This window comes from Balaenoptera ricei, chromosome 9 (genome assembly GCF_028023285.1).
Source record: "Balaenoptera ricei isolate mBalRic1 chromosome 9, mBalRic1.hap2, whole genome shotgun sequence".
NCBI lineage: Eukaryota > Metazoa > Chordata > Mammalia > Artiodactyla > Balaenopteridae > Balaenoptera > Balaenoptera ricei.
Window position 1 is genome coordinate 18,822,383 of NC_082647.1, and position 264,367 is coordinate 19,086,749.

The 264,367-nt window shown below is 42.1% G+C and overlaps 2 protein-coding genes and 1 long non-coding RNA gene across 7 annotated transcripts; all 3 read left to right on the plus strand.

The window, feature by feature from the left end:
- Positions 1-1,238: 1,238 nt before the first annotated feature.
- LOC132371786 (uncharacterized) lies at positions 1,239-30,049 on the plus strand. Its single transcript, XR_009504969.1, has 2 exons — positions 1,239-1,418; positions 29,757-30,049. It is a non-coding gene; the product is annotated as an uncharacterized LOC132371786 (long non-coding RNA).
- A 5,194-nt stretch (positions 30,050-35,243) lies between these two features.
- LOC132371785 (aldo-keto reductase family 1 member B1) lies at positions 35,244-52,229 on the plus strand. The gene is made up of 10 exons (XM_059933345.1): positions 35,244-35,393; positions 43,287-43,454; positions 44,187-44,303; positions 45,306-45,383; positions 45,687-45,809; positions 46,325-46,431; positions 46,752-46,833; positions 47,395-47,478; positions 49,152-49,234; positions 51,825-52,229. Exons 1-10 carry the CDS (start codon positions 35,328-35,330, stop codon positions 51,865-51,867), a joined length of 951 nt encoding a protein of 316 aa, XP_059789328.1. The 5' UTR covers positions 35,244-35,327; the 3' UTR covers positions 51,868-52,229.
- A 44,312-nt stretch (positions 52,230-96,541) lies between these two features.
- On the plus strand, positions 96,542-226,522 carry SLC35B4 (solute carrier family 35 member B4). Of its 5 annotated transcripts, XM_059933350.1 has the most exons (12): positions 96,542-96,634; positions 98,816-98,897; positions 107,817-107,986; positions 207,235-207,348; positions 210,280-210,382; positions 211,556-211,605; positions 213,991-214,072; positions 214,292-214,352; positions 215,843-215,952; positions 217,294-217,369; positions 220,311-220,386; positions 221,234-226,522. In XM_059933350.1, exons 5-12 carry the CDS (start codon positions 210,293-210,295, stop codon positions 221,478-221,480), a joined length of 792 nt encoding a protein of 263 aa, XP_059789333.1. In that variant the 5' UTR covers positions 96,542-96,634; positions 98,816-98,897; positions 107,817-107,986; positions 207,235-207,348; positions 210,280-210,292; the 3' UTR covers positions 221,481-226,522. The 5 variants fall into 5 exon arrangements, with proteins under 5 accessions (XP_059789333.1, XP_059789331.1, XP_059789332.1 ...); XM_059933348.1 differs by lacking the exon at positions 107,817-107,986; XM_059933349.1 differs by lacking the exons at positions 96,542-96,634; positions 107,817-107,986 and adding an exon at positions 96,870-97,071.
- The last annotated feature ends 37,845 nt before the right edge of the window (positions 226,523-264,367 follow it).

Genomic DNA, 264,367 nt, shown 5'->3' on the forward strand with positions numbered 1-264,367 from the left:
TCCACTGTCAACATGCCCTATCACTTAGCCTCTGTGAGCCCTTGGTTTCTTCATATGAAAAATAACAATGCTGTGGTGATTCTCAGCAGAGAGAAGGGGCTGCCTGCCAGAACAACTTGGAAGGGTATTCTTGTCTCTTGGGAAAAAAAACTTCAAAGTCATTCTGACATACCCACCATCCAGTACTAAATGGCCATGAAGGGTCCCTAACAGATCTAACATGTAGTCTGGAGAACCAGCTCTGCAACAGTAACCTGTGTTAAAGCTTGAAAATGTGGCTATCTAAAGGCTTGATACAGAGTGAACCTACGCGTTTGAAGGAATGAATCTAATGACCTTGGACATGGACCCAAAATTGCCCCATCCAGCTGAATGTGCATGCCAGACTTTGACCAGCAGAGGGCAGCACATACCTACATACCTGGCTTTCCAGACAAATCTAACACAAAACTGGCCCTCAGGTATTGTTTCTGGGGAGAGACAAACTAGCTTTAACGAAGCCTACTTGGGTGTATCAATTAAAAGCCATTTAGAACACAATCTGGAACTCAAGCCCAGGTCCAGAGCTAGACCAAGGCCATTTTCAGAACCGGGAAAATCTTGTCTTTGAATCCTCACCACCTCCTGTTTTGTCCCTCTTTTGCTTCTCAAAGTATGGTTGGGGGCCTGGCAGCATCAGCCTGAACTAGGAGTTTGTCAGAAATGCAGAATTTCAGGCCCCACCCCAGATCCACCGAGTCAGGTTCTGCATTTTCACAAGATTCCCAGGTGATTTGCGTTCACATGGAAGTTTGAAAAACACTAGGGTAAACACCCCTTCTCTGCATACACCCCCCCACCCAGAAAGCCACCCTGTTCCCAGACCCCAGCCTCCCTCCCCACCCTCACCCACACACCCTACGACACCACAGAGGCTTTCCTGCTGGTTTCAGGCTGGAAGAGGGCCGGTGGTGTGGCCTGGAGTGAACAGCTGTGAGATTCCCTCTTCAGGACCTCAGAGTGTTTCCACCCATCCAGCTACGTTTGTCTTTAGGTAACTGCTGAGCAGGGGAACGCTGGGGCCAGATCCCCAAAGACACTGAAAGCCTGTCCACAGCCCACAGTCCAGAGCTGGTTTGCATAAATACAGAAATAAATGGCTTATGAGTCCAAAATGATTCCTTTGTGTATTACCATTTGGAACTTTATTCCTTAAAATAGTGGAAAGAAACAAGCCAGCCCCCTTTTCTTCCTTATGTCACCACAGGGAGCATGTCTCACACCTTGTGCTTTTCCTCCCCAGTTGCTCAGTGCATCTTTGAGGAAGGAGCTCTGTCCGGAAAGTTCCTCTCCCTGTCCAAAGCCTACGTTCTGGCAGAGAAGTTGCCATTAGCTTGCTGTGGAGGAGAAAGCAAACGGAAGCAAATTCCTTTTGGGGGGTGAGTACTTGTCAGGAGCTTCTTCGGGGGAGATTTGTCTTTCTGCAGAATAAGGGGTTTTAAGTTGTAGCCTCATAGTTATTTTGGTGAGAGAGTGTTTCCCCAGGACTGTCAGATGGGTCCTTGGAGATGGGTGCCCGGCCCCGGGAATGTGGGAGAGGCCCTTTGGGAAGAACGGCTGTCACCGTGGGAGCTGCTGCTGATACTGTGTGAATGCAGGGCGCTGGCCTGGGAAGAGCTCGGCCTCTCCGAGGGCAGTGTGGGATGGAGGATGCCCCCACAGGTGCGAGACCTCTGTGCTCAGATAACAGAGGCAGGGCCTGCTGACACCTCCCCAGGCATCTTCCCCTCATTCCTCTTAGCCCTGCCTTTAGTCTGTGCCTTCCTTTCCTCTCCCTTTAGGGGGGATATGGGGGGGGCAGAGGGGGTAGAAAAAGAATACAAGACAGGAAGAAAGCCACCGTATGAATTCCCGAATTCCCTTCCTTCAGGAAGCACGAGCAGGAGAAGGGGAGGAACTGATAACAGGCCTGCTCCAGGCCCAGACTTGGAGGTATCTGTGAAATAGGAGCACTTTCTTCCTTCCTCCCTCCCTTCCTCCCTTCCCTCCTTCCTTCCCTCCCTTCTGTGTCCCTGTTCCCTCACGCTGGGCACTTTCTTCCCTGTTTCCTCTACACTAAGAAGCAATTATAACATGAACTCATCCTGTCAACAGGGCATGCCTTCGTGTGTCGTTTTCCCCAATCCCTCCTCCCTACAACTCACTGAGTGTTCCAGGTCTCTCAAGCCCAGACCCACGGGTGCTCTGCTCTTTTCTTCGTAATCAAACCCATTGGAAATGTTTTCACCTTGAGCCATAAATGATCCATGGATCCTCGAGCTATATCTTTCCAGCTATTTGCATTTAAAAGCCTGGAGCTGATGGGACTTCCCTGGTGGTCCAGTGATTGGGACTCCGGGCTTCCACTGCAGGGGGCGGTGGGGAGGAGGGGAGGTTTGATCCCTGGTCGGGGAACTAAGATCCCACCTGCCAAGCAGCACAGCCAAAAATTAAAAAAAAAAAAAAAAAAAAAAGCCTGGAGCTGAGTTGAAATCTTGAGAGTGAATTGGTAGAGAAGGTCTGAGAGGTGAGGCAGGTCTGTTATTCCATCTGCAGAGAAGGCTGGATTCCAAGGGAGAGTATATGGGGAGGGGGCGCTGAGTACGTCACTCATCTCAAGGGTATTTGCCTCTTCCTATGGCCCCTGCTTTTGAATTTTCCCACCTGGAAAAGGGCTGGACCTAAGGTAGGCATTTAACCAATATTTCAAATGAAAAATAAAATGGAATATATAGTGGCAACAAAACTATAGTCACGGTGGTGATGATGAGTTCTTGGGTAAATAATGTCTATTGAAAAAACTGACGTCGTGAACACTGAATTACTGATATGACATCAGAGATGGTTGATGTGCCTTGCCATCAACATAGCAACCCTGGCCATTGAACCTCTGAGTCTAACAAGATTTGTCAGGGTAAACACATTACTTGTAAACAATCAGAGAAAAGTTGAGAAAGCTAGTTTTAGAGTTTGTGATATTCAGTACTGTGTTCCATGACATGTGGAAGGCCCTGCACCCCCGTGACAAACCCATGGCCTTTGCTTCTGTGACTCACACTGACGCCTTTGCATGGTCTTGCACAGCCCCTAACATGACTGCAGCTCTTCTGTGCAGGCCCAGGGCCTTGTGTTCTTTGCTCCCCCGCAGAGGGCCTGGGACAGGGCCTCACATAGAGTAAGTGCAGTCCTTGGGGAATGAATGGGCCCAGAGTCTTCTGCTTCCTGGGTGAGGATAGAAAACAGCCTGTGAGGGCTTCCCTGGTGGCGCAGTGGTTGAGAATCTGCCTGCCAGTGCAGGGGACACGGGTTCCAGCCGCGGTCTGGGAAGATCCCACATGCCGCGGAGCAACTAAGCCCGTGCACCACAACTACTGAGCCTGTGCTCTAGAGCCCATGAGCCACAACTACTGAGCCCACATGCCACAACTACTGAGCCCATGTGCCACAACTACTGAAGCCCGTGTGCCACAACTACTGAGCCCACGTGCCTAGAGCCCGCGCACCGCAATAAAGAGCAGCCCCCGCTCTCAGCAACTAGAGAAAACCCGCGTGCAGGAGGGAAGACCCAATGCAGCCAAAAATTAGATAAATGAATAAAATAAAATTTTTAAAAAATTTTTAAAGAAAAAGAAAACGGCCTGTGTAGGGTGGAAAAATGCCTATGAGCAGGGGAGGAGGAGGCATCACTGGGCGGCCCCAGGGTGTTCAAGCCACCTGTCGGCTTTGAGGTCAGAGACTGCCTGGGCCACGGTGGTGACAGTCCTATACCATTGGTGAGATCCCCAGTGACACCTGTCTTCGCCTTCCCTACCTGGCAAGGGTCTCTCGTCCGCTAGGTATAGACACCATGTCTCCTCCCCTGTGAGGCCCTTCCTGACCGCTCCGGGCAGCACCCAGGAGTCAATCACTAAATCCTTTGTGCTTCCTCAGCATTTTGCTCAGATCACCTGAACTTTGCTAAGTGTGTCAGCTTTAGCCTCTTCCACTAGTCTGAAGCGTCCTAAGAGCAGGAGCCACGCAGTTACGTTCTCTCAGCTCAGCGCTCATTCCGATGAAGACAGTCAACGTTATCTGATGGGTAAATGAACGAATTAAGAACTGAATAGATACAGTTTCCATGGTGGGCACAGTGGGAAAGAGACCGGGGACACCTTTCCAGATGATCTTTAAAGGCTTTACAGAAGGAAACTGGGGAGATGCTGGCAAGGCACATAACGGATCATTCTTCAACCGCAGAAGCGCTTGAGGTAGATACAACCTGTGCTTTTTAGTAAAATCTGTGCCCCTTTATGGACACAGGCTGGGTCTGAATTTCTGTTCTACATCTCCATGGCTCTCCTACTCGCTCTGACTTTCATCACATTCATCTCCGGGGTCAGACCTAGTACACCACGTTCAAAGTCATGTTCATAGGTAGGCACAGCACATCATGTATAAGAGCAGCTCTGCTTCCCTTACCAGCGCCTACCTCCAAGTAGATGCACCCAGACCAGTTATCAGTTCTTCAGAGAGAGACAGAGTGACCTGTGGCTAGGAGCTGACTTAGGACCAGACCTTTCCTGGATGACTCTGCCTTGTTACCGGTGTTACCCAGTGTTGGCTGGGTGTGAGAGCCCTCTTGGGAGGCGCATTTACCTGCAACCAGGCTAGAGGCTGAAGCTCTCATTGCCAGAATGCAAGATGCTGAGCAGGCCTTTCTGATAGGAACTTCAGGACACCCCTAGAAGTGCCTGATGGCCAGCTCCCAGGGAAAGACAAGTTGGACTAGGGAGACACTGTCCCCAAAGAGATTGATGTGTTTTATTCATGGGGGATTGTTTGAGGTGTAGAATAAAGGTTCAAAGCTTGAGCCGAAGCCGGCTCTGAGTGATAAGGGCACAGGGAAGAGGAAGTGTCCTCCCCAGCAGCCCTCTGCAGCCCACCGAGTCTGCTCCTCGGGTCAGGGTAGGCCCAATCTGAGAGGCCTGAACATAGTTTCTTATTATCCAAAAACTGATATAGGTTAACAGAAAAGAGTTGAGAAATGAAAACAGTCCTGTGTCTACTGTAGAATAAAGAAGCAGCTAAACCCTGCTCCCTCAGAAGAGTAAGCAAATAATCAATGCAGGGTGTTTCTGTAATTCTAGCATCTCTCTTCAGCATATAATCACATAAATTATATGAGCAAAACTAGATGAGGGCTTGGAGTAGAAATCGCTTTATCCTTATAGTAACACCATGAAAATTGTTATCAGTGCAACTAAGCTGGGTCTTGGGAATTATTATAGATATTATTATTAGAGATCATTAAATGCAGTGGGATCCTGAGAAAGCATGATCTGCACCTGTGGGGACCCAGGTAAATGCTGAGGGGGCCTCAAGAGCCTCTGCATGGTGTTATGATCCATTTGCTGGATAAAGCCATGAGGGGACATTTTGGAACCAATAGTCAGGTGTGAAAAGAGAAGGAAAGACCAGGCCTCACTTTTGAGGGGCAGTGTATGGGGAGGGCAGGGAACTTTCCTGGGGTAGAAGCAAGTTGAGGTGTCAAGGCTTAGGGACGCTGACTCGATTATGTATTCAAAGCATGACTGGGGTGGGAGAAATGTACTCTCGGGTTGTCCTCCATCTGGACCAGCAAAACTAACTCCAACTATTAGAAGAGATGTGCTTGTCTGACACTGAGGGATGAACTAAAGAAAAATCATTTTAATAAACTAAAAGGGGGACTTCCCTGGCAGTCCAGCAGTTAAGACTCTGAGCTCCCAGTGTAGGGGGCACGGGTTCGATCCCTGGTTGGGGAACTAAGATCCCACATGCCAATCCAGCATGCCACGCGGCATGGCCAAAAAAAAAGACACTAGAAGGGAAAGCCCAATAAGAATTTTAGCGATGGCAGGAAGAAGACCCTTGGTGAGCATGGCCATAGAGTGACCTGGTCAACACAATGATGACGACTTTGGAAGGAAGGACACTGGAAGGGAAAGTAGGCCCACAACTGCTGAAGTCCCAAGCAGTGGAACCACAGCAACACTGTGTGGAAAAGAACACCCCACACAGAAGGTGAGCACATGTCCAGCATAAGAAAGTCAGCAGAGCCAGGGACTGACCTAGAACTCCCAGCCAAACAGAGAACACCAAGAATCCTGGGGACGTTGGGAGAGACGCCAGGGTACTTGTCATAGGTGGGATCTGAATCTGAGAAAGTTTTTGTTTAATCTTAAAGGACAAGTTGTCCCCACCAAGCAGGAAGACTTGAGGACATAGAAGTATTAGCCACTATGACTATTATAGATACTATGGTTGTAAGGCATAACTGCCACAGGATTTCAGAGGTGTAAATTTAGCTGCTCACTTCTCTCTAGGCTTAGTTTGATCATCTGTAGCTCAATGAGTTTGACCGGACAATATCTGTTTCCTTCCAACTCTAATGGATTATGATGCTTAGAGTTTGGAAAGGAAGGAAACTCAGTAAAATTGGATCCAATGAAAAAAACATGGCAAGAGGCAGCAAAGGAAAGGTGAGCTTAAACTTCTTAAATAAATATGATAAGGTCACTTGTCAGGAATAATTCTTATTAAGGTGTCCAAACTATCTCTGCCTGGGACCATGGAGAGTTCCTGATCACAGGACATTCAGGGTTTTTTGTTTTTTTTTTTTAATTTTATTTATTTATTTATTTTTGGCTGCATTGGATCTTTGTTGCTGCGCGCAGGCTTTCTCTAGTTGCGGTGAGCTGGGGCTGCTCTTCGTTGCGGTGCACGGGCTTCTCATTGCGGTGGCTTCTCTTGTTGCGGAGCATAGGCTCTAGGCATGTGGGCTTCAGTAGTTGTGGCAGGCGGGCTGAGTAGTTGTGGCTCAAGGGCTCAGTAGTTGCGGCTCGAAGGCTCTAGAGCGCAGGCTCAGTAGTTGTGGTGCACAGGCTTAGTTGCTCCACGGCATGTGGGATCTTCCCGGACCAGGGATCGAACCTGTGTCCCCTGCATTGGCAGGCAGATTCTTAACCACTGCACCACCAGGGAAGTCCCAGGACTTTCAGTTTTAAAATCGGGAAAGTCCCAGGTAAACCAAGATGAATTAGCCACCCTACTTAGGACCACAGATGCCCCCAAAATAATATTGCGTGGAGTAAACATAGGAATGAGAACTAGGTACTTTAATACAAATAAATTGGAATTTGATAATGAAGGATGTGTGTTCTTGTAAGAAAGCACACTTAATAGAAAGATAACACTGCACTAAAGAAGGAAAAAGCACACCTGAACAACAAATCTATGACCCTCAGAGAATATTTGGGTGTGAAAATAAAAGGAGAAAGAAATAGATATTGTATTATTCAGGGAGCATGCTTCCAAAAGCCCAGCCAGGCATATAATATGTATGATAGTTTACCAAGGCAAATCAAGAGCTTAAACAAACCCTAAGATTATTAGGCAAATTTAAACAATTATAAGAGTAAATGACTTTCTGTTTTGAGTTGAAGGAAGAGGAGAGTAGGGTTTACTTATTTTGTCTGGGGATCAGGAAAGTTGTTTTTCATGGGCTATTGCTGAGAGAGTATTACATTCCAAGTTCAGAATGGCACTGCTGGGACCTTCAACTTTTAGATTGCACATCTGAGGCATAAAGTTGTTTGTTGTGTACTATGTTTGGTATAAGTTTGTCTCACTGTTTCTCTACTAAGAACTCTTTTTAAATGCAGTTTGTTACTGTAGCACTTTTTACAACGAAACTCTACTTGAACAGTTCCAAACTGTACATACTGTATGAAGCTTCTCCTCTCAATGGGTTTCTTATTTCTATGAGGAATTTCATATCTTGCAGTGTCATGTAAATAAATGTTCTTGGATTGGAAGAATCAATATTGTGAAAATGACTATACTACCCAAAGCAATCTACAGATTCAATGCAATCCCTATCAAAGTGCCAATGGCATTTTTTACAGAACTAGAACAAAAAGTCTTAAAATTTGTATGGAGACACAAAAGACCCCAAATAGCCAAAGCAGCCTTGAAGGAAAAAAACGGAGCTGGAGGAATCAGACTCCCTGACTTCAGACTATAGTACAAAGCTACAGTAATCAAGACAATGTGGTACTGGCACAAAAACAGAAATATAGATCAATGGAAAAGGATAGAAAGCCCAGAGATAAATTCACACACCTATGGTCAACTAATCTATGACAAAGGAGGCAAGGATATACAATGGAGAAAAGACAGTCTCTTCAAGCACTTCAAGGTGCTGGGAAAACTGGACAGCTACATGTAAAAGAATGAAATTAGAACACTCCCTAACACCATACACAAAAATAAACTCAAAATGGATTAGAGACCTAAATGTAAGACCAGACACTATAAAACTCTTAGAGGAAAACATAGGAAGAACACTCTTTGACATAAATCACAGCAAGAGATTTTTCGATCCACCTCCTAGAGTAATGGAAATAAAAACAAAAATAAACAAATGGGACCTAATGAAACTTCAAAGCTTTTGCACAGCAAAGGAAACCATAAACAAGACGAAAAGACAACCTTCAGAATGGGAGAAAATATTTGCAAATGAATCAACGGACAAAGGATTAATCTCCAAAATATATAAACAGCTCATGCAGCTCAATATTAAGAAAACAAACAACCCAATCCAAAAATGGGCAGAAGACCTAAATAGACATTTCTCCAAAGAAGACATACAGATGGCCAAGAAGCACATGAAAAGCTGTTCAACATCACTAATTATTAGAGAAATGCAAATCAAAACTACAGTGAGGTATCACCTCACACCAGTTAGAATGAGCATCATCAGAAAATCTACAAACAACAAATGCTGGAGAGGGTGTGGAGAAAAGGGAGCCCTCTTGCACTGTTGGTGGGAATGTAAATTGATACAGCCACTATGGAGAACAGTATGGAGGTTCCTTAAAGAACTAAAAATAGAATTACCACATGACCCAGCAATCCCACTACTGGGCATATATCCAGAGAAAACCATAATTCAAAAAGAAACATGCACCCCAATGTTCATTGCAGCACTATTTACAATAGCCAGGTCATGGAAGCAACCTAAATGCCCATCAACAGACGAATGGATAAAGAAGATGTGGTACATATATACAATGGAATATTACTCAGCCATAAAAAGGAACGAAATTGGGTCATTTGTTGAGCCGTGGATGGATCTATAGACTGTCATACAGAGTGAAGTAAGTCAGAAAGAGAAAAACAAATATCGTATATTAACGCATATATATGGAACCTAGAAAAATGGTACAGATGAACCAGTTTGCAGAGCAGAAATTGAGACACAGATGTAGAGAACAAACGTATGGACACCAAGCAGGGAAAACGGCGGGGGGAGTGGGGATGGTGGTGTGCTGAATTGGGCGATTGGGATTGACATGTATACAGTGATGTGTATAAAATTGATTACTAATAAGAACCTGCTGTATAAAAAAAATTTAAAAATAAGATTAAATTCCATCCTTTTCTTTACTTAAAAAAAAAAAAAAAGGGGAGTAAGGCATTGCCCCATGTCCTCACCACCCCAGCTCCTTCCCTACTGCCTCCTGTCATGTGGGGTTGGTTTGAGCTCCTTTGGAGGAAGAGGTTAGATGTAAACATTGAAGAAGTTGCTTTGGTGAGAAACTTTGTAAGACTTAGGGCTCAAACAGTGGTGCTTCAGCACCCAAGTGGCAAAGTACAAGACAAAGTGGGCAGAGAACTTCCTCCCCACTTCAGTGTGGAACCCAGTTTCACGCTGGCTCCCTGAGAACTGGCAGCTTTGGGACCCTTAGGAGATGGCAAACTCCCCAAGGACATTGATACATCAGCAGTGAGCAGTGAGATGCCCTCAGGGGACTCTATGAAAAGTGTCATTAAGAATATACATAGGAGGGGCTTCCCTGGTGGTGCAGTGGTTGAGAGTCTGCCTGCCGATGCAGGCGACACGGGTTCGAGCCCTGGTCTGGGACGATCCCACATGCCACAGAACAGCTAGGCCCATGAGCCACAACTGCTGAGCCTGCGCGTCTGGAGCCTGTGCTCCGCAACAAGAGAGGCCATGATAGTGAGAGGCCCGCGCACCGCGATGAAGAGTGGCCCCCGCTTGCCGCAATTGGAGAGAGCCCTCGCACAGAGGCGAAGACCCAACACAGCCAAAAATAAATAAATAAATAAATAAATAATAAAATTTAAAAAAAAAAGAATATACATAGGAAAATGATTCAGTTATACATACATATGTGTGATGGCCATTACGACTGGTGTGTACCACACTATCTTAATTACTGTGTAATAAGTCTTAAAACCAGTTAATGTTAATCCTCCAACTTTATTCTTTTTCAAAGCTGTTTGGCCATTCTATGTCCTTCCATGTGAATGTGAGACTCAGTTTGTAAATTTCTATCAGTTTGTCAAAAAACCTGATGGGATTTTGATTGACATTGTATTAAACCCAGACATCAATTTGAGGAGAAATGATATCTTCAGAATATGAGTCTTCTAACCAATGGATACAGTTTATGAGTCTTCTAACCAATGGATATAGTTTATCTCTCCATTTATTTAGAACTTCTTTAATTTCTCTGAGCAATGTTCTGTCATTTTCAATTTGTATCTTGTACATCTTTTGTCAGTTTGGTCCCTAAGTCATTCATATTTTTGTTAGTTTGCTGATAGTTTTATTCAGGAATGGATGTTGGATTTTTTCAAATGTGTTTCCTAAGACTATTGATACGATTGTGTATTTATTTCTTTTTTAGTTTATTGATGTGGTAAGTTAACTGATTTTCAAATGCTAAAGCAACTTTGCAGTCCTGGTATAACCCAATTTGGTCATGGGGTTTTATCCTTTTTATGTATTGTTGAATTTTATTTGTTACAATTTTGTTCAGAATTTTTGTATCCATTATCTTGAGCAATATTGGTCTGTAGTTTTTTTTTTTTTTTTTCCTGTAATATCTTTGACTAGTTTTGGTATCAAAATAAAGCTGGCTTCATAAAATGAGTTGGGAAGTATTCTCTTCTTCAGTTTTCTGAATGAATTTGTGTAAAGTGGATATTATTTTTTCCTTAAATGTTTGGTGAAATTCATCAATGGACCTGGAGGGTTTTTTGGCAGAGAGAGGTAGATTCAATTTCCTTAATAAATATGGGGCTATTCAGGTAACTATATCTTCTTGTGTGAGATTTGAGAGTTTGCTCCTTTTTCAGAATTTGTTCATTTTATCTAAATCATCGTATTTATTGTCAAAATATTGTTCATAATACACTATTACCTTTTAATATCTGTAGAATGTGTGGTGGTATCACATCTCTCCTTCCTGATATTGGTAATCTGTGTCTTCTCTCTCTCTCTCTTTTTTTAAACCTGATTAATCTGGCTAGAGATTAAGCAATCTTATTGATCTACGTTAAAAAAAAACATATTTTGGATTCATTGATTTTCTCTATTATTTTTCTGTAATCCATTTAATTTATTTCTGCTCTGACCTTTATTATTTACTTTCTTCTCACCTCAAGTTTCAGGGTTTGTTTTTTCCCCTAGTTTTACATGGTAGAAATTAAGTTTATTAGTTTGAAACCTTTATTCTGTTTAATATAGGTATTAGCCTTTTAAATTTCCTTCCTAAGTACTGCTTTAACAGGATCCTATAAATTTTAGTATGGTATGTTTTCATTTTCATTCAGTTCTAAATACCTTCTAATTTACCTTTGATTTCTTCTTTAACCCATGAGTTATTTAGAAATGCATTATTTAGTTTCCAAATATTTATTTGAGGTTTCTCCAGAGATATTTCTGTTTTCTTTCTTCCTTTCTTTCTTCCTTCCTCCCTCCCTCCCTCCGTTCTTTCCTTCCTTCCTTTCTTCTTTCTTTCTTTCTTTTTCTCCCCCTCTCTCTCTTTCCTTCCTTCCTTCCTTTCTTTCTGCACGCTCATGGGATGTATTTTGCCAGTTAAATAATACATCACCTTTGTGTCTGTATCAGATGGAATATAAGTATATTTTAACTGACAAATAATACAATATTATGGCATCTACTATAGGTTTGCGGGACTGGTTATGTTGTGAGGGTTTTTTTTAATTTAAAAATTTTTTTTAATTGAATGAAAGATTCTTTAAATTCTATAGTGCTTCACAATTTTCAAAAGTTTCACATACATGATTCCATAAAATCCCATAATAACCCTTTTTCCCCCTACACCTATGTTGTCCCTCCCCCTCCCCTTGCCCCACTGGTAACCACTAGTTTGTTCTCTATATCTGTGAGTGCACTTTTTTGTTTTATTCACTAGTTTTTTGTATTTTTAAGATTCCACATATAAGTGATACCATCTGATATTTGTCTTTCTCTGTCTGACTTATTTCACTTAGCATAATACCCTCCAGGTTCATCCATGTTGCTGCAAATGACAAATTTTCATTCCTTTTTATGGCTGAGTAATATTCCATTGTATATATATGCCATATCTTCTTTATCCATTCATGTGTTGAAGGACATTTATGTTGCTTCCATACCATGGCAATTGTAAATACTGCTGCTATGAACATTGGGGTACATGTATTTTTTCGAATTGGTGTTTTTGTTTCTTTTGGATATATGCTCAGGAGTAGAATTGCTGGGGCATATGGTAGTTACTATTTTTAGTTTTGTTGAGAAACCTCCATACTTTTTTCCACAGTAGCTGCATTCCCACCAACAATGTAGGAGAGCTCCCTTTTCTCCACATCCTCACCAACATTTATTATTTGCATCCTTTTTGATGATAGCCATTCTGACAGGTGTGAGGTGATATCTCATTGTGGTTTTTGTTTGCATTTCCCTGATGAGCAGCAATGTTGAGCATCTTTTCATGAGCCTGCTTAATTCTGGTTTGGTCATAGAACATACTTTGTATGACTTGAATACTTCTAAATTTATTGAGACCTGTTTTATGGACAAGATTACTGTTTATCTTGGTAAATATTCCATATGCATTTTAAAAGAATATATATTCTCCTGTTGTTGGGTGGGGTATTCTATAAATTTTTATTTGATCAAGTTGATCGTGTTGTTCAAGTTTTATATATCCTTACTGATTTTCTGACTACTTGTTCTATCAGTTATTACAAAAGGAATATTGAAATCTCTAATAGTTGCAGATTTGTTTACTTTTCTTTTCAGTTCTATCAGTTTTTGCTGCACATATTTTAAAGGTCTATTATTGGGTACATAAAAGTTCAGTGTTGTTATACCTTCCTGATTAATTGACCTCTTTATCATTATGAAATAACCTTCTTTATCCATGAAATATCATCTGCTCTGAAGGTAAGTTTGTTTGATGTTAATATAGTCCCTCAAGCTTTCTTTTGATTAGTGTTAGCATGGAATATAATTCTCACCCTTTTTCTTTTCACCTAATTGCTTCCTTATAATTAAAATGCTTCTTATAAACAGCATATAGCTGTATTGTGCTTTTTATCCAATCTGATGATCTTTGCCTTTTAATAGGGGTGTTTAGACCATTTTCATTTAATGTGATTATTGAGGTAGTTAGGTTTAAATCTGTTACATTGCTATTTATTGTCTCTTTGTTTCAGCTGTTCTTTGTTCTCTTTTTTCTTTTTCTGCATCTTTTAGATGAACTGAGTATCTTTTATGATTTCAGTCTATCTCTTTTGTGAGACTATTAGTTAAAACTCTGTTTTATTTTTTAGTGGTAGCTTTAGGATTTAAAGTATACATTTTTAACCTACACAGTCTCAATGCAAGTTTTTCCGTTTTTTTTTTTTGGCTGCATTGGGTCTTAGCTGCGGCAGGCGGGATCTTCGTTGCAGCCACAGGCTTCTCTCTAGTTGCGGCACACAGGCTTAGTTGCCCTGGGGCATGTGGGATCTTAGTTCCCCCACCAGAGATTGAACCCGTGTCCCTGCATTGGAAGGTGGATTCTTAACCACTGGACCACCAGGGAAGGCCCTCAATGCAACTTTTAAAAAAGGTTTCATGGTCACTGAAATTTACCAACATTAGTTTTAATTTGAGATTATTCTTCAGAGCAATTTATCCAAATGTGAAGAGTATAGCACACTAGCTAGCCTTTGTTAAAAGTTATATTGAATGTTACTATTGTGAACAAAAAAAAAAAAAACCAAAGAGTGTTGTTTTAACCTACCAGTTAAAACATGCCAGCTTTAACCCACCAGTTCTACAAGGGTTAAATTGTAACCCACTGCAATTTCCAGACAGTGCACCCTGAGAGGAAGAAACACTGGATGAGGGTCCCTGTGCTTTGGATAAACAGGCCCTTATTTGGATGTATCTCAGGAAGAATTTCAATGACCCCAGATTCTTGCATCTTCCTATACATAGAAAAGCACTAAAATCCTTAACTTGAGATATCTGTTCTTTGTGATTAGCAGTCATCTTTTACCAAGATGTATACTTGACTGCATGTATTTCCTAGCCAAAAAAATTTATATATAAACTGACTTCTCCCCTGCCTCTTTGAAGCAGTTCCCTCAGAGCTACTAGAAGCTGTCTCCTGGGCTATAGTCCTCAGTAAGTCCCTGAATAAAACTTAAACTCACAACTCTCATGTTGTGCATTTTTCTTTAAGTTGATACTATAGATATTGATTTTGGATTTTCAACTTAAAAGCTTGAGTTATTAAGTTGAGTTATTAAAGTCATCTGAATGGAACAGACAGGGTTATGCTCTCCTACCTGGCCCTTGCGAGACACTCTGAAGGGTTTGTACACTTTGCCTTTGACAGGTGAGTGCCAAATAACTTCCACTTGCCCCACAACAAAGCCAATGAGATTCAAAGGTTAATTTAATAATTCCTGTTAGACAAATTCATCTGGGGGTCAAGATAACTATAAATACACAGTACATTCAGTGCTTAAAATTAGATCTAGGAAGGAGGGTGAAGTAAGATGATTTGTTTAACATTCTCTTTGGAGATAAAAGCCAGTAACAGACTTTTTCCTGGTACAGTCATTTCAGGCAATTTGCCTAAAAGATAAGATTATTTCGGGAAATCCTAAAAAGATGTGAAACCGCTCCCCACTCCAGTTTTTACCCTTTCCACGGACACTGAATAGGTAGGTCATAATTATCAGTATTATTTAACTATTCTATTTCTAATACAACATCAGTTTTTTGCTAGTTTACTTGCTTTAAAATGTCATATTCCAATTCCTTATTCCAAGAATGGAAGAAGATTAATAATGGAATAAAGTTTTGCCATTTTTCATCTAAGGGAAGGTAAAAAATGTGCTATGCTAAAATTTGGGACCAAACCCAACACAATGATGTTTGAATCAGGGTTAGGGTTTAAAGACTCTATTGTGCAAACACAGAATAGGAGAGATGGAGGGACCTAATTCTTGGAGAATTTCATAATAAAAAGAGATAAGGATTGGCTACCAGCAATTCAGTAAGAAAAATAATAGTATAAAAAAATAGAATGACCAATCAAGAAAGCTATTGCCTCATTACACTTGGCTCTGGTAAGATCCCGTTCCAGAGAAATTCTCTTTTCTTCCTATGTGTGCTGAGACCATGAAAAACTGAAGTGTGCTGATGAGAAGGTTAGAAATCATGTCAGACAGAGAATACACAAAAGAAATAGGAATAATATGCTTGGAGAATAAACTGCACAAGAGATGATACTGTCTTCAGAAATTGAAGAACTATCGTACAATATGAAACTTTTATGACTGCAAGCACTAAGACCAAAAAGAAGATGTTTCCAGGAGTTCAATGGGGCACAAAATAGAGACATTATGACGTTATGATTGTCCGACAAACTGGCAAGCTACCTCCCAAACTTCTGAACTCATCATCTTTTCTTGGGTTGGGTGGCCAACTGTGTGGGATGCCGGAAATGATTCCTCATTGAATGGGGAACAGTAGTAGAACTTTGTGGCTGTAGTTCTCAAACTTTTTGGTTTCAGGACCCCTTTATACGCTTAAAAATTATTGAGGACCCTGAAGGGCTTTAGTTTAATGTGTGCTATATTAACTAATATTTGCTATGTTAGAAATTAAAACTGAGAAAATTAAGAAATCTTGATGTATTAGTTCATTAAAAAATAACAATAATAAAACCATTACATATTATACAAATAACATATTTTTAGGCAAAAATGACTATTTTCAAATACAAAAATTGAGTGAGAAGACTGGCATTATTTTGTATTTTTACGAACTCTTTAATGTGTGGTTTAAGAGAAGACAGCCAAATTCTCATATCTTCTGCATTTAACTCTGTTGCAATATTGCATGCCATGTAGCCTCTGGAAACTCCACTGTATGCTTGTAAGAGAATGACAGTCAAAAAGGAAAATGCTGTCTTAGAAGTACTATGAAATAGTTTTGGCCTCATGAACCCCCTAAAAACACCTTACACATACCAGCCACATTTTAACCCTTTTATTGTCTAATAACATCAACCCACTTTATCGAACAAATAATAATACATGAATAAGCCAGGCTCTCCTCTTTCAGTGCAGGACTGAGAGGATTCTATCAATACTTTGGAAGAAAGCATCCACATGTGAATTCATCAAAATATAAAAGGATTGTTTATTGATTGATTGATTGATTTTGCCACAATCGAGATGTATCAACCTTCAACCAGGAGAAGTTCAATCCTCTTGACAGCATCATATCATTGGCTATTATAAATTCAAATGATTCACCTGTAGAGAAACTATCTTGAAAAAAATGTTACAACTGGGTCATGTCAAAGTTGACACATTTATGAGGAAATTTAAATTTGAAGTTGTCCAAAAAGTAATTTCTTGATTCACAAATCTAAAAGCAAAGTGGATTTTCAATTCACAAGTAATTTTCCCTGTTTCCTCAGTTCCACATAAACTTTATTACAATTATTCTGTGAACATGTTGGGATAAATACAAAGTTAAATTACAACTGAAGAACACTCCATCTTGTACTAAAATTTTTAAACTAAATTTAAACTTAACATGTTTCCACAACACTAAAAATTTTCAGATCATATTTATGAGAATGCACTTGTTTATGCATGACAAAATTTATATTTTTATAAATTTGCAAAAACATGTACTTACACATTATGTGTTAAACCTCTGGCAGATTGGGATGAAAATGTTGTGCTAATTTACAAACAATAAAAGCTTATTTCCACTGAAAGTATTAAACTGACCAGTCTAAATATTTACTTTTGTGGTACCATATTACAAAAGCCCAATAACAAGACAAATTCCATTTCTCTACTTTTTAATACTGCTATAATATTTAGATTATTCTCAAAACAATCCAAGTTTATGGCCTAGTCCACAGTTTATTCTTAATAATTAGATGATAGTCACAATATTTGTTTAGTAAAAGATGAAGTTGTCTAATCATTTCCCAAAAGGATCTAACTTCCTACACTCATTTTGCTTCTTCTCATTTGTTGCTAACAATTTCCATGCATCTCTCAAATTCTTTTTTTTACCTAGTCATCTGATTCTTCCTACTATTGCGATCTGATTTCTAGGCAAGGCTGCACATCAATCAGTTCAATCGCTTAAAACCTTTTCCCACATACACTTTTCCAGCTCAAACCTTCATATTTCTACTAATTTAAGAGAAAGGCTTCTTTGGAATGCTAGGTCCCCAAAATAAGACCAAAACACCCTGCTGATAAGAGGATGCCGACCTGACCGAGGTAAGGGAGAATGCCGCCTCTATGGAGTCTCATTAGCATCTCAGGGGGGGCAGGCACAGTTGGAATATTTATTGAGACTTTTTAAAAAATATATTTATTTGTTTATTTTTTGGCTGCGTCGGGTCTTAATTGCGGCATGTGGGATCTTTCGTTTTGGCTCTAGTTGTCATGCTGGCTCCAGAGCACGTGGGCTCTGTAGTTGTGGCACATGGGCTCTCTAGTTGTGGTGCGCAGGCTTAGTTGCCCCATGGCATGTGGGATCTTAGTTCGAACCGGCATCCCCTGCATTGCAAGACTGATTCTTAACCACTGGACCACCAGGGAAGTCCCTTATTGAGACTTTTGAAGTCTGGTCTTTTGAAGGAGGAGGGGGCAGAGGTGGAGCTTGATTAGAACTGGGGAAGAATCAGGATGTAACAGACTAGAATTGGTGGATCCAGGAAGGTAAAGATTTTGAGGATAGGATTTAAAGATTTTCAGGGTATAAACTGTCATTTAATGTTGTGTATTAATTAAGAGTTGATGGGTCTTTTATTGTCCTGACATGAGCAATAATGTTATCTTCAATTTTAATTTTCCTGGGCAAGAATCTCCTGGAAGAGTAGGCTGATGAATAAAGTAAATTCATGTTAATGTAGACATAGACAGTAGCTGTGTGTTATAGATGGTTTCAGTTCTCAGTGTGATTCTCATTAAAAGAAAACAGAGGACCACAAAATTTTTGTGGAGAAGAGGATGCCTAGTATATAAATATTTTAAATAAATTTTGTATTTTGAATATGTATTATATGTATAAATAATACACGTTATAAAAAGAAATATATTTATAAATATTATTTAGTGAATGAATGAATGAATGAAAACTCTAGGTAGGGAGGAGACACTGACCAAGCAGCCTGATTCAGTCCCCAAAGTTTCTCCTTCCTCCATGAGTTCTAATATTTAATGTCTTTGTCACCACCATGTCCAGATTTCCCTGAGTACAGTTTACAATTCCAGCCAATAAAGAACAAAAATATACTTTCTTTTGAATTCCCTTGGCATAGCTAAGTTAGGCAAGAATTTTATAAATTGTTAGCTACTAAGAAAACATTGAGAGACGTTAACAAAGAAATAACCCTAACATTCAAACAAAAGAATGACACTTATAATAACCAATGGTATGTCCACTCACACCAATCAGTGCTGAGTAAACAGAACCATCCAATTCCTTGGTGAAAATTCCATGGTTGTTTCCTCAAGGCAGCATTGCTGATAGCAGTTTAATCACTGCTTAGCAATGTACACACTCTGATTTTCTGAGACAATTCCCATAATAGTGCACACCCACAAGACGAAGTTAAAGCTCCTTTGCTTGGCACTCAAGACCTATGCAGTCTGGACCAGTCTACCTTTCTGGCCACATTCTCTGTCCCTTCTCTTTCCCCAATGCCTTCCTGACCACTGATGCCAAGATACTTGCCATTTCCTGGACTCAGCATCTTCTTTCATGTCAAGGTAACCACTTCTTAGAATGCCCTTTCCAAACCCTCTGTATCATGTTGCCCAACTTACCTAGTACAAATAGGACCCCCTCTGTGAAAACTTTCCCATCCCCCCTCCTGTGCATCCCTACTGCCCTTGCCCCGCCATCTCACAGTTAGTTCTGTACATTTGCTTTAAGCAGGTGGTTGGTGCACCGTTCAACACACATTGGTTGAACTGCATTAACTTGACTTGGTTTGGTTTAATTTAGCTTGACGTAAGCCTGCCACTTTGCACACTTCTATTGTTTTGCTGTATTTTTAACCCCTGTGGTGGTTTCCTTATTGCATTACAGAGTGAGCAGATGCATGAGAGAAATGGAAAAAGAATAAGAACATCCAAGAAGTTCAAGTCTAAGTTCCATGAGAACGACTCCCTGTCAAAGCTGTGTTTCTCTTGCTTCTGGTTTCCAGGCAGGAGACAAATAGAATCTTATTTAAAAATAGATATTATTAATGATTACTCTGTTTTTTCACCTAAAGAATAACTATCTCCCACCTATAGACAGTTGATCCTGGATGTTAGGAATTGATCCAGGATGGAAAGCAGATTCCATTTTATGTGGTTTGAGACCCATGAATGGCTCTCTGCCCTTTCCCTCCAGAGAGTTGCCTGGGGTTAGGAAGGCATGTCAGGCAAAAGCGGCCTTCACAGGCTGATCATGGTGTTTCTTACTGTGAAAAAAAAAATGTTTTTCCATGTCTCTCATTTCCCCCACCATCTTTGGGAACGCTTGCCTGCCTTCCTGGGTCCTATCTCTAGTACTTATGACACACAACCCCTAGACCCCCTTGCCAATATGTGTATCAAGTATCATCTGCTTAGTGCAGCTGCCACGTTGGGCAGCCCTGGAAGAGGGTCTAGGGGTACAAAGGGAGGAGTACATATATTTTTTTATGGTGCTTTGTCTCAGCTGTGGCAGACAAGGGATTGGGAAGTGTTAGTGCCAAGCCCAAGTGGAAGGCCACATAGACTGGCCTAGGCAGAGGCAGGCCTTCATTGGGATCATGTAAGCCTTGCATTCCAGGAAGGATACTGTCCCCCATTGAGGCTGAGGATCTATGTTACACCCATTGCTTTGCAAAATTCCTTCTTCAAGAGAGTGAGAGGGGGAAGCTTTGTCCTTAGCCCCATTTCCTACATAGACAAGAAAGCATGCAATCTGAGTAAAACGCAGAGCTAAATAACAATCTAGAAAGGAATCCATTATTTCTCTGTGTTGTTTATAACAATTTATATCCTGTAGTCATTGATAAAGAGACACTTCTTTTCACTGAGAAATACTATAACTTAATGACTCTTGAGTACAGAAGGCATCCCACGTTTATATTAATCGTTTTACTTTCACGAGTAATACCCTATGCTTATTGCATGTAGCTAGACTTTACTCTTTATTTTTATTCTTTAGTTGTCTGCCTGACTTTTCTTTAATCTTTATTCCATTACTTATGAATTCTGTCAATTTTTATGGTTTTACTCCTTTGTTAATACTGGTGGAAAAAAGAAAACCCCGAGTTTCTTCTTGCATAGGATAAATAGAAGAGATGATGCCTGAGACCTAGAATGCTTACGTGACTCACATTATAAATGAGAAGTGAAGCCTAGAAGAGTGTTGGCTCTGGAAACAGGGAGACCTGGTTAGAATCTCAGTTCAGTCACACAATAGCTTTGTGGCCTTGCTCAAACCTCTGAAGCTTTCTCTTCATCAGTAAAATGCAGGTGATGAGAAACCTATTTCACAATAGCTTTGTGAGAGCTACATGAGATAATAAGTATCACCCCCTTACTCTATCATTACTACATTAAACCACATGAACTTGACATTTTCTGTATTTTAAAAAGCTGAATATTTATACATTTATATAGTTCAATCTTATGTTAGTTAGTAAGATGCAAAGCTGGAATCCAAACTCAAGCCTTCTGCGTCCCAGCCCCTTGCACTTCCATACTTTGCTAACTTCTGTTGTCAGTGCAACTTATTTTCAGTTGGACATGTAAAGAAAAAAAATGTTGCCTGCAATTCCAGTTCTACAAGGTTCAAGCCATTAGCCACTGTAGTTGCCCTGAGAGGAATTCAGGATGAAGAAAAACAGGAAGCATTTTGTGCTTTGGATATACCGACCCTTAGATAGTTAAGATGCATATCTAAGGAAAATTTTCAAATTTCAAAAATTTCAAAACTTTCAAATTTCAAATTTCAAATGATAGTTAAGATGCCCATCTAAGGAAAAATTTCAGATTCTTACGTCTTCCCATACATAAAAAAGCACTAAAATCCTTAACTTGAGATGTCTGTTCTTTGCGATGAGCAGTAGCATTTTTGATGTTTGGCTACATGTTTTTTCCAGCAAAAAAAAAAAAAATTCATATTTATCTTGGCTCCTCCCTTATCTCTTCCAAGCTGTTCCTCAGGGCTATCTGAGAGGCTGTCTCTGGGCTATACTCCTCAGTAAGGACCCCAAATAAAACTTAACTCACAGTTTTTATGTTGTGCATTTTTCTTTCAGTTGACAGACAAGTGTTGCCAAGTGGAATTATGGAGCAGCTTAATATAGGAGATGTGTGAAGAGAACAAACAGTAAGAGTGGGAGAGAAAGAGAAGTTATGGGCTTGGTGCAAACATCTAGACTTTACGAATATAATGTTTGCCCAGTTATCTTGCCTCTCATAGGAGAGCAATGAGGTGTATGTGGTGGAAGATCTCGGTTATCTTTCTTAATGCCAACGTCATTGGTTAGGTAGTGTGATGGTTAATTTTATGTGTTCACTGGACTTGGCCACGGGGTGCCCAGACATGTGGTCAACATTAGTTTGGGTGTGTCTGTGAGGGTGTCTCTGGATGAGATTCCATTTGAATAGGTAGACTGAGGAAAGCAGATTGCCCTCCACAATGTGGGTGAGCCTGGTCCAATCAGTTAAAGACCTGAATAGAAAATAGGGCAGAGTAAGAGGGAATTCTGCCTACCTTACTGCTGGCACTGAGCTGCCAGTCTTGTACTCTGACTGGAACCTACACCCCCAGCTCTCCTGAGTCTCCATCTTGCTGACTGCAGATCTTGGGAGTTCCATGCAGCCTCCATAATCACATAATCACATTTATCCTTATAATAAATCTACCCCCCATCTATCTAGAGAGATACATGTAGATATATAGACACATTGATATCCTTGTGAGGGTTAAAGGAGATCTCTCTCTATATAAATTCTCTCTATTGATCTTGCTAAAGGATCCTGATAAAGATCAAAAAGAGAGAGAGACATAGCCTAATTTTGCAGGTTCTTGTGAGGATTAAAGGAGATAATACATAATATATAGTAATATATTTATTATATATTTATGTATAGAGAGAGAAACAGAGAGTGTGTGTATATATATAGAGAGAGAGAGAGACAAAGAATGTATATCTATCTGTCTATCTATCTATCTATGGAGAGAAATATATACATCCTATTGGTTCTGTTCTTAGGAGAACACTGACTTATACAGGGATGGATGCCAAAGGTTTCCTTTAACAATGCACTCTGGAGCTGCCATCCATAATTATACCTAAGGGTTTTTGTTTGTTTGTTTTAAAGATAATGGTGTTAGCCATCACTTTTAGATTTAGGTTTTCAAAGTCTGAGCACACAAACCCCCTAGTCTGTCTTTAGGCAGCGAGCTTTGTTTTGTCTGTGAGGCCATTATGCAAATAGAAAGGCTTCCTGTGGGTGAAGAGGAATGTGTCTCAGATTTCAGTGGCAGTGTCCTGGGCAGAGTTTGAGATGGTGTGCCATTTGAATTCTGCATTTGAATTCCAACTCTGCTATTTATTGGCTATAAGAAGTAACTTTTTTCAGCTTTGGCTTTTTCATCTGCAAAGTGAGCACAGCAAAAAGTAGCTCAGAGGGGTCTGGGGAACACTTAAGAGGACAATGTATGCGAACTGCTCATTGTAACTCAATAGTGTTTTAAGAATATTAGTTGTTGGAATGTATTCTTGTATGTTGAAAGGAGTTTGGGTTTTGGACTTGTGTACTTAGGTTAGTTAATCTTTTTGAGTGTAAGGATCTTCATGTACTAAAGCTCAAAAAGAGAGAGAGAAAGAGAGAGATTACAGCCTACTTTTGCTGGTTCTTGGCGAGGATTAAATAGAATAACGTATGAACCATCTCTAGCAAAAATCCTGGCAATGCATGTGCTTCCTTCTTCCTATAAAAGTATAACTCTTTATTAAATTAATAAACCATTAGTTACTTTAATGTTACTCTAAGTGTATATTTTTAAATAAAGAAAACTCAGAGAACTGCTCACACCCAAGTTCTGGCAAGTGGCGTCTGCATGCATCTTCCACTGTCACCCGTCACTATCACCTCTTCCAGCTCCACAGAGCTTCTCACCCTGAACCCTTCTTGGACCATCAAGAACCTGTAACTGTGAAACACAAGGCCCCCAAGCTTTTACCACAAGAAACAATTGTTGAGATGTAGGCTGACAGATATGTATTATCTCTGCTACCTGGTACTCAAGACTATCGCATAGTTATGAGATTTCACAGGAAGGAGAAAGAGATTTTAGCTTTGAACACTTAGATGAGCCAGAAAAAGGAAAAAATTCTAAACTCATCACATATTCATAGCCCCCTCGCCATGATCCTTGTTTATTTATAGATCTTATAACCACTCTTATTGAGAGATCTTAAGGTACAGATCAGCTAATGTTATACTCAACCTGGTTCAAGCTCTTGGAAGATCATTTTCTCCTTGGCAGTGAGATTAGAGGCAAAGAGAAGGGCATTTCTAAAATATTCAATCCTGGCCTCATCCTCTTTTTAGCTCTGTATAGTCTGGGGCAGGTCACTTAACCCCTCTGAGCCTTAAAGACCTCACCTGTAAGGTAGCACTAATGCCTACCTACAGGCTGAATTAATAAAACCTGAATGTAAATAGGCTGCACAGAGGAGGCGATTTCACACACTCCCCCCTTCATTTTAGAACCCACTTTAAGGGTGGAGAGAATGATGCATACTTGTGATTGAACAATGACTCGCACGTGACACTCCTTTGATGAGATGGGTCCCCTGATCCAAGATGGCCCTTGGTGACTGCTCGTCACACACTGGAATTGCCCGTGCAGTGTGGGGCTTCTGTATGGGGCCTCTGGAGTCAGACTACCTGTCACCTCGTCATATAAAACTCTTGGCGCATTGCCTTTCACTCGAGTCATCTTAGCAGGACCTCTTGGTTGTATGTCTCTAGATTCCACGTTGCCCCCATAAAGTAGGACAGTCTGCTCTCCGGCAACTCTTTAGAGGACAACATTCATTCCCTTTCACCTGCCCCTTCACTTACTCTTCCCTAAGGGTGGTGGAGTGACATTCGGTGAATCTAGGACTTTTCCTGAATTTGAATTGTGCATACTTGGGACAGCCTTTTCCAGATCTTCCCTCCCACTCTCTCTCTCTCACTCTCTCTCTCTCTGTGTCAGAGAAAGAAAGCCCGTCTTTGGGTTGCATGCATTTTCCACCAGGTAAATGACTAACCTCTGAAAGGGAGACACAGTGGTCCAGCTTTGCATGGCCCTGGTGGACACATTGAATCCAGGTGCATGGGGCACATGATGGATCCTGGCTGCAAAGTTCAAACCCTATTCTCCAACTCAGGCTTGTCAGAAACAAAGCTGATATTTGATTTCTGTATTCTTGTGTCTATGGCTCAATTTATTCTCAGCTCAGGAAATGAAGAGCAGTCGCCCTCAAACTCCAATAGACTGTGACTAATACATGTTGACAATTACTTTGACTTTTGGTTGCCCAGGGATTTCCAGGCTAGGAACATACAATATGCTATTTTTCTGAACATCAGATAAGTGTTCGCTTCTCAAACAAGTTCTGATACTCTTAAAATAGACAAATACAACTTTCGTATATGGGGGCATTAAATCAGATTATGATTTGGGTAAATATCTTTCTAAGCTTTGCTGCAAGGATAGCTCTCTTTGAGATTTTTTATTTTTTATTTTTTTATAAATTTATTTATTTATTTATTTATTTGGCTGCGTTGGGCCTCTGTTGCTGCACGCAGGCTTTTCTCTAGTTGCGGTGAGTGGGGGCTACTCTTTGTTGAGGTGCGCAGGCTTCTCATTGGGTTGCTTCTCTTGTTGCAGAGCACGGGTTCTAGGCACGCAGGCTTCAGTAGTTGTGGCACTCGGGCTCAGTAGTTGTGGCTCGTGGGCTCTAGAGCGCAGGCTCAGTAGTTGTGGCGCACAGGCTTAGTTGCTCCGTGGCATGTGGGATCTTCCCAGACCAGGGCTCGAACCCGTGTCCCCTGCATTGGCAGGCGGATTCTTAACCACTGCGCCACCAGGGAAGCCCTCTTTGAGATTTTTTAAATGACTACTGAAGAGAATTTTTTGCAAATATTGGCTTTTGTTTCTGCCTTTTTAAAATTAATGTCTATATATAGTTTGGGCATTGGCAATGCTACAATGCTGATCCCTCTTCAATGCCAGAGTTAAATCAAGGCCAACTCTGGGCACATGGTCCTAAATCAGGTTTACCCAGATGACTGATGCCTATTCACTGGACAAAAGCAGCCCTCTGAGAAAGGCTGTATCGCAGAGTGTTAGCAATGAATCCCAGAGTCAGATACCTGCCTTAGACCCTGGCTCCATCTTACTCGCTATGATCTGTGGTACCTTTTAACTTTCCCGTGCCTCAATTTCTTCTTTCACAAATTGGGGGAATAATAGTAACCGTCTTGTAAGTTTCCTGTAGGGACTACTTAAATTAACAGGCTTGGAATAATGCGTGGCACGGAGTAACAACGCTGGTTCTGAAGCCAGACTGCCTAACTCAACCTGCCACCTACTCAGCCTCTGTAGGTCTTGGCTTCCTCACCTATAAAACTGGTATAACAATACTTACCTCTTGGGGTGATTACAATGCATAAGTGGGAACATCTGTGCAGAGTTTGTGGCAAGCAGTAGCATAAATAAGATGGAAGTTTATATTTTTCTATCATGAAAAAGAAGATTGAAGGAAGGCACTCCAGGTCTGATATGGCAGCGGCATCATTAAAAGAATCTAGGCTCCTTCTATCCTGCGGCTTTTTCCATGCTGTCTCATGATTCCAGCTGGCTGCCTGAGCTCCAGCATTACATCCACAATCCAGGCAGCAGAAGGGAAGAAGGGGCAAAGAAGGGATGGTATACACATAACCCTTTACTTAGTTGTTAGGTTTACCGAGAAATGTTCTCTTAGAAAACTCAATTCCCTTTGCTTGGTTAGCATGGAATTAGAGCCTTTTCTCAACTATACTTTTACTTCCTATAAAACTTGCTGGGGATTTTTCTGCATTCATCATCAGAACGAATCACAAGTTTCAGAAAACATTTTCCCCCAAGAAGTTTCATATATACATATATGAAACAAGTTGCATGTGTGTGTAGACATGCTGCAGTCGATGGGTTTATAGTGTATATATTTGTCATTTATATTTTATGGAGGCTGCCCTCTGATAATCTTAACTTTTGGGGGGGTCAGAAACCCATTTGAGAATCTAAAAGAAAGATTGGAAGTCCTCCCTGGAAGAATGCACATAAAAATATACACTCCTAAAAAAAAAAAAAATATATATATATATATACACTCCTAATGGTGCATGTAGTGGGTTTTTATTGCATTGAAAATGTATTTCTTTCTCAGAAATAATATTAAAAAATGTACAATGATTTATGACTCATTCACTCTCATAAATGTTCAAGCTTGGCGAATTGTTTTGACAATGGGCTTTCCTTTTCTCTTAACAAAAGTCCGTGAGTTTCTCGGGAGCGTGCTCCCATTTCTCGACAAAGTCTTGTGATTCTACTGGTGATTCAAAGCCCTGATTCTGAGCAAACTGATGATGCCTGCAGCAGCAGACAAGGCTTCTTTCAGGATTTTCGCAGAGTACTCGAAATTTATAATGAAATGTGGGGCCTCCTCACATCCAAGGAGTCCCTCCCCCGCCCCGAGGCACTCCCCACCCCGTTATTCTTTCAATGTTGTTATCCCTATATGAAATCATCACATTCGTTTGTTTAATAAATTTATTTCTTTAAAAAATATCGTCTTAAAATCTTATTCATCGTGATTACTGAGTTTTTTGGCTCTGCATTAAATTGTGAGCGAGTGCCTCCCTTGACTCACCCTGATCTTGGCCCTGGAGGTTGGGCAGTTTGAAATAGACTGCACTGAGGGGTGTGGGGAGGATTTACTCCACAGAAACTGGCAATCACTGCAAATCAGACCTTCCCCGCTCCCCGCTCCCCAGAGGCCTGGTTATTAAACACTATCAACAGACCACTGCCAACAAGCCTCATTGCCAGAATCCCTTGTACTTTTATCCTCCATCTCTTCTCTGAATGTTGGGTTCATGAACTTGCTGTAAGTGAAAACCAGTGCCCCCTGGAGGATGATGCTTCCCCTGCAGCTCTCTTAAGAGGGGGGCTGTTTTTCCTCTGCCAGTCTTCATTCCACTGAGCCTAAAAGTGAGATGAATATCCTCCTAAGATATTGCAGCTTTTCGTTTATTTACTCTCTCAACATCTCAGATACTTTCAAGTACATGGCATCAAACTGTAAGCCCCACTATCCCTTCTACTGACCCCAGGGTCACTCTTCCACTTTTCACCACCCCTTCTGTAACCATTCTCCAAGACTTCCAACATCCATATAATTCTTGGTGCCTCTGATATCTCATTTAGTTGACCCCCTTCAATTGTTATGAACTTTTCCTCTCTTTACTGTTACTACCAATAAATCTCCTACCATTAAATCTCAAATTTCAGCATTGCATCCTGACCAATACCTCTTTCCCTTGCCTCTAACACTCATACTTCATTAATTCTTTGGCTCCATTAAGACCTCTGATCCACTAATCTTACCTCACTTCACTGTCCATCACCTCCACCTTCCCTAGACAGTCAGCATCCCCTCGTCCTTGATTCCCTCTTTATCCAGCTTAGATTCCATGGTCTATTGCAATAATTGTTCTTCGCATTTATGTTTAGCTGGCAAATGGATTTTTTCTGTTCCCACCAATAAGGAGGATCAAAGACATTTTGTATTCAGACAGAACACACAACAGTATGCATTTACAGATTTTCCCCAGGGCTCAGTTAACTGTCTTTCTTTCTGTTGTAGTTCAAAGATATCTGGACCTCTGGACATCCCACCTTGATCCACTATACCAATGAAAGCATGCTAATGGGACTGTCTGAGCAAGAAATAGCTAGCACATTGGAGAACTTGGAAAGAAACATGTACTCCAGAGGGTGGGAAATAAACCCCATCAAGACTCAGGATGCATGCCACACCAGTAAAGTTTTTAGGGGTCCAGTGGTTGGGGCATTCTGGGACATTCCATCCAAGGAAAGGAAAGCACAAATTATTTCATCTTGAAACTATCATAATGAAGATACTTTTTTGGGGAAGCAGCAAGAGTGCCATTAAATGATAAGCTCTGATTGTTGCTTAGGCATTTGCGGCGTCTTGTGCCAGAGGACAAGCAAGCAAGAAGAGCCACCATCTTTCCTTGCTTCTCCACCCCTCCCCCTCCCCCCACCCCATGTACACACAAAACAACTCAACCACCCTCAAGGTCCACGGAGGCCTCTTCTCACCTGCTGGAATGTGTCTCTCTAGGTATGCACATGCCTCACCTCCCTCTCCATCCTCCTTGCCAACGCTGCCAACCCTGCCCTCATCTCTATCCTGATCACCTCCTTTGTTTTCATCATATGGCTTAACATTATCTGGCCAGATATTACATTAGCTTGTTTTCAGGTATGTTTACTATTTATCTCTCTCCTCTAGAAAGGAAGCTGCATGTGATCAGAGACTGTCCTGTTTGTCTCTGTAATCCCAGGACCTAAAACAGTAACTGTTGGCATTAAACATTCAGTAAATATTTATTGGATAAGTGAATGAATTTGTTGACTGAATACACTTCTTCCATAAAGGTACCAAAATTGCTAATACTACATGTGCTTTACCTATGCACAGAGATCTTTTCTTCTAATAGATTTTCTCAGGACAGGTATGGTGCTGGCCACTGAGGATGAAGCAGGGGCTGGCAGCCAGGAAGTTATCGATCATGTCATCCAAGTCCATGCTCATGGGGAGTGACAAGCTGCCTACAAATACCAGAACCTGTGTTAGCAATTCTGTAGGTTCACTGACCTGCACCCACCTCACTCCACCCCTCCAAAACCAGGACCCCAGTTAAATGAGGAGACCCCTCAATCTCACCAGTAACCTATTCCTAAATTGGAGTGCAGGAGACTTATTTATCTGCACTACTGTTGCAGCAAAAATAGAAATGAGACTTTTCTGATAAACAAGGAAAATAAGGAAACAATGAACAGGCTGGGGAAACAACATAAACAGGCCTGAAAGAGTTAAGCAATCTTGGTTATTCTTCAGCTGTTACTACTAACAAACACTTGTAGCTAGACTTGTCCTTCACAAAGCTGACTACTCTCTGACCCCATATGAATTACCCTTTGCACCTGACATTTCTTCTCCCCGTACACTCCCTTGCAGCACTCTTCATTTCAGAAAGAAGGTCACGGGCCGATAACTTCAGGGACACCAGACCTGGTTGCAGAGCTACCTGATGTCAGCTTTGGCCATGAATTTGCAGAAGAAAAGAAATGCAAGATCTTCACTACTTTGATCCTTATCACATACCCCCGGACTGCAGACTGCGAGCCCCACGTATAAAATCTTCTCCGATTCCCCAAGGAGGGAGGCACAGTTCTTGAGGCGTTAGCCTACTGTGTCTTCCCTTGGCCTGGCAAAGAAAATAAAAAGCCTCTCTATTTCTTATCTTCCAATTCTCTGTCTTCGTATTGCTATTCGGCATTGGTGCACAGGGAGCCAGATTTGGCAACGCCACGTGGCCCATTCCCCTCGCAGTGACGGATGGGTAAGTCTCTCCTCTTGCCACTAGTGTACTAAGTTCCCTCGCTCAGAAAGCAGGAGCCGCAGGCCGCAGAGGTTCTCAGCCACAGGGCCACCCCACCTCAGGATAAAGAATTCATCAATGCCTTAGGCATTTCATACAATGCCTCCCTCAGTCATCTGCTTTCTCTTAGGCTTTTCTGACTGGAAGAAAAAGGGTGGAGTCACTGCTGCAGGGGCAGGAAACTGTGCCGAAGCCCACAGATGCTCACACGTGCTCTCACGCATGCGCTGTAAGAGTGTGGCCGGCACCAGCGCTCATGGTGTGGATAATGAATGCTCTGTGCGAATAACTCCACCCCTGGGGGTTGGTTCCTTTTTATTTTGATGCTCTTAGGCATTGTGAGGTGAGGGAGGCCTTTGCCTCTATGCGGAATTTAAGGGGAGGAGGGCGCCAAAAATCTCAGGAATCGAGATGGATTATATTTTAATGCAATATTTAAAAAATTGAAATTAATGCCAAAAAATCCATGATGAACAAAATATCAAAATTTTAAAAGAAGGCCACTTACTAACTTGTTGGTATTGGGCCAATTAATATTACCAAACCTCAGTTTCTTCAATGCCCCAAATGGAAAAGGAATATAGTCAGTTGTTTTGACCAGGAGGTTGTAAGGGTCAAATCAGACAATGAATTTGAAGCGCCTGATACATGGAAGGCACCCATGGATATTATTATTCACAAGAATTTATTGAACGGTTGTGCTAAAGGTGACACAATGTTTGTTTCTCTCTCTCTTTTTTTTGCTATTCTGCAGTATCTATGAGTCTATGAGGAAGGTTAATATTGACAGTTCTCCCAATGATGTTTGCCATCTAAACCTCATCTTGCAAACAAACATAAATAAATATTGACACAGCTCCCCGACAGACCAATTCCCTGAGCTTCTTATGTCCAACCCACTCCACGACAGGAGCTGAAGCCTCTGTCCTTTTCCTGTGACCTCCACGCTCTTTCTCTTTTGTCTCTCCCGGCTTCCCACTTCCAGAGGACCAATCTCAGGCGTTCTCATTCCAAACTGATGATTGCTCAGCCAAGGGTACCGAAGGATGGAGTGGGCAGAGGTGGGGAGAAAGACGCCTTTGTTGGCATGACAGGAATGCTCACCCTGTGGATTTCTCCTGGCGCTGCTGTTGTCAGGTGCCTGGTGTGTCGTTATCAGTTTTCCTGCTACCTGAAATGAGGAGTAGTGGTGAGGCCACGGTATGGATGGAGGGCAGAGTTCCAAACTGGAGACCATGACTCAGTAGTGGACCACGAAATCATTTATCGTGGAATCAGGAGTGAATCATGGTTGCAATCAATACTAGAAAAATAAAACAAAACAGAATATGCAATATCAGAGTATGCCCCACATAATAAGGATGAAAATTGTTTTGTGGGTCTTTTGTGTCTGTGATATATACATATATGTGCACTGTGTCACATATGTGAACGAAGAATGTCACCTGCCATATTGGTAAAAAAAGAATGTTGTGGCCATCAAGCCATCAGCCACTGGCAGCCACCCCCAACGGTGCACCCTGAGGGGATTCAGGATGGAAAAAAGCAGGATACTGTCCGTAGATAGCTAAGGTGCATATCAAAGGAATAACTTCAATGAGCCCAGACTCTTGCATCTTCCCATACATAGAAAATCGCTAAATTCCTTAACTTGAGCTATCTGGTTTTCTTTAATTAACCATAATCTTTTGATGTTCCGACTACCAGGTCTTTGTTGCAAAAACTCCTACATATCCTGGCTCCTCCCTCACCTCTTTGGAGCAGCCCTCAGAGCTCTCGGAGAGGCTGTCTCCCTCAGCAAGTCTGCTGCGTAAAACATAATTCTCAACTTTTAGGTTGTGCATTTTTTTTTCAGTTGACGCACATAACGTATTTCCTACTGTGAGTCATGGTAAAATAACTTGAAAGCCACCGGTGTAGTGGTTAAGAGTTCAGGTGCTATATAGTCAAACTTCTTGGGTTTAAATCTTGACCATGCCACTTACTTGCTATGAGACCTTAGCAATTTATTTCCCTTCTCTGTGCCTCAGTTTCCTCATGTGTAAAATGGATGAATAATAGTACCCACTGCAAAGAGTGGTTATGAAGATTAAATGATTTAATGCACACAATGCTTGTAGAATAGTGCCAGGCACATAGTAAGCTCAATAGAAATTAGTTATTATATTATTACTATCAGCAACAGCACCTTCATGTAATGTATGTAAAGTGCCTAAAGCAGTACCTGAAACATAATACGGGCTCAGTTTGTCCTTGTGGAAGAGACTTCGTTGCTTACTGTATTCTACTGTATTCTCTTCTCCTCTGCTTTCTGGCACACAGGAAGATGCCACTTGCCCATCTCACTGAAGATAGGCAGGACCTTGCAAGTAGGTCTGGCAATAGATTGTAGATGGAAGTGATGTGTGCCACTTGCAAGCCTGAGCAATTCATTACTCATTTGTGACTTCCTGGTGCTCTTTGGCTCTCCTGAGGCAAACCCTGAGGACTTGGGTTGGGGCAGCAGTGAAACAATGTGGTGGAACCTCTAGCCTGGGTCCTTGAGAGACTGTGAATAGAGCCTACTACCTCTTTTCACCTCCAGCAGCCTGTGTGGACAGGTCGCATGTAACCTTTGTATGTTTGTTGATAACAGCTTTATGCAGATATAATTCACATGCCATCACAGGCACCCTATTAAAGTGTACAATTTGGTAGTTTCTCATATATTTACAGAATTATACTAGATTTCACAGGACCTGGAATGCCAAGCGAAAGAGTTTAAGTTTTATCCTGTAGTTAATAGGAAATTGTCTTTTAATTGCAAAAAATGTTTATTAATGAAATAATCTGACAAACAGTATCCTCCCTTGCATTTGGCTTATTCCTAACTTTATCCATATGTTACATGTTGTTTTTTTCATGTTTGTAATCATGTCCTATTTATGATTTTGTTTTCTACTTTCACCTTAGTGTTATTTCATATACACTTTTCTCTATATCTAAATTGTCTTCATTTTTAATGAAGACACTTCATCTCTTGCTATTATTGGACATTTACAGTTTTACATTATGTGTATAGAACTGTTTTTCATCCATACGTGTGTGTGTGTGTGTGTGTGTGTGTGTGTGTGTGTGGCTAGACTAGGGTGAGGCAAGTGAAGTGCCAAGGGTAGAAAGTTTAAGGAGGTGTACCACATTCAGGCCTGCAATTTTTCACCTAAGTACCTCACTTGCCTCACCCCAGTACCAGCCCTATACCTATAGTACGGTGTGTGTGTGTGTGTGTGTGTGTGTGTGTGTGTGTGCACGCATGCATGTATGTGTGTTTTCCTTTCAAATTATTTCCTCAGGATGAGATTACTGGTTCTCATGATGGGATTATTGGTTTCGAGTACATTAAGATTCATATTGCTCTTAATAGGAATTACTAGAATGTTTTTCAGAAGAATTCCATTGATGGTTTTTAAAGAATAATTTTGATATGCATACAATGTCATTTTACAAAGATTACAGAGGCAACAGGGCCTATCAAAACAGTATGTCCCAAATACAGTACTATTGTTGCTATAGAAGATCCACAGGTCTGACTTTTTACATTTGATAGCCCAGTCAGAATACTCCATTTTTAGCCAGTTATGCTTTCATGCAGTCAACTTGTAAACTCAATCATCAAAGAAAGAACAACAAAGCCATTCATATTGAATCTATGTCCCGAACAGATAACCCCTCTGTGTATAGCAACCTGGTCACTCAGGGTGACTTTGGACAGCAACCTCTATGCCAACAAAGATCTTATGAATGAAGCGTGGTAGGCTACTGCTGTTTTACCACAAACCAAATTCCCAGTGGTAGGCTCAAATTAAAATTCTATTATTGGGGGGACAAATAGTATCAGAATTTGCCTACTAACAACAGTTTTTATAAAAGTCAAAAGGAAAAAATCTCTGGGCTAGTCTGTTTTGTATAAATTTTTCCTAGGGGGGCACTTTTTAGAAGTCAATAAACGGAAAATCACCAGAATGGAGTTTAGAGAGGTCTGGTTCCTGAGTCATTACCGGGCAGAGGTAGTTCCCAATCTTGCACAATTAGGGGAAATATTAGAGGGAGATGGAGTAGAAAGATCAAATTTGAGGTAGAGTGCAGCATCATGGAGAAGCGTTGTTGGAAAGAATCCAAAATGGTCTACAAAGCTCTTCCAGCAACTTTCCTCTGGTTATCGTGGAAACTAATGTGTTTTCCTACCTGCCAATTAAGGCCGATTAATTTATTATCTAGCACCTCCTAATTCGGAATATTTTGAAGCTACAATATTAAAGTTAACTTTTCTTTTGTGGGTTTCTGCCTTATTCATCTAGAGAGTTTCGCTAAGTTACCATGTATGAAATGTGCTGCTTTGATAGAGTCATACTTACCAAAGACTGAATGTCCTCTCTGTGTTCTGGATTAAGCTCATCAGGGATTTCTAACCTCAAGAGATTCTGGCTTTTGGAGGAAGGCTTGCTGAACCACACTCAGTGTGTACAGACACAGTTCACATCTAGGGTGGAGTGTGAAGTTAGCCCTAGGAGGCTACATACAGGCTGGACAAACCCTAATCTCCAGATGATGTTTTGCAGCAAGATTGCAAGCCACTTCTCTGGCGTGCACCTTTCTAAGAGCAAAGTGTGCTAAACTACAGCAGCAGTCTGTGTGTTCCTACACATTAAAGACCCGGCTTTGGTCAAATTTCCAAAGAGCACGATACTGGTCTTGAACAATAGACAAATGTATCCATATGCGCTCTTTTAAAATATGAAACAAAAACCCCTTCCCAGGCTACCTATTTACGGGAAGTCTGTTACTTTTGCTAAAACATTCGCGTTTCCACGCTCCATAGCAGTTGGCTGAGCCAGCTGCGCCGCGTGGGGCGTGGGCGAACCACCGGCTAGAAAAGAATCCGGTCCCGCTAGGACCTAGCAGGAGGAGCTTCCCCGCGGAGCCACCCCACCCCGGGCTAACCGAGGCGCTGCATCCTGATTGGCCGGCGGGCCAATCAGAAGCCGTCTTTGCGTAGCCGGGCGCCTATCGTACCCGCCACTTCTGCGGGCCTCACCGGCTATATAAAGGACCGCGCTAGAGCTTGCGCTGCATGGTCCTCTGGTCAGAGTCAGCGGAGCTCAGCAGTCATGGCCAACCACCTCGTGCTCTACACCGGCGCAAAGATGCCCATCCTGGGGCTGGGCACCTGGAAGGTAGGTGCTCTGAGGAGCGCAGTCCGGGGCTCGCTTCAGGCTCGGCGCGGCCTGGGCCGGGGAGAGACCTACAGTGACCCTGAGCGACCCCGCCGCGGACGCCCCGCCTGGGAGGAGCCACGCTCGGGCTGGCCGGGCCCCCGGCGGGATCGGGCCTGCAGCGCGGGACCCTGGACGCCGAGGCGGGCAGGGCGCTGGCCTGCGGTTTCGGCCCAGGGGCCTTGCGTGGGAGGCTTGAGAACGCCTCACGGGCGGCCGACCCCGTAACCCCTGGTGCTTGGGACCCGCGGGCCGCACTTTGAATCCGACCCCAACTGGAAAGTCACTAACGGGGCGCCGAACGAAGGGGGCTTCCCGTGTCCCCGCCGCTGTGGCCCCGAGGATGGAGGTCGGGGGCGGCGCCTGAGAGATGGAGGGGAAAGAGCCTTGGGCTCCGGCGTCCCTCGCTCAACCGCACCTCTTAACGCCCGCTCCTTTGTCTTTCTTCGAAATAGTTTGTCCTTAATCGTTTTCGGTTTTGCTCCCTCAGGAATAAGCGTCCCAAGGTAAGCTCGGAGACTGCAGGTGATTCAGTTAGGCGGCACGAGTTTGGCCAGGACCCGTCTATTTACATGTCCCCAGACGCGAGCGACTGAGTCCCCCGGAGCCGGGCGTGCCCCTAGGGGTGTAGTGTGCTGGGCGGAGAATCTGGGCCGGGAGGTTCCCGGCCGTGCAGAACTGCGAGCTGCCATCAGTAGTTAAACTGTCTTCGGAAACCTCGGTACCACTGAACTCTCTTCACAGAGTCCCCAAGAAGCGGTTAGGAGTCAAAAGGGTAGTCTGAGTATCTGAAAATTAGGGAGCGCAGAGGGGTGGTATTATGGGCGCCGAGGGAAAACCCAATAATTGTAAGCCGCTTACAAGTTAGCTTCGGGTATTGTATATTACATTGCACAGCTGTGACCTGGGTTTTCCTTGGAACTTTGAATATAGGATTGGGTATTGGTTATTTACACACAGACAAGGAAAAGAAAAGACTGCATGGATTGAGGGCGCTGTGAAATGGTTTGAAATAGAGCAGCGGATGGTGTTTAACTCAACCCGAAAACCTGCAGTTGAAAATTTGTAAATATAAGGGAGAATACAGGGTCGTAGAGTTGTCTCACCCAGAAAGTGTTTCTTAGCCAAAGTGATCAGAGTATATGTGACTTGCGTTTTCTTCCAAAAGCCCAGTGGTGGCTCTAAGGGTGTAATTGAATTATGACCACTGTACCAAGTTAAATTGCATCTGTCGCAGGTTATTCTCTTGGAATGGATGTGAACAGACACTTTCTTGGCAATGGCAAATAACAGTTTTTACGATGGTGAACCACCCAGACATACACATGTAACTGGAACAAAAGTTCCACAAACCAATACTTAAACCTTACTGGGTGGGATGCATTCCAATATTTTTATTCTAAGCTCGCGGTTTCAGAAATTATGGTCCTGACCTTAAGTTCGTCATTTCAGAATCACTAGGCTGGGGTAAATAAGGAGTAAAAGTTGATAAAAGCGGGTTTTAAATCATTTGCTTGAGCATTTAACACTCCCTCCACCAACCCCAAAGCTGTATAGTTAGTTAATAGCTCTATAAAATCTGTACATTTAGATCATTCATTCCAGCAGACTAAGTTCGTTGAGGGCAAGGGTAGCGTCTACCTTGGTCACAACTATTTACAGCACTGCTCAAGGTGCCTGGTAAATTGTAGGTACCCTAAAGATATGTGTTCAATTAATACGAAGAAGTAAGATAACTAGATTTTGGGGGCGGTGAGGAGATGTTGTACGGAATTGTGTAGAGGTGTGGTAGGGGAGGTGACAGTGAAATGGTATAAGTATGGGCTTGGAGTAGATTTCCCTTTTTTTTCAAGTAAAAAAGGTACATGAATAGTGTTTTAATACCTTTCCCCTGTGTGTGTGTATATATTCCTTCACAGATGCTGGACAAAAATGGGGTTACCTAAATACCGTTTGCTTATCTTTGTGAGAACTGGGGGAGGCTCTGGGAGTGGGTGCAGCACCTCGTTCCTGTGGATCTTCCATGTGACGGTGGCTGTGTCTGTATATCCTTCAGACTCCTGGCGGGGCTCTGGGAGTCTCCAATCACTGTTCCTGTGAAGGTCCTCACACTCTCCGTTCTCTCTTTGGAGGTGAAGGTTTCAGGCCAATGGGAGAGCATCTCTGCCGCAGAGCCCATGTGGCTTAGTGGCAGTTTCCCTTGGCAAGCTTGACTTCCCCAATGGACAGTAAATAAGCCACGAGCATTGTATTGCCAGGAAGCAACTAAAACAGAGGTTACTTCTGATGCTGACCAGTGTCCTATTGCTGATAAATGTTTGGCCCTAGCTGAAAAATTGATAGTAAATGGCCGTTGTAACTCACCCACATACTCGAAACTTAGAAATGGAGGTAGAGTTTCTCCATCTCTTTTCCATTATCTCTGTATCTGCCCACACCCAGGAGCCTTTGAGACATTTTTCCCTAATTTCTAGCGCCCCCCCCCCCCACCAGTAAAGTTCAGCATCACGGATAGACTGTACATCTGTCTGTGTCCAGTGGCTCTTTGGCGGGCCACAAACCATTTTATAAGCTAAGATTTTTTTTTTGCCACCGATAAACCAATTTTTGCCTCTTTGAGGGTGATATCACTTCCTTTAAGAATAGGAGAAAATGCTGAGAAAGAATTCAAGGCAAGTTCATGATGGCCTGAGATCCCAGCCTGGGGGAGAGGGGAGAAGGCAGAGGTGCTGGCACTGGAGCTAAAACAGTAGCTTGTTTTTCTGTTCACCAGCCTCATCTCCCTGCAGGCCTACACCTGGAGCTCTTCAAGGTCAAAGAGACTTAAATAAGTCCTGCCTGCCCAGGGCCATTCCTGGTCCATCCCTATCTCAACCAAGTGGAGACAGTGATGTCTTGGAATTCAGGACAGATTGATTCACTTTGAGTGGGAGGAAGTTAATCTTGGTTTCATTAGTTGGTCTGTGTTTGTTGCCAAACCGAGTTGTGAGCTTTGGTGTAAAAACCCTAGCCAGAATTGACTGTTTTCCTGTGATAAGGCAATGAAAAAGATTCTTCAGCAGAATGCTCTTTATCATTGGAAATTGTGGTTTACATTATTAAACTGTAAAATAAATTCGGACATAGCTGAACATGATAAGCCAAGTGAGGTTGGCTTCCCTGCACCAAACAATGAAAAGCGTCTCTGTTGACGTGAAAAATTGCACATTGTTGCCATTCTCCGGGTTCTGCCAGATGCTTATGTTGTTGGAGTCCTATGAGTGTGGCAGATTTTAAGCCTTGTTGATACAAAACTGCCAGATCCAGGTCTCCCAGTTGTGCAGAGTGGGAGCGTTGTGTGTAAGCACAGGGCAGGCGAGCAGGCCCAGCTCACTCAGGTTTACCCCAAGTTGATTGGGACTGTATCGTCAACTGGTTAAATTACAGCAGGGGCTAAAACCCTTTTAGTCCCCAGAATATCTGCGTTCAATATCAGAATACCTTTTTATTATTGAGGGGATGAGTTGGAAGCCAGAATGTTATTTGTGAATAGGAGTTAGGACAAATCAAGGCTGGGACTGTTGCCTAATCCCCATTTCTTTGTATGCTCTTCCAGCAGCTCAGGGGTTGGTAAACCGCAGGCCACAGCCTGTTTTTGTGAATAAAGTTTTATTAGAACACATCTCATTCCTCTACATATTGTTCATGAGTACTTTTGTGCTGCTCCAGCAGCAGAGTTGAGCGGTTATGACAGACCATTTGGCCCACAAGGCCTAAAATATTTTCTGTCTGGCCACTTTCAGAAAAAGTTTGGCAACTCCTCTTCCAGAAGATTCTAAGTAAATTAATTGGAACCTGGAATACATTTTGAGAAATTAGGTCACAGATGTCTGTTTAACATGCATCTAGTTAAAATGCTTTATATTTACAATGAAAAACAAAATTATATTGTGACATCACTAGTATTTAAACAAAACCGATAATAAATAAGCTTGGTTTCTCTTAAATGCAGGTTGAGTTTCTCTGAAGAAAAGCTAGTTTAATCAGAAGAGGTTAAACAGTGTTTTTCAGTGACAGCTTTTCCGGAATATGTTAGTTTTCAAGGCCTTAGAGGTTGATGCCCTATTTCTTTATTAATCTAAGTTCACATCAAAAGTTATGGTTACCTGTTTCTTGCTCCAGGGTTACCATTGGCACACTGTTCTCATACTTCTTACCCAGGATGGTTTTTCTTCCCCAAAGTGAAGTTTCCTTTGTTCCCTACCCACCTCCTTCATTACAAAAGCGATACCTGCTAACTAGAGAAAATTTCAAAAAAAAAAAAAACCGCCAGAAAAGACACAGTCCTCTCCTCCCAGAAATCCCCGTGTTAAAACTGCAGAGGATTCAATCTCAGACACTTTGTTTTTACCAGTGACATTGTTTTATAACCTTTCTCCTTTGGACCTGCGGTGTTTTTGTTGTTGTGTTTTGTTTTTGACTTGCAGAGGGACTAGAGGGAGGGATATTATCTTAAAGTAACTAGCATGGGCTACAAGCAAAGTGGAAGATGATTAGGTTTTTAAAGGGTGCGAGAGAGAGAGAGAGAGAGAGAGAGAGAGAGAGAGAGACTGACAGTAGTTTTCTGAGTTGGGACTATGAAAAGGAAATAGGCCCAGTTTGTGAAGCTGATGGGGGCCTCAGGGGCAGAGACTTGTCACCACTGTCACTTGGTGCCATCAGCCCAGAACATCAACAAGTTGCTGCCCAAGCTTGAGCTTTGGAGCTGTAAGGTCTGAGGGGGATGGGAATAGGTGCATGTGGCCAAGTCACAGGGCAGATTAGTGGCAGAAATGAATTTCAAACATGATTTTGTCTGTAGGATTTGTATTACTGTATTTGTATTATTATTATTTTTAAATAAATTTAAAGGATTTATATAATTTGGTTATTTATAACTTGGCTGTTTCCTCTACTGGTTTTCTGCAGATTTCCTATTAGATGTATGGAAACAGATCTTTACGATTTATTTTCTTTTCTAAGTCTCAGTCTGGACCCCTGCCTTCCGTGGGCAGTTTTCAATGTGGACATGGGATGGGGAGATGGTGTAATTGTATGTTAACATTCCCAAGTTTATTGAGTCATTTTTTACCGTATCTTAAAGTGATGAGGGAAGTTAGTTTAGTCTCTTTGTGGGAAGGGCTCTTGATTGAGATAGTATTGAACATAGTTTGTGGATTCTGGTATATTTTCATCTCAGAGGATGATTTTCCAAGCCCAGGAGACTTGTCCTCTCCCTGACCAGTGTCTCACAGCCTCTTGGGGTCCACCCCAGAGTACACAGACCTCTCAGCGGAGACTGGCTCTCAGGCCCTCGCGCCAGGGTTTGAATCCTGACATCTTACTGCACCATCATGGCCAGTTTCGTAACCTCTCTGCACCTTAGTTCCCTTATCCGCAGAGGTAACCATATCTACCAGGGTCGTGGTGAAGGTTCAATTCAATGATACGTTTAAAACTAGTGAAAATTGATCCATAACAAATGGCAGCTGTTGTTATTTTCCGTTTGAGCCATTGTGGGCTAAACACTGCACGGGGCAGGTTCCATTTTGTGACATATCTGCCCTGGCACAAGCCTCCTAGCAACCGGCTTGCCTGTCCCAGAGCCGGGCCTGGCCCGCCCAGCCCAGGTGAGAGCCATTGGTTCCCAGTTGCCGGTGGCCGCAGGCAGCCTTAATCCCCACTGCTGCAAAGGCGTCTCTGAAAAGGGGAGGCCAGCATGTAGCACCCGTTCGCAAGTCTTTTTATGAATTGCCACAGCTTGTACAAATTTAATTTGTAAAATACGTGACAGTCCTCGCTTCTGCTTTGCTTTCCCCTTTGAAAGCAGTTTGGGCTTAGCTTCTCAGCACGTGCTTCTCTAGCTAATCAGCCCTCTGTCCAGGGAAGGGTCAGGGAGCTGTAGCTTCTTCGTGACCTCTTGAAGGTCATTTCTGTCCTTGGCTTCTCTATAAAAACATCACAAGAATGTGTTTTAAAGTTTTTTTGTCAATTGTTCAGCAGCCTTGATTATCCTACTTTGCACTCTTCTGGTTCCAAGGAACTGAATAACCAATTTAATCTTAACCAGGAAAAAAAATGTGTCCGGGTGGGGATTCATTGACTTACAAAATGATGTCAGGTGTACCAGATTCAAGGCTATAAAAGATGTGCCCAGGAGCCGTCTCTCACCAACCCTCATCTGTCCCTCACCCCCACTTTCCTCTAGCAGCTCCTGGCTCACATGCTTCCAGCACTGGGACCCCAGCAGAAGGAAATCTTGTCTTGGTAGCATCAGCTGAAGTCCAAAGATTGATTCTCATGGGCCTGGCTGGGGTCATGTCTCTGGCCCTGCGCCAGTCGCTGTGGCAGATGCAACATGTGGCTGGGCTGGGCCTGGGAAAGGTTCCTGCCCCTCTGCCCAGGGTTGGGGGCTGTGAGGTGCTGGGCTGGCACAGTACAGGCCCGCAGGGAAATCCAGTCAGGGCGCCGTCAAGCCTGAAGAGAGTTGACGCGCGCCGCCAGCCAGTTCCCCAGCTGGGTCTCCTTAGCTGTTCTCTTTCCTGGGAAGGGGTGTGCTCTGCTCTCATCAGCAGCTGTGCCCAGGATGCCACAAGGAGGCCGTGGTACTTACTCCCTTCTGGTTATGCCGAGGTTTCCCTGCTCTGTTCCTTTAACCAAGAAGGGTAGGGGGAAGGCTGCAGGTGCAGCTTCTTGGGTCCTCCAGGGAACTAGGAGGTTGCCAGATTGTCTGAAGATGTTTTCTGATCTCATACCTGAGGTCAGCATCGCCTCTCCACGCCCCCTACTCCCTCCGTGGTGGCCAGCGAGCTGGGCGAGGGTCCCCCGCTCCTCTGCCCTCGCCTGTTCACAACAGCTGATGTCAAAACAGCAGATGTCTGCAGCTGCTCATGGCCCTGGGGAGTTTTCCTGGTCATTCTTTTCTACCCCAGCTCTCCAGAGGAATGCGCTCTATGCATGCAGCAGTCTGATGCGCATGCGTTTGCTTTCCACCTCTCTGGTCGGAGCAGGAGCTTCGCGGAGATGAGCGTCTGTGCGTCTGTGCGGCCAGTCTGGGTGCTGGGGGCGCTCCCCACGCCTGTCCTGCTCACTCACACGCGCAGATGGTCCGGGCAGGGCCGCCGTTCAGTCTTTTTGCCGCTCTGACCACAAACCATACGGTGGTCTTCCATGGCTCCCATTTCCCCCTCCTGTCAACTCATTTCTGCCCACTAATACCTCTGAGGGCCCACCTCCCACCTCCGCCTCTTAAAGCAGATTCTTACACAGTGAGATTGGAGCACAGGCCTTTGAATCTGCACCAGTAATGTTCCTGACTTTGATACACTCAAAACTGCTTGAAAACAAGTGATGGCCAATACTAGAATCCATGTGTGGAAGGAGAAAATAAATCATAGGCATTCACTCACGGAACTCGGGAACCAAACGGGAATTGGAGTGAATATTTACAGCGCTTTTGAAATATTTTGAGCTGTTTGAAGGAAACGGTATCCCTTATTGTCTTGGGAACCTAATAGATTCAGAGAGTGGGGGATTTTTTATACTGTCAACGGGTTCTGAAGAAACAAGGAAGCGACAGGCTTTGGCCCATCTAGTTAAGGTGATCTGTGCTGCTAGTAAGTGGTTGTCAGATTTTCCTAAAATGAAGCAACATTGCATCTCACCTCGGGATGTTCAGACACTGGCCGTGGCCTGCCTTTGCTGGCCTTACAAGAAACGGGAGCCCCTGAGGAGCCGTGGGTTCCTGCCGCCCTTGCTTCTGGGTTGTGTGCAAACTGTGTGTTTTGTTTCATTTTTGGTTTTATCCCCGTGCCTTCCATTTCCTGTTTCTTTCAGTCCCCTCCGGGCAAAGTGACGGAGGCTGTGAAGGTAGCGATTGACCTTGGGTACCGTCACATTGACTGTGCCCACGTGTACCAGAACGAGAACGAGGTGGGGTTGGCCATCCAGGAGAAGCTCCAGGAGCAGGTGGTGAAACGTGAGGACCTCTTCATCGTCAGCAAGGTACCCCGCTCTGCAGGGGAGACTGAGGGAGGGCTCTTGTCCGCATTCATCCAGGGGCAGCATTAGCTTCGGGGCCCCGACCACGCTCTGGGGCCTCCTGATACAGCTACGGTTATCACCCGGCAGGCGGTTCTTCCAGGGGAAGTGTGTTGACTCAAGGCCACGAGGGCTCTAGGGCTCGTCTGTCTGTGGTCGCCTGTCTGTTGGATGGTCATTTTGCCCGGACCCATTGGTTGGAGCCCCTTGCTGGTGGGGCCAAAGCTGTGGGTTGGCGCCCCCTTTCCAGGGAGTTATCTTTGAGGACGGTACTTGGTTCCCATCTGCAAACTGATCTCCGCCGCTGGCCACTGTCTTTTACCCAGAGGCTGGTGGTGCCCAAAGGGCACCGGGTGGGAGGGTGAGGCTGGCTCCACGAAGACCAGCCTGTGGGAGAGTAGGCCAGAGGGCTCACGTTTAGAGCCTGGGGCTGGCTTGCTGACCTGTCCATTCTACTTGGTGCCTTCAGTTTGGTCCTTGTGAAAGGTTTCCTTATCTGATCATCCTCCCTTCCTTTGGAAAAGTTAGGATCCACGTGTGAAATGGAATCTCCCTCCCCACTGTTTATAGCGTCACAGTGAAGTGGGTGGGTTGTGGGGAGAGGAAAGCAAGTCCTCTGTCCCCGAGCTGTCTGGCTCCCGGCCAGGAAAGCGCTTCCGGCACGCAGGGTAAGACATGTTCTCTCGCTGGCTTCAGCTGTGGTGCACGTTCCATGAGAAGGACCTGGTGAAAGGCGCCTGCCAGAAGACGCTCAGCGACCTGAAGCTGGACTACCTGGACCTCTACCTTATTCACTGGCCCACTGGCTTCAAGGTAGGTACCCGGGGCTCAGGTGTAGCCTTTGGCATCACCCTCTCCTGTTAGCAGGTCGTGAGCAGGTGGACAGTCTGTGTGTGTCCTTGCTGCTCTGCTCAAGGTATGGTCCCTGGACCAGCCGCAATGGCGTCACCTGGGAGCTTGTTAGAACCCGGTCTCAGGCCCCGTCCAGGCGCTCTGAATCTGGACCTCAGGGGACTCACCTGCACGTTTCAGAGTTTGAAGAGTGCTGCTCTGTTATGTGGTGATCGTATAACTTGAAACTTTGTGACAGTGAACATGGCTCAGGTGACACTCCTGCCCATGGCCATAAGATGTCATCGGTGACCGCCCTTCCCCCCTGCCTCAGGCACCTACACACATACCCATTCATACCCTGTACATGTTTGTGTGTGTCTCTACATTCCACACACGCCCCATCCTGCGGAAGCTTGATAAACCTCGGCAGCCTGCCTCTTCACAGAAACCTCTAGAGTTATTATGTCCTTTGCCTCCTCTCTAGCCACGGGGCTCAGTTTTCTGCTTTGTCAGCCAGCTGGAAAGCATGCAGGTTTTACCCTATAACTCTATTTTATTGCCCTGTGGTATATCGGGGCCTTACTTTCATCCTTTGTTTTTCACAGTAAGCTGGCAGGGCTCGGTGAGGTGGTGGTTTTGTAGGCTTGGATCCAGCCGGGACACGGGCCCTGTGAATCCTGGTCCTGAGCCCTCCCTGCCCATCCACACACTGCCATCCACGGCAGGGTTCATCTCACTGACCGAGAATTGTCCATCTCTGGTCAGCACCAGCCCATTCGATAGAAAAAGGGTCTGGGGGCTTCAGGAGTTGTCTGCCGTTTCTCTTTCACACTGACACAGATTTGCTCTCGATTATCCTCTAAAAACGTAGCCAGCCGTTGTAGCTTCGAATAATTGTTTTAGAACTTTGCTTTCAAAGATGCAGCCCCCCCAGCAGTTCTATGCAGGTCTGTTATTGATTGTTTTTGATTGTTACCACAGCCTGGGAAGGACTTCTTCCCATTGGATGGGGATGGCAACGTGGTTCCCAGTGACAACGATTTTGTGGACACCTGGACGGTAAGGCAGACCCTGGCTTGGCCTCCCCTTCCTTGCCGCCTCCCCAGTCTTCTTGCAAGGGGCCAGGTGTGAATCCTCTGCCATTTCTTTTGCTGTAATTGTTCTTCTCTTACTGTTTTTTGCTCTTCCTGTGTCATTAAAGCCGACCTGGCTTTTGTCTTGGTGCCTCCTGTCTCCCCAAAGATCTGATTTGCTATCACCGAATAGGGCAGGGCCTGTTAAGGTGGCGGGTGCGAGAGGTGCTTCTGCCCCTTGTCCTTTGGGGCACATGTCAGCAGCAAGCAGACCCTCTTTGGTCTCTAGGCCATGGAAGAGCTGGTGGATGAAGGGCTGGTGAAAGCTATTGGAGTCTCCAACTTCAACCGTCTCCAGGTGGAGAAGATCTTAAACAAACCTGGCTTAAAATATAAGCCGGCGGTTAACCAGGTAACATCCGGCAGGGGAGCTGGTGTGCGTGGGAGGCTGTTTTGTTACTGTGTGATCCTAGCAGTTAACTTTCTGTCCGTGTCACCTGGGGAGCAGCCGGGAGGCAGGTCCCTGGACGCTGGCAGAGTCCTGATTTATGGCTCAGAAAGAGAGTGACACATCTGGGAGTGAAACTTGCAGGAGAGAGAGGGTTTGAGCCTGCCTTGTGAAGACTCAGGGTCTTGAGATGAGCTGTGTGCAGACACTGAGATCCTCAGACCTGTCCAAGTTGATAAATGGCCAAAGCCAGAAAAACCCTCCGGGCCCATGGCAACAGTAACAAGATTATTATCGTTAATGTCAAGGACAGTTGCTGGGAAACAGACAGTTGTTACAGCTTATCTAGGAGTTGGGACATTGGTTACATATAACTTTATGTCTGGGGAGGGGGGAGGGCTTAGCATGGGGAGACTTCCCGTGTGTCCCATGGCCCGTGCCCACAGTGGCACCATCAACCCCCCTGTTTGCATCTGCAGGTCGAGTGCCACCCGTACCTCACTCAGGAGAAGTTAATCCAGTACTGCCAGTCCAAAGGCATTGTAGTGACTGCCTACAGTCCCCTTGGCTCTCCCGACAGGCCCTGGTGAGTTTCCATGGGGCTGTGTTCTCTTGTCAGCTAGTGACGGTTAGAAACGGCTACAGAGAAGAATCCGGCATCAAGGAAGACGCTTCTGGAGCTGATGGGCAGACCTCCCCAGGAGCCTCCTGTTGGGTTCCTGGTTGGTGTTTCCAGTAGGAAGACGCCTACTCCTTTTCCAGCGGGTTGGGAGTTCGTAACTGAGCTCTGAATCAGAAGACAGGCGGGCTGCCCTCCAAGGTCGATGAGGGTTAGCGTTAGGGTTGCCAGCTGCCTGGAGTGGTGGCGATGATGGTTGCTCACGCAGACCGTGTTTCTGTCTCCAGGGCCAAGCCCGAGGACCCTTCCCTACTGGAGGATCCCAGGATCAAAGCGATTGCAGACAAGCACAATAAAACCACAGCCCAGGTACAGCCATTTCCAGGCGCTCATGACTGTTCCCAGAACTTCCTGCATTCGTGGTGGTGGTTCCCATTAGCCAGGGGGGAGAGTGACTGAGCCCTGTCAGGCGCTCCCTGGACGTGTGGCTCGGGTCCTGGAGTGTGTGGTGGAAAGGGACTTAGAAGGCTGCGTGTGGTCTGGGGATAATCGGACCTGCCCTTCTACCTCTGAGGGCTGGCACGAGGGTCAGCACTCACCACTGTTTGGGAACACCCATCTCTGTACTCATGGAAGGCCACTCGTGATCAGCTGAGCACTCCCAAATGGTAGAGTGAGTTCCCAGACAGGGAGTAAGGTACCCGGGAGATGCGGAAGCACGTGGCGGGGAGGCTGAGGGCGGGGCTCGGGGGTCAGATCCTGAGCGCCTCCCCTCCCCCTTGCTGGGCATGACCCCATCACCTCTGAGCCTCGGCTTCCTCGCTGTGAAGTTCTGGGGTTTCTTTCTCCAGGTGACGGGTGTGTGAGATTAGGTGAGATGAGAGTGTAGAGCTGCTGGTATACGGACGCACTCGGCCCATCTGTTCACAGGTTCTGATCCGGTTCCCCATGCAGAGGAACTTGATCGTGATCCCCAAGTCTGTGACGCCTGAACGCATTGCTGAGAACTTCCAGGTAAGGTCCTGGCTGGTGGGCCCAGGGTCTCCTCGGTGGAGGAGGGGCCAGCTCTTCACAGGGCCTCTGGACTGTCATGTGTGGGGCCCCCCCTCCCCTCGTCTCCTCTTGGAGTGGCAGGGAGCCCGCCGTGGACCAGGGACAGTGGTTCCTCTGGGAGGCGGTGCTGCGCCCGGCAGGCCCTGGGCCTCGGGCCCCGCTCTGCACGCACACACCTGTGCTGAGGCTCCTCGGGAAACTCGTCATTGCCGAGAAATGTTGCTCTTGAGTGATGCTGCCTGGGTTTGCATCAGGGCTCCGTTCGTTACTGTGCCTCAGTTTCCCCATCTGTAAAATAGTACCTATTTCAAGAGTTGTCATGAAGATTAAAAAAGATGCACCGAAGGGCTTCACGCAATGCTTGGTACCTTCATAAGCACTCAGCAAACACTGCTGTGCTGATAAGTCCGTGGCCTGCAGAGACCTTACAGGGCACCAGTGAGGTGTTCTCTCCGAGCACCTGCCAGAGCAGAGCAGACCTCCTGGCACCTCCTGCCTGCCTGCCTCTCATACCAGTGTTGGGGGCTGGGCTGGGAGAAGAGCTCTCCCCGGAGGGTCCCTGCGCCCGTGAGCCTCTGCTGTCACTGAGCAGAGCAGCTCCGCCAGGACCCCCTCTGTCTTCACCTGAGCCCTGGTTCCCAGCAGCTCTTGTTTCCATAGCAAGCAGCTGATTTTTGCCTGTTCCACTGGCCAGGCTGTGGCTGTAACACGTGCTGCTGGTCCCTGGGGCCTGGGGAGGGTGGAGGAGATAAATAAAGTGGTAAAATAGTGACCACGAGAAACACATATCCTGCTAGAGATGGATGTTTTGTTTCCTATTTTATTTTTTCAAGGTGTTAGAAAAGAAACATTATAAAATGACTAATCTCTAGTGCTAACATAATTATTTTGCACCCTACTGTGTAGTCGTTGCACATTTTTGCACAGTTGTGATCACAGAGTATGCAGCAGGCTTTCTTTCTGCACATTCCGCGATTATCCAAGCTGAGGGCCCTCCTCTGGTCCTGGGGTAGGCAGAGTTCTCCGCCTGATATGCCTTTCTCGTCTTCTCTGTCTGTCAAGACCTTATCTGGCTTCTTAGGCCCATCTCAAATAGCGTCTCCTTTGACCACATCCTTCAGCTTCCCAGCTGGAATTCCTTCCTGATTCCTCTGGATTCCCTACGTGCTTTGTGGAGCATCTTTCCTGCAGTGTGCAGCTAATTATTCCCTGTAGCCTAGCTGTTGAATTACCTCGTCCTTTGCTTCATTGTAAACTGAGGCAAAGACACTTCTTACCCATCACTGTGTTCCGCCTGGTGCTTATCACAGTGGAAGTGCTCGGCAGAGGTTTTGAAATGAATGGAAGAAATAAATGGAAGAAAAAGTATCATTTTGTTTGGAGGTTCTGGAAGGGAAGGTCTGTTTTCATTGTTCACATAGTACCCAGACAAAACATGTGCGTCCTCTGAATAGTCATGTAAGAAACTTTCTCTGAGTTTAGTCTACCTTCCTGCCCTTCTGCACTCCAGGCAGCATCTCATCCGCGGTCCTCCCTGGCGCTGCTTGTATGCTTTCCTGTTCTGTGTTTGATAGCTATTTCCAGAGCTTATTGGAGGGTTGGTTTTTTGTTTTTTGTTTTCTTTTTCTTTTTAGGTCTTTGACTTTGAACTGAGCAGTGCGGATATGACCACCTTACTCAGCTACAACAGGAACTGGAGGGTCTGTGCCTTGGTGAGGTGAGTCCCGGGAGAGCCCCAGGAGGGTATCAGGTGCTGCAGAGGAAAGAATAACTCCTGGAGGCCTTACTGTCCAAGTCCTGCTATTGCAGCGGCTCTGACTTGTGCACGTTACCTTGCCTGTTAACTTGCCTTCTCCGTGTACAGCAGGAAACATTTACACTGTGTCAGCTGAGCCGCACTCAGCCCCCGGGAAATGCAGGGAGCTCTGCCCTAGATGTCTTCTCCTCCCGCTCCCGTGCACTGTTGGCCCAACCTGCAGTAACCACATGTATTGACTTTTAATTTTCAAATTTTAGTGGCACATCTTAAACCAGATGATCCCAGGTGGCTCGTGCCCCACCTTCCTGGAAAAATTTGCGTGTGACTCTTTATCTCTAATGACTAATGAAAGGGTTTTAGTCGGAAGACCATGGTGCTTGGGGCTCGTGTTCATCCCAGCTCTGACAGCGATTAAACCATGTGACTGAGAGAATCACTCGGCCCCTCCAGCTATATATGTGCTGGTTCCTTGTATTCCCTCTGACTTGTAGTTTGGAATCTGAGGGAGATGACAAGGAAGGTTGTTTTTTCTCTTTTCGTTTTTGCACCACTGCATTAACTCCGTAAAGTTTAAAACTCATTTTCTGCTTTCAGGAAGAATCTCCCCACTTCACAGTGGAGACTGAGAACCACCTCTGTCGTGATTTTTATCGTCCGACTTCTCTGTTTCTTCTCTTCTTCTCAAGTAGTTACTCTTCTAAGCAAAATTCGAGCATTCCCTAAGGCCGACTCGGGTGCTAGCTCTCTCCTTCCAGCCTCTGCTCTCCCTCCAGTTCTGGGTTGGCACCGCTGGTGGCTTCCCACTGCCCCGGCAGGTGTCCGCCAGGTTTGCATCTTGGCCGATAACTCTCTCCTGAGCGTCGGTCGAGCACATGCCTGTGAGTGTGTTGCTGCCACGCCGCGGCCTCAGATTCGGAATAGGCCACGAGCAGAGTTTACCGCTGGCCCTTTCTGCTGTCCCTGTTTGTGTTAATGGTGCTTACCCTTAGACATTAAAATCATTTTTGATCTAGTGGGCAAGGGGGAGAGAAGAGAGAAGTGAATCAGTCACCAAGTTATATCCGTTCTGCTTTGAGAATCACTGATCGTTCATTCAGTTTCCTTTTCCCTTCCCGCTGCTGACGCAGCGTATTGAAGGGCAGACAAACCACAGGGGTTTTCTCTTCGGCCCCTTTATGTGTAGACTCCTTCTACTCTCTAGTGCTATTCTAGAAACAGCTGTCAGATTATCCTGCGGCCACTGATGTTTAATGGGTTCGGATTGGAGCAGGGAGGGAGCGGCTGGCTGCAACATCCCCAGGTCACCTAGGAAGCTTTTTCTAACCATGTGTACACATACATCCGTACATACACATTGCCACAGTTTGGCATCTGTTGCTATACTGAGCCCCTGTGGCTAATGGCAGTGTTATATTTCTCAGGTTTGATAGGATGCCAAAAAAAAAAAAAAAAAAGCCATGGGGAACTTTTGAATTGCCTAAATATTTGAGTAAGAGTTGTATGCCCCAAGCAGGGTTCACCCTGGGCCTTTCGCACTCTGCCCAGCCAGACTTTCCAACACTCTTGCCATTACATTCCCGACACAGGCCATTGGCCCTGCAGATGGGACCGTGAACCTTGGCCAACACGTACGCCTGCATCAGTCCACCCCCAGCTCGGCGTGCAGCCTGTCCCCTCTCCCTGTGCTTCCTGTAGCAAATCCTCACCTCCTCTCCTGGCCTCACTTCAGCTCCCACTGGTACCCAGGAGGTTTGGGAGGTGACAGTGGCTTCTTGTTCCATGTGTTCGGAGCACTTGCTGTGTCACGTGTCCAGACTGTTAAAATCTCTTATGTTATTATCACCCTCTTACTGTTTAAGGCAGTAGGTGCTCTCTCTGGTCCTGCAACTAGACTGACTTACCAGGCAGCAGGGTGTCTTGCCGCCCTGCACACCTTAGGCACAGTGCTGGGCACACGGGGAGCGTGGTGTCCATCACACAGGTGCTGATGGATGAGAGCCCCTGGCAGAGGACTGGAAGGTGGGCCACGACCCCAAGGGCAGACCCAGGATCTGCAGTCTCAGAAGAGGCTCGTGCCCTCTGAGGCCTCTTATTTCTGCCTAAATGAGACACCATTTCTGACTTTTTTTTTTTTTTTTTTTTTTTTTTCAGAGAAGTGTTTCTTTTTCCTTTTGCTTTTATTTATTTATTTTTTTATATTTATTTTTGGCTGTGTTGGGTCTTCGTTTCTGTGCGAGGGCTTTCTCTAGTTGCGGCGAGCGGGGGCCACTCTTCATCGCGGTGCGCGGGCCTCTCACTATCGCGGCCTCTCTTGTTGCGGAGCACAGGCTCCAGACGTGCAGGCTCAGTAGTTGTGGCTCACGGACCCAGTTGCTCCGTGGCATGTGGGATCTTCCCAGACCAGGGCTCGAACCCGTGTCCCCTGCATTGGCAGGCAGATTCTCAACCACTGCGCCACCAGGGAAGCCCCATTTCTGACTTTTTGAAGTTTGTTACGGTCAACATCTCTTCCTCGAAAAGCTAATGTGTTTCTGTTTTCTCCTGATAGCTGTGCCGCCCACAAGGATTATCCCTTTCACGAGGAGTTTTGAAGCTGTGGGCGCCTGCCCTTCCCCAGGTGACCTGCTTTTCCCCGCCTCACTTTTATTGTGTGTAGTATAGCTTGGCCTGTGTCCCTCAGCGGTGGGTCAGCGACTTACAGACGAACCAGCGAGGGCTCAGCCAGCTTGGTGTTGGGTCCGAAGAGCAGAATCAGTAGATTAGAAGTCTCATCAGTTTTCTTTGCCCTTCTTCTTATCCATCTGGGGAAAGCACAACCCAAATACCCTTTTCTAAATTGAATTTACAAAATCAAAATAGTGCCTCTAACAATTGCATTTTGATTGCTTGGAACTGTAATCCTTTCAGCTAGACTTTTCTTTGCCTCAAATAAAATGTGCTCTTATGAGTGTGATGCTGTTTATTTTGTTTTGGTTTGTTGAAACGATGTACCGCCTTCCCTGCCCCTCACCCTTCCTCCTGTTGATACCCATACAGCAGGCCACTCAGCTCTGCAACAGGAGGGAGGACTTGGTGTCTTTACTTTTGGGTGGGGACCCCTCACCTCGGTGCTTCACCCATTTAGCTTTAGGGCTCTGGGTCTCATCCTGGCTGCACATCAGAGACACCTGGGAGGTTTCGAATGCTGGCGTGTCTGGTCCTCATCCCTGGAAACTGATCTCATTTGTCCAGGTGTAGCCAGGACATCAAGAGTTTGCCGGATCCCTGGGTGACTCTAATGTGTAGCCAAGGCTGAGAGCCTCAGCTCTGTGGCTGAGCCAGAACACAAGTCCATTTGTTATTCCACAAGTTACTTGGTTGTTCCTCCTACCTGTGAAGGCCAAAGTCCTATGGTTACTAAGCGGCACCACTCACAAGAAACTGCTTTCATGAAGCTCATTGTCTGGACCAGAGGGAAGAAAAGCATCAATAATAGGTATTAGCTTGGGCCATTCTAACAAACTATGGGGTTGGCCAAAAAGTTCGTTTGGGTTTTACATAAGATTTTACGGAAAAACCGGAATGAACTTTCTGGCCAACCCAATACTAGAGACTGGGTGGTTTAAACAACAGAAATGTATTTCTCAAGGCTCTGGAGGCCTGTAGTCCAAGATCAGGGTGCCAGCATGGTCGGGTTCTGCTGAGGGCCCTCTTTCTGGCTGGTAGATGGCCACCTTCTCGCTGTATCCTCAAGTGACAGAGATGGATGAATACTTTAAATAGGGTTACAAAAGTAAAGGCCTTTTATTACTTTTACAAATGCTGTTGCTTTTTTAAAAATTAATAATGTTTCCTTATCCAGAATTAACAAAGGCCAGGAAAGGAGGTCGGCTAGATAAGTGTTGACTTCAAGTTTTACGAAGATAAGTTGCTTTGCTCCTGACTTTGTTTATTGGATGATTATAGCCCCTATGGTTAGGTGACAACTGCTTTGCAGGTTATCCATGTGTCGGATGGATAGCGTTTAGTTGGGCAACATTGGTTGCTGGGTCTCACCCAGGGATACAGGAGAGCAGCCCAGCCCCTGAGCAGCTGGGGCAGAGCCAGGTGGGGGCCCCAGAGCACCAGGCACTGACCGCTGCTCACTGCCTGGGCCCCTCGCTTCCTGGAACCTACTGGTCACTGTGGTCCAGTACCCCTTGCTGGATAGGCAGGTCCCACCTTATCCCAAGTCAAACTGCAAACCTCTTCAGTCACCCTCTAAATCACCAAGAGCAGACTATCATTTTATTAACAGCTGTGGCAAGTCCTCTGTGATCTAGTTCCCAAACGATTTCTCCAGGTAGTCAAGAGTTGGCTTAAGTGCACTTTGGGAAAACTTTGGGGTAATCACTAGTAAGAGATTTTAAATCAGATGCCTGCTTTCTAGATCCCTGCTTAAAATCTCTCAAAACAAGACCATTGAGAAGTCAGCCAGAAGCACAAACAAGATAAAGGGCCCTTTGCTAGCCCTCCTCCCTGCTTTCTAGAAGACCTCCGATTATATCTAAGAACTGTCCCTTGCCTGGGGTGAAGGAAGAGGAGGGGGATCAGAGCTGTCACAAAGGACTGGGGCTGCATTTTGAAGACAAGATAGAGGAGTATTTGCAGCATACGGCTGGAGCAGATAGACGCCAGAGGGTCTCCATGGGTAGAGATGCTGCATTCCAAGTGGAGAGCCCCTTTCCACCTTCCCTTTGGGGAACTAACCCCACCCCCATCCCCCCTCCACCATCCTGGGCAGGTTGCATCCCAGCCTCACGACTCAGGTAAACTCCTGGTCACAAATGTTCTGACCCTCCAGGGGCCAAGTCGGTGGGAGTTACAGAACACGGGTGTAGGTTCCTGCTTTGAGGAGCTCTGCTGGGGCCACGAAATACATTCATGGAACAGTTGGAATCTGACCAAAACAAAGTTCCAGCCAAAGAGTAGAATTGTTAAGATAATGAGACCGACTGAAAGATGGAACAAAATTTGATTGACTCTCATGGGCGATTAAGACCCGCACTTGAAAATCTGCTCTGAACAATAGTGGCACAGGTTGATTTCAGACAGCACAGGGTCTGATTTCACGTTTCTCAACGTGAAATTGTGTCCTGTGTGTTGACACAATTCCCAAACGAGCTGTCTCAGTGCAGTGTCTGTGGTGCTCGCTGACGGAGGGCCCCCTCGCTTACGGTGGAGCTGCCAGCAGAGCCCTGGGGGGACCACCACCAGGAAGAGCACCGGCTGTGTTGGGCTCAGCCCGGGAAGGCTTCCTAGGGGGACTGTCTTTGGAGGTTCAGGCTCTTGGGGTCCAACTCCAGGTCACACAGTCTTTCTGACCCTTGAAGGCATGTTCTAGCTGTACTGCCAGGAAGACATTGGGCTCAGGAACCTGAAGGGACGCTTCCCTTCCTTCCCTCCCCAGAGTTTGGCTTCTCAGGTCTTCCTCCAGCCCAACTCCCAGCTAAGCCCGAGGGAGCACCAGTGTCTGTTTTCCTTGCCCTTGTGTCCGCAGGGCCTAGAACCGTGCCTGGGCACACAGTGGGCGCTTGGTAATGGCAGTTGCATGTACGAGTGAGTTGATGAGTGAAGAGCTTAGCTTATAACGACTAACTATGAAAACCTCCTAGTGTGAAATCAGTGTACTTCAGACCCAAAGAGGGGCTGCTCAGTTCTGACTAGTGGCCTAAAATACGTGAGATGGTAACAAAAAATTGTATAAGTATAGACGGACTGAATCTTCCTTGCAGCTCTGCTCTTCCTAATCCATGACTCTGGCGAATCGTTTAACCTACCTCTGTTTCCCCAATCTACAAATGCTTCCCTCCTAGCGGTCATAAGGATTAAATGAGGTCATGAATGTGAAACCCATCTCCCAGGCTTTGCACACAGCCCTCGATACATGCTAGTCATCATTGCTGATGTTGTTAATAGCGTCATTATTATTATAACAAAATGTGGGCAACAGAAGCAAACCCACTGTCCCCCCCAGTTTGTAGATGGTGCCCCAGGGCGTGGAGCTGTGTCCAGTGTGGGGCTCTCTCCTCTGCAGGACCAGCTCTTTCTCCACTGCCTGGACTCTGTCCAGCCTCATGCACAGGAAGGGCAACTCCTGATTCATTTATCTGTGTGCAGCACAGTGTGAACTTTTGTTTCCAACCTGAGGGATTGTGCTTCCTGGCAAGACGAGTGAGCCCTGAAGAAAATGCTGCCCATGTGTTTGTAAGAAGTTTTTTTTTCATACTGATAGATGGAATCATAGGGTGTTAGAGGTCGTCTAATCCAGTGTGTCCCAGTCCAGTGTTTTCAAACATATTTTTGGCAGTAGACTCCTTTCTTTAAAATAAATCCTCTGTGAATTCTCAATATATACACTAGATGATGGCAGAGCTGCTGTGGTTTAAGTCGGGGAGGAGGCTGGGACCCAAATCAGTTATTACCCCCATACACAGCCCCCAGCCGTGAGGGCCCTGGAACACAACTTCAAAGCCTTGGGATCCAACCCTTTGTTTTTCTTCTGTTTGTGTGTGTGTGTGTGTGTGTGTGTGTGTGTGTGTTTTAACAATTATAACACTTATTTCACACAGTTACTGGAGTCCAGGAATTCCAGAGCAGCTTTCCTGGGTAGTTTTGGATGGGGGAGTCTCTCAGTAAATATGACGGTTGGGACTCATCATGCTAAGGCTCGACTAAGGCTGGAGGATATGATTCCAAGATGATGCACTCCGTCACTGGCAAGTCAGTACTGGGTATTGGCAGGAGGCCTCAGCTCCTCCCAACAAGTACCTTCCGTAAAGCTGCTGGAATGTTCATGACATGGTAGCTGACTCTCCCTGAGTGAGTGATCCTGACTCTCCCTGAGTGAGTGATCCAAGAGTGCACAAAGTGGAAGCCATGATGTCTTCATTATCTAACCTCAGAAGTCAGACACCGTCATGTCCACCAAAGATCAACCCCATTCACTGGGACACCATGGAGGCTGGCTACCACAAATTGCAAACCTAGAACTCCATATTGTTTAGAAAGCATTTCAGAAGTAACTACAAATGTGCAAATGATATTTCAAAAGAATATACGTTCAGATTGGCATGCCTAGCCAAGCAACAGTTCGGTTTTACAACAAAAAAAACCGCTGAGGATCAGAGAAGTGAAGCGACCAGCCAAAGCTCACAGAGCAATTTTTAAAATTTTATTGAAATGTAGTTGATTTACAATGTTTTTTTAGTTTCAGCTATACATCCTAAAAGAGATGAAATCACTATCTCAAAGAGATATCTGCACTCCCATGTCCATTGCAGCATTATTCATAATAGCCAAGACATGGAAACAACCTAAGGATCCACCAATGATTGAGTGGATGAATGGATAAAGAAAAGAAAAAAAAATGTGTGTGTGTATATATATATATATATATATATATATATATATATATATATATATATACACTAAAGGTCCTTGACTATGCTTGATGATTAAACTATTATTATTTGGTCTCCTTTGACTGTTTTCCTTTGTTTCTGCATTTTCTCACTTCTCTGATTAAACTTATTCTTTGGCTAAAGTTTTTTCACGGACAAAAGTCAGGCTGAGGACATGGGGCGGGCCAGGACCATAGGGTCCTGCTCCATTTCAGTTCCACCTTCTCTTTCTGTGATCTGTCCACTAAATCGCACTGAAACTAATTTTTGTGACTATTTCTGTTGCTATCGTAACTCTACACACAGAAAATCTAGCGTGCCGAACTGCAGTTATTGACCAAAAGAAGTCAGATTCTTTAAACAGAATTATCTTTTAAAAATCAATGTTCTCTCCTACCGTCTTTAATTTTCTATGCTGGGTAGATAACATAGCCATTCACTAGTGATAAGCAAACTATGCAAGAGTTGCAGGCCAGGAAGTGAGAGGTGGTCAGACAAGAAACAGCAGATTTTGGAAGAGAATTCTAGGGGTATATGTATTAAAGCTGGGACCCTGGAAGGGAGAGTTAGCCTGAGGCCCCAGGCTAACAGAAGCCAGACATGTTTTTGTGGAACTGGAGCACAGGGTCACCAGAGACCAGAGAAGGGGGCACTGACCACAGGGGACAGGTCCCCCTGACTCAGCATGGCGGGGAGGGCACGGAGGCCCAGCACGGGAGAAGGGGGAGGAAGAGCAGAGGGGCTATAAACGCACTCCTGCTGCACGGTTTCACGTGGGTCTGCAGCAGAGGCTCCGGGCCTGGACCTGGGCGCTAAGGAGAATTATGTGGCCTTCCCTCCCAGTCACCATGAGTCAGCAGTTTTGGACAAGAATGTTGGCTCTGATAGGGCTCTCAGAGGTCATGTGGTCACAGCCTTCATTGTACAGAAGGGACCAAGTGACTCAGTCAACACGAGCCAGCCAATTAGTAGGACAGCCAGGGTTAGAACTTCTATCTTTGGTTGTTTATCCAGTGTTCTTCTTCTATAGCTCACCTACACTGGTGTCCGTCCTCTTAGTCTGGACACACCATTTTGGAAACCCCAAACCCTCAATCGGTGGCATAATCTGGACTAGAGACCAGACAGGCTTGTCAGCCTGTGGGAAGCCAAGGGGTTCAAACTGTGTTTGAAGGAAGCCTGGATTTGTGCACCAGGGCTGAGGTCGGGAAGGGGTGCCTAGGTCTCCTCTCTCTCTCCTGCCTCAACTGGAGCAAATTCCTTTTCATCTGCTTTGTTTGTTGGAATTATAAGATTTCATTTGCAGAGAAGTGTTTTGATCCTTAGGAAAAAGGGTCAGAAAGATTACAATCATTCCATGGAGAACCAGATTGTATCTATTGGGGCTCTCTCTGCTCATTTCCCAAATTTTAGTCCCTTTCAATAAAAATTCTTGGAGACCTAGTCACACGTTCAGCTCTGTGGCATGTGCTAAGGGGCACAGAGAGGGAGATCACGCCATCCTCAAGGTACAGATCTATAAACGATTCCTGGGCTAGTCACTTGGAGAAGGGAAGCATTTTTTTAAAATTGTTATTTTTATTGAACTACAGTTGATTTACAATGTTTCAGGTGTACAGCAAAGTGATTCAGTTATATATATTCTTTTTCAGATTCTTTTCCATTAGAGGTTATTACAAGAGATTGAATATGGTTCCCTGCACTGTACAGTAGGTCTTTTTTGTTTGTCTATTTAATATAGAGTAGTGTGTATCTGTTAATCCCAAATTCCTAATTTATTCCCCCTTCCTTTTCCCTTTGGTAACCATAAGTTTGTTTTCTGTGTCTGGGGAAGCATTTTCGAATGATACTTCTGCTTGCCTATTTCTCCCACCACGTTCCTACCATCATCCTATTTAATTGCATCCCATTTCTTTGATGTCCTGGAGAAAGGTTGCAAAGGGATAAGGAGATAAGATCTTGGCATCTACACCTTGCTGACTTTTGTCACTATAATAGGGATGATTGCTTTCCATGTGTGCACAGGAGCTCTATTTCACAAGGTTTCCAGATGATTTTCTGTACAGGGTAACATAAGGCAATAACTTCATCGCGGTAGGATAAGGAAGGACAGAACAGGATGTCCTAGGTTGATGTTCCTAAATTGGGCACCCCTTGTGTAAGCCCTGTTGGCTCCTGGGAATACTTGGAGGACAGGTAAAAGTTTAGATAACAAGAAGAGTTGAAGGAGGGAGTATGTGAGAGTAAACTGATAAGCTCCCACTGTATCCAGAATTCTTCCCCGGACCTAGTACCCACGCCCCCCAATTATATGATTAAAATGCTGCTTGGATATTATGGGGTACACATAAACCGCCGGTCTCAGCCCAATCCCTGGCCTGCAGCCTCACCAGAACATTCCTGACAATGCTTCTTTGGTTTGGATGGGCTTGACCCAAGAACAGAGACTGGACACACTTCTAGGCACTGTGGGTCAAACGGAGGTGGGGTGGGCGGCAGAAGGGACCTAGTTCATCTAGTTCATTGCCTGTGAGCAGATGGGGGGCTCCATCCACACTCACCCCTGCATTTTCTTTTCCTCCTAAGCTTATACTGCCGTGTGATATTTGCTGCCCCCTGCTGGCTACACATGAGTGAAGACATATTTTAGTGACTGCGGGAGCCCTTGTTTACTATTGGAAGTTAGACCTTCATAGTAACCATCACCACAGTACTCTGGCCGAAACTATCAATGGGGAACTTATAAAAGCATATCAGACACTGTACAAAGCTTTTTACATACATTGTCTGATTTAATCTTCAAAGTGATTTTGTGAGGTAGGTATAAATATTCCCACTAAACAGAGGAGAAACTGAGTCACAGAACAATTAAATGGCTTGTGCAAAATCCATGCTGGTAAATGGCAGGGCTTGGATCCAAATCCAGTTGTGTCGGACTTCAAAGTCCACAAACTGAACCACTCTGCAAATTCACGTTCCCAGCAGGCTATATCCTGGATGGGCTCACCTCTCCCATATTCGGTCAACACAGACAAGCCACAGACCCATGTGCCTTCTTACTCCATCCATCCACATCCTGGCAAACTCCCACATAGTTTTCTCCTCCATCACCAAGCCCACGACCATCCCAGTCTCTTCTTTCCTTCCTGGTCTTTGTACAGTTTGCTTCCCTCCTGCTGACCAGAAACATCCACCCAAATCCAGGGAGCTCTGGATAGAATTCAAGAGGTCTCGGAACTTGGAGAGGGAAAAAAATTATGCTCTACTGTGAATATAGAAAACAAACAGAAATGGTACCTGTGATTTTGTTGCTAAAAGAAATCACAGGCATTTCTGTATCATGTCACCATTGTCACAGATACCTCAAAATATCATTTAAGCACATCACTTCTTTGAAATTACAATAGTTACTAAACCTGTCTTCTTTGAAATTACAATAGTTACTAAACCTGTCATTAGACCTGTTATTTAATTATTAACTAAAAAGCATGTGTATTACTATATCACAGATTTGGTTTTTTCAATATTTTGATTAGCATTCTTTCAAAATTATGGAATTTCTTTGTTATACTGTGCATTTAATGTTATGTACTAAAAAATTCTACTTAGATGGGTGTCCAAAGTCTTCTGCAGCCTGCCCAGGGGTCCTGGCATGATAAATGGTTAGGATCACTGCCCTTGATTCTATGCTAGGCTTTGGGCCTCCTGACCCAGATCACATAATATAGCAGTGACAAGAGATAGGAGCAGTTGGAGTTCTCCAAATAGGATGACCATGTGAATTATCTTCCAAACCAGGACCCTTTTGAGTTGAAAGGGGCACTATTAATAATTATGCTGGGACAAGTGTAAACTGAGACACTTGGTCACCCCACCCGAATAGCATGCATTCTGGAAACTGAGGAATTAGATCAGAAAATACCAGGTGATTAAATGTAACTTAGAAACATCAACATAAAAACTCACCCCATCTATATATATTGCTGCTGATAAAACTAGATGATCTCTTAAATTCCAACCAGAAAAAATATAACTAATATAAAGTATACTGACTTCAAAATAAGTAATTATAGTATGTAATAATAATATAACATAATAATGTACCCCTTACTGTAGACCAAGCACTGTCTGCCCTAATTGGTAGGTGCTATTATTATCCTCATCTTATAAAAGAGGAAAACTTGGCCAGCATCACACAGCTAGAAGGAAGCTGAGCAGAGTCACAAATCCACACACACTGGCTGCCGTGTCTGTGCTCCAAGCCATGGCCTCCACTGCCTCTTTGAGACCTTGTAACATTAGGAAATTTCACGATCTGAATGTAATCCAGCAAAATAACAGATGGAATACAAGAGGTTAGTCTTGTTTATCTCCAGCACTGTACAGGGTAGAAGCTGCTTTTATTCTAAATCACAAGATCCAGTTATTTGAAAGACATTCCCCAGAGAAGAAAGGGGAATCTGGAAGGTTCCCACAGAGCAATTCCTGTAAGACGTCTAAATTGTACGTAACTCTTCCCAGGCGTTCACCATTTTCCTTTGATTGCAACCGCTAGCTCCTGTTGGAGACGCAGTGATCAAGAGCATGGGCTTGAAGTTGAAATTCCGGACACGTATTACCAAGCTGAGCAGCCTTGGGTAAGTCGCGTAGCCTTCTGGCCGCACTTTTCTCATCTGCGGAATGGAAATAATGGTAAACCTCACCGGTGTTGGTGAGGAGTAAATGAGCCTGGTCAATATGTAATACACAGCAGCAATTATTATTATCATTATCATTTTATTCTAACCATTCTGTCCCCAAACGCATCTCTCTTTATTACTCTGTTTCCATGTGCTCTGGGGTCTTCAGCTTTACTTCCTCTTCAACTTTTTTTTCACCATTCTGTAGCTATCTTTGGGTGACTGTGAGAACATGTGCTTATACAGCATTTGCCCCAGAACTCATTTGGCTGATGCAACATAAACTCTGACAGCTGGAAGTGAGACCAGGGTGGACGTGCTCTCAGGTTTATCACATCTTCTCGATTTGCCCACTCCGCAATAGCATTTGTGCCTGAGCTCTTTATTTGCATTTTGCTGAGCCGACATGAATTTTTATAAGTTCAGGGGTGTCTGGAGAATTCTTCAGTATGAATTGAGTTGACAAAAAACGGGATGGATCATTTGTCACCTTCGTGGAAACAAGATGATTTTCTGTTTTCAACTGAAATAAGAAATTACGAAAGATTGCTGGGCCTGACCGTGTGAAAAATTAAAATGGTAAAAAAGGAAGAAAATTCAAAATAAAAAGGGAAGACATAGCTTTGGAAATGTTCACATCAATGTGAAAAAGGGTTAATAAATATGGTTTTACAAGACCACTTTTTTTTTTTTTGTATATGTACCCTTCTGTTGAGAGAGATTTTTTAAAATTATTATTTATTTATTTATTTATTTATTTAATTTTTGACTGTGTTGGGTCTTCGTTTCTGTGCGAGGGCTTTCTCTAGTTGCGGCAAGCGGGGGCCACTCTTCATCGCGGTGCGCGGGCCTCTCACTATCGTGGCCTCTCTTGTTGCGGAGCACAGGCTCCAGACGCGCAGGCTCAGTAGTTGTGGCTCACGGGCCCAGTTGCTCCGTGGCATGTGGGATCTTCCCAGACCAGGGCTCGAACCCGTGTCCCCCGCATTGGCAGGCAGATTCTCAACCACTGCACCACCAGGGAAGCCCACAAGACCACTTTTTAAAAACATTTTGGTTGCATCCTCCACGAAGAAAAATAATATTTTACATCATGACCCACTACATACATTGAAAAAAAAATTTTCACACACAAAAAACTCACTATGTGTGGAATGGTATTTTTATTTTTATACAATTTTCTTATATTTTATTTTATTCTATTCTAATTTTGTCACTAATGCTGGTCATGAGCCACTTAATCAATTTCATAATCTACTAATGGATTGTGACTTGCAGCTGAGAAACCAGTGATCTCAAGAGCTCTTATAAACACATTACTGGATAAAGAATATACGCAGATATTTTTATGTGTAAAGCAATTTTTTGCAATTTTTAAAATATGGAAAAACCATTTTTAAATAGAGAAAAATCTCAGCCTCAGTACTCACCCAAGACATACAAATTATAAGCAATGATAAAATACAATTTCACCGATTAAATTAATAGTTATAGTAAAGGTTTTTCTTTAATGCAATTATTTATTTATACCCCACTTCAATTCAAAACAAATTTGAGGTGGTTTTATGCACCCAAACTACCAAACACAATGGATGGTAGAATCTATCGATGCAATTTTGAGAAGCAATTTGGTGGTACATTTGTGGAGTCATAAAAATGTTCGTGCCCAAAAGTAATTTCACTTCTGGGAATTTGTCCCAGTGAAGCAGCTCAAAGACAAAGAAAAATCTCTATGCACAACTTTTTATATCATTACTTAAGTAGTAAAAAATGAGAAGCAGTCTAAATAGCCAAGAATAGCACCATATTTACATAAGCTATACTACATCAATTCAAAATATTTTGCAGCCAATAAGATGATAATTGTGACTATGAAGCAACATGAGTAAATGCTCATGCTAACAAATGCAAAAGTTATCAAACAAAACTCTCTGAGTGTTCCAGTTACTATGGCTGCATAAAAAATTACCCTAAAACTTAGTGGCATGAAACAACCATTTATTATGGATCAGAAATTCAGACAGGACACAGCTGGATGGCTTATCCGAGGCTCATTAGATGACATGACTGGCAATTGACACTGGCTGTCAGCTAAAGCCTCAGCTGGATCTCTTGGCCGGGATACCTCCATGTGGCTTGAGCTTTCTCAGAACGTGGTAGCTGGGTTCCAACGCTGACAGTCCCCAGAGAGGGAATCCGGCAGAAGTCAACTCACCTTACATGACCTAGTTTTGGAAATTATGCAGTGTCACCTCCATCTCCATTCATGGAGACAGTCACAAAGTCCCATCCAGTTTCAAAGGGGAAGGAAAAGAGACTCTACCTTGTCATGGGAGAGTGACCAGTTTCTAAACAAGCATGCAGGACTTGAAATGCTGCTGTGGCTGTTTTTCAGGAAATACAATCCGCTGAAATCTATGATCTGGTTAGAGCCACATAAAAGTCATAAAAGGATTAGGATTAAGACTGGGAAGAAACATGGAAAAATGAAATCTTGATTTAAGATAAATCCTGTTGGGACTTCCCTGGTGGTGCAGTGGTTAAGACTCTGAGCTCCCAATGCAGGGGGCCCAGGTTTGATTCCTGGTCAGGGAACTAGATCCCACGTGCGTGCCGCAACTAAGGAGCCTGCCTGCCTGCCACAACTGAGACCAGGTGCAACCAAATAAATAAACAAATATTTAAAATAAAAGAAATCCTATTATTGTTTTGGCAATGTTCTTTGGGTAATAAGTAAAAATTATTAATAAAATTATATGAACAAGGAATGAAGCTGACAAAGCTTCAGAAATTGTTCCCAGGAAAACCCCTGCTTCCCTTGACTCCTCCATTTCTAAAATTCCACTGTTCTCACTTGCAGTTGTCACAGCTTAACCCATTGCATCAGCAATGCCCCTCCTCTTATGAGAAGTGGGCCTGAAGCCGAGGCCCAAGCATCCAGTGGGCAGGTGCATCCCCCTTGCATCTTGCCCTCCCAGTCCTTCATCACCGGATGTGTCCCCAGTTGGGTAGCCTCATCTACGGGTGACCTCACTTTTTAGTTAGTAAAGGAAAATGGAAAGGGGGACATGTCTCATGTATTAATAAACCCTTGTCTCCACCTGAGAACACCTGTGTCCTCACTTGTCTTCCTTCCTGGAGATAGAGGTCCCTGCTTCCTTCACCGGGTCAGTCTCTCCACCTTGTTCTCCTGATCACCTTTCTCATCTTCTCCACACGATGTTCTGCTCAACCATCACACTCCAGTGTCCTCTCTCTTTTTTTTTTTTCTAGCATCTTTAATCTTTTCTCATTGACTGGATCCTTTCTCTCTACCTACAGTCACACCCAGGTCCTTTTACTCCCATTCATGCTACCCTCTCATATTGTCATCTGATGTATTCTTACTTGCCTACCCCATTAACAAACCTTCAAAGGAAACACTTACTCTGGCTGTTTGCATTTCATCACTCACTCACTCCTTAACACCAGTGATTTACCTGACGGGTTTCTTTCCCGTCACTGCCTCACCTGGCCTCTTAAATGTCATCTTGATGTCCTAATTGTCAAATCAAATGACCCTTTCTCCATCTTCATCCTCCCTTCCCTTTGCAACACTAAGTTGCCTTGTTCACCATCGTCTCCCTATAACCCAAACTTCCAGACTTCCCAGCCCCACTCTCTCTAATTTCTCCCCCACGTCTTTGACCAAATTTTCTGCTTCTTCAGCTCACTGGTCTCATTCCACTCACATTCCTTGGCTACATCCAATTATTCCAGAGCTTCTACTACCACCTAGTCACTCCTCCATGGATCTGGATATTTAACTCATACTACGTCTTGGATGTGCAGTATTAAAAATTCCGTTTTCAATGAGGCCTGTAACTGATGAAGTTTAATCAGGCAGGATAACTATAAAAGCCCTTTAGGTGTCTTCAGTCCTTCTTGGTCTAAAATGCTCAGTCGTTCAGCTAGCCTGGCCTATCTCTGCTGGGAGAAGAGGCCCCTGGCCTGGGGTGTGCTGGTCCAGCTCTCCAGTGGGGTCCTTTGCTCTCCAGGATGATGCTTTATTCTGGCCTCTTATGTGCTTTTATGGCCTCAGATCTTGAATAGCTGCTGTCTCGCCTGAGTTCTGCTCATTCAGGGCCTGGAGAGGTCTTTGGATGACAGGGTGCCATCTTATTTATTTATTTATTTATTTTATTTTATTTTTGGCTGCGTTGGGTCTTCATTGCTGCACGCGGGCTTTCTCTAGTTGCGGCGAGCGGGGGCTACTCTTCGTTGCGGTGCGTGGACTTCTCATTGTGGTGGCTTCTCTTGTTGCGGAGCACGGGCTCTAGGCGCACGGGTTTCAGTAGTTGTGGCTCGCGGGCTCTAGAGCTCAGGCCCAGTAGTTGTGGCACACGGGCTTAGTTGCTCCGCGGCATGTGGGATCTTCCTGGACCAGGGCTGGAACGCATGTCCCCTGCATTGGCAGGCGTATTCTTAACCACTGCGCCACCGGGGAAGCCCAGGGCCCCGTCTTAACTGTCACTGGCCGGGGACTCCTTAGCCTCTGCCCCATCCTGCTTCTCCCTTAAATCTCCTGATCCAGAAGAGGGCAGGGGGGCATGCTTTTTCTATACCTCCCTTATGTCGTATTTACCCTTCCCCAGATTTCCACCTGAGCCTTAAAAACAGGGCAGGAGACTCACTGTTGATGAACCAGTGGGGAAAGAGGGAAGTAAAGGAATTTGGTGAATCCTCCCTCAAGATACTATCCTGGCTTGAAGACTCCTGTCCTGCCACATAATCGCATATCGAAAGTTGGAAGTTGACTGTCAACTTCGCCTTTCTCTAGGCAATCCTTCTATAAAAAATTCTATCTCTAACCAGACATATGGCTGCCTTTGGCAGACTGTGTGTAAAAGTCATAGACTCATGAAGACAAAAGAGGAAATCATATACAATTTCAAATCATTCCAGGAGTTATATTCTTGAATCACTAGATCCATCCCAACCCCAGCGGCTTCTCCGACCTCTAGCTTTTACGATCTCACTGCCTATTGGACATCTGCAAACACCTCTAAAGCCAAACTCATCATTTTCCCTCTACAAACCCCCTGGGTTTGCTGGTAGATCCTCGGGCAAGTTACTTTGTCGCTCTGTACCCCAGTTTCGCCATCTATAAAATGAAGGCTATAATAATACCTTAGCACTGTTATGAGGATTAGGCAAGATAACATGTCCGAACAGCCCAGGGTGCTGCCTGGCATGTGCAAGTGCTATGAAAATGCTTTGCATGCCTCAGTCTGGATGGTCGGCAGCTGGAATGATGACTCCTGCACACACAGTCCATTGCATGGGCCCCAGGCCCTTCCCTGCCCACCTCGTGCCCTTCTGTGATAAGGCTAAGTTGTCAGGCACATCGTCCCTCCAGGGCAAGATTTCCAGCAGATGTCCATGGCAGAGATGTGCCTCACTGGGTGGACATGCCCCGTCTTGGTGATTGACTCATGGTCCCTCTGCCTGGAATAGCCGCCGCCCTGCACCCACCCTTCCAAGTCCTATCCACCTGCACTGGCCATGTTTCCTCACAGCCCAGCCACAGGATTCCCTTCCTCTGGGTCCAGGATGCTCGTGTCTGTATCACTCACTTGGCGACTGTATGTAAATAGATACCAAGATCCTGGGTACCAGCAGGTCTAAGGCCAAGATGACCCCAGAAGATGGCCTAGCAGGGATGGGATAATATCAAGACTCAGATGAGGCTTTGCACTCAGGTATCATGCCAGCCAAGCTCTGAGGCAAGCTTTGGAGTACCTCTGAGGGGAGCTAGATTGTTCTGTTTGAGAGTCAGAGCCTACCTGATGGGGACATTTGACCCAGAGGAAGTACATTTCTGCCAGGCCATTCTGATCTGTCCCACAGGCAGACCCCACTGTGTCCTATGGGGCCGGCAGGACTGAACTGCTAACCCCAGCTGCTCGTGGCCACGGAGAGCCATGCCCTCCAGAGGACAGGTCTCCCCTGGAGCCCTCAGTTTCTGGAGTGGCTTGTCAGGGACCGTCTCTTTGGGCTTCTGTCTTTTCCTTCCACTTCCTCCTCTGCTGGCCTGGTTCCACCAAGGCTGCCTCAGGCCTACAGTTAGAAAGTGCCCGGGAAGGATTCCATGGCCAGACACTACTGTGGCTTCACGGTCCTCTGGGGGGTTGGGTGCTGCCACAGACCCCTTCTGACCACTAATGTCCCTGCTTCAAGAGCCTAAGACCAATATTAAAGGGTTAATAATCAAAACATATATAGCAAAATGGCTAGTGGGCTATTTCCTTAAAGTACCAGGGCACCGGAGCAGGGTCAGTTGCTGCTGCAGAGAGAAGACACCTCACATCCCCAAAGTCTCCCCTGCCCCGCCCCTGGCTCTGAGAACATTCTGGGGAGCTGAGCCTGCAGGGCTGCTTCTGCCGGTTGGGGCAGGATTCAGCGCCTCCTGCAGCCTCCAGGCTGGGATTTGCACCCTGCTGCGTGTAGGGCCCTGTGAGCTCCTGTCCCACACACGGATCTGAATTCACAGACTGACTGGAAAGAATTCCCTGGACAAAAAAGGGATGCAAATTCTAACCTCCATTGTGTCTCAAGAATGAAAAAGCATGTCCTAAAATTCGGGTTACCTCAGACAAAGCCAAACTGAAAAGCCCTTGGAAGAGACCACAGGGCACATTCTGAGAGAGGAAGAGAGTGGCCTGTGACCCAAGCCAGACCTTGCAAAACCCAGGTGCCCACAGGCCCAGGGGCGGCTGGAGTCTCAGCCACACCACCCTGCACACCGGCCTTGAGAGAAATGACTGTGTGTGTATGTGTGTGTATGTGTGTGTATGTGTTTGTATATGTGTGTATGGATGTGTATGTGTGTATGGATGTGTATGTGTGTGTATACGTGTGTATGTGTTTGTGTGTATATATGTGTACGTGTGTATATGTGTATGTGTTTGTGTGTATATATGTGTACGTGTGTATATTGTGTATGGGTGTATACGTGTGTATGTGTGTGTGTTTGTGTGTGTACATGTGTACATGTGTGTGTGTGTACGTATGTGTGTGTTTATGTGTGTATGTGTGTGTATGTGTTTGTATATGTGTGTATGTATGTATACGTGTGTATATGTGTGTATGTGTGTATATGTGTGTGTATGTGTGCGTATGTGTGTGTGTGTGTGTGTGTGTGTAAAAGAGAGAGACACAGAAAGAGCCCTACCCTCAGAGCTGCAGCACCTGTGGCCTGGCCTGGCCCCCCCGGCTGAGGAATCCCCTGGGGGACGAGGACAAAGAGGCCACCAGCAGAGCCTCTCACCTCACGGGACTGTAGGCAGATCTGCCGAGGGCCGTTCCAAGGTCACAGGCACAGGCCATGGTGGGTTCAGGACCTCTGGGGGCCTCGGGCTGCCAGGGGCTTGAGAAGTGCTGGCAGCAAGGAGCCCCCAGGACTGAATCACAAACCTTTGTGAGCACTTTTAGCAAAACTCAGAGATACTCAGGGTGAGGCCGTCTGCAGGAAGATCGGGCTCCCCAGACTGAGGGGCTGGGCTCAGGGGTGTCGGTCGTCATGTGACTGTAAGCTGCTCGGTGATCCCAGGCTGAGGAAGACTGGGGCCTGGGGTGAGCCCCCTGCCCGTGTTTCCGACCCGCGGGGGTGACCCGCCCTCGGGCTCTGTGCTCCCCGTCCAGACGCTCCAGCCCCACTGACAGCAAAGCACCCTCCGCTCCCTGGAGAGCAGAGTTTCTGGCACGGGGCGACTCTCCTCTCCTCCCACCCGCCCCCAAACCACCTTGCAAGGAGCTTCTGCTCAGTGGGGACGACGGCCTCTCCCCTGGGCTCAGTGAGACCTCTCCGAAGCCACAGAAGGGCCTGGACTGGCCTGGCTTCCCAGGTGTCGGATGCCAGGTGGCCAGCTCTGTGGTCACGCATGGGCCTCCCAGCCTGACACCTGGGTCGTCAGGACAGGTTACTGCTCCTACTGGGAGGCTGAGATAGCCGGGTGGTGGGTACGGTTTCTACAGGCTCGAACCCTCGGTACTTCTGGGATGACTTGGACAGTAGCGCCCCAGGAGGCTGCTCAGGACTCCTCTGCCGGTGCCCGGCCTGCACGTGGCTTCACGGAAGGCCCAGGGCTGGACCCCTTCCGCACTCCGGCCGGGGCTTGGGGGGCCACAGAGGAGAGTGGGAAGCGAAGACACCAGAAGCCTGGGAGGCGGGTCCCACCAGTTCTTCCCCCACCTTCAGTCTGTGCTCCAACCGCAGTGGAAATCTACACTCTAGTGGAATGGGTTTTTTTTTTTTTTCCTAAAACCTTTGTGCTTTTTTTGGTTCCCTAAGTTGCTGAGGAAAAGTTCCTTTTGGAAAATTCCAGCTCAGTCTCAGCTAAACAAAAAGGAAAAGGGGTTTTTCCACAAGGGGTTCTGGGTTGATAGGGGAACACAGAGCCTCCAGCTGTCACTTGTCTGAAAGCTGTAAAGAACCAGAAGCTGGGATGGGTAGGAAGGAACTCCTGGCGGGGGCCAGACCTGAGGTCAGCCTGACGACACCTTGCTTCCCCTCTACTGCATCACCTCCCCCAGACGGGGGAAGTCTCACACTCCGACTTGCTCTCCTTCTAAGACCCAGCACTTGGGTTTCATCTGAACCCTAATTATCCAACATATTAAATCAGGTAATAAGATAAAAGTACCCAGTTTGAATTTCTATTCCAAAAGGAAAACCCTCTGACAGGGGTTGGTCCAGGGAATCCTGGAACATTCTTTCACTTTCTCTCTACCCACGAGAGCCACTCTGATTTCTTCTCTTCTCCTCCTCCTCTTCCCCCTCCTCCTCTCTTCCTCCTTTTCTTCTCCTCCTTCTTCAATAAGTATTCAAAGGCTTTAAAAAATTGAGATATAATTCACCATTTTAAAATGTACAACGGAGTGGCTTTTAGTATATTCAAGATTCCAGGTGGGTTTTTATCCCATTGACATCCCCCCAGGGAGAGAGAGGAAAGGAGCTGGGGCTGGAAGTTTCCCTGACGTGCACCAAGGCGGCCCTGGCAGCTGACATCCGAAAGGTTGCTCCAGCCTGGTGACACAGGCACACCCCTCTCTAGAATTTCTGGGGAACCTGTCTGTGGAGCTGGAGTCCTGCCATTAATGGGACAGGTGGGTTCTTAGCTAAAGTTTTCCAAGTATCGGAGCCTCTTACATCAGTGGTACCGGGATCAACCCATGAGGGGTTGGAGACCCCTGACCCCGTGATGAAGTCAAGCCCTGGGGGCAAGCTGACCAGGATAGGGCCCCAGATTGGGGGTCTTGGAGCCGATCGCTGTGGAAAGAGAGTCCTGGGATCCTGGCAGAGCATTCAGAGTCATGAGACTCAAGGCCCTCCTCCTACAGATGGGGAAACTGAGGCCCAGAAACCATAAGATTGCACAACCTGGTAATAGCAGACCCAAGACCCAGCTCTTCTGACTCTGGGCCAGTGTAATTCACTCAACAGTAAGTAGTCATTGAAGCCTTCCTATGGGCCAGGGACTTCATTGTGTGCTAAACAGGGACGGCTGGAAATCCGCATTCAGGAAGCCCACATCCTCCCAGCTCTAGGAAGGGGACCAGGGAGGGCTGAGGGAGGTGGCCACTCCACAGTCAGTGGAGGGTTAGCCCCGGGAAGAAAACCCCTCAGTACGGCTTTGCCACCTGCCCGACATCTGCCTCAGAAAGTCCTTTCCTGAGAGTTATCTCATCAGCTCCTGTCAGCAGCCCCCTCTCCTGGCCTCCATCTCCGGCCTTAAGTTAGTGGCAGAAGCTCCTTGGGGTAGAGTGATGGTGTGTTGGGAACTGGCTCATACCATCTCACGAGAGCTGATTTTCAGGAATTTTGCAAGAACACACTCATTTTAAAAATTAAACGATACAGACTTATAATTAAATAAATTATATTTGAAACAAAGGTAATACTCAAAACTCATCATTTCCTAATCATTTTATTATATTTTACTATTACCTATGCTCTTGGGGTGATTTATGACTAAATCTGTGTGGTGAAATACTATAAGATCGTACATTTCCTCTGTGTTCACTGATGTCACATTGTGGCTGGAAATAGGCCACGGTGGGAGTATTTACACCATGGAAATAGGCACAGGCTACAAATGAAGGTTTTGTTTTGTTTTCACATTTACCATCCACTAAAAATTCCTCAAACGAGCAAACAAAAATCCCCATCCACGTATTCAGCCAGTTGCACATATAGGACTCTGTGTGTGTGTGTGTGTGTGTGTGTGTGTAGCAATCTGCTCAGGCATACCTCATTTTATTGCAATTCACAGGTATTGCACTTTCTACAAATCGGTGGTTTGTGGCAACCCTGTGTTGTCAGCTGATGGTTACCATTTTTTTCATAAAGTATTTTAAAATTAAGGTAGGTACATTGTTTTTGTAGACATAATGCTATTGTACACTTAATAGACTACAGTATAGTGTAAACTTAACTTTTATATGCATTGGGAAACCAAAAAAAATCCTGTGACTCACTTTATTGTGATATCTGCTGTATTGCCATGGTCTGGAACCGAACCCGCAGCTCTCCAAGGTCTGCCTGTATTCAGGATTCCCTTTCCCTTCAAGTTTCTGTCTGTTTTAAAAAGTGGTCATTCCTTTGCTGCTCATTGTCTTCATTTTCTCTTTTTATAGAATGAGCTCAGTGAGGCTTCAGGACTCCTTATTCATGGCTCTGGTCCCTTTTTTGGTCCCAAATTTTAACTTTCCCCCAACTCACCCAGGGTACTTGTTAAACATGCAGACTCCCAGACTCCATCCCCAGAGGGTCTGACTCAGTGGGTCTGGGGCAGGAATCTGCACCTTTACCAGGTTTTCCAGGTGATTCTGAGGCATGTGGTATAAGAACAGCAAAATATTTCCTCGTGTCACTGACAAGCCGTAAACAATAGGGTGTTTATTGCTTTTCCCTCTATAGCGGATTCATTTCTGCTACTCCATTCCCACTCTCTTTGTCACCCTCACTAGCACAGTTGTTTGCCGTTCCTCTGTGTTAGCGTGGCCAGTCCCCGTGAGCCGGCTCCATCAACCACGCTCTGATGAGCCGGGCCTTGGATCAGGTACAGCCTGGTAGATAATGAAGTTAATGAAAAACCAGCAGTCAAAGCGGTCGTTTGCAGTTTCACCACTTGGTGGCGCCATTGCTCCATTTTCCACTCTGGTCAGTTTTTTTGATGGGCGTCCTGAAAATTCCTGCTTAATTTTGCCGGTGGCTTAGAGGGAATATTTATTGTCGTTCTGATGTGTTTTTCGTCCTCTGTTATAATCTTTGATTCAGATAGACAGTGACACAATGAGGAGCCTAGAAAGAGGATTGCGTTTTGAAACTCTCACCCTCACCACAGGTTTTGGGGATACATTTTTGATAGAGTTAAAGAAGATGGTCCCAAAGCATCAACAAAGACCAGGATTAGTGACAACCAAGTCGGGAGGGGCGGACACACACGTCAGCGTCGTGGAGAATCATTCTTCTGCCTTCCCTCTAGGCCCTAACACAGAGCTTATGTATCCGTGTAAGGAAGAGACCAAATATTACTTGATTATCTCCTGTGTGCCAAGCAATTTTCATCATCTCGTTTAATCCTCAGCATAATCCTGTATTTTATGTCTCTCAGGAGGGAAAATGGCAGGCCTGAGGAAGATGAGAATCAGAGAGATCGCTCCAAACCCCACACTCTTTCTGCACACAGCATTATCTCTGTTCATTCACTGATCAAACATTGATAACAAAGCAGATTTGCAAGCGATTCTATTTTGGACGAACCGATGAGGACTTGGGCCTCTGCCTACATTCAGGCAGGAAAATATTGAGCCCCCAGCTGCCAAGCAGTGGACACAGTGATTCACTTCTACTGTCAAGGGCGGAGCAGATTAAAAAATAAATGAGAGGAAGGGAAATGTGGGACTTTCTAACGAATGGGCAAACATAGTCCCATCAGCAGCTAAAATCAATGAAGCAAAATAGATGGCTTTTGAGTGAGCAAGAACGAAGCCCAGAGGCCCACCTTGCCTTCAGTTCCCTAAGGACACCTCCTGTCCCTCTCACACCTGCAGATCTCTGCCCCAAAAGGCACTGGAGGGGCGTCCAGCTGGAGCCACATGGGATAAACAAAACAGATGATGTCCAAGCTCTCTGTATCCATCCCTTATCTCTAATGTGGGTACAGGCAGGATGGGGTTCCAGGTACAGATAGAACTTTAAAAGGGCTATATTTGGGAAGTACATAGTGTCATTAGGGGGACAATTAAAAGCGGGTCTGATCTGGTAGGATGGAATCTTGTCTGAGCAAAACCATGAGAAGTAAGATGTAGAGACTGTTGAACTCAGGCCAATCCCGCAGAGGCTGGAGAAAGCACCCATGTGGTCCTGTTTAGGTGGGCAGCATATTTTATTTTCAATGCCTGCTGGGCTCTTTTGCCTCAGCCGTCTTCCATAAGCCTTCCACACATCCAGCTGGCCACCTGACCCCACTAGGGGCAGCCTCTGAGACCGTATCACGCCATTTCCTGAGATCAGCTTATGTTATTCACATCCCTTTCCTCTGCCTTGTGGCAGCCCTACTCTCAGGACTCCAAATCTGCCTAAACAAGGCAAAAAGGGGGAAACTCAGCTAACCAACGACCAGTTTGGGTGATGTGCAGCTGAGTAACTATCTGATCAATTCGCTTCATACTAAACTGTGTATGTCAAGGTCATTTAACTGCAGCTTGGAAGGGTTGCACTATTTGGCCCCTCCGTGGCCACTCATGAGCTGGGCTTTTGCTTCCATGTATTGGTCGATGGCCAAATCCAGATGCAGTATCATCCTGTGGATCCAGCCCACGTGTGCGGGGCACCCCTGACACACTCCGTCACTCACGTGCTCCCCTGGACAAGGGCTGTTGAGTGCCTGCTCTGCGCCTGGCAGCCTTCTAGGCACCGGAGGTCACCACGGTGGGCCCGACAAGGAGGCCTGTGCCTTCACAGAGCTTGTGTTCTAGTGAAGGGAGACAAAGAATAAGCAAACAAACACGAATCAGGCGGTGATGTGAGCCAGGATGGCAGCAGGGAAACGTGGAGTGCCTGTGACCACGGGCTTGGCTGAGAGAGGGTGGGGTCTCTCTCTCGAGGAGCCATGGAGACCTTCCCCAGTAGCGTCCTTGCCTGGAATCGACTCAGCGCTGGTTTCTGTAGGAGAGGAAAGCCAAGGGACAGGCACCAGGGGCAATGGACGATGTCATTGCTTCCTGGTGATGCTGTAAGACCCTGGGGTGAGGATGTCTGAAGGCACCACCGCTCTCTCGCCCTGTGGGGAGGAGGCTAGAGATCGGGGCTGATGCTCTGTTTCCCTGCCTCACACACTGCTCCAGGGCCAACCCTTCCCTTACAGGGGACAGAACTGAAGCTGGACAGGCAGAGGGCCTTCTCACATCACACAGCTGCCCATCACTTATCTGTCTTCCATTCCTCCCTGGGGCCCCCTTCTTTCCCGGAAAAGGAAGGGGGCATACGGAAAACTTGACAATAACTTCTTTGTTTTCCAGATTGCTGGCTCCCTTCCCCCCCCTCCCCCACCCCCATACACGGCAGTGCTTGATTCGGCTTGGAAGAGAAGATTTCTAATGCTAATTTTGATGCAGCCCATAATAGGAGGCAGGCCTGTTGCTCTGCATTGGGAAGTGGAATAGGACCGTAAGTGTCACGATAGCCACCACTTACTGAAGGGCTCCTGTGACAGAGAACCGGGCATGAGTTAGTTATCTCACACCTTTACATCCACGCTTCAAGTTGGGAGCTCACCTGTGAGGAGTCTGAGGTTAAGGGAGGTTAAGTAAGTCACCTGAAGCTCACACAGAAGTAGTAGAATTGAGATTTGAACTCAGACCTCTTTGACTCCAAAGCTTTGACTTTTCTCCTACAGCGTGCCCGGGAGAGCGCTGGGGAAAAGGCGAGTAAGGAATTAACCTGTAAACTTTACCCAAGATATCAAAGCTCTGCAACCACATTGTCACGGTTTTCTGCGAGTCGTGCACTCAGATGCTGGCACCCAGCGGCCCTGCAGCCATGGCCCCCGGCTCCGCTCCCATAGGACGGCCTGGACTCCCCGCTTGGGCTGCTAACATCCTGTGAAGTGGGAAAGCATCAGAGAATGTCACTTACTGGCCCAAGTTAGTGGTGAACAGTGGAGCCAAAACCCTGCCTCCAAGCTCTTTCCCTCCTATCCAGTCCATTCTCCATACACCAGCCAGAGTGACCCTTCGCAATGTCAGTCCCGTCACGGTCTCCATCAGGTTGAGAATGAACTCTGAGGTCCACATGAGGCCCCGGGCTGGCGTCTGCTGGCCTCCAGGACGGCATCCCTAGAACTCTCCCTCTCTCTCACTCTATTGCGGCCACACGGTCTTTCTGCTGTTCTTTGAACACAGGAGGTACACGCCTACCTCGGGCCCTCGCAGATTTGTTCCCACAGCCTGGGGACAGATTTTTACCCTAGAAATCCCTAGGGCTTGCCCCCTTGCTGTATTTAGGTCTCAGCTCAGATATTGCCTCAGAGGAAGAAGCCTTTTCTCACCATGTGATGGAAACCAGCCCTCCCCTCTTGCTCTCCCACTTCACTCTGCTCCAGTTTGCTTCCTAACACTTTTCATCACTAGCTATTTTTTAAAAAAATTATTTTATTTTATTTATTTATTTTTGTCTGAATTGGGTCTTTGTTGCTGCACGCGGGCTTTCTCTAGTTGCGGCGAGCGAGTTCTACTCTTCGTTGTGGTGCGCGGGCTTCTCATTGCAGTGGCTTCTCTTGTTGCGGAGCACAGGCTCTAGGCACGCAGGCTTCAGTAGTTGTGGCACATGGGCTCAGTAGTTGTGGCTCATGGGCTTTAGAGCGCAGGCTCAGTAGTTGTGGCGCACGGGCTTAGTTGCTCGGCGGCATGTGGGATCTTCCTGGATCAGGGCTAGAACCCGTGTCCCCTGCACTGGCAGGCGGATTCTTAACCACTGCGCCACCAGGGAAGCCCCACTAGCTATTATTTTATAACTTTTCAATTATGTCTTGAGTGCCTGTCTCTTCTGCTAGAGCATAAGCTCCCTGAAGGCAGGGATTTTATATATAATCTTTTTCCCACCATGGGATCCACGAAGATCCACAGCGCCTAGTATTCTGCAGACTCGACAACTGCTTGTTGAACAAATGAATGAGGAGCAGAAGCTCATTCTCCCATGAAACATGATGGGTTCTGAAGAAATTGAAGCCTTTTTGCAGGGAAACAGCCCCAGTCACTCTTTGGCTCCCCGGCTGCAGTGGGAGACCCGTGCTCATGGCCTCGTTCGTCTCCTCAGAACCTCTTTCCAAAGTCCACCTCTCAGCGCCACCTGGGAAGCCTGGTCCCTGGATGCCGGCCTGCGGTGGGATCTCACCTGTCTCTGAAGGCTTCCCACCCCCACCCAGCTCTCAACCTCCTCTTCTTCCCGCCCACCACCCTGGCAAGGGAGCTGCTTCCCCAGCTCCTGCTTTGGTTCAGGTCAACACCAGCTCCCAGAAACATGCGTCCATCCTAGACAGCTTTGTTCTAAATGTCCATCACTGATAACGAGGAGGAAGAGCCTCACATGGAAAGGCGGGAGAGGGAAGGACAGACCAGAAGGAAGCCATGTGGAGGTTGACTGCCCCTCTCAGACTCTTAGGATTTTTCCTTCTCTAACTAAGAAGGTGGGGTCACACTCTACTCCCTCCCTGGGGGAGGGCGTGGTTCCTGATGCGACCCCCTCACTCTTCAGGTTTCCTATTTTGGTCTCCAGGTCCCCCTTTTCAGAGGATGGTTCCTGATGAAGGCAAAGTCACCACAGACTCCATGTCCTTCTCCTTCAGGTGATGTCAAAGGTGACACTGAATGAATCTAGCAAAGGAGTATTTTATAAAGCTTTTGATTCTGAAATGGAATCATTCATAAAAGACTGAGCAAGATAGAGACCAGATAACCTAGTCTTCTCGGTTGATTAATGAGGAAACAGGGGCACAGAGATCCTAGTTGTCATGGAGCTGGTGAGGGGCGCAACTAAGACTTGAAATCTCCTGACCCGCTGTCCAGCCCAGCTCTGAGGGTCCACCAAGATGATGCAAAGACAGTTTCTACCCCGTAGGAAGTCTCGTTTCCAGAATGCACATGGGTTCATTCAACCTTGCAAATAACTCCCCCAAATGGTCAAGCCTGCAAACATACCCCATCAGCCTAAATTGCTGCTTAAGGATCTGCCACATTGACTCCAAATTTTCATCCTCTTCCCCTCCCCTTCATTTCCTTTCATACTCTTTTCAAATCCAGCCCCCCTACGCCCAAGCTTTCAAATTGCTATTTAGAGTTTAGCGTCAGGCCCTCACTTGTACCAATTCAAGACCTGTGCCCATGTGACACCAGTTTATGGTTGGAGGTTATTTCTTCTCCCAGGGTCAGTGCCCTTCTCTCCCCACAGCTTCCCCTAAAGTCAGTAACTCCTGGGAGCTCTGGCTCTTAATCTGTGAAATCCTCTCCCCCTGGCAGTGTGTGAAGTGGCCATTGAACAGATGGCCTCACATGGCTTCGCTTCTACAAAGCCAGTAATAAATTGCATTCATGGAAAATCTATATTTCAGTAGTCACATTATTTACATTTCTCATTTATTAATCCTATTAGGAATATTCCCTCCAGGAGAAGAATAAAGGTGAAACAAAAAAGCAAGACAAACGGACAACTCTGAAAAAAACACCCCGTTCAAAGGCCTGCTGTTTCCCTTGGGCACTAGCTTATATATCACCTGTGTGCAAAGAGGACGTCTGACTTGGTGCAGATATGAGAACATCTGCTGCTCAAAGTGGCTTCTGAATCCCCCCACCAAGACCCTGTGATGTCCCAGCCCAAGGAGTCTATTTTTCAAGGGAAGCTGCAGCAAACATTTCTTTAAAATTTTAGTAATAGCCCTATCCAACGTTACAGAAAGTGTTGAAAAGACAAAATATGGTTAAAAAAAATAAACCAATGGAAGAGCAAGCAAGCAGGGGCTGTTTAGTTGGCTGGCTGGTGATAATAAGTGTGCAGTTGGCTAAATATTGACCTGAATTCATCAGCAACACGTTGAATGCTACTGTCCTCATTTTAGCCCCGAGCCCGGCACTCAGTAAGCCTGGGATTATTGCTAGCCCACAAGCAATAATCATCTGTGGAGGAAACACAGCTCGTCCTTAGGGATCAGCTGCCTTTTCTGTTAAAGCATCCCGGCATCTGTGCCTGCTCTAAACTCCTGTTAAATGGGGCTCCACTTCTTTTCCCTAATGTTTGTTAGTTCTCTGCCTATTTTATATCCCTTATTGGATTGTTAGCTCCACAAGAACTGTGATTTTTATTCACCCTTTTTACCAGTCCCATGGCATTCAGTAGGGGCACAATAAATAAATGATGCAATCACGGAAGTTGGCAGCCGCCATATTTTTTTGTTTCTTTGTTGGTACATTAGTTTAACTTCTGCTTCCTAACTCTCGTATTGTAACTTTAGAGGTGGGAGAAAGATGCTATAAACCAGATATGCATAGGGAAGGGAAATTCTTTTTCTCACTTGCCTTCATACTTCAGCCTTCTTGGGTTTTGAGAGAATAGAAATGATCATGGTAAAAAAAAAAAAAAAAAAAAAAAAATCAAGAAGTACAACCCATTCTTGGAATATAAAGTGGAGGCATAAGTTTCCAAAGTTACAATATTTTCACCTCTAAGATGAATTCCTATTCTAACTACCTCACAGGGCTATCGTGAGGCTCAAATAAGATAATATGCATTTGAAAGCTCTTTGCCAGTAGGAAAGCATGATATGGGTGGAAGGTATTATTATCCCTTTAATCTTTCTATTCTCATAATGGAGAAAATTTTCCAAAGACAAATTGGGAGCTTATTTCAGGCTCTCAGCTGCCTCTTGCTACATGATGCCCATGACAATTAACGCTGCAGAAGAGTCTGGCTGAATTCAAATAAACAGCACGTGAAGCACATTTGTCAGTCCTCTAACACTGCTGAAATCGGGTGGGATTCTCCTGCAGGCCTCTAGGACTCATCGTGGGCTGAGAACACCACAGATGCCATTCCGGGTAAGACCTTAATTTCACGCATTCCTGTTTTCTGCCCTTACCAGGCCACCAAGGGCCGTTCTGCAGGAGACTGTGGCTGTTCCCTGGGATCGTAGAACACAAAGTCCCCAGAAGTGAATTCAGGGAGCTCTGCCCAGACCCTCCACCCCCTTTGGGACCAAGGGACCCGTTTCCCCAGCTGCTGGGAACCATGGCAGCTGATGGCTCTTCATTAAGTCCTGATCTGGGCACGGCCCTCGGCCTGAGAGCCCCTGTTCCAAGGCCACATTCCCTCTCATACCCAGCGTCTGGTCAGAGTGGGGAGGGGCAGGATAAAGGGCTGTCTCCCTTGTCTCAAAGTGGGACAACTCTGAAGGGCCATCCCTCTCCAGAGCCCCCGGGAGGATCCACTGAGGGCTCTGGGGCAATTTTATTGTCACCCAGCTTCTCCCTTTGCCCAGTCCTGTATCCCTCCCCCCTCACAGGTGTCGTTCTTGAAAACACTCGTTAATAAAGCTCCTGTGTGCTGATCTCCAAGCGACTCTACCTATGAAATGGCTTGAACAGTTTTATGGTGAATGGGTTACTGGTCTGCAGGGATTGGTCCTCTCAGCCCTTGGAGAAGCTAGGTGGGTCCCATGTCAACCCGTGTCCCCCAGCGAGTTGCCTTGGCCATGAGCCGCATTCTCCATTTACCCTACGTTGCCAAACAAGCCTTATTTTCTAGGTCCTATGATACTAAAAAGGCTGGGAAGCACTAAAGCAATGTGTAGCATGCTGAGAAAGTAATCTCTTTTAACACAGTATGGTTGCCTTTCCGACACCCATGCCCTCTCTTCTTTACTAACTCTACCCTCATTTTAATTCCAGGCTGTCATTTTCTCAACCTAAAAACAGAGCAAAACGAGCTCCCCACATTTCCCAGCCTCCTCTGCAGCCAGGGAGAACCACATCCGTAGTTCTTGCTCAGCGGAGAGAAGTGGGCATTTGTCACCCCTCTACCTTCCCCCATAAGGGCATCTCCCCACTTGCTTTTTGGTCCCTTCTGTGTCTTCCTGCCTGGAACAGGGACGGGAGGCTGGTGAGCAAGAGGAGACCCGTGTACTAGTGTATTCATCATCTATTGCTGCATTAAAACATTTACCCCCAAACTGGAAGCTTTAAACAAACATTTATTATCTCACAGTTTCTGTGGGTCGGAAACTATAGGGGAAGGGGTCATTTTTATATATTCTCAGGGCCCAACAGCCCAAAGGTGGTATAATGTGGGAGGGAACTACACAAGGCTGTAAATTCCAGGAGGCAGGGATCATGAAGGGCCCTCTTGGAGGCTGCCCAGCGCCATCACCAGCTGGTCCCCCGAGACACATCCATCCAGATGCAAAATATACTCACTGTCCCCCCGAATCTGCAGACGTCTCATCCCACTGCAGCATCAACATACAGTTCAGAACCTCGTCCTTTAAGTCAGGTCCAGGTGTGGATGAGGCCTGCAGCTCCTCCAGGATGATTCCACCCCGCATCCCACGTGTTCTCTACAACACAGCATTTCAGCCTCAAGCCTTACACATCAGTGTGTAAGGCAGAAGGGAAAAGAAAGATAATTTGTCTGTTATTTCAATCCTCTCTCTTCCTCCCCATCCATTGCATGCTAAGAATAGAGGGTGGCTGTATGAACCTGTACACACACACACACACACACACACACACACACACTTCCTGCAAAGCATATTGTGAGAAATGGTGCTCTAACCAAATAGGCAAGACAAAGAAGAGGGCGCTCGAGCAGGGATACCAAAACTGATATTTTTATGATGAGAACAAGACTGATCAGAAATGCTGCTCGCCAGTGGCTGATCCGGCAGAAGCCAACCAGGGGTCCAAACTCTTCTTCAACCCTCCCCGAAGCTCCCCATAGAAAGTGGTGATGCAGCAAGAGTGGGATGGCACGGGAGATGCTGGCAAGCTTAGGACTGAGGCGGTAAGAGTTGGGAGCAGGAAAGGAATGAATAGTAGAGAAGTTTCTAGGGCGGTGTGCCTGTCTTGCTTTAACCTTCTGAGGTGTTCTGCAAAGCCCTTTGCAGAACACAGAAACACCCCTCGGTGAGACTATCTTTAGTTGCTGAATTGTTTAACTGTGACCCGAGGTCCTTCTTTCCTATCTCGTTGATGGCACATCTCTGGCATTGCATTAATTTCTGATAACTCTCTCAGGCACGGCCAGCTAAGCACTTTCTCCATTGTGCTGTCTGTGTGAAAAGTCACACTTACAGGTTCTCAGAGGATGATTCCAGCTACAGATCTAAAAGCCAGTCCTGAATACCAATCTGCTGGCTTTGCTGTCTGTGCAGATGTTCCCAGAGATTCAATCACTCTCTCCGTGTTTTTAAAGTTCATTCTACAAAATTAACATTAATAACCAGGTGAAACTCACTTGTTTTTTTCAACTGAGGCCACCAAACCAGATTTGAGGTTCAACCTTTTTCATTCTGTACCCAAGTAGGAAAAATTTAAGAGCATATAGCCAGTAGCTAGTGTCAAATCACCTTGGCTATTAGTCTCTATCTGATCCTGGTCTCTCATTTCCAATAATTCCGCCTGCCTTGTTTCATCTGGCCACGGCTTTGCCATGAGCCTCAGCTCCAACTGAATCCTGGCCTTGGTTTCAAGGACTTCAGCACATCCAAGAATAGGATAACACCTTATCTTGCATCCTCCGAGGACTGAGGTCCCATTTTGGAACCCAAATTCTTGAAAAGAATTGTTGACTTACCTGGCAAAAGTCCCCCCTGGTGCCTACTTGTTCCAGACTTGGAATTTGGGTTTGTTGGAATCCTAACTGTTCCCAGGTCAAGGTTGGTGGTCTTTCAACCACCTCACAAGTGTCCCTCACTTGTCCGACCACCTATGAGAACCATGGCTTCCACAGCTGAAAGGGACTTTAAATGTCATCTATTTCAACCACTGCAACCTATCTTGCCTGACAATAATCTCAGGAAATTATTCAAACAACTCTTCAAATTCAGAGCTCTCCCCTTGTCATGCTGAATAAGAATGACTTAAAGTCAAACATTTCAAAAAATTTCTCTCTAATGCCAAGGGCCAGGGCTGCCTTGGAGGTCTAGGTATGCTACTGGGTTGGCCAAAAATTTCATTCAGGTTTATCCGTAAGATGCTACAGAAACACCCAAACGAACTTTTTGGCCAACCCAATATTTTTCAGATTGTTTTAATAACTGTCTAGCTAATGGGTAGAGGAAGCCTGACCATCATTGTCAGACACACGGAGCCAAGTTTCAGACAGCAAAGAGGGGATAGACGTGCGGGGGAGGCAACCCCACACACTTTGGACTTCTAGAGCCATGGCCAGCTTGTCCTCTCTGAGATGGGCAGGGACACCCCAGCTGCTCCTAATTCAGTCCTAGGATGAGGCCATCTCCTCAAATACTGTGGACAAGGCTCTTAACTAAAGAAGGAGGACAACCTTATGGGTTTCAGTTTTGCAGTTTGGGGATGATCTAGGAGAATGTGGACCTGCACTGCTCTAGATGGCCCTTTAAGATAAACAATAGCTTTCCTGACTCATGGTCAGCTCAGGAGCTATGGACAAGCTGTGCAAACAGGCCCCCACCTCCACCCTAAGCTTTAGAGCTTCTTTGCAACTCAACGACTCTCCCAGAATAGTCCTTGTAGGCTCCCCCTTGTTCACTCATAGAGCTCAACACCGGTCCTAGACCCAGTCCTGGTCCCTATTTGTCTGAAATTGCACCCTTCCAGACCAGCCAGGTCACAGGACCCCAGACAGGCTAGATGGCCAAACTCATTAGGGGAGGCTGGGGTGTGGGCATACTGCATTTTGTAGACGTGGAGAAAGCCCAGTCAACTAAATCTGGGAAACCCATGAAGTGTGGCAGATTTGGGGCAAAGTAGAATCAACAGGGACAAAAATAATTCAGAAGACACCCTGCTGGGAGCTCCAAAGCTTCTAAGAGGAGGCTGCCTGACTGCACCAAAATCAACTTGACTGTCCTGCAAGTCAAGGGCACACTAGCTCATGGTGATGGCAATGCCCGGGCAGAGGAAGAAAGGCTTAGACCACACCACTCTGAAGTTTTGGCTGGGCCACTTCTAGAATATTTATTGAAGCAGGCGGTTTGGAGGTGTCTAGCCAAATCATGCCAAATTACTTAGTCATTCAACTAGATGTAAATATATCCCTGGGAAGGGATGGGGTTAACCCAAGACTTTTATAGGGGTTGGGGGAGGGGCGGTGAAACTGTGCAGCTCTCAGCCAGTGTGTGGCCTGTCACACAGAGAGCCCTGATGTCTGGGGGCCAGGAAATTCCAGTGGAACCCCAAGCACGGGGGAGACTCCGCAGGGCCTTCTGAGACCCATGGGCGGAGCACGCTCCTTCCCACCGCTGGCACAGCAGGGCGTGGAATCGATGGGTCCCTCAGATCTGCAGAACGTAACAGGGAAAGGCGATTCCAGAAGGAGAGAGCAGCCCTGATTAATGCGCTGCAGCCTTTGAGAAGATTAATGTGTGGACAAGGGGAAACCAACGAATGTAATTTATTTAGACTTTCAAAAAGCCTCCACACTAAGGGCTATTTTTAAAAGTCACCGTGGAATCTCGGTTTTAAAGGACTAGCTTTTTGAGGTTAATGTGAACGAGACACCCACATTTTCCCTCTGCTCCTGCCACAAAATGTGGACGACTTGTGACTTTTACCCCATGGGGTATTTCTAAGCAGATTCCTACCTCCTCTGGCCCCTCCAGAAGTGATTTTCGATAGCTCCCTTACGAATTCCCATCTGGTTCCTCTCTTACTTAACGCTTTCCACCTAATGTGTAATTGTATGTGTATATCTCATCCCCCAATAGACTGGAACCCACCTGAAGACAGGGGCAGAGTCTTCCCATTTTTGCATCCTATCAGCCCTCTGACTGGGGTTCCCTCCCCCTGAATCAGAGAAGACACTGTGACCCCAGACCAGCAAGCTCAACCATTATGGTTTACGTCTGGGGCTACGTCCCAAGCGCCTCAAATTCAGCATGGCCAGCCCTGCAGCCCTCGTCCCCAGCCCGTCACACAAGCTGCTCTTCCTGTGCCCCCTTTTGGTTAGTGGCATTGTTCCCCGCCCACCTGGCGGTGCCCACTTCTCTTCATCCTCACTGCACCCACCTTAGCCGGGACCCTCACTGCTGCACCTGTATTACGACACCTTCCCACTGGTCAAATCCTTCAAAGGCCGGTGCACAGGGCTCTCCATGTCCCCTCCTGATTTCCCGATTTCCCCTCCAGCCTCCCCTTCTGTCCTGTGTGTGCAAAGCTGGAGCCGCTGCCAGGTGGGGGCCCCTGCAGGTCCTTCACACACCTTGATAACTCCTACTGTCCTCCTGTTACCTCCTGCTCCTCCTTGCCTTGCTTCTCCCAGCTTCTTCCTGTAGTGAAATCCTGCTTGTCCTTTATATACCAACTCAGGTGCTGTCTCCTCTGAGAAAATTTCTCCCAACACCCCAGTCTGGGTTTATTGTGTTGCCTATGTGCTCATTCGTTCAACTCAACAAACATTTCTCGAGCAGCTACTATGTAACAGGCATTATATTAGGCGAGGGTGATAAACCCACCCTCACAAAATGAAACACGGCTTACAGAGGTTCCTGCAAAGAAGTAACAGATTGAAGGTAATGCTAATAATGTAAGTACAAATGAATAAGAATTTTCTTCTGAACTGACGTTGCCTCATACAAGCTCTTTGTCAACCACATTATGAGATAAAAACAATGATTTAATCAGACCTGACAAGAAAACTGCCAAAAGAATACAAAATTATCACCGAGTCTTCTTGAAATATGGATTTGCATCCTCTGTCGTTAAGGGCAAACCTTGCCCTATTTATAATTCTCATCTTGATATCTTAGTTAATGGTGATAATGCATGTGTACAATTTATAAATAACTATACATACCTTGGAGTATATACATAGCTCGCTCTCTCTCTCTCTCTCTCTCTCTCTCTATATATATATATATAGGAGCCTAGAAGGTTTTGCTTATTTATTTGTTATTTTCTAGTTAAGGTGTACAATCAAGACTTTAGAAACCATTTCATCCAAGAACTGAAAGAAGACAATATGGTAGAACTGGGGAGTAGAGGAGAGAAATTAATCTAGCAAGGTAAGCAGGGCACATATCTCTATTTTAGTACTTATCAGACTATTTATAATTGTTTATTTTAGGGATTCTTAACCTGGTATGTAGGGTTAAATTATACCCAATAATTTATGTGTATGAGTATTTTGTGGAGACGATTCATAACCTTCATACAATTCTCTAAATGTCTATGTCTTAGTAAATGTTAACTATTGATTTAGTTAATGGTCTGCATCTCCCAACTAAACTGTGTTCCTTGTTGTCAAACACCTCACCTTTATGATCATCATAATAACAGGTATGAAACAGGAATTCAATAATTATTGGATGAATGAACGATTTACTTATTGCTTTCTCCTCCAGCATTGGAAGACAAACCAGAAAACCACATGCAGCCAAAAGCAGTTCTTTCTCATAGAAAGAGAGTTTTGTAGGTTTTATTCAAAACACGCTTACATAGCACTTACTGTTCAGAGACTAGTCTAAGTCTTTGAGCAATATTAACTCCTTAGTCCTTGTAATTAAACTGAGGGGGAAGGTACTATCATTGTCCTATTTCTTGAGTGGTGAAGCTGAGTCACAGAGAGGTTAAGTGGCCTGTTGAGGGAACACAGCTGGTAAGTGGCAGAGGTAGGGGTCAAACCCAAACAGTCTGGCTGCGGAGTCTGTGCTTGTGACCACCACACTGTGGCATAACCTGCATGTCAGTTCATGGGTAAAAGTGTCATGTCTTCAGAAGATACTCAGTGTAACCTGACAGCAAAGACACCTGCCGTAACCTCCCTTACTCTGTGGCAAAGAATGCCCTTCGAAAACAAAGTAGGAAAAAGCAGAGCTAGGTTCAAAGGGCTTGGGTTCCTACAGCTATAAATGATGGGGCTTGAGTGGATAGATGTACTTTGTAAGATAACAAACTGCTGACAAAGTTGTGAGATTATATTTAACATTTGATTGTGGAAATTCTCAAACATATCCAAGGGTGTAGAGAAAAATACAATGACCCTCCATGTACCCCTCACCCAGCCCAACAATTACCAACACGTGGCCAATCACATTTCATCCGTACTCTCACTTGCTCCCCCATTTTATTATTTTGAAGTAAACTCCTGATATTGTGTGATTTCATAGCGGGACTTTAAAATATTGTACTACTCACTTAGAAACTGTCTAGCATGGAAGTCAGGAGACTTGAGTTTGAGCCTTGCCTCTACAACTTTCCAGCTGTGTCCTTGGGCAATAACGTCTCTGAGCCTCAGTTGCACCATCTGTAAATTATGGATGATAATACCTGTCTCACCGCATAGTTTTGAGGTTCAGATAATTCAACACATGTGAGAGTAATTTTTAAACTGTAAGGTCTTAATTGAACCTCAGTGTAACTCTGTTTCCATCATGCCCCACCATGAGAACTGTGATGATTAATTTTATATGTCAACTTGGTGAGACTATGGTGACCAGTTATTTGGTCAAATACCTGTCTGAATGTTGCTGTAAAGGTATTTTTAAGATGGGATTAACATTTACAATCAGTTGATTTTAAGTAAAGCAGACCACCCTCCGTAATATGGGTGGGTCTCATCCAACAAGTTGAAGGTCTTCAGAGAAGACTGAGGTTTCCCCCAAAAGAAGAAATTCTCCCTCCAGATTGTAGCATAGAAATTCTCCCTGGTTTTTCAGCCTTTGGACTATAGGCTGCAATGTTAACTCTTACTCAAACTTGCAGCCTGCCACTCAACTATGGATTTCGGGCTTGCCAGCCACACCGTCATGTCTGACTTCAAATTGGGATTTGCCAATGGGAGTCAACAGCAGGCAATTGGAGGGAGAGAGAGGTTGGGGTATTTATTCCCTTGGCTCTCTCCTGGTAGGTTGTTCCAAGCTGCTCTTCCAAAGTGGTCTTCTCCACTGTCGAGGTTCAGTACTGCTTCCTCCCCTCCCCTCCAGGTGATGGGTGACAATGCTCTCCCCACATTGTCCCCAGCCCCAGGTACTATCCCTCGTGGTTTCCTCACACTGTGCCCACACTTTTGCAAATAGTCCCTTTATTAAACTCTTCTCAACTACCCATTTGAGTATGCCATCTGTTTCCTATAGGGACCCCGAGTGATACACATGGTAGAGAAAGCAGTTTAACAGACAATCACATACGAGGTATGTGGATTAAACAAATTCACTAAGAATTCCATTAGGAACACTTCAAGTGCTCGTCAGCATCACTTTTCCGGAGTCCCCAGACTGCCATGTTCCAAGCTCTCCAGCTCTCTGGGAAACTCAGCGAATGCCTCCTCCACCCCCTCCCTCTCCAAGGTGTTCTTTACTGGGAGCTGGCACTCAGATACCTCAAGTCTGCCCTTGATCCTTTACTGCATCTTAGCAGGGGGGGAAACCAACTCCTCCCCTTTCCCACAGTATCACTTCATCGCCTTCCTTCCACGCCACCTGCATCCTCTTTCCCCATCCTCTGAGCCTTGCTCCCTCTGGGTCCAGCTAGCCCGCAGCCTCTGAAACCAGCTCGGTCAAGGCCAGAATTCCCCATCGATGCTTAATGATCACCTCCCCAGTTCACCCTCCCTCACATACACATACAAATACAAAAACACTTTGGTTATTTAAGTTGCTACTGTCATTTTTCTTCTAGATGTGGTGACTCAACAGTTCGGCCATTTCTACAGGACTACACGGTTAATTTCCACGCAGAGCTAATTGGATATCTTTTCATTTCCCCACTAGTCCCCTAGCCTGGCTCCTGCCACCCCTCACTCCCATAAATATTTATAACTTCACTCCAAATATTAGCAGTATGTTTTGAAAGACACATCTAATTATACCAGGAATCTGATATTACATTCAAAGCTAGTCACAGTCTTTCCTTCCTTGGCAGCTTACTTTGAAAACTGGAAAACAAGCTTTCTTTTTTATAAAAATATTAATAAAAAAAAAACAAAAACAAAAACTTGCCCTCTATTCCACCAACAGTGTGTGGAAATTTTGCTTTAAATAATTAAAAATATTAATAAACTATAAGCAAGAGATATCCATTTTAAGGAGACATTGATACAATGTAGTGATTTTGATGTTCCCCTGATTTCATTAAAATGGGATTATGGGTGGGTGGGTGTGTGTAGCCATAAGAACAAACTCAAAGACCAAAAAGTACAAAAGCTCTTTGAAAGCTGGTTAAAATGGCCTTCAGGATTTGGGGAGCAGCAATAAAGTCAACACCATCTCCCTGCCAACCGCCCTCTCTGTCACAAACATGCAGTTTGGATTCAGCCAGCATTTCTGCTTTTGGAGTGTATTACTCAGCTGGTGAATGGCCCTTGGACATGAACATTACCCACCTCAGAGTCATCAGTCAGCAGGGCTCTCTTTGACATCTTTCTCCACCCAAACCTCCATTAGACCATGGCACCTGGAAATGAGGGACCTTCCCCGAGCAAATCCGCTCAGCCCGTGCGGCCAGGGAAGGCTCTTCTACTCAGTAGTGGGGAGAAGTAGCGTGGGACAAGGCTGAGAGTCTCTGGGAACCAGGCCTGCTGGGGACCACAGCAGGGACCCAACCCCCCACCCAGCCTGACCCCCTCACCTGGCCTCACTCCCCACCTAGAAGAGGTGGCAGAAACCAGAAGGTCCCCACAAGCTTCACAGCTTTTAAGAGGCAAGTAGCTTTTCTTTGTCCTTATAAGCCATTAGCCTCCACACCTTGGGAGGCACTTAGACACAGTAGGTGAGACGTAAAGAAATATGCCCAGACTTTCCCCTTCTGCACACACTTCACTATCCTACTCTCTAAACTCTTCTTCTCCAAACCCACCTCCTTCACTCACTCCACCATTTCTCTCAAACCCACTTTGAAAGAGGGTATCAAACAGCCAAAGGAAAGAAAGACGTTTTGCATGGAAATGTTTGTCTTCCACATTTTCTCTCTGGAATTAAACCCCAAGGCTGTGTGATGAGTGTATCTGTTGAGATGTTCAGTTCTTTCTACTAGTCTGTCTTTGCATATCTTAGGAGGGGCCTGGGCTTCAGGATCAGGTAGATCTGGGTGCTATTAATTACTAGATGACTTTGCAATAGTATTTAACCTTTCTGGGCCTGCAGTTCCTCATTTGTCAATAGGGCCTCATAAGGGGATAATTATGAAGATTAAGTTTAATTAATGAATACAAAGAAACTATGTGCAGAACTTAGAATATTTCGGGTCTTCAATCACATAAAAGATACCATGCTATATACCCAAACCATTACAGGGGCACAGAATTTGCATATTCTTTTCAGATGAATAGTTAAGGCCCATTCTGAATGTAGACAGTATGAGACTTACCAAGGGGGAAACCCCAGCCTGGAAACTCTGAGAAACAGGCAGAGCGGCTTCACCGCAATACTCCCATCTCCTAGGTTTCTAAATCTCTCCTGACAATTAAATTCTCCCCATGAGTTTGCATTCTCCCAGCTGCACTGGGCCCCAGTGTCTTCTGTTATTTAAATGGATCAGAAGTTCAAATGCGGACACGATCCTGTTTCTGTGTTTAGCTATGACACTTCTTCCCACCAAGTCTGCAGGACTTGCGTCAGGTCTCCCGGTTCCATTCTTGTCCCCACTACAGTCTGCACTCACAACAGTGGGAGGAAATTTCTTTTTTGTTGTTTTTTTTTAACATCTTTATTGGAGTACAATTGCTTTACAATGGTGTGTTAGTTTCTGCTTTATAACAAAGTGAATCAATTACACATATACATATATCCCCGTATCTCCTCCCTCTCACGTCTCCCTCCCACCCTCCCTATCCCACCCCCCTAGGTGGTCACAGAGCACGAGCTGATCTCCCTGTGCTATGTGGCTGCTTCCCACCAGCTATCTATTTTATGTTTGGTAGTGTATATATGTCCATGCCACTCTCTCACTTCGTCCCAGCTTATCCTTCCCACTCCCCACGTCCTCAAGTCCATTCTCTAGTAGGTCTGCGTCTTTATTCCTATCCTGCCCCTAGGTTCATCATGACCTTTTTTTTTTTTTTTTAGATTCCATGTATATGTGTTAGCATACGGTATTTGTTTTTCTCTTTCTGACTTACTTCACTCTGTATGACAGACTCTAGGTCCATCCACCTCACTACAAAGAGTTCAATTTCGTTTCTTTTTATGACTGAGTAATATTCCATTGTATATATATGCCACATCTTCTTTATCCATTCATCTGTCGATGGACACCTAGGTTGCTTCCATGTCCTGGTTATTGTAAATAGAGTTGCAACGAACATTGTGGTACATGACTCTTTTTGAATTATGGTTTTTCTCAGGGTATATGCCCAGTAGTGGGATTGCTGGGTCGTATGGTAGTTCCATTTTCAGGTTTTTAAGGAACCTCCATACTGTTCTCCATAGTGGCTGTATCAATTTACATTCCCACCAACAGTGCAAGAGGGTTGCCTTTTCTCCACACCCTCTCCAGCATTTATTGTTTGTAGATTTTTTGATGATAGCCATTCTGACTGGTGTGAGGTAATACCTCATTGTAGTTCTGATTTGCATTTCTCTAATGATTAATGATGTTGAGCATTCTTTCATGTGTTTGTTGGCAATCTGTATATCTTCTTTGGAGAAATGTCTATTTAAGTCTTCTGCCCATTTTTGGATTGGGTTGTTTGTTTTTTTTGATATTGAGCTGCATGTAAATTTTGGAGATTAATCCTTTGTCAGTTGCTTCGTTTGCAAATATTTTCTCCCATTCTGATGGTTGTCTTTTCATCTTGTTTATGGTTTCCTTTGCTGTGCAAAAGCTTTTAAGTTTCGTTAGGTCCCATTTGTTTATTTTTGTTTTTATTTCCATTTCTCTAGGAGGTGGGTCAAAAAAGATATTGCTGTGATTTATGTCATAGAGTGTTCTGCCTATGTTTTCCTGTAAGAGTTTGATAGCATCTGGCCTTACATTTAGGTCTTTAATCCATTTTGAGTTTATTTTTGTGTATGGTGTTAGGGAGTGTTCTAATTTCATTCTTTTACATGTAGCTGTCCAGTTTTCCCAGCACCACTTATTGAAGAGGCTATCTTTTCTCCATTGTTTATTCTTGCCTCCTTTATCAAAAATAAGGTGACCATATGTGCGTGGGCTTATCTCTGGACTTTCTCTCCTGTTCCATTGATCTATACTTCTGTTTTTGTGCCAGTACCATACTGTCTCGATTACTGTAGCTTCGTAGTATAGTCTGAAGTCAGGGAGCCTGATTCCTCCAGCTCCGTTTTTCATTCTCAAGATTGCTTTGGCTATTTGGGGTCTTTTGTGTTTCCATACAAGTTGTGAAATTTTTTGTTCTAATTCTGTGAAAAATGCCATTGGTAGTTTGATAGGGATTGGATTGAATCTGTAGATTGCTTTGGGTAGTATAGTCATTTTCACAATATTGATTCTTCCAATCTAAGAACATGGTATATCTCTCCATCTGTTTGTATCATCTTTAATTTCTTTCATCAGTGTCTTATAGTTTTCTGCATACAGGTCTTTTGTCTCCTTAGGTAGGTTTATTCCTAGGTATTTTATTCTTTTTGTTGCAATGGTAAATGGGAGTGCTTCCTTAATTTCACTTTCAGATTTTTCATCATTAGTGTATAGGAATGCAAGAGATTTCTGTGCATTAATTTTGTATCCTGCTACTTTACCAGATTCATTGATTAGCTCTAGAAGTGTTCTGGTAGCATCTTTAGGATTCTCTATGTATAGTATCATGTCATCTGCAAACAATGACAGCTTTACTTCTTCTTTCTGATTTGGATTCCTTTTATTTCGTTTTCTTCTCTGATTGCTGTGGCTAAAACTTCCAAAACAAAGTTGAATAATAGTGGTAAGACTGGGCAACCTTGTCTTGTTCCTGATCTTAGTGTAAATGGTTTCAGTTTTTCACCATTGAGAACAATGTTGGCTGTGGGTGTGTCATATATGGGCTTTATTATGTTGAGGTAAGTTCCCTCTATGCCCACTTTCTGAAGGGTTTTTATCATAAATGGGTGTTGAATATTGTCAAAAGCTTTTTCTGCATCTATTGAGATGACCATATGGTTTTTATTCTTCAATTTGTTAATATGGTGTATCACATTGATTGATTTGCATATATTGAAGAATCCTTGCATTCCTGGGATAAACCCCACCTGATCATTGTGTATGATCCTTTCAATGTGTTGTTGGATGCTGTTTGTTAGTATTTTGTTGAGGATTTTTTGCATCTATGTTCATCAGTGATATTGGCCTGTAGTTGTCTTTTTGTGTGACATCTTTGTCTGGTTTTCGTATCAGGGTGATGGTGGCCTTGTAGAATCAGTTTGGGAGTGTTCTTCCCTCTGCTATATTTTGGAAGAGTTTGAGAAGGATAGGTGTTAGCTCTTCTCTAAATGTTTGATAGAATTCGCCTGTGAAGCCATCTGGTCCTGGCCTTTTGTTTGTTGGAAGATTTTTAATCACAGCCTCAATTTCAGTGCTTGTGATTGGTCTGTTTATATTTTCTATTTCTTCCAGGTTCAGTCTCGGAAGGTTGTGCTTTTCTAAGAATTTGTCCATTTCTTCCAGGTTATCCATTTTATTGGCATATAGTTGCTTATAGTAATCTCTCATGATCCTTTGTATTTCTGCCGTGTCAGTTGTTACTTCTCCTTTTTCATTTCTAATTCTATTGATTTGAGTTTTCTCCCTTTTTTTCTTGATGAGTCTGGCTAATGGTTTATCAATTTTGTTTATGTTCCCAAAGAACCAGCTTTTAGTTTTATTGATCTTTGCTATTGTTTCCTTCATTTCTTTTTCATTTATTTCTGATCTGATCTTTATGATTTCTTTCCTTCTGCTTAGGGTTTTTTTTGTTCTTGTTTCTCTACTTGCTTTAGGTGTGAGGTTAGGTTGTTTATTTGAGATGTTTTTTGTTTCTTAAGGTAAGATTGTATTGCTATAAACTTCCCTCTTAGAACTGCTTTTGCTGCATCCCATAGGTTTTGGGTCGTCGTGTTTTCATTGTCATTTGTTTCTAGGTATTTTTTGATTTCCTCTTTGATTTCTTCAGTAATCTCTTGGTTATTAAGTAGTGTATTGTGTAGCCTCCATGTGTTTGTATTTTTTACAGATTTTTTCCTGTAATTGATATCTAGTCTCACAGCATTGTGGTCCGAAAAGCTACCTGATACGATTTCAGTTTTCTTAAATTTACCAAGGCTTGATTTGTGACCCAAGATATGATCTATCCTGGAGAATGTTGCATGAGCCCTTGAGAAGAAAGTGTATTCTGTTGTTTTTGGATGCAATGTCCTATAAATATCAATTAAGTCCATCTTGTTTAATGTATCATTTAAAGCTTGTGATTCCTTATTTATTTTCATTTTGGATGATCTGTCCATTGGTGAAAGTGGGGTGTTAAAGTCCCCTACTATGATTGTGTTACTGTCGATTTCCCCTTTTATGGCTGTTAGCATTTGCCTTATGTATTGAGGTGCTCCTATGTTGGGTGCATAAATATTTACAATTATTATATCTTCTTGTTGGATTGATCCCTTGATCATTATGTAGTGTCCTTCTTTGTCTCTTGTAATAGTCTTTGTTGTAAAGTCTATTTTGTCTGATATGAGAATTGCTACTCCAGCTTTCTTTTGAGATCCATTTGCATGGAATACCTTTTTCCATCCCCTCACTTTCAGTCTGTATGTGTCCCTAGGTCTGAAGTGGGTCTCTTGTAGACAGCATATATACAGGTCTTGTTTTTGTATCCATTCAGCCAGTCTATGTATTTTGGTTGGAGCATTTAATCCATTTACATTTAAGGTAGTTATTGATATGTATGTTCCAATTACCATTTTCTTAATTGTTTTGGGTTTGTTATTGTAGCTCTTTTCCTTCTCTTGTGTTTCCTGCCTAGAGAAGTTCCTTTACCATTTGTTGTAAAGCTGGTTTGGTGGTGCTGAATTGTCTTAGCTTTTGCTTGTCTGTAAAGGTTTTAATTTCTCCATTGAATCTGAATGAGATCCTTGCTGGGTAGAGTAATCTTGGTTGTAGGTTTTTCCCTTTCATCACTTTGAATATGTCCAGCCACTCCCTTCTGGCTTGCAGAGTTTCTGCTGAAAGGTTAGCTGTTAACCTTATGGGGATTCCCTTGTATATTATTTGTTGCTTTTCCCTTGCTGCTTTTAAAATATTTTTTTTTGTATTTAATTTTTGGTAGTTTGATTAATATGTGTCTTGGCATGTTTCTCCTTGGATATATCCTGTATCAGACTCTCTGCACTTCCTGGACTTGATTAAGTATTTCCTTTCCCATATTAGGGAAGTTTTCAACTATAATCTCTTCAAGTATTTTCTCAGACCCTTTCTTTTTCTCTTCTTCTTCTGGGACCCCTATAATTCAAATGTTGGTGCGTTTAATGTTGTCCCAGAGGTCTCTGAGAGTGTCCTTAATTCTTTTCATTCTTTTTTCTGTATTCTGCTCTACAGTAGTTATTTCTACTATTTTATCTTCCAGGTCACTTATCCGTTCTTCTGCCTCACTTATTCTGCTATTGATTCCTTCTAGAGAATTTTAAATTTCATTTATTGTGTTGTTCATCATTGTTTGTTTGCTCTTTAATTCTTCTAGGCCCTTGTTAAACGTTTCTTTTATTTTCTCCATTCTACTTCCAAGATTTTGGATCATCTTTACTATCATTATTTTCACTTATTTTTCAGGTAGACTGCCTATTTCCTCTTCATTTGTTTGGTCTGGTGGGTTTTTACCTTGTTCCTTCATCTGCTGTGTGTTTCTCTTTCTTCTCATTTTGCTTAACTTACTTTGTTTGGGGTCTCCTTTTCACAGGCTGCAGATTCGTAGTTCCTGTTGTTTTTGGTGTCTGCCCCGAGTGGCTAAGGTTGGTTCAGTGGGTTGTGTAGGCTTCCTAGTTGAGGGGACTGGTGCCTGTGTTCCTGTGGATGAGGCTGGATCTTGTCTTTTTGGTGGGCAGGTCCGCGTCCGGTGGTGTATTTTGGGGTGTCTGTGACCTTATTATGATTTTAGGCAGCCTCTCTGCTAATGGGTGGGGTGTGTTCCTGTCTTGCTAGTTGTTTGGCATAGGATGTCTAGCACTGTAGCTTGCTGGTCATTGAGAGGAGCTGGGTCTTCGTGTTGAGATGGATATCTCTGGGAGAGCTTTTGCCTTTTGATATTACGTGGATCTGGGAGGATCTGGTGGACCAATGTCCTGAGCTCGGTTCTCTCACCTCAGAGGCACAGACCTGACGTCTGGCCAGAGCACCAAGACCCTGTCATCCACATGTCTCAGAATAAAAGGGAGAAAAAAAGAAAGACAGAAAGAAAAAATAAAATAAAATGAAATAAAGTTATTAAAATAAAAATAAATATTAAAAATAAAAAAATTTTTAAGTAATAAAAAAATATAAAAAAAGAAAGAAAGAAAGAAGAGAGCAACCAAACCAAAAAACAAATCCACCAATGATAACAAGAGTTAAAAACTATACTGAAAAAAAAAAAAAAGGACGGACAGAACCCTAGGACAAATGGTAAAAGCAAAACTATACAGACAAAATCACACACAGAAGCATACACATACACACTCACAAAAAGAGAAAAAGAGGAAAATATATATATATCGTTGCTCCTGAAGTCCACCTCCTCAATTTGGGATGATTCGTTGTCTATTCAGGTATTCCACAGATGCAGCGTATATCAAGTTGATTGTGGAGATTTAATCCGCTGCTTCTGAGGCAGCTGGGAGAGATTTCCCTTTCTCCTCTTTGTTTGCACAGCTCCCGGGGTTCAGCTTTGGATTTGGACCCACCTCTGCGTGTAGGTTGCCTGAGGGCGTCTGTTCCCGCCCAGACAGGACGGGGTTAAAGGAGCAGCTGCTTCGGGGGCTCTGGCTCGCTCAGGCCGGGGGGAGGGAGCGGTACGGAGGAGGCGGGGCGAGCCTGCGGCGGCAGAGGCCGGCGTGACGTTGCAGCAGCCTGAGGCGCGTCGTGTGTTCTCCCCGGTAAGTTGTCCGTGGGTCACGGGACCCTGGCAGTGGCGGGCGGCATAGGCTCCCGGGAGGGGCGGTGTGGAGAGTGACCTGAGCTCACACACAGGCTTCTCAGTGGCGGCAGCAGCAGCCTTAGCGTCTCATGCCCGCCTCTGGGGTCCACGCTGATGGCCACGGCTCGCGCCCGTCTCTGGAGCTCGTTTAGGCGGCGCTCTGAATCCCCTCTCCTCGCGCACCAGGAAACAAAGAGGCAAGAAAAAGTCTCTTGCCTCTTCGGCAGCTGCAGACTTTTTCCCGGACTCCCTCCCGGCTAGCTGTGGCGCACTAACCCCTTCAGGCTGTGTTCACGCCGCCAACCCCAGTCCTCTCCCTGCGATCCGACCAAAGCCCGAGCCTCAGCTCCCAGCCCCGCCCGCCCCGGCGGGGGAGCAGACAAGCCTCTCGGGCTGGTGAGTGCTGCTCGGCGCCGAGCCTCTGTGCGGGAATCTCTCCGCTTTGCCCTCCGCACCCCTGTGGCTGCGCTCTCCTCCGCGGCTCCGAAGCTTCCCCCCTCTGCCACCCGCAGTCTCTGCCCGTGAAGGGGCTCCTAGTGCGTGGAAACTTTTCCTCCTTCAGAGCTCCCTCCCACCGGTGCGGGTCCCGTCCCTATTCTTTTGTCTCTGTTTTTTCTTTTTTTTTTGCCCTACCCAGGTACGTGGGGCGTTTCTTGCCTTTTGGGAGGTCTGAGGTCTTCTGCCAGCGTTCAGGAGGTGTTCTGTAGGAGTTGTTCCACATGTAGATGTATTTCTGATGTATTTGTGGGGAGGAAGGTGATCTCCACTTCTTACTCTTCCGTCAGCTTGAAGCTCCTCCTAGAGGAAATTTCTTAAAAATAAATCAGACCGTGTCTCTCCTCTGCTCATCATCCCCCAGGGGCTCCCATCTCCCTCGGGGTAAAATCCCAATTCTCCATAGTGACCTGCAAGGTGCTCCATGACATGGTCCTCCCCCACCCCACCCCTGCTATCTCTTCCAGCTCATCCACTCCAGCCACGTTGACACCAAACACACCAAGCACATGCCAGCCACAAGGCCTTTGCACTTGCTTCCCTTGATCTGTAAGGGGTTGTGTTTTTTTTACACCAGAAGTTTGTATGACTTGCACCATCACTTTTTTAAGACTTCTCAAGCATCACATCATCAGTGAGGTCATCCCTAACCATCTAAAATATAAAATAGTTTGCACACACACACACACCACACCACACCACACCATTACTTCTATACCTGTGTGTTGCTTTATTTTTCTTCATAGCACACAACATCATCCAACATACTATGCCTTTTCAAATGAATAGACTTTATGTTTAGAACAGTTTAAGGTTTACAGAAAAATTGAGTAGAAGGTACATAAAGTTCATAGTTTACATTAGGGTTCACTCTTTGTGTGGTACAGTTCTATGGGTTTTGACAAATGCATAGGTCATGTATCCACCGTTACATGTTATATATCCCCCATTGTGGTATCATACAAATAGTTTCACTGCCCTAAAAATCCTTGTGCTCCACGCATTCATCTCTCCTCCTTCCCCCAAATCCCTGGTAACCACTGATCTCTGTTCTGTCTCTGTAGTTTTGTCTTTTCCAGAATGTCATACAGTTGGAATCATACAATATGTAGTCTTTCAGATTGGCTTCTTTTACTTAGCAATATGCATTTAAGATTCCTCCATGTCATTTGGGTGGCTTAAGAGCTCATTTATTTTTTTTAAATCACTGAATAATATTTCATTGTATGAATGGGTCACAGTTTGTTTATCCATTCACCTATTGAAGGACATTGTGGTTGCTTGCAATTTTTGGCAATTATGAATACAGATGCTATAAACATTTGTGTGCAGGGTTTTATGTGGATATAATTTTCAACTCATTTGGGAAAATACCAAGGAGCATGATTGTTGGCTCATACAGTAAGAATATGGTTAACTTTGTAAGAAACTACCAAACTGTCTTCCAAAGTGTTAGTATCACTTTGCCCTCCCACCAGCAACGAGTGAGAATTCCTGTTGTTCCACATGCTCACCAGCATTTGGTATTGTCAGTGTTTTGGATTTTAGCATTCTAATAGATGTGTATGATACCTTGTTGTTGTTTTAATTTGCAATTCCCTAATGATATATGACATTGAAAAAGCCTCTGTATTTTTTTTCCTAGTTCATCAACCCTATGGTATCAAAGACTCCTCTGTTTCACTCATTGCTATTTCCCCCAGGCCTCAGAACAGCATCTAAATAAGGTAGGCTCTTTGTGTTTGTTAAATTAATTAATTAATTTTAAGAAGAGCAGATTTTATCATTTTTAATTCTCAGTTGCACCTCATGTCCAAGATGACCCCCCAACATCTTGTGGAGACTGGCCTTCCACCCATAGACCACTGTGGACCTGACATTGTGAGACCGAGCACAGCTCCAGAAGGGGCAGGGTGACAAAGGCAGTCTTTTATATTTTTTAATTTTATTAAAAGAAATTTGTTTTAGTCTTTTTTATACTGGGGGAATGTGGTGGGCTGAATAATGGCCCCCTAACGATGCCCACATATTAATCCCCAGAACCTGTGAATATGTTGCCTTAAGTGATAGAAGGGATTTTGCAGGTGTGATTAAATTGAGGATCATGAGATGAGGAGAGTAGCCTGAATTAGCCAGGTGGGTCTAATTAAGCAAAAGGGTCCATACATAAGGGAGGCAGGCGGGTCAGAGTCATAAAGGTCAGTGATGATGGAAGCAGAGGTCAGAGTGTTGCAGGGCCATGAGCCAAGGAATATGGCAGCATATAGAAGCTGGAAAAAGTGAAAAAAAAGGATTCTCTCCAAAGCCTCCAGAAGTAACACAGCCACACCGACCTCCAGACTGGTAAGAGAATAAATTTGTGTTGCTTTTAGCAATTACGTTAGTGGTAATCTGTTTCAGCAGCAATAGAAAACCAACACGGGAGGCACCTGCATATAAGAAATAATGAAAATGTGTGAGAAATGCTAGAATCAAAACTCATCTCTGTGATAGACTGAGCTTGAAGATGAGGAAATGATTAAAACCTCTGTAGACGAAAGCATTGTATTTTCAACAGTGTGCTCAAAAGGCAGGGAGGAATAAGGGGTCAGTCCCCTGGAGCTCAGCCCACCAATGGTGCAGAGAAATTGAGCATTGGTTTCCCATAGACTGTGTGTTGTTTACCTCTGTACGCCCAAAGCCTGCTGAAGCATTAGGCACGGAGTAGGTGCTCACTGAATGCGTGTGGAATGCGTGGAGAGGCAGGGAATGGAATAGAAGGGGAAACTGGGGCAGAGGTAGAGGTCTTACTGGAAATGGGAGAGATTTAGTTACTGGCAGCTGTCCAGGTGCCAAGACTCCTCTGAGCCTGTAGAGGCCCCTCCTGGAAGAGGGAAGGGGACAGAACAACAAAGAAGGTCAGAGGAAGTGCTTGTTGAGGTCTGTTTTGCTTCCATTTTCAGTAGTGCCTGAATCGTTCTGTAGTTCCTAAGCTGCACCTACCCTGACCTACAAACCTGTCTGAGCTCATCCTGGGCCCTGATGGGGCACATCCCCTTGGGCTCAGTTTGTATAATCAAGGACCAGGTAGGCTGCACAGGTTTGATTTCAGACAACGGACCTGGTATAGCTATGCAGATGGCAACTGGCCTGTCTCCCCTTCCTTTATCTGTTTCTGTGGCCTCTGTTTTGCCCAGACTCAGCATATGCACAAGGTCAGCCCCCATTCACTGGTTTCCATAAGAAATCCAAACAAACCAAGCATTTTATGGTTTTTAATAATATTAGTGAAGAAGAATCCCACTGTGTAACCCATGATCTCCCACCATCTTGGTATCTTATTCTTCCTCCTTTATACTCTCCTCTTTCCCATCTCCAAGACAAAATAAACACATAGATAAATAAGGTTTGCTTTCTTAAGCAGAGTAACTTTGGCTCTTTCCCTGAAACCTTGGCACCAGAGAACAGCTATGCTTCAAACGAATTGACTACACACGTGAGCTTATCAAGGCATTTTTCTCAAAAAGGCAAGTCTCTTCCTAAGATAAATTCTTGTACCAGCTACTAAGAGGATAGCATTTTTTTCATCTCATTGTGCCGGGGAACTGCAGCTGAGTGGAGTAAGTCATCTGTCACACAAACCATCCCCTCCTGGCTCGGACCCCAGGTGCTCATGGCTGAGCTCTGCAATAAAAGAGCAAGTCAAATCTCCCAGAGTTTTTCATCATTATCGCCACAGGGCTCTGAGAACACAAGACACCGCCATACTGGTCCCAGCAGCTCTGCAATGGTGGAAGATAGCGCCAGGGACTTCAGAAGTGCCACATGAAAACTCCTTTGCTCAGATAGTTAGGCCTTCAAATCAGACATCAGCTAGTGGCAGCCGCAGTGAAGACCTAGGTGGAGAACTCATGCCTAGATGTTGCTTTTGGAGTTGACCCAATCTGGCATCATCCAATGAACAGGAAAAGGAAAACTGTACTGTGTAACCAAGATAACTAATGCATAGAATTCACATGAGACACCCTCACTCCAGGGTGCCTGGAATATTCTGGGAGGAATTTGAGCTTTAAAAAGATTAACTGCCTTAGATTCTCAGCAGGGGATAACAAGGGGACCCATTGGGGTCTCTCTGCTAGATTTCTATCACGAATGGGAAATAATCCATCAAATAAAACATGTGCTTTGTCAGTTTGTCTTCCATGGCACATAGCAGTGTGGCTTGTCTTGCTCAAGTTTATTTAAGAATAACTGCAAAATGTGGAGGAAAGAGAGCTTGGCTATCTTGGCCCTCTCTTGCCTTCTCTAATGCTATCCTGTCTCTCTTTCTTCTTCCTCTCCGTGGGACACAGATAATGGAGACAAAGCTTCTTTTTTGCTGATCCAGGAAAGGGCAGAGTTAGTTCCATCTCTGATTAAAGATACTCCTGAATTTTTATAACAAATTCCTTATCCCTCCATCTTTCCCACACCTCCCAGTCAACTCTGTTGATACATGTGAGCTAAGATCTTGGTACCTTTGCATAATGGATGCTAAAAGCTACTTCCGTATGGTTAAAAGTCCTGTTTCTATAAACCTCAGATCAAGCCAGTGGCTTTATATCTTGCTCAATCATATAATCATTGTTACAAAGTGTGAGGTAGAGCCCTTTCTTCCATTTACTCCACACTCATTATGTTGTCATCAATATCCTTCTAATCTCTTTAAGTTGTAAATAGATGAGCCACAAATTGGGAAAGATAAGAAATCTACTGGAAGAGAGTTGAAAGTTCAGTGCTATTGTAAGCTTTACTTGGTGTCAATACCAATTTATTTCATCTAATGATCTGCATGAGAATAAGCATAAAGAGTGTAAGCATGTTTGTGCTCATGGTTATAAATCTTGTACTTGAGTTCACAGAGACCCTTTGGTCTGTGCCTGACTCTCTCCCATTGCTCAGGGCTGTTTGGGCCTTCCCACATGCATGGGAGCCACCAGACAGAGGTCACCCAGGCGCAGCAGGACCCTCTGACCTCATGCCATCTTCCCCTTCCTCCCCACAACTCTGTGTCCTCCCTAGCACACAGGAATGACGTCCTAACTGGCTTCTCAAAGGCTGGATGTTTTAGCGTCAGCATCCTTTCTTTCTCTCAAAGCTGACTTGCCGGTGCTTCTCTGGACCATCCACTCTACCTGCCTTTTCTTCTTTACACCAAACTTCTATGGATTTTCTCTTCTGTGGGTTTATTAGTATTTTTAAACCAGCATTAATATGTATAGTTTTCCCCCATAGTGTACGTCATATAATTTTTAATCTTTATTATTTTTATATTCTCTCTTCCTGCCCCATCACATGCATACAGTGAAAACATTATACCCCATACGTCCCCTGTTAGAATTCCTTTTGCCTACCACATTTATGTATTTTCAACTCATTTTCTACCACCCTGTGATGAGAAACTTGGACTTACAATGACCACAGTCTTTTATACCAAGTAATATTGGCTACCATTTGTCTAGATCTGTGTAATACCTGATATAGAGACCAGGAACTTGGGAGTCTGTGTTTAAGGGACTTGTTTAACATTAGACTGCTAGCAAGTGGAGGAACTGGGGCTAATTTCATGGTCTTTTTGACTCTAGAACACATTTTCTTAACCCATGGCCTGGTTACGGTACGGAGTATCTGAAATCAGCACTGATACTAACATTTGATTGTTGTACTACTCCCCCAGACTTTGAGACTCCCCATCTTTCCGTATAACACTTGTCATTTTAGGAAGGTTGGAGGGAACTTGTGCATTCTGTCCCACCTTTATTCTACTAGCCCCAGGCGTCCTGAGCCTAGTCAATCCCACTCAGCAGTTTCCCCAAGCCACACCCCCGATCATCAAAACTCCTATCCTTTCCTTCAGATGGTGGATGAAAGCAGCCTGCTTTATTTTTAGGCCTTAAGTATAAAACAAAACCTACTTGAGAATTATTCTAGCAGTCACTTTAGAAATTGTTTACAAATGGTAGTGTTTGTCCTTGAGCAATAAAGTTAAAATTTGAACATGACCTTCCCAATCTTCCAAGCCTGAAGATGAGAAAAACCTATGGACTGAAAATAACCAAAAGGATTTGAAATGGCTTGTGCATGCCAAATCCCTTTTGTGATTAAAATAGACTTTTTAAAATAAATAACAAAATTCAATAAACACATATGATTCCACTTGAATAAGATCCAGAGATATTTATGGTTTAGGGTTTCACTGTTTTTCTGGGCTCGTTGAGGGACATTGAGCAATTTATTTTCAACCTGTCTTTCTGTTATTTGATTTGGAGGTCTGTGCATCAAAGAGACAAAAATATCTAGAGCTGGGACTGAGTAGGTGTGAATTCCAGATTAATGACAATTAGTACTTTAATGAGGTATCAGGTTGAATAAGGTCCTTTTTATACTGATGTCACTCTGCTCTCAAAATAGCTTTTCTTCTGAATCTAGACTGTTCTGATGAATTTAATATTATTAGAATGTTTTCAAAACGTTCTTAGCTACTCTCACCTGTTCTCCAGATGAACCTTGTAATTAGATTGCCAATTTCCCCAAAATAGTCCCATCAGCATATTGATTGGGTTTTTAATAAATTGATAAACTAATCTGAGAAAAAGTAACATTTTTACAGTATTCAGCCCTGTTATATAGAACTATGCTTATGTCTCCATCTTTTTAAAACTTAAATTTATAAGTAGTGAATATATTTTGCTGTTTCACCTCCAAAACTATACTAATTTTATGCTATTTTTTAAAAAAGTGATTTCTGCTTTTATCTCTGCCATTTTATTTCTTGTGTTTTCCTAACATTGGTTTTAATCTTATTATTTATTTTTTTAATTGAAGTATCGTTAATTAATAAATATCATATTAGTTTTAGGTGTATAGCAGAACGATTCAGTATTTTTACAGATTATACTTCATTAAAAGTTATTACAAGATAATGGCTATGATTCCCTGTGCTGTACACTATATCCTTGTTGCTTATCTATTTTATACATAGTAGTTTGTACCTTTTAATCCCATCTTGCTTCTCCCCCTTTTCCTCTTCCACTGGTAACCACTAGTTTGTTTTCTATATCTGTGAGTCTGTTTCTGTTTTGCTTTATACATTAGTTTGTTTTACTTTTTAGATTCTACATATGAGTGATACAGTATTTGTCTCTCTCTGACCTATTTCACTAAGCATAATATTCTCTAGGTCCATCCATGTTGCTGCAAGTGGCAGAATTTCATTCTTTTTATGCCCAAGTAATATTCCATTGTGTGTGTGTGTATGTATACATACATTTTTTTTTCCCCACATCCTCTTTATCCATTTGTCTGTTGATGGACACTTGGGTCGTTTCCATATCTTGGCTATTGTAAATAGTGCTGCTATGAACATTGGGGTGCATGTATTTTTTTGAATTAGTGTTTTTGTTTTTTCCAGATATATACCCAGGAGTGGAATTGCTGGATCATATGGTTGTTCTAGTTTCAGTTTTTTGAGGAACCTCCATATTGTTTTCCATAGTGGCTGCACCAATTTACATTCCCACCAACGGTGTACAAGGGTTCTCTTTTCTCCCCATCTTCACCATCATTTGTAATTTGTAGACTTCTTTGATGATAGCTATTCTGACAGGTGTGTGGTGATACCTCATTGTGGCTTTGATTTGCATTTCTCTAAGAATTAGCAACATTAAGCATTTTTTCATGTGCCTGTTAGCCATCTGTATGTCTTCTTTGGAAAAAATGTCTATTCAGGTCTTCTGCCCATTTTTTGATTGGGTTGTTTTTTTGACATTGAGTTGTATGAACTATTCATATATGTTGGATATTAACCCTTTGCCAGTCATGTCATTTGCAAATATTTTCTCCCATCTGTAGGTTGTCTTTTCATTTTGTCGATGGTTTCCTTTGCTGTGCAAAAGCTTTTAAGTTGAATTAGATTCAATTTGTTTATTTTTGCTTTTCTTTTTTTTTGTCTTGGGAAACAGATCCAAGAAAATATTGCTATGATTTATGTCAAAGAGTGTTCTGCCTATGTTCTCTTCTAGGAATTTTATGGTATCATGTCATACATTTAGGTCTTTAATCCATTTTGAGTTTGTTTTTGTATATGGTGTGAGGAAATGTTCTAATCTCATTGCTTTACATATAGCTGTCCAGTAACTTACTGAAGAGACTGTTTTTCTCCACTGTATATTGTTACCTCTTTTGTGGTAGATTAATTGACCATAAATGTGTGTGGGTTTGTTTCTGGGCTCTCTCTTCTGTTCCATTGATCTATGTGTGTGTTTTTGTGCCAGTACCATGCTGTTTTGATTACTGTAGATTTGTAGTGTAGTCTGAAGTCTGGGAGGGTGATACCTCCAGCTATGTTCTTTTTTCTCAAGATTGCTTTGGCAATTCGGGGTCTTTTTTGTAGTTCCACATGAATTTTAGGATTATTTGTTCTAGTTCTCTGAAAAAATGCCATGGGCATTTTGATAGAGATTGTACTAAATCTGTAGATTGCTTTAGGTAGTATGGGCATTTTTAACAATATTTATTCTTCCAATCCAAGAGGACAAGATATCTTTCCATTTCTTTGTATCATTTCTTTGCATTCTTATTATTCTTTTTTTTTCTTTTACAAAATAAAAAAATTGTTTGAGTCTCAGTTTATGTATTGGTAGTGCTTTGGCTGCCTTCCATTAGACTTTGTATCTTCATAGCTGATCTATTTTATTATTTTTCTCTTTAAACTTTCATTTGGGGTAAAAGAGGATGTGACCAAAAAATAATAACAATAGTAAAATTACCAATAGCTACTACGTATTGAGTGCTTATTATGTGCCAACCACTATAATAAGCTCGGTAAAACTCATTTTCTCCTCACAATATGCATAGAAGGTAGGTATTATTAATCCTCATGTCTTACAGATTAAGGAACCAAGGTTCAGTTAGTAAGCCAGAATGTGATGCCGAAGTTTCTGCATTATGTTTTCAATCCACATAATTTCCACTCATCTGAATTTATTGAGTTTGTCATTATGGTCTCGTATTTAAGTTCAGCATTGGTAATGCAGCAGAGGTGCTTGATAGAATGCTGTTGAAACTTACAAGCTTTGAAGTAGATCTATTGTTGGACATTCTCTTTGTCCTTATTTATATTGCCTCCCTCATCAAAGACTAAGAGGTTTATTAAAGTTTCAGTGATCATGCTTCTCTCTGTCTCCTGAATGTGCCTGGAACAACTAAGCCTTTTAAATTTAGTAAAGGCCCCATCACTGAGCCTATTTCCCACAGTTTCAATTCTGTCCTTTATTGCCTCCAAAGTGAATTTTTAAAAATTCTTTAAAAATGAATGAATGAAAGAATAAATAAATAAACAAATAAATAAATAATTTTGCCTTTCATTTCCCTGCAAGCCTATCTCCACTGTCTCCGTTTTTATTTCACCCTGTTGCCTTTTCATCTCAGTTTCTCCCATTACTTTATTCTGTTTTGTAGAGCCCATATCTTCTTACATACTACTAACAATATCACATTACCCACTAAAATTTTCCTCTGATTTCAGAGAACTGTCCTCCCACTGAGCCATGGAAATTGCATCCTTCTTTCTCCCCATGTTTTCTCTTTCTCTCTGTTTATTCCAAACTTGGTGCCTGCTAAGAGACAGGGCATGGTAGTACTGTTGGCCTTACTCTCTGCCCCTTTCCTGCTCTGTATTTGGCTTGAGTGTCAATGTGCAGAATCCCTTCCCTGGTTCCTAGGTCCTTCAGGCTTTTTGTACTTAACTTTGCTGAACAGAGATGGGACCTCTGCTCTCCCACTTCTCAACTTTCTGATGCTCTGACTAGTGTGAACAGTAAAATACAGTCTATGCTTTCATGATGAATAGAGCTCTTCCTGTCTCCACCTTGGCTTCCAACAATTTTCCTCAAACATGGATCCAGAAATCCATGAGTTCTAGGAGAGTCTTAAAATCCTGTCCTTTTATTTTTATGATAATCTAAAAGCATTTATTATTATAAAGATTAATTTCTGTTTCAGTAATAATTTGCCAATGAAAGATATTTGCATAAAATTGGGTTTCTTTTTTTACATCACAGTTCTTAAAATTATCATGAGTCATTATTAGGATAATTAGCAAGATTGGATTAGATAATACTACTGTATCAATGTCAGATTTCCTGATTTTTGATAAATATTTTTTATAAAAAGAGAAAGTTCTTATCTCTAGGAAATAGACGTTGGAGTAATTATGAATGTGAATAAAGGCTGCAAACCCCTTTCAAATGACTCAGTGAATGTGTGTGTGTGTGTGTGTCTGTAGTAGGTTGGTAGATAGATTGATAGATGAGCAAATGGGGCAAAATGTCAACAATACGTTAACAATTGGTGAATCTGGGTAAAGGTTATATGGGAGTTCTTTGTATGTCTCACAATTAGTTTGTAAGTGTGAAATTATATAAAAATGAATTTTAAAAAAGCATCATGAATTTCATGGACCTTGGTCCACTAAGTGCTCTTGGAGTGTACAAGAAAAATTTTTTTCCCTTAAAAGTTATTCAAGTTGAGAAACATGAATAAATCCTCCACTCTCCCACTAGGTTGATCACTCATTTAAAAGTTATTGAAGTTGAGAAACGTGAATAAATCTTCCACTGTCCCACCAGGTTGATCGCTGCATAGACCAATTTTAGAAAGCCCAACTATTTTACTTTCCTGCTTGGAATGTTCTGCTGGCTCCTGAGCACCGTGTTCCTAGCCTGGCCTACAAGACTCTCGTGACATAGCCCTTGCCCAGTCCCAACCGAGGTTACTCATTGCATTTAATTTACAAACAGTAAGTACTGTGGCTTCCTGGGAGGACTCTGGTTTCACTCTTCTGTGCCTTTGGCCAGGTTACTCATGTTGTGCAAACTGCCACTCTCTAACTTGCTCCCCTTACACACCCTTCTCTCTTTAACGGGATAACTGTTAAGCATTTGTTAAAACCCAGTTCAGAGAGTTCCTCCTCCAAGAAGCCTTACTTGAATCCTCCCAGGCTAAGCGTGTCCACTCTGGGCTCCAAGAGCCCCCCGTGGGACCCTCTGTCACAGTCCTCTTACTAATCTCTTGTCTCCACTAGACTGTGAGCTCCAAGAAGGTAGAGAAGTCTGCTCTCTCAGTGCCCTCCACACCTAGCATAGTGACCAGGAACAGAGAGGACATCAGTTGACCTGAGGAGTAGAGAAGCTTAGCAGGTGGCTCCATTGGTGGGGTCCTGCCGTGTGTGCAGGAAGAGAACATAGCTGCTTTGTGATGGATGAGTTAAAAAGTTCCAGAAAAATCTGCCTCCTTCGAATGTCTTCTGTGGTCTTTTTCCCACAGTGTTCAAAATTTCCACGAATTTTCCACCAGTCCTTTGTTAGAAGTACTGGTTCTAGAAAGATGAAGTTTAGCTACACTTATGTTTTCTGGTATGGATAACTTATTAGTATGCATTATAACAGCATGGATTATCATCATTAATGAGTGTCCTGTAGGTTTGTAGAGCACTTTATGATTTATAAACGATGTAAGTTTCTTGAGGGTCTCAACTGTCTTTACATATATTTTTGTTCCTTCCAGCCAAGCAAAGTCCCTAAACATAGTAAGTGCTCAATAAAAGTGTGTTGAATAAATAAATGAATGAACAACTTTCACACGTTATCGTAATAGATGCTCACATAAAAATGCAAAGCCAGGAGAGATCGTGACTACAAACCTCCTGATATCATTTACCTAAAGGAATGGTCTCTTTGGAGTCAGACAGGGGGCTACCCTGATGTGCCACACTTGTCTCATGGGTGTGCATGTTCGCTCACAAACTGGGGCTGGAGAGAGTAAACTCTTTGAAGAGGAAGGACAATGATGCATTTACCTGAGCCCAAAAGAGGTGCTGAGATACCTCTTCTGAATCTCGCCGATTCAGCAAGGGGTTAATGGAAGCTTTGAAGCTGGCTAGGTAATTAACAGGATTAAATCTCTACCTGTCAATTAAGCCAATATATTTGAGTATAATGCTATTTAATTCGGTACCAGGAACAGTGCAATAAATCAAAGTTTACAGATGTCTTCAGCAAGCCCATGATGGATGAAACACTAACTCAGAGGTGCATAGAAAATCTCAAATAAGATAACCTCCCATGTGATTAATATAGCTGTCTGCATTGGCATTGGCTCCAGAAGGTTCTAATCCAAACATGTTTAACATCACCTACTTTATTGTGACAGATTTAGACACCTGAACTAACTAACCAGGCACATGGTGCTTAATTATACTGACTCATTACGGACCTCAGCAATAAAGCTGGGACATAGAATTAGGTGTTAATTCCCATCACACAGAGTCACATACAGCACAAGCAGCCCAGTGCCCAGAGAGCCTTACAGGGTCTGGTGCACATAGCACAGAGTAGGGGAGCAATCCGATTCCTCTAAGGGACACTTTCCTTCTCTCTGTTCAATGGTGCTTGTTTGCAGGCCTCGTCCAGACCACCAAATGCATATTACTGTTTGCAAGGGGAAAGAGCAAGTGGACATGAATGTGTCTATGAACACTTCCCCATTAAAAAACAAAAAGAATTGAGGTTCAAGTCATTTTTTATAAACAAAAGATGGTACGTACATATGCATGACTGGAACTCTGTTGTTGAAGAGGCTAAACCAAATGCTTGTCAACCTTCTGGATTTTTTCTGGAATGCAATTCCAAAAGCATGGCCTTCTCAACAGGTATACAGGTTTGAGTTATCAAAAGTGGGCTAGAAACATCCAGATACAAAACTCAACTCCCAGTCCTGTTTCTAAGCTTAACTTACTCAGAGGGGACCTCTCTCTGTCCCATATGAGTAGCAAAATGTGCACATATAATGTTAATTTTTCCAATAGGATCAGGTTGTTTGATTCCATCTGTGCTAATGTCACAGTGTAACCATGAGGAGTGGGTCTCAGTCATTGCTTGCTGATTGAAGGATCAATCAGGTGTGACAAATGTGCAAAGATGGCATGGGACAGAAACGAAGCAGAACAATAGTCCCTGCTCTCAGGACATGCTTCATTTATTTGGGGAGAGCAGCTCAACACATATTAAGAATCAGTTGTGGTGTTGGCTATACCTGAAGTAAGAATTCGGGGAAGAGAGGTCAGCGTGGGCTGGAGTTAACCAAGAAAACCTTCATGAAGAAGGTGAGTCTGAGATGATTAAAGAAAGCGAAGGGTTCGGACAGACAGAGACAGTGAAATAGGGTGTTCAAGATGGGAGATACAACACAGAAGTACGGAAGCAGGGAATGATGTGTTCGGTGAGGGAAGCCGTGTGGAGAGCCACTTGAAGAGCGTGGGTTGCCTTTTAGTGGTGGATGGGGTCCATGTGATAAAACCACCCAGACAGGTAGAAGCACCCAGAGAAGTCTGCGTCTAAAACCAATGGCAAGAGAGAGACATTTGATGTAATTAGATAAAGATGTGACAACATGAGAAGCAGGTTTTAAGAACCTTCATCCAACAGGAGATGTGTACAGTGGACTGGAGAAAAACAAGATGAGCCAGAGCAGGCAGATGGGAAGTTATTGCAAAATCTTGACCTTGGTAGTGATAGAAGAATTAAGATACAAGGGATCAACTCAGGAGAATCAAAAGAAAAAATGACCCAGAACATCTGTTTCTGTGACTGCAAAATGGAAATAGAGGTAATGTCTGTGATAGACTCCCCAATGTCCATTCCACCCAAATGCTCACCCTCTTAAACCTGGCCTAACTGTTCTCAACCAATCATGACAATTTTATCCTTCTCACCAGTGATAGCTTCAGGATTGGGCATATAACCACTTCTGGCCAATAAGAAGTAGCTTCTGGGAAGTGTTTCCTCTCTTAAGTGAGAAACACAAGATGAGACAATCTCTTTTCTTCCGGGCATCATCCTGTATGGATGTGGTGTCTGGATCTGCTGAACTACCTCGCTATCAGCTTTGGAAACTAATCTGAGTCCTTGATAACATGATTGAGCTGCTGGATGGGCTAGCCCGGAGCCCCACAAAGCCCGCAGGCCCTCAGTAATGTGAGATAATTCACATCCTGACTATTTCAGCTAGTTTGGGTTGCGGGGGGGGTTTTGCTACTTGCAGCCAAAAACATCCTGACTGATCCACAGTTCTATCTTCTTGAGCCGAGGATAGAAAACTTTTGTAATGCACTATGGAAGGAAAAAGGAGGGGAAAAAAGGAGGGGGAAGTAATGATTCAGAAGTTACAATACAATTTAAGACTTTTTTAAAAAAATTTATTTATTTATTTATTTTTGGCTGCATTGGGTCTTCGTTGCTGTGCGCGGCCTTTCTCTAGTTGTGGCGAGCGGGGGCTACTCTTCATTGTGGTGCTCAGGCTTCTCATTGCAGTGTCTTCTTTTGGTGCGGAGCATGGGCTATAGGCACGTGGGCTCAGTAGTTGTGGCTTGGGGGCTCTAGAGCGCAAGCTCAGTAGTTGTGGCGCATGGGCTTAGTTGCTCCGCGGCTCCCGGACTACGGCTGGAACCCGTGTCCCCTGTACTGGCAGGCGGATTCTTAACCACTGCACCACCAGGGAAGTCCAAGACTTGTTTTTAAGTCATTTCATGAGTCTATTGCTAAACAAAACATAAAATTTTAATTATGGCACAACAAACTTAGATTCTTTATTCCTCAGATTCACTAAAATTGGTATTTTCCTTCCATTCCCACCAACAGAGATGCCACTAACTCAGATGGAAATTAGTGCCTTCCTGCTTACCTTGCGGGAGTAATTATAAATGATGGCAACTGATATTTTGATTATTCTTTACGAATGCTGTGGGATGGTGGCTGAGATTTTAACTTCTAATATTCTGTGTGATTTCAGTTCATTTTGAGAGTTGACTCTAGCTATAGCAAGCTAAAAGCCCACACTGTGCCAGTTAGGATAAGCTAAGTGAAACTGCAATAACAACATGAATATCTCAGGAGCTTAACAATAAACATTTCCTTCTCACTCACACAAAGTCCACTTCGAATCTAGAAAACTCTCTGGGCAGCTGTCCTCCATGTGGTGGCTCAGTGGTATCAGATACTCTTATGACTCTCCTCACACAGGCTTCCAAGATCATCATGGTAGGAGAAAAGAGGGCTGAAGTTTCTCACCCCAGCAAATAAACTTTCAGCCCTGGTGAATGACACCTCAGTTACAGCCCACTGACCAGCACTAATCACATCGTCTGCCTAACCACCAGGAGAGCAAGAACGTGAAACCCACCCACATGCCCCCAAAGAGAGGAGAACTAGGTATGAGTGAACACCAGAGTCTCTGTCATGCATCCTAACACGTGATGCACCCTACACATGCTCTTTTAGTTGTAAAGTTCTTTTTGAAATTTTTTTATTTTGTAAAGATTTGTTTTATTGAAGTATAGTTGATTTATAATGTTGTGTTAATTTCTGCTGTACAGCAAAATGATTCAGATGTATATATACATTCGTTCTCGTGTTCTATTCCATTATGGTTTATCACAGGATGTTTAATATAGTTCCCTGTGCTACACAGTAGGACCTTGTTGTTTATCCATCCTATATATAATAGTTTGCATTTGCTAATCCCAAACTCCTAATCCATCCCTCCCTGAGCCCCCTTGTCCTTGTCCTTGGCAATCACAGGTCTGTTCTCTATGTCTGTGAGTCTGTTTCTGTTTTGTAGATAAGTTCATTTGCGTCATACTTTAGATTCCACATATAAGTGATATCATATGGTATTTGTCTTTCTCTTTCTGACTTATTTCACTTAGTATGATAATCTCTAGGTCCATCCATGTTGCTGCAAATGGCATTATTTCATTCTTTTTTATGGCTGAGTAGTATTGCATTTTGTATTGTATATATGTACCACATCTTCTTTATCCATTCCTCTGTCGATGGACACTTAGGTTGTTTCCATGTCTTGGCTATTGTGAATAGTGCTGCTGTGAACATAGGGGTGCATGTATCTTTTTGAATTATAGTTTTGTCTAGGTATTTGCCCAGGAGTGGGATTGCTGGATCATATGACAACTCTAATTTTAGTTCTTTGAGGAACCTCCATGCTGTTTTCCACAGTGACTGCACCAAGTTACATTCCCACCAACAGTGTAGGGGGGGGTCCCTTTTCTCTACACCCTCTCCAGCATTTATTATTTGTAGGCCTTTTAACGATGGTCATTCTGATCGGTGTGAGAGGGTACCTCATTGTAGTTTTGATTCGCATTTCTCTAATAATTAGCGATGTTGAGCATCTTTTCATGTGCCTGTTGGTCATCTATGTGTTCTTTGGAGAAATGTCTATTTAAGTCTTCTGCCCATTTTTTGGATTGGGTTGTTTGTTTTTCTGTTATTAGGTTGTATGAGCTGTTTGTGTATTTTGGAAATTAAGCCCTTATCAGTCACATCATTGCAAATATTTTCTCCCAGTCTGTAGGTTGTCTTTTCGTTTTGTTTATGGTTTCCTTTGCTGTGCAAAAGCTTATAAGTTTCATTAGGTCCCATTTGTTTATTTTTGCTTTTATTTCTGTTGCCTTGGGAGACTGACCTAAGAAAACATTGCTATGATTTATGTCAGAGAACGTTTGCCTATGTTCTCTTCTAGGAGTTTTATGGTGTCACGTCTTATATTTAAGTCTTTAAGCCATTTTGAGTTTATTTTTATGTAGGGTGTGAGGGTGTGTTCTAACTTCATTAATATATGCAGCTGTCCAAAAGTTGTAAAGTTCTGAAGGACATTGCCCCATCCTGCTAATTAGGGTCTGAAGAGAACTAAAAGGTCTTTAATAAAATGAACATGACTTGGGAATCTGAACCACTCCCATATAACTCTGGTCTTGATGGATTTTCAAAGTGCTGCCTTTCATTATTATTAGGTCTCCTCACTTGAACAGTTGTCTACCTCGACTATTGTCTTCCCTGTGACTCCTAATTCCCTGACTTCAGTACCTGTATGGAAAATAGAATCAGGGAAACAGTAAAGACAAGTTGGAACTGAATCTAGCTTGAGTGGGAGAGGTACTGGGTATAACATACCCAAGGAAGTCAGATATCTCAGACTTTTTTTTTTTTTTTTAATTTATTTATTTATGGCTGTGTTGGGTCTTCGTTTCTGTGCGAGGGCTTTCTCCAGTTGCGGCAAGCGGGGGCCACTCTTCATCGCGGTGCGCGGGCCTCTCACTGTCGCGGCCTCTCCTGTTGCGGAGCACAGGCTCCAGACGCGCAGGCTCAGTAGCTGTGGCCCACGGGCCCAGCTGCTCCGCGGCATGTGGGATCCTCCCAGACCAGGGCTCGAACCCGTGTCCCCTGCATTGGCAGGCAGACCTTCAACCACTGCGCCACCAGGGAAGCCCTCAGACTTTTAAAAGCTGTACCACGTGGGAAACGTCCTAGATTAGGCAGGCTCTGCTCCACATTCTCCTATTGACAAACTATGTAATGCTGTCAGTTGCTTTGTGAATGGACGTAATGCAGTGTGGTAGATTTCCCCCAGATTTCTCAGTATTTGGAGCAAAGAAGCTGTTCAGAAAAAGTCACCTTTCAGTCCTATGGGCTTCACGTAAGCAGGACAATTTCTTTAACCAAATTCTTGAGGCACAGCCTTCAAAGTGTCACTTCTACTTGATAGTTCATTGGCATCATATTTTACCAAAATCTTTGAGTTTCCCTGGCGATCTTTCTTTAAGATGGTTAATAAAAATATAAAATAGTTCTCTCTGAGATTTGGGAGATTTCACTATTTATATTTCTCTTAGAGTCCAATGGAAATGTTGCTCAGATGTGGGTGTGTGAATGAGCCAGATGGAGGTGGTAAGGGGGATCCCTCTGCCCTGCCCCCTCCTCACATTTTCACCTCTGACCTCTTTTGCTGCTCTTACTAGCTCCTCCTCCCCAAGGACTGACTGACCAGAGAATAGGACACTCACTGAGCTGCATATTGGGATATCTGCATCTTGAGCCAGTATTGTGGGCTCTACTATCTCTCCTCCTGATTCTTGGGGGCTTAACTAACCATCAATAAAGTGAAAAGCTGAGGGAAAAAGAGGCCCATCTTGATCCGTTCTCCCACTGCAAGCAGCTAGCCTAGCCACAGCCTCTACAGAGCAGGAAGTAGACAGAAAACTCCCAAAACAATCTCTAAAAAGCATCTAGTCTATGTTTAAAGAAGGTTAATCTGCTGGATGTGTCACAAGGATCTACTACAGTGTCTGCCACTTAATAGATGCTCGCTATAAACACTTTTTAAAAAACAAATAGCTGAGTGGGTAAATTGGATTTGCATCTGATAATTTTTTTCTCTCGTAATGTAAACAAGCCTGTTTTGAATCCCAGCAGCACTTTGTGGCTTTGGGGAAATTATTTAGCCTCTCCAAGATTAGTTTTCACTTCTGTAAAGTGGAAACGAGGATGGTGATGGTAAATACCTCACAGTGTTTTTGGGAGGACCAAATGAGGTAAAGTCTACAAAACTCCTGATAAGTAATCATAATAATGCTATGATAATAATGATAATAAACCTTAAGTGAGCTCTCCACCCTCTTTCCACAATCACTGGGTTTGGCTGGAGCACTTTTTGGTCATTCCTATCAGAGATCCTAATAATAGCAGAGCACTAGGTTTATTAGGTGATTGTGAGTTTGCCCCACGCCCTTTGTTATTAGAATTTCAGTTCTGTCATCAGTCATCTGGTAAACCAAGTCAGCTTCTATTTCCTAGCTACCTTTTCCAGTTTTTATTTGACAAAAGAAACCCAGGAGAGAGCTAGTCTTGGTTTTGTTTGTTTGTTTCCATTTTAAATTATTTTTAGGTAGATGATACATTGGGTCAAATATCAAAATGAATAAAAAGTCATACATTGAACAAGCTCAGTCTCACCCCTGTCCTTGCCCACTTCGTTCCTCAGCTTCTGGCCTTCTCTGGTAATCATTTTTATTATTTTCTTGTATATTTGGGTTTTTCCCTTCCATATACAAATAGTAGCATACTTTATAAAGTGCTCTGAACCTTGTTTTTATCACCTAACAATATATCCTAGGGTTCTTCCATATTAAAACATACAGAGTTTCTGGATTTATTATTATTATTATTATTGTAACAGCTGCATGGGATCCCACTCTGTGGAGGTACCATGGTTTATTTAACCCATACCCTACTGTAAACATTTATGCTGTTTCCAATCTTTTGCTCTTACAAAAAATACTGAAACAAATAATTTTGTACTTAAGTATTTCATGTGTGTGAAGATAATCAGGAGAATAAATTCTTAGAAGTGGTTTTGCTGGCTCAAAGGGTAAATGTCCTTATCATTTTTGTTTTGTTTTGTTTTGTTTTTTGTTTTTTGTTTTTATTTATTTATGGCTGTGTTGGGTCTTCGTTTCTGTGCGAGGGCTTTCTCTAGTTGCGGCAAGTGGGGGCCACTCTTCATCGTGGTGCGCGGGCCTCTCATTATCGCAGCCTCTCTTGTTGCGGAGCACAGGCTCCAGACGCGCAGTCTCAGTAATTGTGGCTCACGCGCCTAGTTGCTCCGCGGCATGTGGGATCTTCCCAGACCAGGACTCGAACCCGTGTCCCCTGCATTGGCAGGCAGATTCTCAACCACTGCGCCACCAGGGAAGCCCTGTCCTTATCATTTTGATAGACATTGCCAACTTGGTCTTTATATGAATTCTACCATTTTCTACTCCAGTGTCTACAAGTGTGATACAAGCAATACTTGAAACAATTTAACGAAGGATAAGTGAGGATAAATAACAAAAGTAAGCAAGACCATGGGTAAAGAGAATTGGCACATTGTAGACTAAAATTGCACTATCTATTAGAAATGGGGAAGTTGTGTGTTGATTGCATGGAAGTTGAGGAGATGAGATTTACAGCCCAAGCAGCACTTATACCACTTTCTGTAACAACAACAGCAGCTCATTTGTGTGGTCCATCACAGCCTGCAAAGCTCTCTGTATACATTAGCTCAGTCTGACCTTCACAACATCACTGTGGAATATTTGAGGCAGGCAGAATTACTATTCCTATTTACAGAAAGGTCAAGAACTTGTCCAAGTGAAACAGCTGGATCCCAGCAGCTCTGCGACTTAAGCCCCAGTCTTCTCATTCCAGATCCTGGACTCTTTCTTGAAAGAGAATCTAGGTAAAAGCCAAACACTCCTCCCACCACTAGTTCACACCCCCCACACACACACATTTGCCACCCCCTATGTGTCTTCTCATCCAACTGCTCACTGACTGTCCTGCCTGCTCTTCATGTCATTTTTTCTCTTGACCCCCAACCATCTTAACGGTGGTGAAGCAGACCCTTTGATGTCCAGGTGCCATCCACTCAGCCCACCTCTGATTTCAGCTGCCGCCTTGGAGGAGAGTTCCGGTGCACACCGTCTCCACCATTCCCACTTCCAACACTGCCACGGCTCTTTACTTTTTTGCCTTGGGGCATCTTCTGAAGCCACAGGATCTCACTCAACCTGGAAATGCAGGGGCAAAGCTCTTGTGAGAGATCCTCAACCAATGGGGGCAGGAGTTGGTGGATCAATACCCCAGCTGCCATCCTTTGGAGGGAAATCTGAAGTGCATTTCACATGGTTCTCTGGAGGACCCCCAGCAGGACTGAGCCCCAGTTGTTACATCTGTAATCAGCTTTTCTCCTTCTTCATCTCACTGTCTCTACACTCTTATTCCTGCTTCCTGGGATCCCTTCCCAAAAGACCGCCCACACCAGAGTCCTCGTCCAGGTTCTGATTTCAGGGCAATTTCAACCAAGGCAGGTCGGCTCGTGTTTCAACACACATCACAATGCATACTAATAAACTGGTGAGTTTTATGCATTAATAAACTGGTGAGTTTCTTGGGGTGGGAGGGTTGGATAGGGAGCTGTAGAAGCTTTGGACCATCCTGGGACAGGCAAAAGCATGACCAGGAGTCCAGTAAGTTGAACTATTCTTGGTTTGCCTCTAAATTGTTTTGTGATATTGCGCAAATCACTTCACTTCTCTGAGCCTCAGTTTCCTTGGATGTAGAACGGAGATAATAAATATTCCCTGCTGGAACTTCCCTGGTAGTGCAGTGATTAAGAATCTGCCTGCCAATGCAGGGGACATGGGTTTGAGCCCTGGTCCGGAAAGATCCCACGTGCTGTGGAGCAACTAAGCCCATGTGCCACAACTACTGAGCCTGCGCTCTAGAGCCCGTGAGCCACAACTACTGAGCCCTTGTGCTACAACTACTGAAGCCCGCACATCTAGAGCCCGTGCTCCGCAACAAGAGAAGACACCGCAATGAGAAGCCTGCACACTGCAACGAAGAGTAGCCCTGGCTCACCGCAACTAGAGAAAGCTCGCTTGCATCAACGAAGATGCAACACAGCTAAAATAAACAAACAAACAAACAAACTGAAAAAAAATTCCCTGCTGCCTCATAAGGCTGTTAGTGGTGTTCCTGTCCCATTTAACTTCTGTGGGAGTTCAATGTTTTCTTTTTGCAACACCGACTCCACTCTACCCTTTGGGGAGAATGGTTGATCAAGTCAAAACTCATTCCTGGACCCTGAGTTGGAGGGAGGAATTCTTAGGAGGAGGAGGGCAAAAATGTTAAAATTCTTCTTTTTTTAAAAATTTATTTTATTGAAGAATAGTTGATTTACAATGTTGTGCTTGTTTCTGGTGTACAGCAAAGTGATTCAGTTATACATATATATACATTGTTTTTCATATTATTTTCCATTATGGTTTATCACAGGATATTGAAAATAGTTCCCCGTGCTATACAGTAGGACCTTGTTGTTTATCCATCTTGTATATACTAGTTTGCATCTGCTAATCCCAAACTCCCAATCCATCACTCCCCCTTGACCACCACAAGTCTGTTCTCTATATCTACAAGTCTGTTTTTGTTTCGTAGATAAGTTTATTTGTGTTGTATTTTAGATTCCACATATAAGTGATATCACACGGTATTTGTCTTTCTCTTTCTGACTTCACTTACTATGATAATCTCTAGGTTCATCCATGTTGCTGCAAATGGCATTATTTTATTGCTTTTTATGGCTGAGTAGTGTTCCATTGTATATATGTACCACATCTTCTTTATCCATTCATCTATCGATGGACATTTAGGCTGTTTCCATGTCTTGGCTATTGTGAATAGGGCTGCTATGAACATAGGGGTACATGTATCTTTTTGAATTATAGTTTTGTCCCGATATATTAAAATTCTTTGTTTCTAAGTGGAGTGCCTTCTTTTGGGGATTGTCTTGCCGTCTTAGAACTGTTCTCACCTTGGATATTTTTTGGCTCTTCTTTTTCAAGATGGTCTTGTATTCTCTCCTCATGTCCCAGTGCAGTAAGACCAGGGGCTGTCCCTACTTGAAAGGGCCCTGCCTTTGGGAGCCTCAGAGGCCTAGGCCAGTGTCCCATGGAGGGGAGGCAGCAAGTGGCCGACCTGGCCAGATCTGCTCTGGTCCCTAGGAAGAAGGGGTCTGAGTAGTACAACTCAGATGGCTAAGACCAGGGTGTACGCCTTAGGGAAAGGGGGCAGGGACACCCTGCAGCTGAATCCAAACTAAGCCAAAAGCTCAGGGTACTAATGGAGTCATGAACAGTCCCTCCTGGCCTGGCCCAGCTCACCAGGGAGGAAAGAGGGGCTAGAGCCATCAAGGGTGCACATCACTTCCTTGTTACTTGTCTTTCCCTAAGAGACACACCTAACAGTGAGAATCAGATGAGATAAAGAGCAACGGGGCCAAAAGGGGTGCAAATCTTAATATGGAAAAAAATGAGGAATCAGCGGGAGCTGTGCTCCATGGCCCGCCGTGTTCTGCTGCCTGCCCCCGCCCCTTAACCCCTCTCCTTTTCCTGCTCGGGTCCCCACACCACTGAGACCTGCCTAGCGAAAGGGCTGGACCGTGTTTGTGTCTTGACAGATGGAAACTTGTGAATGATCTACAGTTTTTAATATCTGCATGTGGCCTTCAGGTGAGCCTGTGGTAACTCCACTGTCTTTCCATCCCTGTGACTTCTAGAGAGGGAGAGATGGATGGCGTTTCAGCCTGAGGACCTGGAAGCGTGTGGGAGCCCAGCCCAGCTTGCCCCAGCCTCAATCCAGGGAGAGCAGCCAGCTGATGGACCGTTAGAATTGTGGGCATCTGGGAGGCGCACGGAGCTTTATTTAACCATCACATTTCGAGGAATTTCTTCAAAATCTGATTCTGCCCTTGAGAGTGTCGAATATGCGAACGCCGTTCGTCGTGTGTGTTATTGGCGGCTGCGGGGCAGGAAAAGCTGAGAGCTACTGTCTTGGGGAAGGCTTTTTACACGACCTCTTTCCTATTTGGCTTGCTCAAGTGCCAGTGGCTGGACCACTGGGTTAGGGTACAGCGGAGACTGCGCCAAGATGAAAGCTAATGGGCGGCAGACTTCCACGTGAGGGAGTTCGTTCCTCTCTGAGCGCTAGGTCCTGGGGGGGGGCTGTCCTGATGGGAGGGGCCGCTCTGTTCCATGCACTTTCTCCCTTCTTGTTGCCCCCCAACAAGGCGTTGGGTCTGGATGGCCAAAGCTGGACCACCTCACCCACACGCCAGCTTGCAGAAATTTAGGGAAAGCAGTTTTATTTTAAACAACTGTTGCAAATGTAGGGGGACAAATTGCAGTCTGCCACACCCACGCCAGCCAGCTATTCCCTACTCCCTTCTCCTTGGTAATTCTGTGAAGGGCCAACTCTATTGGTTTAGAAACACCAGGAACCCAGAGTGCTAGGGGTAAATATATTATCATAAATGCAGAGTGTAGCATTCGCCGTGACCAGCTGTTCTCCATGTGCCAGTGAGAACAGAATATAAAACATAGACTTAAAATTCAGTGCAGAGACACACAATTGATATAAGAAGGGACTGTCCTATTGGAGGGTTAAAACGTGCAAGCTGGGATATTGAAAAAGACTCTCCAATCATCCTTCCTGCAGACTCTTTCAGAACGCCATTGTTAGTGATCATTTCCGCCTGGAAACCAGAAGCTGAGCAAGGTGACCGCTTGAACTCCCTCCAGATTTATGATTTTTATTATTCTGGTCCCTAACAGGCTTGTCACTCCCTCCATACCCCACAAAAAAATCAACTTAAAAAATAATCTGTGTAAAAAGAAATGCTACCAGAGGGGGGAAAAAATCAATTCCTAGATAATTCATGTTAAGAAATCTCCTTCGTTTTATTGTTCTGATTTAGACCATTTGCATGGAAACTGAATCACCATGCATCCGCTCGTGCTATTTCTCTATGTGTCTGTGTTCTTGTCTGCTCTGGGATGTGACAATTAGTCACCATGGAGATGCCTGCGTGTGGCAGGAATAGGGAATGTCATCATTTCAGGTGTAGGATGACTCGCTCCATCCTTGGCTGATAGCTTCTGTGATAGTTCTGGCTCTTCAGCTCCTCTTGTAAGAGAAAGAAAGATCCCCTGTTGAAAAGAATTCTTTTGATGAATATTTTGAAAACTTATTGAATTCTTTTCTTATTCTCGACTCGCAGACACAGTGCCGTCACTGTAAAGTCGCCGTCACTTTACAGTTGTGGCAATTCCAAATGTCGACTGAAGAATATCTCCTGGTTTGCGGTCTTGCAGAAAATAAGGTGATGATATACATCATATATGATGATATCATCATATCAACAACAGAATCCCCGGGGCTGGGAGTGAGCTGACATCTGGCAGAAGCCCATAAGGTAACTTATTTCAAGGCTCTGGGTAGATCTCTGTCTCTCCCCCAAAATATTTCTCAATCAGCTGACATTTCATAATTGAAAATTCCTTCTTTGTTCACCCGCTAAAAGGCAAAAGCTGCCTTTGAGCCCCCATCCCCACCCAATTACCTGGAAAGGAGACAGAGAATAAGGACTCTGGGGGGTGGGTTTGGAAGGGAAACACACGAAGCACAGGAAGAGGGGGAAAGGGGGCAGCTGGGAATACTGGACGAACGTCCCTTTCTTAGAGTTTCCCTTGAAGACAAGAAGAATACATGGCAGAAGCTGATGGTGGCCCACCCATCTCTCCTCTGCCCACCTGAAGTCACCTGCAACTCAGTAGGAAGTTTCCATACGGGGTGATGGCTGACTCCCTCAAGCACCTGTTACTCTTTTTTATGTTTATGTTTTGTTTTAAATTGAAGTACAGTTGTTTTACAATGTTAATTTCTGCTGTACAGCAAAGTGATTCAGTTATACATATATGGACATTTTTTTTCATATTCTTTTCCATTATGGATTATCACAGGATATTGAAAATAGCTCCCTGTGCTATACAGTAGGACCTTGTTGTTTATCCATTCTATACATAATAGAATAGGTAAACTGTTAACTCCAAACTCCCAATCCATCCTCCCCTACCCCCGCTCCCCCTTGGCAACCACAAATCTGTTCTCTGTGTCTGTGAATCTGCTTCTGTTTCCTAGATAAGTTCATTTGTGTCCTAGTTTAGATGCCACATATAAATGATAGCATACAATATTTGTCTTTCTCTGTCTGACTTACTTCACTTAGTATAATAATCTCTAGGTCCATCCACGTTGCTGCAAATGGCATTATTTCATTCTTTTTTATGGCTGAGTAGTATTCCATCATGTGTGTGTATATATACCACGTCTTCTTCATCTATTCATCTGTTGATGGACATTTAGGTTGTTTCCATGTCTTGGCTATTGTGAATAGTACTGCTACTCCTGAAGGCTTTCTCTGGCCTCATGCTGGGAGCACACTCAGCTTACTTGTGGGTAGGCCAGAGTGCAGGGAGTTAAAAGTCCAGGCACAAACTTCAAGCCAATAAGATGGAACTAAATAGATCAAACCCTCAGCTTTCTCATGCCTCAGTGGGGGACCGTCCTGAAATCTTATTCATGACTCTGTCACTGTTCATTGTCAAACTCCATTGGAATGCTTTAATTATGTTTGATAAATGCATGTTCATTCTCAGCCTTATTTCTAGAAGCTTAACCGCTAGGTCCACCTGGAGTTAGTCTTCATGGACCATTCTCATGCTTCATCTCAAGCTAAATGTAAAGGGCATTTGCAAAGTTTGGATGAAATTCTGTTTACCCATTTTCAGTTAAGTATGAAGAAAAGTGTTGGTATGTTTAAAAATTGAAATTGTTCATTTTGTGACTCATGATCAATTCCAAGAAGAAAAAAACACTTGAGTGTTCCTCAGGTTTCTGGGAGGACCCCAGCGGGATGAACCCCACTCGCCCACAGTGACAACCCTCTCGTTCACACACTTTGCTGGCTTTCCCTCCTGCCGTCTCACTTTCCCACTTGCTCGCCATGTTTCCTGGGATCACTTCCCAAATAAACTACTTGTACCCAATTCCCTACTCAAGGTCTGCTTTTGAGGGAACTCAAACCAAGACAGCATGTCTTCTCAAAACAGTAACTACTCATTTGTTTCCCATAATGCTACATAATGCTACCCTACATCAATTTCTCATAAGTGCCCACAGAGAAACATCTGCTTCAGTCACACCCTTTCCCTAGCTGTTCTCCCATGCCCACTCGGTCCTATCTCCACATCTTCCATCACAGTCTTGCCCTCCCTGGAAGGGTGTTCCAGACTTTCTCCCTGCCTAAGTCCTTCAAGACCAGGAGGCCAGTCCTTGACATTTCTGACAAACAAAATGATTTGCCAACATTGTAAACTTTTTGATGACTTCATGTCATCTACTTTTCCTCATGACCATCTCTCTGTTCATTGCTTCATTAGATATAAGTCTGTGCCAGTGATCCTATCAGAAGATAGAAAAAAGAAATCCACCCTTGAGTTAACCTGATGACCGATGGTCCCTCTGTATACCTCAAAGGACAAACGTTAGTAGCAAAACCAGCTGCACAGACATAGCCTGATTAAAACAAGGTGGATTGTGCAGGAGGTGTGCATGATTCTCTTGGCAGAAGCAGTAGTGGGTTCTTATTTTCCATCTTAGTGGAAAATGGTAAATTTTACACTCTTGGAGAACAAATAGAATTATGACTTAAGCTTCACAATTTATGTAACTGATTTCTTGGATTTTTGACAGTTCTATCATGCTTTCGACAAATATTTCTTTCCTCTCTAGGAAGTTAGTCATATGGTATTGGAAGGGGGTGGTTCAGGGGGCCCTGATTATTTTCCTTTCTTTTGATTGCAAGGCAGTTACTGCCTAAATCATTTATTTGGCACTTAGCAGAAGCCATCTTGCATTTTAATTCCTTTTCTACCCACAAAAGCCTAGCTTCCCCAGGCAGGCATCTTGCCTTGTACTTCTCCCAGGATCTGATAATTGCCAGTCATCTAAAATTAGAAAAATAATTTTTTCTTGTTATTGATGAAAATGTTGACACTTTTCTGAAATATATTATGAAATTCTCTGCCTTCCTCAAGAGAGGTGTCGGCAGAATTGGCTCTCAGCGATTGCACCGTGTGCTGTTAGTCTTCTACACTGAGTTTAGATTTCTGCCTTCTTCTCCCTTAACCAACTCTTCTGCTCCCATGGCACCCACCCACCTCAAATGCCTCCTCTTTCTACAAGTCCCTTCCCAGTGTCCAGATTATAGTCTGCTACAGGCTAGCAATCCAGTATCCCAGCTGGGACTTGGCTTGCAGGGAAGAAGGCATCAGATGTCTGTCCTCTGTTCAGCTCCATGATGGACATATCCAGTGGTCAGAAACCATCCCCTTCACATCTCCAGGCTGGGGCTGTCAGTTGCAGAATACCTCCCTCTCTATATACTCAGGGCCTTGGGTGAGTCTTGGCAGTGCATGGTCAACATTAAATGCTGCAGAGAAAGGAGTCATTGACATCCTAAAAGCCAGCATGAAACCCCCTGTGCACAGCTGTGACTCATGCAACGTCACTTGGTTTTCCATGATTCCAGAACTGGAAAAAATAAGGCAACTCATTAGATTGTTGCTTAGATTTCAGCAACACCGATTGATCAACAGCAGCTCTGCTCACCCAGAACAACCTTCAATGCTCCCCTCTATTAATTTGCTTTGGCCCATGGCTGGAAAACCTCATCCCTTGCAGGCAACCTTGGGCAGCCATCTTGGATCCACTACAGAAACTAACTTCAGCCTGTGTCCTACTCGAGGTGATATGGTAGCATTAAAGTTCCCATTCCAATGGGAAAAGACATGCAACATACATGGCATTTTTAAATGTTTGCTGTCTCTTTCTTTTCTACAAATGAATTACATTGGTTGTACAGGCAACCTGCCGTTGCACACAGAAAAAGAGCCTGTCTAACTGAACAACTGGTCTTGTTTGTAATTCAGGATCTTGGGTAATTTGAGCTGCATCATTAGTGGGCATTAGGCTTCTCGTGTTTTTTTTAATTTTTATTTTATATTGGAGTATAGTTGATTAACAATGTTGTGTTAGTTTCAGGTGTACAGCAAAGTGATTCAATTATACATATACATGTATCTATTCTTTTTCAAATTCTTTTCCCATTCAGGTTATTACACAATACTGAGCAGAGTTCCCCGTGCTATACAGTAGGTCCTTGTTGGTTACCTACTTTAAATATAGCAGTGTGTACATGTCAATCCCAAACTCCCGATCTATCCCTCCCCCAATCCTTCCCCCTTGGTTCATTCTCTAAGTCTGTGAGTCTGTTTCTGTTTTGTAAATAAGTTCATTTGTATCATTTTTTATAAGATTCTGCATATAAGCAATATATGATATTTGTCTTTCTCTCTCTGACTTACTTCACTTGGTATAATAATCTCCAGGTCCATCCATGTGGCTGCAAATGGCATTATTTCATTCTTTTTTATAGCTTAGTACTCCATTGTATATATGTACCAAAGCTTCTTTATCCATTCATTCATCTGCTGATGGACATTTAGGTTGCTTCCATGTCTTGGCTATTGTAAATAGCGCTGCAATGAACATTGGGGTGCATGTATCCTTTAGAACCATGTTTTTCTCCTGATATATGCCCAGGAGTGGGATTGCTGGATCATATGGTAGTTCTATTTTTAGTTTTTTAAGGAACCTCCGTACTGTTCTCCATAGTGGCTGCACCAATTTACATCCCGCCAACAGTGTAGGAGGGTTCCCTTTTCTCCACACCCTCTCCAGCATTTATTGTTTCTAGACTTTTGGACGATGGCCATTCTGACTGGTATGACGTGATACCTCATTGTAGTTTTGATTTGTATTTCTCTAATAATTAGCGATATTGAGCATCTTTTCATGTGTTTGCTGGCAATCTGTATGTCTTCTTTAGAGAAATGTCTATTTAGGTCTTCTGCCCATTTTTTGATTGGGTGGGCTTCTCAGTTTTAATGGACTTAGTTATCACGATACTTTATACACACGTACCCTCCTGCAGTGTCAAAACCCTGCCAGAAAAGCTTGCTCTGGCAGAAAGATAACCGAGAGAACTTTGGTTCTCCTTTGATAGAAAATCCTGGGAAAGTGCCATTTTCATGGATATTTTAGGTGTTGCACATGCCCAATAAGAAACAACCCCTTTGTGCTGCCAGCGTGCTGGTAGTGAGTGTTGGTGGAAAGTTTCTGCAGTTGAGTGAAGTTAGCTAAAATATGTCCCATGTCAACCATGGTCCAACCCAGGAGAATCATGGAAAATGGTAGTGAAACCAGCAATTCCTGGAGAAAATTCACCACCTTTTTGGTAGTCTAAAAACGTATGCATGCATAACAGATAATTTTGCGAATTCAATGTTAGGCCAAGGTGTTCTTGGAGATCCTGTGACTACGACACTAGCTGATGAGCAATATGGCGCCTCAGGTATACTTTGTATGGACAAAGATGAGGCCAACGAGCTCTTGTTACAGCCGGTGGCTTTACCCACATTCATTTAGTCTCACAACATGCTGCATAGGTTCTGGGGTAAGTATTTTTTATTCCCATTTTATAAATGAGTCTCAGAAGATTAAAACAGTCAGACTAAGGTGACCCAGCTAGTAAGAATCGGGGTCAGCGTTAGAACCTGTGACTTTTCCACTGAAATTACATACACATTCTGAGGAAGATGCCTATTTGGAAACAAAGTTGCTGGTGACACAAATTCTTCTCCGGGTGACAATCAAAATATGTAGCCACCCAAATGCCAGGGCACCAACCAATTGGAAGCTGGCCAGCAGTGAATTATGTGTATAACCATATGGGGGCATATCTGCTGGATGTCCACCCTCGAAGTCCATGAATGAGATTCGGAACTCTCTGGGTGATGAGAGAAGAGAGCATGGGTGGTCATTGTCATCAAAATATTTTTTGTTTCAAATAATATCTTCAGTGATGAAGAAATGTAGACTAATTGCAAAAAATTACAAAACATTTGAAAGCACAAAAGAGAAAATAAAAATTGCATGTAATTCACCCACCCATACACTCCCACCATAGGTAAGATCTTGCCTTTTTTTTTTATTACATATGTTCCCATGTCACTTAAAAAATCTCTGATGACACTATGTCTATAGCTGCTTAATATTTCATTTTAAGGATGTAACATAAGTGGTTTAATCTTCCTCTTCTTATTTGAACATTCAAGTTTTGAATATTTCCAAGTTTTCATTTGTATAAACAATATTTTGATAAATATTTTTATGCCTGAGCTCTGTTTGCATTTAAGTTTATATCCTTCAGAAAATTCTTAGAACAGTTGCTGGTAATCACCAGTATTACAAACCTGAACTCTACACTGATTATTATTTCCTCAATTCACCTCCTCAATGAGGGAGATTTTCCTTCCACTCAATACAGTTACCACCCATGCTAATAATTATCATCATCACTATTATGGTTATTCCCTTTGTGTGATCTCTCACCTGGGACCTGATCACATTGCATCTCATACCTGCCAGCAGCCCTCAGTGGTGCCCCCACTGCCATCAGGATAAGGTTCGATCCCCTGCATGAGGTTTCTGAGGCCATGCATGGAGCTCACTTTGTCTTATCCTTCCTGTCTCATCTCTTGCTCTTCCACCCTTGAACTTCACGCTCTAGTAACATTACCTGACTTACCATTTCCTGAATGTACAGGGAGGGCTCCAGGACTTTGTATATGCAGTTTCCCCTGCCTGGGCCACTTTCTTCACCACCTCCTTAACTCCTACTAATCTCTCCAGTTTATGGTTTGACATTCTTTATTCTAGGAAATGTCTGGGAACACCACAGTGTGCCCCTTCCCAAGACTGGGCCACCTGCCCCTCCTAAGGCCCCCAATGCATTGTGCTGTGTCCACCCCATCATCCATCACATTGTAGTGTAATTGACTGTCTTCCCCACTAGATACTAAGCTCCTTGAGAATACGCTGCCTATTGTATCCTCAGTGCCTTTTGCAGGCCTGGCATACGGTAAGCAGGAAATAAATATTTGTTGAATAAATAGAACACCATCTATATTTAAAGTATTGGTTTGCTGCTCTGATTGAATGAATCAGAGAAAGTATTGTACTTAAGAGCTGGGCAGTTGTGGATCTTGAGGAGTTACCACTTTCTTGAAGGATTTTTCCTGATTAGAAAATGATACACTTCAGCAGAAATGGCAAGAAAGTCAAAGCCAAATGTGTAAGGCTCTGGTTAGTGGGAAAACATGGAGAGGAGGGAAGAGTGCATCCACCCCTCATCACACAATAAATATAGATAGTAGATCTAAATGCTGACTTCAAGTTGGAAATTCCCCTTCTCACAGATTAACAGTGCAGGAATGGATGAATGATTTCTACTTTTAAAAGCCCAGCCACAATCTGGAGATGATAATCCCATCATGACCTGGAGAGCAAAAAGAACCAGGTTTAGGGAGGGAGCATCCTCAGACCTGCCATACCTGCTTTCCAGATACCAAAGGGAAATATCTTCCCATGTTTATCCAACAGTTGTGAATCAGCCCCCTAACTTGTCCCATCACTTAGAATCTGGTTGAGCTTCTAGATTCCAGCACTTTCTAGAATCTTCAGAAGAGATGGACTTGTGGTGACTCATTTCTCCATGATCTGCCCATGCTGTTTTCACCCTTGAGCTGATGTGTCAGTGCAAAGACCTTGAGGTTGGTCAGCTTCCAAGCTACCAGAAGGCTTTATAGTGCAATGGAAGAATACAAAATTGGACATCAAATAACCTACATTCTGATCTAAGTTTATAATTAACTTGGTTGTATATTTCTTTATGCGTCTGTTTCCTTGCCTCGAAATTGAAGTGTTTGGGACCAGGTCACTTCTGAGATCCCTTCCAACTCTAGATTTTTCTAATTCAACTCCTGCATAACCCTGTGCTTGGCATTGTTGGGAACTGGTTAAATATAAAAAATGACTTCAGTCTTTTGGCAAACTTGGGGAGAAAAGACTACCTGGAGTCTTACTGGAGACTACCTTCACTTATTTTCCCATTTGTGTGAATGCCAAATAAAGGGTTCCTGCCACACTGTCAGAGACAAAGGAATGGCTTCAGGAATGGGTGAGACTTGAGCTGGTCTTTGAAGTGAACCATTCAGCAAAGGCATCTGGCAAGAAACAACCTCTGTGGTGAGCTAGAGGCAGAGCATGTTATAGCATTTACCCTCCATCAGGGTCCTAGAGGCTCTCTAAGAGGGGTGTGTGCTCAGGAAAGCTTGTGGGATGGGATGGGACAGGTATATTCATGTCCAATCTGTGCTTTACCACCATACTTGGCTATAATTCCTCATTCAGAGACTAAGTCTCTTAGTGCTTTTCTCTGTGGAACCACTACTAATAATACTTTAAAAAATAGCTTTAGCTCAGCATAGGTATGGCATGCTTATATTTGCAAAAAGTGTTGCCATCAGTCCATGGAAATGGAGTCTCCATCTCTGACCCTTCGCCTGGGAGGAAAGAGGGAGAGCGAACTGAAGCTAGTCAGGCGCTGAGTCTGGATTAGACTGCACAGCCCTCCTGTGACCTGGCCCTCTACCTACCTTTCTCCCCATCTTGGCCTCCTGTTACCCCAGTGAGTCATCTGCTGCTTCCCTCGTCTGGTAGGTTGGCTGCCTGATGAACCATGGGATTTTAATGGCTGAGAAATTTTCCTACTGTTCACCGTGTCCAGCTTTCACATAAGATCATGCCTCCCTTCCTGTGTCTAAATTTGGATTTCCAACGGGAAAAAAGAGCACAGAGAAATGGAGGAAAGGAAAAGAGAGGGAAAAAAGGGCAGAAAGGACGTTCTGGAATTGTTTATCTGGCTTGGATAGGGGACTGAAGTGAAACCAGTGGAAGATTATCTCTGTGCCACTCCCACCGACCCCCAAGTCCAATCTCAGGCTTCAAGCCTCCCTTCTGTACGTGGTTGCCGGGAGCTGCAGCACTGTAATCTGTAAATCACGTCGAGCGGATTCTCTTTCTCAATTGCATTTTTCATAGGCTATTAAAACAAATTTGGACTTGACCTTATTAAACAACAGGGAACGATCACAGGTTCTTAGTCAAGGGGAATACTTGAATATAGCAACTTACGTTTTGTATCTGCCAGAATCGTGGCAGGAAACAAATGGCATGTTCCAAGTGGGTGCTTGAAGAATGTTCATTAAAGAGACTAAGTACAATGGTGTGGGCAGAGAATGGGGAAGCCAGCAAGAGAGAGTGCAGGAGACCAGAAACGGTTACTGCAACAGGTGACTGCCTGCTGAAAGCTGTGGCCTCTGGTGGAGGAGCCCCTGGGGGAGGAGCCGAGTGTAGCTGGAATGGAGGGAGCAGGAAAGAACCTGGCTCTCACCCTCCAGTCTCCTGCGAAAGCCTCCCATTGGCTAAACCCAATGTGAGACCCAGTGAGAGGGCAAGGAAGCCCACAGACACCACCCATTCAGGTCAGCTTCCCAGGGTTGGAGCAGGGTGGGGACACGAGGTGCTGGGTCTGCAGGGGCAAACAGAGAAGATCTAGTCTACATTTGTGTGGTGTATTATGACATCCAGAGATAGAGCTACCTAGATCTGGAGACAGAGATGATAGAGATCTATTGAAAATGGTTTTAAAAATATTTTACAGAATTTATTTTTTTAATTATTTATTTATTTATTTATGGCTGTGTTGGGTCTTCGTTGCCGCACAGGCTTTCTCTAGCTGCGGCGAGCGGGGGCTACTCTTTGTTGCGGTGCACGGGCTTCTCGCTGTGGTGGCTTCTCTCATTGCAGAGCACCGGCTCTAGAGCACAGGCTCAGTAGTTGTGGCACACGGGCTTAGTTGTTCTGCGGCATGTGGGATCTTCCCAGACCAGGGCTCGAACCTGTGTTCCCTGCTTTGGCAAGCAGATTCTTAACCACTACAACACCAGGGAAGTCCCCAGAATTTATTTTAAAAACTTTTTTACTTTATAGTGGAGTATGGTTGATTTACAATGTTGTGTTAGTTTCAGGTGCACATCAAAGTTATTTAGTTATACATATACATATATCTCTTCTTTTTCAGATTCTACTTGCCATATAAGTTATTACAGAGTATTGAGTAGAGTTCCCTGTGCTATACAGTAGGTCCTCGTTGATTACCTATTTTATATATAGTAGTGTGTATATGTTAATCCCAATCTCCTAATTTATCCCCCACCCTCACCTTTCCCCTTTGGTAACCATAAGTTTGTTTTCTAAGTCAGTGAGTCTGTTTCTGTTTCATAAATAAATTCATTTGTATCTACTTTTTAATCTCGTTTGATCCTCTCAACAACCTGTAGGATATTCATGATTTTCCAATAAGGTAACGGGCTCTCAGAGATCAAATCATCAACCGGACAAGAGAAAGTATCAAAGTGAGGACATAAGTCCAGGATTTTGACCCTTACAGATGTCACTCCCTGCCTGTCTCTTTTCATACTCCCCTTCTCCTCACCTACTCAGAGTTGACCTGTACTTCAAGTCTAGTTCAAACTCATATGAATGAAGTAAGTCCATTGATCCACCCCTTCTGACTGCTGAGAGCCCTTGGTGGTGATCAACTACACACAACTTAGCAACTATTTGTTTATTGACTTTGTATTGTCCTGGGGTATTTGTCCCTGAGCTACAGAGTCTCTTTTGTTAAGATCAGTAGAAGATTCCTTTGGATGTCAACTTCTGACAGCAGGTGGCACATTCTACCCCTAAGCAGATGACGGATAAATACTTCCCCAATAGAAATCAGTGGTGTGGGAAGGCAGCCAGAAATACATGTGTGTATGTGAGTGAGCATACGTGAGTCAGGCAGGAAACAGAACCACTCCTGCTGAAAGGGACGGAACGTAGGGAATCAGGCACTCCCGAAATCATCGGGCAGGCAGAATAAGGGGCCACCTTTAGACTATTGGTTTCAAGATCAAATTACTCCAGCTGTGATTCCCAGGTCAGGAAGCTGGTATCGCTGATGACACCACACGATTACCTCACAGCTCTGTCTGCTTCTCCACTCTTCATGGAAGTTCAGCTCACTGGCACAACAGGGAACGAACACAGGTTCTTAGTCAAGGGGAATACTTGAATATAGCAGCTTACGTTTTGTATCTGCCAGAATCGTGGCAGGAAACAAATTGCATCTAGAACCCTAGCTCTAAGAAAGAATGAGAAGGCAGCCTCCATGTGCTGCCGTCATTCGGAAATCAAGAGAGTCATGGCTGGGTATCTAGGAATCAGGAGGCTGGGCAAGGTGTATTCTTTTGAGGTATTTTAGATTGAGCACTTTTCTTCCAGTTGGTGAAATTTGATGGGGGTCTTCAAGATCAGCCTTGGAGGGACGTGATGTCAAAAAAGACAATCTGTAGCACGAAGGGGTGTGTGGAGAAAAAAGGCAAGCATCCTTCCCTTAGAGCCACCAGGGGTGCAGTGAGGTGCAGCCAGCAAACCAGAGGCTTTTAGGTATGTGAACCAACTGCTCATTAAAATCCCTCTCTCGGAGCCTTCTACCACCACCCCACCACGCCCTCCACCCCACGCACTCTGGCTGCCATCTTGATCCTTTCTTGATCAACAGGGCCCCCTAGTGGCATGGCTAAAAACACTGACATTTTCTGTAGCCTAGCAACAAATTAGCTTGGTTTCAACTCAACTTTTACATGGAGGAAAAACACAAATCTAAACTGAGACAGTGAGCAAGTTGGAACTGGACCTCAAAAGGCTTAGCTCCCGGAAACTGGGGCAGGCCCTACCTCTCCTGATGTGTCAGGCTGACTCCAGCCAGTCCTGACTTAGCACAGTGGTTCTCAGCTGGGGGCTGTTCTGCCCCCCAAGACACATTTGGCAATGTCTGGAGACATTTCTGATTGTCACAATTCTGAAGAGGGGCTACTGATATTTAGTGGGTAGAGCGGATTCTGCCTAAACATCCTGCAGTGCACAGGACAAGAAAAAAGTATCTGGTCAAAAATGTCAGTAGTGCCTCAGCTGAGAAATTCTGCCTTTAGAAGAAGACAGTTGTCCCCTCAGGATACTCCTCAGGGTGTCACCAGGCTCAAACCCTCTGCACTACTCACAGTTCTCTTCAAACCTGAGACACGACAACAAGGACCTACTGTATAGCACAGGGAACTATACTTAATATTTTGTAATAACCTTTAAGGGAAAAGAATCTGAAATATATATATATATATATGTATAACTGAATCACTTTGTTGTACACCTGAAACTAACAGAACGTTGTAAATCAACTATACTCCAATAAAAATATTGAATCAAAAAAAAAAATAAAGTACCTCTAGAAAGAGGAGTTTATTAAAAAAACCTGAGACACGAGAGAGATGCAAAAAATAATGGATAAAACCCCACAAACCTCACACCCATTAAGATGGCCATTATTTAAGGAAAAAAAAATCAGGAAAATAACAAACATTGGTAAGGACGTGGTGAAACTGAAGCCCTCATACAATGCTGGTGGGAATGTAAAATGGCACAGCCATTGTGAAAAACAGTATGGCAGTTCCTCAAAAAGTTAAACATAGAATTACCATATGATCCAGGAATCCAGTATGTACCCCCAAAGAGCTGAAGACAGAGACTCAGATACTTGTGCACCCATGTTCATAGCAGCATTATGCACAGTAGCCAAAAGGTGGAAACAACCCAAATGTGCACCAACAGAAGAATGGACAAAGAAAGTGTGTTATATGCATACAATGGAATATTATTCAGCCTTAGGATGTAATGAAATTCTGATAGATACTACAACATAAATGAACCTTGAAAACATTATGTTAAGTGAAATAAGCCAGACACAGAGGACACATATTGTGTGATTCCACTTATGTGAGGTACCTAGAAGAGGCAAATTCATAAACACAGAAAGTCGAATGGTGGTTGCCAGGGACTGGGAGATAGGGGGCTGGGAAGTTATTGTTTAATGGGTAGAGTTTCTGTTTGGGAAGATGAAATAGTTCTGGAAATGGATGGTGGTGATGCTCACACAACCCTGTGAATGTACTTAATGCCACAGAGTTGTATGCTTGAAAATGGTTAAAATGGTAACTTTTATATTATGTATATTTTATCACAGTAAGAAAACCTCACAAACTTGGGGCTCTCAGCTCTTTTAGACCGAACAGCAGCCATAGTCAGCAGGGCCCCCAGCTGGCCAAGACCCTCTGACAGTGACCCACAAAGGCCCAAAGTGTGTTTGCCAGGACTTATGCCAGGTCATGACATATTAGCTGAGGACTGGCTGCACATGGCTTTGATTACCCCGGGCTCAGCCTGGATTTCATGGGAGCGGGGACAGCTGGCAGCCGCGTGACCGCTGCTTAAGCTCACCAAGATGGCATTACTTAAAAGTCTGAAATGCGGCTCCTCAGAAGCCCTTTTGGCTTCAGTTGCAGAGTCAGCAGGACTGTCTTTCTGTGGGAAAGAAGATAAAAGAAAGGGGCTAGAACTCGTAGGAGGAATGAGGATGTTGCCAAATCCTTCTGGCTGTTCTTGATTCTCTGCTGTGCCTGGGAGGTGCCAGCTCGGCTCAAGACAGGGCTACATTACTTACCTTAGTCCATTTCTCTGTGGCATCTCACTGTCTGTCTGTAGGTGTGCGTGCAGGTGTGTGGGTACAGCCATCAGCGGTTTATTTAACATTTTCCTCTAAGCTAGTGATCTCAGCCTTTAGAATACATGGATGATGGGTCCAAGGTTGTTAGGTTCAATTCCAATTATAAACCAGCTAGCATTACACAGTGAAAATTGTTTTAGGTCACAGAGTACCCTTGCCTCAGCTGGCCAGCTGGCACAGAAATAGGTAAAGGAATAGGATGACTCTGGGCAAGCCATCCACACCCAGCCATGCCCAAGCCCTCCAGGAAACAGAAACCCTTGTAAAGCAGTGAGTGGTGCTGAAGGACACCAGTCACTGGCATATAGCACATGCTGTCATTCACCCAGAGGATGCTGCAGAACCCAGAAATACCCCATAGCTGATATCAGTCACTACCACTAACTGAATAAGCCTCAAGCAGCATGATTTCACAGTTGTCTTTTTGTTTTGTTTTTTTCAGGTAGATACTTTTTTTTTTTATACAGCAGGTTCTTATTAGTTATCTATTTTATACATATTAGTGTATATATGTCAATTCCAATCTCCCAGTTCATCACACCACCACCCGCCCCCCGCCACTTTCCCCCCTTGGTGTCCATACATTTGTTCTCTACATCTGTGTCTCTATTTCTGCCTTGCAAACCGGTTCATCTGCACCATTTTTCTAGATTCCACATATATGCGTTAATATACTGTATTTTTCTCTTTCTGACTTACTTCACACTGCATGAGAGTCTCTAGGTCCATCCACGTCTCTACAAATGACCCAATTTTGTTCCTTTTCATGGCTGGGTAATATTCCATGTATATACGTACCACATCTTCCTTATCCATTCGTCTGTCGATGGGCATTTAGGTTGCTTCCATGAACTGGCTATTGTAAATAGTGCTGCAATGAACATTGGGGTGCATGTTTCTTTTTAAATTATGGTTTTCTCTGGGTATATGCCCAGTAGCGGGATTGCTGGGTCATATGGTAATTCTATTTTTAGTTTTTTAAGGAAACTCCATACTGTTCTCCATAGTGGCTGTATCAATTTACATTCCCACCAACAGTGCAAGAGGCGTCCCTTTTCTCCATACCCTCTCCAGAATTTGTTGTTTGTAGATTTTCTGATGATGCCCATTCTAACTGGTGTGAGGTGATACCTCACTGTAGTTTTGATTTGCATTTCTCTAATAATTAGGGATGTTGAGCAGCTTTTCATATGCCTCTTGGCCATCTGCATGGGGTATTTGTGGGGCCATCTTCTTTAGAGAAATGTCTATTTAGGTCTTCTGCCCATTTTTGGATAGGGTTTTTTTTTTTTTTTTGATATTGAGGTGCATGTGCTGTTTATATATTTTGAAGATTAATCCTTTGTCCGTTAATTGGTTTGCAAATACTTTCTCCCATTCTGAGGGTTGTCTTTTTGTCTTGTTTATAGTTTCCTTTGCTGTGCAAAAGCTTTTAAGTTTCATTAGGTCCCATTTGTTTAATTTTGTTTTTATTTCCATTACCCTAGGAGGTGGGTCAAAAAAAATCTTGCTGTGATTTATATCAAAGAGTGTTCTTCCTATGTTTTCCTCTAAGAGCTTTATAGTGTCTGGTCTTACATTTACATCTTTAATCCATTTTGAGTTTATTTTTGTGTATGGTGTTAGGGAGTGTTCTAATTTCATTCTTTTACATGTAGCTCTCTGGTTTTCCCAGCACCACATATTGAAGAGACTGTCTTTTCTCCACTGTATATCCTTGCCTCCTTTGTCATAGATTAGTTGACCATAGGTGTGTGAGTTTATCTCTGGGCTTTCTATCCTTTTCCATTGATCTATATTTCTGTTTTTGTGCCAGTACCATACTTTCTTGATTACTGTAGCTTTGTAGTATAGTCTGAAGTCAGGGAGTCTGATTCCTCCAGCTCCTTTTTTTCCCCTCAAGATTGCTTTGGCTACTTGGGGTCTTTTGTGTCTCCATACAAATTTTAAGATTTTTTTATTCTAGTTCTGTAAAAAATGTCATTGGCAATTTGTTAGGGATTGCACTGAATCTGTAGATTGCTTTGGGTAGTATAGTCATTTTCACAATACTGATTCTTCCAATCTAAGAACATGGTATATCTCTCCATCTGTTTGTGTCATCTTTGATTTCTTTCATCAGTGTCTTTTAGTTTTCTGAGTACAGGTCTTTTACCTCCTTAGGTAGGTTTATTCCTAGGTATTTTATTCTTTTTGTTGCAATGGTAAATGGGAGTGTTTCCTTAATTTCTCTTTCTGATCTTTTGTTGTTAGTGTATAGGAATGCAAGAGATTTCTGTGTATTAATTTTCTATCCTGCAACTTTACCAAATTCATTGATTACCTCAAGTAGTTTTCTGGTGGCATCTTTAGGATTATCTATGTATAGTATCATGCCATCTGTAAACAGTGACAGTTTTACTTCTTCTTTTCCAATTTGTATTCCTTTTATTTCTTTTACTTCTCTGATGCCATGGCTAGGACTTCCAGAACTATGTTGAATAATAGTGACGAGAGTGGTCATCCTTGTCTTGTTCTTGATCTTAGAGGAAATGCTTTCAGTTTTTCACCATTGAGAATGATGTTTGCTGTGGGTTTGTTGTATATGGCCTTTATTATGTTGAGGTAGGTTCCCTCTGTGCCCACTTTCTGGAGAGTTTTTATCATAAATGGGTGTTGAATTTTGTCAAAAGCTTTTTCTGCATCTATTGAGATGGTTTTTATTCTTCAATTTGTTAATATGGTGTATCACATTGATTGATTTGCATATATTGAAGAATCCTTGCATCCCTGGGATAAATCCCAGTTGATCATGGTGTATGATCCTTTTAGTGTGTTGTTGGATTCTGATTGCTAGTATTTTATTGAGGATTTTTGCATCTATATTAATCAGTGATATTGGTCTGTAATTTTCTTTTTTTGTAGTATCTTTGTCTTGTTTTGCTATCAGGGTGATGGTGGCCTCATAGAATGAGTTTGGGAGTGTTCCTTCCTCTGCAATTTTTGGGAAGAGTTTGAGAAGGATGAGCGTTAGCTCTTCTCTAAATATTTGATAGAATTCACCTGTGAAGCCATCTGGTCCTGGACTTTTGTTTGTTGGAAGATTTTTAATCACAGTTTCAATTTCATTACTTGTGATTGGTCTGTTCATATTTTCTATTTCTTCCTGGTTCATCTTGGAAGGTTCTACCTTTCTAAGAATTTGTCCATTTCTTCCAGGTTGTCCATTTGTTTGGCATAGAGTTCATTATAGTAATCTCTTAGGATGCTTTATATTTCTGTGGTGTCTGGTGTAACTTCTCCTTTTTCATTTCTAAATTTCTTGATTTGAATCCTCTCCCTCTTTTTCTTGATGAATCTGGCTAAAGGTTTATCAATTTTGTGTATCTTCTCAAAGAACAAGCTTTTAGGTTTATTGATCTTTGCCATTGTTTTCTTTGTTTCTATTTCATTTATTTCTCCTTGGATCTTTATGATTTCTTTTCTTCTACTAACTTTGGGTTTTGTTTGTTCTTCTTGCTCTAGTTCCTTTAGGTGTAAGGTTAAGTTGTTTATTTGAGAATTTTCTTGTTTCTTGAGGTAGGATTGTATTGTTATAAATTCCCCTCTTAGAACTGATTTTGCTGCATCCCATAGGTTTTGGATTGTCATATTTTCATTGTCATTTGTCTCTAGATATTTTTTGATCTCCTCTTTGATTTCTTCAGTGATCTCTTGGTTATGTAGTAACATATTGTTTAGCTTCCATGTGTTTGTGTTTTTTATGTTTTTTCCCCTGTAATTCATTTCTAATCTCATAGTGCTGTGGTCAGAAAAGATGCTTGATATGATTTCAATTTTCTTAAATTTCCCGAGGCTTCATTTGTGACCCAAGATGTGATCTATCCTGGAGAATGTTCCGTGCCCACTTGAGAAGAAAGTGTAATCTGCTGTTTTTGGTTGCAATGTCCTATAAATATCGATTAAATCTATCTGGTCTATTGTGTCATTTAAAGCTTCTGTTTCCTTATTAATTTTCTGTCTGGATGGTCTGTCCATTGGTGTAAGTGAGGTGTTAAAGTCTCCCATTATTATTGTGTTACTGTCAATTTCCTCTTTTATAGCTGTTAGCATTTGCCTTATGTATTGAGGTGCTCCTATGTTGGGTGCATATATATTTATAATTGTTATATCTTCTTCTTGGATTGATCCCTTGATCATTATGTAGTGTCCTTCCTTGTCTCTTGTAACATTCTTTATTTTAAAGTCCATTTTATCTGATATGAGTAAAGCTACTCCAGCTTTCTTTTGATTTCCATTTGCATGGAATATCTTTTTCCATCCCCTCACTTTCAGTCTGTATGTGTCCCTAGGTCTGAAGTGGGTCTCTTGTAGACAGCATATAATGGGTCTTGTTTTTGTATCCATTCAGCAAGCCTGTGTCTTTTGGTTGAAGCATTTAATCCATTCATGTTTAAAGTAATTATCGATATGTATGCTTCTATTACCATTTTCTTAATTGTTTTGGGTTTCTTTGTGTAGGTCCTTTTCTTCTCTTGTGGTTCCCACTTAGAGAAGTTCCTTTAGCATTTGTTGTAGAGCTGGTTTGGTGGTGCTGAATTCTTTTAGCTTTTGCTTGTCTGTAAAGGTTTTAATTTCTCTGTCGAATCTGAATGAGGTCCTTGCTGGGTAGAGTAATCTTGGTTGTAGGTCTTTCCCTTTCATCACTTTAAGTATATCATGCCACTCCCTTCTGGCTTGTAGGGTTTCTGCTGATAAATCTGCTGTTAACCTTATGGGAGTTCCCTTGTATGTTATTTGTCATTTTTACCTTGTTGCTTTAGAAAATTTTTCTTTGTCTTTAATTTTTGTCAATTTGATTACTATCTGTCTTGGCATGTTTCTCCTCGGGTTTATCCTGCCTGTGACTCTCTGCACTTCCTGGACTTGGGTGGCTATTTCCTTTCCCATATTAGGGAATTTTCGAGTATAATCTCTTCAATATTTTCTCAGGTCCTTTCTCTCTCTCTTCTCCTTCTGGGACCCCTATAATGTGAATGTTGGTGTGTTTAATGTTGTCTCAGAGGTCTCTTAGGCCATCTTCATTTCTTTTTTTTTTTTTTTTTTTTTTTTTTTTTTTTTTTTATTTCTGAGATATACATTTTAAAGTAATAAATAGGATTATTACTTATAACATTATACCAGAGCATATAAGATTTTTAGAAATTTCATGTAATGTCTGAAACATTTATATTAACATATTTCCATACATATTTCCATACAAGTACAAATATAAGATTTTTAGAAATTTCATGTAATGTCTGAAACATTTATATTAACATATTTCCATACATATTTCCATACAAATACAAATATGATTTTTAGAAATTTCATGTAATGTCTGAAACATTTATATTAACATATTTCCATACATATTTCCATACAAATACAAATATAAGATTTTTAGAAATTTCATGTAATGTCTGAAACATTTATATTAACATGTTTCCATACAAATAACCCAATGAAAGTTTAGTATTAGTTGTTTTGTTTGTTTTTTTATACTGCAGGTTCTTATTAGGCATCAGTTTTATACACATCAGTGTATACATGTCAATCCCAATCGCCCAATTCAGCACACCACCATCCCCACCCCACCGCAGTTTTCCCCCCTTGGTGTCCATATGTCCATTCTCTACATCTGTGTCTCAACTTCTGCCCTGCAAACTGGCTCATCTGTACCATTTTTCTAGGTTCCGCATACATGCATTAATATACGATATTTGTTTTTCTCTTTCTGACTTACTTCACTCTGTATGACAGTCTCTAGATCCATCCACGTCTCAACAAATGACTCAATTTCGTTCCTTTTTATGGCTGAGTAATATTCCATTGTATATATGTACCACATCTTCTTTATCCATTCGTCTGTTGATGGGCATTTAGGTTGCTTCCATGACCTGGCTATTGTAAATAGTGCTGCAATGAACATTCGGGTGCATGTGTCTTTTTGAATTACGGTTTTCTCTGGGTATATGCCCAGTAGTGGGATTGCTGGGTCATATGGTAATTCTATTTTTAGTTTTTTAAGGAACCTCCATATTGTTCTCCATAGTGGCTGTATCAATTTACATTCCCACCAACAGTGCAAGAGGGTTCCCTTTTCACCACACCCTCTCCAGCATTTGTTGTTTGTAGATTTTCTGATGATGCCCATTCTAACAGGAGTGAGGTGATACCTCATTGTAGTTTTGATTTGCATTTCTCTAATAATTAGTGATGTTGAGCATCTTTTCATGTGCTTCGTGGCCATCTGTATGTCTTCTTTGGAGAAATGTCTATTTAGGTCTTCTGCCCATTTTTGGATTGGGGTGTTTGTTTCTTTGATATTGAGCTGAATGAGCTGTTTATATATTTTGGAGATTAATCCTTTGTCCGTTGATTCGCCATCTTCATTTCTTTTCATTCTTTTTTCTTTATTTTTTTCTATAGCAGTGAATTCTACCATTCTGTCTTCCAGGTCACTTATCTGTTCTTCTGCCTCAGTTATTCTGCTATTGATTCCTTCTAGTGTATTTTTCATTTCAGTTATTGTATTGTTCATCTCTGTTTGTTCTTTAATTCTTCTAGGTCTTTGTTCAACATTTCTTGCAGCTTCTCGATCTTTGCCTCCATTCTTTTTCCGAGGTCCTGGATCATCTTCACTATCATTATTCTGAATTCTTTTTCTGGAAGATTGCCTATCTCCACTTCATTTAGTTGTTTTTCTGGGATTTTATCTTGTTCCTTCTTCTGGTACATAGTCCTCTGCCTTTTCATTTTGTCTATCTTTCTGTGAATGTGGTTTTTGTTCCACAGGCTGCAGGATTGTAATTCTTCTTGCTTCTGCTGTCTGCCCTCTGGTTGATGAGGCTATCTAAGAGGCTTGTGCAAGCTTCCTGATGGGATGGACTGGTGGTGGGTAGAGCTGGGTGTTGCTCTGGTGGGCAGAGCTCAGTAAAACTTTAATCTGCTTGTCTGCTGTTGGGCGAGGCTGAGTTCCATCCCTGTTGGTTGTTTGTCCTGAGGTGACCCAGCACTGGAGGCTACAGGCTCTTTGGTGGGGCTAATGGTGGACTCTGGGAGGGCTCATGCCAAGGAGTGCTTCCCAGAACTTCTGCTGCCAGTGTCCTTGTCCCCTCAGTGAGCCACAGCCACCCCCTGCCTCTGCAGGAGACCCTCCAACACTAGCAGGTTTGTCTGGTTCAGTCTCCTATGGGGTCACTGCTCCTTCCCCTGTGTCCTGATGTGCACACTACTTTGTGTGTTACCTCCAAGAGTGGAGTCTCTGTTTCCCCCAGTCCTATCAAAGTCCTGCAATCAAATCCCGCTAGCCTTCAAAGTCTGATTCTCTGGGAGTTCCCCCTCCCATTGTCAGACCCCCCGGTGGGAAGCCTGACGTGGGGCTCAGAACTTTTACTCCAGTGTGTGGACTTTTGTGGTATAAGTGTTCTCCAGTTTGTGAGTCACCCACCCAGCAGTTATGTGATTTGATTTTATTGTGATTGCGCCCCTCCTACCATCTCATTGTGGCTTCTCCTTTGCCTTTGGATGTGGGGTATCTTTTTCGGTGGGTTCCAGTGTCTTCCTTTCTATGATTGTTTGGCAGTTAGTTGTGATTCCGGTGCTCTCGCAAGAGGGAGTCCACAGTTATCCTTTTGAATTTGTGGGTGATGTCCACTGTGTAAACCCAAGATTTTCCCACTGATCCCTTTGGGGCCCCATTGAGAGGAGCCAGTGAAAGCAGGAGCTGGGTGAACATGGTTCCTTAGCTGTCAGGACTGGAGATATCTATATGACCAGACCAGCCCCTGCAGAATCCACAGACCCTGAGGACACCCTCTTGGGTGGGTCTTGCCCAGCAGTGCTAGAATTACTACATTCCAGAGAAAAGCACTTTCCCCATAGAAATGGGTATAGGGTCAGGAAAGCCATGGACCTTCTAAAACCTACATGTAGTGGTAACGTCATATGGCCTCACCCTGGGGTCAAGCAGTATCCCTGTCCGTAGCCTATTTGTGAAGGGTTTATGGCAATATGAGAAACAGCATATCTCTTAAATATCTTTGCTATACCTCCCCACCTGAAATTCTCCCTGAATAGGATGCCTTCCCATCCCCACTTCTTTGTACAATCTTCCCCAGTTTCTACCCATCTTTATACATCATATTATTTAAGCAAGTCAAAGCAAGCCTTCTTACAAACCGTTTTCTTCTGGAGCCTTTTATTTGCAACTCCAAAATCCGCCACCAGGTGGCGGTGGCACGTCACGTTTTGCAATTCCGGTTCCCAACGGAACAGAAACCTGCCAAGTGTCGGGCACTGCGCAGGGAGAGATCCCTGCATGATCTCCCTTTATTCTACAAGGACCCAAGATATTACCATCCCCATTTTACAGATGAGGAGACTGAAATTCTAAGAGGCTGACTAACCGGCCCAAGATCACACCACTCATTGGAGGCAGACCTGGAGTGTTGAACCCCAGTCTGGATGCCTTCCAGCCCACAGGGTGTGCACTGAGCTTTGCTGTCAGGGCGGAGCTTCCTGAACAGCCTCCTTACTATGTGCCTGCCGCCTTTTCTAATTTTACATGCCGCACGGTTTGCCCACCAATCAAGGCCGCATCTTGTTTGGCTCTCACCTGGGGACTAGATTGCCGGTTTCCACGTTCTGAACCTCCTGACCTTCCGAGCTAAGTGAGACTCACAGAGTGGGTTCAGCGCATTTTGAGGGCTCGCCTGAGCTCTCAGCGTGGGGGTGGGGTGATTACTGAACTTTACCTGTAGGGGAGGGGGGCTGCCAGACATCCCCATCATGAGGAGGAGATGAGCAAGGCTGTGCCTGAGGGTTAGCCCGCCAGGGCAGCCTAAAGCAGCTGCGGTCCAGGCCCAAAGGGTGATGCAAAGACCCGCCCCCCCTACACACACACACCGGGATCCCCATCTTCCCTTGGGTGCCCACAGCTCTTATGAGCTGTGTGAGTCACGCTTGCTTAAGGAAGTGTCTCCGGAGAGGGGTGAAGGAGGGAGAGAGAAAGTCTGGGGCCAAAGAGGTGTTGAGAGAAGGGCAGGTGAAGTAAGCAAGGAGGAGAGATCAGAGAGTGCTTGTCAAGGCTCTCGGTGTTCCTGGGGCACCGCCAACGGGAGGTGATTACATCAGCCGGAGGCAGGGCAGTGGGAGCAGCTGTGAGGAGAGGGCGCTGGGGAAAGAAGAGTCCGGGATGTGTGGGAAAGTGGCAGAGATTCCAGTTGGTGTCCTGGGCATGAAGAACACGGCGAGTGGGACCTCTTCCCATTCCTGTCCCTATGATCCTCTCGGGCCCAGAGGCTTCTTTCTTGGTTCTGGGTACCGTTTCCGCCCAGATGATCCTAAACAAGCACCACTTGTTCAAATCTCCCATCTCCCCAGAGGAGGGGCAGAGAGGCAGCTAGCTTGATGGGGGCCCCTGCAAGGCAGGTGCACGATGTTTTTCACTAAGTATCTGGATGATCACAAAAGCCGAGGAGCAAATAGAGGCCAGAGCCCAGTTTTGAGCAGAGCATGGAGATCCAGGAGGTGGAAGGGGGAGCTTACAGGCAGGCACACTGGACTGAAAGGACAAGAAGCAGAAAAGAGGTCAGAGGATGGGGCCAGGAGTCCACAGCCAAGGAGGCAGGAGCAGGACACTGGCAGGAAACAGGGAGGGTCCAGCCCTGCCTCCAGCAGGTGCTGTTGGTCTCACCTCCTTTTAACGTGGCTCATGGGGCCTGTTGCCGGGGAAGCTCAGCCAAGTGTGAGAGTCAGGTGGGACCCCATGAACGGAAAACGAGGCTCTGGGGGTCAGCCTCTGACAGTGGCCTCCAATCCTCAGAAAAATCCCCCGAATCCAGCCCCCCCAATTGTACCTGAGAAACCCCGCACCTCATGATGTACCTCCGTTAAAAGTGGCCCATGATATAGGACAGCAATACCAGAACATGCTGCTGCGCTAGGGAAATCTCAAGAAGCCACCAGGCTTCTGAAGTGGCCGGAACGGGATTTAGCTTGAACTCGATGATGGTGCAGGGAGCAATTTCTTATGAACCTTTTGAAGTAACTGAATGGGAAACAAGAGGAGGAGGACCTGGGTGAGTCTGGGAACTTCAGGAAACATCTTTAGGATACTTTTGTAGGAATTCTCTGGGATAGAGGTTCTGAGGAGGGGGAGGAACGTTGCAGGGCATTTACAGAGTCCTCACCCGGTCAGGAAACCAAAGGCAAAGCACTGGAAAGGAAAAGAACACAAACACCAAACAGGACAGACAGACCCCGACTCACTCCCACCTTGTGCCATCAATACTGTCACCAAAAGAGACCCCCAGAACCCCTCGTGACTCCCCAGCCCTTTCGCAGTCAATAGCCCTGTTGCCAGAGAAAGAATACTTCGCCCCTCAAAGCAGAATCTCTGATGAGAAGCCGTACTGTCCGCGCGGCTGGCGTGAAAGCATCTCTTACATCATTTCAGTCCTACAGGAAGGGGAAAATCCCCAGCGTGCCCGCAGGCTCCGGAGTCCGGGTGTAGTTGACCTCTGCCTGCCTCCTGACAATTCACAAAGCCCTTTCACATATGGAATCTCACTGGACCCTCACAACAGTCCCGAAAAGGGGACTTATCGTCCCTGTTTGATGACTGAGAAAACTGAGGCTGAGAGACAGAAAGTACCTCTCCCCAAGCCATGGAACCATGGGTAAGTGGGTCAGGAGTTGAGCCTTGAGCCAAATCTTTTAATCTTTTAATTCCAAATAACCCCCCCCCCCACTTTTTTTTTTTTTTTTTTTTTTTTTTACAATCAGGGGCAAATGATAAAAAAAAAAAATCAATCTGGGGAGTTCCTAAAAAGCTACATTTTTCATTTTATAAGATTGTCCCGTATTCTGTGATTTTTTCCTTCCTGTATTTTTTGGCATTAAAATGTGTTTTCTTCCTGAAATGATTCTAATTGTGGATGGAAGATTAACATTTTTTTTTGTCAGGTTTACTTAACCAGATTGAGAAAAATGACAACCCTATGTTAGCCCCCAAAATGTGTATTGGGGACCTTCCCTGGTGTTTGACATCGGAAAGCCCAGGAACCAGCAGCCTGCAGTGCGCTGTTCGCAGAGGGCTGCTGAGTCCGTTTACACTCCCTGGTAACCACTAGAGGGCAGGCGTGTTATGTTACGGCTGAGTATCCAGCCCCATGCCTGAGGAGTCTTCCCGGCCAAGGCCAAGAGTGGAAGCAACATCTTCTTATGAACGTAGGAAAGCTACAGAGACACCCCCCCGCCCCCGCCCGACCCCACCCCATATGTGACGGGCTTTGGAGTATCCCTGGCACCTGAATGCCTTAAAAACGTATTCCTCTCTCCGGAATGTATGGGTCTATATCGAATTAGCAGCAATTCTTCTTACTGCCAAGGGAAATTTCCAGGTCTATTTTTACATTGTAACACTTTGGCAATCAAAGTTATTCAAAACTCTTTAAGCTCTGGGAAACCTTGAAACTGTGAAAGAAGTAATTTTTCTTAAATTTCAACAATCAAAGCAATATATTTTCATGAATCTCTGAAAGCATCACTCTGAAGGTGAAAATGGGGAGACATAGTTACCATTTTCGAACAATTGTGTCTATTCTCGGCTGTGTGATGCTTACTTGATTGGCTCTCGTTGACTGTATACAGTCTAAACAGCCCATGGAAGATGGTGGGCAAGCATCCATCAGCAGGTCATCACGGGGCGGGCTTTGTCAAGCCTGGATTGGAAGACATTGGTCTGTCCACCAAATCCGCATCCACTGTTGTTTGTAGAAGCTTATGTCAACTTCACTGATTATATCAACTTCCTCCCATTTTAAGTTGGAAAAGAGCTGATACATGTGGTAACATCACTTCCAAGGGTAAACGTTATGCAGTCAATGACAAGAAAAACTGGCAAAATTGACATCCTTTTATGAAACAGAAGTTATCAAGATAACAACTGCTCAGGCACCCCCTCAAAAGCCACCAGCCAAGATCATTGCTCTCCCCTTCTTCTTTCTTGTGCCTGTAACTTCATCAGCAAGTTGGCCATGGTGCCCTCCTGACAACTTGTCTGGTCCTGAGAGTGGGCTGAATGTAAGGCTTTATCATCAGCCAGATTTATTTTGCCTTAAGCTTCTCACAGTCAAGGAAAAGAAATGCTCGGGCCATACTGCTTTCTGGCAAATAAGGAAGCAATGTCCACCAGAGGACCCTTTCTGGACCCCGTGCTGTTTTTGTGTTTTTGTGATAATATGGCCCTGGAATGTTTAGTGACATCGTTGTGTCACCTACCAAACCACACAGAGCATGTTACCAGCAAAAATGCAAGATTCTTTTTATAAATAATCTTCAGTTCGCTTTGTGTGAATATTTACATAGATCTGGGGTGGCTTCCTACCTTGGACGAGTGGAATTACATGTATTCTACATTCCACAGGACCTAGCCCTGTGCCTTATGCCGAACAGGTGCATAAGAAATGTTGCACTAAATCCTGGATGGGTTTTAAGTCAGCACATTATAGAATGCCCCGTGGGGCAGACTCCCTAAGAGAATTTCTTGTCATGTTAGAGTTTGGATCTATAGGAAATAGGGATGCAGTGTTCCTGAACCATGCCTTCCATCTAAGCACGCAAGAGGAGCTTTGAAGATGATCAGAGGAGATTCATATTGGTGAAGGAAATGAAATCATTTGAATTCCACTTGGCAGTTCCAGAAATGTCAGTTACTCCCAGAGTATATATAGCCCCAGAAGGTTCTAATCCTAACACACCCTAGAACAAGTTGATGGGTTCTGGCTTCAGGATGAATCCAGAGAAGCCAACAGAGCAACTCTAGCACTAAGCACATAAATATTGAATATCGTGTGCCTATAAGATGCTGCACAAGTGGAAAAAGAATTTTCACTATTTTGATCAACCATTGCTGAAAACTGCGGCTAGTAGCCTAGAGGAGAAATAATAATTTCTTCATGGTTCACAATTTACAAAATACTTTGACATACCATATCACATGGAATCCTTCTAACAACCAGGTGAAGTAGTTGTTATTTTCAGAGAAGGAACGCTTAGAAATGTTGCAGTTTGCCCAGGCTGGGTGGGAAAATAGTGTCTCAAAACCAGGATATTTGACTCCAGACTAGCTCTCTCCCACTAGGCATGGATTTAGATCATCTGACCCTAAGAAACTTACTTAAATGAATCAAAAGGACAATCTGAGCACAAACTCAATTTGGTTAAAAGGTATTATCTTACACGTTAGTAATTCCAGTGCATCGTGGGATTGTTTTGTAGCCTTTCTTGCCCTTTTAGGGAATTCTATCAAATTTTCAGAGTTCCTCATGAGAACTTTCAACCCTTTTCTTCTCTACTTATAATTCATTCCCAGTGAGTGATTCCTGATCTGCCTTATTTGTAGTTGCAAAATATTGGAGCAAACAAAACGTCCAGCCACAAAGGGTGTGTTAGATCAACCTCAATAACTTGGCTTCTCTGCTAGAATATAGGGAATTCTCTCTCTGTTCACTCAGCTGTGATGTTCTGGAATGTGAGTTCCAAAGCCCGCTGGTCTCAGGAACCCCTGCTCTCTCAGGCTCTGGAGTTCAGGGGTCACGTGACCACAGGAGTGACAGACTCTCTGCTCAGAATTGCCCCTCCTCACTGCTGGATGGGGGGAAGCCACTGGTAACATGTGTCACTAACACCAAATATTAAGTGCCACACGGTGATGGGCTAATAAAACATTAAATTGTAAAACAATAAAAACATCCACCCCTTCCCTTTACTAACTTCAGCTGTAGACCAAAGCGATCTTTTTTATCCTAAGCAAGATTTCATACACTTTTTCTCCTCTCCTCTCCTATCCCCATCCTATTGCATCTGTGTGTTGCACACACACACACACACACACACACACACACACACACACACACTCATTTCTGAGGCCCAGTCCTCACATGACCAGAAAGATCTAAAATGAAAAAAGGTGGGGGAGGGATGGTGGAGGAAAAGAAACAAGCCAGCTAGATGGACGGGCCTCCAAATCTCAGGGGGACTGGCTAATGTTACTGTAGCTTAGAGACAGCCTAGTCATTTAATGAAACTCAGAGAAGAGAGAGATTCATTTGCTATTCTAAAAAGCCACAAGTCAGTAAATGCAAATGTGCCCTATTGGAGAAAACCAAATTAAAGGAACTGCTGGGAATTCTCTGCACAGTTCAGCAGAACAATTTTCCCCCTTTAAGGCCATGTTTACCCTTCAGAAATCACATACCCTAAAGCACAGAAACCTAGACATGCATCATTTTCAGGCAGGATATGTTGCATTAGCCCGGCCCTGTCCTTCAAAGGCAGAAACACAAAATCCATCATTGCCCTGAATGGCTTCTACAGTGCTGCAGCTGCAAAGAGAGAGAACTCCAGGGCTCACATCTAACTCTGCTTCCAGGTGACCGGTGTCTGGGTGGTCAGAGACTTGGCCTTCCTCAGCCACAGCTACATTCCAGCATGAAGACAGTTGGAGAGACTGTAGATCAGAGAAGGGCCCTCCAAAGCCAGAGACAGGTAACAGGCAAATCAATGGGGATGTGGAGAGCTCATGCCCCAGTTCCTGAAATTTGTCACTGGGTCAGTTGCAGCGAGTAGTTCAAGATGTATATTTTTTGCTTAAATTGCTAAGGAAATTTTTTCCAATTGTTCTGTCTCTGTCTCCAACCAGCCCCTGTTGGTTTTAGGTTATAGAAGTGCACTCAGCCTAGCCCAAGCTAAAAGGGGATTGGTGTGAGGATTCTGAGATTTTATAAGGAAAAACAAAACAAAACCAGAGCGAGCAGGGGTGTATCTGCCTCTCTCTGGGTTTCTGTCTCTCCACAACTGGGTCTATGTCACTGTTCTTGTGGGAGTCTCTCCTCTTGCTTTCTCTTCTCTGGCAAGAGACTCATTCCCACAGCTCCCAGAGGATTTGTCTTCAGTGCAGGCAACCAGCAGAGACTGACACCATCTCTGATTCTCAGTTCCAGATTCCTAGAAAATAGAAACTTGTGAACAACAAACAAAAAAATTACCACCAGCCTTTATGGAGTTATAATTTAGTAGAGAGGAAAAGATACTACCAAAATTGGCACATAAATTTATAAATTACAAAATGAGAGGAAGTAGTATGCAGACGTACAGACTGCTATGGTAGAGAAGAATGGTTGGGGGGTGTGCTATAGACTGAATGTTTGGGTCCACCCCCCAAATTCATATCTTGAAACCTAGCCCCCAGTCTGATGGTATTAGGAGGGGCCTTTGGGACGTGCTTAGGTCACGAGGGTGGTGCCCTCATGAATGGGATTAGTGCCCTTATAAAAGAGACCCCAGAGAGCTCCCTCACCCCTTCCACTGTGTGAGGACATGGTGAGAAGGTGGCCATCTATGAACCAGGAAGAGGGTTTTCACAGAATCTGCCAGCTTGATCTTGGACTTCCTGGCCTCCAGAGCTGTGAGAAATACATTTCTGGTCTAAATAAGCCAACCTGTCTATGGCATTCTGTTATAGCAGCCTCAACAGACCAAGACTGGGGTGTTATATAAATTGGTGGTTCAAAGTGCTATCCTGAGGGAGTGACATTTAAGCTGAACTCTGAACAAGAAGTAGGAATTAGTCATTCAAAGGGAAGGGAAAGAATATTCCAGGCCAAGGAACCACACGAACGAAACCCCACAGCAGGGAAGAGCTGAGTTTATTTGAGAACCTTACATGCCAATGTGGCCAGAGGCTGAATTGGGCTGAGTCTCAGGACTCAGCTAGATCTCACAGGTGTGAGCTAGATCTCACAGCCAGGTTGAAGTATTTTACTGGCAGTGCAATAGGGCACAATGACAGAGTTTTAAGCAGATGCATCATTTTTTGGTTTAGTTTGAAAGATCATTCTGGTGGCAGCATGAACTGGTTACTGGGAAGGAACAGTGGAAACAGGGAAGTCAGATAGGAGCAACTGAGGATCCAGAGGAGAAATGTGCTGGCTTCTTAATCCAAGGTTATAACAACAGAGATGAAGAGAAGAGAAGGAAAGGATTCAAGATAAATTTGGGAGACAGACATAACAGGTGTTGGGATGTATTTTATTGGGAAGAGGGGTGGTGAGATAAAGGGTAGAACCGAGAATGCTCCCCAGATTTCTGGTCTGAGCAACTGGGTGGGGGCAGGTGCCAGTACCGAGACCAGAGCCCTGGAGCAGGAGCAGATGGGGCAGGAGGGGAAAACTGCTCTGCTTCAGACACGTGAAGCATCAGCTGCCTCTGAGACGTCAGAGTTGAAGAGCAGGTCATTGTACATATGAATCTAGTGCTTAGAGAGGGCTCTGGCCAAGATGGATAAATTTTAGAGCCATCAGGATAAAGAGGGTTTTAAAATCACAGCAGTGGGTGAGTTCACCCAAGGACAAAATACAAAGCGAGTGAGAACATGGCCCAGGGCTGAGAGTGAACAACTCTAACATCTAGAGCTTAGGTAGGGGAAAATCAGCTAGGAAGTCTGAGAGGCAATGGCTGGAGAGTAATGAAGAAAACCAGACAAGTGAGCTGTCACAGAGCAAGGAAAGGGCAGGAGTTAAAAGCTAGAACAACAGCTGCTGATATAGTCACCTAAACCAACACCAGTTCAAGGCCTATGCATGGGGGTGGTGCTGCCAGTGCCCCAGAATTTGTCTATTACACATAGCTAACGATGGCACTATCCATATTTTCCTCCCAGCCCCTTCCTGCTTTACGGCTATTCTAGGTAAACTTTTAACTGTAAACATCCAGTCATCCATCTGCCTACCTATCCATCCATGCATGCATCCATCCATCCATCCACCACCCACCCAACCACCTATCCCTCCATCCACTTACCCATCCATCCATCCATCCATCCATCCACCTATCCCTCCATCCACTTATTCATCCATCCATCCATCCGTCCACCTATCCCTCCATCCACTTATTCATCCATCCATCCATCCATCCCTCAGCTCCTCCTTCCATCCAAGTCCCGGACTTCCCACTAAGGTGCAGGTCACACAAGGGTCCACAAGGAGAAGCCCTCAGTCCCCTTTCTTTTCATTTTTCCTTTTCCTTTTCTACTAGTTTTTGTTTGCTGCCTCTGAAGGAATTGTGCAATATTTGCCTCACCTTCACACCATGATATCCATCCTGGTGTTTGGTCTTGGTGAAGCACCTCGGATCCCAGTTTAATTATTGAGTTGAGTTCGCAGTAGTAACCATAGCAATAATAGGAACACCATGATTGAACAATCTTCCTCTTAATGAAGAGAAGGAGTATTTCTAGCTTCCAAATTATGCACACTGTGTTTTCACACAGCCTAGATTGCCTCCAACCAATTTAAGGCTCCTCACCCTCAGTTCACTCAGTTTCTTTCAACATTTGCATTTTCTTTCAGCCTGTCAGCATGAAACACTCTTCTGTAGCGATGCCTTAAAGGTCAGCGTAGTACCTTCACAGAGACTGATGGGTCTCTTTCCTGTTGTGCTACACATGATAGCAAGCCTCCTTCTCCCCTTGCAGCAGACACCATCCTGGCTTAGCCGGCATCCCTGCCCGCGGTCAACGTCTTCCCTAATTCCTGCCACCACTAGAACCACAGGTTCTCCCTTTCCCAGGAGGTCCCTTCCTCTTTCTACCACCTGGACTTGCCTTTTTATAGATCATTCATCCATCCAGCTTTGGAATGAGGGCAGAATTCACTTGAACTTCCCCACATAGACGCACAGATTCCTTAAGGACCCTCCGTGACACAGGTTATAAACTAAGACCCTAAAATTTGAGGATTACTTCCTCAAACCTTCTACTGTGTCAGAATTTACCTATTGCCGCTTTCTTCTTTCCCTCGACTATTTCAAAGCAACTTACAAACGGTTCTTTCACTCTGCACCAGCTATAGCCCTGGGACTCTCTCTACTCCATTCCAATTATGCAAAGTCCAGCCCAGATGTTCACACACTGAGGCCATCCTTTGTCTTTCTTTAGGGCAATGCATCACATAACAGTCAGCTTTTTTACATTCTCTTTTCCCTAAACTCTGAGCCAACTCCATCAGCGGGTTGCCTCACACACATTTTGGAAGTATGTAGGGGTATATATCCTTAGAAAAATAGACCCCCTCAGCTTGTGTTTGCTGCAGCAGGTGATGAATTAGGGGGATTAAATCTCTGCAAGCGAGAGTTGTTAACACTGCAATGGCTCTACCAAAAAGAGGTTTCTGAGTGTCTTTCCCTGGGGGTCTTTCAAAATAAAATGAACCTGCCTTAGATGATTTAGGGGGACAGATTAGATAACTTTTCAAAATTCCTTCCCGTCCTGAGTTTCTACTATTTGTTTCTCCCCAACTCTGCCCTCTGATTTCAGAAGTTATGCCCTGATGGACTGCACCCATCCCCCTACCTGTGTTCTCTGTTGCCCCGATTTTATTGATGGGGTGAGGTGGACATCCTTGTAAATCCATCAGAAACATATCTTGAAGCATACTCTGGGGTCCATATTAAATCTAAGAAACTTATATCCCTTTTATTTCTGTCCCTGAACAACAGTTAAGCATCTATTCCCATGCTTGACCATATCTTGGATTTGCTGATTTGCTGATTTTCCTTGCCCGTTCATCATTCCAAATTTTGAGTGAATGGGCACTTCTGAAAGGCATTGAAGGTCTCCTGAGATAGTTAAGCCATGGAATGCTTTGCTTGAGAGGGTAACTATGAACTGAGAAGCATATTCCTGTGAAGGCTTCTAAATTTAAAAGCCAGAGAGGATTGACTCTCGCCATCTTGCTCAGCACAGGTGCATTGTGTGGATTAACTGGGTTCGTGCTACTCCAGCAATTCACTTGTGCGATGTCCAGAGACATAGCCCGGTGTTGGTGGTGCAGTGGTGAGCACAGCTGCCTTCCCAAGACATAGCATCTTCTATAACAGAGGAAGAACAGAGTGCGGGGAGAGGGAGAACACATGGACTCTGGAGCCAGATACTCCTGCGTTTCTACCACTTCTACCTTCCTTCACCGCTTCACATCTGTGTGACTTTACTAAATTTGCCGGCGCCTTCATCTTGGGTTTTCCAGCCTCCATAACAGTGAGAAATAAATGTTTGTTGTTTAATTTTTTTAAACATTTAAACCCTGCTAAGGCTTGGTTTCTTCCTCTGTGAAATGGGGATAAATGTAAGAATGCTGTAAGGGTTAGGTGAGCAAATGAACATGAAGTGTTCAACCACTGTCACCAGCGTCCAGGGCACATTAAACATGTCAGGATTACTCCTGTCCCCTGAATTTAGCTGGGTTGTTTTGTTTAAGGCATGTCTCAGTGCAGGGCTGCATGTGAAAGAAATACCAATTCCGTCACAGAAAACTGTGGAAGGTAATATATGCCTTTCCTGAAAGTGTCTTAAGGAGGCAGAGAGAGAATTGCTTTTTCTTTTTAATTTTTTTAAACTTTTTTTTTTTTTTTTTTTCAATTTCATAATGTGCCTGATAAGGCATTTTAATGTAATATTTTTTTTTTTCACACACACACACACTGTATTTTATTTTTACAAGAGATAAATCGACTGACACCAAGCATTGTACATGGATGACCACAACAAAAGCAACAATGATTGCAATTACCAAACATGAAACACACTCATACTATGTCATAGTATTGACATTCAGTCCAGTAATCCTCCACTGTAACAGCTCCTTTACTTTGCAGTGAAAATTGATTTGTATATTCTTTGCCTCTGAGTCCTTGTGGAATTTTTTTTTTTTTTTTTTTTAAATTCAGACAGAAAGTCACAAAAATTATACTCATCCTCATCAGTTCACTCAGTCCCATGTAATTAATTTTTTTTTTTTTCATCTTGATCTTTTGTTAGCACTTTTATGAGTTCATCAGTTTTTCATTAGAGTTCTGAAAATGCTTATTCATTCAGTTCAGCAGTACAGTCCGTTACCAGAAACCTGTACTTGTCAGAGTCTTTTCCATGTATTTCTTGAAGATGAAACCCTTTTATAGGAACATATTTGCAAAATCATCAGAGTACACCCAGAACTGTCTGTAAATGACAAAAGACTTAAAAATGACCATGGTTAAAGATTTGATGACAGTTCATAATAATGCAGTTGACAAGAAAATTAGTTATTTCTGAGATATACATTTTAAAGTAATAAATAGGATTATTACTTATAACATTATACCAGAACATATAAGATTTTTAGAAATTTCATGTAATGTCTGAAACATTTATATTAACATATTTCCATACATATTTCCATACAAGTACAAATATAAGATTTTTAGAAATTTCATGTAATGTCTGAAACATTTATATTAACATATTTCCATACATATTTCCATACAAATACAAATATGATTTTTAGAAATTTCATGTAATGTCTGAAACATTTATATTAACATATTTCCATACATATTTCCATACAAATACAAATATAAGATTTTTAGAAATTTCATGTAATGTCTGAAACATTTATATTAACATGTTTCCATACAAATAACCCAATGAAAGTTTAGTATTAGTTGTTTTGTTTGTTTTTTTATACTGCAGGTTCTTATTAGGCATCAGTTTTATACACATCAGTGTATACATGTCAATCCCAATCGCCCAATTCAGCACACCACCATCCCCACCCCACCGCAGTTTTCCCCCCTTGGTGTCCATATGTCCATTCTCTACATCTGTGTCTCAACTTCTGCCCTGCAAACTGGCTCATCTGTACCATTTTTCTAGGTTCCGCATACATGCATTAATATACGATATTTGTTTTTCTCTTTCTGACTTACTTCACTCTGTATGACAGTCTCTAGATCCATCCACGTCTCAACAAATGACTCAATTTCGTTCCTTTTTATGGCTGAGTAATATTCCATTGTATATATGTACCACATCTTCTTTATCCATTCGTCAGTCGATGGGCATTTAGGTTGCTTCCATGACTTGGCTATTGTAAATAGTGCTGCAATGAACATTGGGGTGCATGTGTCTTTTTGAATTATGCTTTTCTCTGGGTATATGCCAAGTAGTGGGATTGCTGGATCATATGGTAATTCTATTTTTAGTTTTTTAAAGAACCTCCATACTGTTCTCCATAGTGGCTGTATCAATTTACATTCCCACCAACAGTGCAAGAGGTTCCCTTTTCTCCACACCCTTTCCAACATTTGTTGTTTGTAGATTTTCTGATGATGCCCATTCTAACTGATGTGAGGTGATACCTCCTTGTACTTTTGATTTGCATTTCTCTAATAATTAGTGATGTTGAGCAGCTTTTCATGTGCTTCTTGGCCATCTGTATGTCTTCTTTGGAGAAACGTCTATTTAGGTCTTCTGCCCATTTTTGGATTGGGTTGTTTGTTTCTTTAATATTGAGCTGCATGAGCTGTTTATATATTTTGGAGATTAATCCTTTGTCCGTTGATTCATTTGCAAATATTTTTTCCCATTCTGAGGGTTGTCTTTTCATCTTGTTTATGGTTTCCTTAGCTGTGCAAAAGCTTTGAAGTTTCATTAGGTCCCATTTGTTTATTTTTGTTTTTATTTCCATTACTCTAGGAGGTGGATCAAAAAAGATCTTGCTGTGATTTATGTCAAAGAGTGTTCTTCCTATGTTTTCCTCTAAGAGTTTTATAGTGTCCGGTCTTACATTTAGTTCTCGAATTCATTTTGAGTTTATTTTTGTGTATAGTGTTAGGGAGTATTCTAATTTCATTCTTTTACATGTAGCTGTCCAGTTTTCCCAGCACCACTTATTGAAGAGGCTGTCTTTTCTCCATTGTTTATTCTTGCCTCCTTTATCAAAAATGAGGTGACCATATGTGCGTGGGTTTCTCTCTGGGCTTTCTATCTTGTTCCATTGATCTATACTTCTGTTTTTGTGGCAGTACCATACTGTCTTGATTACTGTAGCTTTGTAGTATAGTCTGAAGTCAGGGAGCCTGATTCCTCCAGCTCCGTTTTTTGTTCTCAAGATTGCTTTGGCTATTCGGGGTCTTTTGTGTTTCTATACAAGTTGTGAAATTTTTTGTTCTACTTCTGTGAAAAATGCCATTGGTAGTTTGATAGGGATTGGATTGAAGCTGTAGATTGCTTTGGGTAGTATAGTCATTTTCACAATGTTGATTCTTCCAATCCAAGAACATGGTATATCTCTCCATCTGTTTGTGTCATCTTTAATTTCTTTCATCAGTGTCTTATAATTTTCTGCATACAGGTCTTTTGTCTCCTTAGGTAGGTTTATTCCTAGGTATTTTATTCTTTTTGCTGCAATGGTAAATGGGAGTGTTTCCTTAATTTTTCTTTCAGATTTTTCATCATTAGTGTATAGGAATGTGAGAGATTTCTGTGCCTTAATTTTGTATCCTGCAACTTTACCAAATTCATTGATTAGCTCTAGTAGTTTTCTGGTGACATCTTTAGGATTCTCTATGTATAGTATCATATCATCTGCAAACAGTGACAGTTTTACTTCTTCTTTTCCAATTTGTATTCCTTTTATTTCTTTTTCTTCTCTGATTGCCATGGCAAGGACCTCCAAGACTATGTTGAATTATAGTGGTGAGAGTGGACATCCTTGTCTTGTTCCTGATCTTAGAGGAAATGCTTTCAGTTTTTCACCATTGAGAATGATGTCTGCTATGGGTTTGTCATATATGGCCTTTATTATGTTGAGGTAGGTTCCCTCTATGCCCACTTTCTGGAGAGTTTTTATCATAAATGGGTGTTGAATTTTGTCAACAGATGCTTCTTCTGCATCTATTGTGATGATCATATGGTTTTTATTCTTCAATTTGTTTTTTTTTTTCAATTTGTTAATATGGTGTATTACATTAATTGATTTGCATATATTGGAGAATACTTGCATCCCTGCGATAAATCCCACTTGATCATGGTGTATGATCCTTTTATGAAATGCATCATTTTTTTAAATTAATTAATTTATTTATTTTTGGCTGTGTTGGGTCTTCGTTTCTGTGCGAGGGCTTTCTCTAGTTGTGGCAAGCGGGGGCCACTCTTCATCGCGGTGCGCGGGCCTCTCACTATCGCGGCCTCTCTTGTTGCGGAGCACGGGCTCCAGACGCGCAGGCTCAGTAGTTGTGGCTCACGGTCCCAGTTGCTCTGCGGCATGTGGGATCTTCCCAGACCAGGGCTCGAACCTGTGTCCGCTGCATTGGCAGGCAGATTCTCAACCACTGCGCCACCAGGGAAGCCCTGATCCTTTTAATGTGTTGTTGGATTCTGTTTGCTGGTATTTTGTTGAGGATTTTTACATCTATATTCATCAGTGATATTGGTCTGTAATTTTCTTTTTTTGTAGTATCTTTGTCTGGTTTTGGTATCAGGGTGGTTGTGGCCTCATAGAATGAGTTTGGGAGTGTTCCTTCCTCTGAAATTTTTTGGAAGAGTTTGAGAAGGATGCATGTTAGTTCTTCTCTAAATGTTTGATAGAATTCACCTGTGAAGCCATCTGGTCCTGGACTTTTGTTTGTTGGAAGATTTTTAATCACAGTTTCAAATTCATTACTTGTGATTGGTCTGTTCATATCTTCTATTTCGTCCTGGTTCAGTCTTGGGAGGTTATACCTTTCTAAGAATTTGTCCATTTCTTCCAGGTTGTCCATTTTATTGGCATAGAGTTGCTTGTAGTAGTCTCTTAGGATGCTTTGTATTTCTGTGGTGTCTGTTGTAACTTCTCCTTTTTCATTTCTAATTTTATTGATTTGAGTCCTCTCCCTCTTTTTCTTGATGAGTCTGGCTAATGGTTTATCAATTTTGTTTATCTTCTCAAAGAACCAGGGTTTAGTTTTATTGATCTTTGCTATTGTTTTCTTTGTTGCTATTTCATTTATTTCTGTTCTGATCTTTATCATTTCTTTCCTTCTGCTAACTTTGGGTTTTGTTTGTTCTTCTTTCTCTAGTTCCTTTAGGCGTAAGGTTAAGTTGTTTATTTGCGAATTTTCTTGTTTCTTGAAGTAGGATTGTATTGTTATAAATTCCCCTCTTAGAACTGCTTTTGCTGCATCCCACAGGTTTTGGATCGTCGTGTTTTCATTGTCATTTGTCTCTAGGTATTTTTTGATTTCCTCTTTGATTTCTTCAGTGACCTCTTGGTTATTTAGTAATGTATTGTTTAGCCTCCATGTGCTTGTGTTTTTTCCGTTTTTTTCCCTGTAATTGATTTCTAATCGCATAGCGTTGTGGTCAGAAAAGTTGCTTGATATGATTTCAATTTTCTTAAATTTCCCGAGGCTTCATTTGTGACCCAAGATGTGATCTATCCTGGAGAATGTTCCGTGCCCACTTGAGAAGAAAGTGTAATCTGCTGTTTTTGGTTGCAATGTCCTATAAATATCAATTAAATCTATCTGGTCTATTGTGTCATTTAAAGCTTCTGTTTCCTTATTTATTTTCATTTTGGATGATCTGTCCATTGGTGTAAGTGAGGTGTCAAAGTCCCCCATTATTATTGTGTTACTGTCGATTTCCTCTTTTATAGCTGTTAGCAGTTGCCTTATGTATTGAGGTGCTCCTATGTTGGGTGCATATATATTTATAATTGTTATATCTTCTTCTTGGATTGATCCCTTGATCATTATGTAGTGTCCTTCCTTGTCTCTTGTAACATTCTTTATTTTAAAATCTATTTTATCTGATATGAGTATAGCTACTCCAGCTTTCTTTTGATTTCCATTTGCATGGAACATCTTTTTCCATCCCCTCACTTTCAGTCTGTATGTGTCCCTAGGTCTGAAGTGGGTCTCTTGTAGACAGCATATATATGGGTCTTGTTTTTGTATCCATTCAGCAAGCCTCTGTCTTTTGGTTGGAGCATTAAATCCATTCACGTTTAAGGTAATTATCGATATGTATGTCCCCATTACCATTTTCTTAATTGTTTTGGGTTTGTTTTTGTAGGTCCTTTTCTTCTCTTGTGGTTCCCACTTACAGAAGTTCCTTTAGCATTTGTTGTAGAGCTGGTTTGGTGGTGCTGAATTCTCTTAGCTTTTGCTTGTCTGTAAAGCTTTTGATTTCTCCATCGAATCTGAATGAGATCCTTGCTGGGTAGAGTAATCTTGGTTGTAGGTTCTTCCCTTTCATCACTTTAAGTATATCATGCCACTCCCTTCTGGCTTGTAGAGTTTCTGCTGAGAAATCAGCTGTTACCCTTATGGGAGTTCCCTTGTATGTTATTTGTCATTTTTCCCTTGCTGCTTTCAATAATTTTTCTTTGTCTTTAATTTTTGCCAGTTTGATTACTATGTGTCTCGGCATGTTTCTCCTTGGGTTTATCCTGTATGGGACTTGCTGCGCTTCCTGGACTTGGGTGGCTATTTCCTTTCCTATGTTAGGGACGTTTTCGACTATAATCTCTTCAAATATTTTCTCTGGTCATTTCTCTCTCTCTTCTCCTTCTGGGACCCCTGTAATGCGAATGTTCTTGTGTGTACTGTCGTCCCAGAGGTCTCTTAGGCTGTCTTCATTTCTTTTCATTCTTTTTTCTTTATTCTGTTCTGCAGCAGTGAATTCCACCGTTCTGTCTTCCAGATCACTTATCCATTCTTCTGCCTCGGTTATTCTGCTATTGATTCCTTCTAGTGTCGTTTTCATTTAAGATATTGTATTGTTCATCTCTGTTTGTTTGTTCTTTAATTCTTCTAGGTCTTTGTTCAACATTTCTTGCATCTTCTCGATCTTTGCCTCCATTCTTTTTCCGAGGTCCTGGATCATCTTCACTATCATTATTCTGAATTCTTTTTCTGGAAGGTTGCCTATCTCCACTTCATTTAGTTGTTTTTCTGGGGCTTTATCTTGTTCCTTCATCTGGTACATAGCCCTCTGCCTTTTCATCTTGTCTATCTTTCTGTGAATGTGGTTTTTGTTCCACAGGCTGCAGGATTGTAGTTCTTCTTGGTTCTGCTCTCTGCCCTCTGGTGGATGAGACTATCTACGAGGCTTGTGTATGTTTCCTGATGGGAGAGACTGGTGGTGGGTAGAGCTGACTGTTGCTCTGGTGGGCAGAGCTCAGTAAAACTTTAATCCACTTGACTGTTGATGGGTAGGGATGGGTTCCTTCCCCCGTTGGTTGTTTGGCCTGAGGCAACCCAACACTGGAGCCTACCTGGGCTCTATGGTGGGGCTAATGACAGACTCTGGGAGGGCTCACACCTAAGAGTACTTCCCAGAACTTCTGCTGCCAGTGCCCTTGTCTCCACAGTGAGCCACAGCCACCCCCCACCTCTGCAGGAGACCCTCCAACCCTAACAGGTAGGTCTGGTTCAGTTTTCCCTGGGGTCACTGCTCCTTCCCCTGGGTCCCGATGCGCACTCTACTTTGTGTGTGCCCTCCAAGAATGGAGTCTCTGTTTCCCCCAGTCCTGTCAAAGTCCTGCAATCAATTCCCACTAGGCTTCAAAGTCAGATTCTCTAGGAATTCCTCCTCCCGTTGCCAGACCCCCAGGTAGGGAAGCCTAACGTGGGGCTCAGAACCTTCACTCCAGTGGGTGGACTTCTGTGGTATAAGTGTTCTCCAGTCTGTGAGTCACCCACTCAGCAGTTAAGGGATTTGATTTTACTGTGATTGCACCCCTCCTACCATCTCATTGTGGCTTCTCCTTTGTCTTTGGATGTGGGGTATCTTTTTTGGTGGGTTCCAGTGTCTTCCTGTCGATGATTGTCCAGCAGCTAGTTGTGATTCTGGTGTTCTCTCAAGAGGGAGTGAGAGCACGTCCTTATACTCTGCCATCTTGGTTCCTCCTGTGGGAGACTTGCTCTTTTTTCTTACAGAAAGATGTTATGGAAAAACCCAAATGAACTTTTTGGCCAACCCAATATAATTAAGAGAGAGCCGGGCTCCCCAACCAGTCTGGTTACATCCCTCCCTCCCCTGAATCCTACTTCTTATTCAAAGACCCTGCTTCTCTACTTCTTATAAATCCTCCTCACCCACCCCCGCCCCCTGGCTCTCATGCTTTCCTCTTTACTTCCAAACCACCTCCAGGTCACCCCAGCCACTTTCCTGCAACTGGGAAATCTCCTACAGGGGCGTCCTGTGTTGGTTTTAAGCCATGCTAGACACGTATCAGCATTTCTAAGGACTGTGGAGGCCATTAGCTTGAGGGAAGTGATTTTTCCCGTTTGTGTTGAACAAGACTTGATTGTAAGCAGAAAAATCTATAGGAGAATCCGAAAGGATGGAGGAGAAAGCAGGAGAAAGTGGAAGGCAAATTTCTCCCCTGCCTCGCAAGACAGTATGACACCTGTCCTGCCAGGGCAGGGAGGGCATAACTGCTCAGTACATTTACTCAGGAGGAAAGAAGTGTCACAGGTCACAGGGAGGTAGGAGTGGCTTGTGTTCCAGTCCTCCGCAGAGCCTGTGGTTACTCCCCAGCAGCACCACGAGAGCAAGGCTTCCTGCAGGAGTTCTGAGAATGCCATTGAGCACCCCACACCTCTCTCTTCTCTGGGACCCAAGGTGGAAGTGCACGTGCCTGACCAGGCAGCAAGCATGGAAGAGAGGCGTGTCTGGTCGCTTCACTGATCATCCAGGCTCCCCACGCCCAGGTGAGGCTGACTTCCCCAAGGTCATATCACATCTCCAAAGCGGAATGAAGCATTAAAGGATCTGGATTCTAAATGGAGTTGGTGTGCAGTGAGCAGCTGCCCAGAGCCCCCTGGGGGCCCCGAAGCCTCCTGAGGCTGTGAGTTTGATCTGGCCACTGTGAGACCTGGTACCTGGAGGCACAACGAGCAGCAGCTCTCTCACGCAGGAAACAGAGCCTTCTCCATTAACCTCGGCTGTGCGTTTCATCTGATGCATCTTAAGGTGGACAGAGGGTGGAAAGAGGTTAAAGTTAATTGAGTGCATCCCATGTGCTGGGAGCTTTACATATGTAATATCACTGAATTCTCGGGCTTATAATAGATGATATTATTCCCTTTTACTGGTGAAGAAACAGAAGCTGCAGGTTTTTAAACAACTTGCGTAATGTCACAACACCTAATAAGAAGCCGACTCAGGGTTTGAAGCCAGCATCTGATTCCAAATATGTGGTTACTTTTCCCATAACTCCACACAGTTTCCCCTTCTTCAGTGTTTTACGTTAAAATTAGAGCCCATTAACTCTTATAGACCAACTTTACGTTCCTAAATTAAAGCTTGTTAGAGAGAGCCTCAAAAAAATCATTTGCACACACAAAAAATTACACATACTGAACTCAATTAAAATTATCCGTCCACCCAATGCTCAGAATGCTGCCCACATCCTGCCACTTTCATCTCTGGATTTATTTACCTGTGTGCATGTTCAGGAAGACATCTGACTGTGACATCTGACATATAAATCAGATAGAATTTCTCCGCAAATGGAGCAGGACATTCTCTTTTAGAGAATTTTATGGTCCAGGTTTCACCTCAGCACAGGCTCACCGAGGAAGCCACAATGCCCAAATCACACTGAACTTTCAACTCTGTCATTCACCATTTCGGCAGCCAAAATAAATCTATCTGTGTAATTTTTTTTTCACAAAATGCAGCCTCAAACAGCAAATAGACCTAATTCCTTCCCTTCTAAAGCACATTGCCCAATGGGCTCCCTTTGGCCACCCGGTTAATGAACTCTCCACACTGCCAGGTGAAGAACCGAAAAGAAAAAAGGATATCTTTGATTAAAAAGAAAGAAGAGGGGTCCCTTCATCATTACCCACTTAGTGTGGAAAGTCTGCACAAAGCATCTGAGGTGGCTCCATTAATGCTTTCTTTCAGAAAAGGTACTTCTTAACTGGCACCTGGCTTTTTTGGTCTTGTATTTCTAATTTGACCTTCTCAAATAACATCTGGGTCTGTAAGAAGATGGCGGGAGGGGGGGATCCTCAAAGAGAAGGAATAATTTGCAAATCAAGGGAAGTTAATGGGCTCCAGAAACTGTTCTTTTATCATTTCTTCTGTCCCTCGTAAGTGGGACCAAGGGGTCTGCCCTTGCTTGCCGAGCTGTTGGACAGAGAAAACCTTCTGCAAAAATGAAGCGGAGTATCAATTCTCTGAATATCCAAGGCAGTGTTCAGGAGACGGGGAGAAAAAGCCAAGCCCAAATGTCCTCTCTGTCACGCAGCCTCACAGCATGTCCCTGGAGGTTTTGTGTCTGAGACTGGTCCACCCCCCTCCCCTATCACTTCCTGGCCACCCACAGCATATGCTTAGTAAATATTAGCAAAGTGAGTTTACTTGATGTATCTTTTCGGTGTCTCAGAATAAGGGAACCTTATACATTGCACATGTAGTTTATGTCTGCAGCATGTTCGTAATCTCTTAAAATTCTTACCCTTACAATAGTCCTATGGGATACACTAGTGAACTTCTCTCCAATTTATAGATAGGAGCACTGAGGCACAAGATTACACCTCAAGGAAACTTCACATTGCAGGAACCAGATTTAAAGCCAGAGCTCCTGAAATTTTAGAACTATCTTGGGACCCATGGTCATCTCCTACCGGAGTCCAAGTTTTATGTCTATAAGCGCCTTGCCTTCTACTTTGCATAAACTTGTAGAAAGTTGTAAAGGGATTATAAAGAAACTTTTCATGCAGAATTGGATATATGTATAAAGTAATGATCTCATCCTAGGGAAATCTATAAATCCAGGCCAACTCCCCCCTGCTGCTCATCACAGGTACCCGAAGTCTCTGGCACAGGCTGTTTGCACAATGTGTACTTCGACTGGCTGTGTGTCTCTCTGTTCCAAGTAGCCAGGAGAGTGGAAGAGGCGCTTTGCTGCTGTACTTTTTCTGCCTTCCACCTGGTTAAGAATCTTAATGGCTGGTAATGTGTTTTCCAACCTAAGTTTTCAATGATTGTCCTCAACCTGTAAGTTGCTGAAGCATCAAGAGGATTCAGAGGTTTCTCCCCTCTGGTTCCTTTATTGGCAGGTGTCAGCATCCTTTTCATTTTTTGTCCTTAATGCAGAGTCAACAGTATGCCAGGTAGCGATATGGGGACCCGGAGGAGGCGGACACCATCCTTGGTGGGGGCCTCACGAGAGTTGCATAGGAGATTTGAGAAGCAGAACAAGCAAGTGACTTGTTGTCTTGGGAGATGAGGCCGCCATATGCTACTCGTCATGTGGGGAGCCTCTGAAACCACTTCATTTAATCAAGGGTGGAGCAGCCATAGACACAAAACCTCCAGGGACATGCTGTGACAGAAAGGACATTTGGCCTTGGCTTTTTCTCCCCGTCTCCTGAGCACTGCCTCAGATAGTCAGAGAGTTGATGCTCGGCTTCGTTTTTGCAGAAGGCTTTTCTCTGCACAACAGCTCAGCAAGTAAGGGCAGACCTCTTTGTCCCACTTACAAGGGACAGAAGAAGTGATAAAAGAACAAAGTTTCTGGAGCCTATGACTTCCCTCAATTTGCAATTATTCCTTCTTTTTGAGACCCTCCCTCCCCCTCTCTCCTTATAGATCCCGATGTCATTTGGAAAGGTCAAATCATTTTGGGAAGCTTAAGTGTAACATCCAATGACATTACTGCTGCTGGTGATGCCACAGTGGATGGAACAGGTAAGCCCCTTTCCTGAAGGAACTTACGTTCTAGTCAGAGGAGACAAAATATGTGATATATGATATGATATATGATATATTTCGAGTGTTGATAAATACGCCTTAAAAATAAGGAAGGTAAAGGGCTGGAAGGTAACGAAGTGGTGAGGGTATTGCTATTGTAGAAGGGTCGCCAGATGCAGCCTGTCTACAATTTGGCATTTAAGCAGAAAGCTGAATGCAGTGAGGAGGTCAGTCATGTGGATATTGGAGGAAGGAGCGTTCTAGGCAGAGGGAACAGCAGAAGGCAAGTCTCAGCACTGCTCAGCATCACCGTCAGAAAAGGGACAGAGATTTGCCTCCTCCAGTGACGGCTGAGAAAACTGAGGTCCAGAGAGAGAGACAAGGGACCCTGCCCAATTCCTGAGGGTCCAGGGTCTGGAGGGGAGCAGGGTAGAGACCCAGAGGTCTGGCTGTGGTCCCTGGTCCCTGCTGCTCCGGCAGGTAGCTGACAACCTGAGCCTGTGTTCAGAGCTGAGCTGTAGCAGCCTCTGTGGTTTTCTGAGACCTGTATTTCTCGGACTAGGAAGGTTTTCTTTTTTCTGTAAAACAGGGTTGAATTGTGTGTGTCTCTGAAAATGGCAGCAGAAAACTTGGTAAGTGGACTTACTTATACAAAGCAACCCTCTCGTCCACCTCCACTCTGCCCGTGAGTAGGCAGCAGGCAAAACATAACCAGGGCTCTGCACTTCATACACAAAGTGCCCATTACCGTCTCACTAAATATTATTTTTTTGCAAAAGCTTTAGCTAAATTACAAGCCGCTTTATAGCCTGAATATACCCCACTGTAGGGTATATATTATCCTGAGCTATAAAATGTGTTGAGGTTTCTTGGGACGGGAATAGGTATAAAATTACAGTCTATTATTATTATATATTTCTTTTCATTACTCATTGTTGTATTTCTTAGGTCTAACCAAAATAATTCTTACTCTGCTGACTGTTTGCAACCGTCAGATATGAGTAGATGGTCCCCGAGTTCCCCAGATCATCATTTATGGGTCTCCACCATTCAGCTCTTTTAATCTTTCTTCATAAATCCAGTTTTATAAATCCTCCATCACTCTTGTATCTTTCCTCCCAACACTCACCCCATTTGTCGGTACCCGGCTGGTAATTAGATGCTCAGAGCTGAGCACAGTCTTCCAGGTGGGGTCTCAGCAGGGTCGTCTGTTACTCCAAGTATTGCTTTGCAAATCCATTTCTTTTTTTCCCTGGGCCTCACATTTCACTCCAGACAGGATAAGCCAAAGAGAGCACAAAGGAGAAAAGCACAAATATTATCCAGACCCATTGAATGGGTCCTGGGAGGGAAGATGACAAAGCTGGGCTGAGTTCTACTTAGAGCCCAGAAGCAGTCACAGGAAGATGGTGTGAGGAGAGCAGGGATCCATTTTCTCCTCCATCTTCAGCAACAGAGACATTTTGTCTTAAATGTTATTAGACTCTGAATGGGGCTGAGCTTTCTGAGGTCTCTCCTTCCAGAAGTCACCAGAAGCCTCCTCTACAGTGAGGTGAGATGCAGGGAGGAAGGTCCCATCCCACAAGCACGCTGAGGACACCACAGCATTGGCCACACCCCTGACCTCTGCACCTGCTCCTTCCTCTCCCAAGGCACCTCACGGGCACTTTCCTAGCTACTCGCTCACCATGATCTGGGATTCATTCATTTTTTCATCAGCAGGAGAGAAAACCACATCAGCAGATAGCCTGGATGAGTTCGTATGAATCAATCACACCTCTCTGGCAATTTTTTTAGCTCTGTTTTTCCTCTTCTTGGGTGCCCACCACAGCCCTGTATGTAAAATTTATCACAGAGTAGGTGTCTGACAGACACTTGGGAGATGGCCCACAACAGTGGATTAGAATGTGTTTTTAAACCAGACAGCACTGGGCTTGTCGCCTCATCCTCCTATCAGCCATGTGATTTGAAGTAGGTTACTTCACCATCCAGGCCTCCTTTTCCTCATGGATAAGACAGAAGCAAACATCTCACTGGGATTCTATGAGACGTGAGAGGGCATAAGTAAAGCCCCTGATACATAACTGCCATTTATACAATTTTAGTTTCTCTCCCCTGGAGGGAAACCCGATAACAGTGGCTGGCTCTGGTAGACCTCACAATCCCTCACGCTTAAAAATTTCTGTCATCATCTCTACTTAGGGAAAGTTAGTGTTTGGAAAGGAAAAAAAAATTCAAAGAATGCAGTTAGTCTAATCCATTAGCAAGACAGCACAGAAGTTCATAACCTAGCTTTGATCTGCAGTTTGGAGGAAGGAGTTTCCAAATACTTGATACTTGAGGGATCATTTCTCCCCCTTGATGTGATGTTGGAATTTAACTCCCATTAACCATTACAGGCTTAATGAGTCTCATCCAGGGGAAACATACCTTCTAGTGCTTAATGAACACAAAATAAAACATTTCCTTTTATCTTTGACATCTACCAGAGGCATTTGAATAATGATATTCATATTCATGATGCATAAGACCCTTCCATCAGCTCAGAATTGTCACTAAGGCTTCTATAGAATGCCAATCAGGACGCCGAGATCTTTTTGATGATACTGTGGTATGGAAGCTGTTGATGCAGATGAATCACGGGGTCCCAGGTCTATAGAAGGTAAAAAACATTCTACAGTAGCTGTGTCTTTCCACTGAAACCAATGGAATTTGGTGGCCTTGAAATGATAACCTCCAAATAGAGCCCAAATCACCTATAATCCAGCAGGGACGCTCTACCACCTGATAAGATAAAAACAGGACAGTGGCAATAGTGAAGGCCATTCCTCAAGCATGAGGTTCTGCAGTTTGCCTAGCTGGGACTAGAAGGGGCAGACTTGGGGGTTTAAAAAGGACTGGGGAGGAACCAGCACAAGTAAAGACACAGAGGTGGTACAGGAAGTGGGGGTAGATGGTTCTAGAACAATGCTGTCCAATAGAACTTTCTCTTCTGTTCTAATGTTCTGACAATGGAAATGTTCTCTGATCTCTCCAGCATGGTAACCACAAGCCACACATTTCTATTGAGTACTTGGAATGTGGCAAATGTTACTAAGAAGTGAGTTTTCCATTTTATTTATTTTTAAATTCTTTAAATTTACATAGCCACACAGGGCTAGTAGCTACCAAATTGGTCAATGCAGTTCTAGAAGAAAAAGTGAGGGGAAGCGTTCACAGCAAGAGGGCCACAGATCTGATACTATGCTTTGGACATTGTTCTGTGGGTGATGGGAAGCCACTGAGGAGTGTTAGTCTTGAAACGACTAGTGGTCAGATTTGCGCGGCATTGTGCAGGATACACAAAGCACAGGGTGCCACAGGGGCTTTTTTTTTTTTTAATTTATTTATTTATTTTTGGCTGTGTTGGGTCTTCGTTTCCGTGCGAGGGCTTTCTCTAGTTGCGGCGAGCCGGGGTCACTCTTCATTGCGGTGCGCGGGCCTCTCACTATCGCGGCCTCTCTTGTTGCGGAGCACAGGCTCCAGACGCGCAGGCTCAGTAGTTGTGGCTCACGGGCCTACTTGCTCCGCGGCATGTGGGATCTTCCCAGACCAGGGCTCGAACCCGTGTCCCCTACATTGGCAGGCAGATTCTCAACCACTGCGCCACCAAGGAAGCCCGCCACAGGGGCTTTTAAGCCAGAGTCCCAACTCAGGATGAGGTCGGGGGAACTGCCTGGAAGATGAGGTCACACCTGAGCAGAATTGAAGAAATGAGCAGACATTTGCTAGGTGGTTCTAAAGCGAGGGCTTTGGAGACAGAAATAACAGATGCAAAGCGGCAAGGCTGGACAAAGGTGGTCAGCGCATGCTGGGGGAGGCCCAGGTGCTTCTCGTAACCCAGGCCCCAGTGCATGGGATGGAGAGTATGAAATGAGGCTGGGAAGATAGGGTGAGAAGGGCCCTGGAAGGAAGTTTGGAATTTTTTTTTTTTTTTTTTTCTGTAAAGATATAGGAGATCAATGAAGGTTTTTAAATAGAGAAGTGAATCTTAGGTAAGTAACCTTTGGTTAACTATCAACCTCTCTGAGCTTCTATTTCACCGTTTGGGGATTGCAAAACTGTGGATAATGAGATCCACCTCAAGGATCTGTCTGTGTAAGGACTGCCTGCAGCCAAGTAGTTTCACATAAATGCTAGTTTCCTAGAATCCCCCAGCTGCCTTGTCAACACATGGCATCTCGGGATTAGCTGCAGCCTCCTTTCTCAGCTGTTGCCCCCACAGGCCTGACACTGAGCAGACTAGAACTTCCTCTTTTCAAATCCACCCCCCTCCCCTGTACCACCCTCCACACTGTTGCATGAAACTGTGGGTGTTGGGGGTCTGGGGGAGGAAACCAATGCTGACTCTATAACAATGACAAAAAGAGCATCTGTATTGTTACAGGGTTTGTTAATAATGAAATGCCGAAACTTTTATTTTTAACAAAAACCCAGACTACCACATTGGTGCCTCAGGGTAAACAGAGTTGATATTAATTCTGGGTTGTTTTGATTTTGCAAGAAGGAACTGCCTTCCCTCACCCTTCCCCTTAAGACCATGCTAAAGCAAGTGGGGTAGGTTTGTTAAAGACGGAATCTTCCAGGTCCACATTCAGAGAATAATTATTCTCCAGCAGGAGATCAGGGACCAATGCTCCACTCTCCAAGGGCATGATGCAACTTCCAGCAATCAGAGCAGTGTGAGGAAAGCAGGATGCAAAAACCACACTTGGAAAAAACACCCATTGACACATCATCGAAAACTTTGGAAAATATTCTGCATAGGAACAAGCTTTCCTTGTATTAAAGAGGTGGGTAGGAACAAAAAACCTCCTCTGCCTTGGAAGTGCTCTGGCCACTCTCCTCTCCTGGTTACTGCTCATGGAGTTATTTGTTCTTGATAAGCCATCTGTCATGGCTGAAATAAAAAGTAGGGCCATCTAAAGCATCCTGGAGGAAATCGGTCCTGGACAAGCAGCTGTCCCATGTGCTGACCCTGGTGAGGCTGTGCCGTGGACATTAGGCTGAAGCTTAAAGCTCGTCTTCCAGTTATCTTCTCTGTACTGTTAGAACTTGTTGAAATCAGTGCAAAATGGAAGAGAAAACTACTTTCTGCTAAAAATTTTAGAGATACTGTAGCTCTGTTGGAAAAATAAGCCTGGGGAGAATGAACCCTCAGGACATGATCCATAGTGGAAAAGAGCATGTTCACATGCCAGCTCAGCCAGTAACTGCCCTGGAGCAGGTTATTCAACCTCTCTAAATTTCAGTTTCCTTGTCTGTACCTATAAAGTGAGAAGAGGTGGGGTCAGCAGACGCTCTGAGGCCGGAGCAGGAGCGGGAACGTCAGCATCAGGCCCAGCGGCTGGAGGCCAGACTCACCATACACACCACTCCCTTTTGAAAGCCGTGTGGCTGACAGGGTCTTGGTGCTCTGGCCTGGTGTCAAGCCTGAGCCTCTGAGCTGGGAGAGCCGAGTTCAGGACATCGGACAACCAGAGACCTCCCAGCCCCGTGTAATATCAGGTGGCAAGAGCTCTCCCAGAGATCTCCGTCTCAAGGCTAAGACCCAGCTCCACCCAACGACCAGCAAACCCCAGTGCTGGACGCCCCATGCCAAACAACTAGCAAGACAGGAACACAACCCCACTCATTAGCAGACAGGCTGCCTAAAATCATACTAAGTACACAGACACCCCAAAACACACCACCAGATGAGGCCCTGCCCACCAGAAAGACAAGATCCAGCCCCACCCACCAGAACACAGGCACCAGTCCCCTCTACCAGGAAGCCTACACAAACCACTGAACCAACCTCACCCACTGGGGGCAGACACCAAAAACAACGGGAACTACGAACCTGCAGCCTGTGAAAAGGAGACCCCAAACACAGTAAGTTAAACAAAATGAGAAGACAGAGAAACAAACAGCAGATGAAGGAGCAAGGTAAAAACCCACCAGACCAAACAAATGAAGAGGAAATAGGCAGTCTACCTGAAAAAGAATTCAGAGTAATAATAGTAAAGATGATCAAAAATCTTGGAAATAGAATGGATAAACTACAAGAAATGTTTAACAAGGACCTAGAAGAACTAAAGAGCAAACAAACAGTGATGAACAACACAATAAATGAAACTAAAAATTCTCTAGAAGGAATCAATAGCAGAATAAGTGAGGCAGAAGAACAGATAAGTGACCTGGAAGATAAAATAGTGGAAATAACTACTGTAGAGCAGAATAAAGAAAAAAGAATGAAAAGAATGGAGGACAGTCTCAGAGACCTCTGGGACAACATTAAACACACCAACATTCGAATTATAGGGATCCCAGAAGAAGAAGAGAAAAAGAAAGGATCTGAGAAAATATTTGAAGAGATTATAGTCGAGAACTTCCCTAACATAGGAAAGGAAATAGCCACCCAAGTCCAGGAAGTGCAGAGAGTCCCATACAGGATAAATCCAAGGAGAAACACGTCAAGACACATATTAATCAAACTATCAAAAATTAAATACAAAGAAAAAATATTAAAAGCAGCAAGGGAAAAGCAACAAATAACATACAAGGGAATCCCCATAAGGTTAACAGCTGATCTTTCAGCAGAAACTCTGCAAGCCAGAAGGGAGTGCGATGATATACTTAAAGTGATGAAAGGGAAGAACCTACAACCAAGATTACTCTACCCAGAAAGGATCTCATTCAGATTCGACAGAGAAATTAAAACCTTTACAGATAAGCAAAAGCTAAGAGAATTCAGCACCACCAAACCAGCTCTACAACAAATGCTAAAGGATCTTCTCTAGGCAGGAAACACAAGAGAAGAAAAAGACCTACAAAAACAAACCCAAAACAATTAAGAAAATGGTAATAAGGACATATATATCGATAATTACCTTAAATGTAAATGGATTAAATGCTCCAACCAAAAGACATAGACTGGCTGAATGGACACAAAAAGAAGACCCATACATATGCTGTCTACAAGAGACCCACTCCAGACCTAGGGGCACATACAGACTGAAAGTGAGGGGATGGAAAAAGATATTCCACACAAATGGAAATCAAAAGAAAGCCAGAGTAGCAATTCTCGTATCAGACAAAATAGACTTTAAAATAAAGACTATTACAAGAGACAAGGAAGGACACTACATAATGATCAAGAGATCACTCCAAGAAAAAGATACAACAATTGTAAAACTTTATGCACCCAACATAGGAGCACCTCAATACATGAGGCAAATGCTAACAGCTATAAAAGAGGGAATCAACAGTAACACCATAATAGTAGGGGACTTTAACACCCCACTTTCACCAATGGTCAGATCATCCAAAATGAAAATAAATAAGGAAACACGAGCTTTAAATAACACATTAAACAAGATGGACTTAATTTATACTTATAGGACATTCCATCCAAAAACAACAGAATACACTTTCTTCTCAAGTGCTCATGGAACATTCCCCAGGATAGACCATATCTTGGGTCACAAATCAAGCCTTGGTAAATTTAAGAAAACTGAAATTGTATCAAGTATCATTTTCAACTGCAACGCTATGAGACTAGATATCAATTATAGGAAAAAACTGTAAAAAATACAAACACATGGAAGCTAAACAATACGCTACTAAATAACCAAGAGATCACTGAAGAAATCAAAGAGAAAATAAAAAAATACCTAGAAACAAATGACAGTGAAAACACGACGACCCAAAACCTATGGGATGCAACAAAAGCAGTTCTATGAGCGAAGTTTATAGCAATACAATCCTACCTCAAGAAACAAGAAAAATCTCAAATAAACAACCTAACCTTACACCTGAAGTAATTAGAGAAAGAAGAACAAAAAAACCCCAAAGTTAGCAGAAGGAAGGAAATCATAAATATCAGATCAGAAATAAATGAAAAAGAAATGAAGGAAATGATAGCAAAGATCAATAAAACTAAAAGCTGATTCTTTCAGAAAATAAACAAAATTGATAAACCATTAGCCAGAATCATCAAGAAAAAAAGGGAGAAGACTCAAAGCAACAGAATTAGAAATGAAAAAGGAGAAGTAACAACTTACCTTGCAGAAATACAAAGAATCATGAGAGATTACTACAAGCAACTATATGCCAATAAAATGGACAACCTGGAAGAAATGGACAAATTCTCAGAAAAACACAACCTTCCGAGACTGAACCAGGAAGAAATAGAAAATATAAACAGACCAATCACAAGCACTGAAATTGAAACTGTGATTAAAAATCTTCCAACAAACAAAAGTCCAGGACCAGATGGCTTCACAGATGAATTCTATCAAACAGTTAGAGAAGGGCTAACACCTATCCTTCTCAAACTCTTCCAAAATATAGCAGAGGGAGAAGCACTCCCAAACTCATTCTACGAGGCCACCATCACCCTGATACCAAAACCAGAAAAAGATGTCACAAAAAAAGAAAACTACAGGCCAATATCACTGATGAACATAGATGCAAAAATCCTCAGCAAAATACAAGCCAACAGAATCCAACAGCACATTAAAAGGATCATTTACCATGATCAAGTGGGGTTTATCCCAGGAATGCAAGGATTCTTCAGTATATGCAAATCAATCAATGTGATACACCATATTAGAAAACTGAAAGATAAAAACCATATGGTAATCTCAATAGATGCAGAAAAAGTTTTCAACAAATTTCAACACCCATTTATGATAAAAACTCTCCAGAAAGTAGGCATAGAGGGAACCTACCTCAACATAATAAAGGCCATATATGACACACCCACAGCCAACATCGTTCACAATGGTGAATAACTGAAACCATTTCCTCTAAGATCAGGAACAAGACAAGTCTGCCCACTCTCACCACTATTATTCAACATAGTTTTGGAAATTTTAGCTGCAGCAATCAGAAAAGAAAAAGAAATAAAAGCAATCTAAATTGGAAAAGAAGTAAAACTGTCACTGTTTGCATATGACATGATACTATACATAGAGAATCCTAAAGATGCTACCAGAAAATTACCAGAGCTAATAATGAATTTGGTAAAGTAGCAGGATACAGAATTAATACACAGAAATCTCTTGCATTCCTATACACTAATGGTGAAAAATCTGAAGCAGAAATTAAGGAAACACTCCCATTTACCACTGCAACAAAAAGAATAAAATACCTAGGAATAAACCTACGTAAGGAGGTAAAAGACCTGTATGCAGAAAACTATAAGACACTGATTGATGAAAGAAATTAAAGATGATACAAACAGTTGGAGAGATATACCATGTTCTTGGATTGGAAGAATCAACATTGTGAAAATGACTATACTACCCAAAACAATCTACAGATTCAATGCAATCCCTATCAAACAACCAATGGCATTTTTCACAGAACTAGAACAAAAAATTTCACAATTTGTATGGAAACACAAAAGACCCCAAATAGCCAAAGCAATCTTGAGAAAGAAAAACGGAGCTGGAGGAATCAGGCTCCCTGACTTCAAACTATGTTACAAAGATACAGTAATCAAGACAGTATGGTACTGGCACAAAAACAGAAGTATAGATCAATGGAACAGGATAGAAAGCCCAGAGATAAACCCACACACATATGGTCACCTTATCTTTGATAACGGAGGCAAGAATATACAATGGAGAAAAGACAGTCTCTTCAATAAGTGGTGCTGGGAAAACCAGCCAGCATGTAAAAGAATGAAATTAGAACACTCCCTAACACCACACACAAAAATAAACTCAAAATGGAATAAAGACCTAAATGTAAGGCCAGACACTATAAAACTCTTAGAAGAAAACATAGGCAGAACACTCTATGACATAAATCACAGCAAGATCCTTTTTGACCCACCTCCTAGAGAAATGGAAGTAAAAACAAAAATAAACAAATGGGACCTAATGAAACTTAAAAGCTTTTGCACAGCAAAGGAAACCATAAACAAGACAAAAAGGCAACCCTCAGAATGGGAGAAAATATTTGCAAATGAAACAACTGACAAAGGATTAATTTCCAAAATATACAAACAGCTCATGCAGCTCAATATCAAAAAAACATACAGCCCAATCCAAAAATGGGCAGAAGACCTAAATAGACATTTCTCCAAAAAAGATATACAGATTGCCAACAAACACATGAAAGGATGCTCAACATCACTAATCATTAGAGAAATGAAAATCAAAACTACAAGGAGGTAACACCTCACACCAGTCAGAATGGCCATCATCAAAACATCTACAAACAAGAAATGTTGGAGAGGGTGTGGAGAAAAGGGAACCCTCTTGCACTGTTGGTGGGAATGTAAATTGATACAGCCACTATGGAGAACAGTATGGAGGTTCCTTAAGAAACTAAAAATAAAACTACCATACGACCCAGCAATCCCACTACTGGGCATACACCCTGAGAAAACCATAATTCAAAAAGAGACGTGCACCACAATGTTCATTGCAGCTCTATTTACAATAGCCAGGATATGGAAGCAACCTAAGTATCCATCAAGAGATGAATGGATAAAGAAGATGTGGCACATATACAGTGGAATATTACTCAGCCATAAAAAGAAATGAAATTGAACTCCTTGTAGTGAGGTGGATGGACCTAGAGTCTGTCATACAGAGTGAAGTAAGTTAGAAAGAGAAAAACAAATATCATATGCTAACACATATATGTGGAATAAAAAAAAATATGGTTCTGATGAACGTAGGGGCAGGACAGGAAGAAAGATGCAGACATAGAGAATGGACTTGAGGACACAGGGAGGGGGAAGGGTAAGCTGGGATGAAGTGAGAGACTGGCATGGACATATATCCACTACCAAATGTAAAATAGCTAGTGGGAAGCAGCTTCATAGTACAGGGAGATCAGCTCAGTGCTTGATGACCACCTAGAGGGTTGGGATAGGGACGGTGGGAGGGAGACGCAAGAGGGAGGGGATATGGTGATATATATATACATATAGCTGATTCACTTTGTTATACAGCAGAAACTAACACAACATTGTAAAGCAATTATACTCTGATGAAGATGTTAAAAAAAAAATAAAGTGAGAAGAAAATAATATACCTCTCTCATAGGGATGTGGCAAAGTAATATGTGACATAAAACATCAGGCAAAATACCTGGCACAGAACTGCTGTTTAATACTTGCCAACTATCTTTAAGGATTATTATCTTAATGATCTTAATTCATTCATTTGGCAGGTATATTAAGTGCTACTATGTACCAGGCACTGTTCTCATTGCTGGAGGTGTACACAAAGTCCCTGGCTTCCTGGAGTCTGCTATCTAGTGGAAGACACAGGAAATAAAAAATAAATCTATAAAAAGGTAGTTACCATCATGTTAGGTAATGGTAAAATAAAGAAAATAAAGCAGGGCAGGGCCAGATAGAATGTCAGAATGTCTGAGGAAGTACCATTGAAGCACAAAACTGAATGAAATGAGGAAGAAAGCCATGGATGTACCTGGGGGAAGAGTGTTCCAGGCAGAAGGAATAGCAAGTGCAAAGGCCCTGGGGCAGGAATGTGCTCAGCATCCTGCAAAAAAAGCAAGGAGCCCAGAGTGGCTGGAGAGCAGATGCACCAGGAAGAGTGGTAGATGAGCAGAAGAGAGGTACCAGGGGCTGGGTTATATCTGCAGTGTTCTGAGACGCCTTGGTGGTTTCATGTGTGTTTATCTTGTCTCTCTGATGAAATTGAAAACCTCATGGGTCACTGCAGCAGAGCAGTTATGACTCTGGTCTCTAGTATCAGATAGATCAGGGTGTTAACCAAGTGCACAACTTTATATCACCTTGGAAATATCTCTTAATCTCTCTGAGCCTCAGTTGCTTCCCCTAGAAAATGGAGATCATAATAGTGCCTACGCCTATCTCACTGGATTTTTATGAAGATTAAATGAGATAATTTGGGAAAGTTGCCCAGCATTCAGTAAGTGCTCCATATGTTAGCTATTATTATTGAGGGTAGCAGACCCATTCTCTGCACTTTTCCTTTATCCGTCAACAGATCCGTATGAAGATCTTACCATGGGCAAGCCTTGTGATGTATAATCCCATAATTCCTAGCATTGTGTTGACCACATAACCCAACGCCTACTGAATTTTTGTAGACTTACAAAACAGCAATAGCTTTCTAACCCAGCAATCAGCTGACTGACAACTCTATTCGGAACCCAAGAACCAGAAGGAAAACAAAATATGTCTTTAAATTCCCAAAACACCTGTTAGAAAGATTATGCGCTAAAGCTGTAAACTTGAATCATGCAGAGCTCTCTATTCCTAACTTGTTTTTAAACCCAATCACGTGGTCAGTCAGTCGGGTTTCTTAGGTGAGAGAGAGTTGGAAGGGACAGTGGCCAAAGGCCAACATGCTTAATGTAGCTTAATGTATACAGAGCAACAGTGCAAAAGAAGATCAAATTAAAACCATAAAAAGCAGGGAGGAGGACGGGGCTTCCTTGGTGGCGCAGTGGTTGAGAGTCTGCCTGCTAATGCAGGGGACACGGGTTCGCGCCCTGGCCTGGGAAGATCCCACATGCCGCGGAGCGGCTGGGCCCGTGAGCCACAACTACTGAGCCTGCGCGTCTGGAGCCTGTGCTCTGCAACAAGAGAGGCCACAACAGTGAGAGGCCCGCGCACCGCGATGAAGAGTGGCCCCCGCTTGCCACAACTACAGGAAGCCCTAGCACAGAAACGAAGACCCAGCATAGTAACCAATCAATAAATAAATCTTTAAAAAAAAAAAAAAAGCAGGGAGAACTCAAAAAAGGAATACAGGAATCTATTCACTCACTCCTTCATTCATTTATTCAATAATTCATTCACTCAACAAGTTTATGGGTGACTATTGTTGGCGAGGCACTATTGTTGAGAGTTGGGTGCACAAAAGTGGCAAGAACCCCATACTTGCCTCATAGAGCTTGCGGTGTGGCGCGGGAAGATAGGCAAGGAAACAATTTCAATACAGTGTTAAGTGATAGACCAGCGTGAGCACAGGACACTAGAGGGCGCTGGAGGAGCATCGATCAGCCTTCATCGGGCAGAGTTCGTTTCTTGGAGAAAATCGGAGGCCATTTAGTATCAGGGTGCTCAGAGGCCGTGGTTCATCCAGTGACTCAGTAAGAATCACCACACTGCAATAATGGATGCTCAAAATCACAATGTTCAGTGCACAAGATAAGGACAGTCAATGTTCCCTGTATTAAATGTGATAAAGCAGGGAATAACATGAAGATTTCCATTAAAAATTTTTTCAGTACAATTTTCAGTTCTCAAATTGATGCATTATCTGGAAATTTGCTTAGCTGGAATCTTGCCCTTGTGGCACTAACATTTATTTCCTAGTGATATTATACCTATGAGGAATTATTGTTAGGCCATAGTTTTAAAGACAATGTATGAAGCATACTATATAATATTTTGTCTTGTACATAAATATTAGATAAAATATCTACATTGTTTTTGTTTTTTTCACTATCTGGTTATGGGAAAGGGTTTAGGAAGAAGTATCCTTTGGTATGGGAGTCCTGTGAAAGCTTGGCACTATTTTTTTTTCAATTTTTTTCTTGTGGTAAAAAGTAATATTTTAATGCAATATTTCAAAAAATCAAAATCAATGCAGAAAAATCCACAATGAATGAAATAACTGTTTTAAATATAGTAAGGTGGGTGAGGTGAATATGCAAATTGAGGGTTGGATCCTGGTGTTTTGTTTTGTTTTTATTGATGTACAACTGACATAAAATGTTATATTAGTTTCAGGTGTGCAACATAGTGATTCATTTGTATACATTGAGAAATGATCACCATAACAAGTCTAGTTGCCACATGTCATCATACAAAGTTACTACAATATTACTGACTATATTCCCATGCTGTACTGTACATCCCCGTGACATTTATTTTATAACTGGAAGCTTGTACTTTTTGATCCCCTTCACCCATTTTGCACCACCCTCCCAACTTCCCTCCCCTCTAGAAACCACCAATCTGTTCTCTGTACCTATGAGTCTGGGTTTGGTTTGGTTTTGTATGTTTCTTCGCTTTGTTTTTTTAGATTCCACATGTAAGTGAAATCATGTAGTATTTGTCTTTCTGACTTATTTCACTTAGCATAATACCCTCAAGGTCCATCTATGTTGTTGAAAATGGCAAGATCTCATTCTCTTTTACGGCTGAGTAGTGTTCCTCTGTGTGTGTGTGTGTGTGTGTGTGTGTGTGTGTGTGTGTGTGTGTATAAAACATCTTCTTTCATCCATTGATGGGAATTTAGGTTACTTCCATATCTTGACTATTGTAAATAATGCTGCACTGAAAAAGCTTGGTACTATTAATTGTACCAATCTAAAACATGAAACTGAAACATGAGTCAGTCAGTTAATTGGACTATGTTTCATAGCTAAGTCATGACCAATTGTCCACTTCTTCAGTTTACTCAAAAATACATGCCATTGATATTCATTGCAGTGCTGTTTGTTAGAGCAAAATATTGGAAACAACCTAAAGATCCAACAACAGGGAACTGGTGAAATAAAAGGCAGTACATCCATAAATAGAATATTATGCAGTCATTAAAAAGAACAACACAACACTAAAATGGAACATTCTCCAAGATGTATTATTAAAGAAAAAAAAATAGTGTCTGAGTGAGGAAAAACCTACATATTTTGTAGTAAATGGAAGAATGCACAAAACATTAGTGACAATGGTAGCCTCAAAGTAGGGGTGCTGGGTGATGGAGGTTCAGGAAAGGGAAGGAAATTGTTTTACACTGGTATCCTTTGTGCCTTTTGAATTTTGTACGATGTGCATGTGTTACAAATTCAAAAATAAATCTACAAAAAATTTTTTTTAAATGAAGAAAAAGTAAGAAGTGTCATCAATCGCAAAGGGAACCTGTTTGGGTGCGATGGTGGAGCAGATTGAGCAGGTGCCAGATGCGGACTGGGCAAGGACTGCCTCCTTCTCGTCCTGGCTCTGTTGCTTGGGACGTGATCTGGGGTCAGAAGCCATCAGCCCGCAGAAAGAACCTGGCTCAAAATTCCACGCTTTAAAAATGTGAATTCGAAGGTCTTGAATGCACCTTTCTCCAAAGCAGACATACAAATGGCTGGTGAGCACACGAAAAGGTGCTCAATGTCACTAATCATTAGAGACTTGCAAATCAAAAACACCATGAGATACCACCTCACACCCACTAGGATAGCTACTATTTAAAAAAAAAAGAAAGAAAAGAAAAGAAACCAGAAAATAAGTGTTGGCGAGGAGACAGAAAACAGGGAATCTTTGTGCGCTGTTGGTAGAAATAGAAAATGGTGTGGCTACTGTGGAAAATAGTACGATGGTTTCTTAAAAAATTAAGCATAGAATTACCATCTGACCCAGCAATTCCACTTCTGAGTATATTCCCAAAAGAGCTGAAAGCAGGGTCTCAAAGAAAAATTTGTACACCCATGTTCATAGCAGCATTACTGACAACAGCCAGAAGATGGAAGCCACTCAAGTGTCCATCAATTAATGAATGGATAAACAAATTGTGGTGTATACAGACAGTGGAATATTATTCACCCTTAAAAGAGAAGGAAATTCTGACACCTGCTACAACATGGATGAACCTTGAGGACATTATGCTAAGTGAAATAAGCCTGTCATAAAAAGATAAATACTGTGTGATTCTATTTCCATGAAGTACCTTGAGTAGTCAAATTCATAGAAGCAGAAACTAGAATGGTGGTTGCCAGGGGCTGGGGGGCGGAGGAAGTAAGGCTGAATGATTGTTTAATGGCTACAGAGTTTCAGTTTTGCAAGATGCAAAAAGCTCTAGGGATGATGGTGGTGATAGTTGCACAACAATGTAAATGTATTTAATACCAGGGAATTGTTCACTTAAAAACAGTTAAGATGGTAAACTGTTTGTAATATACATGTTACCACAATTAAAAATAAAATTAAAAAAATTTGAATTTGAATGTACCCAGACACGGATTACACCTTCCGAGTCCCAAAAAAACTCAATACATTCTGCAGTCAGTTTCACCATTTTACCTTGAAAATCAGTTTCATGTTGACCTCACCTGCCTAGTCCCACATGCATTCAAATTTGTGAGCCTTAGCAAATATATTTAAACATTTTGACCCTCAGATTTTCTCGTAGGAATAATAATCCCCATCTACCTCACATAATTGATGGAGGGGTAGATGGGCTCTGTGCATTTAGAAACTGAAACAGTTACTGTGATGCGCTACGTTCACCCCTGGGGAATAGCAGATCAAAGCGTGTTTCAGCAGGTGGGTTAGTAACATAGCTTAATGCCTGAGATGGGGAAAAGGTGATGGAACCAGGGTAGGAAAATCAAAATGAAACGACCCCATGGGTTCGTTTTATTCTCTTAAAATATTATCAGTTATCCTAGGGTTGGGGAAGGTGGAAGCATAGTAAGTAACTTAGAGAAACGTCATACCTGATGCAAACACTTGATTCTCTGACATCATTTTTTTCCTAAAAGTGGTTTAACAGTATCTTTTCCTCGTAGTGAGATTTGCCACCTCAATTCAATAATACAATTTAACAAACATCAATTCAGCAACAATGAAGGGGAAAACTGGGAGGCACACAGTTCAAGTAGAGATAGTTCTTGCCATCAGGAGCTCGCCCATAGCCCTGAGCAGTCAGGATTATTTCTTCAGGTGTTTAACCTGCTTAGTAGTTTCTACCATAGCAGGTACCATTTTCAACCCCTCACCTGTTTTGCATATGATTTTCTTAAATAGGAGCTGGTTTTCCTAAAGGTCCTTCATTCTCCCTCGCTCCCTCCCTCTCTCTCTCCCTCACTCTGTCCCTCCAACCCTCTGTCCCTCCATTCCTTTCTTCCTTCCTTTCTACCTTCCATCCAAACTCAGTGAGCATCTGCTATGAGCCAAATGCCATAGAGATGTAGAGGGTACTGTGGCTAATAAGACAAAGTCCTTGACCTCATACCACTAACATTCTGGTCAAGAAAGTTTCCTTCCTGGCCAAAACTCCATGTGCCTTAACTACAGTACTCTGAAAAAGGTCATCTGTCTTTGAATAACATCCTTGAAGAAGCTAGATTACATAAATCTATCAACACACTGGGGCATTGCTTGAGTCTGACCTATGAAACAAGTAACAAAAATATTTGACTTTATAAATAATACCTCACGTATATTTATAGTGTGCCTTCCCCATGCACAGCGCCAAGCATCTCAAGATTTATGTGATAGAGGAGAAAATCATCCTCACATAATAGATATGAAAACGTTTGTTTTTTTTTTAAATCAAGTGACAGATCTCTGTAGGCTTGTCAACTTGAGGACACTTGTCAAGCAGTATCCCACAGGAGTCATCTTACTTAATTTTTTGTCAACAACTTGGTTAAGTGGATTTAATAAATGATTCAAAATATGTCTGAGTGGCTGGAGCTAGAAGCAAAAATGGCTTTTAAGACAACCTTGACAGCTTTTTCCTGCTGACAACACAGGAGCAATGATGATGAACATTCCCGAAGCAATAGGTCCCTCCACACAAGGGAAGCGGATTGTGCGAAGGTTTAAACACGTTGAGCCCAGCTGCTGTCTAAGATGTCGCTATTCATTCAAAGATGCTTGAATTTTGAACTCAGAGGGGAAAGCAGAAAAAAGCCTGGGAGATGAAACCTTGCCTGCACTTTGTAACTTTGGTTTTACGATGCAACAATTAAAATATGGAAGTTGAAATGACCCTAACCCCCACCCCCCGCAACCCCATGGGAGTCTCAGTTGTCGATTTACAACCTCCCAGCTCAAAATCCACCCCTCACGGCCCTGCTTGTGATGCTGGAGCTGGGTTCTCTGGACATTTCCCCTCTGCCAGGTGGCACAGTGTGGACCTTTGTCATGACAGCACTGCAGGAACACTGCGAGAGGAGGGGCCTTGTCTTCCTGGTTCTGGTGCTTTTTCCCAGCACATAGGACATCCCGTGGCACTCGCCTCAGTGAATTCAGTGGTATCCTTCCAGGTGGTTACCAGGAAGTTCTCCAGAGCCCCAGCTAGCTTCCTGGAAAGTACAACACCCGATGACTTGGCCGGTGCCCCAGCCGGACCCCAGAGGGTGGTTCATGGCTAGTTTTATCAGCACCTTACGGAACTTCTCTGCTAGCTAGTGGGCTATAGCCATGCCCTCTTCAGTAAAGCCTGAGTCTCAATGTGCAAGAGAGAAGGCCCTCTTCCAAATTTGTTCCTTCCTTGAGTGGTCTGCTTCAGTCCTAGGTTGTAGTTACTATTTCTATAATCTTGGGAGTTTCTTAACCCATTATGTTAACTAATCCTCTGTTACTGTTAATAATTCTTTATATTAAACTTTCCTTGTTCGTTACTCTATGACTCCTGTTTCTTGACTAAGGACCTTGATTAATCCACTGATATCCAACAGAAATGTGTGTTTATGTTCACCAAAAGTTATGTACAAGAAATTTCATAGTTGCACTCTTCATAATGCCCAAAATGTCCATCACCAGGAGAAGAGATATATTGTGGTACATTCATACAAGGGAATGTTATCCAGCAATGAGAATAAATGAACTACAAGTACATGCAACAACACATATGAACTGACAAACATATTGTTGAGTGAAAGAAGCAGAAACAAAAGAAAATATTCTGTATGATTCCATTTATGTCAAGTCTAAAACCAGGCAAAACTAATCTCTGTTGCTAGAAAGTAAAAAACGGGGTTATTCCTGGAGGGGATTAATGATTTGAAGGGGGCACAGGGATCTTTTGGGGTACTGGTAATGTTCTGTTTCCTGGCCAGGTTATTGGTTATATATCATTGTTTATGCAAATTATTGAGCAGTATATTTTTGATGTGTACATTTTAGAAATGAGTCAAGCTGAAAAATATTATATATTTATTGAATTTATGAGGTGTGAATTATTTGACTCAAATAATGAACTCAAGCTCACTCATTCATTCATTCAACAAAAAGCATATGTACATATTATATACCAGTCACTGTATATAATGCTAAGGATCTAGAGATGAATTAGTTATTCTTGGTTTCTGTTCACAAAGGGGCATGGTCTAAAGGGGGAGACCAACACGAACATGTATAATTACAACAATATGATTCATGGACTGGTTTAGGTATGGATGGGGTGCTAGAGATATAGAGGAGGGAACCGTGAATGGTGCTTTGAAAAACTACACACAGAAAGGTGATGTCTGAGCAGGGACCTTCCCCCTGTACAGTGTAGAAGTATCTACTCACTCCTGTGTCCCCCATTGCCATAAAAGGATGAGTAGGAGATGGCCAAAAAGAAAAGGGTTTTCCGAGCAAGCAGAACAGCATGTGCACAGAGGCAAATTTTGAAAGTCACTATAAACTCAGAGAACAGAGCATTTAATGTGGCAGGAGTCCAGGTAGCACTGGAAAGAATGGCAGGAGAGGAAATTACAAACGTAAACTGAGGCTTGATGGTGACATGTTTGTATGCCTTCTACAGAGTGTGAATTTCACACAAGGAGCCAAGAAACATTGTATAGCTAGTCTTCAAAGATGCCCCTCCCCCCCACAGATGATGCCTTTGCTAGTCCCCTCCCACAATGAATCTGGGTTGGCCAATGGAACCAACAGAATTTGGTGCAAGTGACACTGTGTGTCAGTGTCACACACTGAGGCCACTACAGCTTTTGACTTGATCTCTTGGAACGCTTGTTCTAGGGGGAGCTAGTCATCTTGTAAGAAGTCTGGCTAACCTGAGTCCACAATATTGTGAGGAAACACAGCCTAAGAGAGGCCATGACGAGAGAGCCATTCATCAGCCCAGTCACGCCTTCGGAAGGCTCCAGCCTTAGCTGGCATCTGACCACAATGGCATCCGAAACTCCAACGGAGAACGGACTAGGTGTATGTCGAACATTGTCAACATACAGAACTGTGTGTGAGAGAGAAAATCTTTTTGTTCTATACTACATTTTGAATCACCACATTTTGGGGTGGTTTGTTACACAGTACTAGTAATTGGAACAGACATCTTGGAATAGCAGTGTGACATAAAGAGTTTGAGTTTGTTTTTGGAAACAGTGTGGCGACAGCATGGAGGATGGGTTGAAGAGGGAAGAGGCTGAAGGCACCAAGATATGTTAGGAGGATAAGTAGACATCGATGTAAACTGAAAGGAGAGATTGGAATCTAGAGATACTTGTGAGGCAGAATTGACAGAATGTAGAGGTAAAATAAATGTGTGATGGGAAGGCAAGGAAGACTGTGAATATCTTTTAGGTTTTTGCCCAAAGAGAACAGATGGTGGATAATGTCCTTAGTAGAAATAAGGGCCCTATTTGGGAGGGTAGATAATGAACTGTGTATATGCTGTTGTTGAGGGGTTTACAAGGATTTATTGGTGAAAATGTCAAATAAGCAGTTGGAAACTTCGATTTAAGGCACACAGGAGATTGGGGCTGTACATACACATAAGATCTCAGTTACATATGGTGATGGTTGAAGTTATGGAGATGAGATCACCAATAGAAAGTGTTCAGGGAAACAAGAGGAGGGACAAATGATGGAGCTCTGTTAGGAGAACTCAGTGGGCAGAGGAGGAAAAGCCCAAAAAGAAAACTGAAAAAGGTAAGTCAGAGAAGTAGAAAGAGAAACAGGACGCTCGTGTCTTATGATCCGAAGGACAGGAGAATGTCAAGAGGATTGAGCTCTCATTGTCAAAAGCCGTGGCAAGATCAAGTAAGGTGAGCCTGTGGTATTTGGTTTGGACAATTAAGAGGTCATTAGGGCTCTAAATGAGACTACTTTCAATAACCTGGCTTTGATGAGAGTAAAAAGCAGAGACCGTGAATATAGATTACTCTTTAAAGATATTCAGTGTTAAAGTGAAGGAGAAGGACAAGTTTGTTTGAGCCTGACTGTAGGCTATAGGGAAAGAGGAGCCTGGGTGGCTGGTTGGCTGGCCCAGAGTCCCTGAGCCAGTGAGACGGGTGGGATGGAAAGGTCTCCAGAGTCAGCTGGTTTATAGGCATGTGCTCTTCAAAGTTTGGTTGACAGCTCTGTAGCATCACCGACACCTGGAAACTTGTTGGAAGTGCAGAACCTCAGGCCCCACAGCAGGTCTAGTGAATCAGAACCTGCATTTTAACAAGATGCCCAGGTGATCATCGCTTTTAATCCTCACAACAGCCAGGTAAGATGGGCATTACTGTTCCCATCTTTACCTATGATGAGAAAGCAGTTGACTGAGATAGCCGAGCTGATTAGTGTCTAAGCCAAGATTCAATCCCAGAACTTCCCGAGTCCGATGTTCTTTTCAAAAGGTAGAGAAGGAAGTTCAGAGAATTTCTACTTTCTCCCAATTCAGGAGAATTTTCAAATACTAGAATACGTCCAACGACCAAGCAATCACAGGTGTGTAGCTCTAGTGCCGTCAGCTGTGAGTTTATCGTGAAAGTGCTGGACGAATCCCTTTCATAGCCCTTGGCGGCCTCTTAAGAAACGTTAACAGCGTTGGAACTTCACTTCCCAGCAAGCCCCGCGGCTTGCTACCGCGCGAGGCATGACGGGCACCTCGCCTCTCTCTCCTCTCCGGTGGAGCTGCCGGGCAGAGGCGAGTTAGGACGCAGCCGGTCGTACGGGCGCGCAGCATTCTGGGAAGTGTAGTCTGGCCCGGACTCGGACACCCCTTCGGATGAATGGGGCCCCGCTGACAGCTAACTACAGCTCCTCGCCGGCAGCGTTGGTGGCGGCTGCCGGGAAAAGGGAGACCGCGACGGCCCCGGGAGAGCAGCACTGCGGGACGGTGGTGATGTTCAGTGCCGCGGCGAGGCGGCAGCCGGGTTTCCTGGGGTAGCAGTCTAGGCGGGCGCTTCCTCTGCGCGCTTGCTCCCCTTACCCTGCCCCGGCCATGCGCCCGGCCTTCGCGGTGGGCCTGGTTTTCGCAGGCTGCTGCAGTAACGTGATCTTCCTAGAGCTCCTGGCCCGGTAAGTGACCCCCGCCGGTCGCACTAAAGAAGCCGGAGGAGGGGCGCCCCCACGCGCCGTCCCCCCCGAGTCGGGCGGGGCCCGGGGTGGGACCGCCTGCGCCCAGTGTCTGCCCTGGGCTGCTTGGGACGCGGCTGAGTCGGCTGCTCCGTCATCCTGCGCACCTTCCGCTCTCCCGCCCAATAGTTTCTTAGCATCCCTCGAGGGGAACACTGGGGGTGTTTGCTGTCGTCACCCCCTTTTCACACTCTGGGAGACTGAAGCCTGGAGAGTTTTTTTTCCCAAGGTCGGCAGGGAGCTCGTGGCAGAACCCAAGGTTCCTCCAGCTCTTTTCTCGATCCTGCTAATGCCATATATATAACGTGAGCAAAGCTTGGACTTAAAAAGCAGTCTGATTTGGTACACGCTGCAAAGAAAGTTTCAGTTGTTTTAAAGTGGCCTGCAAAGAAGTTCTTTTATTGGCCTTAGAGATGGTTATGAGTACTTTGCCCAACATGCCTCTCGCGGATGTAGTAGAACGAATTCTTATGCAGAAGGTCGGTCCAATTGACCGGGGATAGCCTTTCCAGCATTAAGATATTAAATCAGGAAGCTTGCATTTTGAGGTGTAACTTTATAAATCAAGAATGGTTATGACACTTCCCAAAGGGACACCAGAGTAGTTTTATTGAGGTGGCATGCAAATAATGTTGAGTAATAATGTGCAAAGTTCATTGAGTAGAAGCTGTTAGAGAAAAGGCAACAGGTGGACTCTAAAAGCTCAGGACTGAAAATCTCAGGAGTTCCCGTCTTTGGCTCTGTCATCCCCTGGCTGTGTGACGTTTTCAAGTTATTTAGCCTCTCTGGGCTTCCTTTTTCCACCTATAAAATAATATCTATGGTGCTGTTTAGCACCATGTTTTTAAATCTGCACATTATCTCCATTGACCATCAGAACAAGATAGGTCAAGAATTATATTCTCTGTTTTACTGAACGTGAAACATGTCCCAGGAAGTTAGGTTGTCTCTTACTACTTGTAAGTGGCAGAACCAGAAGTGGAATCCAGGAATCTAAACTCCTAGCCCAATACCTTTTTCAACTTTCCTGTTATTTTTTAGCTTGAGCAGCCCTTAGGCTTTGGTGACCCATTTCCTCCTGTGGTGCCTGCTAGAAATGTATTTTATTTTCATGATAACATTGATTAAGTCATTCTGAAGCAACCAGTTTGCTTAAGGTAAACTCTGTGGGATTAATTTTTGCGATTACAGAGCTTGAAATTTTAATGTGCAAAAAGTGTTGATTAAAATCTTTCATTTGTCATTCTCTGGAGTAGGCGGTGAGGGATGTGAAAATGAAAAAAAAATGTATCCAGCTGTCAGCTGGTACACTTCAAAGGAAGGTCACTTTGGAAATTGGTTTAAAAATATAAAAATGTGATAAAATCAGGCCAGCCATGGAAATGAAGGTCAGAGAATAATAGTGTAATGTTTGTGTTGAATATGCCATTGAATTAAACCTTGCCAAAGGCTGTATGACATCAGAATATGTTATGTTAGTAACTGAGGGCCTTTTTTAATTTATTTTTTAACCAGTTGTGAGCCCTTAGCTAAATTACATGGTCTCCCTGAGTCTGTTCTCTCAGCTGTGAAAGGGCGGTGATGGCTCTGCCAGCCTCACAGCGTTTTGAAGGATTAAATGAGATGCTGGTGCAAAGCCTGAAGCTCGCAATAGGTTCCCCTTCTAACAACTTTTGTTTCAATATACATATACCCTGTTTTATGAGCTGTTCCTGAAAAGTTGTGGGTAAATCTAACTTTACAGGATGTTTTTCTGCATTATTGGATCTTCTATTTAGAATACTTTGAATGATTTGTTAAACCCCAAAAAACCATCATTCCTTATCTTTCTTGTACATCTGAATGTTTGCATACAGCAATGGGTTTTCATAATGTGGTAAAGGGTACATTTGTTAGTTTAATGAGTGGTACCCCAAACTGAATAGCAGCTTTGTGCTGATTTGCTTGGGCAACTCCAACTTATCATATTTCAGATCAAGAAAATAAGAGCTGGTTGGACCAGATGGTCTTTTAAGGTTCTTTGTAGATTTGGCCTTCTCATAATTTGTGACTTTATCTTGGGACATCACAGTGGAACGCTAATAAATTTTTATAGAGCAGGAACTGTGCTTCTTATATAGCTTCCTTGGGACACTAAGTATGAATTGAAATGCTAAACTGACTTGTAGGGAGAAGTGAGCATTTTTAACCATTTTCCCCCAAGTTGGAGAACAAATTTAGGTTTTTCTTTCTTATTTCATGCTTATAATTGGGACCTATAATAAAATATAAAGCACCAATGCAGTGTACAGGGCAGATGTGAAGTAATGAATGAGTGCCTTGATCTCCCTTCTGAGAGAGTTTACATTGTACCTTGGAAACAAGATACACCATCAGCTCACTAACTAGGTGAGGTGTCTTATGTCAGGAAAACAATCTGAAACATTTTCTTTTTCGCATTTTATTTTTTCATCAAGTGCCTAATGTTGAATCAAATAAGGAAGTTTTCTAAATCTAGAATAAGAAATACAGAAGCCATAAACTATCTGCCTAATTCTTTCTCTTCAGAGTTCTTTTTTAAAAAAGTAAAAAATTTGGATTCTTGCCAAAGAGAATTCACAGAGAAACTGTTTGCATTTAGTGATTATAATACCTGAGGAATAAAGTTGAAGATAACAAACAATTCAGGGGAAAAGGATCCAGGTTTGTACTCTGAAGTTTTAAAGTGAATTATTCAAATTAAAATAAATAGTTCCATTGGTAGCTATACAGCATTGTGTTCTTAAAAAGCTCTGTAAGTTGATTTTTTAAAAAATTGAATTATGTGAGTACATTAGGGAGATATAAAAAACCTATGGAAATAGAGACAAAGTAGATTAGAATTGTCAAGGGGAGGGGGAAATGGAGAGTGATTCCTAATGGGTATTGGATTTCTTTTGGAAGTGTCCTAAAATTAAATGATGGTAATGGCTGCACAACTCTAAATATCATACTAAAAACCACTGAATTGTAAAAAAAAAATAATAATAAGGAGGTCTGCAAACAGCATTTATTTGCCAGGTGGCTCTGGGAGACTTACCTAATTCTGTGCCATTTGGCGCTCAGTGTCTTAGCAATGAAATGGGCATAATAATAGCTACCTCCATAAATAAAGATAAAATTAAAAATTATTATGATGCCTTTTATTTTTTATTTTAATTTTTTAAATGTTTTCAATAGCTTTAACTTTTTTATACGTTTGTTGAAGTATATTCATAAACAAAGATTGGACACATTTAATGTATACAAATTGATGAGTATGCATACACCTATGAAACCATCATAATCGAGGTAATAAACATATCCATCACCTCCAGAATTTCCTTGTGCTCCCTTTTTTTTATGGTAAGAACACTGAGCATGAAATGTACCCTCTTAACAAATTCTTAAGTGTGCACTACTGAATTGTTAACCATATGCACTACGATGTACAGAGATCTTTTGAACTTATTCACCTTGTATAACTGAAAACTTATACCCATTGAACAAGTCCCCATTTTCCCTTCCCCCCTGACCCTGGCAATCCCCATTCTATTGTCTGCTTCTGTAAGTTTGACTATTTTAGATGCTTCATGTAAGAGGAATCATGCAGTCCTTTTGTCCTTTTGTGACTGACTGACTTCATTTAGCATGCCTTCCATGTTGTTGCAAATGGTGTCATTTCCCTCTTTTTTAAGGCTGAATAATATTTACTGTATGTTTATACCGCATTTTCTGTATCCATTCATCTGTCCATGGACATTTCAGTTGTTTCTGTATCTTCACTAGGTATTGCAAATAGTGCTGCAGTGAATATGGGGACATTGCTATCACTTTAAGATCCTGATTTCAATTATTTATTTTTAACATTTTTTAACAAATTGAAGTATAGGTGATTTACAATGCTGTGCCAATCTCTGCTGTACAGCAAAGTGACTCAGTTGTATACATATAGACATTCTTTTTCATATTCTTTTCCATTGTGGTTTATCCCAAGAGATTGAATAGAGTTCCCTGTGCTATACAGTAGGACCTTGTTGTTTGTCCATCCTAAATGTAATAGTTTGCATCTACCAACCCCAAACTCCTGGTCCATCCTTATCCCTCCCTACCCCCCTTGGCAACCACAAGTCTGATCTCTATGTGTGTGAGTCTGTTTCTGTTTCATAGATAGGTTCATTTATGCCATATTTTAGATTCCATATGTAGGTGATATCATATGGCATTTGTCTTTCTCTTTCTGACTTATTTCACTTAGTATGATAATCTCTAGTTGCATCCATGTTGCTGCAAATGGCATTATTTCATTCTTTGTTATGGCTGAGTAGTATTCCATTGTATATATCACATCTTCTTTATCCATTCATCCATTGGTGGACACTTAGGTTATTTCCATGTCTTGGCTGTTGTGAATAGTGCTGCTATGAACATAGGGGTGCATGTATCTTTTTTTTTTTTCACACACACACACACTGTATTTTATTTTTACAAGAGATAAATAAACTGACACCAAGCATTGTAAATGGATGACCACGACAAAAGCAACAATGATTGCAATTACCAAACTCAAAACACACTCATACTATGTCATAATACTGACATTCAGTCCAGTAATCCTCCACTGTAACAGCTCCTTTACTTTGCAGTGAAAATTGATTTGTATATTTTTTGCCTCTGAGTCTTTGTGGGATTTTTTTTTTATTCAAACAGAAAGACACAAAAATTATAATCATCCTCATCAGTTCACTCAGTCCCATGTAATTAATTTTTTTTTTCATCTTGATCTTTTGTTAGCAATTTTATGAGTTCATCAGTTTTCCATTAGAGTTCTGAAAATGCTTATTCATTCAGTTCAGCAGTATAGTCAGTTACCAGAAACCTGTACTTGTCAGAGTCTTTTCCATGAATTCCTTGAAGATGAAACCCTTTTATAGTAACATATTTGCAAAAGAATCAGAGTACACCCAGAACTGTCTGTAAATGAAAAAAGACTTAAAAATGACCACGGTTAAAGATTTGATGAAAGTTCATAATAATGCAATTGACAAGGAAACTTGGTTATTTCTGAGATACACATTTTAAAGTAAGAACTAGAATTATGACTTATAACATTATACCAGAACATATAAGATTTTTAGAAATTTCATGTAATGTCTGAAACATTTATATTAACATAATTCCATACAAATAACCCAATGAAAGTTTAGTATTACTTGTTTTGTTTGTTTGTTTGTTTATACCATAGGTTCTTATTAGTCATCCATTTTATACACAACAGTGTATACATGTCAGTCCCAATCGCCCAATTCAGCACACCACCTTCCCCACCCCCCTGCCGCTTTTCCCCCTTGGTGTCCATACGTTTGCTCTCTACATCTGTGTCTCAAGTTCTGCCCTGCAAACCGGCTCATCTGTACGATTTTTCTAGGTTCCACATACATGCGTTAATATACGATATTTGTTTTTCTCTTTCTGACTTACTTCACTCTGTATGACAGTCTCTAGATCTGTCCACGTCTCAACAAATGACCCAATTTCGTTCCTTTTTATGGCTGAGTAATATTCCATTGTATATATGTACCACAACTTCTTTATCCATTCGTCTATTGATGGGCATTTAGGTTGCTTCCATGACCTGGCTATTGTAAATAGTGCTGCAATGAACATTGGGGTGTATGTGTCTTTTTGAATTATGGTTTTCTCTGGGTATATGCCCAGTAGTGGGATTGCTGGATCATATGGTAATTCTATTTTTAGTCTTTAAAAGAACCTCCATACTGTTCTCCATAGTGGCTGTATCAATTTACATTCCCACCAACAGTGCAAGAGGCTTCCCTTTTCTCCACACCCTCTCCAGCATTTGTTGTTTGTAGATTTTCTGATGATGCCCATTCTAACTGGTGTGAGGTGATACCTCATTGTAGTTTTGATTTGCATTTCTCTAATAATTAGTGATGTTGAACAGCTTTTCATGTGCTTCTTGGCCATCTGTATGTCTTCTTTGGAGAAATGTCTATTTAGGTCTTCTGCCCATTTTTGGATTGGGTTGTTTGTTTCTTTAATATTGAGCTGCATGAGCTGTTTATATATTTTGGAGATTAATCCTTTGTCCGTTGATTCGTTTGCAAATATCTTCTCCCATTCTGAGGGTTGTGTTTTCGTCTTGTTTATGGCTTCCTTTGCTGTGCAAAAGCTTTGAAGTTTCATTAGGTCCCATTTGTTTATTTTTGTTTTTATTTCCATTACTCTAGGAGGTGGATCAAAAAAGATCTTGCTGTGATTTATGTCAAAGAGTGTTCTTCCTATGTTTTCCTCTAAGAGTTTTATAGTGTCCGATCTTACATTTAGGTCTTGAATCCATTTTGAGTTTATTTTTGTGTATGGTGTTAGGGAGTGTTTTAATTTCATTCTTTTACATGTAGCTGTCCAGTTTTCCCAGCACCACTTATTGAAGAGACTGTCTTTTCTCCATTGTATATCTTTGCCTCCTTTGTCATAGATTCGTTGACCATAGGTGCGTGGGTTTATCTCTGGGCTTTCTATCTTGTTCCATTGATCTATGTTTCTGTTTTCGTGCCAGCACCATATTGTCTTGATTACTGTAGCTTTGTAGTATAGTCTGAAGTCAGGGAGTCTGATTCCTCCAGCTCCATTTTTTTCCCTCAAGACTGCTTTGGCTATTCGGGGTCTTTTGTGTCTCCATACAAATTTAAAAATGATTTGTCCTAGTTCTGTAAAAAATGCCATTGGTAATTTGATAGGGATTGCATTGAATCTGTAGATTGCTTTGGGTAGTAGAGTCATTTTCACAATATTGATTCTTCCAATCCAACAACATGGTATATCTCTCCATCTGTTGGTATCATCTTTAATTTCTTTCATCAGTGTCTTATAGTTTTCTGCATACAGGTCTTTTGTCTCCCTAGGTAGGTTTATTCCTAGGTATTTTATTCTTTTTGTTGCAGTGGTAAATGAGAGTGTTTCCTTAATTTCTTTTTCAGATTTTTCATCATTAGGGTATAGGAATGCAAGAGATTTCTGTGCATTGATTTTGTATCCTGCAACAGTACTAAATTCATTGATTAGCTCTAGTAGTTTTCTGGTGGCATCTTTAGGATTCTCTATGTATAGTATCATGTCATCTGCAAACAGTGACAGTTTTACTTCTTCTTTTCCAATTTGTATTCCTTTTATTTCTTTTTCTTCTCTGATTGCTGTGGCTGGGACTTCCAAAACTATGTTGAATTATAGTGGTGAGAGTGGACATCCTTGTCTCCTTCCTGATCTTAGAGGAAATGCTTTCTGTTTTTCACCATTGAGAATGATGTTTGCTGTGGGTTTGTCATATATGGCCTTTATTATGTTGAGGTAGGTTCCCTCTATGCCCACTTTCTGGAGAGTTTTTATCATAAATGGGTGTTGAATTTTGTCAACAGATGCTTTTTCTGCATCTATTGTGATGATCATATGGTTTTTATTCTTCAATTTTTTTTTTTCAATTTGTTAATATGGTGTATCACATTGATTGATTTGCGTATATTGAAGAATCCTTGCATCCCTGGGATAAAATCCCACTTGATAGTGGTGTATGATCCTTTTAATGTGTTGTTGGATTCTGTTTGCTAGTATTTTGTTGAGGATTTTTGCATCTATATTCATCAGTGATATTGGTCTGTAATTTTCTTTCTTTGTAGTATCTTTGTCTGGTTTTGGTATCAGGGTGGTGGTGGCCTCATAGAATGAGTTTGGGAGTGTTCCATCCTCTGGAATTTTTTGGAAGAGTTTGAGAAGGATGGGTGTTAGCTCTTCTCTAAATGTTTGATAGAATTCACCTGTGAAGCCATCTGGTCCTGGGCTTTTGTTTGTTGGAAGATTTTTAATCACAGTTTCAAATTCATTACTTGTGATTGGTCTGTTCATATTTTCTATTTCTTCCTGGTTCAGTCTTGGAAGGTTCTACCTTTCTAAGAATTTGTCCATTTCTTCCAGGTTTCCATTTTATTGGCATAGAGTTGCTTGTAGTAGTCTCTTAGGATGCTTTGTATTTTTGCAGTGTCTGTTGTAACTTCTCCGTTTTCATTTCTAATTTTATTGATTTGAGTCCTCTCTCTCTTTTTCTTGATGAGTCTGGCTAATGGTTTATCAATTTTGTTTATCTTCTCAAAGAACCAGCTTTTAGTTTTATTGATCTTTGCTATTGTTTTCTTTGTTTCTATTTCATTTATTTCTGCTCTGATCTTTATGATTTCTTTCCTTCTGCTAACTTTGGGTTTTGTTTGTTCTTCTTTCTCTAGTTCCTTTAGGTGTAAGGTTAGATTGTTTATTTGAGATTTTTCTTGTTTCTTGAGGTAGGCTTGTATAGCTATAAACTTCCCTCTTAGAACTGCTTTTGCTGCATCCCATAGGTTTTGGATCATCATGTTTTCATTGTCATTTGTCTCTAGGTATTTTTTGATTTCCTCTTTGATTTCTGCAGTGATCTCTTGGTTATTTAGTAACGTATTGTTTAGCCTCCATGTGTTTGCATATTTTACGTTTTTTCCCCTGTAATTCATTTCTAATCTCATAGCATTGTGGTCAGAAAAGATGCTTGATATGATTTCAGTTTTCTTAAATTTACCAAGGCTTGATTTGTGACCCAAGGTGTGACCTATCCTGGAGAATGTTCTGTGCACACTTGAGAAGAAAGTGTAATCTGCTGTTTTTGGATGCAATGTCTTATAAATATCAATTAAATCTATCTGGTCTATTGTGTCATTTAAAGCTTCTCTTTCCTGATTTATTTTCATTTTGGATGATCTGTCCATTGGTGTAAGTGAGGTGTTAAAGTCCCCCACTATTATTGTGTTACTGTCGATTTCCTCTTGTATTGCTGTTAGCAGTTGCCTTATGTATTGAGGTGCTCCTATGTTGGGTGCATATATATTTATAAGTGTTATATCTTCTTCTTGGATTGATCCTTAATCCTTGATCATTATGTAGTGTCCTTCCTTGTCTCTTGTAACATTCTTTATTTATTTTAAAGTCTATTTTATCTGATATGAGTATAGCTACTCCAGCTTTCTTTTGATTTCCATTTGCATGGAATATCTTTTTCCATCCCCTCACTTTCAGTCTGTATGTGTTCCTAGGTCTGAAGTGGGTCTCTTGTAGACAGCATATATATTGCTTGGAGCATTTAATACATTCACATTTAAGGTAATTATCGATATGTATGTTCCTATGACCATTTTCTTAATTGTTTTGGGTTTGTTTTTGTAGCTCCTTTTCTTCTCTTGTGTTTCCCACTTAGAGAAGTTCCTTTAGCATTTGTTGTAGAGCTGGTTTTGTGGTGCTGAATTCTCTTAGCTTTTTTGCTTGTCTGTAAAGCTTTTGATTTCTCCATCGAATCTGAATGAGATCCTTGCCGGGTAGAGTAATCTTGGTTGTAGGTCCTTCCCTTTCATCACTTTAAGTATATCATGCCACTCCCTTCTGGCTTGTAGAGTTTCTGCTGAGAAATCAGCTGTTAACCTTATGGGGGTTCCTTTGTATGTTATTTGTTGTTTTTCCCTTGCTGCTATCAATAATTTTTCTCTGTCTTTAATTTTTGCCATTTGATTAGTATGTGTTTTGGCGTGTTTCTCCTTGGGTTTATCCTGTATGGGACTCACTGCGCTTCCTGGACTTGGGTGGCTATTTCCTTTCCCATGTTAGGGAAATTTTCGACTATAATCTCTTCAGATATTTTCTCTGGTCCTTTCTCTCTCTCTTCTCCTTCTGAGACCCCTATAATGCGAATTCTGTTGCGTTTAATGTTGTCCCAGAGGCCTCTTAGGCTGTCTTCATTTCTTTTCACTCTTTTTTATTTAGTTTGTTCCGCAGCAGTGAATTCCACCATTCTGTCTTCCAGGTCACTTATCCGTTCTTCTGCCTCAGTTTTTCTGCTATTGATTCATTCTAGTGTCGTTTTCATTTCAGTTATTGTATTGTTCATCTCTGTTTGTTTGTTCTTTAATTCTTCTAGGTCTTTGTTAAACATTTCTTGCACCTTCTCGATCTTTGCCTCCCTTTTTTTCCCCCAGGTCCTGGATCTTCTTCACTATCATTATTCTGAATTCTTTTTCTGGAAGGTTGCCTATCTCCACTTCATTTAGTTGTTTTTCTGGGGTTTTATCTTGTTCCCTCATCTGGTATATAGCCCTCTGCCTTTTCATCTTGTCTATCTTTCTGTGAATGTGGTTTTTGTTCCACAGGCTGCAGGATTGTAGTTCTTCTTGCTTCTGCTCTCTGCCCTCTGGTGAATGAGGCTATCTAAGACGCTTGATGGGAGGGACTGGTGGTGGGTAGAGCTGACTGTTGCTCTGGTGGGCAGAGCTCAGTAAAACTTTAATCCACTTGACTGTTGATGGGTGGGGCTGGGTTCCCTCCCTGTTGGTTGTTTGGCCTGAGGCAAAACACTGGAGCCTACCTGGGCTCTTTGGTGGGGCTAATGACAGACTCTGGGAGGGCTCACGCCAAGGAGTACTTCCCAGAACTTCTGCTGCCAGTGTCCTTGTCCCCACGGTGAAACAGAGCCACCCCTCGCCTCTGCAGGAGACCTTCCAACACTAGCAGGTAGATCTGGTTCAGTCTCCTCCGGGGTCACTGCCCCTTCCCCTGGGTCCCGATGTGCACACTACTTTGTGTGTGCCCTCCAAGAGTGGAGTCTCTGTTTCCCCTAGTCCTGTCGAAGTCCTGCAATCAATTCCCACTAGGCTTCAAAGTCTGATTCTCTAGGAATTCTTCCTCCCATTGCCGGACCCCCAGGTTGGGAAGCCTGATGTGGGGCTCAGAACCTTCACTCCAGTGGGTGGACTTCTGTGGTATAAGTGTTTGCCAGTCTGTGATTCACCCACCCACCAGTTATGGGATTTGATTTTACTCTGATTGCGCCCCTCCTACCGTCTCACTGTGGCTTCTCCTTTGTCTTTGGATGCGGGGTATCTTTTTTGGTGAGTTCCAGTATCTTCCTGTCGATGATTGTCCAGCAGCTAGTTGTGATTCTGGTGTTCTCGCAAGAGGGAATGAGAGCACGTCCTTCTACTCCGCCATCTTGGTTCCTCCTCCGATCTTCTGAGACATTAATGTTGATCACTCTCTTGAGTTCCTCTGCAGATACTCTAATTTTTTGCTGTGTCCAGTGTGCTCTCCAAACTCTGGATCACCACACTCCAGAGGCCCTCCTTTCCACATCCTGCCTCTCCCCTTCTGTGCAGGTCCTACGCATGTATCATTCTGAATTATAGTTTTGTCCAGGTATTTGCCCAGGAGTGGGATTGCTGGATCATATGGTAATTCTATTTTTAGTTTTCTGAGGAACCTCCATACTGTTTTCCATAGTGGCTGCACCAATTTATATTCCTACCAACAGTGTAGGAGGGTTCCCTTTTCTCTACACCCTCTCCAGCATTTGTTATTGGTAGACTTTTTAATGATGGCCATTCTGACCAGTGTGAGGTGGTACCTCATTGTAGTTTTGATTCGCGTTTCTCTAATAATTATTGATGCTGAGCATCTTTTCATGTGCCTACTGGCCATGTGTATGTCTTCTTCGGAGAATTGTCTATTAAGGTCTTCTGCCCATTTTTCAAATGGGTTGTTTGTTTTTTTGTTGTTGTTGAGTTGTATGAGCTGTTTGTATACTTTGGAGATTAAGCCCTTGTCAGTTGCATCATTTGCAGATATTTTCTTCCATTCCATTGGTTGTCTTTTCGTTGTTTTGTTTTGTTTTGCTTTTATGGTTTCCTCTGCTATGCAAAAGCTTGTAAGTTTGATTAGGTCCCATTTGTTTATTTTGTTTTTACTTCTGTTGCCTTGGGAGACTAACCTACGAAAACATTGGTATGATTTATTACAGAGATTTGCCTATGCTCTCTTCTAAGAGTTTTATGGTGTCATATCTTACGTTTAAGTCTTTTTTTTTTTTTTTGGCTGTGTTGGTTCTTCGTTGCTGCACGCAGGCTTTCTCTGGTTGCAGCGAGCAGGGGCTACTCTTTGTTGTGGTGTGCAGGCTTCTCATTGCAGTGGCTTCTCTTGTAGTGGAGCACGGGCTCTACGCACATTGGGCTTCAGTAGTTGTGGCACGCGGGCTCAGTAGTTGTGGCTTAGGGCTCTAGAGCGGAGGCTCAGTAGTTGTGGTGGACGGGCTTAGTTGCTCTGGTGCATGTGGGATCTTCCTGGACCAGGGATCGAACCCGTGTCCCCTCCACTGACAGGCAGATTCTCAACCACTGCGCCACCAGGGAAGTCCCTTTATTAATGTTTTATAGTTCTCAGCATATAAGTCTTTCACCTCCTTGGTCAGGTTTATTCCTAGGGGTTTTGTGTGTGTGTGTGTGTGTGTGTGTGTGTGTGTGTGTGTGTGTGATTTTTGAAAGGTATTGCTTTTTTACATTCCCTTTCTGATATTTTATTGTTAGCATAAAGAAATGCAACTAATTTCTGAATGTTATTCTTGTATCCTGCTACTTTGCTGAGTTCATTTATTAGATTTAGTAGTTTTTGTGTGGAGTCCTTAAGGTTTTCTATATATAGTATCATGTCATCTGCATATAGTGACAATTTTACCTCTTTCCTTCCAATTTGAATACGTTTTATTTCTTTTTCTTGTCTGATTGCTGTGGTTAAGACTTCCAATACTGTGTTGAATAGAAGTGATGAGAATGGGCATCCTTGTCTTGTTCCAGATTTTAGCAGGAAGGCTTTCAGCTTTTCACCACTGAGTATTATATTGGCTGTGGGTTTGTCATAAATGGCTTTATTATGTTGAGATATGTTCCTTCTATACCCATTTTGGTAAGAGTTTTTATCATGAATGGGTGTTGAATTTTGTCAAATGCTTTTTCTGCATCTGTTGAGATGATTATTTTGTTTTCGACTTTTCTTTTGTTAAAGTGGTGTATTACATTGATTGGTTTGCCTATGTTGAACCATCCTTGTGAACTTGGGATGAATCCCACTTGGTTCTGGTGTATGATCTTTTTTATGTGTTGTTGGATTCAATTTGCTAATATTTTGTTGAGAATTTTTGCATCTATATTTATCAAAGATATTGGCCTGTAATTTTCTTTTTTTGGTGGTATCTTTGGTTTTGATATCAGGGTGATGGTGGCTTCATAAAATGTCTGTGGGAGTGTTCCCTCCTCTTCAGTCCTTTGGAAGGGTTTGAGAACGATCAGTATAAGTTCTTCTTTGTATGTTTGGTAGAATTTGCCTGTGAAGCCATCTGGTTCTGGACTTTTGTTTGTAGGGAGTTTTTTTGTTTTTAAGTTTTTTTTTGATGTGGACCATTTTTAAAGTCTTATTGAATTTGTTACAATATTTCTTTCTGTTTTATGTTTTGGTTTCTTGGCCATGAGGTATGTGGGATCTTAGCTCCCTGAGCAAGGATCGAACCCACACCCTCTGCAATGGAAGATGAAGTCTTAACCACTGGGCCACCAGGGAAGTCCCTGTAGGGCGTATTTTTAAATTGCAGATTCGATTTCTCTTCTAGTGATTGGTCTGTTCAAATTATCTATTTCTTCTTGATTCAGTTTGGTGGGCTGTATATTTCTGGAAAGTTGTCCATTTCTTCTAGGTTGTCAAATTTGTTGGCATATAATTGTTTATAGTATTCTCTTATGGTTTTTTGTATTTCTGTGGTATCACTTGAGCTTTCTCCTTTTTCATTTCTTATTTTGTTTATTTGGGTTCTCTCTCTTTTCTTCTTGGTGAGCCTGGCCAGAGATTTGTCAGTTTTGTTTACCCTTTCAAAGAACTAGCTCTTGGTTTTATTGATTTTTTTTCTATTGTCTTTTTAATCTCTATCTTATTTATTTCCTCCCCAATCTTTATTATTTCCTTCCTTCTGCTGACTTTAGGTTTTGTTTGTTCTTCTTTTTCTGATTCTTTTAGGTGGTAGGTTAGATTGTTTATTTGAAATTTTTCTTATTTTTTGAGGAAGGCCTGTATTGTTATGAACTTCCCTCTAAGAACTGCTTTTGCTGCATCCCATAGATTTTGTACGGTTGTGTTTTCATTGTCATTTGTATCAAGGTAATTTTTAATTTCCTTTTTGATTTCCTTGTTGACCCATTGGTTTTTTAGTAGCATGTTGTTCAGTCCCCATGTAATCGTTTTTTGTATTCTTCCTCAGTTCTTTTCCTGTGGTTGATTTCTAGTTTCATACTGCTGTGGTCAGAGAAGATGTTTGAAATAATTTCTATACTCTTAAATTTGTTGTGGTGAGTTTTGTGCCCTAGTATGTGGTCATTCCTAGAGAATGTTCCATGTTCACTTGAAAAGAATGTGTGTTCTGGGTTTTTTTTGGATGTAATGTCCTGCAAATATCAATTAAATATAACTGTTCTGTTGTATCATTTAGCATATCTGTCCATTGATGTGAGCAGGGTGTTAAAGTCTCCTACTATTATTGTGTTCCCATCAATTTCTCCCTTTATGTCTATTAGTATTTGTTTTATGTATTTGGGTGCTCCTATATTAGGTACATATATGTTGACAAGTGTAAAATCCTTTTCTTGTATTGATCCTTTTATCATTATATAGCATCCCTGTTTATCTTTTTTTATAGCCTTTGCTTTAAAGTCTATTTTGTCTGATATGAGTATTGCAACTCCTGCTTTCTTGTCATTTCTGTTTGCATGAAATATCTTTTTCCATCCCCTCACTTTCAATCCATGTGTGTCCTTTGCCCTAAGGTGTGTCTCTTGTAGGCAGCATATTGTAGGCTCTTGTTTATTTAATCCAGTGTGCCACGCTATGTGTTTTGATTGGAGCATTCAGTTCATTGACATTTAAGGTAATTATTGATACATATGTATTTATTGCCATTTTAAACCTTGTTTTCCAGTTGATTCTTTGTATCTTCTTTGTTTTTCTTTTTGTGGTTTGATGATTTCCTTTTATGCTTGTGTTCTTTTTGGTTTTTGTGAATCTATTGTATGTTTTTGATTTATGGTTGCCCTGTTATTCAAGTATGTTAACCCCCCTTCCTGTATCTGCTTGCTTTAGATGGATAGTCATATAGGCTCAAACATATTCTAAAAAAAAAAAAAAAAAAGAATTTGAATTTTCTTACCCTCCTTCCCCACATTTTATGATTTTGACGTCTTTTTTACATCTTCATGTTTATCCTTTTGCTGTTCCTTGTGTTTATCTTCACTTTCACAAGTAGGTTTTGTTTTTTCTTTTTGATCTGTATACTGGCTAATTTAAGTGATTTACTTTCCAGTTGTGATTTCCTCCTTCCTGTATCTTCTTGCTTCTTTTCTATTTAGAGCAGACCTTTCAATGTGTCTTTTAGGATAGCTTTAGAATTGCTGTATTCTTTTAGTTGTTACTTGTCTGAGAAATTCTTTATTTCTCCTCCTATTCTAAATGATAATCTTGCTGGGTAGAATATTCTGGGCTGCAGATCTTTCCCTTTCAAGACTATGTATATATTTTGCTACTCCCTTCTGGCCCTCAGTGTTTCTGTAGAGAAATCAGCTGATAGCCTTATGGGGGTTCCCTTGTAATTAACTCTTTGTTTTTCTCTTGCTGTCTTTAGAATCCTCTCTTTAACTTTTGCCATTTTTATTATATGTCTTGGTGAAGGTCTGTTTGGGTTCATCTTGTTTAGGACCCTCTGTGCTTCCTGTATCTGGATATCTGTTTCCTTCTTTAGGTTTGGGAAGCTTTTAGCCATAATTTCTTCAAATACATTTTTAACCCCCTTTTCTCTTTCTTCTCCTTCTGGAATCCCTATTATATGTAGATTGGCATGCTTTATATTATCCCACAGGTCTCTTTTATTGCTTTCATTTTTTTTTTTTTTCATTTGGCTTTCTGTCTGCTGTTTTGATTGGGTAATTTCCATTATTCTATCTTTCAGATCACTTATTCTTTCTTCTGTATTATTCATTCTATTCATTGCCTTTACCTCAGCTTTTGTCTTGGCAAATGATTTTTAAATTTTTCTTGGCTCCTCCTTATAGTTTCTAGTTCCTTTTTACAGTAATTTGCATTTCTGTCAATAGCCTTTCTTAATTCTTTCAGTATTTTCATTACCTGTTTTTTGAACTTGGTGTCTATTAGACTGAAGAGGTCTGTTTCTTCAGGGGAATTCTCTTGGTCTTTTAACTGGGAGTCGTTCCTCTACTTCTTCATTTTGCTTGTATTTCTCTTACTGTGTGAGTTTAGGAGGAACAATTATCTACTGTAGTCTTGGAGGGCTATTTATATGCGGGAGTGTCCCTGCGTAGCTTGTGTGGGTTTAATTTTTTTTTGGCGTGAGGGCTGTTTTTGGTTTGGATATTTGCTGTCTCTTTCCTCAGGGTGTGCTGGCTGTCTCCACACAGCCAACCCCAGTCCTCTCCCCGAGGTCTGACCTCCGAAGCCTGAGCCTCAGCACCCAGCCCCGACCCTCCCCAGGGGACAAGCGACCCAAGCTGGGGAGTGCTGGCAGCACTGACCTTCTATGCAGGTCTCTCTCTGCAAACAGGGTGCTGTGCTCTCCTCCGAGGCTCTGAAGCCCCCCCTCTGTCCCAGCTGATTTTGCCACCAGTGAGGGGACTTCCCCGGGTGCAGGAACCTTTCCTCCTTCACAACTCCCCCAAAGGGGTGCAGATCCCATCCGGATTCCTTTCTCTCTCTTTTTTTCTTTTTTCTTTTGCCCTACTCAGTTATGTGGAGATTTTCTTGCCCTTTTGGAAGTCTGAGGTCTTCTGCCAGCGTTCAGTAGATATTCTGTGAGAATTGTTCCACATGCAGATGTATTTTTGATGCATTTGTGGGAGAAGGTGAGCTCCATGTCCTACTCCTCTGCCACCTTGATATGATCCTATTATGGTGCCTTTTAAAACATCCTATGAAGAATACACTTTAGAAGTGAATCATTTTTTGAAATAGTTTATTTTTAACTTTCATACAGTCCTCATATTCTAGATCATGTTTGCTTAAAGTGAGGCATCCCACATTCATTCAGTTGCTTGGGTGAAAGCCAGACTCGGTGTCCAGAGATTGGTGGTGTGAAGATGAATAGGACGGTCCTCTAACCATCCCCACAGGGCACTGGGTTCCTACTGTCTCATAGTCCATGTTTGGCAGGGATCAGGTCTCATTCAATTGGCAGCTCCCTCTCAGCCAGCACCTACCTGCACACACAGTAGGTTCTTGATAATTACTCTTTAATTGAATTGTCCTAAGCTTTCAGGAAAGAGAAAATGGAAGGGAAAACAAGAAGTATAATGAGCTCTTTTTGGACTAAGTCTTGTGCTTGGTGATTTATGTATATTTTCTCATTGAATCCTCACTATGACGTTAAAAACACATCACTTCTATTTTACAGTTGAGAAAAATTGCTCAACAAATGTCTTTAAAAGGGTTCCTATACTTAGATTGAAGGTATCCTAGTGTTTTAGTCTTTGCCTTTTTCCCTCTGTTAAGTGCGTTTCAGGGACTGGCTTATTTACTCTACCATAAACCAATGAGATAGGCCCTAATACTGTTCCCATTTTAAAGATAAGAAAACTAAACTTAGGGTAATAAACTTCTACTGTCATAAGGTTAGCAGCATAGCTGGATATCCGGCATGTCATTGTGTGCTTTTAAGCACTGTGGACTGGCTGTCAACCCTGTGACAGCAGGTAAGAATTACCTGTGCATCTTACACACACACACACACACACACACACACACACACACCCCTCCAAGCCCTTTCCCCAGACCTGCACTAGTGGTTTTCAACTCTGGATGCACATTAGGATCTAGTGGGAAGCAAGCTTTCAAATCCAGAGCCCCACCCCACCTGGGAGGGTGAGGCTTCTCGGGCTTACGGTTGTTAAAGAGCAGCCTAGCCGGAGTTGAAGAGCACTGTGCCAGGAGCTATCTGGAGCTAAAGCTCCCTCTCCTGCCACTCATATTTAGGCTAATGGTTTTAATTAGCTCCTAGAATGAGGTAAATGTCTTACATGGTTATTTATGGATTCCTGCAACGTTTAGCCCTGTCCCTCAAACATAAGGAGTGCTAAAAGAAAACGTTGAATTGGATATAGAGCAGTAGTTTTCAAGGAAACCTTCATAGGTAGTAGAGCCTAAAGCGGAACAAGAGTTCCGCTTCCGATGGTAAGCACAGCTCTGTACGGGAATGGCTTATGCTTGGCGTTGTTTATTTTTATGCCTGATGGGAGTATTTAGGAATGTGATCCTTGGCGTTGCTGTTTGATGTTAATACCACCAATAGAGAATGGAGTTGTTTTTAATAAATAGCATTATATTAATATATAATAATACAATTAAATCCCTCTAATCACTGGGTTTGGGTAAATGTCTTTGGTGAAGATGAAAATACAGAACAGGGTGCTATATTTTGTAATATGGGATTATTGGTAATGTGGGAACTCTGGAGGCCTCAGGAGAGCAAAGACAACTGCTCCCTTTGTCCTTCTTCCAGTGATTGGGCAGTGCCTCATGGAGGACAAGCTCAAGAAAACCACAACATTTTAAGTAACTGACTTTCACAGAGTGCCTCAAGAGGGATGTCAGAGGAATTTTTCTGCCTTGTAGATTTGCTCCTAACAGTCACTGTGGAAGATTCCCCAACCTTTAAGTGGATCACTGAAGAGGTTCCATTGAATTCCACGAACGTTTGTTGAGTCCCTGATACGTTTGCGTTAAGGGCGGTGGAGACTAGTAAGACAGCCGCAGTGCTCCTCAGTCTTGCCTTCGTTATTGCCCCTCCCCCCAGCCCCACCAAAGACCCTTTGTAGACATTTTTTCCTAATCATCCCTCTGCAGGTACAGTATATATGGACTTATGTGCTGTACGTATATCCCTTGCTTTATACTTAGAAAAATAGTAAGATTCTGCCCCCAGTCTCCCACCATTGTTGCCCCCATGGGGATTCTGTCTAAGGTAACATCCCTGTCATTAACACTGGGTAGGAGTCTTTGATTGACAGCAGTCTCGGAGATATCCTGGTTGGGAGGATATGTAAACATTACAGGAGACCTGAGCATATTTCTGACCTTGGGCCTTGTGCCCAAGCTGACGAGGATCTGGACTAAAGCCCTCTTGGTTAAGTGAGGATCTCAACGAGAACCTATGACCACCTTCCTACAGTTTACTGGGAAAGTTGTATCATAGTTCTAGGAACGAGCGTTATCATTCTTACTCATGGCCTGCTATACCTGTGGAAGAGTAAAGGAAGAAAGCTGACGTTCTTCTCTGTGGGTCTCTTGCTAAGTGTGTGTGATCCGTGGGATATGAAAACTGAGATAAAGCAGGACAGTGGGTAACAGAAATCCATCTTCCCTGTTATTCTGAACTATGAATAAAACAATTCTTAGTGCTCTTTATCTCAGTTTTCTGTGTCTTTTTTTTTTCTTTTTATTATTCACTACACAGGAAGCATCCAGGATGCGGGAACATTGTGACATTTGCACAATTTTTATTTATCGCTGTGGAAGGCTTCCTCTTTGAAGCTGATTTGGGAAGGAAGCATCCAGTTATCCCAATAAGGTATGGCACATTGAAGTCTCTTTTTAGCCTTTTTTTTTTTTTTTAAATTAAGAGCTTTTCTGGTACCTATATAAAAGGAATATGAGGCATTGTTTTATAAGATTGGTATCAAAGATATCAGTAGAATAATTCATTTTCTGAATTTAATACATTGTGACGCTCCAGGGAGCCTATTTTTAGAATAAAATTCCTGCCACGACACTTAAAATAACTCTGATGGAGGCAACTGTATATATGTGTGTGTGTGTCTGTCTGTCTGTCTGTGTCTGTCTGGTATATGGTCAAAGGCCTGGTATAACAACCAATTTTTAACCAGTTATGCATATTTTCCTCTTGTTGGTAAAGTTATCAAATATGTTAAGAGTGGTATCGTTGTTACTTTTAAAAGACTAATGGCTTTTGGAGATAGAGCTGTTAGTTACACAACATTGTAAGTGTACTAAATACCACCGAATTGTTCACTTTAAAATGGTAGATTTTATGTTATGTGACTTTCACCTCAATCAAAAGAAAATGAATGGCAAGCTAAGGTAAAATTGTTGCTTCCAGACCTCCATCCATTAGTCCAAAGTTGCATAACTATACTCATGGGGCCAAACAGAAAACAGGGTAGATCTTATAATAAACACTGTATTGAAAACAGCATTCTTGCTGTGAGAGACTTGAAATCAAAGTGTATGTTTTTAATTTAATTTAATTTTTATTTTATATTGGGGTATAGTTGATTTACAATGTATTAGTTTCAGGTGTACAGCAAAGTGATTCAGTTATACATATACATATATCCATTCTCTTTCAGATTCTTTTCCTGTATAGGTTATTACAGAATACTGAGTAGAGTTCCCTGTGCTGTACAATAGGTCCTTGTTGTTTAATTAAATTAAAAGAAAAAGAAAGAACCACACACATACAAAGTGTAATCCGTCCAGTTGTATTTAGTAGGATAGTGTCACTTAATCTCTTTGAGAGGGATGTTCTGGTGTGAATGCATCCAAGGACTGGCTAAGATTCATTGGTGTTATTTTGCAGCCTTCCTGAGTAGCCCGCTATAGAAAATCTGGCTGAATTTTGTTACTAATATTGTATTTTTAAATATCCCAAGGTGATGCTAAATATTCTGAATACTTTCCCTTCCCCCATTGGCTTTAGTATCTGCATAAAATTTTCTGCTCCCAAGACCAGCATTTATATCAGAGTAGGAGCCCCAGCATTTTTTTATTCCTCTGGTCCTTTCCTCCTCCTTCCACTATTTCTTTCTTCTCTGGCTGCCACTAGCATAGTTCAGGAATGTATTCACTCTCGCCATGACTTTTATAGTAATAGCATCGTTGGCTGATCTCCTGCCTATCACCTCTTCATCCCTCCATTTCAGCTTCCTACCATTGTATCATGACACCCACTCCACATGCACTCAGGTCACCATTAGATTCAAAGTGAAGCCCAAACTCCCTAACCTGCCCTTGGAGGCTCCCCATGAACCTGCCCTGACAACCATGCTCCCATGTGTGCAATTCGTGCCGGCCATTTTATTTTCTATCTGGGAGCCCTAATCAAAATCTTGCTTGTGTCATTCATCCCCATGAGCGATTTCTAGGCAATACTATGTAGGTAGCGATGTGGAATAGTTGGAATTAATTATCCTGAAAGAACTTGATGACCTCTATCTGCAGATGGCATCTTTTCAAGACGGAACTAGGAAAATTGGGCAAGAAAGCTTGTGAAATCACCAGTAGTATATTATTTAGAAGCTGTGAAGTAGCTCTGACCAGTAACTTTGCATGTGTGTATTACTGTGTTCTGCATTCATTCTGAAGCTCTTCAGACTTTCCAGACTGTGTTCATTTAGCCCTGGTGTGGCTGCCTGTGAGGGCAGATAGCCCCCTACCTCACCAGGAACGCAAAATTGGTTCTTGTCAGGAAGATAACTTGAGACTCAGTGCTGTCACCTTCTCCAGATGTGCAAAGGTGAAAAGGATGGGGATCTGTGCTCAAAGACTTCCGACATTTCCTGAAGAATATGGAACCACTTATTCACTTTTGCCCTGCATTCTTTAGCCATGTACTTCACATATTATTTTTCTCTTTTTGAATGTATTAGGTTGAATCATATGAAATTGCTGATGTTCAACCCCTTTTGACCTACCAAAAAACGGCATTTTAAATGGTTTAAGCTGATTTGTGTGAAAGGCATCTTAAAAATTATTTAATTAATATTAATTTATTTATAACTTGTTATTTGTGTTCATCCCTTTATCTTTCTAAATGATTAGAGTTCCTGGATTTCTTTTAGTTTTTGCTTTTTATTATTATTTAAAGACCTATACATTCTCAAAAAACAGGGGCCCTAATTTTAAATACAAATCTATGCAAGTCAAATGATGCCCTCATTAATTTGGAGGCCACTGGTTCAAAAGATGGGATAATTTTAACAGTTGCTAGGGTGAAAGTAACCCTTGACTTAGCACATCTTTTCTTTAGAAACAGTGAAAATTAATAGTATAAACAAGTGTATAGAGGAAATATTTGAGAGAGTTTAACAATTTTTAAGTTCTTTAGAGCTACATGAAAATTATACACAAAGAACTGATACAATAATAAAAATTATCCATTCACTTTAAAAAACCTATTGCTGTCTATCAGGTAACTCTTTTTGAAGCCTCGTTTATAGTTGCTGTACGTACTAGAAAAATATTAAAATAGTGTTTCTTGGAACACATTCTATAGTTCAAACTTTTTCCATGTTATTCTGGCTTTGTGAAGTATTTTCAAATGTACTTGGTGCTTGACTTTACATTATAATAGTGATACGATCTTTTAATCCAGAGGAAATAAGCATAATACTTTTTTAACCAAAAATATGTATTTCCTTCGCTACTTGATTTTCTTGAAATCATGGATCCTGTGTGACGAGCTGCTGTCTCTGCCTCTCAGGTACTACGCCGTAATGGTGACCATGTTCTTCACCGTCAGCGTGGTGAACAACTACGCCCTGAATCTCAACATCGCCATGCCCCTGCACATGATATTTAGATCTGTAAGTCTGCCGGCTCATGTGAACCTGTTCTTCTGGAAAATGCAGCAAAGTGGGTCCATTAAACACATGACAAAAGTAGAAAGGGCCTATAAGGAGTAAAGTCTAGGGTGTAAGAATAGGTCTCATGGATGAATAAGCAGAGGCTGGCAAAGTAGGGCAAAAAGAGAAATATGAAAGTGGATGGTTTACTTTTACTTATCAGAGGTCTTACAGGTGATTAATAAAAGGAAAGTTAAAATTTCCCTGGATAACAGATTTTATCTTTAATATTCTTCATCTGGTTGGTTTTATATTCGTTCTTGCTATGAATGTTATTTAACTTATTTCTCATCACTTTTTGTTTCTTCCATGAAATTACGTTTACTTCTAGTACATGATATAGATACTTCTCTTTTCTGATTTTTTTTGAAAATAGAAACTTCAGATAATTACATAAAAGGAAATTCTTGATGAAGGTAGGGTTTCTTCCAAAGCAGCAGAGGTTTTCATCTTTGCCTCATGCATGGTGGGAGAGCCAGTTTGCATATAAATAAGAACAGAGTGTTCCCTGAAGAACAGGAAAGGAACTCAAGGGGGAATATAGTTAGGATTGCAGAAGAATGCAAAATGGGTAAAAATTGGAATTATAACTTTTCTGTGTGGCCTGAGATTTTTGTGAGATGGAATGTGCGGTCCCTAAAGCAACTTTCCTGAGCTGATTATAATGACTAAGATGACCTTCAGAGCATTGATCACAGAATAGACTTTCAATAGACACTTGCTGGTTGATTGACAACTGTCCAGACAAGAGACAGATCCCTGCTCAACTTCATTCAGTCAAACTGTGGGTGAGGAGAAGCTTATTAAAGGCTCTTATAAATTAGATGGGAAATTGGACAAAAATAAGTCTATAACATACTTCATTCCTGCTAGCCCAGCTTCAGCTTTGACCCCTTATTGAGAATTGATCATTTTTATTCTCATTGTCAACTTTAACATGTTGTATTATTTTACGTGTAGATTGTTATGGTTTGGAATTTTTGCCATCCTAACAACATAGTGAACCTCACTGATCATTCATCCGAACCTCCTCCTTTCCAGCTGTTTCCCCCACCTTGCCCCTGTTCATACTTATCTTGGATTGTGTTATCTTCTTCCCCTAGTGCACTAAAACTCTGTTGTCTCTTTTCACAGGGTTCTCTAATTGCCAACATGATTCTAGGAATTATCATTTTGAAGAAAAGGTAAACAATACTCTTTTATATTTTGTGTATAGGAAGGATAAGCTGAGCCCCAGCCATAAGCTCATCTGGATTCCTTTTCTCATAGTGATGATAAGTTTGCGCTTGGCCATCTGCCTTGTTTCTTAGTTCTGTCTGTGACAGTGGTGCCCATTCCTGAGGCAGTGGACCAGGTAAGAGGCCCCACCTGTGGCTTTGGAGCAGCATATTCTCTGTGTAGAATTAATAAACTCTTGTCATTGTTGAATCTCTAGTACCATACTAATCTACGAAGCCAATTGATCTAGAACTTCAGTGTCCCACGTGGTCACCACCGGCTACATGTGACTATTTACATTTAAATTTAAATATTAAAAAGTAAATAAAATTAAATATATAGTTTCTCCATCTCACTATTCACATTTTAAGTGCTCAGTAGCCACATGTGGCTAGTGGTGACCGTCTTGGAGAGCCCAGATGTGGAACATTGCCAGCTTCACTGAAGGTCTGTGGGACAGTGCTGTCCTAGGAAGTGTACAACACAACGAGCTAAGAAATAATCGTACGTATTATAAAGAAAATTCCTAACAAAGGCCCAAGTGGCCAAACAAGATGCAATGAAAAGTTTCAGGACCGTTCTTTGTAACTGTCACCAGTGGCTCTCTCTGGGTACGGTTGGGAAATATCAGAAGTATCTGGGGTGCTGTTTCCAAGCATTTGTCTCTCACCTTCATTCGGAGCCTCACTCCCAGGGAGGAGAGGTGTGTGGGGCAGAGACAGCCCATGCAGTCTGGAACACTTCTCAGGGGGAAGTTCATCCTCACTGCTCAGACCAAAATCGTGCAAGTTGGTGCCTGCTTTTCAGTGTATTCAGTACCCAGCCCGAAGTATTAAAACTCTACCAGCTTGGAAAGTAGCTGTCAGTTCAGTGTGGGAAGCTAGAGTTTTTAAGTAATAAGGGCTGTGTCATGAAAAGGCTCCTTATCATGGCTCTTTATCTCCTGAGGCTTATGTATTCCCCAGATAAGCACCATTGTAGTTGATTTCTTTTCTAGGTTCTCTCTATTCATGCATACGGAGGTAATGGTCAGGTTCATTATCTTTGAAGTGACCCCTGTGCTTCTTGGTAGTGTAAAGTTCACATTGGGACAGACCCGTGGTCTTTCCAACTTTTGATTTTGGCGCATAGCAGGGATACATATATATATGTATAATATATAATTCCTTATTATAAAAGGAATGTATTCTCCTGACATACCCCAAATGTCAGGGGCCTTAAACATTGCAGTTTTCCTTAAGAGCTTGTTTTTAGTCTGTCATCTTGAATCTCTCTAAGTCTTTTTTGACTCTCTCCAGTCTATATCACCCAGAGAACAGGAATTTCCCTAAGCTAACTGTCTAATATCATGGATTAGTAATTATCTCCTTTTGTTTATCTTGAGTAGCACCCTTCAAGTTTATAGTGTGTTCCCCTTTCCAGGATTTGAAGACCAAATCTATATTCACCTTAACCATGACCTTCATTATTGTTTAGACCTCTCTGTCTGATCTTTGCAGGCTGAAGAGTGCCCTTATGTTTCTCTCTGCCCGCAGCAGTGCCTGTGTCCTCGCCCGCCCCTCTTCTCTATCGCGGTGCTCTTGGCCCCTTGCTCTGCCCCTCAGCCAGTTCCGTTGGCCTTTTTCTGAGGCGCTGTGACCAGAACTATACAAAGTATTTGAGTAGAAAACTTCAGATGTAAGGTTTTAACTTCTTTTCATTCCTGTCTGAGGCCTTTTGCTTTATCACCAAGAGCCTGAGAGGGATGTTAATTGATACTATTTTAGTTAATGTGAAATGCCGCTGTTATTACTGGTAATAGTCCTATTAGTTTAATATTACTTGCTTTATCCAACTATGCCAACATTTAAAAACAATATTTAAGAGACGTAAAAACAGTCCCCTCCCCTGAAAAGGGACAGTTGAATTCTTTTCTGCGTGTGGAGTCCTGCTGCTGGTCCCTGACATTCCTTCCGTCCTTCCTCTGCGTGCTGTGTCTCTTCACACTCAGGTCTGGGCCCCAGAAGCCAGGAGAAGCAACAGGCATCCCTTAAGATCTATCAGGCTTTCATCTGGACTCGAGAGCAGGATGGGCTGTCATGTCTGGTCTGTCTTTGTTTTCTGATGAAACAATCTATTGGTGCCCAAACTATGGGAAACAAACTGTCTTAAACACCACCAGAAAGGGCGTTGTTTAGAAACTCGTCAGCATCCTGATTCTTTCGCGCACAGACTTACGTGGACTCTGCTGGGAAGTGATCCCCTTGACTGTGTTTAGGTGATGTGTGCTCTCATGAACCATCTGACTGTCAACATCATGTGGAACTTTGTATCTGTGCTTTCCTGAGGTGCTCTTTTTCTTATTTTTGCAGATACAGTGTATTCAAATATACCTCCATTGCCCTGGTGTCTGTGGGGATATTTATTTGCACTTTCATGTCAGCAAAGCAGGTGGTAAGAATCTGTTCACAAATGATTTCTATTCACTACTTGCCTTGGGGGCCCAGGTACTTATTAATGATATAATAAATGTAAATGCTCATGTAATACAAGGATTTACATCTCTGAAAGAGAAGAGTAGAGGGAAATGGGTAACATAAATATTTCCCTTGTATCGAGGCCCCTTGAATGTAGCTCTGGTCTCTGTGCCTCGTATTTTTCCTTATTTCCTAGACTTCCCAGTCCAGCTCGAGCGAGAATGACGGATTCCAGGCATTCGCATGGTGGTTGCTAGGCAAGTACAGTAATTACAATAAAGCTAATTGCCTCTGCAGTTCTGTTTTCAGAGGTTTCTCCTAAGGGATATGTTTCTTGGCAAGAAGCTTCGGCTAAACAAATTATGCCATAGAAGAGAGAGGCATCTGGGATTATTTATCTCTGAACCTTAGGGTTCAAGAAACGAAAAAAAAAAAAAAGTCTGTATTCATGGTAGCGTGTTCTACAGCATGGATGCTTTCTTGGTTGCCACTGGTGTAGAAAGAAAGTTCTGTGTCTAGTTGCCCATCACACTCTCTGGGAGCAGTAGAGTATCATCCATTTCTTTATGATCTGTCTGCTGAGCGGAAGCTTCTACAAAAGGAGGGCACATTACAGCAGTTGACTCTTTAAATTTCCAAGGGACCCATTTCTAAATCTTAGATTTATTTTCCCCATAAGCTGTTCCACATGGCAATGTTCCCAAACCTGACGGATCATCACAATCTCCTGGGGAGTTTTTAAAAATACAAATATCTCTTTGTTGAATTAATTAAACAACTCCTATAGAGCTTTGCCCTTGCTGTGTATGATAGAGAGGGGAAAGTTAGTGATGGCAATAAGATATTGAGACTGACCAAATGGAAGAAAAGTAGCAATGAAAGAACTGCATTCTCCTCACCTCTTGACTTTGAAACTTTATCTCTTTAGGTTGTTGTTCTTAACATAGAAAGCTCTTTATCAACTATTAGAAAGATACTTTATCCAATAAGAACTTGCAAAAGACATGAACACACAATTCATGGGGACAAAATTAATGTTCAGTAAACTTATGTTCAGCCTTGCTAGTCTAGTAATCAAGGAAATGCAAATTGAAACCAAAATGCAGTACCTTTTAATTTTGGTCTCTTATATTGGCAAGATAATAAATGATTATTCTCATTGCTGCTGAGGATGCAGTAGGGCAACCATTTTCATGTAAACTGTTTATGGTAAATTGACACAGCCTTTCTGGGAAAAGAAGTATGTGTATGTATTGAGTTTTTAAAATGTCTACAACCTTTGACTCAGTAATCCCCCTTTATGAGAGTTTATCCTAAGGAAATAATCAACATTTTGTTTAAAGATTTGTGTACTAGGATGTACATTGATTTTAATGATGAAATAATTGGAAGTAATCTAACCATTCTCCTATTATAAGACATTTAAGTATGGTACATCCACATGAGAGAATAATATGCAGCCATACTTTTGAAAAAATTTTAATGAATGACTTGAAGGAAAATCCAGGAAAAAGGTCATGAAGAAAGCAAGATATAAAATTATATATTCATTATGATCCTGTCTCAGCATAAAATATCTACCTAAGTATATATACAGAGAGAGATAGTATTGTGGTTGATTTTTCTTTTAAAATTTTGTACATGTTCCACATTTAGTGTGTAATGTTTGTAGAACTTAATGTTCATTAAGAAAAGATCTGGAAGTTAGCAAATGCAGGCATCTTGTAACTCGATGTTTGCTTTTTAGGTATTGGGGCACTGACTTTCGCTCTTCTGATGTCAGCAAGGATGGGTATTTTCCAAGAGACTCTGTACAAACAATTTGGGAAACACTCCAAGGAGGCTTTGTTTTATAACGTAAGCAGTTTCTTGAACCCAGGGAAGATGAAAATTATTGAGTTGTTATTGTAATATGTTATTTCAAATGAGATATGTCATCCTTCTGATGTAGTCGAAGGATCAATTTATTATCCAATAAACTGTTTTGGGGCCCACGGACTTTGGCACATTTAATAGGCTGCCACAGTTCTCTACACGAGGTGATCATCATCAGTCAGTGTGAACAGAACATGTCTGCCAACCAGGAACAACCCCAAGGGACAAGGAACCCAATGTTCCTATAGATGAAATCAAGTTAAAACCAATATGGAAACCTAGAAAGGGAATAGAAGTTTCAGAAACCCCATGCCAAGGAGAATATGTACGGCCAGGCATTTGGGAGAGTTGGGGAAGATGGGATTTGAGGAGTAAGTCCCTCAGATGGGCTTTATTCCTTTGATGGAGAGTTTAATTAGTTAATTATATATGCTTTCGCTTCTTGTTTGAAACTGCTGATCTAGAGCCACCTCCTCTAACTTTCCTCTTTCTCCTCCGTCTTTTCTGTTGAAATAATGCCCGGCTCCTCAAGGTCATGGTGATATCATTGCCTCCAGATTCAGTAATCTCAGGGATTCCTTCCCTGCCAACCGTTTGTACTGAAGTTGCAGACAAGCAATCTGAGATATTTAATTAGAACTAGAGTATGCAGCTGAGAATTTAAAAAATAAAGGAACATTCTGTTTGGTTTCTGTGTTTCTTTTAGCATGGTACCTGGTGTATGGTTAACTGCTTGGTAAATGTTTACTGTGATTCCTTATTGTGGTGGTAGTAGTGGTGGGTTGTTGTCAAGCACCTTATCTTTGCTTACCTATTGTTTCCCCTTCCTCTTCAATCTCTTTTTATTCTTGTCTTCATTTCTTTATCCCTAACTTCATATTATACTCCAATCTCTTTTCCCACTAGTTTCCTGAACTCCCTAAAATCTGCCTGCACATTCCATATAATTTTTAAATCTGTTATATTTGTTGAACCGTTCTCAAAAATAGTAAAATGTAGCAGATCCTTTGGGCAGAATGACTGTGTGTTTCAATTTTCCATTCCCTTTTGTTGAGGAAAGGATGCTGGCTCTATTTTTTTGTTTTGTGTGTAATGACCATCAGACTTCGTAGAGCAAGAACTGTCATTTGGGGGCTGATATCATGCCCTACAATGTAAGTGGTCAGTAGCACTGGATACTTTTAACTTAACAAATAAGTCTGACTTGCTTTTCTTGATATTGCTTGTTAAACAACTTGTAAAACTTTCAATCATTGTAAAGATACTCTAATTCTTCTATAATGTTTTTGCATTTAAATTTACATGAAATGTTTCTTCCCCTAGCATGCCCTTCCACTTCCTGGTTTCATCTTCTTGGCTTCTGACATTTATGACCATGCAGTTCTATTCAATACTTCTGGTGAGTTTGGGGTTATCCAGTAGAATTACCTAACAGTGTTCAGAGGCAGCGTCTTCATTTTACTCTCGACTTGACCACTGCTTTTTTCATGATCTTATCCAAATCATCTGTCCCCCCGGGAAACAGTCCCCATTCCACCTTCCTGGAATATAGTGCCATTAATCAGTGGTTGCAGCAGCAAAAGCTTTTATAGGCACTTCTCAATTATTTGCAAATGAAGTAAGACAGTATCTTCAAATTTTCTGTTTTGCTGTGGAATTTGTGTTTGCATTTGAAGGTGGAATGTATGATGTTCTGAGAATGCAAACAAATAGTAATAATACTGCAGTGACTGGAGCCGTGAGAAGCTGGGCAGCAGTCCAGCTTCTTTACTCCTGTTCATCCCTCTTTGCTGGGAAAGGCAGTCTGCTCACAGATCCAGGCCGAGCTGCCTCTGAGCAAGGAGGAACAAAAATGATGACAGGGCTTTTTCCTAGTTACAGGGTAGGTAGGCAGCAGGAGTAAACAAAATTAGTTCAAATGTCTACAGTGTAAGTTAGCTATTACTTTTTAAAGTATTTAATAAATTAGCTAATAATTGCCAGTTAACTTGAAAGAAATTACTGATATAATCCGATTATCTACTAAAAGACATAGCTTGTTATACAGACAAATGAATACACAAGGAACAAATACACATTTTAAAAATTACGTCTTTATGTTGCTCAGACCTAAAATGGTAAGTGTATTTTGTAGAATGACAGTAGGTGCTGAGTAAACATTTGTTTGCTATCTGGTCACAAGTTGTGAAGTTGTGACTGTTCTCTGAGTTTGCAGAATTGCCTGTCCCGTGTGCCTGCAAAAAAGTGTGTGATGGCGGCAGTGTGTAAGAAAGTTTTTAAGGCTCTGAATTACTCAATCATTTCTGACTTTTTTTTATTGAGGTATAATTGACATATAGCTGATTTTTGACACTGGTTTTTAAGGTCTCTTAGAGTCCCCACATAGCAAAGGGCTGGATATAAATACATTATCAAATTCCTTAGGATTGATATTGATTTAGTTACTAGAATGCTCCTTCTAAAAGTCACAGGGATGGGTATTTTTATAAAAAATTTTTTAAGGTCTGCCTTCAAAAAATTGAATCTTTAGAATCATTCCTAAGTTAAGTATACATTTTTTTCTCTTGCTTAAATGTCTCAGATGAACGTGTTATCCTTGAATATTCTAAGGGAACTGTACATCTGTCTAAATACTTTATGTCATATTAATTGTCTTTCCTCAGCAAATTGATACAGTGAATCTCTGAAGTTATTAAACAGTAATAACATTTGTTAACTTTCTTTTCATTTCAATACTTGCTAAGTGTTTCAAAGACAATAGAATACCAAATTATGGGGATTTCCCACTAATCCAGACATACAATTTTAATAAATTATTTATATATATGAATTTTTATTTTTTGCAAAAGAAAATTAATGTTCATTTACTAACCGGATCTCAACATCACTTTGTTACACTTTCTTCAGTTATGCTGTATAATTCAAGCCCCACAAACAATTTAGCAATATAAAAAGAACTGACCCTTCGAGGATTACTATGTCCTTATTCTCTGATCTTGGATATTTTATTTCCTCCCACATATTTACTGTGCAAGTCTCATGATATAAAACTAACATAAGAATGTATTTAAAGGAAGGAAAGTTACAGTTCCTCACCCTACACGTGAGCTAATTTCATTTTACCAGTTTCCTTCCTGACTCTATTCGCATACATTCTTACATAGTCGTAATCCTTGTGTAGATATAATTTTATACTTGCTTTTTCACTTTCATTCTGAGTTTTTTATATGATGATATATAATCTTTACGATTTTTTTTTTGTCAAGTATATAACGCCTCATCTAGTTTGCTTCCCTTTGCTTACATAGTCCTTGCTCTATCATTGGACATTTAGATTGATTCAGAGTTTTTCCTTATTATAAATATGACTGCAAAATATATAAAACCTTTTTCTTTTGAATTAACTAGGATTGATTCCTAAGAATAAGAAGCGATACTTTTATGGCTCCTTAATGCATATTGTGAAATTGATTTTTAAAACAACACCAGGGCTTCCACGGTGGCGCAGTGGTTAAGAATCCACCTGCCAATGCAGGGGACACGGGTTCGAGCCCTGGTCCGAGAAGATCCCACATGCTGTGGAACAACTAAGCCCGTGCGCCACAACTACTGAGCCTGTGCTCTAGAGCCTGCAAGCCACGACTACTGAAGCCTGTGCTCTGCAACAAGAGAAGCCACCACAATGAGAAGCCCGCACACCGCAACTAAGAGTAGCCCCCGCTTGCCGCAACTAGAGAGAAAAGCCTGCGCACAGCAACGAAGACCCAACACAGCCAAAAATAAATTAATTAATTAAATATATTTATAACAAAAAAACACCAACTTATACTGTCACCCACTGAATGGCTGCTAGTTCCGCTACCACCTTGCCAGATTAGGATATTATTTATAAATGTTTAATTGCTAACTTAATAGATATAGAATGGTACAGCCTTGTATAATTTAGAATTCTTTGATTAAGGATTGAACATATTTCCAAATGGCATTTAGTTATGGGTTATCTTACATCTTGTGTTAACTGTCAGTTAAGACCATATCATTTTGAACCTCTCTGTGTTTCACAGTCTTTCTCTGTAAAGTGGGGTCCTATTCAGGTGAACGGTAAAGAGTTTATTTTAAAAGTAAAATAAATTATAATTTGTTTTAAGAAACCAATGTAATGACTCTTGAGGCTGGTGTAGCCTCGAATCAAGGCAAGTAAGTGGTGTATGATCCAAAGGTATTTGCAAGAGAAATAACGCCTCTATTTCTATTATGTTCATCTGTGTTACTTTGTTCAAAAAGATGAAAACATAAGCTGTCAGAAGTGATATAACTCTCTCTCCTCTTAATCTTTGCAGAATTATATCAGGTTCCAGTGGTTGGTGTGATAGTGCCCATCATGTGGTTCTACCTCCTCATGAATGTCATCACCCAGTATCCTTTGCACCCCTCTGCCATATGGCCTTTGCTGTGGTATTTTGGCATAGGAATGTTTATTCTTTTCTTCTAATGGTGCAGTGCCATGAGTTTCGTTTTTGCCTTGATCTCTTCTGCAGTAAGCAGGAGACAGACAGGTCCATCCAGTGAGCTCCTTTGTTGCGGGAAGAGGGGGGGAAGAGATGCTGGTGGTGTGGAGGGTCAGTAAGTCCCAGGGCACCAGGAAGGAAAAGCTCTGGGTGGAGGTGTAGAAATCAATGGGTAACGAAGGATTAGTATATGACAGAAATGCGCTGTGATTTCTACATGGAGTTTTCCAGTGTCCTAGGATGTTTCACAAGCTGCCACAAAATCCTGCAAGAAATTTCAAATTAACTAAAACCTAATTTTTAAAATGGCTCTTTGGAACCACCGTTAGGTCCATTATAAAAATCACTGAGTCTTTGAAACAGTGAAACAGATTGAGATTGACCTCATTGCTCTGAAGTCATCTCATTCGTTTGCCCTACAGAGTTCTTTTTGGGAAGAGGTGTGATCACCTTTACCGAGAGTGTTACCTTCTGTCATTACTGGGGAGGCGACTTCTCTGTAAACTCTGGCAAGAATCCAGGATAAGAATAATAGGAGGCTTTCAGGCAGTTTCAAGTTAGGATCCACAAATGCAATGGCAGGCCAGGAATTCTGCAGGCTGTTCTAGCAAGGAAGTGCCTCAGGGCAGCTGTAGCCAACCCCCATGTTTTTTGGTTCCTAGAACATGAATGTTGAAGCCAAGAACCTTGCCAGAAGGTTCTCCCACTGATCTCTGGGTTGTCTACAGAAAACCACCTTAACCCTGCCCCTCCAGGTACGTGTGCATCTGGGGCGTCTTCATCCTGACCACAGAATGCGCCTCCCTCACCGTCACCCTCGTCGTGACTCTGCGCAAGTTTGTGAGCCTCATCTTTTCCATCTTGTACTTCCAGAACCCTTTCACTCTGTGGCATTGGCTGGGCACCTTGTTTGTCTTCACTGGGACCCTAATGTACACAGAGGTGTGGAACAACCTGGGAACCACCAAAGGGCAGCCTCAGAAGGAGGCCAAGAAGAACTGAGGCCTTCCTGCAGCAGAGAGACCAGAGGCTAGTGAGCCAGGGTCTGGCCACCATTTCACCTTGGTTAATGCTGAATCACCCCCCATGTGTCAGAGAATCCTCAGAGGGACGGACTTCTCAGATTTCTCATGACCGTACAGACCAGCACTTGTGGGCCCTGAATAGAAGCCCCCAACCCTGAAATAGGAAAAAAGAACAGTTCTCCACTATTGAACAGCCTTTCCATTTGTTGTTTCTACCAAAATTTCAGCACTGTACTTGCTTATTGAAATCTGAGTCCCCAGAGCTACTAGTTTTACATCCACGGTCTTGGACAAGATTTTCCCTGTCCTGATGATTCTCTGCTGTAACAGCCTTTATCCTCCTGTGGCCTTTCCCCTTGTTCCATCACCCTGCCACCCACAGCAGCACTTTTCAGGCAGACGCTCCAGGCACCACCCCCCCACCAGGAACAACCGAGTGGCCGGGTGAACCGAGGCACCGGCGATGCTGGGGTTGGGCTTTCTCCTGTGTGTTGGGAAAGAAGCAGGTGTCCCTGTGCACCCTGGTGACCCTGGGGCAGGACTGGTGGGAATCCTTTCCCACATTTTTCCTTTTTTTGTTTCTATGCAAAAGTCATATGCTTTCACACCTTTTGCTTTCTGTACTTAGAACAAAGCTGCAGCATCTCTGTATGGCACAGTATTAATAAGAAAGAAAGGTTGTGTTTGAATTGGGAAAGAGAGACTTTTTCTCCGTGTCTTCTCTCAGTTTTCTGATTCATTAGCCTCGAGCTGAGATGGTGACGCCAGGATGGCCCAGGAGAAGCTGGCCCCCGGGGCAGGGGCACCCAGAGAACACAGACAGGCACTGAGGGTGGGCTCCACGTGGGGGAGGTTAAGCCTTTGAAATGCTTCTCAACCAGAGACGTTCAGCTCTGCCTGGCAACTCTGATAGTTATGACCAGCCAGGCTAATGAGTGAACCAATATATTCAGTGGGTGTGGATGTGGTGTATCAGGCCAAATCACAACTAAAATGGAAATTTTTTTTTGGGGGGGGGGATGTCATCTTAATGTTCTTGATGGGTATGGGAGTGTGTGTGTTTTATCATATGTATTAATAGAAACATGCCCCCCTTCTGCTAATCATCTCAAAGGTCTGGTTTTCCTCCCATGGGATAACTTTGAGAAAGAAGAACAGTGTCAGGATGGCACATGTAGGTGTGTGTGTGCTCTCGTGTGGTTTGTGATCACTCGGGAGAAGAGGAGAGCATGAAAGTCAGTGTTTTTATTTCCTTGTCCTTCACTCAGTTCGGACCTTCATTGTCTCACGCAGGTACGTGCTCTGGAGGCCGTCAGACTTACCAGCCCATCTTTTCGCACACAGACAGAGGCCCCTCCTTCTGCACTGGGTTCACGTTGTGTTCTTATATCGAGATTTGGCTCTCAGGGTCTCTTGAGCTCACCCAGGGTGTGGTGTGTTTACTCTACTATCTGGAGCTGTTCTCTCATGGGTCTGCAATAAGTGTCCTAGAACCACCGGGTTGCTTTGGGGAAGTCACTTAGGCTGCTCGGGTTTTTTGTTACATAAAATGTGGATGCTGTTTCTCCACCTAAGTCACAGGGTTTTCAGATCAATTTGTCGTTCTGGACATTGACAGCTGTTCAGTGCCAGTGAAGGTCTACACTGAAAGATGCGGAATTAGGTGTGAACTTGTTCATGGACTCAAAAGGTACTGTAGAGTTCCTCAGACTGATGGTGCTATAAATACCATGTGTTAAATATCCTCTTAAAAACAAGAACAACAAAAGCTGCTTTTCTTATTGTTTAATAGAAGAACCTGTCCCCAGGGGCTATTTGATGGCTGCATATCTGGAGTCTTGACAGGGTAACTCCTAACAGGATAGAGCCTTACATGACGTAGTATCACTTTTTTTATGCTGATGGGAAATATTACAATTTTTAGTTACTGAAACAGTGTTGATGTACACAGACAGCATTTAACTGGGTCCACGAGGTTTTAGATTCTGGCTTTAGAGAGTGTGTGTTCCTCAGTCTGAACACCTCTGCTGGTCTTATTAACAGGAGGATATGTATGGACAGATTAAGGCACTCATACAGCGAAATGAGCACATGTAAGAACAGAATGTCTTAAATGCCCTGGGAGTTGGTTTTTCTCTCTAGTATTTGGTTATAAGGAAATAAATCTAACAGACACTAGTTAATACTTTTTTAAACAATTTATTCCCCTTGTAACTTATTTTTCAATCCAAGTTGAAACTGATTTCAATACCTGTTAAAAGGGCAAATAAACTGTTTTATAGAGGGTCAGACTCATCCCTAATTGGAGGAGAAATGTCCATTAAATGCCTCTCATCTTTCTCTGGGTCAAGACCATGTAATTTTATGCCCCAGAGATAGAGGGTTTAGTTTGTTTACAAGAGAGATTGGTGTTTAAGGCATCCAAAACTCTACCCTTAGAACAAAGATCAAATAGCAAATGACTAGCCAGAAAATACAGTGTGTGTGGGGGGGGGGTACACCCATGTACTCACTTCACAGCTTGACCATAGTCGTGAGGTACCAGGAGAATATGGGGGATACTTGAATTATTTTATTTAATGTGTACAGAACCTTTACCACAGTTCTACTGTCATATTATAAATGCTTTTTCATTTTTTATTAGGAATTTATTTTTGATCCTTTCTTTTCTTTTTCATCCAACTAAAACCATTAATGCATTTGATAAGTTTCTATCTAGTTCTAAAGTATTTAGACACAATCCAGATAGTTTTTTCCTTCTTCGTGCCCAGTTATCCAAAATGAATACGGTACTTTAACTGGGTCATTGTGTCAAGTGAAGAAAAACCATGAAAGCTGAGCTGATCTGTGCCACCCCTACCAAACCCCTTCCATTCTTCTGGGGAGGTCACCTGATAATTTTTAAGGATTCTAATCAATATCTCACGGTCATTCCCTGAGCACGTTTCCTCCCTTCTGCATATTTTTTTCACTTCTGATCCCCCACTTCCAGTTTCTTCAGCAACCTCTGGTCACTCGCGTAGTTTTCCACTGAGCAACACCTATAATCTTGTATCTGTTTATGCCTCTATTCTTTGGGGCGTCTGGGTGTTTCTCTGTGGATTTTTACAGGGTATACATATCTTTGTAGCATGTATCTTGTCATACATTGTTACAAGCATTGATACTAGGGGGGTGTGTCCATACGGATGCGAATATCTGGCAGAGTATGTGAATGTATGTGTAGATGAATATGAACGGGATGTAATGTAACATAATGTGAAAATATTTATATGTTCTGTTGCAGCTCAAAGTGGGGCTGAGAATCCTTACCACGTTCCTGTCTATATATTTGGAAAGCAGTAGTATCTGTATTTTGCTCATTTTTACCCTGCCTCTAGCTGACTTCACTCTCAGTGCCAAATGCCTGTGGTGAGGGGAGGTGGAAAGCATTAGGTCAGGAGTAATTGTAAACCAGTGAGTTAGCTCTGGGCTGGTGGACATGCTCATTGGTGGACAGCTGGCATATGAGACAATGTAGCAAAGACCTGAGCATCTCCACAGATGCACATTGAGAGGCACCCCAACCTAGAGATCTGAAATCAAGATCCTACAATTTGTTGTAGTTTGTTTCTCTTTGGCTAGGAGTAAATAGAATTATGAGCATTTTGGTCTCAATAGCTTTATTCTGAAAAATGTGCATGGAACTTACCTGTGGCGGTTCAGTCTTGGGTTGAAAGAACTGTCAATATAGATAAAATCCATTTTTATTACAGATGCGTGACCTTTGAAAACGAGTATAAACAGTGTCAGTAAAATAACTAGTCATAAGCATTGGAATATGTTCAGTGTGTACCAGGCTGGGGTGGGAGACTCTGTAGTGTGCTGTCTCTTTCTAGCAGCTTCCTCACAGTGGACATTGCAGAGAAGGGAGGGACCAGGGTCTGACTTTTGTCCCATGAATAAATAAACCCTTACCAAGATCTCTTATTCCCTCAAGTTTCTGAGAAAACTTCTAATCGGTTCCTGATACCCATTCCCACTCTTCATCAGTTGATTAGCAAGAAAACGAATAAGACGAAACATTCCTAAGATTCTAAGCCAGAGAGGGAAGGAAGGATACACACCAGGAGTTGTGGGTATTCGGCTTTTTGTTCTCCGGTTGCCTGGTGGGAGGAGGGCAGAGCATTACAAATTTAGCACCTTCCATCTATTTGATGCTCTGTGCGAGGAGCTGCCCTCCGGGTACCATTAAAGATGCTTAAAAGTTTTTGGAGTAGGCTGCCTGGGGTGACCCTTACGTCTCCGAAGCTGGTATAGTTGGTTTGCATCAGCTGATGCCTAGAGCTCATTGTCTTTTTGTCTCCTCAGTATCATACTGAGACACTCCTCTGAGCTTTCTTTACCTACTTAAATCACTCAGATCCTGCAAAATGTCCTCAATTTCAATCAAGTAAGGCAAGCTGTGAGGGTACCAGAGATAGGTGGGGGCGGGGGGAAGCTTGGTCTACATTTAGAAGAAATAAGACCCATATTTTTTAAGGGAAAAGTTGTAATAATTCTTTGGCACATTGGATTATTTATAGTTTTTGAGATGTAAAGAAGACTCCCGTGAACCGAGAGAAGCAGTAGTTATTCCCCAACGTGATAAAAATGTCTTTGTATATCACTTGCAATCACAAATCATTTCTGTGTTAGTTGCTTTCATTCCAGAGAATGGCATCATCCTCCAAAGAAAAAGAGGATGATTTTTAAGTAGGATTTCATAACAGATTATGTGTTGTGGGGCTGGGGAGGGATGATGGGGATTTGATTTATCCAGCCTCCGAGCTCTTCATTCATACTGTGATTTAAGAACAGAGATCGGGGGAGGAGGGGACTAGACAGCAGCAGAGTATGTAGAACAGCTAAGACATTAGTGAGTATTCAGATTTTGAGCTGTGTAAATATCAGATGTCGGCTTCCAGCCTTACGAGTTATTTGAGCAGAGAGTTAAGGAGGAAAGGGACATTTTGTGAATAAAATGTTTTGCCAAACAAATTGAATGAGTCTTTTTACCGTGATTTCTTATAAAGAGCTATTTTCTACCTTCAGAAACAACTCATCAGACACCTGGTTTTTTATCTGGAATTGTACAATCACTGCTTTTTAATAAAAGTGATAAATTTCTTGCAGGTGTTTCCAGTCACCATTACCTTTCAAGTGCTTGTGTGCAGTTTCAAAAGCTCTACAATTTTTGCCTTGTATAGTGGTGGGCCATTTTACTACAAACGATGGTAAGCAACGTGTCTTCTAATGCCTGGCAGCTGGATCAATCACAAACCACTTCTCAGGCTACAGGTCAGTTTCTATTTAAGAAATTTAAAGAGGATTGGCTTACTTTGGGAGATTTTAGAGGTTCATGGCAGTAAGTTTCTGTAGCAAATCTCTCAAAACCTCTTTGCCTTAATAGAAAGGTATTTTTGTAATGTTGCAATGGCCAGCTCTCTTTATCTTCCATCTGTTGCCTTTAAATGAATCTTTTTTTTTTAAACATCTTTATTGGAGTATAATTGCTTTACAGTGGTGTGTTAGTTTCTAAATGAATCTTAATGCAAAAGCCACTTTCAAAGCAGTTTACCACACGCAATCTTTTTTTTTTTGCAGTATAGTTGATTTACAATAATATATTAGTTTCAGGTGTACCACATAGTGACTCAAAAGTTTTATAGATTGTACTCTGTTTATGGTTATTACAAAATACTGGCTGTATTCCCTGTGCTGTATATATAATATATCCTTGTAGCTTATTTATTTTATACATAGAAGTCTGTATCTCTTAATCCCCTACCCCATCTTGCCCCTCCCCCTTCCCTCTCCCCACTGATAACAGCTAGTTTATATATCTATATATCTGTGAGTCTGTTACTTTTTTGTTATATTCACTAGTTTTATTTTTTAGATTCCATATATAAGTAATAACAAACAGTATTTGTCTTTCTCCGTCTGATTTATTTCACTAAGCGTAATACCCTCCAGGTCCATCCATGTTGTTGCAAATGGCAAACTTTCATTCTTTTGTTTGGCTGAGTACTGTTCCATTGTGTATATACACATCTTTATCCATTCATCAGTCGATGGACACTTAGGTTGCTTCCATGTCTTGGCTACTTTAAATAATGCTGCTATGAACATTGGGGTGCATGTATATTAATGTTTTCATTTTCTTTGGATATATACCCAGGAGTGAAATTGCTGGATCATAAGGTAGTTCTGGAGTTTTTTTGAGGAAGCTCCATGCTGTTTTCCACAGCGGCTGCACCAATTTACATTCCCAGCAACAGCGCACGAGGGTTCCCTTTTCTCCACGTCCTCTCCAACATTTGTTTTGTATGGTCTTTTTGATGATAGCCATTCTGACAAATGTGAAGTAATATCTCATTGGGTTTTGATTTGCAGTACTAATCTGATGATTAGTGATGTTGACCATCTTTTCATGTGCCTGTTGGCCATTGTATGTTTTCTTTGGAAAAATGTCCATCAGATCTTCTGCCTGTTTTTTAATTGGGTTGTTTTTTTGATATTGAGTTGTATGAGCTGTTAATATATTTTGGATATTAACCCCTTATCAATCTTATCATTTGCAAATATCTTCTCCCATTCAGTAGATTGTCTTTTTGTTTTGTTGATGGTTTCCTTTGCTGTGCAAAAGCTTTTAAGTTTAATTTTTGCTTTTGTTTCCTTTGCCTTAGGACAAAGATCCAAAAAAATATTGCTACGATTGATGTCGCAGAGTGTTCTACCTGTGTTTTCTTTTTGGTTTCCAGTCTTACATTTAGGTCTTTAATCCATTTTGAATTTATTTTTGTATACGGTGTTAGAGAATGTTCTAATTTCATTCTTTTACACGTAGCTGTCGAGTTTTCACAGAACCACTTATTGAAAAGACTGTCTTTTCTCCATTATGTATTCTTGCCTCCTTTGTCCTAGATTAATTGTCCAGAAGTGTGTGGGTTTATTTCTGGGCTCTTATGTTCCATCGATCTATGTGTCTGTTTTTGTGCCAGTACTATACTGTTTTGATTACTGTAGCTTTGTAGTATAGTCTGAAGTCAGGGAGCATGATACCTTCATTTCCATTCTTCTTTCTAAAGATTGTTCTGGCTGTTTGGGGGTCTTTTGTGTTTCTGAACAAATTTTAAATTTATTTGTTCTAGTTCTGTAAAAAAATGCCAGAGGTATTTTGATAGGGAATGCATTGAATCTGTAGAGTGCCTTGGGTAGTATGGCTATTTTAACAATATCAATTCTTTCAATACATGAACAGGGTACATCTTTCCATGTGTTTGTGTTGTCTTCACTTTCATCAGAGTCTTATAGTTTTCTGAGTACAAGTCTTTTACCTCCTTAGGTGGGTTTATTCCTAGGTGTTTTATTCTTTTTGATGCGATTATAAATGAGATGGTTTTGTTAATTTTGCTTTCTAATGGTTTGTTTTTAGTGTATAGAAATGCAACAGATTTCTGTGTATTAATTATGTATCCTGCAACTTTACTGAAATCATTGATGAGCTCTAGTAGTTTTTTGGTGCTCTCTTTAGGATATCCTATGTATAGTATCATGTCATCTGCAAACAGTGACGGTTTTCCTTTTCTTTCTTTTTCTTGTCTGATTGCCATAGCTAGGACTTCCAATACGTTGACTAAAAGTTGTGAGAGTGGGCATCCTTATCTCATTCCTGACCTTAGAGGAGTAATTTCAGCTTTTCACCATAGCGTATGATGTTAGCTGTGGGCTTATCACATAAGGCCTTTATTATGTTGAGTTATGTTCCCTCTATACCCACTTTCTGGAGAATTTTTATCATAAATGGATATTGAATTTTGTCAAAAGCTGTTTTTGCATCTGTTGAGATGATCATATGCTTTTTATTCTTCATATGGCTTTTATTCTTCAGTTTTTGTTGATGTGGTATATATCACATTGATTTTCTGATAGTGAACCATTCTTGCATCCCTGGGATAAATCCCACTTGATTATGGTGTATGATTCTTTTCATGTATTGTTGGATTTGGTTTGCTAGTATTTTGTTGAGGATTTTTGCACCTGTGTTCATCAGTGATATTGGCCTTTGTTTTTTTTTTTCTGATATCTTTGCCTAGTTTTGGTATCAGGGTGATCCTGGCCTAGTAGAATGAGTTTGGAAGAGTTCCTTCCGCTGCAGTTTTTTGGAATAGTTTCAGAAGGATAGGTGTTAAGTCTTTTCTAAATGCTTGGTAGAATTCACCTATGAAGCCATCTGGTTCTGGACTTTGGTTTTGGCGGAGTTTTGGGTTTTTTTTGATTATTGATTTGTTTCATTACTGAGACTGTCCATATTTCTAGTTCTTCGTGGTTTAGTCTTGGGAGATTGTATGTTGCTAGGTATTTGTATGTTTCTTATAGCTTGTCCATTTTATTGGCATATAGTTGTTCACAGTAATCTCTTATGATCCTTTGTATTTTGTAGTTTTGGTTATAACTTCTTTTTTCATTTCTGATTTTATTGAGTTGATGAGTATAGTTAGAGGTTTGTTACTTTTGTTTATCTTGTTTATCTTTTCAAAGAAGCAGCTCTTACTTTCATTGTTCATTTCTATTGTTTTTTCAGTCTCTATTTCATTTATTTCTGCTCTGACTTTATGATTTCTTTCCTTCTACTAACTTTGGGTATTGTTTGTTCTTATTTTTCTAGTTCCTTTAGGTATAAAAAGTTAGGTTGTTTATTTGAGATTTTTCTTGTTTCCTGAGGTAAGCTTGTATTGCTATAAACTTCCCTCTTAGGACTGTTTTTGCTGCATCTCATAGATTTTGGATCTTTGTGTTTGCATTTTCATTTGTCTCCAGGTATTTTTTAATTTCTTCTTTGATTTCTTCAGTGATGCATTGATTGTTTAGTAGCATATTGTTTAGCCTTCATGTGTTTGTGTTTTTTGCAGTGTTTTTTCTTGTATTTGATTTCTAGTATAATAGTATTGGAAAAGATGGAAAGTTGGAAAAGATGCCTGATTTTGATTTCAGTTTTCTTAAATTTACTGAGGCTGGCTTTGTGGCCTAGCATGTGATTTTTCCTGGAGAATGTTCAATGTGCACTTGAAAAGAATGTGTATTCTGCTGCTTTTAGATGGAATGTTCTGTATATAGCTGTTAAGTCCATGTGGTCTAATGTGTCATTTAAGGCCAGTATTTCCATATTGATTTTCTGTCCGGATGACCTGTCTGTTGATGTAAGAGGGGTGTGTTACTACCATTACTGTGTTACTGTAAATTTCTCCCTTTATGTCTGTTAATATTTGGTTTATGTATTTAGTTGTTCTGACGTTGGGTGCATATATAATTACAATTGTTATATATTCTTGGATTGATACCTTGATCATTATGTAACGTCCTTTTTGTCTCTTTTAACCATCTTTGTTTTAAAGTCTGTTTTGTCTCAGATTAAGTATTGCTACCCCAGTTTTCTTTTGATTCCCATTTGCATGTAATAACATTTTCCATCCCCTTATTTTCAGTCTAATGTGTGTCTTTATATCTAAAGTGAGTCTCTTTTAGGCAGCATATATACAGGTCTTCTTTTTGTGTCCATTCAGCGACTCTATGTTGTGTGATTGGAGCATTTAGTCCATTTACATTTAAGGTAATTATTGATATGTATGTACTTTTGTAGTCCTTTTTTGTTCCTTTCTTCTTTTCTCTTCCCTTGTGATGATGACTATCTTTAGTGTTATGTTTGGATTCCTTTCTGTTTGTTTGTGCATGTACTACAGATTTTTGGTTTGTGGTTACCATGAGCTGTATGAATGTATATATATATATATATGTGTGTGTATACGCATAATTTGTATATACACATATATATGCGTATACACATAAATATGAGTAAGTTGCTGATTTCTTAATTTTAAACACATTTTAATAACCCTGCCTTTTTACTCTCCTCCCCTCATAATTACTGTTTTGGGCATCATATTTTACGTCTGTTTGTTTTGTGTATCCTTTAACTGCTTACTGTGGATATGTTTTCCTACTTTTGTCTTTTAACCTTCCTACTAGCTTTGTATGTGGATGATTTCCTATCTTTACTGTATATTTGCCTTTACCAATGAGCTTTTCCCTTTCATGATTTTCATGCTGCCTTTTCTTTTTTGCTTAGAGAAGTCCCTGTAACATTTCTTGTAAAGCTGACTTGGTGGTGCTGAACTCTTTTAGTTTTTGCTTATCTATAAAACTTTTGATCTCTCCATCATATCTGAATGAGAGCCTTGCCAGGTAGAGTATTCCTGGCTGTAGGTTTTTCCCTTTCATCACTTTAAATATATCATGCCACTCCCTTCTGGCCTACAGAGTTTCTGCTGTGAAAAGTCAGCTGATATCCTTATGGGAATTCCCTTGTACATAACTTGTTGATTTTCCCTTGCCACTCTTAATAGTCTCTCTTTATCTTTAATTTTTGCCATTTTAATTACAGTGTGTCTTGGTGAGGTCGTCTTTGAGTTAATCCTGTTTGGGACTCACTGTGCTTCCTGGACTTGGATGTCTGTTTCCTAAGTCAGGAATATTTTCAGCTATTATTGCTTAAAATATGTTCTCTGCCTATTCTTGCTCTCTCCTCCTTCTGAGACCTCTATAATGCAAATGTTAGTATGCTGATGTATTCCCAGAGGTCTCTTATCCTTTCTTTTTATTCTTTCTGCTGCTCAGCTTCAGTTATTTCCACTACTCTGTCTTCCAGCTCACTGATCCATTCCTCTGTATCATTTAGTCTTCTGTTGATTCCTTCTAGTGTATTTTTTCATTTCAGTTGTATTCTTCATCTAGTTTGTTCTGTATATTTTCTAACTAACTAACTCTTTGTTCAAAACTTGTAACTTTTCACTCGGTACTCTCAAGTTCTTCGATTATCTTTGTGATCCTTACCTTGAACTCTTTCTCAGGTACGTTGCTTATCTCTACCTCACTTAGTTCTTCTTCTGGGATTTTTATCTTATTCCTTTGTTTGTTTGGAACATGTTCCTCTGTCACCTCATTTTGCCCAACTTGCTGTTTTTATTTCAGTGTATGGCAGGTTGGTTACATTTCCCGACCTTGGAGAAGTGGCCCTTTGTAGGAGACTTCCTATGAGTCCAAGCAGTTCACGCCTCTCTGGTCACCAGAGCTGTGTGCTCTAGCGACGCCCCCTATGAGGGCTGCGTGGGTCCTTCTGTTGTGGTGGGCTGCCTGACTACTGTGAGAAGTCTGATAGGCATGGCTTGCCCCCGCTCTGGTTGGTTGCCAGGCCCTGCCTCACGTGGAGGCTGCTGGCCACCACTGGTTGTTAGGGCCAGATAATGATGCAGCTTGCTGGGAAACCCCTGAGAGCCCCAGGGCTAATGCTGGCACACTGGTGGGTGGATTTGGGGTCCAGGAGATCTTGGGACTGATGCCTAGCCACTGGTGGGTGAAGTCAGATCCTGGGGCTAGTTGCAGCCCACTGGTGGGCAGAGCTGGGTCCCAGAGCCTGGCTGCAGAGCTTTGGGTGTCCCAAGCTTGTGTTGGCCTGCTGGTAGGTGGGGCCAGGGCCTAGCAGGTCCCAGAGCTTTTGTCTGCCTTCTGCTGGTAGATGAGACTGGTCCTGAGGCTAGAGCAGGCTTGCTAGTGGGTGAGGCCAGAGCTCCAGCAGTTCTAAGTCTAGGGCCTGTGCACTTGTGTGTGGGACTGGGTCCTCTGGTGGGCAGGGCTGTGTCCCTTCCCAGTTGGTTGCTTGGCCTGAGGTGTCCCAGTACTGGTGCCTACAGGTTGGTGGGTGGGGGTGAGGCTGGATCCTGAGGCTAATAAGCTAGAGGGAGGATTCCAAAATGGTGCTTGCCAGAACCAGTGTCCACATGGTAGTAAGAGCTCCCCAAAATGGCTGCCACCAGTGTCTTTGTGCCCAGGGTGTCTCCAGTTGCCTCTTCCCTCTCCAAGATCAGCAGGTATGTCTGCCCCAGGTCCTGGAGCATGTGAGATTTTGTGTGTGCCCTTTAAAAATGGACTCTATATTTCCCACAGCCCATTGGGTCTCCTGAAAGTAAGCGCCACTGGCCTTCAAAGCCAAACGTTCTGGGGACTCATCTTCCCAGTGCAGGACCCTCCCAGCGTGTGGAGCCCTCTGTGGGGCTCACATCCCTTGCTCCTTCGGGAGCACCTCTGCAGTTGTAATTATTCTCCCATTTGTGGATTGCCTACCCAGGGGTGCAGATCTTAACTATACCGTGACTCCACCCCTCCTACCCATCTGGTTGTTCCTTCTTTATCTCTTTAGTTCTAGAAGATCTTTTCAGGTTCCAGTCTTTTTCATTGATAGTTGTTCTGTAAATTGTTTTAATTTTGGTGTACCCGTGAGAGGTGAGCTCAGGGTCTTTCTACTTTGCCATCTTGAGCCTGTTCCCCAGTCTATATTTAATTATGTTAGTCAGTGGCCCCTAGGTACAGAACACTAAAATAAAACAAATCGATTTTGCACTAAATATAGCATAATTAAAATTCATCTCTAAGAATCAGCACAGATGGAGGAGACAAGATGGCACAGTAGAGGGAGGTGAGCTCAACTCCTCTCATGAGAACACCAAAACCACAACTAACTGCTGAACAACTATCAACAGAAAAACACCAGAACCTACCCAAAGTTATACCATACATCCAAAGACAAAGGAGAAGCCACATCGAGACAGTAGGAGGGATGTATTAGCAATAAGAGCAAATCTCATACCTGCCAGGTGGGCTACCCACAAACTGGAAAATAAATATATTGCAGAGGTTCTGCCACAGGAGTGAACGTGTTGAGCCTCCCCAGGCTGAGGGTCTGGCATCAGGAGAAGGAGCCACCAGAGCAACTGGCTTTGAAGGCCAGTAGGATTTGATTGCACGAATTCCACAGGACTAGGTGAAACAGAAGCTCCACTCTTGGAGGGTGCACACAGGGTCTCATGCACACCAGGACCCAGGGGGAAAAGCAGTGACCTCAGAAGATCCTGGGCTCAACCTAACTGCTGGTATTCGAGGGTCTCCTGTGGAGATGGGGTGGCTGTGGCTCACTGCGGGGACAAGGACACTGGTGGCGGTAGTTTTGGGAAGTGTTCACTGGCGTGAGCCCTCCTAGAAACCACCATTTTCTCACCAATACCTGGTCCCAGCCAACAACCTGTAGTCTCCAATGCTGGAATACCAAACAACCAACCAACAGGGTGGGAACACAGCCCCACCCATCAGCAGATAGGCTGCCTAAAGTCGTCCTGAGCCCACAGCTGTCGCTAAACACCCCTTGACACAGCTCTGCCCACCAGAGGGACAAGACCCAGCCCCACCCATCAGCGGGCAGGAATCCACCCACCAGGAAGCCTGCACAAGCCTCTTAGACCAGCCTTATCCACCAGGGGGCAAACAGCAGAAGCAAAAAGAACTAAAACCCTGCAGCCTGCAGAACGGAAACTGCAATCATAGAAAGTTAGACAAAATGAGATGGCAGAGGAATATTTCCCAGACAAAGGAACAGATAAAACCCCAGAACAACAACTAAGTGAAGTGGAGATGATTGATTGATATAGGTAATCTATCTACCCAAAAAAGAATTCAGAGTAATGATAGTAAAGATAATACAAATCTCAGAAAAAGAATGGAGGCACACATTGAGAAGATACAAGATATGCTTAACAAAGAGCTAGAAGATCTAAAGAACAAACAAACAGAGATGAACAATATAACTGAAACGAAAAATACACTAGAAGGAATCAATAGCAGAATAAATGGGGCAGAAGAATGGATAAGTGAGCTGCAGGACAGAATGGTGGAAATCACTGCTGTGGAAGAGAGTAAAGAATGAAAAGAAATGAGGACAGTGTAAGAGACCTCTGGGACTACATTAAATGCACCAACACTTGCATTTTAGGGATCCCAGAAAGAGAAGAGGGAGAGAAAGGACCTAAGATGATAGTACTTGAAGAGATAATAGCTGAAAACTTCCCTAACATGGGAAAGGAAATGGTCACCCAAATCCAGGAAGCACAGAGAAACCCAAGGAGGAACACGCCAAGACACATAGTAATCAAATTGACAAAAATTAAAGACAAAGAAAAAAATATTAAAAGCAACAAGGGAAAAGCAACATATAACATACAAGGGAAATCCCATAAGGTTATCAGCTGATTTTCAGCAGAAACTCTGCAGGCCAGAAGGGAGTGGCAGGATATATTTAAAGTGATGAAAGGGAAGAACCTACAACCAAGAATACTCTACCTGGCAAGGCTCTCATTCAGATTCGACAGAGAAATCAAAACTTTACAGACAAGCAAAAGCTAAGAGAATTCAGCACCATCAGACCAGCTTTGCAACAAATGCTAAAGGAACTTCTCTAGGTGGAAAAGAAAAGGCCACAAACAGAAAAAAGAAAATTACAAGTGGAAAACTTTACTGGTAAAGGCAAACATACAGTAAAGGTAGGAAATCATCCACACACAAATATGATATCAAAACCAGCATTTGTGCAAAGGGAGAGTATAAATGCAGGATATTGGAAATTCGTTTGAAATTAAAAGACCAGCAAGTTAAAACAGCCTTGTATATACATAGACTGCTATATCAAAACCTCATGGTAACCACAAACAGAAAATCTACAATAGATACACACACACACAAAGGAATCAGGACACAACAATAAAGTTAGTTATCAAATTACAAGAGAACAAAAGATGAAGGGGAGAAAAAAGACCTACAAAAACAAATCCAAAACAATTAACAAAATGGCAATAAGAACATACATATTGATAGTTACCTTAAACATAAATGGATTAAATGTTCCCACCAAAAGACACAGACTGGATGAATGGATACAAAATCAAGATCTGTATATATGCTGTCTACAAGAGACCCACTTCAGATCTAGGGACACATACAGACAAAGTGAGGGGATGGAAAAAGGTATTCCTTGCAAATGGAAATCAAAAGAAAGCTGGAGTAGCAATACTCACATCAGACAAAATAGACTTTAAAATAAAGAATGTTACAAGAGACAAAGAAGGGCACTAATTAATGATCAAGGGATCAATCCAAGAAGAAAATATAACAATTGTAAATATTTATGCACCCAACATATGAGCCACAAAAGGGGAAGTTGAAAGTAACACAACAATAGTCGGGGACTTTAACACCCCACTTACACCAATGAACAGATTATCCAGACAGAAAATAAATAAGGAAACACAGGCCTTAAATGACTAGATGCACTTAATTGATATTTATAAAGCATTCTATTGAAAAGCAGTAGAATACACGTTCTCTTCAAGTGCACATGGAACATTCTCCAGGACTGATCACATGCTGGGCCACAAAGCCAGCCTCAACAAATTTAAGAAAATTGAAATCATATCAAGCATCTTTCCCAGCCACAACTCTATGAGATTAGAAATCAACTGCAAGAAAAAAAGAAAAACTGCAAAAAACGTAAACACATGGAGGCTAAACAATATGCTACTAAACAACCAGTGGATCACTGAAGAAATCAAAAAATACCTAGATACAAATGAAAATGAAAGCACTATGATCCAAAACCTATGGGATGTAGCAAAAGCAGTTCTAAGAGGGAAGTTTATAGCAATACAATCTTACCTCAGGAAACAAACAAAAAAAAAACTCACTCATAAAAAAACCTCACCTTACACCTAAAGCAACTAGAGAAAAGAAGAACAAACAAAACCCAAAGTTAGTAGAAGGAAAGAAATCATAAAAGATCAGAGCAGAAATAAATGAAATAGCAACAATAGAAAAGATCAATGAAACTAAAAGCTAGTTCTTTGAAAAGATAAACAAAATTGATAAACGTTTAGCCAGACTCATCAAGAAAAAAAGGTAGAGGGCTTAAATAAATAAAATTAGAAGTGAAAAAGGAGAAGTTACAACGGACATCACAGAAATACAAAGGATCATAAGAGACTACTACAAGCAACTCTATGCCAATAAAATGGGCAACCTAGAAGAAGTGGACAAATTCTTAGAAAGGTACAATCTCTTAAGACTGAACCAGGAAGAAACAGAAAATATGAATAGACCAATCACAAGTACTGAAATTGAAACTGTGACTAAAAAACTGCCAACAAAAGTCCAGGAACAGAATGCTTCACAGGTGAATTCTACCAAACATTTAGAGAAAAGTTAACACCTATCCTTCTGAAACTATTCCAAAAAATTATAGAGGAAGGAATACTCCCAAACTCATTCTTTGAGGCCACCATCACCCTGATACCAAAACCAGACAAAGATACCACAGAAAAAAATTACAGTCCCAAATCACTAATGAACATAGATAGAAAAATTCTCAACGAAATACTAGCAATCCGAATCCAACAATACATTGAAAGAATCATACACCATCATCAAGTGGGATTTATCCCAGGGATGCAAGGATTTTTCAATAGCCACAAATCAGTCTGTGATACACCACATCAACAAATTGAAGAATAAAAACCATGTGATCATCTCAGTAGATGCAGAAAAAGCTTTTGACAAATTTCAACACCCATTTATGATAAACAAACACTCTCCAGAAAGTGGGCATATAGGGAACATACCTCAGTATAATAAAGGCTATATATGACAAACCTACAGCTAACATCATACTCAATGGTGAAAAGCTGAAAGCATTTCCTCTAAGATCAGGAACAAGACAAGGATGTCCACTGTCTGTCACCACTTTTATTCAACATAGTTTTGGAAGTCCTAGCCATGGCAATCAGAGAAGAAAAAGAAATAAAAGGAATCCAAATTGGAAAAAGTAGAAGTAAAACTGTCACTGTTTGCAGATGACATGATACTATACTTAGAAAATCCTAAAAATGCTACCAGAAAACTACTAGAGCTCATCAATGAATTCGGTAAAGTTACAGGATACAAAACTAATACACAGAAATCTGTTCCATTTCTATACACTAACAATGAAAGATCAGAAAGAGAAATTAAAGAAACAAACCCACTTACTAGCACATCAAAACAAATAAAATACCTAGGAATAAACCTACCTAAGGAGACAAAAGACCTGTACTCTGAAAACTATAAGATGCTGATGAAAGAAATCGAAAACGGCAGAAACAGATGGTAAGATATACCATGTTTTTGGATTGGAAGAATCAATATTGTCAAAATGACTGTTCTACCCAAGGCAATTAATTTGTGACAAAGGAGGCAAGAATATACAATGGAGAAAATGTGGTGCTGGGAAAACTGGAAAGCTACATGTAAAAGAATGAAATTAGAGCATTCTCAAACACCATATACAAAAATAAATTCAAAATGGATTAAAGACCTAAATGTAAGACCGGATACTATAAAACTCTTAGAGGAACACAGGCAGAACACTCTTTGACATAAATCACAGCAGTATATTTTTCAGTCTGTCTCCTAAAATAATATATATAAAAATAAACAAATAGGAGCTAATTAAACTCAAAAGCTTTTGCACAGCAAAGGAAACCATAAACAAAACAAAACGACAACCCACAGAATGGAAGAAAATTTTTGCAAATGATGCAACCAAAAGATTAATCTGCAAAATTTACAAGCGCCTCATGCAGCTCAATATCAAAAAAAAACACAACCCAATCAAAAAATGGGCAGAAGACCTAAATAGACATTTCTCCAAAGAAGACACACAGATGGCCAAGAGGCACATGAAAAGATGCTCAAAATCACCAATTATTAGAAAAATGCAAATCAAAACTACAATGAGGTATCAGCCCACACCAGTCAGAATGGCCATCATCAAAAAGTCTAGAAACAATAAATGCTGGAGAAGGTATGGAGACAAGGGAACCCTCCTACACTGTTGCTGGGAATGTAAATTGGTAGAGCCACTATGGAGAACAGTATGGAGGTTTCTTAAAAAACTAAAAATAGAGCTACCATATGATCCAGCAATCCCACTCCTGGACATATATCCAGAGAAAATCATGGTTCAAAAGGATACATGCCCCCAATGTTCATTGCAGCATTGTTTACAGTAGCCAAGCATTGGAAGCAACCTAAATGTCCATTGACAGATGAATGGATAAAGATGATGTGGTACACATATACAGTGGAATACTACTCAGCCATTAAAAAAGAATGAAATAATGCCATTTGCAGCAACATGGATAGACCTGGAGATTATTATACTAAGTGAAGTAAGTCAGAGAAAGACAAATATCATGTGATATTGCTTATATGCAGAATCAAAAAGAAAAGATACAAATGAACTTATTTACAAAACAAACAGACTCAGACTTAGAAAACAAATGTATGGTTACCAAAGGGGAAAGGGGGAAGGAGGGATAAATTAGGAATTTGGGATTAACAGATACACACTACTATATATAAAATAGATAATCAACAAGGACCTACTGTATAGGACAGGGAACTCAATATTCTGTAACAACCTAAATGGGAAAAGAATTTGAAAAAGAACAGGTATATGTATATGTATAATGGAATCACTTTGCTGTACATGTGAAACTAACACAGCAGTGTAAATCAGCTATACTCCAATATAAAATTAAAATGTTTAAAAAGAAATCACACAATTAAAAAAAAAAAAGAATCAGCACAACTTTATCAGATAGACAGGACTCAATGTTCTTAAACAATACTAAGCCTGTAATTGCATCTTTGGAATGGTCTCAGCTGCTTCTGAAGCCCCTTCACTCTGAAATATAGGCATAGAGGATGGTAATTCTAAAAATTTATGAACCACAAGCCTAAAAGAAAGTAGCCCTTTGGGAGACTAAATCATGGTTTAACTCCCCAGCAAAATGTATGATCTCATCAGTGGAGCAGTCTTCTATAGCAGGGGTCCCCAACCCCTGGGGAACTCTATTAGGTTGGGTTAGGGTTAGGAACCCTATTAGGAACCCGGCTGCACAGCAGGAGGTGAGTGGTGGGCAGGCGAGCAAAGCTTCATCTGCTGCTCCCCATCGCTCACATGACTGCCTGAACCATTGCTTGCATCACCACCTGAACCACCCCGTCCATGGAGAAATTGTCTTCCATGAAACTGGTCCCTGGTGCCAAAAAGGTTGGGAACCACTGTTCTATAGGGTACCCTGTGATTCCAGGGCCAGCAGCAAGACATAACTGCAGATACTGCAGCAGTGTCTCAGCCTTAGATATCCCTCATTAATAAGGGCTCAAGCACACAGGTGGATATCAGAACAGATTCAGTTTCTTTGTCCTCATCTTACATTCGGCATTCAACTATCAGAAGTAAACACAGATGAATGAATGGAGTGTGTATCAAAACTTTTCTTTAAAAGAAAAAAAGCACATCTGGCTATGCAAGTATTTAACAGTCAAAGATTTTCAGTGATGTTCTTTATCTGCAAATTAACTTAATAAAATCATCCCATCATCAAAATTATGTTCATGTTTGATTGTTTTTTAATCAGCACTTCAAGAACTTAGCATCTGGCTTTATTATTGCATGTGACTACATGGTGCACAGATGCTTTCTGAAGCTGAGGGAGCATATGATGATAATTATTGGAGGTTTATTATTTCCTATAATAGCTTCAAATGAAGTTTACTGCATGAACACACTCCTTTCATGAAGGCCACACATCTATATCAATTTCCCAGAATCTTTAACGCTGTTACAATAATGGGTTTCATTCCAACAATTAAATGGCATGAAATAGTAGCAATAGCAAATGTATATTTACCATGTGTGAGGCACCTTGCTCCACTTATATTAACTGATGTAATCCTCATGACAAATCACTGAAGTTAGAAAATTACCCTAGTTTCTTAGGCACAGAGGAGCTAAGTTGCCTCAGATACTCATATGTGGGATTGGAGTCTGAATTTGAACCAATGAAGACCAAGTCCAGAACCTACACTCTCGTCATCACTACACTATGCTACCTCTAGAATCTTAGTAAGAAATTGACTGAGCTTCCTTTGCCTTATGTCTCTCTGTTTCGTGTTGATCTCTATATGTCAAATGTCAACAATTAGTCTTGAATCTGTTTTCTCACCATTATGTTAACCTGTGTCTTTGAATTCATCTTATTATCTACTTTTCCTCCCAAGAGTTTATGATTTGTTCTGTGATACAAGCAAGAACAAAGTATTGGACTTCCCTGGTGACGCAGTGGTTGAGAATCTGCCTGCTAATGCAGGGGACACAGGTTCAAGCCCTGGTCTGGGAAGATCCCACGTGCCGCAGAGCAGCTGGGCCCGTGAGCCGCAATTACTGAGCCTGTGCATCTGGAGCCTGTGCTCCGCAACAAGAGAGGCCGCGATAGTGAGAGGCCCGCGCACCGTGATGAAGAGTGGCCCCCACTTGCCACAACTAGAGAAAGCCCTCGCACAGAAAGGAAGACGCAACACAGCCATAAATAAATAAATAAATAAATAAATAAAAATTAAAAAAAAAAGAACAAAGTATTGATAGTAGAGGGGGATCAGAATGGCAGAGTAGGAGGATGTGGAGCTCACCTCCCACCACAAACACATCAAAAATACATCTACGTGTGGAAAAATGCTCACAGAAAACTAACTGGAAACTGGCAGAAGATCTTTCATACAACCAGGGTTGCATGAAAGATTCTCACGTAATTGGGAAGGACAGGGAAGAAACATGAGGTGGGGACCTGTACTCCTGGGAGGAGATTAAGAGGAAAAGGGAGATTGCAGGGGTGGACACATGTCCTGGGGAGTAAGCAGGTCAAGCCACAGACTAGGCATCCCAACCCTGGGGTCCTGCGCAGAGGAGACGAGCTCCCTTGGAGAGCTTGGAGAACCCCTCGGACAGGTGGAAAGGCTGAAGGAGCCTAGAGTCCACTTGTCAGGAGTGTGTGGGTGCTGGCTTGCCACCAGACAGGGCAGAGAGAGGTCTGCCCTAGCGGCTACCACCTTGCCATGCTCCCAAATCCAAGGGAAGTGAACACCCCAGCCCATTCATTCCATGTCACAGCCTGGCATTGGATCTAGGATGGCCAGGTCCTGGGAAAAGATCCAACCTATTGAGGTAAAGGTGGCCCAGGGGCCTGGGGTGTGGTCCAGATGGGGAGGGGGTGGGTATTGTTGGTGCTTACTCAAAGATACAGAAATTAGTGCATTTCTACTAATTTAGAGAAATTTAAAAAACAATCCTGTTTATAATTGCCTTAAAAAAATACCTAGGAATAAACTTAACCAAGGAGGTGAAAGACCTATATTCTGAAAACTATAAAACATTGATGAAGGAAATCAAAGATGATTCAAAGAAATGGAAAGATATCTTGTGCTCTTGGATTGGAAATATTAATATTATTAAAATGGCCATACTATCCAAAGCAATCTACAGATTTAAAAAATCCCTATCAAAATACCCAGAACATTTTTCACAGAACTAGAATAATCCTAAAATTTATATGGGACCACAAATTGCCAAAGCAATCCTGAGACAAAAAGAACAAAGCTGGAGGTATAACCCTTCCAGATTTCAGACTATACTACAAAGCTACAGTAATCAAAACAGCATGGTACTGGCACAAACACAGACAAATAGATCAATGGGATAAAACAGAGAGCCCAGAAATAAACCCATGCACCTATGGTCAATTAATATGCAACAAAGGAGAGAAGGTTATACAGTGGAGTAAAGACAGTTTCTTCATCAAGTGGTGCTGGGAAAGCTGGATAGCCACATGTGAAAAACAATGAGATTAACATTACCTCACACTATATACAAAAATAAACTAAAAATGGTTTAAAGACTTAAATCTAAGATCTGAAGCCATAAATCTAGAAGAGAACATAGGCAGAACACTTTTGACATAAATCATAGCAGTATTTTCTTAGATTAGTCTCTAAAGGCAAAATAAAAGCAAAAATAAACAACTGGTACCTAATTAAACTTAAAAGTTTTTGCACAGCCAAGGGAACCATCGACAAAATGAAAAGACAACCTATGAAATGGGATAAAATATTTTCAAATGATGCAACCGACAAGGGGTTAGTGCCCAAAATATACAAACAGCTTATATAACTCAATATTAAAAAACAAAACAGTCCAATCAAAAAATGGGCAGAAGACATGAATAGATATTTTTCCAAAGAAACCCTACAGATGGCAAACAGGCATATGAAAAGATGCTCAACATTGCTAATTATTAGAAAAATGCAAGTCAAAACTACAGTGAGGTACCACCTCACACTGGTCAGAATGGTTATCATCAAAAAGCATACAGATTACAAATGTTGGAGATGATGTGGAGAAAAGGGCACCTCGTAAACTGTTGGTGGGAACGTAAATTGGTGTAGCCACTATGGAAAACAGTATGGAGGTTCCTTAAAAACTGCGAATAGAACCAGCGTATGATCCAGCAATTCCACTCCTGAGTATATATCTGAAAAAAATGAAAACAGTAACTCGAAAAGATACATGCACCCAAATGTTCATAGCAGCCTATTTACAATAGCCAAGAAGTGGAAGCAGCCCAAGTGCCCATCAACAGATGACTGAATTAAGAAGATGTGATACACACACACACATACAAACACACATAGAGGAATATTACTCAGCCATAAAAAAGAATGAAATTCTGCCATTTGCAGCAATGTGGATGGACCTAGAGAATATTATCCTATTGAAATAAGACAGAAAGACAAAAACTATATGATATCACTTATGTGGAATATAAAAAATAATACAAATGAATGTATATACAAAACAGAAACAGGTTCACAGGTAGAGAAAACAAACTTGTGGTTACCAAAGGGGAGAGTGAAGTGGGGAAGGACAAATTATGGGTATGGGATTAATAGATGCAAATAACTATTGTTATGTATATAAAACAGATAAGCAACAAGGATATACTGTATAGCACAGGGAATTATACCCATTGTCTTGTAATAACTATAATGGAATATAATCTGCAAAAATAATCACTATCCTGTACACCTGAAACTAACACAATATTGTATCAACTATACTTCAATTAAAAAAGAAAAAACCTCTGGGTTTTTTTGCCATAAAATGCTATTTTGTATACCCAAAGTTGATTTTTGAAATCTTAAAAAATAAAGAAGAAAATAAATACCAGTGAAAACAGGACTCTGAAACAGTTCTGCTTCTTAAATGCTCACATCAGAATGTTCCTGTTATTCCTGGTATCTGAAGCACATGACTTTTGGGTTAATCAACATTATCAAATGTGCAATATGGAAGCATAGGTAATGAAATCACAAAGCCTTTATCAATGATTTGCCTAAGTAGCTGTAATTTACAGAATGTTTAATGTATGTGTTAATCATTCTTTTAGTTTCTCCAAGTTCTGTCTCAGAAAGCATTTAAGTTATGTTATCTCATCTACCTGGATAAATGCCATCCCTGAATTACACTTTGATAATAAACCTTCAACCATTATAAGGGTTTTATAAGATCATTACAAGAGTTTTCATTTTTAGTGATTCAGTATCTTTGGCACAAATGGAGTTTAATGCATTATACATTATCCACTGGATTGCCTAATATCCCCTTTTCACACAAGAATAAATGTTATAGTATTGCTCAAATTTTAGTTCTGGAAAACATTTGTCTCTGCAGATGTGTTTGCATATGTAATTTTGTCAGAAAGTAAAAACTTAACTGTCATCCATTTTATACAAATTTTATCAGAATTAGGTTTAACTACATGTAATAGAAACCCAAACTACAGTAACTTAACCTAATGGTTTATTTTTCACAGGAAGTAGGCAGGTCGGGGCTGGTTCAGCCACTCAAGAAAGTCACCCAGGAAAGCAAGTGGAAGCGTCCATAAAACGGCACATCTGCAAAAGCCCACGTCTGCCTACTGTCACCAGAGGAGCAGCTATACGGCTCCTGTTTCATTTCTGCCTTCCACATCACACGAGTACATGTCATTAGAGGGATCTGTCCCAGAACACTGCTGGCAAAGATTCTGTGGACTGTAGATTCCAAGACTCCCAAACAGGGGAGAGAGTAGGATTAGATGGGGAAACAGCTGAATTGCCAGCAGGCAGACCAGCACAGTGTGTCCCGTGGCTGGACTATTAAACAATAATACTTAACTTCCAGACTAACAATTCGAGTAAAACAGCATGCCTCTGCCTAATAAGATGTGACATCCCTCACACAAATGAACATGCGCTCATTCTTTCCCCTTAAGTCCCCAGATCCATTTCTAGTTTGGTCAAAATTCCCCTTTGATATCCTGTAACCTAAAGCCAAAATTTAAAGTTAACCACCACATGTCTTATGTAAAATGAAACAGGTTGAGGGCTGGGGATTTGTTGCTGAAAATAAAACTAATTTGCTAATGTTAATACACTAACATATTCTTAACAATGCAAGGAGCAACACAGGCAGGCTTATTGTTAGTCCTCATTTTAGCTACTGTTTGTGAGGCCATCACTGGTATTTATAACTTTTTATTCTACTCCTTATGTTATGTTCCCTTTGGTCAAGGGTCTTTATCTTGTGGAATGACCCAAACCTTCATTCCTGAAGGGTCTGAGCCAGTTGCTGCCCGCACTGGTGGTGTCTTCCATTAGCGTGTACCTCTGGGCACGTAAACACTAAGAAAGTTTCCCAGAGGATGCCTTGAGTCGCAAACACTTTTTATCTCCCATGATGTGGCAGGACCTCTGTTTCCCCTTCATAATCAGGCTCAATCCCCACCCTGTCATCCCCCACCAGCAACAATAACAATCCCCTACTTTGCCTATGGCTTCAGTGACATTAACAAGTCAAAAGTGACCAGGTGGCAGTCTCAACTTCCTCCTCAACTGAATCTGTTGCATTCCTTGGCATTCCTCCCTTGGGACCTAAAACTTGTAGACCGCAGCACTTAAAGTTGTGAGAACAAGAAACACACATTTTACAAGTGTTTGGTTAGGGGTAATGGTGTGAAACCACTTCATATCTACCTCCTAATTCTTGGACCCATGTTTTCTCTTTGTGGGTGGAAAGGGAAGGTGTATTGGTTGCTGGTTTAAGCAGATACTTGGCAGGACAGCAGGTTTTAATTGCTCTTGTAATCAGCCCACATTGAGACTGAACCAAAGGCAAACCAGAGCCTTTTTTTCCTGGCTGTCACACAAGCAGCCAGGGCTCAGGTGTTTGTTCTGGTTTAGAACAGCTTGAGTGGCATGGAGTTGGCCTAGCTTAATCTGTCTGTCTCTGCATCTTCCTCAAATGCTACTTAAACACATGCAAATGAAACACACACTATTTACAGTGTTTCTGGTGTAAAAAAATCCTGAAAGTGACATTTTTTCTTTTTCTTTTGAAGGCTCCCCGGTCCCCCCAACCCCCTCTCTTTCTTTGGTGGGCCCATTTTAAATGTGTTAAATCTAGGAAAAGATGTCATCAAAAGGAGGAAAACAGGTGGGGAAGAAAGAGATGAAAACACTCTTCGACAGTTAACTTCTGTTTTGCAGCTGTGAGAGCCGCAGATTTGAATTGTGTTACCTCCCTCACCAAGCTAATTAATTCTCTTAAAAAAAAAAAAAAACCCACATCTCCTTCCTTCAATCAATGTCAACAGCCAATTACAATCTTTCATCACCCAAAGTGCGATAACACAAATGTTATCAAGGAAGGAAACAGTTGGACTGACAAGATTAGCAATTCACTCCTTCTTTCTTAATCTTGTAATCACATGGTAGGCAGCAGTTTACAATAATATACACCCAAGTTTGCCAGTAAATTACTCTAGAAAGGTCTTGTGTAAATTCCCTGTCATGTCATGTCTACTTTTGGCATGGAAGCGCGTGTCTTCCTACAGGAGGCACAGGATGAATTAAGATCGACTCCTTAGGAGAGCTTTTTCCTCATCCATTAACCACTGCAGAAGGTTGTTAATTACATAAAGAGGGGCACCCTTGGTGGAATATATAACCATGAATGGCATTTAGGGGCGTCAGAAAACCAAGACAGCTGACGGTGACAGAAGGTATTTCACCGATGCTAAGACTAGCACTTTGCTGTCATGTGCTGTATGACAGAAGGCTTCCTGCCTTATGGGGATTTGTTGATATGATTTGGGTTTTTTCCCTAACGTCTTTGGGAAGCCCAACTTTGTTATCGGTGCTCAAAAACCACACTCCCCACCATCCCAGGGGGGTGTGAGTGTAATGGGTATGAATTTTAGATCACAAGCGGGATTGTGAAAGCAATGTCACATATAATTGATATAAAGAAATTGACTTAAAAGAACTGATTCCCAGCCCCCATCCTGCCAGGCTGGTGGGAGTCCCAAGTTCTGTCTTTGCCATGGCTCCCACATCTCCCTGGGGTTGAACAAAAAGACCCAGGAGGCTCATGTGATGTTTAGAAAATGAATGGGGGGGTGCGTTTCTGAATTTCTGATCATTCTTAATGGTGAGGTCCCTGAAGCCTGGTGACCTTGCATTTCCAGTACCTGCCCTGGAAACCCTGTCTTGGTGTCCCCTTGGCTGTGTTACTCTTAGCATTTCTGTGGGTCCAAATGCCTGACTTACCTCAGGTGCAGGAGCAGCACAGAGGCTCTGGAGGGGGAATTAGAGCCAGGCAAAGGCTTTTAATGGAGGAGAAGAATGGAGAGGCAGAGGCAGATCAGTGCTCAGAGAAACAATGTGTGCAATTGTAGATCTTGTTCCTCCTGCCTTGGGAAGAAGGAATGGGGGCTCAGTTTAGAGCCTTCTGTCTGCCTGGAATTCTTCTAGCTTCCAAGAGGACCTAACCACCCTGCCATTAACTCCCCCTCCCCCAGACTGGGGATGGTGCAGCTGGTGCCCAGTGGGGTCTGGGGGGCCCCTGGCATCTGCTGATGCATTCACGCCAATTCCTTGATTCTAGATCCTGAAGGAGGATTTCTCCTTCCTCAGTGGCTACAGCAATTTCGGCGAGTCTTAGAAGAGCTTATCTGAGAGCGAACACACTGTTTTCAGAGCCGCTCTACTGTGGAAACTGGAACACACTTCTTACTTTCCTAAAGCCCTCTTCATCATTTCTGCCAGGGCTCCTCGACGGCCCTCGTGCCAGGAGAACTGTGATCCTAGAACTGAATAGCCCAGGAAGACAGGAAGATCAGGCCTAACATGAACCAATGCTGGAGTCACACACTTTTGATACAGGATCATATCTTGGCAGTCAACAGGTAAGTCAACGAAATCAGAATATTTCTTAATGAAAACATATGTCCCAAATCTCTGAATCATCCATAAGTAGCCAAAATATAACCACTGTAGACAATTTATGGAAGACACGAATTATCTGAGCTCAGCATGCTTAGTGCCTTGTGCTTGACGATCTCCCACCAAGAGTGAATGAAAATACATCTATTTCAAATCAAAGATGTACACATTCTGCTGTGGATACCGCATGCTGAGTTCATTTCACATAGCTAAAGCATAAATTCCACAAACACGCTTCACTGAAACAGTTCACAGGCATTCAAAGGTGCTGGTGACAAATCTGCGCCTCTGCCATTTCCAGCACCCAGACTGCCCTTGGTGGATGTGGCTGGCGGGGCATGCCAGCTGCTTGTTTTGCAGGCAGGAATATACGACAATAAAGGAAGCTTAAAAATACACGATCAGGGCTTCCCTGGTGGCGCAGTGGTTAAGAATCCGCCTGCCAATGCAGGGGACACGGGTTCAAGCCCTGGTCCGGGAAGATCCCACATGCCGCGGAGCAACTAAGCCCGTGTGCCACAACTACTGAGCCTGCACTCTAGAGCCCACGAGCCACAACTACTGAGCCCGCGTGCCACAACTACTGAAGCCCACGCACCTAGAGCCCATGCTCCGCAACAAGAGAAGCCACTGCAGTGAGAAGCCTGCGCACCACAACCAAGAGTAGCCCCAGCTCGCCGCAACTAGAGAAAGCCCGCACACAGCAACGAAGACCCAATGCAGCCAAAAATTAGTTAATTAATTAAAAAATACACAATCAACAACAAGTTATTGATAATGGGCTATGAAGGATTAAGAATTCTTACTAAAGTGTACTATTCTAATTGACTGTTGACTGTCAACAATTCACAAGTGCTGTGCCAAACTATAAAAATACCAACCTGGAAAATCTTGGAACTAATTTCAAGGCACTTACAGTCTAATGCAGCAGTTATACTTATTGGTGGTCCCCATCACCCAGAGACAACTACTGAAAAATATTGGTATATTTCTTTCTAATGTTTTCTATGCCTAGATACCATATACCAATATTCAGATAATTAAATATACAGTTTTATGTCCGTTTCATTTACGTCACACCATTTTGTATGCAGTTCTTATATTCTTTGAAAATGTGCAGTTCTTATATTCTTTGAAAATGGGAGTTTTAATGACTTCATGTCATTCTATTACGTAGATGCTCCATAACTGTTTGAACAAATTCATTATTGTTGAATATTTAACAACAGTTAACAATAGTCTCCAAACTTACTTTATTATAAATAGTGATGGACACCCTTGTATATAAATCTGTCTGCCTTCATCAGATTCCTTTCTTAGAATACATACCTCGGAGTAGATTTATCGGTCCATAGGCTGTGAACATTTCTATTATAGATTCTTAAAGACATATGGCCAAGTTTTAGTGGCTCTGTAATTCACATAATTCATTAGGCAAGTATTTTTTGAGCAAGCTACTAATGTGCAAGGTATGGTGCTCCACCACTAGGAGAATATTGGTGAGCAAAATCAATGGAATCCCTATCCTTATAGAACTTATAATCAACTGAGAGTCTAGACCTAACCTGAGAACAAGAATCTTTGTAAATTTATTGTTAAATTTCATGCAGAATTAAGAGCTTTGGAGGAGGTAAAAAATAACATAATGAAAACTTTGGCTCTCAAAATACCATTTATGCAAATAATTCCAACAAATTAAAATTTGCTAAGCACTAGAGCAGCTGTCAGATTACTCATAAATTATGTGATTACCCATAAATTATGTGTTCAGTTGGTTAAGGCTATGGAGGAATATTAGAAATTGGTTCAACTCCAAATGGTACTCGGAGAAATGAAAAAAATTATTATTGTAGTTTCACAATTTAAAAATGAAAATGACTAACTCGTATGTCAAAAGAGTTGTCTATCTTTCCAAAAAGTTATCTAGGAAAAATTGCCCAAAATGCTAGTAATGGGAAAATTTAAAAGGAAGGATCTGTTGGGAATTTCTATATAATGTGATGGGTTAAGCTGACATGGATGGGTCCCCCTCCTGTTCCAAACCCATAGATATTCTGGGGGAAAGTGTATCAAGGAAGGTAGGGAGGGAGGAAAGAGGAAAGGAGAAATATTAAGCTATGAAATAGGAGAACATATTTGTTATATATGTATATCCTTTATATATATATAAAATAAAGACTATCCAGCATTTATAAAGAACTCCTAAAGTCAATAAGGAAAAGACTAACAACAGAACAGAACAACAGGAAAAAAAGACATGAACAGTATTTCACAGAATAAAAAACATCCATTGGCCTCTAAACATGAAAGGATGCTCAATCTCATTAATAATTAGGGAAATACATCCTAAAACCAGAGTGATGTATCATGTTACAGTCATCAGATCGGCCAACATTGAAAAGTCAGCAATTGGCGTGTGGACAAGAAATATATCAACAGGAAGTTTTTATATACTGATGTGGAGTGTAAATTGGTACAGCTGACTTGGAAAAGAATTTGACGTTATCTTTTAAAGCTGAAAACATGTCTGTCCTGGGACCCAGAAATTCCACTCCTGGCTCTACCCAATGAGAAGCTCTTGTACATGTGTACCAGCTGACAAAGCCAAGACTGTTCATAATAGTGCTGCTTGCTTTCCAAAATAAAAATAAAAATAAATGGAAAAGACCAAAATTGTCATTGACAAGACAATGAGAAAATGGAAAAGTAATGAATGAATGAACTATAGCTTTACCCATCAACAAAGATGAATCTCAAAGACAGACATACTGTTGAATGAGAAAAGCAAATCTCAGAAGATGACAAACTAAATGATAGTATTTTCATAGCAACATCAAACAGTATGTACTACGAAAAAAACACAAGGTAATGGGAAACTGAAAATTGAGAATTGTGGTCACCTCTGCCTCCTGGGGCTTACATTTAATAAGGGGAAATATACAATAAACAAGATAAATAATGAAAATGAATGTTAGATGGTGAGAGTGCTGGGGAGACAAATGAAGCAGGGAAAGGGGGTGAGGGGATGGGGGCTTTAGACAAGATTTTACATGGGTTGATCAGAAAGACCTAAGACAGTGATGTGTGAGCAAAGACCTGGAAAGGTGAGGGAGCGAGCCGTGTGGTTATCTGGGGGAAGAGTGTCCGAGATAGGGTTACAGCAAGTTCTCATCAGTAGCTTAACTTCATATGTGCATCAGAACCAACCAGCATCCTTCACCTTAAAGCTACCTTGCCTTTCTGTTTTTCCTTCTTTTGTCTAGCTTTCTGAATTATATATTGATTGGGTTTTTAAGGACCTGCCCCCCCAAACAAGCAAGTAGAGTTATTATTTAGGTAAAATTATTGGCCCAAGAAAAAAATCTTTATTTGGCAGAATTCATAGTTAGATCAGGAATTCTGCTACAATTTACAAGTACTGTAATTTCAGGAAGAATAGATTGGATCTCTGTACCTAAGCTCAGTGATCCAGTAAATAAAGAATTTAAATATTCCACAGTGGCAGTTGAGAATACTTCTGATTTTACAATTGGTAGGAAGTACTATTTCTTATAGGAGTTAGAGAATTAGAGGTTATGTATTAGATAATAGAATTTTCAAGAGAACGTTATAAACTAGGGTGAAAATTAGATTTGGGGCTTTAGTATCTGGGATTCTAATTTAACATGCTGTGGAATTCACCTCATCAAATTGCTGAACTAATCTCTCATGCCAACAACTGCCCAGGTTAACAAAAAACCTGGAGCTTTTCACATGTTAATAAATAGGAGAAGATATAAAACTGCAGACCTTTCTCCTTCTTAAATGCAAGCAGGAAGTACGTGACCTTAGCTGAGCCACTTTGATTGCATGGAGGCATTCTAATTAGTGGATCAAATTGCTCTCATCTTTCATAGTTCTTGTTCAACAAAACTTGCTGCATACGCTTTTTAGAAGCAGTGATACCACAGATTCTGTCTTGGTGCTCGGCTGATTATTATATCAAGGAGCTGTTATTTATGTGTTGATTTCATCATCTTTCTAAACACCTTTTGCTATCAGTACAGTTTGGGATTGGGGTGTTTTCATTAATCAGGTACTTCAGGGAAGAGATTTTACACATGTGACCACTTCTCCAAAAAGTATGAACATGATAATATATGATGCTTACGCACTTGGAGATCTGAGTGGCAAAAATGCAGCATCTCACCAACACTGCCATGAGAAGTCTTTGTGTAGGGGGTTTGATATGGTTTGGGAGAAGAGGGTCAGGTCATTCTCTGGGTGCCCTCACACCTCCTGCCCCCCACAGGGACTCTGCTTGAGTCCCGTACAGAGAGAAAGCACCTGAGTACAGAATTCTAGGTGGTGTTGGTGTTCGGTGGCTTTCAGTCACAGCCCAGGTTTCATTGTTTCCCCTCATTTCTCTTTTAGTTTTTGGCTTATTTGTTTTATTAAGGAGATAAATATTGTGTGTATATAAAACTATTCCATAAATATAAACCTATATGTGTGTATTATATACAGAGATATGTATTATTTTAGTGAGTTTTTCTCTATTTGTATTGTTTATATTCTTATCCTATTTTGCAGTTTATTTAATCTCTGTGTTCTACATTTTGTCTTTTAAAATGTATTATTACACGTCCTAATGTAACACTTCTAAAACACTTATTTTGAGCTTTTAGTTTAAAATAGTTGTTTCACTTTCTCAAATGTTTTTCATTTAACAAGTCCATGGAGAAAAGTCCATATGGAGACTTTTTACTATGGATTTTTTTTTTCTTATTTGAGTTTTTATTTATTCTTATTTCTTGATTTTTAAATTCTTGTTCTTAAGCTTGTATGTATCTCACTAATTCAATTTTTAATCTTGCTGTATTTAAATTATTTTATTTCTCACATTGTATGAATAGAAGTGGAAAGACTGACTCCACGTGACCGACACACAGCGAGAGCGTATCAATTATTATCTACATTAGGATGCTTCTGAGAACGAAAGGGAGCCCTGTTAAGCATTTTGCTGGCACAACAGGTGTAAACTGGGACAGCCCGAAGCAAACTGGGATGCATGATGACTCAACCCATAAGGGAATTTTTAGGTCCTCCCCCACCTCAGCATTCCTAGGCACCATGAAACACAGCAGCATTTCTGGTTTTCCCTAACAGATTCTTCGTATCTTCCAAACATGTGTTGCCAAAAGTACTTATAAAAATAAAAACAGCTAAGATTTATTGAGCATTTATCGTTCAACAAGCACTTTATATGAACAGTTCTGGGGGGAACAGAGTGTGAACTTCCCCTGAAGGTAGATGTAGTTTCTTCCCAAACTGGGATGGTGTAGCTATTCACAGTATGCCCTTCCCGTGCTGATGTGAGTTTCTGAATGCTCAAACACAGTGGTCTCTGATATCCTTCCCAGTGGATCTGGGGTCAGCCTTGCCAACAACATGCTACCACACAAGAGGGAAAAGTCAGAGGGATGGTCTACTGGCAATGATCGCTCAACAGTCCGGGCTGACTTGGTGAAATAATACATAACCATAGGGAAGTGGCCCCAGAGGGGCCCCTAGCAGGCTGTCCACTTACTCTGTACCTTTTTCTAATTGCATATTCTTATGCTTCTTTGTAGTTTGACTCTTCTGTTGACAAAAGGAATTTCCTGGTACATGCAGTTCTTTCCTCTCATTATAAGGCACCTGGGGAAGATGGCTAAGGCAAGGGTTAGCCCTAGTGGGGCTTCTTTTTAAAATGGGAGAACCAGGGACTTCCCTGGTGGCGCAGTGGTTAAGAATCCTCCTCCCAATGCAGGCGACGTGGGTTTGGTCCCTGCTCAGGGAACTAGATCCCACATGCATGCCACAACTAAGAGTTCGCAGGCCACAACTAAGGAGCACACATGCCACAACTAAGGAGCTGGTGAGCTGCAACTAAGGAGCCCACCTACCACAACTAAGACCTGGCACAACCAAAAAAAAAAAAAATTAAAAAAAAAAAGAGAGAACCATATATCTGCTGACTACCTTCTCAGACAGAGCCTTAATTGGACAGCCATGGCCCTCTTAGATGGCCAGAAGTTTAGAGGAATCCATCCTACTCCCACAAACAGACCTTAGCTGCCCCTGAGGAAAAGCTGGTCTCTTGCAATAATTATCACTATCATATTTTATGGAATCTAAGATGTTACAAATTATACACCATCATTTTATATTCCACCAAGAAAGAAAAACAATGCTGCCAATTCGGCTATGGCATGCCATCAATTTAAAAATATTCCCTTAGTTTTAAAATATTAAAATATTTAATATTGAATTAGTCAATTCTAATTTATCAATTAGAATTGAGGAAACACTTTCTTTTTCCTTCAGTTTTCTACCACTTGATTATTAATTCTCCACCAAGACCCAACACAGGGGGTTGGAGACTTGAGGCTGGAGACCTCATTCATTACAGCGGGGTTCATTACAGCCCCTACACCACTACTCCACCCCCAGGTCTGTGAAATGACATCTCCATCAGTCCCTCCATGACTGAGCCTGGCAGTGCAAGAGACGGAGACTTGAGTGAGTTGCCTAAGGTCAGACTCCAAGCTAATGGCTGAATCAGGGTTTGAACTCAGGAATTCTGACAGCAGCCTCACATAGCTAATAACCATTATATCATAGCGCCTCTCCACATATTTAGACAGGGCCTCTCAAAAAATTGCTTTTTTGGGGGTGGGATGAGGTGGGTAGGGATTGTGATTTTATATTACATAGTCTACATTGCAGGACATTATAAGAGATACCCGTGTCAAACTCAAGACTCTCCAAGACCTGTAAGGTATGGCGAATGTGGTCCACATGTTCAGACAGCACCCCCTTTGGGAAAACTAGGAGAGAAATGTCCCCCAAGTCTCATTACCAAGAAAAGCTGTGCTGCTTCTGGGCAACTACTTGTCTTTATCTTAAGGTCACCATGAATCTTGAACCTGTGGAACTGCTCGTGCTTCCTTCTTTACTGTGACTACTAGGAAGCTTAATTTTGTGACCCTCCTCCAATAATTAGGGCTTGCACTTGACATATTAAAGCATCATCTTTTTTCTCTTTGCCTCAGTATCCTTACTTTTTCATGTGTTATCTGATTGAATTGAATGCACCACTGTACACGTCCTCAAACCTTTTTGGAATGCAGTGGTAGACCATATATACGTACATACATACGTATGTTCATCTTTATGAACTCTTGAAAATTTTGTGCTTCCTGGAAATTGAAACGTATATGTCCAGGTTAATATGGCAGCATATTACCAGCTACCTATCCTAACTTCCCATTCAATAAATAATGAAGCACACTGTCCTTATAAAGTCCAAACAAAATAACAGTAACAAAAGTAACTGGTACTAGGAATGAAATCTAAAGTTAAGCTCATATATAAAGTCTTGGAATATTTATTGAGTGCAGGATCCTGGGAGAGTAGAAAGAAAATATATCCTGGGAAAAGCAGAATAAATATTTTAAAAATGTAAAAAGAGTTCAGTCAGCTCTCACATCTTGTTTTTCCTACTAGAATACAGAAATAAGATTACTCTATTACTGTAGAACTATTTTCTGAAATGCTTCCTTTCCCTCACTTTCCCTTCAGACTTTTAGATTAAGAATTTGACCATAAGAAAGTAATCATATAAAAGAATTGGTAGTAAATATTGACATTACTGAAAAATCCAGAGAGAAATAAAATAACGTTAAGTATTGAGTATAAAGCCAAAACATCTCTTAAAGATTTATTTGGGGAAAATAGAAAGAGGGGTGAGGGTCTATAAACTGAGTCTACAATTCCTAATTAAATTTATAACTGTGGGAATGGAAAAGGCAGGGAGAACGACAAACATTTTAAATTCCATGATATACATCAGGGTAGGGAAAAATATACCTTCCAAATTACTATAAATGAAAAGAACAAAAAAATATATAGCAAAAGACATATACCAATAAGTGAAATGGTCAAAAAAGAGTCTCAAACTGTCAAAATTCAAGATGAAAGGATAGAAAAGGACTGAACTCATCAGTATTAAAAAGAAATAAAAATAGTTTTGCTCCACAACTGAAGTAAAAGGCAGAAACCCAGACTGAGTTAAAAAAGAACATCCAACTGCATGTTTCTTACAACAGTGAGATCAAAATCAAATCACATGGAAAGAATAAGAGTAAGAGGATAGAACAAAATGTATCAGGCAAATAGAAATAAGCAGAGGTGACACTGATATTATCAAAGGAAAGTTCAAAGCAAAAAGGATTCGATGAAACAAAAAGGACTCTTTTAGAACCCTTTTCTATTGAAACAAGGTGAAATCCATAATTATGAAATAATAGTCCAGAGCATTTATGAGCTGGTTAACATAACATCAAAATCTAAATAGGAAGAAAACTAAAAAACTATAAAAAAGCAAACAAAATAAAGGAAAAACATTTATATAGTGAAGAACTATTTGATATGTAAGAAGGAAGAGACAGAAACATAGCTACAGTGAGATACTATAATACCAAGATCGTTTATGACAGAGCAAATTGATAAAAATAAGAGGATATATTTACTCAGCCATAAAAAGGAACAAAATTGTGCCATTTGCAGAGACGTGGAGAGACCTAGAGACTGTCATACAGAATGAAGTAAGTCAGAAAGAGAAAAACAAATATTGTATAATATCACTTATATGTGGAATCTAGAAAAATGGTACAGATGAACTTATTTGCAAAGCAGAAATAGAGACACAGATGTAGAGAACAAACGAATGGCTACCAAGGAGGGAAGGAAGGGGTGGGATGAATTGGGAGACTGGGATTGACATATATACACTACTATGTATAAAAAGATAACTAATGAGAACCCACTGTATAGCACAGGGAACTATACTCAGTGCTCTGTGGTGACCTAAATGGGAAGGAAATCCAAAAAAGAGGGGATATATGTATACATATAGCTGATTCACTGTGCTGTACAGCAGAAACTAACACAACATTGTAAAGCAACTATACTCCAATAAGAATTAATTTAAAAAAAAGATGAGTAGAAGTCCAAACTCGAAAAAAAAGAGGATATATGTAGATAGTTTGAATAATGTAATTAGAAAAATTGAATTAGTAGATGTAGCAAAATTTTATACCATAGACTTTCTTTTCAATCCCATTCATGATTTTTAAAAATTCGGCACATGCCAAGGCATAAGGAACATAAAGTTTAAAAAATATAAATTACAAAAGCCATATTTTCATTTCTTCATTATAATCCACCAAAACTAGAACTTATAAGAGAACTCTCAAAATAACTGTCAGCCAAAAAAAAAACCTCCCAAGACTATGAAGATAAACCCTTTAGAATTGTACTGTTCAATGTAGTAGCCACTAGTAACATGTAGTTATTCACATCTAAATTAATTAAAAGTATGTAAAATTAAAAATTCAGTTCCTCAGTCATACCGGACAATACCGTAGATATTTTTACGTATTTCCATCATCACCGAGAGCTCCACTGGACAAGCACTGCTTTTAGAGAATAGATTTCATGATCATACATAAGCAAACGCTTTATAAGAAAACATAGAGTTAAAATCTTCTCTATTTAAAATAAATCTTCTCTATTTAAAAAATCTTCTCTATTTAAAATAAATACAGACCAATGACAAATTGGGATGGATATTTAAAACAAATGGGGACCACATAGTTAATATTTAATAGACAAAGCTCTCACAAAAATATAAAACACTGACATCCCAGGATAAAAATGTAACAAAGATATGAACCAACAATTCACTAAGATGGAAATACTAATAAAAAATAAGCATATGAGAAATATTAAACCTAATCAATAAAATAGCATTTTTCAACTATCAAGTTAGTAATAATAAACAATTATGTGGGAATGTAAACTGGTGCAGCCACTATGCAGAACAGTATGGAGGTTTCTTAAAAAACTAAAAGTAGAGTTACCATATTATCCAGCAATCCCACTCCTGGGCATTTATCCAGAGAAAACTCTAATTCGAAAAGATGCTTGTACCCCAATGTTCAAAGCAGCACTATTTACAATAGCCAAGACATGGAAGCAATCTAAATGTTCATCAACAGATGAATGGATAAAGAAGATGTGGTACGTACATACTATGGAATACTACTCAGCCATAAAAAAAATGAAATAATGCCATTTGCAGCAATGTGGATGGACCTATAGAGATTATTGTACTAAGTGAAGTAAGTCAAAGACAAATATGATATAATTTATATGTGGAATCTAAAAAAAAATGATACAAATGAACTTATTTACAAAACAGAAATAGACTCAGACACAGAAAACAAATTTATGGTTACCAAAGGGGAAAGTGGGGGAGAGGGATAAATTTGGAATTTGGGATTAACAGATACATACTACTATATATAAAAGAAATGACGAGGACCTACTGTATAGCACAGGGAACTGTATTCAATATCTTGTAATGACCTATAATAGAAAAGAATCTGAAAAAGAATACATATATTTTTATACATATGTACAACTGAATCACTTTGCGACACACCTAAAACATTGTAAATCAACTATACTTCAGTAAAATAAAAATTAAAAAATATAAACATTAAAAAATTATAATATAGTTTATGCTAACAAGGGTGTGGTGAGATGGTCAGTCATCTGCTGAAGACAAAAAAAAAAAAAAAAATTTGATAAAATCATTCTAGAAAAGCCCCCACTCTATCTTCCAGGAGCAGTGGTTCTCGATCCTGGCTATCCAATTGAATCACTCTGGGAATTTTTAAAAAATACAATGCCTTAGCCGCCATCCCCACAGATCCTTATTTAATTGGCTTGGGATGGAGTCTGGACACTGGTGTTTTTTAAACTTATGGAGAGAGTGATTTGCCAATCCAGTTGAGAACCATTACTCCCCAGATAACTTCAAGGTCTAGGATACAATAGAAATCCTACTTGAATGTGGGACCTGAAGAGCAGGGGTCCACTGCTTGGCTTCCCATATGGAGCTCTACCAGGCAGCCAGCTGACTGAGCTCCCAATATATCCATGTTCTGGGAACTCGGCAAAGAAAGAAGACTGCAAGGGTGTCAAGGCAGAGAGGGCCTAAGACAGACCCCTTGACCCAGATTGGCACAGCAGAGCAGTTGGTTTCTTATGTGCTTTCACAAAGAGAATCAAAGTTACATTAAAAAAAAAAAAGTCAACATACCTGGAGTGGTCAAAATAATAGGGATGTGTCAGCAGCTATAGGCATGGTCCCTGGAGAGTAGGCAAGACCCAAGAATTCCTCATTAATGCAGGAACCAGATGCCTCCCGCTGATGCCTTAAAACTCCATAAACCCTTAGAACTTGGATGAAATCCCAGGTTAAAAGCAAGAGAGAGGCAACAGAATTGATTGAGATTGTCCTGAATTGATAGGGAATAAGATTAAATTTCTTTCACTTTGGATTTGAGCTAAAATTAAGTTTGTGGCCTGAGGTACTTGTACTCACCACACACACACATCATCCAGCTTAATCATCAAAAGAAATCCTAACAGGCAATCCTGTTACAATCTTAGGTTTATGGATGAGAGCACTTTCAGATAGAAAGCAATTTACATTTCTAACAGTTTTTTGCTTTATATACTTTGATGTTATATGACCCAATTCCTAAGCGTTCATGACTGTTATACCTTAGTAATGGGATGCACCTGTTTTAATGTAAAAGGGTGTCTTATGCATCGTTTAATGATTTTCATCTTGACCTCTTATTTTGTCTGATCATAAAATCACTATCCTACTGTTTTTTTTTTTAATTTGTGAAATGTTTACTTTTGATGCTTCTGTAAGCATGCTTTTTTTGGGGGGAGGTGCTGCATTGGGTCTTCATTGCAGTGCGCGGGCTTCTCGTTGCAGAGCATGGGCTCTAGGGTGCACAGGCTTCAGTAGTTGTGGCGCATGGTCTCAGTAGTTGTGGCTCGTGGGCTCTAGAGGGCAGGCTCAGTAGTTGTGGTGCACGGGCTTAGTTGCTCTGAGGCATGTGGGACCTTCCCGGACCAGGGCTTGAACCCATGTCCCCTGCATTGGCAGGTGGATTCTTAACCACTGCACCACCAGGGAAGTCCTGGTAAGCATGTTTTTTATGTACCACTAACTTTCCTACGGTCAGCAGGTAATCTGGGAAGGGAGGGAGGAAGGAGAAAGAAGAAAGGAAAGAAGGAAGGAGGAAAGAGAAGGGAAAGGAAGGAAAGGGGAGGAGAGGGAAACTCAATCATAGTGAGAGGGTGTTTTTTTTAACATTTCTGTATGAGTAGGTAGAAAAAAAAAAAAAAACTAAGAAAATAACAGTTCGGGGACTTCCCTGGTGGCACAGTGGTTAAGAATCCGCCTGCCAATGCAGGGGACATGGGTTTGAGTCCTGGTCCAGGAAGATCCCACATGCCATGAAGCAACAAAGCCTGTGCACCACAACTACTGAGCCTGCGCTCTAGAGCCCATGTGCCACAACTACTGAGCCTGCGCTCTAGAGCCTGTGAGCCACAACTACTGAGCCCACGTGCCACAACTACGGAAGCCCATGTGCCTAGAGCCCGTGCTCAGCAACAACAGAAGCTACCACAATGAGAAGCCCGTGCTCTGCAGTGAAGAGTAGCCCCCGCTCACCACAACTAGAGAAAGCCCGTGTGCAGCAACAAAGACCCAACGCAGCCAAAAATAAATAAATTAATTAATTTTTTTAAAAAAAGAAAGAAAATAACAGTTCGAATAATACAATTAATATGATTGAATTAATATATACCTCAAATTTTTGTACCCTACAAAGAAAACACCTTTTCAATACTCTTTCATGGTAAAACTCATGGTAAGTCAGGAATTAAATGAAAACTTTTTCTAAAGATTATCTGCCAAAAATCTACAGCAAATTTCACACTTAATAGTGAAACATTAGAAATATTCTTTTTAAAATCAGAAGTGAGAGAAGGATGTCCACTATCATTGTTTCTACTCAACATTGTATTGGAGGTTCTCTCCAGGGAAGTTTTTAAAAGAAAAAATAATGAAATGAAATTTTAAAAACAGAATAATAATAGGAATGTAAAGAAAGGGGAAAAAATTGTCATTTTTTTATGGTATCTGCATGGAATCCTGAAATAATCTGCAAATATACTGTCAGAATATATAATACACATGATAATTATAGAAATGAACTGCATTCCATATACCAGTCACAGAAAATATAATCTTAAAGAATATTCCACTTAAAATAACCAAAATAAAAGGTACCTAGGAATAAACCTCACTAAAGATACATATATCCTTTATGGAGAAAAGTATACAACTTTATTAAAGGAATTAAAGAAAACGTACAAAAGGGAGCATGTTTATAGAAAGGGAGATTCAATATCATAAAGAAAACAAGCCTCCCCAAATTTATGAACTAAATGTAATTCTAACTAACTTCAAATAAGGCATTTGCAAGTTTGATAAAGTCTAAAATTACTTGGAAAGCAAAATGTGAAGAATAGTCAAGATAATTTTGAAGAAAATCAAAGTGCATAACTTGTCCTACCAGGTTGTAAGTCTTATTATAAATGTATAGTAAATAAAACAGTAACATAGAGCAGAGAGCCCAGAAACAGACCCAAACATTTGTAGAAATAATATGAGAGACAAGGTCTTACAGATTAGAGAGAAAAAGAGGTGCAACAACTAGAAAAAAATTAAGTCCTACCTCAGAGCATATGCAAAACTCTATTGCAGGTAGAGTATAGACCTAAACTGGGAAGGCAAAACTTTTTTGAAAAAAGCATTTAGAATAATATCTAAGAGACTATAGTTATGACTATGGCATAGGGAAGGAACACATAAGACATAAAAAAGCACAAACTATCAAGAAAAAGTTTGAAAAATCTGGCCATATTAATAACTTTTACTCATTAAAATATAACATTTTTAAAAGGTGAAAAGATAAGACACGGCCTTTGAAAAGATGTGCAATTCATATAACTAAAGAATTAATAACCAGAATATATAAATAAATCCTGCAAATTGGTAAGAAAAAGATAATAACCCAATTTAAAACTAGACAAAACATATAAATAGGCAACTCATAGAAGATGAGCCATAAATGGCCACTAATCTTATAAAAAATGTTCAACTTTGGAGAAATCCAAAGTACCACAATGAGTTTACATTAACACCTATTGGATTAGCAATAAAAAGATTGTCAATTCCACTCATTGCTGACGATGTAGAAAAATAAAAACTCTTACATATTTGTGAGGGCATATTAGAGTAACCAATATCTGGTAAAGTTAAAGATTTTATACCTATAACACAGCAATTCCACTCCTATAGAAGAATTTTTTCAGCTGCACCTTTTATAGTAGAAAAAAAAAGTGAAAACAAATTTAGCATTCATCAACAGGAAAGTGGATAAATTGCAGTATATTCTTACAGTGGAATAGTATACAGCAGTGAGAAACCTTAAAACTAAACCAACACAATGTTCATGGATTAAACCCATAAACATAAAGTTGAGAAAAAGTTAATTGATGAATATATACAGTATAAAATAAAGTTTAAAGTCATGGTGAACAAAAGTGTGTATTGTTTAGGAATAGAGACATGTACCAAAGTCTTTATCAAATAGAAGAAAGTCTCCTCTATTCCTAGATTTTTATCATGAATGGGTGTTAATCTTTGTTAAATGCTTTTTCTGCATTAATTGATCTGATCATGTAAATTTTTCTTGTTTAGCCTGTTATTATGGTAGATTACACTGGTTGATTTCAACTAGTGAATCAGCATCCCTGGGTTAAACTCTACTTGGTCATGGTGTATAATTCTTTTTATGTAGTGCTGAATTTTATTTGCTGAAATTTTTTAAGGATTTTTTGCATCTATTCATGAGTGATATTGGTTTGCAGTTTTCTTTTTTTGTACCATCTGTCTGACTTTGGTATCAGAGTAATATTTGCCTCAGAAAATAAGTTGGGAATTGTTCCTTCCTTTTTCATTTTCTAAAAGAGATTATGTAGAATTGGTATGAATTCTTTTGTAAACATTTGGTAAAATTCTCCAGTGAAAGCATCTGGGCCTGGAGATTTCTTTTTCATAATTATGAATTCTTTAATTCAATTTAATGATTCAATTCCTATAATATATCAATATTTATAGGGTTATTCAAATGATCTATCTCATACTGTGTGAGTTGTGGTAGTTTGTTTTTGAGGAATTGGTCCATTCCATCTAAGTTGTCAAATTTATGTGTGCAGAATTGTTTGTAGTATTCCCTATTATCCTTTTGATGTCTGCAGAATCTGAAGTTTCATCCCATTTCACTTATAATATTGGTAATTTGTGTCTCCTCTCTCTTTTTTCTGCCAGTTTAACCAGAGAGGTTGTCAATTTTACTGATCTTTTCTAAGAACTAGCTTTTTGTTTTACCGCTTTTTCTCTATTACTTTTATGTTTTCATTTTCAATGATTTTTGCTCTGTGTTGTTTCTTTCTGCTTATTTTGGGTTTATTTTTATTTCCCAGGTTCTTGAGGTAGAAGCTTATTGATTTAAGAATCCTCCACTTCAGTTTCTTTTTTTTTTTTTTTAACATCTTTATTGGAGTATAATTACTTTACAATGGTGTGTTAGTTTCTGCTGTATAACAAAGTGAATCAGCTATATGCATACATATATCCCCATATCCCCTCCCTCTTGAGCCTCCCTCCCACCCTCCCTA

What these genes read in the sequence shown, in the direction of transcription:
- LOC132371785 (XM_059933345.1), top strand. Translation starts at nt 35,328, where the DNA reads ATGGCCAACCACCTCGTGCTCTACACCGGCGCAAAGATGCCCATCCTG. An exon ending in ACCTCTTCATCGTCAGCAAG is followed by an intron (nt 43,455 to 44,186) that starts GTACCCCGCTCT and finishes CGCTGGCTTCAG; the next exon opens with CTGTGGTGCACGTTCCATGA. An exon ending in AGGGTCTGTGCCTTGGTGAG is followed by an intron (nt 49,235 to 51,824) that starts GTGAGTCCCGGG and finishes TTCTCCTGATAG; the next exon opens with CTGTGCCGCCCACAAGGATT.
- SLC35B4 (XM_059933347.1), top strand. Translation starts at nt 187,696, where the DNA reads ATGCGCCCGGCCTTCGCGGTGGGCCTGGTTTTCGCAGGCTGCTGCAGT. An exon ending in TCATGTCAGCAAAGCAGGTG is followed by an intron (nt 214,073 to 214,291) that starts GTAAGAATCTGT and finishes CTTATTTCCTAG; the next exon opens with ACTTCCCAGTCCAGCTCGAG. An exon ending in AGGAGGCTTTGTTTTATAAC is followed by an intron (nt 215,953 to 217,293) that starts GTAAGCAGTTTC and finishes TTCTTCCCCTAG; the next exon opens with CATGCCCTTCCACTTCCTGG.